This window comes from Anomaloglossus baeobatrachus, chromosome 2, assembly GCF_048569485.1.
Source record: "Anomaloglossus baeobatrachus isolate aAnoBae1 chromosome 2, aAnoBae1.hap1, whole genome shotgun sequence".
Classification (NCBI taxonomy): domain Eukaryota; kingdom Metazoa; phylum Chordata; class Amphibia; order Anura; family Aromobatidae; genus Anomaloglossus; species Anomaloglossus baeobatrachus.
Genome location: NC_134354.1, coordinates 771,664,582 through 771,952,939, shown reverse-complemented (window position 1 = coordinate 771,952,939; position 288,358 = coordinate 771,664,582). Strand labels below are relative to the sequence as shown.

At 50.2% G+C, this 288,358-nt stretch overlaps 4 protein-coding genes across 17 annotated transcripts in view; 2 read left to right on the top strand and 2 right to left on the bottom strand.

The window, feature by feature from the left end:
• HIKESHI (heat shock protein nuclear import factor hikeshi) overlaps window positions 1-14,819 on the bottom strand; it is a 17,597-nt gene extending 2,778 nt beyond the window's left edge. The window contains exons 1-4 of the mRNA XM_075337553.1: window positions 14,677-14,819; window positions 10,345-10,582; window positions 8,605-8,756; window positions 6,708-6,826 (exon numbers count right to left, since the gene is read on the bottom strand). Coding sequence (XP_075193668.1) covers window positions 6,708-6,826; window positions 8,605-8,756; window positions 10,345-10,582; window positions 14,677-14,706 — 539 coding nt within the window. The 5' untranslated portion in view covers window positions 14,707-14,819. The remainder of the gene's footprint in view (window positions 1-6,707; window positions 6,827-8,604; window positions 8,757-10,344; window positions 10,583-14,676) is intronic.
• Window positions 14,820-53,612: 38,793 nt separating this feature from the next.
• EED (embryonic ectoderm development) lies at window positions 53,613-137,642 on the bottom strand. The gene is made up of 12 exons (XM_075334705.1): window positions 137,498-137,642; window positions 128,622-128,774; window positions 116,456-116,548; window positions 116,313-116,378; window positions 115,841-115,966; window positions 95,694-95,775; window positions 72,247-72,338; window positions 68,861-68,994; window positions 59,546-59,651; window positions 57,593-57,751; window positions 56,573-56,646; window positions 53,613-54,243 (listed from the first exon to the last, which is right to left on the bottom strand). Exons 1-12 carry the CDS (start codon window positions 137,600-137,602, stop codon window positions 54,117-54,119), a joined length of 1,317 nt encoding a protein of 438 aa, XP_075190820.1. The 5' UTR covers window positions 137,603-137,642; the 3' UTR covers window positions 53,613-54,116.
• Window positions 137,640-169,534, top strand: LOC142290719 (P2X purinoceptor 7-like). Of its 6 annotated transcripts, none has more exons than XM_075334708.1 (4): window positions 137,640-137,718; window positions 141,720-141,810; window positions 145,943-146,232; window positions 169,175-169,534. In XM_075334708.1, exons 2-4 carry the CDS (start codon window positions 141,751-141,753, stop codon window positions 169,362-169,364), a joined length of 540 nt encoding a protein of 179 aa, XP_075190823.1. In that variant the 5' UTR covers window positions 137,640-137,718; window positions 141,720-141,750; the 3' UTR covers window positions 169,365-169,534. The 6 variants fall into 6 exon arrangements, with proteins under 6 accessions (XP_075190823.1, XP_075190821.1, XP_075190822.1 ...); XM_075334706.1 differs by having other exon boundaries at window positions 137,664-137,770; XM_075334707.1 differs by having other exon boundaries at window positions 137,709-137,776.
• A 75,798-nt stretch (window positions 169,535-245,332) lies between these two features.
• PICALM (phosphatidylinositol binding clathrin assembly protein) overlaps window positions 245,333-288,358 on the top strand; it is a 141,266-nt gene continuing 98,240 nt past the window's right edge. For all 9 annotated transcript variants that reach the window (XM_075337552.1, XM_075337547.1, XM_075337546.1 and 6 more), the window contains exons 1-3: window positions 245,333-245,669; window positions 273,379-273,521; window positions 281,617-281,692. In XM_075337552.1, the coding sequence (XP_075193667.1) occupies window positions 245,540-245,669; window positions 273,379-273,521; window positions 281,617-281,692 (349 nt within the window). In that variant the 5' untranslated portion in view covers window positions 245,333-245,539. The remainder of the gene's footprint in view (window positions 245,670-273,378; window positions 273,522-281,616; window positions 281,693-288,358) is intronic.

Below are 288,358 nucleotides of genomic sequence, written 5' to 3'. Positions count from 1 at the left end.
GTTATGGTGAAAAAAAAAAAAAGTCTAACTTTCACTAGTTAAAAATAAGTGAAGAAAGAAAATAAAAACAAAAACTAGCAAACTAAAAACTTGTCATCAGTCGCCATTTCTCTTTTGTTTCACTGGGAGACACAGGCAAACAAGGGTGTGTGCTGCTGACACTACGCAACAAAAAGGTTTGCTCCTCCTCAGTAGTGTACACCCACTAACCCGAGCCAAGCTCATCAGTTTTAGCTTAGTGTCCGTAGGAGGCAGACAGGGGTGTGCACTCCGTCCCATTTCTACCTTAGATTTGTCATTTTTTATAAATGATTTCCCTTTTTCTTACCGCTTGTGATCGTGCACTATTGTGTAATCGCTTACTCTGTCACCTCACATAGAGAACGAGGGCAGTGTGGTCTTATCCACTCGTACCCTCTTTGGTCTGTCCGGCAAGACCCTACCCCCCTAACACATCAAGAGGGTCTCGGGGCAGCCAGGCGAATGGGCCTTGCCCCTATACCCATGTCCGCTCGGGGGAATATGGAACCGGTATTTTCCAGCAGCCAGACAGACCACGTAAAGGACCTCCGATGACCGTCTTCCATATAACTGCGAAGGAGTATTCCAGGTTCTTCACGACAGGTACCTTCCGCTATCAGTAGGTCCCGACAGTTGGCGGGCCTCCTTGTTGAATGACCTGCTCTTCCTTCCTCTGGCCTCTTATTCACTCATTTTTATATATGACATTCGGCGCGGCCTTAATGCTTCCCTCACCCCCACTTTTCTGACCAGAAATATACATCTACACCCTTATTGAGTCAATAGAGTGAACCTTTAATCCACAACCATGGATCTCCGGGTCAGTCTCCGCAGCTTCAGCACACACTACAGAACAGTGAACTCTTTCCAATTCCTCCAGGAGCCCCCCACTGCTCACAATAAGAGCGCACCCCATTTCCCCCCCTGAAGGAATAACGTGCATGTCGTGCCTCGGGGCTTGATCCGGTGACCCTGTACTGCGTGGTGTGAGGAGGAGCACGTGCTCAGTTCTAGGCAGGTCAGCCGGTTCTCAGAATCTTGTCAAGTTGAACAGTCATAGTCATGAAGATAACTTCTGAGTGTGATTGGGAGGTCTTCTGGGGTGTGATTTCCATCAGCAGCATCAGATGGTGGGGTTGCTGAGAGTCTAGTGGACCCTAGTAGAAAGGCCTCAGAGCTTGATGATGCCTCGGAGCTTGATCCTTATGCTACGTAGTCAGTTTCCTTCCATAGTCAGACTGGTCAGTCCCGGTCCTAATGTTGAAGGTCCATTTACTTTTACCTTTGCTCCTCTTCCTATGGTTTACAGTTATCATCCGTTCTCATTTGCTCATTGTCTCTGGCCTATCACATCCCGGGTGGCGCCATTTATACTCTCCTATTCCAGCATCTATCCTGGCTACATTACAATGTGGATGTTTGCTAACGAGTTCCAGCTCTGCAGCTAACGGCTTTAGGCAGAGACCATTGTTGCTTTCTCTGTGTATTCTCTTTTGCCTCTCCTACCTTTTGTTTTCTGTTAGGTTGTTAGGAGTTTAACCTTGTTTGCATTTATTATTTCGCTTTTGTCCATTTGTGCACATGTTTTATGTTTCCTCACTGTGGGTCCTTGTCCATCTCTTCATACTTGCCTCATCTTTGTTTGTAGTGCTTTGCAAACTCCCCTCAGGAGGTATGTGATACAACCCGTCAGCCTTTTAGTCAGACGGGTCCGGGTTGTGGATTTCTAATTTCGTGACTGGAAATATTGCAGTCTGTGCTGGAACCATTAGGGGCTGTGCAGCGAGAGATAAAGTCTGTACAGGAACCAGTAGGGTGCAAATACGGCAGCTGCGAGATGGTCTTCATTTCCCCTTTACCCGTGTTGGATTACATACAGCAGGACAGATTGCTTGTCAGTGCTTTTATTCTACGCATTGGTTGTAAAGTGGGTCTTCCTACATGTCCTCAGCTCCTGTACTTCCCCGCTCCTTTGCCCCCGGCTCAGGAGCACTTAAGGCGGTTTCTCGTTTACGTCCCTTTCCACTCAGGCCGCGATCCAACCAATAAGTCCATACCTCAACCACAGCTATTGAACGTTTACCTATGCAGACAACCACCTGGTACTCTGTCCACTTTGAGTTAGACCCACAAACCACACCACTAATCCAGATTGCCGCTGCGGTCCAAGTGCTCTGTCCACGATCCAGTGTATTAGACCCACCATCCCATCCAGGAACCACATGTGATCGCAACAGTGGCCCACGTGTTTTGCCCACTAAGTTACATTCACCATCTATTGCAAACCACAGGGCTGATAGGGTCTACTGAGGTTGGCAGTCCAAGAGCTCTGTCAACTATCCAGCGAGTCAGACCCACCATCTACCAAAATCCACATGGCTGATCGCAGAACGGGTCAAGTGGCCTCGGTTGTGGTCATTGTTTCAGCCTCCCTGTCTGTAACAAGAAGAGCTAAGTGACAAGAAACAGAATGGTTCAGAGCAGTGTCCTTCACAAGCTACAAAATATGAAAGACTCTTCAGCGTTGTAACCAGTTTTCGAACTTCATGGAAGGGGATTTTCTCCTCCTGCAAGACCTTGTATCCATGTTCAGTATTCCTAGTCAGGTTCTGGTTTCTCCATCCTGGTGATTAAGCTCAGTGCGGTTTCACCCAGCCAGCCATAAGGCGGGCACATACTGGGAAGAGTTAGCAGCAAGCTTAAAAAGCAGTTCCGTGAATCTTCAGCTGGAACCGTGGATCATAAAATCCTGTACGAGGGGCTGCTGATAAGTCTTTGGCTTTACCCAGAAAGAAACGAGATAGGATGATGAAACTTTACATTTATTCCACATACTCTCCAATGATGACAACACACTTCTTACATCGGTATTCGAAGTTCTGTAAGCCTAGCAAAAAGAAGGATTTCGGTTGTACCTCAAACCAGGCATCTGTAACAGAAATGGTGTGAAATTTGGTACCCTTAAGATGTTTCTTCAGGTTTGGAAACAGATGATAGTTGGAGGGAGCTAGATCTGGTGAATAAGGTGGGTGGTCACCAGCTGGAAGCCCAGCTCTGACAGTTTAGCCGTGGTCGCTTGTGCAGCGTGATCAGAGGCGTTGCAGGAACAAGATCCCTTTGGACAGCTTGCCGCACCTTTTGGCCTTCAGAGCCGCCTTCAATTGGTCCAGAAGTTCAATGTAATACCTTGCATTGAAGGTGGAACCCTTTTGAAGGTTGTGTGGCGCCCTGGACAAGCCAGGACGTCACAAGCACTACACCAACACACCCCACACTCCCGGTCAGGCACACCGAAGTCAGACAAAAACCCTTGTTGCCTCCCTCCAGGGGCTGATGATCACACCAGGGGGTGGGCCAGGCGGTTGGTCACGCCCACCGAGGAGTTCACAGTACTGGAGGCGGGAAAAGGAGAGAGTTGAGCTCGAGAGTTTGAAGTGGAAGGAGGGAAGTGGTAAAGGAGCGGACAGAAAGTGGTCCGAGTGTGTGGCCCGGACGGAACAGCAAGGTTGGCAGACGGTGGTGACCGTCTGCAGGAGAGGCCAATTGGAGCTAGCCGTAAGGACCGTGGACGGGCGGTGGCCCGGCGGTACCGGACCGGTACGCAAAGAGAAGCCAGCACCATCCGGCAGGGGCTTACGGACCCCGGCAAAGCTAGGAGTCGCCGTGCAATTTGCCAAATCCGTTAGCGAAGGGAACCTCCTGGGTTTCCCAGCAGCCAAGTCCCAACAGAAGGCAACAGTCCAACCGAGAGAGGGAAACACAGTCACCGCCAAGGCTACAGTTCCCAGGGCCAGAGCCTGCGGGCAAAAGGGGCTCCTTCAGCCTCCATCCAAGCTGGGGAGCGGGTTACCGGTGGGAACCCATTGGAACCGTTTACATTACACAGGTGCAGGGAAAGGCAGTCACCATCAACCTGCCGGGAGAAACAACACCGCGGCCGTCTGTGGGACCCGTCCATCCAGCCGTTTGTTTTACCGGAGACTCTGTGTACATCATTGGCTGAGTGAGTACCACCGTGCCGTGCGGCACAGCGCTGCCCCTGCGACCATGCACCTCGCCAGGCCCCGTAACCCGCCTGCCATCCTTCCCTACCCCATCACCGGGCCCCGGGACAACCAACCCCCTACCCACAGAGGGGAGAACTAACATCCAGGCTGCTCCCTGTCATCGCTCCCGGGATCCCCGTTCAGAGCAGTGGTGGTGTCACCAATCTCACCACAACTGTGGGTGGCGTCACGGACAATATCCAATCCCCACAATCAAAACCCCCTTTTCACTCATGGGCGAGGAGCACCGCTCGAGTCCCAGGGATCCGGCCCACCGCTCGAGCCACCACCGAGCAGCAGCGGCAGCAGCAGCCGGACCCGAGCAGTGGGAGAGTGCAGCGTCCCCTCCTCCGCCCGCGACAGTAGTCCACTAGCAGCACACTCTCCTTATCCCAGAACACAAGATACAATCACCTTAGTGGCTGATTTTTGCACCCTGAACTTCTTTGGATGAGGAGAACCACTGTGCCTACACTCTTGACTGCTCCTTGTTTTCAGGGTCATACAAATAAATCCAGGTCTCATCCAGAGTGACCAGTCGCTCCAGGAAGTTCTTATCAGACCGGAAACTCTGACAAATGGACCAGGAAGTTGTCACTCGCTGCTTCTCTGATCTGTTGTCAGACATTTGGGGATCGACTTTGCAGAAGCTTCCTCATGTCTAAATGTTCATGGATAATGACACAAACACGTTCACGGGAAATCCCCATGATGTCTGCTATTGCTTTAGCTGAAATTGGTGGATTCTCCAGTATGAGGTGGTGCACAACATCGGCGATATCCGGAACAACAACCACTCTCGGTCGTCCAGGACGTTCCTCATCATTGGTGCTGAAGTCGCCCGTTTTAAATTTGGCAACCCAGTTCTTAACTGTGGAATATGAAGGGCATTGACCCCCCAATGTCTGCGACATATCACCATGAATATCCTTCACAGACTTTCCTTACAAAAACATGAATTTTATCACTCCTCTGCTCTCCGTTGCTGTGAATATCGCATTAGACTCCACCATTTTTTCCCGCGTGCGTACAACACTGTTAGACATATATTAGACACATAAATCTTTAATGTGATGTAACATTGTTTACCATAGAAAAAAAAAGATCACAGAGCCAAAGACTTATCAGCAGCCCCTCGTAGAATAGCCGAAGTGAAGCAGTTCTACGTTTTCTCAGTCGGAGCCGAAGCTCCTCAACTGAGATGATGTAGAATCCTTAAGTGAAGCAGTTCAGTGATTCCTCCATCTGGAACCAAAGCTCCTCAACTGTGAATCATGTAGAGCCTAACAACATGTGACATAAGCAAGGCCCTTTTATACCACTCCTTTCTCTTGCAGGATTGGTTAGAGATGGCTACTGTGTCATTGGTCGCAAGTTCAATCCTACTGTATAACTTTCCACCGAACTATGCAGGAGCTGAGGCAATACACATTTATAGACAATAGGGCTCCGATCAGTCTGGGAAGAGACAATGGTTAACTTCTCTTGATTTAACAAACAAAAGGACCCATACGCCTGGCCTAATTAAGAACAGTTTACCTTCACACAAGGGTAAAACGCTTGGTGGTCACACTCGCCTTACAATCTTTGATATTTTATGAGCTGAACTCAAAGATCTGAGACTTTCTACGGACACAAAAGGCCTTTTTCTCTCAAATATTATTCAAAAATTTGTCTAAATCTGAGATAGTGAGCACTTCTCCTTTACTGAGATAATCCTGTGAAGGTAGCCTGGGCTATAGATTGTTTGTTCAAACGTAATAAGATTATCTGTGTATGTAAATAATCAAAATATAGATGTAGTTGCATAATTATCTGTGTGTCTATATGACAATTGCACAGACGCCATAATATGATTCTAAGCTGTATGTTCAACAGAGGGTTAACTAAGGACAAGTGAACAGATGTATAAACAATGAACAGAGAAAGTATTTATGCTTATCAGTAGGTTCACACAAAAGGAGGAATATGTCATCTGTGGGATGAAATGTGGGTTTCTATGTCCCTACGCACCTCCCTGTACTGTTTTGATGTGTGAGAAAAGACAGATTGATAATTTGTACATGTCTGAAGGTTGAAATGCAATACTAATATCTGATCTATGGAATACACAAGTTCAGACGCAAACCTGAGCTCAATCAGAGAACATGTCCTGTGTTCATTGATTACCGAGTCTCATAATATCTGTGCAGATACCTAATTTGGCCCCGTGCCTCTGGTGCCCTGAACAAAGACTCCATTTGCAGTCTTACCCAAATTTCTCCCTTGACAATCCATCCACCTCACAGGTGTGGGATATCAACATGCTGGTTAGACAGCATTATTATTGCACAGGTGTGTCTTACGCTGGCCACAATAAAATGTGATTCTAAAATGTGCACTTTTTCGGGGGTGTCGGGGGGGGTGGCAGTTCAGGTTGTTGATCGTTGGTCCACTCCTCTTCAATGGCTGTAGATTCCGGACCCCAGTGCCAAAATCTAGGACACGCTCCCCACTTAATATGCACCATTTACAATACTGATGTCTTCTGAGAAGCCTTTGGTACCCCTGAGACACGAGGGCCCTCTGTTTGCCTATATGTTCAACCAACTATACAAAACCAAAAACAGCCATATGGAGCCCCCAAATACCTCTTCTCACCATTTTAGAACCACGTTTGATGGTATGAAGACCTCTGTTGGGTTTGGGGTCATCTGCGCCTGCGTCACCGCAAACGATGAAGCAAAGTTAAAAAAGCTGTCCAGCATTTTTTGGGTGAACTGAAAGAAAAATTACATTTGTCATATTACAATGAATGTACGCGAGTATGTACGGGGGGTTTTTTTTTCCCCTTTTACAGTCATGGCCAAGTGATGGCCCCCTTGAAATGGTTTAAAAAAGGTAAGTATTTCATCCAGAAAATTATTTCAATTACACAATTTGCTATGCATATGTTAATTCCCTTTGTATGTATTGGAACAACACAAAAAAAAACAAAAAAAAAACCACAGGGAAAAAAAGGGTCATAATTTCACGCAAGACCACAAAAATGATCCGGACAAGACTGTTGCCCCCCTCAACTTAATATTTGGTTGCACTTCCTTTGGATTAAATAACTGATCAATCGCCTCCTATACCCGTCCACAGCTTCTTCCTCCTCTCACCTTGAATCTCGAACTCTTTATAATCTGCTCCAGGTCTCTCATATTTGAAGGCGTCTTCTCTTCACCCATCAGCAATTTTAAGATCTCTCCGCAGGTGTCAATGGGATTTAGATCTGGACTCATTGCTGCCACTTCAGAACTCTCCAGCGCATTGTTTCCATCCATTTCTGGGGCTTCTTGAAGTGTTTTGGGTCACTGTCATGCTGGAAGACCCCTAACCTAGGACGCAAATCTATAATCTGACACTGGGCACTACATTGCCATCCAAAATCCCTTGCTAATCTTCAGATTTTATGATGCCTTGCACACAGTCAAGGCCCCCAGTGTCAGAAGCAGCAAAACATCACCAAAACATCTCTGACCTCCACCATATCTGACTGTAGGTGCTGTGTTCTTTTCTTTGTAGGCTTCACTTCATTTTCGGTAAACAGTAGAATAATGTGCTTCATCAAAAACCTCGACCTTGGTCTCATCTTTCCCAGAAGGATTTTGGCTTACACTAGTTTTTTTATGTCTGTGTCAGCAATGGGGTCCTCCTGGGTCTCCTCCATAGCGTTTCATTTCACTCATATATAGACGAATAGTTCGCGCTGACATTGATTCTCCCAGAGCCTGCAGGACAGCTGGAATTTCTTTGGAACTTGATTGAGGCTTATCCACCATCCAGACTATCCTGCGCTGCAACCTTTCATCAATTTTTCTCTGCCGACCACATTCAGGGAGGTAAGCTAAAGTACCATGTGTTGTAAACTTCTTGATTATGTTGTGCACTGTGGACAAAGGAACATCAAGATCTCTGGAGATGGACTTGTAACTGAGATTGTTGATATTTTTCAGCTATTTTGGCTCTCTAGACCTCACAGTTTTCTTCTCTTTCTGTTCTCCATGCTTAGTGTGGCACACACAGACATACATATCAACTTCTCCCCTTTTTACCTGGTTTCAGGTGTGATTTTCATATTGCCCACACCTGTTACTTACCACAGGTGAGATGAAACGAGCATCACATGCTTGAAACAAAGTTGTGTAGCCACAATTTTGGAAAGATGGCAACAATTTTATGCAGCCTATTTTTGTGGTTTTGTGTGAAATTAGGTGCAATTTGCTTTTTCTTTCCAAATATTTTTTTTTTTTTGCATTGTTCCAATACACACAAAGGAAATAAACATGTATAACAAAAAATGTGTAATTGCTATACTTTCCTGAGAGAAATACTGCATTATCTGGAATAGTTTCAAATATACAATATTAGAAATAAAGTTGCACTTCTAGAAGTTGTGGCCTCAAAGCGGCACCATTGCACCATATGGCGACTCATGCAAAGACCTCTGTAAAGCCCCTGGTGTCTATTAGATGTGTAAGCGTATGCTAAAGCTTATCTGTCCTCTACTTGCCTGGGTGAACGAGTCCACAGTTGATACGGCCGCGCTGGCTACTGGTGTCTGCTGCGCCAACTGCTCCAACAGCTCCACCGAGATCCCAATCTGTGCGACTGAAGGCGTCTGCGGTAAACTCATTGCCCCAAAAGGGTGCTGCGTCCCTTCTCCTGAGAGAACAAACATATACATCATACATGGATCTTGGACATTATAAAGGAATTCTGCTATATCCATAGTGGGGCAGTATTATAACAGTTATATTCTTGTACATAGGGGGCAGTATTATAGTAGTTATATTCTTGTACATAGGGGGCAGTATTATAGTAGTGATATTCTTGTACATAGGGGGCAGTATTATAGTAGTGATATTTTTGTACATAGGGGGCAGTATTATAGTAGTGATATTCTTGTACATAGGGGGCAGTATTATAGTAGTTATATTCTTGTACATAGGAGCAGTATTATAGTAGTTATATTCTTGTACATAGGAGCAGTATTATAGTAGTTATATTCTTGTACATAGGGGCAGTATTATAGTAGTTATATTCTTGTACATAGGGGCAGTATTATAGTAGTTATATTCTTGTACATAGGGGGCAGTATTATAGTAGTTATATTCTTGTACATAGGGGGCAGTATTATAGTAGTTATATTCTTGTACACAGGGGCAGTATTATAGTAGTTATATTCTTGTACATAGGAGCAGTATTATAGTAGTTATATTCTTGTACATAGGGGACAGTATTATAGTAGTTATATTCTTGTACATAGGGGACAGTATTATAGTAGTTATATTCTTGTACATAGGGGCAGTATTATAGTAGTTATATTCTTGTACATAGGGGGCAGTATTATAGTAGTTATATTCTTGTACATAGGGGGCAGTATTATAGTAGTTATATTCTTGTACACAGGGGCAGTATTATAGTAGTTATATTCTTGTACATAGGAGCAGTATTATAGTAGTTATATTCTTGTACATAGGGGACAGTATTATAGTAGTTATATTCTTGTACATAGGGGACAGTATTATAGTAGTTATATTCTTGTACATAGGGGGCAGTATTATAGTAGTTATATTCTTGTACATAGGGGGCAGTATTATAGTATATTCTTGTACATAGGGGGCAGTATTATAGTAGTTATATTCTTGTACATAGGGGGCAGTATTATAGTAGTTATATTCTTGTACATAGGGGGCAGTATTATAGTAGTTATATTCTTGTACATAGGGGCAGTATTATAGTAGTTATATTCTTGTACATAGGGGCAGTATTATAGTAGTTATATTCCTGTACATAGGGGACAGTATTATAGTAGTTATAGTCTTGTACATAGGGACAGTATTATAGTAGTTATATTCTTGTACATAGGAGCAGTATTATAGTAGTTATATTCTTGTACATAGGGGCAGTATTATAGTAGTTATATTCTTGTACATAGGGGGCAGTATTATAGTATATTCTTGTACATAGGGGGCAGTATTATAGTAGTTATATTCTTGTACATAGGGGGCAGTATTATAGTAGTTATATTCTTGTACATAGGGAGCAGTATTATAGTAGTTATATTCTTGTACATAGGGAGCAGTATTATAGTAGTTATATTCTTGTATATAGGGGCAGTATTATAGTAGTTATATTCTTGTACATAGGGGGCAGTATTATAGTAGTTATATTCTTGTACATAGGGGGCAGTATTATAGTAGTTATATTCTTGTACATAGGGGGCAGTATTAACATATTAATTACTCACCAGACTTCAGGCCGGATATCTTGAATATGGCGCTGGGTTTTTCATTTGTGATGAATCCAAGTAGCTGCCAGACGGGCATGCCGCTGTGGTCAGGGTAGGAGATGTACACAGATCCCCCCATTCTCTCTGGGAAGGGGATTGTCCCCAGCATGAACACAACCACGTGGTTGATGCTCTCATAGTCAGGCAGGTTAAAGACGAACTTATCCTCTGCTATCTGCTGGGCATCTGTCTGCACCTACAGAGACAAGAGGATGAATTTAGTGGACACACTTATCCCCTGAGCGCTGAGCAGTAGCCCCCAGCTCTGCTGATGGGTGGGGGGCGCATATGCTGCAATCTCCTGTGTAACTGCAGCCGAGACGTCAGGGTGCAAAGTGCATTTAGCGATCACCACGGAAGCTGGGACAAAACGTGCCCGGAGTGCAGTCACTGCTATGCTGGAAGCTGTGATGTCACGAGGTAGAGTGTTACCCCGCTTGGTGACATCAGAGCCCGTATTACCCCAATATTGTGACATCACTGTGTGCACTAACCTGTACGGTGGTATTACCTTCAATTTTTGTTACGCACTGCCGCAAAGCAATATTACAGAGATCTCCAACCATTCGAGTGCTCACCCTGAAAATGTGACATCACCGTGCCCCTTACCCCGCAGGGTGACATCGCCGTGCCCCTTACCCCGCAGGGTGACATCGCCGCACCCCTTACCCTGCAGGGAGACATCGCCACACCCCTTACCCTGCAGGGAGACATCGCCGTGCCCCTTACCCCGCAGGGTGACATCGCCGCGCCCCTTACCCCGCAGGGTGACATCGCCGTGCCCCTTACCCCGCAGGGTGACATCGCCGTGCCCCTTACCTCGCAGGGTGACATCGCCGTGCCCCTTACCCCGCAGGGTGACATCGCCGCACCCCTTACCCTGCAGGGAGACATCGCCGCGCCCCTTACCCTGCAGGGAGACATCGCCGCGCCCCTTACCCCGCAGGGCGACATCGCCGCGCCCCTTACCCCGCAGGGCGACATCGCCGCGCCCCTTACCCCGCAGGGCGACATCGCCGCGCCCCTTACCCCGCAGGGCGACATCGCCGCGCCCCTTACCCCGCAGGGCGACATCGCCGTGCCCCTTACCCCGCAGGGCGACATCGCTGTGCCCCTTACCCCGCAGGGCGACATCGCTGTGCCCCTTACCCCGCAGGGCGACATCGCTGTGCCCCTTACCCCGCAGGGAGACATCGCTGTGCCCCTTACCCTGCAGGGAGACATCGCCACACCCCTTACCCCGCAGGGAGACATCGCCACACCCCTTACCCCGCAGGGAGACATCGCCGCGCCCCTTACCCCGCAGGGAGACATCGCCGCGCCCCTTACCCCGCAGGGAGACATCGCCGCGCCCCTTACCCCGCAGGGTGACATCGCCGTGCCCCTTACCCCGCAGGGTGACATCGCCGTGCCCCTTACCTCGCAGGGTGACATCGCCGTGCCCCTTACCTCGCAGGGTGACATCGCCGTGCCCCTTACCTCGCAGGGTGACATCGCCGTGCCCCTTACCTCGCAGGGTGACATCACCGTGCCCCTTACCCCGCAGGGTGACAGCGCCGTGCCCCTTACCCCGCAGGGTGACATCGCCGCGCCCCTTACCCCGCAGGGTGACATCGCCGCGCCCCTTACCCCGCAGGGTGACATCGCCGCGCCCCTTACCCCGCAGGGTGACATCGCCGCGCCCCTTACCCCGCAGGGTGACATCGCCGCGCCCCTTACCCCGCAGGGTGACATCGCCGCGCCCCTTACCTCGCAGGGTGACATCGCCGTGCCCCTTACCCCGCAGGGTGACATCGCCGCGCCCCTTACCCCGCAGGGTGACATCGCCGCGCCCCTTACCTCGCAGGGTGACATCGCCGTGCCCCTTACCCCGCAGGGAGACATCGCTGTGCCCCTTACCCCGCAGGGTGACATCTCCGTGCCCATTACCCCGCAGGGAGACATCGCTGTGCCCCTTACCCTGCAGGGTGACATCGCCGCGCCCCTTACCCCGCAGGGTGACATCGCCGCGCCCCTTACCCCGCAGGGTGACATCGCCGCGCCCCTTACCTCGCAGGGTGACATCGCCGCGCCCCTTACCCCGCAGGGTGACATCGCCGCGCCCCTTACCTCGCAGGGTGACATCGCCGCGCCCCTTACCCTGCAGGGTGACATCGCCGCGCCCCTTACCCTGCAGGGTGACATCGCCGCGCCCCTTACCCTGCAGGGTGACATCGCCGCGCCCCCTTACCCCGCAGGGTGACATCGCCGCGCCCCTTACCCCGCAGGGAGACATCGCTGTGCCCCTTACCCCGCAGGGAGACATAATTATGGATATTACCCTGTATTGTGATATTGATGTCGGCACATTACCAGCTGTGAGAAGCCGTCCTTTCTCCAGTGGGACCCTAAACCTAATACTTATCACACGTGCCTCTCCGGGGGTAAAACTTACACATATAAAGGGCCAGTAGGATCCAGCACTAAATATGGACGGCTAGGCCTCATTGAGACGATAGGTGAGAGCTGTGCGGGAAAAACTATTTTTCATGTACATGGTCTATGACAGTCTATGGCCATATCGGAGACTGCTTTCATTTAAGTACGGGCCGTTTTTCACAGACTGCAGAAACCATCAGGTTTTTGTGTTTTTTCTTTTCTATTTCATTAAACATATGATAAAAGCTGACGAAACTCAGATCAGCCCAATATACAGACTGTCACCTCCAACAGTGTATACGTACTGCAAAAGACTGAGCAGCGCCTCTGCACGGAACAACGCAAGTGTGAACAGGGGCAACGCTGTGACCGGATCATATATCAGCAATTGTAACATTATCTGCCCCCCCCCCCCCCCAACACTACCCCCCTCCTCCCAACATTATGGCATTACCCCTCTCCCCCCACACACATTACCCCCCTCCTCTGTACAACCTGACATTATCCCCCACTCACCCTGACATTACCCCCAGCGCACCATTAACCCCCACTCGCCCTAATGCTACCCTCCCCCCCATGCCCTGACATTACCCCCGTACACTGACAGTACTCCCAGTAAATGTTCCCCCATGTTATTTATGAGAGGCCCCCCCACCCCGTTATTTATGAAGGGGCCCCCCATCCCATGTTCTTTATGAGGGCCCCCCACCCTATTATTTATGAAGGGGCCCCCTCACCATGTTATATATGAGGGGCCCCCCTCCACCATGTTATTTATGAGGGTTCCCCCCCATCCCCATGTTATTTATGAGGGGTCCCCCCACCCCATGTTATTTATGAGGGGTCCCCCCGCCCCATGTTATTTATGAGGGGTTCCCCCGCCCCATGTTATTTATGAGGGGTCCCTCCACCCCATGTTATTTATGAGGGGTCCCCCCACCCCATGTTATTTATGAGGGGTCCCCCCACCCCATGTTATTTATGAGGGGTCCCCCCCGCCCCATGTTATTTATGAGGGGACCCCATCCCATTATTTATGAAGGGGCCCCCTCACCATGTTATATATGAGGGGCCCCCCTCCACCATGTTATTTATGAGGAGTCCCCCCCCACCCCATTTTATTTATGAGGGGTCCCCCTGCCCCATGTTATTTATGAGGGGTCCCCCGCCCCATGTTATTTATGAGGGGTCCCCCCACCCCATGTTATTTATGAGGGGTCCCCCTGCCCCATGTTATTTATGAGGGGTACCCCCACCCCATATTATTTATGAGGGGTCCCTCCACCCCATGTTATTTATGAGGGGGCCCCCATTCCATGTTATTGAGGGGCCCCCCAGCCAATGTTATTTATGAGGGGTACCCCCACCCCATATTATTTATGAGGGGTCCCTCCACCCCATTTTATTTGAGGGGTCCCCCTGCCCCATGTTATTTATGAGGGGGCCCCCATTCCATGTTATTGAGGGGCCCCCCAGCCAATGTTATTTATGAGGGGTACCCCCACCCCATATTATTTATGAGGGGTCCCTCCACCCCATTTTATTTGAGGGGTCCCCCTGCCCCATGTTATTTATGAGGGGTCCCCCCACCCCATGTTATTTATGAGGTGCCCCCACCCCCATGTTATTTATGAGGTGCCCCCACCCCCATGTTATTTATGAGGTGCCCCCACCCCCATGTTATTTATGGGGGGCCCCCCACCTAATCCTGGGGACCAGCGAGAATCTCTGTATTTGTGTAATATAGCAGCAGCACAATAGGTCTCTGCCCCTGCATCAGTCTGACAGGATTTCCTCAGCTGCATGGAGGACTACTATTCCCAGCATGTCCTGGCAGGAAGACAATGGATTACTGTGAGACACGTGACTCACCAGCCTCCCCGCCACCAGGCAGCCGAACATGTCTGCAGGCCGGCGCTGTCCGCAGCCTCCCCGGGCTCTGTGTGTCCCCCGCCCGCTCCCGTCCAGAAACTTCCAGAAATCCTGAGACCAGGCGGCGTGAGAGCTCCAAAAACACAATACGCGCAGCAGCCCCGCCCGTCCGAGGCTCAAGGCGCCATATTGGAAACTGGCAGAGCACAAAACATAAGCCCGTCAGCGCGTCCGACGACCACGGGCACTGCCTGATCACGTGACCCAGCTAGAGTCAGCCATGTTGGAAGAGGGCATCGTTCTGTCAACTATGCAAACCTCAGAAAACAAAAGAGGAGCTGAAGCTTTACTTCTTATGTCCAGAGAATTGTTAGAAGCTCTTGGGGACTTTTTTTCCCCTTTTTTTTCTTCTTCACATTCCATTCAATAGGGACCCTAAATCTACAGAATAGAGCATGGACCTGGGAATATTTACAAAATCCTGGCAACAGATTGGAAATCTCCTCCAAATACGCAATCGTATTCGCTTCTTTCAGTCATGCGTACGGGTGAAGCGCTGACCGCCGACACTTCTGGGTCAGGGCGATGTCAGCAGCGTGATCAGGTCATCTGATCACGCTGCTGATATCACTTGTCGGGCATACATACTGTGGCAGAAGTTTCTTGTAAGTGCTCCAGTGGAGCGTAAGACACCGAAGATTTATTGTAATTGGGGAGACGGGGGTTATTTGAGGACATAGTTTGGGGAGTAAGGAAGGTGGGATGGGTGCTAACAGAATAAGGAGTGATGAGAGGATGGGTGCTGATAGAGAATAGGGAGTGAGAGGGGGGAATTTGAGGACACAGTTTGGAAAGCGAGGGAGGGGATGTTTCTGGACAATATATGAAGCGACAAGGTGAAGTATGATAACACAGTATGAGGAATGAGGGGGATGGACACGGATACAGTATGGGGAGTGGGGGGATGTATGAGGACACAGTATGCTGAGCGAGGGGGGATGGATGCGGACTCAGTATGGTGACCTGGGGGGATGGGTGCAGACACAGTATGGCGTGCCAGGGGGAATGGGTACAGACATAGTATGAGGAGTGAGGGTGATGGGATGAGTGCAGACACAGTATGAGTGAGGGAGGATGCATGTGGACACAGTATGGTGAGCGAGTGGGGGTATAATGCAGGTGGGTGCTGATATAGATAAGGAAGCATTGGGGGGATGTATGAGGACAGTATGGGTAATGGGGGGGGGTGGATGTGGACACAGTATGGGGAGTGGAGTCGATGTATGAGGACACAGTATGGTGATCCGGTGGGATGGGTATTCACTCAGTATGGTGAGGCACTGGGGATGGGTGCAGACACATTATGGTGAGTGAAGGGGGGATGGGTGCGGATTGAGTATGGTGAGTGAGTGGAAGATGGGTGTGGACTCAGTATGGTGCGCCAGGGGAGGATGAGTGCAGACACAATATGGGGAACGAAGGGGGGATGGGTGCCAACACAGTAGGAAGAGATAGGGTGATGGATGGTTGCAGACACAGTATGAGGAGTGAGGCGGGGGATGGATGCAGACACAGTATAGGAAGCCAAAGGGATGGGATAGGTGAAAACACAGTATAGGGAGAAGGGGGGGAATTTGATGACACAGTATGAGGAGCGAGTGGGGGGTACAACGCAGGTACGTGTGGACCCACTGCGCCACGGGCTGGGGTTATCCTGAAGCGTTGTAACGAAGTGTCTACCGAGTCTTCCCTAGAGCTTCTGGTGCTGGGCAACAGGTAGACACCAGGTACCACTCCAGGGCAGTCCCTGGGACTGCAGATGACAGACGGGTCAGGCAGATGTTCAAAGTACAGGGGGCAGAGACAGTTAGACAGTCCAATGTCGGGACAGGTTCAAAAGACGTAACCGGGGTCAGGATCGGAGAGATCAGGGTATACGGGTACACAAGGTAAGTCGGTTATCAGGAGAGACAGACATACAGCTAGACAGGGAAAAGACCCAAACTGACTTGCACCAAAGCTCGGGAAAAGTCTGGAGGGAGGAGCTTTCTTATCAACCCACTACTGCCATTGGATAGGCCAGAGCAGCAACAGTCACAAGAGGCCGGTGATCCTGCAGAGTCTGACCACACCTTACTACAGCGGGGTGGAGACTCCCCAGCAACAGGAGGATGCAGCAAAGCTGGACGTGTTGACAGGAGCAACTCATGAGGCAATCTGACACTAGGAGGAGCATAGCGGTGTTTATCAGCCATGGGTGTGACAACAGTTGATGTCTGATAAGTACGCGAGGGAGGGATGGGTGTGTACACAGTATGGGGAATGAAGGGGATGTGATGGGTTAAGACACTGTATGCGGAGCAAGGGGGAAGGGAGAAATTTGAGGACACAGGATGAAGGTATGGTGCAGACACAGTATGGAGAGCGGGGAGGGGCATTTTTTTGAACAAACAGTATAAGGGGGGATGTATGCGTACACAGGATTGGGAGTGAGGGGGATGGAATGGGTGCAGACACAGTATGGGGAACGGGGTGGTAAGTGTGAGGAGATAGTATGGGGAGTGAGAGGGTAAATATGTGAGGAGACAGTATGGTTAGTGCAGGGATGTGAGAGGAGACAGTATGAGGGAGGGGGAAATTGTGTAAAGGGCCATTTGATGGGAATAATGTGAGGAGGCAGTATGGAGGGAAAAAACGTTTGAAGGAGCACAGAGTAGAGATTGTATAATGTGTGTGAGGAGGGAGGGGCTTGGGTGGTATAGGGAGCGAATAGCATTAGGGGGGGGCAGTGTAAGGGCACAGCCAGGAGGAGCAGTGTGATGAGTGCTCACAGTGTAGAGCAGGGTTTCTCAACTCCAGTCCTCAATACCCATCAACAGATCATGTTTTTCGGTTTTCCTCAATATTAGAGAGAAAACCTGAAAACATGATTTGTTGGTGGGTCCTGAGGACTGGAGTTGAGAAACACTGGTGTAGAGACTGGGCAATATAGTGGGGACACAGTGTAAATATCCGTGTTAAGAGGTGGTTTATTATGGAAAGGAGAGGACATTGTGGAGGGCATGTACCAGAAGAAGGCCAGTGTGCGGGTCATTATTTGTGTAGGGAACACAGTGAGGGGCAACTATTTATTTATTCATTGCCACAGCGTAGAGCAGATTTATTTTTTTATTTAAGCACATTACTATCATTCTGCTAGCTCTGAAGGCACCATGTCAGTGCTTTAGAAGACCAGAGAAGATGAAAGTCTGCAGAGACGAGCTGCGGATGTGTAAAGTCATCATGGTGCCTGGACAAGATGAAGAAAATAAACAGAACAACTTTCAGAGACCATTTAATCTATAAGGTACCTGGATGTAAATGATTATTTGTGATACTGACTTATTCCCATCAGTATTGTGGTTCCTGTGTGGTCCGCAATCTGATAATGACTGATAACAAACCCTAGTTTCTCCTTACCATTGTTAAGGACATACCGTGAGTTGTCGGCTCATGCCATACAAATGTATATAGGCCTGACCTGACATTGCCATTGATGTACCATGTACTGATGTTGGTTCTGGTGATGTATTTTTGTAGTGATGAGGGTTGTAATACTATGTTTCTGTACTGGTGGTGGTTCTGGTGATGTATTCTTGTGCTGGTATTGGACCAGATACTGTACATATGTAACAAACTGTAACTTGTAAGATTACATGATGCATGGCTATGTAAATAAAGTATTGTGCAGTCTGACAAGTTAAGGGTTACTATGTTTTTATTTATATTAGGAGCATTAAAAGAGTTGTCTAAGAATGAATGTCTGCAGTCACTATGTGAAGGCAGATTTCTGAAATCTCACAGCGTGCACACTGCACACTGTCAGGATTCTCTGGTGCCAACAGTGAGAGTGGGAGGTCACAAAATCACACCTATATGACTTACATATATGAAGTTACGTGCCAACTAGACATGCAGAGTCTCACGCAGTACAAGTGAATTGTCTTTTTGATAAATGTCTGCAGTCACTATGTGAAGGCAAATTTCTGAATTCTCACAGCGTGCACACTGTCAGGATTCTCTAGTGCCAACAGTGAGAGTGGGAGGTCACAAAATCACACCTATATGACTTACATATAGGAAGTTATGTGCCAACTAGACATGCAAGGTCTCACGCAATGCAAGAGAATTGAACGAGGTCGGACAAGTCTAGTTGGAATGTGGCCGAAAGTATACAAATCGCATTTCTGCACTCACATGGCCGTGGGCGGGGAAAGCGGTGCATATGCGATGAAAAAATACACGGCACCGGAAGTGAATGCGCGACCTGGAAGCAGTTTGCCGCCATAACGGTGCCTCTGTATGTATGGAGCGCTCGCTTCATTCTTATTTTCTTTATTATTCCTTTTTTTATTTTTAATTTCTCAAGTGCCGGATCCGGATCAAACACCCGGAATCCTGGGCCCGGTCCCCTAGTAACTTTGAAACCGCGCGGATCTGGACTTTTAGGCTATGTGCGCACTTACCGGATTTTGCCGCGGATTTTTCGCGGATTTGCTGCATGTTTTGCTGCAGAAAATGTTCATAACATCTCTGCAGTGAATCACCAGCAAATCCTATGGAGAAAAAAAATCCTGTGCGCACTGGGCGGAATTTGACAGCTGCATGTTTTGCTGCGGGAATCCCGCAGCAAAAACAAGTGCATGTCACTTCTTTTCCGCACGTCGCTGCGGGATTTCACTCCATTGACTCAATGTTAATCATGAAATCCCGCAGGGAATAACGCAGGCAGCAAATTCTGTGCGGTTCACTGCGTTTTCCTGCGTTATTCCCTGCGGTATTTCGCGGTGTACCTCCGGTAATGTGCATCGCCTGTCTGCGGTTTTGCAGGGAAGTGATGTCATTACTAGAGATGAGCGAACCGGTCGCGGTTCGGCTCGAGTTCGGTTCGCCGAACGGGGGTCCCGTTCGAGTTCGGTTCGTCGAACGTTCGACGAACCAAACTCGAACCTATAGGCTATAATGGGAGGCAAACACAAACACATAAAAATGCATTATAAATGTACACAAACAGTTAATAAACATTGCCATAACACTTACCGGTCCCCGCGATCCCTTCTGCACTCTGTCTCCTGCCGCTATTCCATCCGATGATCGCTGAATGCTCCCGGTGACCGGCACTGCAGCAGTGAAGCAGGACCTATCGTGACGTCAAAATAGCCATGTGACCAGTCACGTGGCTATTATCTCATTGGCTACAGACTGGTCACATGACTATGACGCGTCATGTAGGACCTGCGAGTGCATCTCTCCGGTACACGGTGCACATATGTGTATCGCCGTGTACCGGTGACATGCTCTAGCACACGGTCGACTCCCCATTCCGTTAGGGACCGGCTGACACAGCCGGTCATTAACGGAGGTTGCCATAGCAACGCAGTTAGCGGTGACGTCACCGCTAACCGCGGCTCCGAGAGCACCGTTGCTATGGTAACGCGTCTATCAGCGTTACCGCTAGCAGCACTGATCACTCACGGAGTGAAGGCTGCACGCTGCTTCCCGATTGTAGTGAGGATTGTAGTGAGGATGGAGGTTCCTCAGCCCCAAGTGATGAGCTGGGTAAACTCATCCTCACTACAATCGTCACTACTACTACACTAGTGAGGATTGTAGTGAGGATGGAGGTTCCTCAGCTCCGAATGATGAGCTGGGTAAACTCATCCTCACTACAATCGTCACTACTACTACACTAGTGAGGATTGTAGTGAGGATGGAGGTTCCCCAGCCCCAAGTGATGAGCTGGGTAAACTCATCCTCACTACAATCGTCACTACTACTACACTAGTGAGGATTGTAGTGAGGATGAGGTTCCTCAGCCCCAAGTGATGAGCTGGGTAAACTCATCCTCACTACAATCGTCACTACTACTACACTAGTGAGGATTGTAGTGAGGATGAGGTTCCTCAGCCCCAAGTGATGAGCTGGGTAAACTCATCCTCACTACAATCGTCACTACTACTACACTAGTGAGGATTGTAGTGAGGATGGAGGTTCCCCAGCCCCAAGTGATGAGCTGGGTAAACTCATCCTCACTACAATCGTCACTACTACTACACTAGTGAGGATTGTAGTGAGGATGGAGGTTCCCCAGCCCCAAGTGATGAGCTGGGTAAACTCATCCTCACTACAATCGTCACTACTACTACACTAGTGAGGATTGTAGTGAGGATGAGGTTCCCCAGCCCCAAGTGATGAGCTGGGTAAACTCATCCTCACTACAATCGTCACTACTACTACACTAGTGAGGATTGTAGTGAGGATGGAGGTTCCCCAGCCCCAAGTGATGAGCTGGGTAAACTCATCCTCACTACAATCGTCACTACTACTACACTAGAAAGAAAGAAGACAGAAGAGCAGGATCGTGGAGGGCTGACAGGGGGTAATAAAGATGGAGTCTCTAATGTGTCTGTGTATTTATTTCTATTAAAGTATTTTTTCTCTGTGTGGTGTTTTTTTTTAACCCTTTATTGGAGATTCTTAATGGCCGGGTCAAACGTGCCTGACATTAAGAATCTCTGGCTTAATACTGGCTAGTAAAACAAAGCCAGTATTAACTCATGATTACCCAACAAGCCACCCGGCTCCAGGGCTGTTGGAAGAGTTGGATACAGCGCCAGATGATGGCGCTTCTATGAGAGCGCCATTTTCTGGGACGGCTGCGGACTGAAATTCGCAGCAGAGGCGCCCAGAAACCTCGGGCTAACCTGTGCTGCGGATTCCAATCCCCAGCTGCCTAGTTGTACCCGGCTGGACACAAAAATGGGGCGAAGCCCACGTCATTTGTTTTTTAATTATTTCATGAAATAAGTGAAATAATTAAAAAAAATGGGCTTCCCTATATTTTTGGTTCCCAGCCGGGTACAAATAGGCAACTGGGGGTTGGAGGCAGCCCGTGGCTGCCTGCTGTACCTGGCTAGCATACAAAAATATGGCGAAGCCCACGTCATTCTTTTGGTGGGCAAAAAAATTCTGCATACAGTCCTGGATGGAGTATGCTGAGCCTTGTAGTTCTGCAGCTGCTGTCGGCTCTTCTTCATACAGACAGACAGCAGCTGCAGAACTACAAGGCTCAGCATACTCCATCCAGGACTGTATGCAGAAGTTTTTTGCCCCCTGAAAAAATTATGTGGGCTTCGCCATATTTTTGTATGCTAGCCAGGTACAGCAGGCAGGTACGGCTGCCCCCAACCCCCAGTTGCCTATTTGTACCCGGCTGGGAACCAAAAATAAAGGGAAGCCCTTTTTTTATTATTTCATGAATTTCATGAAATAATTAGAAAACAAATGACGTAGGCTTCGCCCCATTTTTGTGTCCAGCCAGGTACAACTAGGCAGCTGGGGATTGGAATCCGCAGCACAGGTTGGCCTGAGCTTTCTGGGCCCCACTGCTGCGAATTGCAGTCTGCAGCCGCCTCAGAAAATGGCATTTTCATAGAAGCGCCATCTTCTGGCGCTGTATCCAACTCTTCCAGCACCTGCCTGCTATACCTGGCTAGCATACAAAAATATGGCGAAGCTCACGTCCTTTTTTTGTAGTTTTTTGGCAAAAAAAATAAAAAATGCTTCCCTGGATTTTCCATTGCCAGTGAAGGTAACACCAAGCAGTGGGGGTTAGCAGCCAGTAGCTGCTTGGATTACCCTTACCTAGCAATACAAAAAATGCAGCGGGAGGCCATATATATTTTTTTTAATTATTTATTTAAATAACTAAAAACAAAATGGGCTTCCCTGTATTTTGATTGCTGGACATCACAGTGCTGTAAAAATAAATCTTTAAAAAAATGACGTAGCGGTCTGCGGTATTTTTGATTCTCAGCACAGATAAAGCAGACAGCTATGGGTTGCCACCCCAGTCTGCCTGCCGTTACCTTGGTTGGCAATCAAAATACAGGGAAGCCCATTAATTTTTTCTATTTAAAAAATAGTTAAAAAAAAAATGACGTTGGGTCCCCCCATTTTTGATAGCCAGCTAGGGTAAAGCAGACGGCTGTAGCCTGAAAACCACAGCTGGCAGCTTTACCGTGGTTGGGGATCCAATGTGGAGGTCCCCTCAGGCTCTTTTTTATAATTATTTTATAAATATTAATAATTACACAATAAAAGTAGGGTCCCCCCCAAATTGGATCACCAGCCAAGGTAAAGTGGACAGCTGTGGTCTGGTATTCTCAGGGTGGGAAGGTCCATAGTTATTGGGCCTTCACAGCCTAAAAATAGCAGGCCGCAGGCACCCCAGACGTGGCGCATCCACTAGATGCGCCAATCCTGGCGCTTCACCCCAGCTCATCCCGTGCCCTGGTGCAGTGGCAAACGGGGTAATAAATCAGGTTGATACTAGCTGTAAAGTCACCTGAGATCAAGCCCAGCAGTTTGTGATGTCATGGCGTCTATTAGATACCCAACATCATAAACTGTCAGTACTAACAAAAACAAAAAATCGACAAAAGAAATTTATTTGAAAAAACAGTCCCCAAAACATTTCCTATTTCACCAATTTATTGTAAGAAAAAAAATAAAGGGGTCCCACGACGACACTGGACCGTCTAGAATATGGGGGGGAGACACTCAGGGAACGTATCCCCCATTTTCTAGGAGTGCGGACCCTTCATGTGAGGAGTGTGGGTGCAATGAATCTGCACTCACTCTCCCCGGGTCCACAGCAGCAGAGTCCATGTCGTAATGGTTGCTACCAAAGCTGCAATGCCCTGCTCATGAGGTAAGGGCATGCCTAATCAGGAGAACTACTGTAGAGGAAGCTCTGCTCACTAGTATATAGGTGCTCAGAGGTAATAATAGATAAAATTAGTGAGTAGCCTCGGCACTCTAAATCTCCCAGACTAAGTCAGTAAGTCACAACGGATAGTAATGCAAAATCACTCTTTATTGGTCCGTATTAAGAAAAAAAAATTTTTCATAAGCATATATGTTTTTGTCCAAAACAAGTTACAAATGACGTTTCGGCCTGAGCCTTCGTCAGATTGGACTTATCTGCATGTAATCATGAAAAATGACAATAATCAGTATCACATAAGAGTGAGAGAACAATTACATAAACTCGAACAATGTAGAGGTACAATTGGGATGCAGCAAAAAAAATTGCAACACAGCAAGAAATGAAACACATGATACAAATGTCATAATACAGTACAAGGACAATATAGTAATGACAAATATGGGGTCAGAGTAGACTTAGACAGCTCTGGTACGAAAGAGATGTCAATCATAAAGTAACATGTGCAGTAGGTGTAGAGCTACAGTATGCATGGCAGAGCTAATGGGTAGACCGACCATAGAAAAAGAACGGAGAAAAAGTGTAGAAGAAGTGGAGAAGAAGTGGAGAAAAAATGGAGAAAAAGTGGAGAAAAAGTGGAGAAAAAATGGATAAAAAGTGGAGAAAAAGTGAAGAAAAAGTGGAGAAAAAGTGGAGAAAAAGTGGAGAAAAAAATGGAGAAAAAGTGGAGAAAAAAATGGAGAAAAAGTGGAGAAGTGAAGAAGTGGAGAAGAAGTGGAGAAAAAGTGGAGCACCCTTTGGTGCCTTTCATGTGGCACTAAGGGGTGCTTAGCTTTGTAGTTAGCTAAAATAATGAAAAAAAAATGACGTAGGGTTCCCCCTAGTTTTGTAGCCAGCTAGGGTAAAGCAGACGGCTGCAGCCTGCAGGCCACAGCTGGCAACCTCACCTTGGCTGGTAATCCAAAACTGAGGGCACCCCACGCTGTTATTTTAAATTAAATAAATAATGAAAAAAAAAAACACGTAGGGGTCCCCCAAAATTGGATTACCAGCCAAGGTAAAGCAGACAGCTGAGGCCTGATATTCTCAGACTAGGGAGGTCCATGGTTATTGGACTCTCCCCAGCCTAAAAATAGCAGGCCGCAGCCGCCCCAGAAGTGGCGCATCCATTAGATGCGCCAATCCTGGTGCTTCGCCCCAGCTCATCCCGCGCCCTGGTGCGGTGGCAAACGGGGTAATATATGGGGTTAATACCAGATGTGTAATGTCACCTGGCATTAAGCCCTGGGGTTGGTGAGGTCAGGCGTCTATCAGATACCCGACATCACCAACCCAGTCAGTAATAAAAAAAAATAGACGACAAACACATTTTTATTTGAAAAAACACTCCCCAAAACATTCCGTCTTTAACCAATTTATTAGAATGAAAAACAAATCCAGGTCTGGTGTAATCCAAGGGGTTGCCATGACGATCCACACTGTCCCAGTCAATGAAGAGCAGGATGTTCCCCATTGGCTGGGAGAGCAGTGCAGTGACCTGAGCTAACATCAATGGGTCAGCCCAGGTCACTGCAGGGCATGACAAGTGCTGCTGTCAGCGAGGTACATTACCTGCGCTGATCTCCAGCACACTGACAGCCCCTGTCACTGAGTTCAATGACCGCCGCCTTCACAGCCAAGAATCGCGAGAGGCCCGTGACGTCACCGCTAGTCAGTCTCGGGTCGGAAGCGAGAGAAGGTGATGTGACAAGCGGCGGCCATGGAGGACAGTGACAGCGCTGAGGTCGGGATGGCGGGACTTCATCACCGCAGGCAGGGCCGGCTCCAGGTTTTTGTGGGCCCCGGGCGGAAGAGTCCCAGTGGGCCCCATAAACACGCAGACACACACACATACACAGATACATACACGTACATATACATATTTAAAGACAAACTCACAAAAATACATATAAACAGACAAATCTATACAGTCATACACTGACATACATAGATACACATCATACATACATACATACAGACACACACATACTGCTCTGCATGCATACATACATATAGACAGACACACACACTGCTCTGCTACATACATACATATAGACAGACACACACATACTGCTCTGCTGCATACATACATACAGACACACACACACACACTGCTCTGCTGCATACATACATACAGACAGACACGCATACTGCTCTGCTGCATACATACATATAGACAGACACGCATACTGCTCTTCTGCATACATACATACAGACACGCATACTGCTCTGCTGCATACATACATGCATACATACAGACACGCATACTGCTCTGCTGCATACATACATGCATACATACAGACAGACACACATACTGCTCTGCTGCATATATACATACATACATACAGACACGCATACTGCTCTGCTGCATATATACATACATACAGACACGTATACTGCTCTGCTGCATACATACATGCATACATACAGACACGCATACTGCTCTGCTGCATACATACATGCATACATACAGACACGCATACTGCTCTGCTGCATACATACATGCATACATACAGACAGACACGCATATTGCTCTGCTGCATATATATATACATACAGACACACATACTACTCTGCTACATATATACATACATACAGACACGTATACTGCTCTGCTGCATACATACATACATACAGACAGACACGCATATTGCTCTGCTGCATATATATATATACATACATACACGCATACTACTCTGCTACATATATACATACATACATACAGACACGCATACTGCTCTGCTGCATATATACATACATACACGCATACTGCTCTGCTGCATATATACATACATACATACATACATACAGACACGCATACTGCTCTGCTGCATATATACATACATACAAACAGACACGTATACTGCTCTGCTGCATACATACATGCATACATACAGACACGCATACTGCTCTGCTGCATACATACATGCATACATACAGACAGACACGCATATTGCTCTGCTGCATATATACATACATACATACAGACACGCATACTGCTCTGCTTCATATATACATACATACACGCATACTGCTCTGCTGCATATATACATACATACATACAGACACGCATACTGCTCTGCTGCATATATACATACATACAGACACGCATTCTGCTCTGCTGCATATATACATACATACATACAGACACGCATACTGCTCTGCTGCATATACATACATACATACACGTATACTGCTCTGCTGCATACATACATGCATACATACAGACAGACACGCATATTGCTCTGCTGCATATATATATACATACAGACACGCATACTACTCTGCTACATATATACATACATACACGTATACTGCTCTGCTGCATACATACATGCATACATACAGACAGACACGCATATTGCTCTGCTGCATATATATATATACATACATACAGACACGCATACTACTCTGCTACATATATACATACATACATACAGACACGCATACTGCTCTGCTGCATATATACATACATACACGCATACTGCTCTGCTGCATATATACATACATACATACATACAGACACGCATACTGCTCTGCTGCATATATACATACATACACACAGACACGTATACTGCTCTGCTGCATACATACATGCATACATACAGACACGCATACTGCTCTGCTGCATATATACATACATACAGACACGCATACTGCTCTGCTGCATATATACATACATACAGACACGCATACTGCTCTGCTGCATACATACATGCATACATACAGACACGCATACTGCTCTGCTGCATATATACATACAGACACACACACACTGCTCTGCTGCATACATACATACAGACAGACACGCATACTGCTCTGCTGCATACATACATGCATACATACATACAGACAGACACGCATACTGCTCTGCTGCATATATACATACATATAGACACGCACACTGCTCTGCTGCATATATACATACAGACAGACACGCATACTGCTCTGCTGCATATATACATACATATAGACACGCATACTGCTCTGCTGCATATATACATACATATAGACACGCATACTGCTCTGCTGCATATATACATATGTCACGAACCACCGGGAGGGTCACTCAGAAATCCCCCGCGCTGGCTACCAGTACGTCACAATCGGGGGGGGGTAACAAGTGGGGGTCACCCCTCCTTTATACCTCCCGACCGACAGACAGAGCACGTGACGCGCTCTCTAGCGCCCCTCTTATAGTCAGGCCAATTATGGAATTGCCCGACAATAAGCAAGGAGGCCGCTATACTACTTATGCCGATTATTGAAGGGTCCCCGGTGAGAGTAGGGTATATATTCCCCCGACCTCCGCGGGCGGAATATATAAAACCTCCCCGAATCTCACTGGCCTCCCCACAATAATCCTTGGCACAACTCGCTGCCACCAACCGCTTCACGGTAACTATTAGCCGAACACACAGACGTGGGATTCAAGATCGAGATAACAGAACAGCCCAAGATTAATTATATAATTTAATCAGCCTAAAGCACACTAGAAACTACAATATATACAATAGGGAATCTACAGAATATACATATGTCAGAGTACAGTTACAATCAAAGCATGGGTTACAAACAGGCATACACAGTTCCAGCAGTTACCTTGTGCGTCTGGCCACAGGGGGGCGCCGTGAACCAGGTTTCTAGGATCCTTCCCACAGATGTTTCCTACACGTGACCCCCAGCGAAAGAACACTGGAAAATGGCCGAAGTAGGGTTATCAACCTGGGCAAATCCAGGTCCCCTCCTACCTTAGTGACCTCACAGGGAAGCACTGCCACTCCCCCTGCATAGAGTCAGAGTAATATCCCAAAAGGGGCTATTACCTGCAACTCCGGACTGGGAGGTCCGATCGGGATGGTTCTGGTGCCATCAGATCCGCCCGGGTCCCCTCTGCATTTTGAGTCCACGCACGACTCATTTACCGGACTCCTACTAGCAGTTCTCTATATCTCGCCGCCCCAGGGTGCCATATACACTCCGAGGATATGCCCAGATTCGGCTCGAAGTCCCGATTTTAACGATGTAGGGGGTGTATGGCTGAGACGCACGGTAATATCATAACTGGGTATGATATTACGGAGCCAGCAGTATGCTCTCCTGTGGTGATTAGTTTCCTTTTGGTTTTGCCAGGTCACTGTCCACTTTCTTTGATGAGCGGACACAGCTCCCAGGGGCTCTTCCTCTCTCTCTTTGTTTTAGAGGCCTGAGGGAACACTAATCTCCATATCAGAGGAGATGGCTGTTAAAGGTGTAAGTGGAACACAGACCAGTTCCTTTGACACCTATCTGCTAAACAAACCGTTTATCCCTGTGGTAAATTTCTGCTTGAAGGAGTTGTGTGAAGGAAAGGGGGGGTGACACCAGGAGAGGGCTTCCTGACATAACTTGAATATCATGATTTATCGTCATATCTCCGGATTTACCTCACACCATACATATAGACACGCATACTGCTCTGCTGCATATATACATACATATAGACACGCATACTGCTCTGCTGCATGCATACATACATATAGACACGCATACTGCTCTGCTGCATGCATACATACAAACACACACCTTGCTCTGCGGGGCCCACACACGCGGCTCCGGGGGTCACACACACACGGCTCTGCGGGGCCCACACACGCACGGGGGGACAGGGAGGGGCGGGGAGGGAGTGATGTCCCACATACTGATCAGGTCACGGTGCAGATGGGGCCCACACAGCGCCGGAGGGAAGCGATTTGCTGGAGGTCGCTGGCTGGCACTGTGACTCCTTCATCTGTGCGACCGAGCAGGACGCCGGGCGGTAGCTCCGGCCACAGATGATGCTCAATGCAGGAGAACACAGTGGCCTTAAAGGGCCGGCAGGCACAGTTTCCAGTGCCAAGGACTGCTGCCCCCGGGCCGACCGCAGGTAAGCCGAGCGGGACTGTGTGTGTGTGTGTGTGTGTGTGTGTGTGTGTGTGTGTGTGTGTGTGTGCCGCGGGCAGGAGGGGGCGGAGTGAGCTGAGCGGGGAAGTGTGGGCTTCCTGCACGTAACTAGGATAAACATCGGGTTACTAACCAAAGCGCTTTGGTTGGATACCCGATGTTTATCTTGGTTACCAGCTTCTGGCAGGCTGCCAGCGATGGCTCCTGCTCACTGTAGCTGTAAAAAGCCCTGCTTTTTGCTGCTAGAACCGTTCTCGAACGTATCTAGAACTATCGAGCTTTTGCAAAAAGCTCGAGTTCTAGTTCGATCTCGAACAGCCCCCAAAATCACTCGAGCCTAGAACTGGAGAACCTCGAACCGCGCTCAACTCTAGTCATTACAGGAAGAGGAAGCCGTGCAGAGAGTAAACACACACACACAGATCACACACACACATCACAGACACAGATCACATAGACACAGACACATAGAACACACATAGAAAGAAAACGGAAATATAGAAAAAAAAGAATGTGGGCTCCGCTGCATATTTACCTTCCAGCCGAGGTAAGCACACAGCGGCGGCCCGGTATTCTCAGGCTGGGGAGGGAGAGGGGCAGGGTTAATGTTCCCCGCCTCACTCCCCCTCCGGCAGCCGAGAATATCAGCCGCAGCTGCCCCGGCACTGTCGCATGCAATATGCGGCACTACCGGAGTGTCCTCGGCTCTTCTTGCCACCGTGTAGCAGTGGTGGCAAGGTAATACAAGGGGTTAATGGTGATGGCGGACCACCGCCATTAACCCCAGGCTTGATCATGGCAGCGTCTATGTGACAGCTGACATGATCAACCCGTAAGTAAAGTGAATAAAACACAGACACCGAAAAATCCTTTATTTTAAATAAAACCAACAAGCCTCGTTCACCATTTTATTAACCCCCCCAAACAAAGCTCCGGCGTAATCCACACAGCTCTGGCATAATCCACAGCTCCGGCATAATCCACAGGTCCTGCGCTGCTTCCATCCAGCCGCGACTGTCACAGACACAGCGCTGAATGAAAGCAGCAGACAGCAGAGGTAATTACCGGTCATTTCCCACGGCCGGTAATGTGAACTCACTGCCGACCGTGGGAAATGCAGCGATCTGTCCTCTATCTATCTATCTATCCCTCTGTCTGTCTATCTATCTATCTATCCCTCTATCTGTCTGTCTGTCTATCTATCTATCCCTCTATCTATTCTTCTGTCTATCTACTATCAGAATTAAATGACTTTTTTTTTTTTCTTTTTTTTTTCAATGTGCTTTATTGCATTGAATGCAATAAAGCACATCCCAACCCGCACGCGGCAAAACCGCGGCAATACCGCGAATAATACCGCGGTAAAACCACAGCAAACCGCATGCGGTTTTCGGGTGCGGTTTCCCGCGGTTTTTTACCGCGGGTGCGGTAATCTTTGAGAGCATGCGGAATTTTCTCAAGAAAATTCCATTTCCCAGTGCGCACAGGGCCTTACAGTCCACCCACCTGTTGTGAATGTCAGTTATGCTTTGGCTGCTGTGAGGCTCCCTCTTGTGGCCAGGAATGGTTTGGACATAGACCAGGTGTGTTGAGCAATGGGCGTTTTCATTGCTAACTCTCTGCTTATTTAAATCCTGGTCTGATAGCAGGCTATGCCGGATGTCAGTTGTTCTTTTTTCACCAGCCTCCTTCATTCTGCTCCACACCACATCTACCTCAGATAAGTGCTTGCTCTTTATTTGTTGTTTGGTTCTTTTACGCTTATCTGAGTTTGTCATTTGCTGTGGTTGTTTTCAGTTTATTTGCATGCAGGGATCTTCCCTCTCAGTTGCTTAGCTAGGAAACTCCCTGCAGTTATGTTTGGAGTATAGCTCCTTTATGTCCATGTGTTTGTGGCTTTATGAATTTGTCATGATTCTTGTTTTCTGTTCATTGGTATGACAAGAGCGCCTGGTATAGGACGGAGTGCAGATCGTGCGATCTGAGAGCCTTTTTGTACGATCAGGAATTTGGAATTTTGCAGGTTTTTTCTCTGGCAACCATCAGTCCCTTTCCTGTCCTTTCCTATTTTAGTCAGTGGGGCCCTCACCTTTTGCTAATCCTATCATCTATCTGTGTATTGTGTTTTCCTATATCACCGCAGTCTTTGAATGTGGGGGGCTTGCTATTCTTTGTCTATTTTCTGAGGCAGAGAGTTATTCATCTTTCCTTCCTTTAGGATAGCTAGTTCTCCGGCTGGGTTCGCGGTGCACAGGATGTTAGTTCACCCCTCAGCTACTTCTAGTTGTGATGGTTAGTAAGGGGATGGCGGCCAGATTAGTTGCCAATGCTCTTGTCACCTTTTACCAATTATTTGTGGTGGTCTTCCACGGTTCCGGATCATAACACCCATCCCTAGTAGTCATCCATTAGGAAACTGGATTTCTGATGGATCCAGGGTTTTTTGTTTGTTTGGTTTTTTTTAACATGGGAGTCTATGGAAAACGGATCCATTAACGGATTGCCATTTAGCCATCTGGTGTACTACCATTTGTATAGGATCTGTTGTTTCCATAACTGGTCCGTTATAAATGGACGATAAATAGCAATCAGTTAACGGATCCATTGTCCATAGACTCCACGTTATAAACAGATCCGGCTGACATCCGTTATTGAACAACGGACAAAAAAAAGTTGTGTTTGTCCAACTTTTTTTTGCAAACGGATCTCTAATGGACCGGTTATAACGGATAACTACAGGACATGTGAACCCAGCTTAACATGTACCTTGTCCGTTCACGAAAAACAGGTAGTAAAGTCTTGTTATGGAAGAGGAGGGCAGCAAGGTAAAATAGCTTTGGGTTCACATAGATGTCCAATATGGACAGGAACTTTCCTAATTTTCAAACTCTGTAACTTAACTACTCTTTTAGTGTGAGGCTTCTTTTCATCAACATTCTCCCAGAACTGTAGGTGCTTGAACTTCCTTTCCCTCACTTTCCGGCATGCTTTCCCCCTCCCATTGCAATTAACTTACCTGCCCTGAAATTAAAGCTCACCTTTGTTTTGTTTCTCTGTAGTGTCACAGACAGGTGAGCAGGTGCAGAGACAAGGTCCTACCTCCACTTCCTGATAGTGACAAAAAGAGCCGGGCCCCCCCGCGTCCCCCACAGAGCCGGGCCCCCCCGCGTCCCCCACAGAGCCGGGCCCCCCGTGTCCCCCACAGAGCCGGGCCCCCCGTGTCCTCCACAGAGCCGGGCCCCCCGCGTCCCACACAGATCCGGGCCCCCCGCGTCCCACACAGATCCGGGCCCCCCGCGTCCTCCACAGAGCCGGGCCCCAGTCCTATAGAGATATAGAGCCGCCCCCACGTCCTACAGAGCTATAGAGCCGCCCCCACGTCCTACAGAGCTATAGAGCCGCCCCCACGTCCTACAGAGATATATAGAGCCGCCCCCACGTCCTACAGAGATATATAGAGCCGCCCCCACGTCCTACAGAGATATATAGAGCCGCCCCCACGTCCTACAGAGATATATAGAGCCGCCCCCACGTCCTACAGAGATATATAGAGCCGCCCCCACGTCCTACAGAGATACATAGAGCCGCCCCCACGTCCTACAGAGATACATAGAGCCGCCCCCACGTCCTACAGAGATACATAGAGCCGCCCCCACGTCCTACAGAGATACATAGAGCCGCCCCCACGTCCTACAGAGATACATAGAGCCGCCCCCACGTCCTACAGAGATACATAGAGCCGCCCCCACGTCCTACAGAGATATATAGAGCCGTCCCCACGTCCTACAGAGATATATAGAGCCGCCCCCACGTCCTACAGAGATATATAGAGCCGCCCCCACATCCTACAGAGATATATAGAGCCGCCCCCACGTCCTACAGAGATATAGAGCCACCCCCACGTCCTACAGAGATACATAGAGCCGCCCCCACGTCCTACAGAGATATATAGAGCCGCCCCCACGTCCTACAGAGATATAGAGCCACCCCCACGTCCTACAGAGATATAGAGCCGCCCCCACGTCCTACAGAGATATATAGAGCCGCCCCCACGTCCTACAGAGATATATAGAGCCGCCCCCACGTCCTACAGAGATATATAGAGCCGCCCCCACGTCCTACAGAGATATATAGAGCCGCCCCCACGTCCTACAGAGATATATAGAGCCACCCCCACTTCTTGTAATCTGTCTCAGTGTATCTGCTAATGGAGACACATTACATTTGACAACAGAGAAGTCACTCACAAGCCAGACACCCAGTGGCCGGCAATTTGCAGTGATTTTTGTCAAGGCATCACTAGTGATTTCCAAAATCTCTAACATTAGCAAAGGAGATGAAGTTGCTTTAACCCCTTCACCCCCGGCCACTAAAACACCCTAATGACCGGGCCATTTTTTGCAATTCTGACCAGTGTCACTTTGACAGGTTATAACTCTGGAACGCTTCAACGGATCCTGGCGATTCTGAGATTGTTTTTTCGTGACATATTGTACTTCATGTCAGTGGTAAATTTAAACCGATAATTTTTGCATTTATTTGTGAACATTTAGGAAATTTTGCAAAAATTTAGAAAATTTCGCAATTTTCAAACTTTTAAAATTTATGCCCATAAATCTGAGAGATATGTCACACATAATAGTTACTAAATAAACTTTCCCACTTGTCTACTTTACATCAGCGCAATTTTCGAAACAAATATTTTTTTTGTTAGGAAGTTAGAAGGGGTCAAAGGTCATCAGCGATTTCTCATTTTTCCAACAAAATTTAGAAAATAATTTTTTTTAGGGACCACATCACATTTGAAGTGACTTTGAGAGGCCGAGGTGACAGAAAATACCCAAAAGTGACCCCATTCTAAAAACTGCACCCCTCACTCTGCTCAAAACCACATCCAAGAAGTTTATTAACCCTTTAGGTGCTTCACAGGAACCAAAGCAATGTGGAAGGAAAAAATGAACATTTTACTTTTTAACACAAATATGTTACTTTAGGCATAAAATTTTCATTTTCACAAGGGAGAAAAGAGAAAGTGCACTCTACAATTTATAGTGCAATTTCTCCTGAGTACGCCGATACCCCATATGTGCTAAAAATCAATTGTTTGGGCGCACAGCAGAGCTCGGAAGGGAAGGCGCGCCATTTGAATTTTTGAACGCAAAATTAGCTGCACTCATTAGCGGACGCCATGTCGGGTTTGAAGACCCCCTGAGGTGCCTCAACAATGGAGCTCCCCCACAAGTGACCCCATTTTGGAAACTAGAGCCCTCAAATAATTTTTCTAGATGTTTGGTGAGCACTTTGAACACCTGGGGGCTTCACAGAAGTTTATAACGTTGAGCTGTGAAAAGAAAATTGTTTTTTTTTTTACCACAAAACGGTTGCTTCAACTAGGTAGCTTTTTTTTCCACAAGGGTATCGGGAAGAAGAAGGGAATTTTGTTTACTTACCGTAAATTCCTTTTCTTCTAGCTCCAATTGGGAGACCCAGACAATTGGGTGTATAGCTTCTGCCTCCGGAGGCCACACAAAGTATTACACTTAAAAGTGTAAAGCCCCTCCCCTTCTGCCTATACACCCCCCGTGCCTCACGGGCTCCTCAGTTTTGGTGCAAAAGCAAGAAGGAGGAAAAGTTATAAATTGGTTTAAAGTAAATTCAGTCCGAAGAAATTTCGGAGAACTGAAACCATTGAACATGAACAACATGTGTACACAAAGAACAACAGCCCGAAGGGAACAGGGGCGGGTGCTGGGTCTCCCAATTGGAGCTAGAAGAAAAGGAATTTACGGTAAGTAAACAAAATTCCCTTATTCTTTGTCGCTCCATTGGGAGACCCAGACAATTGGGACGTCCAAAAGCAGTCCCTGGGTGGGTAAAGTAAAACCTCGAAATAGAGCCGTAAAACGGCCCCTTCCTACAGGTGGGCAACCGCCGCCTGAAGGACTCGCCTACCTAGGCTGGCATCTGCCGAAGCATAGGTATGCACCTGATAGTGTTTCGTGAAAGTGTGCAGGCTCGACCAGGTAGCTGCCTGACACACCTGCTGAGCCGTAGCCTGGTGCCGCAAAGCCCAGGACGCACCCACGGCTCTGGTAGAATGGGCCCTTAGCCCTGAGGGAACCGGAAGCCCAGAAGATCGGTAAGGTTCGAGAATAGGTTCCTTGATCCACCGAGCCAGGGTTGATTTGGAAGCCTGTGACCCTTTACGCTGGCCAGCGACAAGGACAAAGAGTGCATCCGAGCGGCGTAGGGGCGCCGTACGAGAAATGTAGAGTCTGAGTGCTCTCACCAGATCTAACAAGTGCAAATCCCTTTCACATTGGTGAACTGGATGAGGACAAAAAGAGGGTAAGGAGATATCCTGATTGAGATGAAAGGGGGATACCACCTTAGGGAGAAATTCCGGAACCGGACGCAGAACCACCTTGTCCTGGTGAAACACCAGGAAAGGGGCTTTGCATGACAGCGCTGCTAGCTCAGACACTCTCCGAAGTGATGTGACTGCTACTAGGAAGGCCACTTTCTGCGAAAGGCGTGAGAGAGGAATATCCCTCATTGGCTCGAAAGGTGGTTTCTGAAGAGCCATCAGCACCCTGTTCAGATCCCAGGGTTCTAACGGCCGCTTGTAAGGAGGGACTATGTGACAAACCCCCTGCAGGAACGTGCGTACCTGTGGAAGTCTGGCTAGGCGCTTCTGAAAGAACACAGAGAGCGCTGAGACTTGTTCCTTAAGGGAGCCGAGCGACAAATCTTTTTCCAATCCGGATTGAAGGAAGGAAAGAAAAGTGGGCAAGGCAAATGGCCAGGGAGAAAAACCCTGATCAGAGCACCAAGATAAGAATATCCTCCACGTCCTGTGGTAGATCTTGGCGGACGTTGGTTTCCTAGCCTGTCTCATAGTGGCAATGTCCTCTTGAGATAACCCTGAAGACGCTAGGATCCAGGACTCAATGGCCACACAGTCAGGTTGAGGGCCGCAGAATTCAGATGGAAAAACGGTCCTTGAGACAGCAAGTCTGGTCGGTCTGGTAGTGCCCACGGTTGGCCCACCGTGAGATGCCACAGATCCGGGTACCACGACCTCCTCGGCCAGTCTGGAGCGACGAGGATGGCGCGGCGGCAGTCGGACCTGATCTTGCGTAACACTCTGGGCAACAGTGCCAGAGGAGGAAACACATAAGGGAGTTGAAACTGCGACCAATCCTGAACTAAAGCGTCTGCCGCCAGAGCTCTGTGATCTTGAGACCGTGCCATGAATGTCGGGACCTTGTGGTTGTGCCGGGACGCCATTAGGTCGACGTCCGGCATCCCCCAGCGGCAACAGATCTCCTGAAACACGTCCGGGTGAAGGGACCATTCCCCTGCGTCCATGCCCTGGCGACTGAGAAAGTCTGCTTCCCAGTTTTCTACGCCCGGGATGTGAACTGCGGATATGGTGGAGGCTGTGGCTTCCACCCATAGCAGAATCCGCCGGACTTCCTGGAAGGCTTGCCGACTGCGTGTTCCGCCTTGGTGGTTGATGTATGCCACCGCTGTGGAGTTGTCCGACTGAATTCGGATCTGCTTGCCTTCCAGCCACGGCTGGAACGCCTTTAGGGCAAGATACACTGCCCTTATCTCCAGAACATTGATCTGAAGGGAGGACTCTGGCTGAGTCCAAGTACCCTGAGCCCTGTGGTGGAGAAAGACCGCTCCCCACCCTGACAGGCTCGCGTCCGTCGTGACCACAGCCCAGGATGGGGGCAGGAAGGATTTCCCCTTCGACAGAGAAGTGGGAAGAAGCCACCACTGAAGGGAAGCCTTGGCTGCCCGAGAAAGGGAGACGTTCCTGTCGAGGGACGTCGACTTCCTGTCCCATTTGCGGAGAATGTCCCATTGAAGTGGACGCAGATGAAACTGCGCAAAAGGAACTGCCTCCATTGCTGCTACCATCTTCCCTAGGAAGTGCATGAGGCGCCTCAAGGGGTGTGACTGGCCTTGAAGGAGAGATTGCACCCCTGTCTGTAGTGAACGCTGTTTGTCCAGCGGAAGCTTCACTATCGCTGAGAGAGTATGAAACTCCATGCCAAGATATGTCAGTGATTGGGCCGGTGTCAGATTTGACTTTGGAAAATTGATGATCCACCCGAAACTCTGGAGAGTCTCTAGAGCAATGCTCAGGCTGTGTTGGCATGCCACTTGAGAGGGTGCCTTGACCAGCAGATCGTCTAAGTAAGGGATCACCGAGTGTCCCTGAGAGTGCAGAACTGCTACTACTGTTGCCATGACCTTGGTGAAGACCCGTGGGGCTGTCGCCAAGCCGAAAGGCAGTGCCACGAACTGAAGGTGTTCGTCCCCTATGGCGAAACGCAGGAAGCGCTGATGCTCTTGAGCAATCGGTACGTGGAGATAAGCATCTTTGATGTCGATTGATGCTAGGAAATCTCCTTGGGACATTGAGGCGATGACGGAGCGGAGCGATTCCATCCGGAATCGCCTGGTTTTTACATGTTTGTTGAGCAGTTTTAGGTCCAGAACAGGACGGAAGGATCCGTCCTTTTTCGGCACCACGAACAAGTTGGAGTAAAAACCGTGACCCTGTTGCTGAAAAGGAACAGGGATCACCACTCCTTCTGCCTTCAGAGTGCATACCGCCTGAAGAAGAGCATCGGCTCGCTCGGGGGGCGGAGATGTTCTGAAGAACCGAGTCGGAGGACGAGAGTTGAACTCTATCCTGTAACCGTGAGACAGAATGTCTCTCACCCAACGGTCTTTTACCTGTGGCAGCCAGGCGTCGCAAAAGCGGGAAAGCCTGCCACCGACCGAGGATGCGGTGAGAGGAGGCCGAAAGTCATGAGGAGGCCGCTTTGGGAGCGGTTCCCCCGGCGGTCTTTTTAGGACGTGACTTAGACCGCCATGAATCGGAGTTCCTCTGATCCTTCTGAGGCCTTTTGGACGAGGAGAATTGAGACCTGCCCGCGGACCGAAAGGACCGAAACCTCGATTGTACCTTCCGTGGTTGAGGTCTGTTTGGTTTGGACTGGGGTAAGGACGAGTCTTTTCCCTTGGATTGTTTAATGATTTCATCCAATCGCTCACCAAACAGACGGTCGCCAGAAAATGGCAAACCGGTTAAGAACTTTTTGGAAGCTGAGTCTGCCTTCCATTCACGTAGCCACATGGCCCTGCGGACTGCCACCGAATTGGCGGATGCTACCGCCGTACGGCTCGCAGAGTCCAGGACAGCATTAATGGCGTAGGACGCAAACGCCGACGCCTGAGAGGTTAAGGACACCACTTGCGGAGCAGACGTACGTGTGACTGCATTAATCTGCGCATGACAAGCTGAGATAGCTTGGAGTGCCCATACGGCTGCGAATGCTGGAGCAAAAGACGCGCCGATAGCTTCATAGATGGATTTCAACCAGAGCTCCATCTGTCTGTCAGTGGCATCTTTGAGTGAAGCCCCATCTTCCACTGCAACTATGGATCTAGCCGCCAGTCTGGAGACTGGAGGATCCACCTTGGGACACTGAGCCCAGCCCTTGACAACGTCAGGGGGGAAGGGATAACGTGTATCCTTAAGGCGCTTGGAAAAACGCTTATCTGGGCAAGCTCGGTGTTTCTGGACTGTATCTCTGAAGTCAGAGTGATCCAGAAACGTACTCAATGTACGCTTGGGAAACCTGAAACGGAATTTCTCCTGCTGAGAAGCTGACTCCTCAATTGGAGGAGCTGGGGGAGAAATATCAAACACCTGATTGATGGTCGCTATAAGGTCATTCACTATGGCGTCACCTTCAGGTGTATCTAGGTTGAGAGCGGCCTCAGGATCAGAATCCTGATCTGCTACCTCCGCTTCATCATCCAGAGAGTCCTCCTGCTGAGACCCCGAACAGTGTGATGAAGTCGAGGGAATTTCCCAGCGAGCCCGCTTAGGCGGCCTGGGACTGCGGTCCGTGTCAGAGACCTCACCCTGGGACCTATGGGTCACCCCAGGAGCACTTTGCTGCTCCAACTGAGGGGGGCCTGGGGTCAATGATTCAACAGTGCCCGTGGCCTGAGTCACCGGTCTGGACTGTAAGGCTTCTAGTATCTTAGCAGACCATTTATCCATACTCTCAGACAGTTTGTCAGCAAATACTGCAAACTCCGTCCCTGTCACCTGGACAGTGGTAGCAGGTGGTTCCACCTGGGCCACCAGTAGCAGAGGCTCCGGCTGAGTAAGTGCCACAAGGGCCGAGCATTGCACACAATGAGGATCGGTGGAACCTGCCGGTAGTATAGCCGCACATGAGGTACAGGTTGCAAAGTAAGCCTGTGCTTTGGCACCCTTGCTTTTTGCGGACGACATGCTGTTGTCTCCTCTGAGTACAATCCAGGAGGGTATATAGCCAAAAATCAACAGTGCGACCGTACAGTGTAAATGTATAGCATATAAGCATATATATATATATATGTACACTTCGGCACTCAGTGGGGCCAGCACCCAGGTGCTGCTTACCGACCGCTCAAAGCGGTTGTGTGATCACCAGATTCCCTGCCTGGGCCTCCCAGAGCCGTGTTGTCTCTCCTCTCCAGCGTCAGAAGTGCTGACAGGAATGGCTGCCGGCGTTCTGTGGGGAGGAGGGGGCCATGGGCGTGCCCCAGAAAGTGCGGGAATCTGATGCCCCACTGTGCTGAGTGAGGGGGGAGGAGGATACAAAGTATGCTCCAGCCCTCAGCGCTGACGTCCTGTGCAGCGTCCCGCCCTTCCCCTGACTGGCAGGCCTGGGGGCGGGAATATGCGATACTAGGCCGCAAAAGCCGGGGACTAAAGTTATAAGCGCGGCCGGCAAATAAGCGCGGCCGGCGCGGTAGTCCCCGGCGCACTAACACACCCAGCAGTGCTGCAGTGTGTATGGCACAAGCGCTCCATGCGCGGTCCCCCAGGGGGACACAGAGTACCTCACAGTAGCAGGGCCTTGTCCCTGACGATACCCGACTCCTGTCCAGCAGATTCCCCAGGGGCTGCGGAGGGAGCACGGTCCCAGTGCCTGGAGACCGATTAGGATCCCACTTCACCCAGAGCCCATTAAGGAATGGGGAAGGAAAACAGCATGTGGCTCCTGCCTATGTACCCGCAATGGGTACCTCAACCTTAACAGCACCGCCGACCAGAGTGGGGTGAGAAGGGAGCATGCTGGGGGCCCTGTTATGGGCCCTCTTTTCTTCCATCCGACATAGTCAGCAGCTGCTGCTGACTAAGATGTGGAGCTATGCGTGGATGTCAGCCTCCTTCGCACAAAGCATAAAAACTGAGGAGCCCGTGAGGCACGGGGGGTGTATAGGCAGAAGGGGAGGGGCTTTACACTTTTAAGTGTAATACTTTGTGTGGCCTCCGGAGGCAGAAGCTATACACCCAATTGTCTGGGTCTCCCAATGGAGCGACAAAGAAATGCACCATAAAATGTTTTGTGCATTTTCTCCCGAGTACGCAGATACCTCATATGTGGTGGAAATCAAATGTTTGGACACACGGCAAGGCACGGAAGGCAAGGAGCGCCATTTGAATTTTTGAGTGCAAAATTAGCTGCACTCATTAGCGGACGCCATGTCGGGTTTGAAGACTCCCTGAGGTGCCTAAACAATGGAGCTCCCCCACAAGTGACCCCATTTTGGAAACTAGAACCCTCAAGGAGTTTATCTAGATGTTTAGCGAGCCCCAAGGGGCTCCACAGAAGTTGATAATGTTGAGCCATGAATACAATTTTTTTTTTTCAACCACAAAACTGTCACTTGAACCAGGTAGCTTTTTTTTCCACAAGGGTATCAGGAAAAAATGCACCATAAAACGTATTGTGCATTTTCTCCTGAGTACGCAGATACCTCATATGTGGTGGAAAGTAATTGTTTGGGCGCATGGCAGGGCTCAGAAGGAGCGCCATTTGACAGCAAAATTGGTTGGAATCATTAGCGGACGCCATGTCACATTTAGAGACCCCCTATGGTGCCTAAACAGTGGAGCTCCCCCACAAATTACCCCATTTCGGAACTAGACACCTCAAGGAATTTATCTAGATGTTTGGTGAGCCCCTTGTACCCCCAGGAACTCCACAGAAGTTGATAACGTTGAACCGTGAAAATTATTTTTTTTTTTTAACCACAAAGTTTTGGTATCAACCAGGTAGCTTTTTTTTTTTACAACGGTATCAGGAAAAACTGCACCATAAAACGTATTGCGCAATTTTTCCTGAGTACGTAGATACCTCATATGTGGTGGAAAGTAATTGTTTGGGCACATGGTGGGGTTCAGAAGAGAAGGAGCGCCATTTAACTTTTCAAACGCACAGACGCGGTGCACTGATCGGCCGCTGCAGGACGCACGGTCGGATGAGATACAAAAAACGTTGGGGATACGGAAAAAAAAAAAAAAGGTCACGCCAAAAGAAGGGAATTTTGTTTACTTACCGTAAATTCCTTTTCTTCTAGCTCCAATTGGGAGACCCAGACAATTGGGTGTATAGCTTATGCCTCCGGAGGCCACACAAAGTATTACACTAAAAGTGTAAAGCCCCTCCCCTTCAGCCTATACACCCCCCGTACTGCTACGGGCTCATCAGTTTTGGTGCAAAAGCCCGAAGGAGGAAAAAATTATAAACTGGTTTAAAGTAAATTCAATCCGAAGGAGAACTGAAACCATTTAACATGAACAACATGTGTTATACAAAAACAGGCGCGGGTGCTGGGTCTCCCAATTGGAGCTAGAAGAAAAGGAATTTACGGTAAGTAAACAAAATTCCCTTCTTCTTTGTCGCTCCTTATTGGGAGACCCAGACAATTGGGACGTCCAAAAGCAGTCCCTGGGTGGGTAAATAATACCTCATAATAGAGCCGTAACGGCTCCGTCCTACAGGTGGGCAACTGCCGCCTGAAGGACTCGCCTACCTAGGCTGGCATCTGCCGAAGCATAGGTATGCACCTGATAGTGCTTCGTGAAAGTGTGCAGGCTCGACCAGGTAGCCGCCTGACACACCTGCTGAGCCGTAGCCTGGTGTCGCAAGGCCGAGGACGCTCCCATGGCCCTGGTAGAATGGGCCTTCAGTCCTGAGGGAACCGGAAGCCCCGAGGAACGGTAAGCTTCGAGAATTGGTTCCTTGATCCACCGAGCCAGGGTTGACTTGGAAGCTTGTGTCCCTTTACGCTGGCCAGCGACAAGGACAAAGAGTGCATCCGAGCGGCGCAGGGGCGCCGTACGAAAAATGTAGATCTTGGCGGACGTTGGTTTCCTAGCCTGTCTCATAGTGGCAATGACCTCTTGAGATAATCCTGAAGACGCTAGGATCCAGGACTCAATGGCCACACAGTCAGGTTGAGGGCCGCAGAATTCAGATGGAAAAACGGCCCTTGAGACAGCAAATCTGGTCGGTCTGGCAGTGCCCACGGTTGGCCGACCGTGAGATGCCACAGATCCGGGTACCACGACCTCCTCGGCCAGTCTGGAGCGACGAGGATGACGCGGCGGCAGTCGGCCCTGATTTTGCGTAACACTCTGGGCAACAGTGCCAGAGGAGGAAACACATAAGGAAGCCGAAACTGCGACCAATCCTGAACTAAGGCGTCTGCCGCCAGAGCTCTGTGATCTTGAGATCGAGCCATGAATGTTGGGACCTTGTTGTTGTGCCGTGACGCCATTAGGTCGACGTCCGGCATCCCCCAGCGGCAACAGATCTCCTGAAACACGTCCGGGTGAAGGGACCATTCCCCTGCGTCCATGCCCTGGCGACTGAGAAAGTCTGCTTCCCAGTTTTCTACGCCCGGGATGTGAACTGCGGATATGGTGGATGCTGTGGCTTCCACCCACAGCAGAATCCGCCGGACTTCCTGGAAGGCTTGCCGACTGCGTGTCCCACCTTGGTGGTTGATGTAAGCCACCGCTGTGGAGTTGTCCGACTGAATTCGGATCTGCTTGCCTTCCAGCCACTGCTGGAACGCTTTTAGGGCAAGATACACTGCCCTGATCTCCAGAACATTGATCTGAAGTGAGGACTCTTGTTGAGTCCACGTACCCTGAGCCCTGTGGTGGAGAAAAACTGCTCCCCACCCTGACAGACTCGCGTCCGTCGTGACCACCGCCCAGGATGGGGGTAGGAAGGATTTCCCCTTCGATAATGAAGTGGGAAGAAGCCACCACCGAAGGGAAGCTTTGGTTGCCTGAGAGAGGGAAACGTTCCTGTCTAGGGACGTCGGCATCCTGTCCCACTTGCGTAGGATGTCCCATTGAAGTGGACGCAGGTGAAACTGCGCGAAAGGGACTGCTTCCATTGCTGCCACCATCTTCCCCAGGAAGTGCATGAGGCGCCTCAAGGGGTGTGACCGACCTTGAAGGAGAGATTGCACCCCTGTCTGTAGTGAACGCTGTTTGTCCAGCGGAAGCTTCACTATCGCTGGAAGAGTATGAAACTCCATGCCAAGATATGTCAGCGATTGGACCGGTGTCAGATTTGACTTTGGAAAATTGATGATCCACCCGAAACTCTGGAGAATCTCCAGAGTAACGTTGAGGCTGTGTTGGCATGCCTCTTGAGAGGGTGCCTTGACCAGCAGATCGTCTAAGTAAGGTATCACTGAGTGACCCTGAGAGTGGAGGACCGCAACTACTGTAGCCATGACCTTGGTGAAAACCCTTGGGGCTGTCGCCAGGCCGAACGGCAGTGCCGCGAACTGAAGGTGTTCGTCTCCTATGGCGAAGCGCAAGAAGCGCTGATGCTCTGGAGCAATTGGTACGTGGAGATAAGCATCCTTGATATCGATCGATGCTAGGAAATCTCCTTGGGACATTGAGGCGATGACGGAGCGGAGGGATTCCATCCGGAACCGCCTGGTCCTTACGTGTTTGTTGAGCAGTTTTAGGTCCAAAACAGGACGGAAGGACCCGTCCTTCTTTGGAACCACAAACAGGTTGGAGTAGAAACCGTGGCCCTGTTGCTGAAGAGGAACCGGGACCACCACTCCTTCTGCCTTCAGAATGCCCACCGCCTGCAGAAGAGCCTCGGCTCGCTCGGGAGGCGGAGATGTTCTGAAGAATCGAGTCGGAGGACGAGAGCTGAACTCTATCCTGTAACCGTGAGACAAAATGTCTCTCACCCAACGGTCTTTTACTTGTGGCAGCCAGGTGTCGCAAAAGCGGGAGAGCCTGCCACCGACCGAGGATGCGGTGTGAGGAGGCCGTAAGTCATGAGGAAGCCGCCTTAGTAGCGGCACCTCCGGCGGTCTTTTTAGGGCGTGATTTAGACCGCCATGCGTCGGAGTTCCTCTGATCCTTCTGAGGCCTTTTGGACGAGGAGAATTGGGACCTGCCCGCACCCCGAAAGGACCGAAACCTCGACTGTCCCCTCCTCTGTTGGGGTGTTTTTGGTTTGGCCTGGGGTAAGGATGTTTCCTTTCCCTTGGATTGTTTGATGATTTCATCCAATCTCTCACCAAACAAACGGTCGCCAGAAAATGGCAATCCAGTTAAGCACTTTTTGGAAGCCGAATCTGCCTTCCATTCCCGCAGCCACAAGGCCCTGCGTATTGCCACCGAATTGTCGGCTGCAACCGCCGTACGGCTCGCAGAGTCCAGGACAGCATTAATAGCGTAGGACGCAAATGCCGACGTTTGAGAGGTTATAAACGCCACCTGCGGCGCAGACGTACGTGTGAGTGCGTCAATTTGCGCCTGACCAGCTGAGATAGCTTGGAGTGCCCATACGGCTGCGAATGCTGGAGCAAAAGACGCGCCGATAGCTTCATAGATGGATTTCAACCAGAGCTCCATCTGTCTGTCAGTGGCATCCTTGAGTGAAGCTCCATCTTCCACTGCAACTATGGATCTAGCCGCAAGTCTGGAGATTGGAGGATCCACCTTGGGAAACTGAGTCCAGCCCTTGACCACGTCAGGGGGGAAGAAGGGAATTTTGTTACTTACCGTAAATTCCTTTTCTTCTAGCTCCTATTGGGAGACCCAGACGATTGGGTGTATAGCACTGCCTCCGGAGGCCACACAAAGCAATTACACTAAAAAGTGTAAGGCCCCTCCCCTTCTGGCTATACACCCCCAGTGGGATCACTGGCTCACCAGTTTTAGTGCAAAAGCAAGAAGGAGGAAAGCCAATAACTGGTTTAAACAAATTCACTCCGAAGTAACCTCGGAGAACTGAAAACCATTCAACATGAACAACATGTGTACCCGAAAAACAACCAAAAATCCCGAAGGACAACAGGGCGGGTGCTGGGTCTCCCAATAGGAGCTAGAAGGAAAGGAATTTACGGTAAGTAACAAAATTCCCTTCTTCTTCGGCGCTCCATTGGGAGACCCAGACGATTGGGACGTCCAAAAGCTGTCCCTGGGTGGGTAAAGAAATACCTCATGTTAGAGCTGCGAAGACAGCCCTCCCCTACGGGGAGGCAACTGCCGCCTGCAGGACTCTTCTACCTAGGCTGGCGTCCGCCGAAGCATAGGTATGCACCTGATAATGTTTGGTGAAAGTGTGCAGACTCGACCAGGTAGCTGCCTGGCACACCTGTTGAGCCGTAGCCTGGTGACGCAATGCCCAGGACGCACCCACGGCTCTGGTAGAATGGGCTTTCAGCCCTGATGGAACCGGAAGCCCAGCAGAACGGTAGGCCTCAAGAATTGGTTCTTTGATCCATCGAGCCAGGGTGGCCTTAGAAGCCTGCGACCCCTTGCGCTTACCAGCGACAAGGACAAAGAGTGCATCAGAGCGGCGCAGGGGCGCCGTGCGGGAAATGTAGATTCTGAGTGCTCTCACCAGATCTAACAAATGTAAATCCTTTTCATACCGGTGAACCGGATGAGGACAAAAGGAAGGTAAGGAGATATCCTGATTAATATGAAACGAGGATACTACCTTAGGGAGAAACTCCTGAATGGGGCGCAGCACTACCTTGTCCTGGTGGACCACCAGGAAGGGAGCCTTGGATGACAGCGCTGCTAGCTCAGACACTCTCCGAAGAGACGTGATCGCTACCAGAAAGGCCACTTTCTGTGATAGTCGAGAGAGTGAAACATCCGTCAGAGACTCGAAAGGCGGCTTCTGGAGAGCAACTAGTACCCTGTTCAGATCCCATGGATCTAACGGCCGCTCGTACGGGGGGACGATATGACAAACCCCCTGCAGGAACGTGCGTACCTGCGGACGTCGTGCTAGACGCTTCTGAAAAAACACCAATAGCGCCGAGACTTGCCCTTTAAGGGAGCCGAGCGACAAGCCCTTTTCCAACCCAGATTGCAGGAAGGAAAGAAAAGTAGGCAATGCCAATGGCCAGGGGGACACTCCTTGTACAGAGCACCAGTAAAAGAAAATCTTCCACTTCCGTGGTAGATCTTAGTAGACGTGGGCTTCATAGCCTGTCTCATGGTGGCAACGACCCCTTGGGATAATCCTGAGGACACTAGGATCTAGGACGCAATGGCCACACAGTAGGTTCAGGGCCGTAGAATTCAGATGGAAAAACGGCCCTTGGGACAGTAAGTCTGGCCGGTCTGGTAGTGCCCACGGTTGACCGACCGTGAGATGCCTGTCGCCAGAGCTCTTTGATCGTCATGAAAACCGGGACCTTGCTGTTGTGCCGATTCGTGAAACCCGTCCGGGTGCAGAGACCATTTTCCTGCGTCCACGCCCTGGTGACTGAGGAAGTCTGCTTCCCAGTTTTCTACGCCCGGGATGTGAACTGCGGATATGGTGTATGCTCTGTCTTCCACCCCTAGCAGAATCCGGCGGACTTCCTGGGAGGCTCGCCGACTGCGTAGTCCGCCTTGGTGGTTGATGTATGCCACCGCTGTGGATTGTCCGACTGAATTCGGATCTGTTTGCCTTCCAGCCACTGCAGGAAGTCTTGCAGGGCAATATACACTGCCCAGAGCTCCAGACAATTGATCTGAAGAGTGGACTCCTCTGAAGAGAGTCCTTGATCGTCTGAGAAAGGGGGACGTTCCTGTGTAGGGACATCGACTTCCCCTCCCATTAGCGAAGAATGTTCTAATGAAGTGGACGCAGATGAAACTGCGTGAAAGGGACTGCCTCTGGATGAGGTGTCTCCTTGAAGGGGAGACTGCACCCCCGTCTGTAGTGACCGCTGTTTGTCCAGTGGAAGCTTCACCATCGCTGAGAGAGTGTGAAACCCCAAGCTAAGATATGCCAGCGATTGGGTTTAACTTTGAAAAGTTGAGGACCCACCCGAAACTCTGGGAAGTCTCCAGCGCCATGTTCAGGCTGTGTTGGCATGCCTCTTAAAAGAGTGCCTTGACAAGTAGATGGTCTAAGTAAGGGATCACAGGGTGACCCTGAGAGTGCGGGAGTGGTCCCACTGCTGCCATGAACTTGGTGAAAACCCGTGGGGCTGTCGCCAGACCGAAGGGTAGGGCTACGAACCGAAGATGCTCGTCTTCAATAACGAATCGTAGCAAACGCCGGTGCTCTGGAGCAATCGGCACGTGGAGATAAGCATCCTGATGTCTATTGATGCTAGGAAATCTCCTTGAGACATTGAGGCAATGACGGAGCGGAGGGATTCCATCCGGAACCGCCTGGTTTTCACGTGCTTGTTGAGCAGTTTAAGGTCCAGAACGGAACGGAAGGAGTCGTCCTATTTTGTCACCCCGACCAGATCGGAGTAAAAAGTGTCTCTTGTTCCTGAGGAGGAACCGGGATTACGACTCCTACTGCCTGCAGAAGAGCCTCGGCTCGGCCGGTGAGGAAGTTTTTGCGACAAACTGTCTCTCACCCACCGGCCATTGACCTGTGGCAGTTAAATGTCGCTAAAGCGGGGGAGTCTGCCACCGACCGCGGACGCGGAGAGAGAGGGCTGAAAGTCATGAGGAAACCGCCTTGGTAGCGGTTCCTCCGGCTGCCTTCTCCGGGCGTGATTGAGCCCGCCAGGAACCTGCGCCCCTCTGAGCCTTTTGAGTCTTGTTGGACGAGGGCAATTGGGACGTGCCCGAGCCTGGGAAGGACCGAAACCTCGACTGTCCCTTCTCCTGATGGGTCTTGTTTGATAGCTGGGGTAAGGAAGAATCCGTACCCTTGGACAGTTGAATGATTTAATCCAACCGCTCACGAAACAGTCTGTCACCAGATAAAGGCAATCTGGTTAAGCACTTTTGTGGAAGCAGCATCTGCTCCAATCCCTTAACACTAGGAGCGTAACAACACTGAGTTGGCGGACGCCACTGACGTACGGCTCGTAGAGTCCAGGACAGCATAAACAGCTTGAGTCGCAATGCCGACATTGCGAGGTGAAGGACGCTACTGCGGCCAAGATGTACATGTGACCGCGTCCCTCTGCGCAATACTAGCTGAAATAGCTTGGAGTGCCTCTATGGCTGCGGAATGCCGGGGCAACCGACCCGCCGATAGCTTCATAGACAGATTGCAACCAGAGGGCTATCTGTCTGTCAATGGCATCTTTAAGTGAAGTCCCATCTTCCACTGCAACTATAGATCTAGCCGCAAGCCTGGAGATTGGGGGATCCACCCTTGGAGCGCTTGAGCACGTCAGGGGGGAAGAGACAACGCGTATCCTCAATACGGTTGAAGAAACGCTTATCGGGATAGGCGTGGTGTTCCTGACTGCTTCTCTGGAGTCAGAGTGACCAGAAAAGTACTCAATATACGCTTGAGATACCGAAATAGGGATTTCTTCTGCTGTGAAGCTGACCCCTCCACTGGAGGAGTTGAGGGAGAAATACCCAACCTTCCATTGATGGACGCTATAAGATTATTCACTATAGCGTCACCATCCGGTGTATCCGGATTGAGAGCGGTCTCAGGATCAGAGTCCTGAACAGCTACGTCTGCATCATCATACAGAGAGTACTGTGATGAAGTCGAGGGCCGTTCTTAGGGAGCTCGCTTAGGCCGTCTGGGACTGTCGTCCGTGTCAGAGCATGCACTCTGGGATGCATGGGACCCTCCTGGAGCCATGATTTGTTTCGAAATCAGGGTGGCCAGGGGCATTGAATCAACATTGCCCAAGGTCTGTCTGGACTGCAAAGTCTGTAAGATGTTAGTCATAGTCACAGACAATATATCAGCGGAAACTGCAACTCCGTCCCTGTCCCTGGACAGGGATCACAGGTGGTTCTTTTGGCCACCTGTAGCAGAGACCCCGTAGAGTAATTGCACACACTGGGGGTCCTGGAACAGTATCGCATGCAGTACAAGCAGCATAGAAAGCCTGTGCCTTGGCACCCATGCTTTTTTTTTTTTTTTGTTGCTGTCTAGCCATCTAGGAGCATTAGCCAAGAATAGCGACCATACAGTGCAATGTATAGCATACAAGCATGAAGTACAATAAACACTTCAGCACATGCAGTACAAGCAGCATTGAAAGCCTGTGCCTTGGCACCTTTGCTTTTCTGCTGCCGTTGTCTAGTTATTCAGGAGCATTAGCCAAGAAAAGCGACATACAGTGAATGTATAGCATACAAGCATGAAAATAACCACTGCAGCACATGCAATCCAAGCAGCATTGAAAGCTTGTGCCTTAGCACCCTTGCTTTTCTGCTGCTGTTGTCTAGTCATCAAGGAGCATTAGCCAAGAATAGTGACATGCAGTGAATGTACAAGCCTGAAAATAAACTCTGCAGTACATGCAATCCAAGCAGCATTGAAAGCTTGTGCCTTAGCACCATTGCTGTTTGCTGCCGCTGTCTAGCCATCTAGGCGGGTAGACAGCCAAGAATAGCCCTTACAGTGCAATGTAAAGCATACAAGCATAAAGGACACATGACACTGCAGCACATGCAAGACAAGCAGCATATAGAGCCTGTGCTTTAGCACCCCTGATCTTTTGCTGCTGTTTCTAGGTCTGCATCCTGAATAGCGACCGTACAAAAGTACAACAGGACACTTGGGCATTAGTGGGTCAGCACTTTAGTTGCCGCTTACCGCCCGCACAAAAGCGGGTGTGTGGCGCCGGAATCCTGTGCTAGCTCAGCGCTTGTCTCAGTTTTCCCGCTCTGCGTGCCGGAATGGCTGCCGGCGTCCAGAGGAGAGGGGCGGGCCGAGGGCGTGCCCGAGACAAGAGCGGGAACCCGGCGCCCACTGTGTCTAGTGAAGGGGGCTGGAGAATGCAAATAAGGCTCCAGCCCTCGGCGCTGCTATAGAACAGCGTCTCTCCCTTTCCCTGAGTGACAGGGTGGGGGCGGGAACGAAGCGGCGCTAGGCCGCAAAAGCCGGGGACTAAAGTTAGAGGCGCCGCCGCCGTAAAAGCGCGGTCGGCGCGTCCCCGGCGCACTACAAGTCGCAGCTGCGCCGCCGCTCCAGGGGCGGTCGGCGCGGCGGTCCCCACACGTAAAGTCCCCCAGTAATCTGCAGGGACTATAAGCCCAGCGCACAGCGCTACAGTCCCCGGCGCACTAGCACACCCAGCAAGCCTGGAGTGTGCGTGGCCTGCCATACGGGGACACAGAGTACCTGAAAGTTGCAGGGCCTTGTCCCTGAACGGCACTCCCGCTCCACATCCAGCAGGTTCTATGGGTCTGTGGATGGAGCCCGGCCTCAGGGCTTGGTGGCCGGAAAGATCCCACTTCCTCAGAGCCCCTCAGGGGGATGGGGAAGGAAAACAGCATGTGGGCTCCAGCCTCCGTACCAGCAATAGGTACCTCAACCTTACAAACCGCAAGTGGGGTGAGAAGGGAGCATGCTGGGGGCCCTAGTATGGGCCCTCTTTTCTTCCATCCGACATAGTCAGCAGCTACTGCTGACTAAACAGTGGAGCTATGCGTGGATGTCTGACCTCCTTCGCACAAAGCAGAAAACTGGTGAGCCAGTGATCCCACTGGGGGTGTATAGCCAGAAGGGGAGGGGCCTTACACTTTTTAGTGTAATTGCTTTGTGTGGCCTCCGGAGGCAGTGCTATACACCCAATCGTCTGGGTCTCCCAATGGAGCGCCGAAGAAAGGGTAACGTGTATTTGGAAAAAGCATGCTCCAGCCCTCAGTGCTGCCGTCCTGTACAGCGTCCCGCCCTTCCCCTGACTGGCAGGGCTGGGGGCGGGAAGAAAACGAGACTAGGCCGCAAAAGCCGGGGACTCGAGTTATAAGCGCGGCCGCCGTATAAGCGCGGCCGGCGCGGAAGTCCCCGGCGCACTAACAGTCCCAGCCGCGCCGCAGTGATAACCATGGCAGCGGCGGTCAGCGCGGCAGTCCCCCTACACGAACACACTCAGCGACGCTGAAGTGTGTAATGGCACAAACGCAGTCAGCGCTGCTGTCCCCGGTGCACTAGCACACCCAGCAATGCTGGAGTGTTGCTGTGCGCGGTCCCCACGGGGACACAGAGTACCTCAAAGTAGCAGGGCCATGTCCCTGAACGATACTCGGCTCCTATCCAGCATGGTCCTCAGGAGCTGTGGATGGAGCACGGTCTCCTGTGCCTGGAGACCGAAAGGATCCCACTTCACCCAGAGCCCTAATTGAGGGATGGGGAAGGAAAGCAGCATGTGGGCTCCAGCCTCCGTACCCGCAATGGATACCTCAACCTTAACAACACCGCCGACAAGAGTGGGGTGAGAAGGGAGCATGCTGGGGGCCCTGTTATGGGCCCTCTTTTCTTCCATCCGACATAGTCAGCAGCTGCTGCTGACTAAGCTGTGGAGCTATGCGTGCATGTCTGACCTCCTTCGCACAAAGCATAAAAACTGATGAGCCCGTAGCAGTACGGGGGGTGTATAGGCTGAAGGGGAGGGGCTTTACACTTTTAGTGTAATACTTTGTGTGGCCTCCGGAGGCATAAGCTATACACCCAATTGTCTGGGTCTCCCAATAAGGAGCGACAAAGAAATTGAGCAGGGATGCCGATCCGCTATGTGCATCCCTGATCAGCGTTCGGCGGGACGCACGGACGGATGCGATACAAAAAGCATCGCGAATACGGAAAAAAGTCACGCCAAAAATTGAGCAGGGATGCAGATCCGTTATCTGCATCGCTGATCAGCGCTTGGCGGGACGCACCGACGGATGAAGTGTAAAAATGGACAGGATACAAGAGAAAAAAAAAAAGTTATACTCACAGTACCAAGAGGATCACTGACCAGAAGAGCTGCAGAGGAACAAAAAGGCAGTGAGATGGACAGCTTTACACGAGCAGCAGGCAGGACGTTGGACAGATCAGCAGAAGGACCCAGCGATGGAGGCAGATGTGATCGGGCCAGTGAAGACCTCGGACGACCCGTGAAGGCAGGTAAGAGGACGTCGGGGGGGGGGGGGCAGATGGGGATGGGGAGAGGGGGGGACAGAGGGAGAGCAGAGGGGGCGGAGAAGCAAAGGCAGAAGGAAGGAACCTTGGAAGCAGAATAGAGATGACAGAAGAGGCAGGCAGATCGCGTGGGTAGCAGATCGGGATGCCGGGGGGCAGATCGGGGCGTAGGGGGGCAGATCGGGGAGGGACACGGGCAGGGGCCTTCATGGGAGCGCGCAGGGTCCATCGCGAGAGCGCGCAGGGAGCAGAATACTTACCATTGGAGCAGGAGCGGCGGTGACATCAGAGGCGGCGGCGGCAGCAGCAGCGGTGGCGTGGTACCAAAAGTACCAGCCACTCCACGCTGCAGACATGTTGGGGGAGGGTCCCCAGACCAGGACAGGCCTGGGGAGGGCGGCCACCCGCAGATCAGACCGCCCCACTGCACACTGATTGGAGCGATTGCGCGTCATAGCACGATCGCTCCAATCAGTGCTGCAGGGGCTGGGGGCGACATGTTGGAGATCCATCTATGATCTGCTGTAGCTGCTACAATAGATCATAGCAGGATCTCACAGTATCGCACTAATTCGGGCATTATTTTTGCCGAAATTAGTGCGAACGATGTGGTTGGTGGTTCAGATTTGAACAGCCAATCACATCGATCGCCTATGGGGGGTGGCGATGCCACCCCCCCTGGGGTCAAGCAAAGGTCCCCTGCTATAAGAAACAGCAGGGGACATCATTTGAAAGCCGTTGCTATGGCCACGGCAATCAAATGAAGTTTAGGCCGTAAAATTACATCCCTGGTCGTTAAGTCACGTTAAAATAGGACGTAATTTTACTGCCCGCGGTCGTGAAGGGGTTAAAGCACAAGGGCCATTTAAAAAAGGTTCACACCCACCTTTGCCAAACACAGGGTAACCCGAGCGACAAAAACCAACAAAAAAAACAAAAAACGGAACAGTCTATTTTTGTTAATTTTTTTTTTTATTGTTTCTCCATTACATAATGCATGGTGATATTTTAGCTTTCAGCCTCTTCTGAGTAGTTAATTTTTTCTTTTTTTTTTTATTTAGTCCTTTTGAACGTTACAGTCCGTAACCATCAAAAACACGATATTCTTAAATTAAACGACTACTTTAAAAGGCTAGAAACAAGATATTTACAAAAAAAAAAAAAGCACAACATAACCGTCCCGTCTTCCCAACGAGTCCCGGGTCTCAACAGTCATACAAAACGCCATATACAGACAGTAAATACATTAAAATCCGTAAAAACATTACAGATGTTACAGAAAGCTGTACAAAAATATTTGTTTTATTAAAAGCAGCTGAATTTAGTGAGAAAAAAAACAAAAAAAAACAAAACAAACAAACAGTACAGAGAGTGGAACAAAGGTTCACTAAACTCAGCTGGGTCTGATAAGCCTCCTACAAACACTAGTCGCCGGACAGATCACGTTGCACCGCATTGGTCTTTCATCAGGGAAGGAGGAGGATAGCGGTTCACCGGAGCCGGTCCCAGCGCCAGATGGTGGCGTCATCGCACACCGCTATGAGGATGCTGCTGTCTCTGCTGAAGCTCGTCTGTCGGATTGCAGCCACGCATTTGGGATAAGTGAGAGTTGTGCACCTGCAAAGACAAAGTTATGGGTTACTTGTGATACGTTCGCCTCATCTGGCGAGCAGTGCGACCGGTCTTAAAGTGCACCCATTATTTCCGGTATAAGCTGTCGTGTACATGAGGAAAAACACTATTTCTGGTCATTATACTGCATTTTTTTTCTCGAATGTTCAGTTGTCGCTGAGCTGGTCGGTGGAGACTGGTTGCTATGAAGTCTCCCATGCACAGCACACACACAGATGAGAGATTCTGGCTTTTAAAGCTTGCCGGTGTTGAGGCAGTGAGCAAGAGTGGACCCACTGGACCATAGGAGGCACCTGGGATAACCCTTTATTATTAGAGGGACGCAGCCCGCGAGAGCGAGAGGGACGCAGCCCGCGAGAGCGAGAGGGACGCAGCCCGCGAGAGCGAGAGGGACGCAGCCCGCGAGAGCGAGAGGGACGCAGCCCGCGAGAGCGAGAGGGACGCAGCCCGCGAGAGCGAGAGGGACGCAGCCCGCGAGAGCGAGAGGGACGCAGCCCGCGAGAGCGAGAGGGACGCAGCCCGCGAGAGCGAGAGGGACGCAGCCCGCGAGAGCGAGAGGGACGCAGCCCGCGAGAGCGAGAGGGACGCAGCCCGCGAGAGCGAGAGGGACGCAGCCCGCGAGAGCGAGAGGGACGCAGCCCGCGAGAGCGAGAGGGACGCAGCCCGCGAGAGCGAGAGGGACGCAGCCCGCGAGAGCGAGAGGGACGCAGCCCGCGAGAGCGAGAGGGACGCAGCCCGCGAGAGCGAGAGGGACGCAGCCCGCGAGAGCGAGAGGGACGCAGCCCGCGAGAGCGAGAGGGACGCAGCCCGCGAGAGCGAGAGGGACGCAGCCCGCGAGAGCGAGAGGGACGCAGCCCGCGAGAGCGAGAGGGACGCAGCCCGCGAGAGCGAGAGGGACGCAGCCCGCGAGAGCGAGAGGGACGCAGCCCGCGAGAGCGAGAGGGACGCAGCCCGCGAGAGCGAGAGGGACGCAGCCCGCGAGAGCGAGAGGGACGCAGCCCGCGAGAGCGAGAGGGACGCAGCCCGCGAGAGCGAGAGGGACGCAGCCCGCGAGAGCGACGCAGCCCGCGAGAGCGACGCAGCCCGCGAGAGCGACGCAGCCCGCGAGAGCGACGCAGCCCGCGAGAGCGACGCAGCCCGCGAGAGCGACGCAGCCCGCGAGAGCGACGCAGCCCGCGAGAGCGACGCAGCCCGCGAGAGCGACGCAGCCCGCGAGAGCGACGCAGCCCGCGAGAGCGACGCAGCCCGCGAGAGCGACGCAGCCCGCGAGAGCGACGCAGCCCGCGAGAGCGACGCAGCCCGCGAGAGGGACGCAGCCCGCGAGAGGGACGCAGCCCGCGAGAGGGACGCAGCCCGCGAGAGCGAGAGGGACGCAGCCCGCGAGAGCGAGAGGGACGAAGCCCGCGAGAGCGAGAGGGACGAAGCCCGCGAGAGCGAGAGGGACGAAGCCCGCGAGAGGGACGCAGCCCGCGAGAGCGAGAGGGACGAAGCCCGCGAGAGCGAGAGGGACGAAGCCCGCGAGAGCGGACGCAGCCCGCGAGAGGGACGCAGCCCGCGAGAGGGACGCAGCCCGCGAGAGGGACGCAGCCCGCGAGAGGGACGCAGCCCGCGAGAGGGACGCAGCCCGCGAGAGGGACGCAGCCCGCGAGAGGGACGCAGCCCGCGAGAGGGACGCAGCCCGCGAGAGCGAGAGGGACGCAGCCCGCGAGAGCGAGAGGGACGCAGCCCGCGAGAGCGAGAGGGACGCAGCCCGCGAGAGCGAGAGGGACGAAGCCCGCGAGAGCGAGAGGGACGAAGCCCGCGAGAGCGAGAGGGACGCAGCCCGCGAGAGCGAGAGGGACGAAGCCCGCGAGAGCGGACGCAGCCCGCGAGAGGGACGCAGCCCGCGAGAGGGACGCAGCCCGCGAGAGGGACGCAGCCCGCGAGAGGGACGCAGCCCGCGAGAGGGACGCAGCCCGCGAGAGGGACGCAGCCCGCGAGAGGGACGCAGCCCGCGAGAGGGACGCAGCCCGCGAGAGCGAGAGGGACGAAGCCCGCGAGAGCGAGAGGGACGAAGCCCGCGAGAGCGAGAGGGACGAAGCCCGCGAGAGCGAGAGGGACGAAGCCCGCGAGAGCGAGAGGGACGAAGCCCGCGAGAGCGAGAGGGACGAAGCCCGCGAGAGCGAGAGGGACGCAGCCCGCGAGAGCGAGAGGGACGAAGCCCGCGAGAGCGGACGCAGCCCGCGAGAGCGGACGCAGCCCGCGAGAGCTCTTATCAACTGTGCTCAGAAAGCGATCACAAAAACTAAAAATCCCCTCTGGGATCAGAACTTACTTGGCTTTGTGTGGATCCTCCACCTCCAGGTCCCAGACGTACAGTTTCCCCACCTGGTTTCCAAGTGCGAGCATCTGCAGAGAGAAAGACACGAGACGTATAAAACCTCAGAATCTCCGCACACAGAAGACTATGAGATGGAAAGGCTTCTTATTCCATATCGCACCACTGAAACGCGTTGGTTTTGGGGGGGGGGGGGGGCGGCACTTTGCTTACAATTTTGGAAATGCCATGGTCTATCTGGATATTTTAACTTTTGATATATTAAAAGCTGTGGGGGGGTTTTTTTACATCTGCTACATTGCTTTTCTTGATTCGCTGGATTTTTGCTGCTTTTCTTGGGATTTGTACTATATGCTGCAATACTTTAGTATGTTGCAGCATTTAGGAATACAAAGTTGCAGGAGACAGGGATCTTTATTGGGCCACAGGCAGCTATGATAACCCGTCCATGCCCTGCGATTGTGGCAGGAGGCGATTGCTCCAGTTACATGTTGCTGTCAGATATCAATAGTGGCATTTAAGGAGTTAAACAGTGATTATAGCTTTGGTCTCTGCTGTTAGGGCGGTGTGTGCCAGCTGTATATCACAGTCGGCGCCCACCTTCTCTGGACACGGACTGAGATATACAGCTAGCAAACCCCGGGACTGCCCCAGGCGACAGCAAACCCCGGGACTGCCCCAGGCGGCAGCAAACCCCGGGACTGCCCCAGGCGGCAGCAAACCCCGGGACTGCCCCAGGCGGCAGCAAACCCCGGGACTGCCCCAGGCGGCAGCAAACCCCGGGACTGCCCCAGGCGGCAGCAAACCCCGGGACTGCCCCAGGCGGCAGCAAACCCCGGGACTGCCCCAGGCGGCAGCAAACCCCGGGACTGCCCCAGGCGGCAGCAAACCCCGGGACTGCCCCAGGCGGCAGCAAACCCCGGGACTGCCCCAGCCGGCAGCAAACCCCGGGACTGCCCCAGCCGGCAGCAAACCCTGGGCTTGTAATACTTGTAAACATCAGGCACTATAGCAAACCTTTTGCCAGAAGTCCATGGAGAATCTCATGTACCAGATATCGCACTGGCTGTAATCAAACCTCCCCAGGATGGTCACATTAGATTCGCTTGGCTTGATCTTGTCAATGTCGTCCTCCATTTTGCCCGGTTTCCAGCACACAATGGCATTTTCACATGACTGAAAGGAAACCATAATAATTGGAAATTTTGTATCGTGTATCACTGTCCCCTTAACACTATTTGGCATGGGATGGTGACCATCGTCTAAGTCCATGCAAGGTCTATACCGAGCCATCATCGTCTACAATCCACGCAAGGTCTATTCCGAGCCATCATCTACAATCAAGGCAAGGTCTATGTCGACCTATCGTGTACAATCCACGCAAGGTCTATGTCGACCTATCGTGTACAATCCACGCAAGGTCTAGTCCGAGCCATCATCGTCTACAATCCACGCAAGGTCTATTCCGAGCCATCATCTACAATCCACGCAAGGTCTAGGCCGAGCCATCGTCTACAATCAAGGCAAGATCTATGTCGAGCCATCATCGTCTACAAGCCACGCAAGGTCTATGCCGAGCCATCGTCTACAATCCACGCAAGGTCTATTCCGAGCCATCATCGTCTACAATCCACGCAAGGTCTATTCCGAGCCATCATCGTCTACAATCCACGCAAGGTCTATTCCGAGCCATCGTCTACAATCCACGCAAGGTCTAGGCCGAGCCATCGTCTACAATCAAGGCAAGATCTATGTCGAGCCATCATCGTCTACAATCCACGCAAGGTCTAGGCCGAGCCATCGTCGTCTACAATCCATGCAAGGTCTAGGCCGAGCCATCGTCGTCTACAATCCACGCAAGGTCTAGGCCGAGCCATCGTCGTCTACAATCCACGCAAGGTCTAGGCCGAGCCATCGTCGTCTACAATCCACGCAAGGTCTATGCCGAGCCATCGTCTACAATCCATGCGCTATGCCGAGCCATCGTCTACAAACCATGCAAGGTTTATGCCGAGCCATCGTCTACAAACCACGCAAGGTCTATGCCGAGCCATCATAGTCTACAATCCACGCAAGGTTTATTCCGAGCCATCATCGTCTACAATCCACGCAAAGTCTATTCCGAGCCATTATCGTCTACAATCCACGCAAAGTCTATTCCGAGCCAACATCGTCTACAATCCACGCTAGGTCTATGCAGAGTCATCATCGTCTACAATCCACGAAAGGTCTATGCAGAGCCATCTTCGTCTACAATCCAAGCAAGGTCTATTCCGAGCCTTCATCGTCTACAATCCAAGCAAGGTCTAGGCCGAGCCATCATCTACAATCTGCGCAAGGCCTATGCCGAGCCATCGTCTACAATCCACGCAAGGTCTATTCCGAGCCATCGTCGTCTACAATCCATGCAAAGTCTATTCCGAGCCATCATCGTCTACAATCCACACAAGGTTTATTCCGAGCCATCATCGTCTACAATCCACACAAGGTCTATTCCGAGCCTTCATCGTCTACAATCCACGCAAGGTCTATTCCGAGCCATCATCGTCTACAAACCACGCAAGGTCTATTCCGAGCCTTCATCGTCTACATTCCGCGCAAGGTCTATGCCGAGCCATCGTCTACAATCCGCGCAAGGTCTATGCCGAGCCATCGTCTACAATCCGCGCAAGGTCTATGCCGAGCCATCGTCTACAATCCGCGCAAGGTCTATGCCGAGCCATCGTCTACAATCCACGCAAGGTCTATGCCGAGCCATCGTCTACAATCCATGCGCTATTGTCTACAATACATGCGCTATACCGAGCTATTAATCATCCTCATTTTATCTGATATTTATACCGTGGCACTTGCCTGATAATTACGTGCAGAGCCCATCTTATTTTTTTTTTTTCCCTTCTGTGCTTAATACATAATCTATATTTTTTTTCCCCCCAAAATAAAAGTGAATCACAGAATATTACCACTTACCTTCGACAATATCAAGTCTCCCAACCACCGCACGCAGTCCACGTAATTTCTGTGAATGTCTCTTGTGGAAAAGTCTGGGAAATGGATCTTTTGTGAAATAAATGGTCTGATGAAACAATAAAAAAAATTATATATACACAATTTTAAAGAGGGTAAATCTGCAATCTTTAAAATATAAAGTCACCCTGCAAAACAGACGGATACAGGACAACAAACACCATGAATACAACGTGCCAAAAACCTACAAGATGCTAAAAGTTCAAAGATCAGAGAGGCCGGCGATCTAGATCCAGACAATATCTGATCCTCTAACCCCCTTCACATTCAGGTGATTTTCCATTATTTTTTTTTTCTCCCCTTCTTCCAAGAGCCTTAACGTATTTTATTTTTCCGTCCACAGCGGAAGATGACAGATTCCCTTTAACCCCTTCCGGATTTGCGTTTTTATTGTTTCCGCTCCTCGTTGTCCAAGAGCCATAACTTTTCTCTTCTCCCTCCCACACAGCCGTATGCCAGCTTGTTTTTTTTTGGGATGACTTGTACTTTTGAATGACATTGATCATTTTATCATGTGATGCACTGGAAAGTGTGTTGAAATTGAAAAGAAAAAAAAAAGTACTGAGTGGCTTTGGATTTGTATTTATGTGCCATGTATATACTAGGCAACATGATTCTCCATATCAGTACAATTATGCAGATACCAAATATGTATGGGTTTGTTTTTTATTTACTGTATTTTTCAGATAAGACGCAATTTTCATCCCAAAAATTTGGGAGACAAATGGGGGATGCCTTATAAGCCAAATGTAGTGAGGCAGGGGCCATCCTGAAAAAGTTGGAGGTGAAGGCTTCAAATAATGGCGCCCGGAGTTGGCGTGTGAGCAGATGGAGCTCTCAGCTCAAGCTCTCATCTGCAAACGCGCCGCCTCCAGTCCACTGATCTCCCAGCAGCGGACTTAAGGAAAATAGCTCCCAAAAGTGGCGCCATTTCTATGAAGCCCACACCGCCGACAATTTCAGAATGTTCCTACCCACACTGCCGACAATTTCGGGATGTTCCTACCCACACTGCCGACAATTTCAGGATGTTCCTACCCACACTGCCGACAATTTCAGGATGTTCCTACCCACACTGCCGACAATTTCAGGATGTTCCTACCCACACTGCCGACAATTTCGGGATGTTCCTACCCACACTGCCGACAATTTCGGGATGTTCCTACCCACACTACCGACAATTTCGGGATGTTCCTACTACCTCACAGCACCCGCAGCGAGCATCTGGGACATCCCTCACACCATGGCCCTACTCCACCACCGAACCTGCCTCCTGTGACCCCGCTTTGTGGCGCGTCCTATAATTCAATGTGTCTTATAAAATGAAAAATACGGTAAGTGGTTAAAAAAAAAAAAAAAAGAAAAAGGAATTTATAATAAATAAAAAAAAATTGCTTGTATCTGCCATTTTTCGAGAGCCCTAAAGTTTCCAATTTTTGCCACTTGGTGTTTTGTAAGGGCGTATTTTTTGCACACTAAGCTGATGTTTTTATTGATGCCATTTTTGTGTACACACGATGTTTTAATTGACTCTTATTGCAAAGTTGCAGAGGCCAAAAAAAAAAAATTCTGGCGGTTTCATTTTTTTCCCGTTGCACCGTTTACGGATTGGATTAATTTATTTCATCTTTTTGATAGACTGACATTTCTGAATGCAGCGGTAACAAATATATTCAGTCTTTATTTTTTTTTTATTTTTTTTTTTTTTTTTTTTAAAGAGGGCGATTTGAACTTGTATTTTTCTTCATCTTTTTCATATTTAATTTTTTTATTTTTACAGTATTTCAGCCTCTTTAGGAGACTTGAACTTACAATTTATCCAAACACTTGTATTATACGTACACAGCAATACCCCAGCACTGCTATGTATAGTGAAAGAAGGGAATTTTGTTACTTACCGTAAATTCCTTTTCTTCTAGCTCCAATTGGGAGACCCAGACGATTGGGTGTATAGCTACTGCCTCCGGAGGCCACACAAAGCATTACACTAAAAAGTGTAAGGCCCCTTCTGGCTATACACCCCCCGTGGGATCACGGGCTGATCAGTTTTAGTGCAAAAGCAAGAAGGAGGAAAGCCAATAACTGGTTAAACCATTCAATCCGAAGGAACATCGGAGAACTGAAACCAATCAACATGAACAACATGTGTACCCGAACAACCAAAAATCCCGAAGGAACAGGGGCGGGTGCTGGGTCTCCCAATTGGAGCTAGAAGAAAAGGAATTTACGGTAAGTAACAAAATTCCCTTCTTCTTCGGCGCTCCATTGGGAGACCCAGACGATTGGGACGTCCAAAAGCTGTCCCTGGGTGGGTAAAGAAATACCTCATGTTAGAGCTGCAAAACAGCCCTCCCCTACGGGGAGGCAACTGCCGCCTGCAGGACTCTTCTACCTAGGCTGGCGTCCGCCGAAGCATAGGTATGCACCTGATAATGTTTGGTGAAAGTGTGCAGACTCGACCAGGTAGCTGCCTGGCACACCTGTTGAGCCGTAGCCTGGTGCCGTAATGCCCAGGACGCACCCACGGCTCTGGTAGAATGGGTCTTCAGCCCTGATGGAACCGGAAGCCCAGTAGAACGGTAGGCTTCAAGGATTGGTTCCTTGATCCATCAAGCCAGGGTGGATTTTGCAGCCTGCGATCCCTTGCGCTGACCAGTGACAAGGACAAAGAGTGCATCCGAGCGGCGCAGGGGCGCCGTGCGGGAATGTAGATTCTGGGTGCTCTACACCAGATCCAACAATGCAAAGCCATTACATATCGATGAAATGGATAAAAGGAAGGTAAGGAGATATCCTGATTGATAAAAAGGGAATACCACCTTAGGGAGAAACTCTGGGATCGGACGCAGCACTACCTTATCTTGGTGAACACCAGGAAGGGAGCTTTGGATGACCGCGCTGCTAGTTCGGACACTCTCCGAAAAGACGTGACCGCTACCAGAAAGGCCACTTTCTGTGAAAGTCGAGAAAGTGAGAACATCCCTCAGAGGCTCGAAGGGCGGCTCCTGGAGAGCAATTAATACCCTGTGCAGATCCCATGGGTCTAACTGCCTCTTGTACGGAGGGACAATGTGATAACCCCCCTGCAGGAACGTGCGTACCTGAGGAAGTCGTACGAGGCGCTTCTGAAAGAATACCGACAGCGCTGCGACTTGTCCTTTAAGGGAGCCGAGCGACAAACCTTTTCCCAATCCAGATGCAGGAAGGGGGGAAAAAGGAGACAATGCAAATGGCCAGGGAGACACTCCCTAAGCAGAGCACCAAGATAAGAATAACTTCCACGTCTTGTGGTAGATCTTGGCAGACGTCAGCTTCCTAGCCCGTCTCATGGTGGCAATGACGTCTTGAGATAATCCTGAAGACGCTAGGATCTCGGACTCGATGGCCACACAGTCCGGATCAGGACCGTAGAATCCAGTGGAAAAAACGGCCCTTGGGACAGTAAGTCTGGCCGGTCTGAGAGTGCCCACGGTTGGCCGACCGTGAGATGCCACAGATCCGGGAACCACGACCTCCTCGGCCAGTCTGGGACGACGAGGATGGCGCGGCGGCAAGCGGAGCTGAGCTTGCGTAGCACTCTGGGCAACAGTGCCAGAGGCGGAAACACATAGGGTAGCTGGAACTGCGACCAATCCTGAACTAGGGCGCCTGCCGCCAGAGCTCTTTGCTCGTGAGACCGCGCCATGAAAATCGGGACCTTGTTGTTGTGCCGAGACGCCATTAGGTCGACGTCCGGCATCCCCCAGCGGCTACAGATTTCCTGACACCATTCTGGGTGCAGAGGCCATTCCCCTGCGTCCATGCCCAGGCGACTGAGGAAGTCTGCTTCCCAATTTTCTACGCCCGGGATGTGAACTGCGGATATGGTGGATGCTCTGTCCCCCACCCACATCAGAATCCGCCGGATTGCCTGGTAGGCTTGGCGATGCGTGTTCCGCCTTGGTGGGCGATGTCTGCCACCGCTGTGGAATTGTCCGACTGAATTCGGATCTGTTTTCCTTCCAGCCACTGCTGGAAGGCTTGCAGGGCAAGATACACTGCCCAGATTTCCAGAACATTGATCTGAAGGATGGACTCCTCTGAAGAGAGTCCTTGACCGTCTGAGAACGGAAACGTTCCTGTCTAGGGACGTCGACTCCCCAACCCATTGGCAAAGCATGCCCCATTGAAGTGGACGCAGATGAAAACTGCGCGAAAGTGACTGCCTCTGCATGAGGCGTCTTAAGGGGTGTGACTGGCCTTGAAGGAGAGACTGCACCCCCGTCTGTAGTGAACGCTGCTTGTCCAGCGGAAGCTTCACTATCGCTGAGGGAGTGTGAAACTCCATGCCCAGATATGTCAGCGATTGGGTCGGTGCCCGATGTAACCTTGAAAAGTTGATGATCCACCCGAAACTCTGGAGAGTCTCCAGCGCCACGTTCAGGCTGTGTTGGCATGCCTCTTGAGAGGGTGCCTTGACAAGTGGATCGTCCCAGTAAGGATCACAGAGTGACCCTGAGAGTGCAGGACTGCTCCCACTGCTGCCCTGAACTTGGTGAAAACCCGTTGGGCTGTCGCCAGACCGAAGGGCAGGGGTACGCACTGAAGATGCTCGTCTTCAATAACGAAACGTAGCAAACGCTGGTGCTCTGGAGCAATCGGCACGTGGAGATAAGCATCCTGATGTCTATTGATGCTAGGAAAATCTCCTTGAGACATTGAGGCAATGACGGAGCGGAGGGTTACATCCGGAACCGCCTGGCCTTCACGTGCTTGGTGAGCAGTTTTAGGTCCAGAACGGAACGGAAAGAGCCACCCTTTTTTGGCACCCCAATCAGATTGGAGGAAAAAACCGTGTCTTGTTCCTGAAGAGGAACAGGGATTACCACTCCTTCTGCCTGCAGAAGAGCATCGGCTCGGTGGGGGGGGGGGAAGTTCTGAAGAATCGAGCCGGAGGACGAGAACAGAGCTCTATCCTGTACACGTGAGACACAATGTCTCTCACCCACCGGTCTGTGACCTGTGGCAGCTAAATGTCGCCAAGCGGGAGATTCTGCCACTAACCGCGGATGCGGAGAGAGAGAGCTGAAAGTCATGAGGAGACCGCCTTGGTAGCGGTTCCTCCTGCTGCCTTCCTTGGGCGTGATTGAGCCCGGCCGGAATCTGAGCCCCTCTGAGCCTTTTGAGCCCTTTTAGACGAGGACAATTGGGACCTGCCCGAGCCTGGGGAGGACCAACCTCGACTGTCCCCCCAGGACAGCATTACTAGGGTAAGTCGCAATGCAGACATTGCGAGGTTAAGGACACCACCTGCGGCACAGATGTACATGTGCTCAAGACCAGCTGCGCAAGACCAGCTGAAATAGGTTAGAGTGCCCATACGGCTGCGAATGCCGGAGCAACCGACACGCTGATAGCTTCACAGACAGATTTCAACCAGAGGTCCATCTGTCTGTCAATGGCATCTTTAAGTGAAGTCCCATCTCCACTGCAACTATGGATCTAGCCGCAAGCCTGGAGATTGGGGGATCCACCTTTGGACCCTGGGTCCAGCGCTTTACCACGTCAGGGGAAAGGGATAACGTGTATCCTTAATACGTTTGGAGAAAACGCTTATCTGGTAAGCGTGGTGTTTCTGAACTGCTTCTCTGAAGTCAGCGTGGCCAGAAAAGTACTCAATATACGCATGAGATACTGAAAAAGGATTACTCCTGCTGTAAAGCTGACTCCTCCACTGGGGGAGCTGAGGGAGAAATATCCAACATTCCATTGATGGACGCTATAAGATCATTCACTATGGCGTCACCATCCGGTGTATCCGGATTGAGAGCGGTGTCAGGACCAAAGCCCTGATCAGCTACGTCTGCCTCATCATACAGAGAGTCCTCCTGCTGGGACCTTGACCAGTGATGAAGCCGAGTGCCGCACCCAGCGAGCTAGCTTAGGCTGTCTGGGACTGCCGTCCGTGTCAGGGCCTTCACCCTGGAATGCCTGGGACCCCCCCGGAGCACTGATTACGTTCCAAATGAGGGTGGCCAGGGAGCATTAATCAAGATTGCCCATGGCCTGTCTGGACTGCAAAGTCTCTATCCCATGACAAGCTATCAGCCGAAACTGCAACTCCGTCCCTGTCCCTGGACAGGGTTCACAGGTGGTTCCTTTGGCCACCTCTAGTAGAGACCCCGGCTGACCAAGTGCTACAGGGGAGCATTGCACACAATGGGGGTCAGTGGAACCTGCCGGTGGAACAGGATCACATGCAGGAAAAACAGCATAGAAAGCCTGTGTTGCTTTTTTGCTGCTGTATTCTAGCCATCTATGCAATGTATAGCATACAAGCATAAACACTTCAGCACATGCAATACAAGCAGCCTATAAAGCCTGTGCCTTGGCACCCATGCTTTTTTGCTGCTGTTGTCCAGCCATCTAGGAGAATACAGCCAAGAGTAGCGACCGTACAGTGCAATGTATAGCATACAAGCATAAGTACAAATGAACACTTCAGCACATGCAATACAAGCAGCCTATAAAGCCTGTGCCTTGGCACCCATGCTTTTTTGCTGCTGTTGTCCAGCCATCTAGGAGAATATAGCCAAGAGTAGCGACCGTACAGTGCAATGTATAGCATACAAGCATAAGTACAAATGAACACTTCAGCACATGCAATACAAGCAGCCTAGAAAACCTGTGCCTTAGCACCCTTGCTTTTTTGCTGCTGTTATCTCGCCATCTAGGAGGGCATATAGCCAAAGATAGCGACCTACAGTGCAGTGTATAGCATACAAGCATAAAATACAAATGGACACTTCGGTATTTAGTGGGGTCAGCACTTCAGGTGCTGCTTACCGCCCGCCTATAACGCGGGTGTGTGGTCGCCAGAGCCCTGTGTTGGTTGCCCAGAGCAGGTCTCCGTTCCCCAGCTCGGACTGCGTGCAGGAATGGCTGCCGGCGTCCTTCTCCAGCTCGTGTGACGAGGGGCGGGCCGTGGGCGTGCCCCAGACAAGAGCGGGAAACTGGCGTCCCACTGTGTCCAGTGAAGGGGGCTGGAGAATGCAAAGCAGACTCCAGCCCTCGGCGCTGACTGTCTGTACAGCGTCCCGCCTCTCCCCTGACTGGCAGGGCTGGAGGCGGGAACGAAACGAAAACTAGGCCGCAAAGCCGGGGACTCGAGTAATAAGCGCGGCCGTCCATGTGCACGGCCAGCGCGGAAGTCCCCGGCGCACCACAAGTCCCAGCCGCGCCACAATGTAAAAAACACCCAGCAGCGGCCGGCGCGGCAGTTCCCAATACATAAAGTCACTCAGCAAAGCTGTAGTGAATAATAGCACGAGCGCTCCGCGCTGTTGCCCCCGGCGCACTAACACTCCCAGCAATGCTGGTGTGTGTGTGCGCGCTTGCCCGGGGACACAGAGTACCTTAATGTAGCAGGGCCTGTCCCTGACGATACTCAGCTCCATATCCAGCAGGTTCTCTGGGTCTGTGGATGGAGCCCGGTCTCAGTGCCTGGAGACCTGTAAGATCCCACTTCGCCCAGAGCCCTGAGGGGGGATGGGGAAGGAAAACAGCATGTGGGCTCCAGCCTCCGTACCCGCAATGGGTACCTCAACCTTAACAAACACCCGACAAAAGTGGGGTGAGAAGGGAGCATGCTGGGGGCCCCATATGGGCCCACTTTTCTTCCATCCGACATAGTCAGCAGCTGCTGCTGACTAAAAACAGTGGAGCTATGCGTGGATGTCTGACCTCCTTCGCACAAAGCTTGAAAACTGATCAGCCCGTGATCCCACGGGGGGTGTATAGCCAGAAGGGGAGGGGCCTTACACTTTTTAGTGTAATGCTTTGTGTGGCCTCCGGAGGCAGTAGCTATACACCCAATCGTCTGGGTCTCCCAATGGAGCGCCGAAGAAATTACGGTCTCCTGTGAACGCCGGCTTTCACAGGTGTTTTGTAATGATAAGCATGGGGGGTCTTCAGCAGACACCCAGCTGGCATGACAACCCATAGGTGCCCCAAAGTCCCATCTCCGGCATGCCGTTGGGGGTTGTGGGATGACGGCGTCTTCCTGCTGATGTATTTTAACAGCCGAGAGTGGAGATAGTTAAGACCCTTGATAGCTGATTAAATCAACCATCATCTTCCAGGAAAGATGTGGGCTAGGATTGCAAGCCCGCATTTAAGTCAGGGACACGACTTTTGGTGTAAATGTACATCAAAAGGCAGTAAAGAAGTTAACAGCTTGCCACATTACTTTGGGTAATAAATTAAAGGATTTTTTTCGAAAAGGTTTATCTGCAAACGGAGGCTTTGTGGGTACTGGTTGGCTAAAGCCATATTCACATCACGTGCTGCCCGGACTATTATAATTCAGTATTCCCACATTATTCACGTGCGATGCTGATCAGAGTCATGCATATTGAGCTCCATTAAAAACAAACATATTGTATGGTACCCGAAAGCAAAGATCTGACCGGGTGGTGTGAATGTAACCAGCAAGAGGCCTACGATGGAGATGTAAGGGGCGCCGCTTTTACTGGAGAGACCACTGAACTGGAGTATAGGGGCCTAAAGGTCAGGCACAGCAGAGCTGGAGTATAGGGGCCTAAAGGTCAGGCATGGCAGAGCTGGAGTATAGGGGCTCATAGGTCAGGCACGGCAGAGCTGGAGTATAGGGGCTTATAGGTCAGGCATGGCAGAGCTGGAGTATAGGGGCTCATAGGTCAGGCATGGCAGAGCTGGAGTATAGGGGCTCATAGGTCAGGCATGGCAGAGCTGGAGTAAGGGGCTTATAGGTCAGGCATGGCAGAGCTGGAGTATAGGGGCTCATAGGTCAGGCATGGCAGAGCTGGAGTATAGGGGCTCATAGGTCAGGCATGGCAGAGCTGGAGTATAGGGGCTCATAGGTCAGGCATGGCAGAGCTGGAGTATAGGGGCTGATAGGGACTCTAGATTGTGAGCCCCAATGGGGACAGTGTTGCCAATGTATGTAAAGCGCTGTGGAATTAATAGCGCTATATAAATGAATAAAATTATTAATTATTATAGGTCAGGTATGGCAGAGCTGGAGTATAGGGGCTCATAGGTCAGGCACGGCAGAGCTGGAGTATAGGGGCTCATAGGTCAGGCACGGCAGAGCTGGAGTATAGGGGCTCATAGGTCAGGCACGGCTCACTCGGAAGGACTAATAGGTCAGGGGAGCTTTGTTCTACGCCAGCAAGGAGAATCTAGACCTGAATGTGAGACGTGACATAACTGCGGTATCGAGCCGCGCTCCGTAATCACCTGTTTGTTTTGTTGGGATTGTAGTCGTAGGATTCCTTGATGGCGATTTTCATCCTTTTGGAGTTCAGCCGCCACAGCTTGAGGGAGTGATCCATTCCACAGGACATTATCTTCTCTCCTAAAAGGTCGTAATCCTAGGAAGAAAATAACATGTCAGTTTTATCCAAGTAGAAAAGCCGGCGGCAGCTGAAGAACATCTGTGCCAATAACCAGCGGTGCCATACACCCTAGAAAAGAGGGAAGGGGAGGGGAAACCTTTTCTGCTCCATTTTTGCACTACTCGCCCATCTTCTATGCCGAGATATGATTAAAATTACATGTCCAAATTCTGAGGCTAAATTCAGATCCTCCTCCAGGTGTCAGGGAGCTCCTGCGTATAGATCACCTTCATATTTTTAATAGTGGCAGACGTGTGTGAATGTGCAGACATCAATGTATTTGGTGCATTTAACCCCTTAACGACCTCATGGATCGTGTGAGGTTAATCCTCGCCCCCTGCCATGGGCAGCCCACAGTGATCCGCACACATAGCTGATTTCAACAGCTGACATGTGTGCCTGCTAGTTGCAAGTGGAATCGCTTCCACCCGCAGCTATTAACCCCTTACATCTCTCTGCCAAAATCTGGCAGGGAGATGTATATGTGCGCAGCCATTACTTTTACTTACCCCCGCTCCCACTGGAAGTCACGTGCGTGATCACGTGACTTCCGGATGTTGCCATGGTAGCACAGGGTCATGTGATGACGCCTGTAGCTAACACGAGTCACTTTCTCTCAGTGTCGGCATAGTGCCAGCATTGAGAGTAAAGCAGCGTATCTGCAGATCTCGGCTCTGTAGCGGAGATCTAAAGATATGGAAGAGCGATCAGATTGCTGATCCATATAGCCTCCTAAGGGACCTAGTAAAAAAAATAAAAAAAAAAAGTTGAAAAAAAGTTTTAAAAAAACTTAAAAGTTAAAATCCACCCCCTTTTGCCTTATTGAAAATTAAAGGGTTAAAAAAATTAAACATACACATATTTGGTATCGCCACTTTCAGAGATGCCAGATCAAAATATAAAATCAATTACCGTATTTTTCGCTTTATAAGACGCACCAGATTATAAGACGCACCCCAAATTTAGACATAAAAAAAAAGGTAAAAAAAGAAAAATGGGGTCCGTCTTATACTCCGGTGTTCTCTTACCGGAAGGGGGCAGCAGTGGTGGTGAAGCGGGGTCACAAGAGGCACGGTGGGTCAGTGGCAGCGGGGTCCGTGGTGGCAGGCGCCGTGGGGTCCGTGGTGGCAAGAGCCGTGGGGTCCGTGGTGGCAAGAGCCGTGGGGTCCGTGGTGGCAAGAGCCGTGGGGTCCGTGGTGGCAGGAGCAGCGGCGGCGGGTGAGCCGTGCAGCAGGCTGGTGCAGTGAGTGTCCGCGGTCCCGGTTCAGTGGCGGCAGCGGCTTCGACTGCTCAGTGGTGGCAGCGGCGGCGACTGCTCAGTGGTGGCAGTGTGTCTGCGGTCCCGTTTCAAGTAATGGCGCCCGGAGCGACGCATGCGCAGATGGAGCTCTCATCCAAGAGCTCCACCGGCGCCATCATTTGAAAGTGGGACCGCGGACAACTGGTAACTTGCTGCACAGCCGCCCGCCCCGCATGCACAGAGTGGCAGCCAGCAGGCTGCCCGCTCACCCTGCGTGCAAGCGGCCAGGTACCTGTGCTTGCGTGCGGTGGCAACCGGGTACCCGTGGCTGTGTGCGGGCGGCAGCCAGGTGCTGTGTGCGGGCGGCACCTGGGTGCCTGTGTGAGGGCAGCAGCCGGGTGCCTGTGTGAGGGCAGCAGCCGGGTGCCTGTGTGAGGGCGGCCATCGGCTGCCGCCCGCACACAGCACCCGGCTGCCGCCCGCACACAGCGCCCGGCTGCCGCCCGCACACAGCCATGGGTACCTGGCTGCCACTGCACGCAAGCACAGGTACCCGGCTGCCGACCCCACACAGCACCCGGTTGCCGCCCGCACACAGCCACGGGTACCCGGCTGCCACCGCACGCAAGCACAGGTACCCGGCTGCCACCGCAAGCAAGCACAGGTATCCGGCCGCTTGCATGCAGCCACAGGCACCCGGCCGCCCGATCGCCTCAGACAGGACCGCCCCCAGGTACCGCTATATAAGACGCACCCCCCATTTTCCTCCCAAAATTTTTGGGAGGAAAAGTGCGTCTTATAAAGCGAAAAATACGGTAATCTGATTGGTAAATAGCGTAGCGGCAAAAATATTCCAAACGCCAAAATTACGTTTTTTTGGTCGTTGCAAGTTTTGCGCAACATGCAATAACAGGCGATCAAAACGTAGCATCTGCGCAAAAAAGGTAACATTAGAAACGTCAGCTCGAGACGCAAAAAATAAGCCATAGATCCAAAAAAATGAGACCGCTACGGGTTTCGTAAAATGGCGCAAAATGTGCGCCACTTTTTTTTTTGACAAACTTGTGAATTTTTTTTAACCCCTTAGGTACAAGTAAACCTATACATGTTTGGGGTCTACGAACTCGCACCGACCTCAGGATACATCAGTTTTACCATATAGTGAACATGGTGAATAAAATATGCCAAAAACTATTGTACTATTTTTTTTGCAGTTTTTCCATACTTGCTGTTTTCCAGTACACTATATGGTAAAACGCATGGTTTCATTTAAAAGTACAACTCGACCTGCAAAAAAATAAGCCCTCATATGGCAAGATTGACGGAAAAATAAAAAAAAAAGTTACGGCTCTCGGAAGAAGGGGAGCGAAAAAAAACAGCGGAAAAACGTAAAACGCCCAGGGGGCTGAAGGGGTTAAAGGGGCTGTCCATCATGACTATAGCCGTTATAGGGAATTCACACTGGACTCTGGGAGGAAAAATAACTGAGTTTCTAACTTTAGGTATTTTGCACAGTTAGGGGCTCACTTTCTTGTGACAATCCCTCCAAAGATCACTAACCTAGTGACTGCCCTTTATATTTCAGCGGGAGGCCCAAATTAGGGATTTTCTGCCCTGTATATATAGAACAAGCCCCATAGCTTCGGGTCAGGAGACTCTTGGTCCATTCAGAAATCATGCCCGCTACTTGGACTGTGATATTTCAAAGGTGGATTTCAGCCTAATTAAAGTTTAAAGGGTTAGTCCTCCAAAAAGCAACTTAGCCACTGTCGATAGGATTTAGGATCACTTTGATTGTACGGTGGTCCGAGCATTGATCTCAAGTTTTCGAGCAACGAGTCAAAACCAAATAGTCCCATAGACGTATAGGAGGCTGTGACTGAGTGGCCAGCAAAATATGATCTATACACGGACCGTGAAACTCGGAAGTGTTGGCGCAGGGAAAGCCTTCTCTAAAGGAAGGAGATTTTAATAAAATGATAACTTACCGCACTCAACACTTCATCTCTGTGACCTTCCACACCGCCGAATATAGCCACAAGTGTGTCCGTCTGTATATTCCACAGCCTCAGTGCATGATCTGAAGAAACAAGACATAAAATGGAGAGAAGAGAAAAAAAAAAAAAAAAGCGTTTAGAGGACACTGATTTTCATTGTACATAGCAATGCTGATGCACTGCTATGTATAGTACAAGCGATCAAATGACAATAGGTTCAAGACCCTAATGGGACTAACAAATACAATGATAGGTAAAAAAAAATTAAAAAATTAAAGAAAAAAAAATTTAAAAAAAAGCTCAAATCACTCCCATTTTACTCTATTAAAATAAAAACAAAAATACAGAAAAACAAACATCTGTAATTGCTACGCTTGTAGAATTCCAATTTATCAAAATATAAAATAAATGAATCAGAGAGCAATGAGAGGGGAAATAAAAAAAAAAAAATTGAAATGCCAGTAATTAGGGGTTTCGTTTGTTGCAGCAGCATTGCAATAAAATGGAATAAGGCGAACAAAACATCAAATCTACCCCAAAATGGTGTCAATAAAAATATGTCAGGTTAAGGTGCAAAAAACAAGCCCTCACACTGCACCAGATGCCAAAAATTTACAGCGCTACGGGTCTCGGAAAATGGGAAAAGCAAAAAAAAAAAATAAATAAATATCTTTTTTTTTTTCTTTCCACAGTTCTACATGTTTTTTAAAATATTATTATATATATATATATATATATATATATATATATATATATATATATATATATATATATATATATATATATATATATATATATATATATATATATATAATTTTGTTTACTTACCGTAAATTCTTTTTCTTATAGTTCCGTATTGGGAGACCCAGACATTGGGTGTATAGCTTCTGCCTCCGGAGGACACACAAAGTACTACACTCAAAAGTGTAGCTCCTCCCTCTGAGCTTATACACCCCCTGGAGAGCCAGATCTAACCAGTTTAGTGCAAAAGCTGAAGGAGAATAGCCACCCACAAGTAAAAACAGAGCAAGAACCGGAACAACCGGAGACTCTGTCAACAACAACAGCCGGTGATAACACGCGGAACAAGAAATTGCTAACAGGCAACAGGGAGGGTGCTGGGTCTCCCAATACGGAACTATAAGAAAAAGAATTTACAGTAAACAAAATTCTCTTTTTCTTTATCGTTCCTATGGGAGACCCAGACATTGGGACGTCTCAAAGAAGTCCATGGGTGGGAATAAACAGAACAACTGAGAAGTAGGCGGAGCCTAACTTCACAAATGGGCGACAGCCGCCTGAAGGATGCGCCTGCCAAAGCTCGTATCTGCCGAAGTATGAGCATGTACTTGGTAGTGCTTTGAAAAGGTATGCAGGCTAGTCCAAGTGGCAGCCTGACAGACTTGCTGAGCCGTAGCCTGGTGCCTGAAAGCCCAAGAGGCACCGACAGCTCTGGTCGAGTGTGCCTTGATCCCCGGCGGGGAAGGCACCTGAGAACACAGGTAGGCCTCCGAAATGATGGACATGATCCAACGGGCTATGGTCGGCTTAGAAGCAGAGAGGCCCTTACGGCGACCTGTGGTTAGCACAAAAAGAGAGGTGCACCGCCTAAGAGCAGCGGTGCGAGACACAGATCCGGAGAGCACGCACCAGATCCAAAGTATGCAACGCTTTCTCAAAGCGATGAACAGGAGCCGGACAAAAGGAAGGTAGGGTAATGTCCTGGTTAAGGTGGAAAGGAGAAACCACCTTAGGGAGAAAGTCCGGAGTCGGACGGAGAACCACCTTGTCTTGATGAAAAACCAAAAAAGGTGACTCCGAAGAGAGCGCAGCTAAAATCAGAGACTCTCCTGAGGGAAGTTATGGCCACTAGAAAGACCACTTTCTGTGAAAGACTAAACAAAGAAACCTCCCTAAGAGGTTCAAAGGGGGGCTTCTGCAAAGCCGTGAGAACCAAATTGAGGTCCCAGGGATCCAAGGGCCGCCGGTAAGGCGGAATGATGTGAGACGCACCTTGCATGAAGGTGCGGACCTGAGCCAGCCGGGCGAGACGCCGCTGGAACAGCACTGACAGAGCCGAGACTTGTCCCTTGATAGAGTTGAGGGACAATCCCAGCTGCAGACCGGACTGTAGAAAAGACAGAAGGGTCGGCAAGGAAAAAGGCCAAGGAGAAAGGCCGGAAGAGCGACACCAGGACAGGAAAATCTTTCAAGTCCTGTGATAGATCTTGGCAAAGGAAGACTTACGGGCCCGAGTCATAGTGGAGATGACTTCAGGAGGAATACCAGAAGCCGTCAAGATCCAGGACTCAAGAGCCACGCCGTCAATCTGAGAGCCGCAGAATTCTGGCGGAAAAACGGACCTTGTGAGAGAAGGTCTGGACGGTCCGGAAGATGCCACGGCACCTCTACGGACAGATTGAGCAGGTCTGGGTACCAAGCTCGCCTGGGCCAGTCCGGGGCAATGAGAATGACTCGACGGCCCTCCATTCTGATCTTGCGCAGAACTCTGGGCAAAAGAGCTAGAGGGGGAAACACGTAGGACAGACGAAACTGGGACCAGTCTTGAACCAGAGCGTCCGCGGCGAAGGCCTGAGGATCGTGGGAGCGAGCCACGTAAACCGGAACCTTGTTGTTGTGACTGGATGCCATTAGGTCCACGTCCGGAGTGCCCCACTTGCGGCAGATTGACTGAAACACTGCCGGATGCAGGGACCACTCGCCACTGTCCACTGTTTGACGGCTGAGATAATCTGCTTCCCAGTTTTCCACGCCTGGGATGTGGACTGCGGATATGGTGGACTTGGAGTCCTCCGTCCATTGAAGAATGCGTTGTACCTCCAGCATTGCCAGGCGGCTGCGTGTCCCGCCTTGGTGATTGATGTAGGCAACTGCTGTCGCGTTGTCTGACTGGACTCGGATGTGCTTGCCCGCCAACAAGTGGTGAAAGGCTAGGAGAGCTAGAAGCACAGCTCTGGTTTCCAGCACATTGATCGAGAGGGCTGACTCGGACGGAGTCCAAGTGCCCTGCGCTCGGTGGTGGAGACATACCGCTCCCTAGCCGGATAGGCTGGCATCCGTGGTGAGGATCACCCAGGACGGAGTCAGGAAGGAGCGCCCCTGAGACAGAGAGAGAGGCCGAAGCCACCACTGAAGAGAGCTCCTGGTTTGTGGCGACAGAGCCACTAACCTGTGTAAGGAGGAAGGCCGCTTGTCCCAACAGCGGAGAATGTCCAGCTGCAGTGACCGCAGATGGAACTGGGCAAAGGGAACAGTCTCCATTGACGCCACCATCTGACCCAGGACCTGCATCAGGCGTCTGATGGAATGACGGCGGGGCCTCAGCAGAGAGCGCACCGCCAGTTGGAGGGACTGCTGTTTGACTAAGGGTAACTTCACAAGTGCCGGCAGAGTCTCGAACTGCATCCCTAGGTACGTGAGACACTGAGTCGGAGTCAGAGTGGATTTGGGAAGATTGACAATCCACCCAAATTGGGCTAGAGTGGCAAGAGTGAGCGAGACACTCCGCTGACAGTCTGCGCAGGATGAAGCCTTGACTAGAAGGTCGTCCAGGTAAGGAATCACTGCCAACCCCTGTAGGTGCAGAACCGCAACCACTGCTGCCATGACCTTGGTGAATACTCGAGGGGCCGTGGCCAGCCTGAAGGGGAGAGCCACGAATTGGAAATGTTCCTCTCCGATTGCAAAACGGAGCCAACGCTGGTGTGAAACTGCAATTGGCACATGCAGATAGGCATCTCTGATGTCGATGGATGCCAGGAAAACCCCTTGGGTCATTGAGGCAATGACAGACCGCAGGGACTCCATGCGAAAATGCCGCACCTGAACATTCTTGTTGAGAAGCTTGAGATCCAGGATGGGCCGGAAGGAACCGTCCTTTTTGGGGACTAGGAAGAGATTTGAGTAGAAACCTCTGAACCGTTTCCGGGCGGGAACCGGTACAATTACTCCGTTGGCCTGCAAGGATGCCACGGCCTGAGAGAAGGCGGCAGCCTTGGAGCAGGGGGGAGTTGACAGAAAAAATCTGTTTGGCGGGCTGGAAGAGAATTCTATCCTGTAGCCGTGGGAGATAATATCCCGCACCCACTGATCGGAGACGTGTTGAAACCACACGTCTCCAAAGCGGGAGAGCCTGCCACCGACCAAGGACGTTGCTGGCGCGGACAGATAGTCAAGAGGAGGCTGCCTTAGTGGCAGCAGCTCCTGCGGTCTTCTGTGGACGCGCTTTTGTGCCACCTGGATTTTTGGTCCTTGGCAGTGTTACTGGACGAGGCCGAGGGCTTAGCGGACGACCAGTTGGAGGAACGAAAGGAACGAAACCTCGACTGATTCCTACCCTGGGCAGGTTTCCTAGTTTTGGTTTGTGACATGGAAGTACTCTTCCCACCAGTAGCCTCCTTAATAATTTCATCCAGTTGTTCACCGAAGAGCCTGGACCCAGCAAAAGGGAGTCCAGCAAGGAACTTCTTTGAGGAAGCATCTGCCTTCCACTCTCGAAGCCACAGGATCCTGCGGATAGCAAGGGAATTAGCCGAAGCCACCGCAGTGCAGTGAGAAGCCTCCAGCATGGCAGACATGGCATAGGATGAAAAAGCTTACGGCGACCTGAGCTTGGGAAGTTAAGGCAACCATTTCGGGCATAGAACCCCTAGTGAGGGAGTGCATCTCCTCCAGAGAAGCAGAGATGGCTTTAAGAGCCCACACTGCTGCAAAAGTCGGGGAGAACGAGGCCCCCGCCGCCTCATATACAGATTTGGCCAGAAGGTCAACCTGGCGGTCTGTGGAATCCTTAAGCGAGGTGCCATCAGCCACTGATACAACGGTCCGGGCTGAGAGTCTAGACACCGGAGGGTCTACCTTTGGTGAATGAGCCCACTCCTTGACCACCTCAGGTGGAAAGGGAAAACGGTCATCAGAACCACGCTTAGGGAAGAGTTTGTCAGGACAGGCCCTAGGCTTGGTCACAGTGGCCTGAAAACTGGAGTGGTTAAAGAACACACTCTTTGTCCTCTTAGGCGAGAAACTGATGCTTTTCTGCCAGAGAGGGTTGCTCCTCTGATACTGGCGGATTGAGGTCCAGTACAGAATTAATGGACGCAATCAAATCACTGACATCTGAGTCGGTTTCGGACAGATCAATGGGGCACATGGAGTTAGCCTCCGAGCCCCCTGTAAAGGCATCCTCTTCATCCCGCGAGTCAGCTCCTGAATCAGAGCCACGGGACGAGGAAGGGGAGGGAGCCCTACGTCTCCTCTTGGGAGAACGGGGTCTGGGACCAGAAAATGAATCCTCTGTGAGCTCCGCTGAGAGAGCCCTAGCAGCAGAGGCACCCTGTGAAGGGGGCTGATGCATGCTTAGCAGAGTCCTGGACAGCTGTCCCATGGAGTCGGCAAAAGACTGGGAGATTGACCTAGATAAGGATTCTACCCAAGCCGGGGGTTCAGCCACAGGAGCCGGAGCAGCCGGAGAGACCCCTGGGGGTACGATTCCAGGCTGAGGCATCGTCAGGTTAGAGCAGGCAGCACAATGGGGATTGGTGCCCTGTTCAGGCAGTAGGAGCTTACAGGCAGTGCATACTGAAAACAGCTTTGGAGCCTTGCTCCTCGTGTGAGACATGCTGCTGGAGTGGGGGCTCTTGCCAGAAAGACCCCCAGAGAGCATATACAGAAGGTCCACAACCAAAGGTTGTGGCTTACCAGACCGCCGGAGCGGTTTGTGTGCCCTCCAGATCCCGAAGCCCGGACTCCCAAGCACCTCAGCAGAGATGCTGCAGACCAGTGGAGATCACAGGGAAAACCGCTGAGAAAATGGCCACCGGAGAGAAGAGAGGGGGCGGGACTCACTCTGAGAGCGGGATCTGGAGGGCCAAAGACACTCACAGGGGAGGAGACATGTACTCAGTGAGGAGTGTCTCTCCCCTGTGTAGAACGGCCGCTGGGCGGAGCCACGCTGTCCCTCTGCATGAATGACATGCGAGGGCAGTGAAACCGAAAGTAGGCCTCCGGCGAAGTCGGGGCCTAAATTTGATCGGTGCGGCCGGCGCGCAGGCACCATCGGCGCGGTTCTCAGGCGACAGCCAGAGAACCCGCCGGAAATGTCCTAAAAATCACTCAGCACACTCTCCCCAACAATAAAGTACAAAGGACCCCCATACAACAACGTCTCAGGTACTTAGCTTGCTGAGACGCAGGGCCATGTCCCTGGGGATGAGTGCTCCGTCCAGCAGGATCCTGAAGGGCTGCGGATGGAGACCGGTCTCCTGCCAAGCATGGAGAACCGTGCTGGCTCCCACTTCAAGCCAGAGCCCCGGAGGGATGGTGAAGGAGCACGGCATGTAAGGCTCCAGCCTGGGAATCAACCTTAACAGCACCGCCGACACAGTGGGGTGAGAAGGGACATGCCGGGGGTCCAGGCTTGGACCCGCTTTTCTTCAAACTCTTCCCAAAAAATGAAAAATCAGATGAGAATGCATGTGTGGATGTGACCTCCTGAACACAAAGCGATAAACTGGCTAGATCTGGCTCTCCAGGGGGTGTATAAGCTCAGAGGGAGGAGCTACACTTTTGAGTGTAGTACTTTGTGTGTCCTCCGGAGGCAGAAGCTGTACACCCAATGTCTGGGTCTCCCATAGGAACGATAAAGAAAAAGAGAATTTTGTTTACTTACCGTAAATTCTTTTTCTTATAGTTCCGACATGGGAGACCCAAACCATGGGTGTATAGCTTCTGCCTCCGGAGGACACACAAAGTACTACACTAAAAGTGTAGCGCCTCCCTCCGAGCATATACACTCCCCGGATGACAAATCCAACCAGTTTAGTGCCAAAGCTGAAGGAGGACATCCACCCATAAGTAGAGATAGAGTAAAACCCGGAATAACCGGAACTTCTGTCTACAACAACAGCCGGTGAAAACACACGGAACAAGAAAGCTGCCAACAGGCAACAGGGAGGGTGCTGGGTCTCCCATGTCGGAACTATAAGAAAAAGAATTTACGGTAAGTAAACAAAATTCTCTTTTTCTTTATCGTTCCTTATGGGAGACCCAAACCATGGGACGTCTCAAAGCAGTCCATGGGTGGGAAATAAACAGAAACTGAGAAGTAGGCGAAACCTAACTTCACAAATGGGCGACAGCCGTCCGAAGGATGCGTCTGCCCAAGCTCGCATCTGCCGAAGCATGAGCATGCACTTTGTAGTGCTTCGAAAGGGTGTGCAGACTAGACCAAGTGGCAGCCTGACAGACCTGCTGAGCCGTAGCCCAAGAGGCACCGACAGCTCTGGTCGAGTGCGCCTTAATCCCTGGCGGGGGAGGCATCTGAGAACATAGGTAGGCATCGGATATGGCCGACCTAATCCAATGAGCTAGGGTCGGTTTAGAAGCCGAGAGACCCTTGCGCTGACCTGTGGTCAGCACAAAAAGAGAGGTGCACCGCCTAAAAAAACAGCGGTGCGTGACACATAGATCCGGAGCGTCCGCACCAAATCTAAAGCATGCAACGCTTTCTCAAAGCGATGCACAGGGGCCGAACAAAGGGAAGACAATGAAATGTCCTGGTTAAGGTGGAACGGAGACACCACCTTAGGGAGAAGGCCCGGAGTTGGATGGAGAACCACCTTGTCTTGGTGAAAAAAACCAAAAAGGGTGACTCCGAAGAGAGCACAGTCAAATAAGAGACTCTCCTGAGAGAAATTATGGCCACCAGAAAAACCACTTTCTGTGAAAGACTAAACAACGAAACCTCCCTAAGAGGCTCAAAGGGGGGTTTCTGTAAGGCCATGAGGACCAAAGAAAGGTCTCAGGGATCCAGAGACCGCCGGTAAGGCGGAATGATGTGAGATGCGCCCTGCATGAAGGTGCGCACCTGGGCCAGTCGGGCGATACGCCGCTGACAGAGCCGAGACCTGTCCCTTGAGGGAATGAGGGACAGACCTAGCTGCAGGCCGGACTGTAGAAAGGACAGGATGGTCGGCAGGGAAAAAACGGCCAAGGAGCATGGCCGGAAGAACGACACCAGGACAGGAAAATTCTCCAAGTCCTGAGGTAAAACCTGGCCGAGGAAGACTTCCGAGCCTGAGTCATAGTGAAGATGACCTCGGAAGGAATGCCTGAAGCCGTAAGGATTCAGGGCTCAAGAGCCACACCGTCAATCTGAGAGCCGCAGAATTGTTGTGGAAAACGGACCCTCTGAGAGAACGTCTGGCCGGTCCGGGAGATGCCACAGCACCTCTACGAACAGACGGAGCAGGTCTGGGAACCAAGCTCGCCTGGGCCTGGGGCGATGAGTACGACCCGACGGCCCTCCATTTTGATCTTGCGCAGGACTCTGGGCAAGAGAGCTAGAGGGGGAAACACGTAGGCCAGACGGAACTGGGACCAATCTGGAACCAGCGCGTCCGCTGCCAAGGCCTGAGGATCGTGGGAGCGAGCCACGTAAACCGGGACCTTGTTGTTGTGCCGGGATGCCATTAGATCCACTCCCGGAGTGCCCCGCCTGCTAAATTGACCGGAACACTGCCGGATGCAGGGCTCACTCGCCGCTGTCCACGGTTTGACGGCTGAGATAATCTGCCTCCCAGTTTTCTGCGCCTGGGATGTGGACTGCGGATATGGTGGACTTTGAGTCCTCCGTCCACTGAAGGATACGTTGAACTTCCAACATTGCTAGGCGGCTGCGAGTCCTAGGACTACAGCCCTGATTTCCAGCACATTGATCGAGAGGGCTGATTCGGACGGAGTCCAAGTGCCCTGTGCTCGGTGGTGGAGAAACACTGCTCCCCAGCCGGATAGACTGGCATCCGTGGTGAGAATCACCCATGACGGGGCCAGAAAGGAGCGTCCCTGGTACAGAGAGAGGGGCTGAAGCCACCACTTAAAGAGAGCTCCTGGTCTGTGGCGACAGAGCCACCAGCCTGTGCAAGGAAGAAGTCCCTTGTCCCAACAGCGGAAAATGTCCAGCTGCAGGGGACGCAGATGGAACTGGCAAGGGGAACCGCTTCTATTGACGCCACCATCTGACCCAGCACCTGCATGAGGTGCCTGATGGAATGACGGCGGAGCCTCAGCAGAGAGCGAACCGCCAGATGAAGAGACTGCTGTTTGACTAAGGGCAGCTTCACAAGTGCCAGCAGAGTCTCGAATTGCATCCCTAGGTACGTAAGTTCCTGGGTCGGGGTCAGAGTGGACTTGCAAGCGTGGCGAGAGTGAGCGAGACACTCCGCTGACAGTCTGCACTGGATGAAGCCCTGACTAGAAGGGCGTCCAGGTAAGGAATCACTACCAACCCCTGGAGGAGCAGAACCGCAACTGGTGAATACACGAGGGGCCGTGGCTATCCCAAAGGGGAGAGCCACGAATTGGAAATGTTCCTCTCCGATTACAAAACGTAGCCAACGCTGGTGTGAAACTGCGAATGGCACATGCAGAGAGACATCTCTGATGTCGATGGATGCTAAGAAATCTCCTTGGGTCATTGACTGATCGCAGAGATTCCATGCAAAATTGCCGCACCTGAACATGCTTGTTGAGAAGCTTGAGATCCAGGTCGGAAAGCACCTTCCTTTTCGGGGACTAGGAAGAGATTTGAGTAGAAATCTCAGAACCGTTCCCAGTCGGGAACTGGTACAATTACTCCATTGGCCTGCAAGAATGCCACGGCCTGTGAGAAGGCGGCGGCCTTGGAGCAGGGGGGAGTTGACAGAAAAAATCTGTTTGGCGGGCTGGATAGAATTCCATTCTGTAGCCGTGGGAGATGGTAACCCACACCCACTGATCGAAGACATGTTGAAACCACACGTCGCCCAAGAGGGAGAGCCTGCCGCCGACCAAGGACGAGAGGAGGCTGCCTTGGTGCATCTGCGGACTTCTGAGGACGCGGCTTCATGCGCCAGTTGGTTTACGGACCTTGGCTGAGTTAGTGGACGAGGCCGAGGGCTTAGAGGACGACCAGTTAGAGGAAACGAAAGAAACGAAACCTCGACTGGTTCCTGCCCTGGAAGGTTTCCTGGGTTGTGGCATGGAAGTACTCTTCCTGCCAAAAGCTTCCTTAATAATTTCATCCAGTTGTTCACCGAATAGACTGGTCCCAGCAAAAGGGAGTCCAGCAAGGAACTTCTTAAGAAGCATCTGCCTTCCACTCTCGAAGCCACAGGAACCTGCGGATAGCGAGGGAAGTAGCCGAGGCCACCGTAGTGCGGTGACAGTCTCCAGCTATAGGATGAAAAGACTGAAGCCTGGAAGTTAAGGCAACCAATTCGGGCATAAAGGCCCTGGTGAGGGAATGCATCTCCTCCCGAGAAGCAGAGATGGCTTTGAGAGCCCGCACTGCTGCAAAAGATGGGGAGAACGAGGCCCCTGCCGCCTCATATATAGATTTGGCCAGAAGGACAACCTGGCGGACAGTGGGATCCTCAGAGAGGTGCCATCAGCCACTGATACAACTGTCCGGGCTGAAAGTCTAGACACCGGAGGGTCCACCCTTGGTGAATGAGCCCACTCCTTGACCACCACTGGTGGAAGGGGGAAACAGTCATCAGAACCACGCTCTGGGAAGCGTCTGTCAGGACAGGCTCTGGGCTTGGTCACAGTGACCTGAATGCTGGAGTGGATAAGGAACACACTCCTTGTTCTCTTAGGCAAGGTATACTGATGCTTTTCTGCCAAAGAGGGGTGCTCCCCTGATACAGGCGGATTGAGGCCCAGTACAAATATAATGGACGCAATCAAATCATTAGCATCTGCGTCACTTTCGGACAGATCAATGGGGTACATGGAGAGCGTCCGAGCCCCCAGTAAGGCATCCTCCTTGTCCTGCGAGTCAGCTCGTGAACCAGAGCCGCGGGGCGAGGAGGGAAAGGGGACCCTGCGTCTCCATTTTAGGAGGACGGGCTCCCAGATGAAGAATCCCCTGTGAGCTTTGCTGAGCGAGCCGTAGCAGCAGAAGCGCCCTGAGAAGGGGGCTGATGCATGCTCAGCAGTGTCCGGGACAGCTGTCCCCTGGAGAGAGGGATTCTACCCCGGAGCCGGAGCAGCCGGAGGGACCACTGGGGATAAGCCTCCAGGCTGAGGCACCACTATGTCAGAGCAGGCATCACAATGTGGTTATGTGCTCGGTACAGACAGTACAAATCAACATGCGGTGCATAATAAAAAACAGCCTTGCAGCCCTGCACTGATATGAGACATGCTGCAGAAGTGGGGGCTCTGTCCAGAAAGACCCCCAGCAGAGTATATAAACAGAGTATATAAGCAGCAGCACAACCAGAGGTTGTGGCTTGCCAGACCGTTTAACATAACATCTCTGTGCCCTCCAGATTCCCCAGAAGTGGGGGCTTTTCGGAAAAAAACCCCCAGCAGAGTATATAAACAGAGTGTATAAGCAGCTGCACAACCGGAGGTTGTGGCTTGCCAGACTGTTTAACATAGGGGCATCTCTGTGCCCTCCAGATCCCCCAGAACTGGGGGCTCTGTCCCAGGCCCCCATTTGTCCCAATGTGTTTGCAGACATTGATCTCTGTGCCCTAGAACGCTGAGAAAATGGCGTCCGCAGCGAGGAGAGGGGGCGGGGCCTACTCAGAGCAGGACGGAGGGCAAATGAGGCATACAGGGGAGGGAAGCTTTCCTCAGTGAGGAGTGTCCCTTCCCTGTGCTGAGCAGCCGGTGGGCGGAGCCACCCTGTCTCACTGCACTGACTGACATAGAATCGAAACTAGGCCTCAGGCGAAGCCGGGGCCTAGATTTAAACATGCGGCCAGCGTGCAGGCACCATCGGCGCGGTTCTCCAGTGAAAACTGGAGAACCGGCCGGAAATGTTAAAACATACATATAACACATTCTCCCCCACAAATAAAGTACAAGGGACCCCTAGAAAGACCACTTTCTGTGGTAATAACGTCTCAGTACTTAGCTTGAGACGCAGGTGCCAGGTCCCTGGGGGGTCATCGCTCCGTCCGGCAGGATCCTGAACAGGGCTGCGGATGGAGACCGGTCTCCTGCAAAGCAGTGAGAACCGTGATGGCTCCCACTTCAAGCCAGAGCCCCAAGGGATGGCGAAGGAGCGCGGCATGTGAAGGCTCCAGCCCTGAAATCAACCTTAACAGCACCGCCGACACAGTGGGGTGAGAAGGGACATGCCGGGAGTCCAGATTGGACCCGCTTTTCTTCCAAATCTTTGAAATCAAAAGTCAGAGGATGCATGTGTGTGTGTGACCTCCTGAACACAAAGCATTGAACTGGTTGGATTTGTCATCCGGGGAGTGTATATGCTCGGAGGGAGGAGCTACACTTTTAGTGTAGTACTTTGTGTGTCCTCCGGAGGCAGAAGCTATACACCCATGGTTTGGGTCTCCCATAAGGAACGATAAAGAAATATATATATATATATATACACATACATACACACACACATACATACACACACGTTTAGTATCTAAGTATTGGTAAAATTAAAAAATATCCCCAAAAAAATTTAATTTTTTGTTTGTAATTTCAGCGCACTTGGCTTTTTCTCCCCTGCTTTCCAGTGCATCACATAAAAAAAAATCAACAAACTCATCCCGCAAAAAGAAGGGAATTTTGTTTACTTACCGTAAATTCCTTTTCTTCTAGCTCCAATTGGGAGACCCAGACCATTGGGTGTATAGGCTATGCCTCCGGAGGCCGCACAAAGTATTACACTAAAAGTGTAAAGCCCCTCCCCTTCTGCCTATACACCCCCCGTGCTCCCACGGGCTCCTCAGTTTTGGTGCAAAAGCAAGAAGGAGGAAAAAATTATAAACTGGTTTTAAGTAAATTCAATCCGAAGGAATATTGGAGAACTGAAACCATTCAACATGAACAACATGTGTACACAAAAAAACAGGGGCGGGTGCTGGGTCTCCCAATTGGAGCTAGAAGAAAAGGAATTTACGGTAAGTAAACAAAATTCCCTTCTTCTTTGTCGCTCCATTGGGAGACCCAGACCATTGGGACGTCCAAAAGCAGTCCCTGGGTGGGTAAAATAATACCTCGTAATAGAGCCGTAAAACGGCCCCTTCCTACAGGTGGGCAACCGCCGCCTGAAGGACTCGTCTACCTAGGCTGGCATCCGCCGAAGCATAGGTATGCACCTGATAGTGTTTCGTGAAAGTGTGCAGGCTCGACCAGGTAGCCGCCTGACACACCTGCTGAGCCGTAGCCTGGTGCCTCAAAGCCCAGGACGCACCCACGGCTCTGGTAGAATGGGCCTTCAGCCCTGAGGGAACCGGAAGCCCAGCAGAACGGTAAGCTTCGAGAATTGGTTCCTTGATCCACCGAGCCAGGGTTGATTTGGAAGCCTGTGACCCTTTACGCTGGCCAGCGACAAGGACAAAGAGTGCATCCAAGCGGCGCAAGGGCGCCGTACGAGAAATGTAGAGTCTGAGTGCTCTCACCAGATCTAACAAGTGCAAATTCTTTTCACATTGGTGAACTGGATGAGGACAAAAAGAAGGTAAGGAGATATCCTGATTGAGATGAAAGGGGGATACCACCTTAGGGAGAAATTCCGGAACCGGACGTAGAACCACCTTGTCCTGGTGAAACACCAGGAAAGGGGCTTTGCTTGACTGCGCTGCTAGCTCAGACACTCTCCGAAGAGAAGTGACTGCAACTAGGAAAACCACTTTCTGCGAAAGGCGTGAGAGAGAAATATCTCTCATTGGCTCGAATGGTGGTTTCTGAAGAACCCTCAGCACCCTGTTCAGATCCCAGGGTTCTAAAGGCCGCTTGTAAGGAGGAACGATGTGACAAACCCCCTGCAGGAACGTGCGTACCTGTGGAAGCCTGGCAAGGCGCTTCTGGAAAAACACAGAGAGCGCTGAGACTTGTCCCTTAAGGGAGCCGAGCGACAAACCCTTTCCCAGTCCAGATTGAAGGAAGGACAGAAAAGTGGGCAAGGCAAAAGGCCAGGGAGAAAAACCCTGAGCAGAGCACCACGACAGGAAAATTTTCCACGTCTTGTGGTAGATCTTGGCGGACGTTGGTTTCCTAGCCTGTCTCATAGTGGCAATGACGTCTTGAGATAACCCTGAAGACGCTAGGATCCAGGACTCAATGGCCACACAGTCAGGTTGAGGGCCGCAGAACTCAGATGGAAAAACGGCCCTTGGGATAGCAAGTCTGGTCGGTCTGGTAGTGCCCACGGTTGGCCGACCGTGAGATGCCACAGATCCGGGTACCACGACCTCCTCGGCCAGTCTGGAGCGACGAGGATGACGCGGCGGCAGTCGGCCCTGATCTTGCGTAACACTCTGGGCAACAGTGCCAGCGGAGGAAACACATAAGGGAGCTGAAACTGCGACCAATCCTGAACTAAGGCGTCTGCCGCCAGAGCTCTGGGATCTTGAGACCGTGCCATGAACATCGGTACCTTGTTGTTGTGCCGGGACGCCATGAGGTCGACGTCCGGCACCCCCCAGCGGCAACAGATCTCCTGAAACACGTCCGGGTGAAGGGACCATTCCCCTGCGTCCATGCCCTGGCGACTGAGATAATCTGCTTCCCAGTTTTCCACGCCTGGGATGTGAACTGCAGAGATGGTGGAGGCCGTTGCTTCCACCCACAGCAAAATCCGCCGGACTTCCTGGAAGGCTTGCCGACTGCGTGTGCCGCCTTGGTGGTTGATGTATGCCACCGCTGTGGAATTGTCCGACTGAATTCGGATCTGCTTGCCTTCCAGCCACTGCTGGAACGCTTTCAGGGCAAGGTACACTGCCCGTATTTCCAGAACATTGATCTGAAGCGATGACTCTTGCTGGGTCCACGTACCCTGAGCCCTGTGGTGGAGAAAAACCGCTCCCCACCCTGACAGACTCGCGTCCGTCGTGACCACCTCCCAGGATGGGGGTAGGAAGGATTTCCCCATCGATAATGAAATGGGAAGAAGCCACCACCGAAGGAAAGCTTTGGTCGCTTGAGAGAGGGAGACAGTCCTGTCGAGGGACGTCGGCTTCCTGTCCCATTTGCGTAGGATGTCCCATTGAAGAGGACGCAGGTGAAACTGCGCGAAAGGGACTGCCTCCATTGCTGCCACCATCTTCCCCAGGAAGTGCATGAGGCGCCTCAAGGGGTGTGACTGGCCTTGAAGGAGAGATTGCACCCCTGTCTGTAGTGACCGCTGCTTGATCAGTGGAAGCTTCACTATCGCTGAGAGGGTATGAAACTCCATGCCAAGATATGTCAGCGATTGGGCCGGTGTCAGATTTGACTTCGGAAAATTGATGATCCACCCGAAACTTTGGAGAGTCTCCAGGGTAGCTTCGAGGCTGCGTTGGCATGCCTCTTGAGAGGGTGCCTTGATCAGCAGATCGTCCAAGTACGGGATCACCGAGTGACCCTGAGAGTGTAGGACCGCTACTACAGTAGCCATAACCTTGGTAAAAACCCGTGGGGCTGTTGCCAGACCGAACGGCAGTGCCACGAACTGCAGGTGTTCGTTTCCTATGGCGAAGCGCAGGAAGCGCTGGTGCTCCGGAGCAATCGGTACGTGGAGATAAGCATCTTTGATATCGATCGATGCAAGGAAATCTCCTTGGGACATTGAGGCGATGACGGAGCGGAGGGATTCCATCCGGAACCGCCTGGTTTTTACGTGTTTGTTGAGCAGTTTCAGGTCCAGGACAGGGCGGAAAGACCCGTCCTTCTTTGGGACCACAAACAAGTTGGAGTAAAAACCGTGGCCCTGTTGCTGAAGAGGAACAGGGATCACCACTCCTTCTGCCTTCAGAGTGCGCAGCGCCTGCAGAAGAGCCTCTGCTCGCTCGGGAGGCGGGGATGACCTGAAGAATCGAGTCGGGGGACGAGAGGTGAACTCTATCTTGTAACCGTGAGACAGAATGTCTCTCACCCAGCGGTCTTTTATTCGTGGCAGCCAGGTGTCGCAAAAGCGGGAGAGCCTGCCACCGACCGAGGATGCGGAATGAGGAGGTCGAAAGTCATGAGGAAGCCGCTTTGTTAGCTGCCCCTCCGGTGGTCTTTTTAGGACGTGACTTAGACCGCCATGCATCAGAGTTACTTTGCTCTTTCTGAGGCCTTTTTGACGAGGAGAATTGGGACCTGCCCGCGCCCCGAAAGGACCGAAACCTCGACTGCCCTCTGCTCTGTTGGGGTATGTTCGGTTTGGGCTGGGGTAAGGATGTATCCTTTCCCTTGGATTGTTTGATGATTTCATCCAAACGCTCGCCAAACAATCTGTCGCCAGAAATTGGCAAACTGGTTAAGCGCTTTTTGGAAGCAGAATCTGCCTTCCATTCCCGTAGCCACAAGGCCCTGCGGAGAACCACCGAATTGGCGGCTGCCACCGCCGTGCGGCTCGCAGAGTCCAGGACAGCATTAATAGCGTAAGACGCAAATGCCGAGGTCTGAGTGGTAATGGACGCCACTTGTGGCGCGGACGTGCATGTGGCTGCTTCGATTTGCGCTTGACCAGCTGAGATAGCTTGTAGCGCCCATACGGCTGCGAATGCTGGAGCAAAAGAAGCGCCGATCGCTTCATAGATGGATTTCAACCAGAGCTCCATCTGCCTGTCAGTGGCATCTTTGAGTGAAGCCCCATCTTCCACTGCAAGTATGGATCTAGCTGCCAGTCTGGAGATTGGAGGATCCACTTTGGGACACTGAGTCCAACCTTTAACCACGTCAGTTGGAAAGGGATAACGTGTATCCTTAAGGCGCTTAGAAAAACGCTTATCTGGACAAGCATGGTGATTCTGGACTGCCTCTCTGAAATCAGAGTGGTCCAGAAACATACTCGGTGTAAGCTTGGGGAACCTGAACCGGAATTTCTCCTGCTGAGAAGCCGACTCCTCTGCTGAAGGGACTGAGGGAGAAATATCCAGCATTTGATTGATGGATGCAATAAGATCGTTCACTATGGCGTCCCCGTCTGGAGTATTAAGATTGAGAGCGGCCTCAGGATCAGAATCCTGATCAGCTACCTCCGCTTCATCAACTCGAGATTCCCCTCGCTGAGACCCTGAACAATATGATGATGTCGAGGGAAAATCTAAGCGAGCTCGCTTAGTCGGTCTGGGGCTGGGGTCTGTGTCAGAACCCTCAGCCTGGGATCCATGAGATACCCCGGGAGGACATTGTTGGTCCAGCTGAGGTGGGCCAGGGAACAAAGATTCAACAGAGTCCCTGTGCTGAGATACCGGCCTCTACTGCAAGGCTTCTAGTATCTTAGCCATAGTCTCAGAGAGTTTTGCAAACTCTGTCCCCGTCACCTGGACATTGTCAGCAGGTGGCTCCCCCTGGGCCCCTCTTAGCAGAGGCTCTGGCTGAGTAAGTGTCACAGGGCCCGAGCACTGTATACAATGAGGGTCAGTGGAACCTGCCGGTAGCGGGGTCGTACATGCGGCGCAGGCAGTATAATAAGCCTGTGTTTTGGCACCCCTGCCTTTTGTGGGCGCCATGCTATTATCTTCCCTGAGCAACACAATAGGGTATATAGCCAGAAATCAACTGTGCACCATACAGTGTAAAGTGTATACCATAAACATATACAGTATAGTTACACTACTGCACAATGGGGCTAGCACCACAGGTGCTGCTTACCACCCGCTTCAAGCGGTTGTGAGGCCACCCAAGTCCCTGCCTGGGTCTCCCAGACTTTGTCCCCCTCTGCTGCGTCCGAGGAGCTGACAGGAATGGCTGCCGGCGTCCTGAGGAGAGGAGGGAGTCGTGGGCGTGGCCGAGAAAGTGCGGGAACTGGAGCCGCACTGTGCACAGTGAGAGGGGTGGAGTATGCAAAGCATGCTCCAGCCCTCAGTGCTGCTCGTTCTGTGCAGCTTCCCGCCCTTCCCCTGCCTGTCAGGGCTGAGGGCGGGAGGAAAAGGAAACTAGGCCGCAAAAAGCCGGGGACTCGAGTAATAAGCGCGGCCGCCGTATATGCGCGGCCAGCGCGGAAGTCCCCAGCGCACTACAAGTCCCAGCCGCGCCGCAGTGTTTCCGTGGCAGCGGCGGTCAGCGCGGCAGTCCCTATACATAAAACACACTCAGCAACGCTGAGTGTGTAATGGCACATTTTAACCCGGTCAGCGCCGCGGTCCCCGGTGCACTAGCACACCCAGCAAAGCTGTAGTGTTGCTGTGCGCGGTCCCCACAGGGATACAGAGTACCTCCAAGTAGCAGGGCCATGTCCCTGAACGGTACCCGGCTCCTATCCAGCAGGCTCCACAGGAGTTGTGGATGAAGCACGGTCTCAGTGCCTGGAGACCGATAGGATCCCACTTCACCCAGAGCCCTGAGGGGGATGGGGAAGGAAAACAGCATGTGGGCTCCAGCCTCCGTACCCGCAATGGATACCTCAACCTTAACAACACCGCCGACAAGAGTGGGGTGAGAAGGGAGCATGCTGGGGGCCCTATATGGGCCCACTTTTCTTCCATCCGACATAGTCAGCAGCTGCTGCTGACCAATCTGTGGAGCTATGCGTGGATGTCTGCCTCCTTCGCACAAAGCAAAAAACTGAGGAGCCCGTGGGAGCACGGGGGGTGTATAGGCAGAAGGGGAGGGGCTTTACACTTTTAGTGTAATACTTTGTGCGGCCTCCGGAGGCATAGCTATACACCCAATGGTCTGGGTCTCCCAATGGAGCGACAAAGAAATAAGCCCTTATATGAATGTGTAAATGAAAGAATAAAAAAAAGTTATAGCTCTTGCAAAAAGGAGACGAAACAACAAAAACGTAAAACCGGAAGGGTTAGAGCAGAGGTCTCAAACACGCAGCCCCCGAGGCTGCTTGTTGCGGTCCGCAAACCCCATGACAATCGCGGCCCTATGTCGGCGCTGGCAGGGCTTTACTACAGTTGAATCATTTACTGTGACGCGCAGAGGAGCTGTCTGCACTGTACCAGGGGCTGCCACCAGCCAATCAAATGCAAGGAGGTGACGTTGCTGTATGACGTCACCTCCTTGCATCTGATTGGCAGCCCCTGGTACAGTGCAGACACTGCAAATGATTCAACTGTAGTAAAGCCCTGCCAGCGTAGACCACCGGCATAGGTCCACGATTGTCACGGGTTCTGTGGGCCGCAACAAGCAGGTAAGGGGGAACTGAAGATAGGTGAAGAGAATTTGGGTTTTTTGCGTATTACTAAAGGATGGGCACAATACTACTGGGCACAAGACAAGGATGAGCAAAATACTACTGGGCACAAGACCACAAGAATGGGCACAATACCACAAGGATTGCCACAATACCACAAGAATGAGCACAATACTTCTGGGCAATACCACAAGGAAGGGCATAGTATTACTGGGCACAATACCACAAGGATGAGCACAATACCACAAGGATGGACACAATACTACTGGGCAAAATACCACAAGGATGGACACAATACTACTGGGCAAAATACCACAAGGATGGACACAATATTACAAGAATGAGCACAATACTACTGGGCACAATAGTACAAAGATGGGCACAATACTACTGGGCACAATAGTACAAAGATGGGCACAATACTACTGGGCACAATAGTACAAAGATGGGCACAATACTACTGGGCACAATAGTACAAAGATGGGCACAATACTACTGGGCACAATAGTACAAAGATGGGCACAATTCTACTGGGCACAAAACTACAAGGATGGGTACAATACCACAAGGAAGGGTAACATTACTACTGGGCACAAGGATGGGGGACATTACTGCAGCATGGAATATTACTACAAGATGTTGGCTAACACTGTATGATGCTGCTAATTGTAAAACAATATTATAAGAAGGTGATAGAATGTAAAACAATTCAAAATAAAGCATGACTTTGCCGTTAAAAATGCTTTTTTATATATAAACTTAAAGGGGTGGTTCACCCATATTTTTTATTGTCTAGATCGATATTATATTGAGAAACAATGTTTCTCTCAAATACCTTGTGTTGTCAATAGTGCCTGTGAGAGGCGCTATTGCAGACCGCTGCTCCCCGTCCAGTGACGTACCCGTCCAATGCTGCCTCGTCACATCCGTGCAGCCGGCTACATTCTGAGCCCATCTGCTCCCTGCTCCTCCTCCCTCACAGCACGTCTCTTGCTTGCAGCGTTCTGCGAGGGGGGAGGGGGGAGGGGGGAGGAGCGAGGAGGGAGGGGGGGAGCAGGAGACGCGCCGTGCTAGGAGGGAGGAGCGAGGAGGGAGGAGGGAGGGGGGAGGAGGGAGGGCGGAGGAGGGAGGGGGGAGCAGGAGACGCGCCGTGCTAGGAGGGAGGAGGAGGGAGGGGGAGCAGGAGACGCGCCGTGCTAGGAGGGAGGAGGGAGGGGGGAGGAGGGAAGAGGGAGGGGGGAAGAGGGAGGGGGGAGGAGGAGATGCGCCGTGCTAGGAGGGAGGAGGGAGGGGGGAGGAGGAGGGAGGGGGGAGGAGGGAGGAGGGAGGGGGAGGAGGGAGGGGGAGGAGGGAGGGGGGGAGCAGGAGACGCGCCGTGCTAGGAGGGAGGAGCGAGGAGGGAGGAGGGAGGGGGAGGAGGGAGGAGGAGACGCGCCGTGCTAGGAGGGAGGAGGGAGGGGGGAGGAGGGAGGGGGGAGGAGGGAGGGGGGAGGAGGGAGGGGGGAGGAGGGAGGGGGGGAGCAGGAGACGCGCCGTGCTAGGAGGGAGGAGCGAGGAGGGAGGAGGGAGGGGGGAGGAGGGAGGGGGGGAGCAGGAGACGCGCCGTGCTAGGAGGGAGGAGGGAAGAGGGAAGAGGGAGGAGGGAGGAGGGAGGAGGGAAGAGGAAGGAGGGAGGAGGGAGGAGGGAGGGTGGAGGGGGAAGGGGAGGGGGGAGGGGGGAGGGGGAGGGGGAGGGGGGAGGAGGGAGGGGGGAGGAGGGAGCAGGAGACGCGCCGTGCTAGGGGGGAGGGGGGAGCAGGAGACGCGCCGTGCTAGGAGGGAGGAGGGAAGAGGGAAGAGGGAGGAGGGAGGAGGAAGGAGGGAGGAGGGAGGAGGGAGGGGGTAGGGGGAAGGGGAGGGGGGAGGGAGGAGGGGGAGGGGGGAGGGGGGAGGAGGGAGGGGGAGGAGGGAGGAGAGAGGGGGGAGGAGGGAGGGGGGAGGAGGGAGCAGGAGACGCGCCGTGCTAGGGGGGAGGGGGGAGCAGGAGACGCGCCGTGCTAGGAGGGAGGAGGGAGGGGGGGAGCAGGAGACGCGCCGTGCTAGGAGGGAGTAGGGAGGAGGGAGGGGGGGGGAGCAGGAGACGCGCCGTGCTAGGAGTTAGGAGGTTGGGGGGAGCAGGAGACGCGCCGTGCTGTGCTAGGAGGGAGGGGGGAGGAGGGAGGGGGGAGCAGGAGACGCGCCGTGCTAGGAGGGAGGAGGGAGGGGGGAGCAGGAGACGCACCGTGCTAGGAGGGAGGAGGGAGGGGGGAGCAGGAGACGCGCCGTGCTAGGAGGGAGGAGGGAGCAGGAGACGCGCCGTGCTAGGAGGGAGAAGGGAGGGTGGGAGCAGGAGACGCGCCGTGCTAGGAGGGAGAAGGGAGGGGGAGCAGGAGACGCGCCGTGCTAGGAGGGAGAAGGGAGGGGGGGGAGCAGGAGACGCGCCGTGCTAGGAGGGAGAAGGGAGGGGGAGCAGGAGACGCCCCGTGCTAGGAGGGAGAAGGGAGGGGGAGCAGGAGACGCGCCGTGCTAGGAGGGAGAAGGGAGGGGGAGCAGGAGACGCGCCGTGCTAGGAGGGAGAAGGGAGGGGGGGGAGCAGGAGACGCGCCGTGCTAGGAGGGAGGAGGGAGGGGGGGGAGCAGGAGACGCGCCGTGCTAGGAGGGAGGAGGGAGCAGGAGACGCGCCGTGCTGTGCTAGGAGGGAGGAGGGAGGGGGGGAGCAAATTGGCTGTGACAGCAGTGAAACACCGCTCACAGCTCAGAGTCTGGAAGACTGTAGCCGGCTGCACGGATGTGACGAGGCAGCATTGGACGGGTACGTCACTGGACGGGGAGCAGCGGTCTGCAATAGCGCCTCTCACAGGCACTATTGACAACACAAGGTATTTGAGAGAAACATTGTTTCTCAATATAATATCGATCTAGACAATAAAAAATATGGGTGAACCACCCCTTTAACTAAACAAAAAAGTGCAGGTTTGTTCTAATAAACAAGCAAAAAATGTGGAAAAAAGTGATGCAAAGATGTATAGAAAAAAAAAAAAAAAAACATGGAATCATTAAAAATGTCACTTGGCCCTGCAAAGAATGCGGCCCCTCTGTTTTTTTTTTCTATATACGGCCCATACACCCAGCTGAGTTTGAAACCCCTGGGTTAGAGGGATTCTGTCATCTTTCACCGGCTGCATTATTGCATGTTTTATTGTATGTTTTATTCTGAAATGCGGCTGTTTTTGTTGAAAACGCTTTTACCCGTGGTACTTGGGTTAGGGCCACACGGCGAGTAAAATGAGACAAGTGGAATGCAATACAAAAAAAAATGCATTGCAATAGGACTAATGTTACTCTATGTGGCCATTCCAATCAGCAATTGTTTTCTCAAGTGGAGCCACAATGAGAAAACAATCACAGCATGCTGCAGGTGTCAGGGAGAGATGGATCACTTGCACCCATACAAGTCTATGGTTGCAAGTGAAACATTGGACCAATCTTGCATCGGACTGCGAGATCAGATCACAGTATAATGACACTTGGCTCACGATCGCAGCAGATCGCATCCGATGGCATACGCTCATGTGGCCCGAGCCTAAGGGTTTAGGGTATGTGCGCACGTTGCTTTTTACCTGCTTTTTACCTGCTTTTTTGCTGCTTTTTCTTCTGCGCTGTTTAATGCCAAAATGGATGTGTTCTTCTATTCAAGCAAAGTCTATGGGAATTTGGGTTTCTTGTTCACACTATGTTGTTCAAAATGCTGCCTTTTTGTGGCAGAACTTTGGTCAAAAACTCAGCTTTTCAAAGAAGCAACATGTCAATTGTTTTTGCCATTTGGGTTTTGCACTGCAAAGCTGAGTTTTTGACCAAAGTTCTGCCACAAAAAGGCAGCATTTTGAACAACATAGTGTGAACAAGAAACCCAAATTCCCATAGACTTTGCTTGAATAGAAGAACACATCCATTTTGGCATTAAACAGCGCAGAACAAAAAGCAGCAAAAAAGCAGGTAAAAAGCAGGTAAAAAGCAACGTGCGCACATACCCTTAGAGTGATTAGTCAGTGATATGTCTCCTTATACACAACACACAATCCTTTCCCTCTTTTTCAGCACCAAATCCAATCATCTGTATGGGATGACCATCGCATATGAGGACTTGGCCATGATGGGAATTAAGTCCAGTCCTGGCGGCTTGGCTTGGCTTGGCTTGTGGTGCGGCCATACTACTCGCTCCCCGCGCTGTATATACGCAAGGTGTGGCTGACATTCTTCACCAACGTCCCCTCCAGATAGTGTCGGATCTGGTCGCCATATGCATATGCTTCTAGTCTCGTCTTTTATTACTTACCTTTGCTGACAGATAACAGTAGGTTTGGATCACGTGGATGAAACTTGAGCTCGTTGATTGCATTGCCGTGGCCAACATAGTGCTGCATGGGGGGGGGGGGGGAGAGGGGGGGGTTGTTGAGACAGGAAAAAAAAAAAAACACCACATTTTAGAACTTTCATATAAGGAGACAGAAGCCAACCTGAAACAGCCTTTAGGACTCCGTCCAACCCTCTATACTGGTCACTTACTGGGAAGAAGGGAATTTTGTTACTTACCGTAAATTCCTTTTCTTCTAGCTCCTATTGGGAGACCCAGCCGATTGACGATTGGGTGTATAGCACTGCCTCCGGAGGCCACACAAAGCATTACACTAAAAAGTGTAAGGCCCCTCCCCTTCTGGCTATACACCCCCAGTGGGATCACTGGCTCACCAGTTTTAGTGCAAAAGCAAGAAGGAGGAAAGCCAAGAACTGGTTTAAACAAATTCACTCCGAAGTAACATCGGAGAACTGAAAACCATTCAACATGAACAACATGTGTACCCGAAAAACAACCAAAAATCCCGAAGGACAACAGGGCGGGTGCTGGGTCTCCCAATAGGAGCTAGAAGAAAAGGAATTTACGGTAAGTAACAAAATTCCCTTCTTCTTCGGCGCTCCATTGGGAGACCCAGACGATTGGGACGTCCAAAAGCTGTCCCTGGGTGGGTAAAGAAATACCTCATGTTAGAGCTGCAAAGACAGCCCCCCCCTACGGGGAGGCAACTGCCGCCTGCAGGACTCTTCTACCTAGGCTGGCGTCCGCCGAAGCATAGGTATGCACCTGATAATGTTTGGTGAAAGTGTGCAGACTCTACCAGGTAGCTGCCTGGCACACCTGTTGAGCCGTAGCCTGGTGTCGCAATGCCCAGGACGCACCCACGGCTCTGGTAGAATGGGCCTTCAGCCCTGATGGAACCGGAAGCCCAGCAGAACGGTAGGCTTCAAGAATTGGTTCTTTGATCCATCGAGCCAGGGTGGCTTTGGAAGCCTGCGACCCTTTGCGCTTACCAGCGACAAGGACAAAGAGTGCATCCGTGCAGCGCAGGGGCGCCGTGCGGGAAATGAAGATTCTGAGTGCTCTCACCAGATCCAACAAATGTAAATCCTTTTCATACCGATGAACTGCATGCGGATAAAAGGAAGGCAAGGAGATATCCTGATTAAGATGAAAAGAGGATACCACCTTAGGGAGAAACTCCTGAATGGGACGCAGCACTACCTTGTCCTGGTGGAACACCAGGAAGGGAGCCTTGGATGACAGCGCTGCTAGTTCAGACACTCTCCGAAGAGACGTGACCGCTACCAGAAAGGCCACTTTCTGTGAGAGTCGAGAAAGTGACACATCCCTCAGAGGCTCGAAGGGCGGCTTCTGGAGAGTAACAAGGACCTTGTTTAGATCCCACGGATCTAACGGCCGCCTGTACGGGGGTACGATATGACAAACCCCCTGCAGGAACGTGCGCACCTGAGAAAGTCGTGCTAGACGCTTCTGAAAAAACACGGATAGTGCCGAGACTTGCCCTTTAAGGGAGCCGAGCGACAAGCCCTTTTCCAACCCAGATTGTAGGAAGGAAAGAAAGACAGGTAACGCGAATGGCCAGGGGGATACTCCTTGTGCAGAGCACCAGGATAAGAAAATCTTCCACGTTCTGTGGTAGATCTTAGCAGAAGTGGACTTCCTAGCCTGTCTCATGGTGGCAACGACCCCTTGGGATAATCCTGAAGACGCTAGGATCCAGGACTCAATGGCCACACAGTCAGGTTCAGGGCCGCAGAATTCCGATGGAAAAACGGCCCTTGGGACAGTAAGTCTGGACGGTCTGGTAGTGCCCACGGTTGGCCGACCGTGAGATGCCACAGATCCGGGTACCACGACCTCCTCGGCCAGTCTGGGGCGACGAGTATGACGCGGCTGCAATCGGATCTGATCTTGCGTAACACTCTGGGCAAGAGTGCCAGAGGTGGAAACACATAAGGGAGCCGGAACTGCGACCAATCTTGCACTAAGGCGTCTGCCGCCAGAGCTCTTTGATCGCGAGACCGCGCTATGAAGGTCGGGACCTTGTTGTTGTGCCGAGACGCCATTAGGTCGACGTCCGGCACCCCCCAGCGGCGGCAGATTTCCTGAAACACGTCCGGGTGAAGGGACCATTCCCCTGCGTCCATGCCCTGGCGACTGAGGAAGTCTGCTTCCCAGTTTTCTACGCCCGGGATGTGAACTGCTGATATGGTGGATGCTCTTTCCTCTACCCACATGAGAATTCGCCTGACTTCCTGGAAGGCTTGCCGACTGCGTGTCCCTCCTTGGTGGTTGATGTATGCCACCGCTGTGGAGTTGTCCGACTGAATTCGGATCTGCTTTCCTTCCAGCCACTGCTGGAAGGCTAATAGGGCAAGATACACTGCCCTGATTTCCAGAACATTGATCTGAAGGGTGGACTCCTGCTGAGTCCACGTCCCTTGAGCCCTGTGGTGGAGAAAAACTGCTCCCCACCCTGACAGACTCGCGTCTGTCGTGACCACTGCCCAGGATGGGGGCAGGAATGATCTTCCCTGCGTTAATGAGGTGGGAAGGAGCCACCATAGCAGAGAATCCTTGGCCGTCTGAGAAAGGGAGACTTTCCTGTCTAGGGAAGTTGTCTTCCCGTCCCACTGGCGGAGAATGTCCCATTGAAGTGGACGCAGATGAAACTGCGCGAACGGGACTGCCTCCATTGCTGCCACCATCTTCCCTAGGAAGTGTATGAGGCGCCTTAAGGGGTGCGACTGACCCTGAAGGAGAGACTGCACCCCTGTCCGTAGAGACCGCTGCTTGTCCAGCGGAAGCTTCACTATCGCTGAGAGAGTATGAAACTCCATGCCAAGATACGTTAGTGATTGAGTCGGTGCCAGGTTTGACTTTGAAAAGTTGATGATCCACCCGAAAGTCTGGAGAGTCTCCAGCGCAACATTCAGGCTGTGTTGGCATGCCTCTTGAGAGGGTGCTTTGACAAGTAGATCGTCTAAGTAAGGGATCACCGAATGACCCTGAGAATGCAAGACTGCTACCACTGCCGCCATGACCTTGGTGAAAACCCGTGGGGCTGTCGCCAGACCAAATGGCAGAGCTACGAACTGGAGATGGTCGTCTCCTATCACGAAACGTAGGAAACGTTGGTGCTCTGTAGCAATCGGCACGTGGAGATAAGCATCTTTGATGTCTATTGATGCAAGGAAATCTCCTTGAGACATTGAGGCAATGACAGACCGGAGGGATTCCATCCGGAACCGCCTGGCGTTCACATGCTTGTTGAGCAGCTTTAGGTCCAGAACAGGACGGAACGAGCCGTCCTTTTTTGGAACCACGAAGAGATTGGAGTAAAAACCTTGCCCTTGTTCCTGCAGAGGAACAGGGATCACCACTCCTTCTGCTTTTAGTGAGCACACCGCCTGCAGAAGGGCATCTGCTCGGTCGGGATGTGGGGAGGTTCTGAAGAACCGAGGCGGAGGACGAGAACTGAATTCTATCCTGTACCCGTGAGACAAAATGTCTGCTACCCACCGGTCTTTGACCTGTGGCAGCCAAATGTCGCAAAAGCGGGAGAGCCTGCCACCGACCGAGGATGCGGAGGGCTGAGGCCGAAAGTCATGAGGCAGCCGCCTTGGAAGCGGTTCCTCCGGTTGCTTTCTTGGGGCGTGACTGAGCCCGCCAGGAATCTGAGCTCCTTTGCTCCTTCTGAGTCCCTTTGGACGAGGAGAAATGGGTCTTGCTGGAGCCTCGAAAGGACCGAAACCTCGACTGCCACTTCCTCTGTTGAGGTTTGCTTGATCTGGGCTGGGGTAAGGAGGAGTCCTTACCCTTGGATTGCTTAATGATTTCAGCCAATTGTTCACCAAACAGTCTATCTACAGATAGTGGCAAGCTGGTTAAACATTTTTTGGAAGCAGAATCCGCTTTCCATTCCTTTAACCACAAGGCTCTGCGCAAGACAACAGAGTTGGCAGACGCAATTGAGGTACGGCTTGTAGAGTCCAGGACAGCGTTGATAGCGTAAGTCGCAAACGCAGACATTTGCGAGGTTAGGGACGCTACTCGCGGCACTGCTGGACATATGATAGAGTCCACCTGTGCCAGGCCAGCTGAAATAGCTTGGAGTGCCCACACGGCCGCGAATGCTGGAGCAAACGACGCGCCAATAGCTTCATAGACAGACTTTAACCAAAGGTCCATCTGTCTGTCATTGGCATCTTTAAGTGAAGCCCCATCTTCCACTGCAACTATGGATCTAGCTGCAAGCCTGGAGATTGGGGGATCCACCTTTGGACACTGGGTCCAGCGTTTGACCACGTCAGGGGGAAAGGGATAACGTGTATCCTTAAGACGTTTGGAGAAACGCTTATCTGGGTAGGCATGGTGTTTCTGGACTGATTCTCTGAAGTCAGCGTGGTCCAGAAAAGTACTCAGTTTAGGCTTGGGATACCTGAAATGGAACTTCTCCTGCTGTGCAGCTGCCTCCTCTGCAGAAGGGGCAGGAGGAGAAATTTCCAATAGACTATTGATGGCCCCTATAAGGTCATTTACCATGGCGTCACCATCAGGAGTATCCAGATTGAGAGCGGTTTCAGGATTAGACTCCTGATCACCCTCCTCTGTCTCATCATGTAGAGACTCTTCTCGCTGAGACCCTGATCCGCGTGATGACGTGGGGGGTCTCTCCCAGCGAGCACGCTTAGGCTGCCTGGGACTGTCATCTGAATCAGAGCCGTCAGGCTGAGATGCCTGGGACCCCCTTGAAGCACTGATTAACTCCAACTGAGGGGGACCGGGGAACGTTGCCGCAGCAGTGTCCATGGACTGAGTAACTGGCCTGGCCTGCAAGGTCTCTAGGATTTTTGTCATAGTGACAGACATCCTGTCAGCGAAAACAGCAAACTCTGTCCCCGTCACCGGGACAGGGTTCACCGGCGACTCTGCCTGGGCCACTACCACCATAGGCTCCGGCTGACGAAGTGGCACAGGGACCGAACATTGCACACAATGGGGGTCATTGTAACCTGCCGGTAGATTAGCCCCACAAGCAGCACAAGCAGCGTTCACAGCCTGTGTCTTGGCACCCTTGCGTTTTGCAGATGACATGTTGTCGTCTCCTCAGAGCAATAGGGGTATACAGCCAAGAAGCGACCTTACAGTGCAATATATATAGATATATCTGGTACAGGAAAAAGTACACCAAATAACACTGTGGCACTAGTGGGGCCAGCACGAATTTGCTGCTTACCGCCCGCTTAACGCGGGTGTGTGGTCGCCAGAAATCCCTTGTCTGGGTCTCCCAGAGCCTGTGTCCGTCCCCCAGCCAGACTGCATGCAGGAATGGCTGCCGGCGTCCTGTGGAGGGGGGGGCGGGCCCTGGGTGTGCTCAGACAAAAAGCGGGAAACCTGCGTCCCACTGTGCCCAGTGAGAGGGCTGGAGCATGTAAATAAGGCTCCAGCCCTCGGCGCTGACGATTGCACAACGCCTGTCCCCTTCCCTGATTGACAGGGAGGGGGCGGGAACGAAGCGGAGCTAGGCCGCAAAAGCCGGGGACTAGATTTATAAGCGCCGCCGTCGTAAAAGCACGGTCGGCGCTAAGTCCCCGGCGCACTACAAGTCCCAGCCGCGCCGCCGCTCCCGGAGCGGCCGGCGCGGTAGTTCCCAACACATAAAGTCACTCAGCCAAGCTGCAGTGACTCAAACCCCAGCGCGCAGCGCTACTGTCCCCGGCGCACTAGCACACCCAGCAAGTCTGGAGTGTGCGCGGCCAGTCCATAGGGGGACACAGAGTACCTGAATGTTGCAGGGCCTTGTCCCTGAACGGTACCCCGGCTCCTTATCCAGCAGGTTCAATGGGTCTGTGGACGGAGCCCGGCCTCAGGGCTTGGAGGCCGGTAAGATCCCACTTCCTCAGAGCCCCTCAGGGGGATGGGGAAGGAAAACAGCATGTGGGCTCCCGCCTCCGTACCCGCAATGGGTACCTCAACCTTACAAACCGCAAGTGGGGTGAGAAGGGAGCATGCTGGGGGCCCTAGTATGGGCCCTCTTTTCTTCCATCCGACATAGTCAGCAGCTGCTGCTGACTAAACAGTGGAGCTATGCGTGGATGTCTGACCTCCTTCGCACAAAGCAGAAAACTGGTGAGCCAGTGATCCCACTGGGGGTGTATAGCCAGAAGGGGAGGGGCCTTACACTTTTTAGTGTAATGCTTTGTGTGGCCTCCGGAGGCAGTGCTATACACCCAATCGTCAATCGGCTGGGTCTCCCAATGGAGCGCCGAAGAAAAGCACATCTCAAATTATTATCTTTTTTTTCTCAGTTGGAGAATTTGTGGCTTAGGAAGTCATACTTCATGGTTAGACTGTGAAGATTGGCATTACCCGAAGTTAAAATGTTTTGACTTGTTAAAAAAAAAAAAAAAAAAAACCACACATGATCCTTTACTCACCCTCCCCGGGTCCAACACAGAGTCTCCTCTGTTGCTCCCGGCGTCTGTGATTGTCTGCAGCAGTGAAGTCACATTGACAGTGCTGCAGGAACTCAAGCGGCTTGTGACTAGAGTTGAGCGCGGTTCGTGGTTCGTGGTTCTCCAGTTCGCGGCTCGAGTGATTTTGGGGCATGTTCTAGATCGAACTAGAACTCGAGCTTTTTGCAAAAGCTCGGTAGTTCTAGAAACGTTCGAGAACGGTTCTAGCAGCCAAAAAACAGCTAAATCATAGCTTGGTTTCTGCTGTAATAGTGTAAGTCACTCTGTGAATCAAACTATTATCACATTTCAGTGTATAGTGTGCGTGAACAGCGCCTTCAGATCACTGCTGTTTCTATAATGGCGATCGCCATTTTTTTTTTTTTTTTTTCTTGTCTTCCTTCCCTAAGTGCGCGCGTCTTGTGGGGCGGGCCAGCATGTCAGCCAATCCCAGACACACACACAGCTAAGTGGACTTTGAGCCAGAGAAGCAACGGCATGTGTGATAGGATCTGCATGTCACATGTCCCTGCATTATAAAACCGGACATTTTCTTCACGGACGCCATTATCTGCCTTCTGCGTCTTTGGTGTCAGACATCACTGTCGCAGCTCCGTCTTCCTGAGTCCTATAGCCGATACAGCTGTATGCGCTGCATACACTGCGTTAGACAGCTTAGGGAGAGCACTTTATAGCAGTCCTTTTAAGGGCTCCAACCGGCAGGGTCAGAGAGCCATAGGTGACAGGTCCTGCAAACAGCAACAGCGTCTGTGTAGCCCAGGTCAGGGATTTCCTACCTGCATTTCACCATTAGGAGGGAATAGAAAGGCAGGCTTCCATTCCTCTACCCAGAGCACCACAATCCTGCCACTGTACCCTCTTGTCCTCTGCACACTCCAACTGATAACTAAGCCATTATACTAGCAAACACTCAGTGTACCTAGTGGCATCCTATACGTGGCTATTGGACTTTGCTATAGTCCCACTAGTGCAAAGACATTTGCAGAGCGCGTCTGCCTGCATTGCACACTACAACTCATTCTAAACAAGCCATTATACTAGCAAACACTCAGTGTACCTAGTGGCATCCTATACGTGGCTATTGGACTTTGCTATAGTCCCACTAGTGCAAAGACATTTGCAGAGCGCGTCTGCCTGCATTGCACACTACAACTCATTCTAACCAAGCCATTATACTAGCAAACACTCAGTGTACCTAGTGGCATCCTATACGTGGCTATTGGACTTTGCTATAGTCCCACTAGTGCAAAGACATTTGCAGAGCGCGTCTGCCTGCATTGCACACTCCAACTCATTAAAACCAAGCCATTATACTAGCAAACACTCAGTGTACCTAGTGGCATCCTATACGTGGCTATTGGACTTTGCTATAGTCCCACTAGTGCAAAGACATTTGCATAGCGCGTCTGCCTGCATTGCACACTACAACTCATTTTAACTAAGCCATTATACTAGCAAACACTCAGTGTACCTAGTGGCATCCTATACGTGGCTATTGGACTTTGCTATAGTCCCACTAGTGCAAAGACATTAGCAGAGCACATCTGCCTGCATTGCACACTACAACTCATTCTAACCAAGCCATTATACTAGCAAACACTCAGTGTACCTAGTGGCATCCTATACGTGGCTATTGGACTTTGCTATAGTCCCACTAGTGCAAAGACATTTGCAGAGCGCGTCTGCCTGCATTGCACACTCCAACTCATTAAAACCAAGCCATTATACTAGCAAACACTCAGTGTACCTAGTGGCATCCTATACGTGGCTATTGGACTTTGCTATAGTCCCACTAGTGCAAAGACATTTGCATAGCGCGTCTGCCTGCATTGCACACTCAAACTCATTTTAACTAAGCCATTATACTAGCAAACACTCAGTGTACCTAGTGGCATCCTATACGTGGCTATTGGACTTTGCTATAGTCCCACTAGTGCAAAGATATTAGCAGAGCACATCTGCCTGCATTGCACACTCCAACTTTTTTAAACTAAGCAATTTTACTAGCAAACACTCAGTGTACCTAGTGGCATCCTAAACGTGGCTATTGGACTTTGCTATAGTCCCACTAGTGCAAAGACATTTGCAGAGCACGTCTGCCTGCATTGCACACTACAACTCATTGTTACTAAGCCATTATACTAGCAAACACTCAGTGTACCTAGTTGTATCCTAAACGTGGCTATTGTACTTTTGTCTATTCACAGTATTGGAACGATATTTGCAGCACGTCTGCCTGCATTGCACACTCAAACTTTTTTAAACTCAGCCATTTATAGTAGCAAACACTCAGTGTACCTAGTTGTATCCTAAACGTGGCTATTGTACTTTTGTCAATTCACAGTATTGGAACGTTATTTGCAGCACGTCTGCCTGCATTGCACACTCAAACTTTTTTAAACTCAGCCATTTATAGTAGCAAACACTCAGTGTACCTAGTTGTATCCTAAACGTGGCTATTGTACTTTTGTCTATTCACAGTATTGGAACGATATTTGCAGCACGTCTGCCTGCATTGCACACTCTAACTTTTTTAAACTCAGCCATTTATAGTAGCAAACACTCAGTGTACCTAGTTGTATCCTAAACGTGGCTATTGTACTTTTGTCAATTCACAGTATTGGAACGTTATTTGCAGCACGTCTGCCTGCATTGCACACTCAAACTTTTTTAAACTCAGCCATTTATAGTAGCAAACACTCAGTGTACCTAGTTGTATCCTAAACGTGGCTATTGTACTTTTGTCAATTCACAGTATTGGAACGTTATTTGCAGCACGTCTGCCTGCATTGCACACTCAAACTTTTTTAAACTCAGCCATTATACTAGCAAACACTCACTGTACCTAGTTGTATCCTAAACGTGGCTATTGTACTTTTGTCAATTCACAGTATTGGAACGTTATTTGCAGCACGTCTGCCTGCATTGCACACTCAAACTTTTTAAACTCAGCCATTTATAGTAGCAAACACTCAGTGTACCTAGTTGTATCCTAAACGTGGCTATTGTACTTTTGTCAATTCACAGTATTGGAACGTTATTTGCAGCACGTCTGCCTGCATTGCACACTCAAACTTTTTTAAACTCAGCCATTTATAGTAGCAAACACTCAGTGTACCTAGTTGTATCCTAAACGTGGCTATTTTACTTTTGTCTATTCACAGTATTGGAACGATATTTGCAGCACGTCTGCCTGCATTGCACACTCAAACTTTTTTAAACTCAGCCATTTATAGTAGCAAACACTCAGTGTACCTAGTTGTATCCTAAACGTGGCTATTGTACTTTTGTCAATTCACAGTATTGGAACGTTATTTGCAGCACGTCTGCCTGCATTGCACACTCAAACTTTTTTAAACTCAGCCATTATACTAGCAAACACTCACTGTACCTAGTTGTATCCTAAACGTGGCTATTGTACTTTTGTCAATTCACAGTATTGGAACGTTATTTGCAGCACGTCTGCCTGCATTGCACACTCAAACTTTTTTAAACTCAGCCATTTATAGTAGCAAACACTCAGTGTACCTAGTTGTATCCTAAACGTGGCTATTGTACTTTTGTCAATTCACAGTATTGGAACGTTATTTGCAGCACGTCTGCCTGCATTGCACACTCAAACTTTTTTAAACTCAGCCATTTATAGTAGCAAACACTCAGTGTACCTAGTTGTATCCTAAACGTGGCTATTGTACTTTTGTCTATTCACACTACTGCAAATCTATGTGCAGCACCTCTGCATGACAACCTCGTGCTCTGTTTTTAATAAGCTATAATGATAGCACAAAATACTGCCATTTTGTGGCATCATAGAACTGGCTGTTGTATTCCATTAGTGCCCCACTGGTGACAAGCTATTTCTAGCACCTCTACATCACACCCTCATGCACATTTAGCTACGCTAATGTTATAGCAAACTCATGGAATTCATTGCTGCATTTCATAATTCGGAGGGATAGAAAGTCAGGCTTCCTTTAGCTTTTCCTTCTGTTCATAGACAGCATCTCCAAGACAAATTTCCCCTCCACGTCTAAGTGTGGAGAGGCAGCTAGTGCGCATGCGTGTGCCGATGTACCCCAGCTGCAGCATAATTACAGTGTTTCGCCTAGTGAGTATGCTCAGCCTGACTGTGCCATTCCTGACGCTAAGTCTTCATTTCGGGATACAGCGCATGCTCCCACACTAAGTGTGAAAAGCCTCTTTGCACAGGTGCTTGCATTCTGTGCCGGGTCTAAGTCCTGTTTTGTGCCTAGACACCATGCTAAAGCTGATAGTCTTTTTTCAGAGACTGTATTTCATGCTACTGAGCATGCTCAGGCACTTCCTGCATCAGAGACTAGGTCCGGTAATGAACTCTTTGGCCCTGGCCCTGATGTGGGGGTCCCATATAGACCACAGGGCATCAGGTGTCCTCCCAAATGGCTTGCAGAGGCCCACACCTATGACTTGTCACCGCATTATTGATGGTCAGACGATGACTGGTGAGGTGTTTGGGTCATGGCAGCCATGAGGTCATCATTGAAGTTGCGTTTCCAAATAGGACGCTAGTTATGCCACTCATGACGTGTCACTCTGCTTTTGTCTCCAGGAGGTGCATTGTGGTTCACCCTGGTTTGGGGCGGACCCAGGTTATAAAAGGGGCTGGAGCCAACAAGGAGGTGCGCAGTCTTCTATTATGCTCCGAAAGAGCACACCTCCATGTGTTGAACCCATTGCGGCTTTAGGCCAGAGGTAGGCAGGGATAGGGTGGTGGATGCAGGCCACCACCACAGTTGGTAACGCAGAACGGTTAAGACCAGCTCCTGTCCTAACAGTCCTGCTTGTGCAGCCCAGTGGCATTAACAGGCCTGCTGCTGCTGATGCGCCTGCTGTCCACAGGTGTGGCCCCTACGCACACGGTCAGCGTACTCAATGGCCCCTGTGTTGTTAACAGGGAGTTCCTGGGCTGGGTGGGCATGTGGACCCTGTGACGCTAACAGGGCTCACAGTCTCCAGATCCGAATGGCGTCTAACTCGGTTCAGGCTACTATTAGTTTCATAGCCACACAGCTCTGTATCCTCCACCTAACCTTCCAGTTGCCAACCTCTCCTTTTCCAACTGGGAGCACGGTGGACACTGACTGCTGAAGGTGATATATACCTTTCTCTTTCTTTTCTTATTAATTTTTGTTATATAGCGGTCACAGATTATATACCACTTTATCCAAATCTGCCAGTCCCACTGTAACAGATGTTGTTTCTTCAGCAAATGTTACAGTTGTTTAACCACCAAATCCACGGACCAAAATTTTTTTCCCCTTTCCAACACACCTGTTCCCCTTTCCAACAGCATCTGTCCTTTTTCAACTCATTTTGGGATATGACCAAAAGTGCAACTGTGCAGGGACACCGTACTCAACGCCATCTCAGCACAGCAGCCATCCCTCGGTCCCTCCGATGTGGACAAGTAAAAGACCATTTCCTCCTATCCATGACAAAGTGTTGAGATTCACTCTGTGCAGCACTGGTGTTTAGTGGAAAAGTAGATCTAAGATTGCGTACCACATTCTGCAGATACTCCTGTATACGTGCGTCTATTTCTATGGCAGGAATTAGTTCGCCAAATTTTGTCTTGTACCGGGGATCTAACAGTGTGGCAACCCAGTATTCAGGATTACTTCAAATTCATACAATCCGAGGGTCATGTAGGTAGTGCAGCAAGAAGGCGCTCATGTGTCTTGTGCATCCAGGAGGACCAAGTCCTTGGTGTGTTGGTGGCAGAGAGGTGAGAATCGTGCATCCTTCCTCTGCCCTCTACCCACAACCTCGCACAACCGAAATGTGAGCAAGCTCTCACTCATCTGCTGAGTCTTCCATGCCCATCGCCAGTTCGTCCTCCATTTCTTCATGGGCTCCTGCACTTTCATCAACACTTTTTGCTGATACTATGCGCCCTTGTTAATCCCTCTCCCTCACCATGACTGCCGCATAGGTGCCGCTGACCATCTGGACCTCGTAGATCTTGTTATCCCTTCCGCATATGACTCCTCCTGTACTTCCTCCCCTTCCTCTTGTCCCAACACCTGACTCCGAATAATAATTACAGTGTGCTCCATCATGTAGATGACCAGAATTGTCACGCTGAGAATGACATTGCCAGTGCTAAACATCTTCGTCGACATTTCAAAACTGTGTAGCAGGGTGCATAGGTCCTTGATCTGACACCACTCCAGCAGCGTGATCTGCACCACCTCTGGATCAACTTATCCCAGGCTATATGTCTTACCGTATTTCAGCAGGGCTCTGCGGTGCTGCCACACACGCTGCAACATGTGCAGATTCCAATTCCTGCGTGTCGGAACATCGCATTTCCGGCGTTTAACTGCCAGACCCTAAGACTTCCGGAGTGATGAAAGTTGTTGAGCTGCTGTGTGCGCACGATGGAAGTGAGCACATAGCGAGCGTGCCCGCTGCACAAGGCCATGTAGGCCGTGATGGTGTTTTAAAAATTGCTGGAGAATTCGGATCAACACGTGAGCCATAAAAGGCACGTGTGTCACATTGCCCTGAGGATGGCCCGCAGCCAGGTTTGCATCATTGCCGCACACGGCTGTTAAGTCACCAACGGAGTCCGCTCCGTCAATTTGTACTCCGGTCGCCAGGTGACAACGTGTTCCTTTCATGAATAGTGCTGATGATGGGAGAGTAGTCGATGCCAGCGGCGCAGGTGGACGCAGGTTATGCTCACCCACTGGGCTGCATTACCTTGACAGATGCAGAATCTCTGGCTGAATGTAGCTGGTGGGTATCTCACAGATGAAATACCATCATTCAGCTACAACCAATGGGAAGACACCACACCCTTTTTTATGCCCATCCTGTCTGCAGACCACTGCCAGACATAGCTATGAACCTCTGGTTAATTTTACCCCCAGTTCAGTTTTATGATTTTGTGTGCTTGTTACCTGACTACTTTTCCTGCTTGCTGTTTATGTACCTTGTTGGCCGATACGCATTTCACCTCTGCTTGTTTTCTGATTAAGTCCTGGCCGTCCCATTCTGTTCCTGTTCCTCAATTAATGTTTTGACCCTGCCTGACTACTATTCTCTGTAATAGCGGTGTGACTCACATTTCCCATACATTTCAAAGTAAAACTTTGACCGCCTGATGGCATTGAGCTCTGCTGCCAGCATAGTAAGGAGGTGTGTGGTAGTCCTTGTGCGCAGTTGCAAGGAAGGGTGGCCTGACCACACAGGGTTTGCGCAAAGGTAGAGGACCCACACGAGGTTGAAGAGGCAGAAGCAGTGTATTAACTTCTACATACAGAACAAGGATTGAAACAACTCGTGGGGACGGCAAGACTTGTACAGCAGACCCTTCTCCATCTCTCACCATAGTTTGCCAGTGCCCAGTCAGTGACATGTAATGACCCTGTCTATGCTTACTGGTCCAAGTATCTGTGTTGAAATGCACCCTGTCGCACACAGATTTTCTCAAGGAAGTGGTGATGTTGTGTGCGACATGCCGGTGTAGCGCGGGCATGCTTTTCTTGGAGAAGCAGTGGTGATTGGGCATCTGGTACTGGGGCACAGCGACAGACATAAGGTCTGTAAAATCCTGTGTGTCCACTACGCGTAAAGGCAGCATTTCGGTAGCCAACAGCTTACAGAGGGATAGAGTCAACCACTTAGCTTTGTCATGGGTCGCAGTAAGTGGCCTTTTATTTGACCACATCTGAGGGACAGAGATCTGGCTGCTGTCTGTAGACGGTGTTGAGTAGGGTGTCCCTGGAAAAATGCAGGTTTGTGAGAAAAGTGCAGGCGGAGACATGATGTTGGCTTCATCTTGCCTTCAGATCTGTTCATCTTGTATCATTTTTAAAAAACACAGCAAGCAAGGGTTACTCCAAGCGGAGTCTCCCTTTTTTTCCAAAAATTGGGCCCCACACAGACACCTTATCAGTGGCAGCACTTGTGCCCTAGTTGCAAACAGGATGTTTTGATTTGCATCAAGCACATTCCAAATCCACAAGCATTTACTCTCCCCAGGATGACACAGGGGTAGTAAATTCCTTCTGGATCCATGACTTGTTCATTTTGATGAACGTCAGTCTGTCCACATTGTCACTGGACAGACGCGTGCGCTTATCTGTCAGCACACACCCAGCAGCACTGAAGACACGTTCAGAGACAACGCTGGCAGCTGGACACGACAAAATCTTCGAGGCGTAACTGGAGAGCTCTTGACATTTTTCTAGATTTGAAGCACAAAAGGAGCAAGGCTCCATTTGCAAAGTCATTGCATCGATGTTCATTTGGAGATACTCCTGTATCATCCTCTCCATCCGTTGACTATGTGTCAGACTTGTTGTCTCTGGTGGCCTTGCAAAGGAGGGTCTAAAAAAATTATGAAAAGATTCCATAAAATTGCTGTTACCAGCACCAGATACGGTCCTACTGGTACGGGTAGACTGTTGAAGATGACGAGGCCGTCCCATGTTTGTCAAGTTACAACTGGGAGAATCACTCCCTTCACCTGCACGGTTGTTTGGTGGAAAAGCCGAGCTAAGATCGAGTAACAGCTTCTTCTGATACTCCTGCATACGTGCGTCCCTTTCTATGGGTGGAATTATGTCACAAAATTTGGACTTGTCCCGGGGATCTAATAGTGTGGCAAGCCAGTAGTCATCATCACTTCTAATTTTGACAATACGAGGGTCATGTTGGAGGTAGTGCAACAAGAAGGCACTCATGTGTCTTGCGCAGCCATGCGCACCAAGTCCACGCTGTGTTTGTGGCATAGAGGTGCTAACCGTTCTTTCTTCCTCTGTCATCTCCCCCCAACCTCTTTCAACTGAAATTTGACCAAGGTCCCCCTCATCTGCTGAGTCTTCCATGTCCATGGACAGTTCGTCCTCCATATCTTCATGTCCTCCTGCACCTTCCTCAACATCTCACCTGCTACCATGCGCCCTTGTTGATCCCTGTCCCCCATGGTCCCATGCCTGCCGCGTTGGTGATGATGAACGTCTGGACCTTGGTGATGTTGTTGTGTCTTGCGCATATGAATCCTCCTGTAGTTCCTCCCCTTCCTGTTGTCCCACCCCCTGACTACGAATAGTGTTTAGCGTGTGCTCCAGCATGTAAATGACTGTAATCGTCATGCTGATAATGGCATTGTCAGCGCTAAACATATTCGTCGCCATGTCGAAACTGTGCAGAAGGGTGCATAGGTCCTTGATCTGAGATCACTCCATCAGGGTGATCTGCCCCACTTCTGCATCTCGTTGGCCCAGGCTATACATCATGACGTATTGCACCAGGGCTCGCCGGTGCTGCCACAGTCGCTGTAACATGTGGAGAGTTGAATTCCAGCGTGTCGCCACATCGCATTTCAGGCGATGAACCGGCAGGCCGAAAGACTTCTGGAGCGATGCAAGTCGCTCAGGTGCGGCGGTTGAACGGCGGAAGTGAGCACTGCAGACAGTTTCCGTGCCCTGGTCAGAAGGCCATCTAGGCCGGGATAGTGTGTTAAAAATTGCTGGACAACAAGGTTAAACACGTGAGCCATACAAGGCACGTGTGTCACCTTGCCCAGGCGAAGGGCCGCACCCAGGTTTGCAGCATTGTCGCACACGGCCTTACCAGGCTGCAGGTTGAGTGGAGACAACCATTTATCAAAATCAGTCTCCAGAGCTGCCCACAACTCAGTCGCTGTGTGACTCCTATTTCAAAGACATGTCAAGCTAAAGACCGCCTGATGCCGTTGCGCTCTGCTACCAGCATAGTAATGAGGGGTGCGTGATTCCTTCTGCGCAGTGAGAACGCTGGTGGCCTGACCAGGCAGGCTTGGGGCGGAGGTGGAGGACCCAGATGAGGTGGAGGATGCAGAAGCAGTGGCGGAACTTGGACAGACAGAGGATTGACACACAAGTCGTGGGGACGGCAAGACTTGTGCAGCAGACCCTTCACCATCTATCACCATAGTTACCCAGTGCCCAGTCAGCGACATGTAACGTCCCTGTCCATGCTTACTGGTCCAAGTATCGGTGGTGAAATGCACCCGTTCACACACAGAGTTTCTCAAGGAAGCGGTGATGTTGTGTGCGACATGCTGGTGTAGCGCGGGCACACCTTTCTTAGAGAAGTAGTGGCGACTAGGCATCTGGTACTGGGGCACAGCGACAGACATAAGGTCTCTAAAATCCTGTGTGTCCACTAGGCGGAAAGGCAGCATTTCTGTAGTCAACAGCTTACAGAGGGATAGAGTCAACCTCTTCGCTTTGTCATGGGTCGCAGGAAGTGGCCTTTTATTTGACCACATCTGAGGGACAGAGATCTGGCTGCTGTGTGTAGACGGTGTTGAGTCGGGTGTCCCTGGAAAAATGCAGCTTTGTGAGGAAAGTGCAGGCGGAGACATGATGTTGCCTTCATCCAAAGTTGGTGCTATCGATGTCTGAGAGAGCTGTACACACTCACTTGTTTCCCCTTCCAAACCAACTGACGACCTACCAAGCAAACTGCCTGTTGCGGTTACAGTGGTGGAAGTTGTGGGTGGAAAAACAGGTGTGACAGCTGTCCCCACAGTCCTAGAAGATGACGAGCGCGCGGATGCACTGGAAGGGGCAGGCGGTGGATGGTTCGCTCCGCTAGGCCGCATTGCAGCACGGTGAGCTTCCCATCGGGCCATATGATATTTATTCATGTGACGATTCATGGAAGAAGTTGTCAAACTGCTGAGGTTTTGACCTCTACTAAGAGAACCATGACAAATTTTACAGATCACATAATTTGGGCGATCTTTTTCTATGTCAAAAAAGGACCTGGCTAGGCAAGGCTTAGAGGCCATGCGACCTGTTGATCCACCCCGAATAATGCTCAGAGGCAGAGTGGTGGCTGAGGATGCAGTTGTAGACGTGCTACCAGTGCTCCGACTGTGTCCAGGAAGGCGCCAGGTTACTTCGACGTCGGTTGCATCCTCCTCCACCGCCTCTGTTGACCTCCTCGAGTGTCTGACTGTGGGTTGACAGTAGGTGTGATCTAGAACTTAATCATCAATTGTTGTGTTTGCACTCCCCTACCCCTCAGACCGAGTTTCTTCTTGCCCTGACCGAATATTTAAGTTGTCATCCCAATCGGGTATCTGCGTCTCATCTTCATCAGTATGTTCCTCATTGCCTATAACCACAGTTGTTGGAAAGGCAGCATTTTGGTAGCCAACAGTTTGCATATGATGAAAGTCAACCTCCAAGCCATTTCATGCCCTTCTAAAAGCATGTAAAACACAGCGAGGGGACTCCAACCACAGTCTCCCTCGTTGCCACTAACTGGGCCACACACACCCCACTTGACTGGCATCGGTTGACCCCCCCTTTTGACAAAGAAAAAGATGCTTTGCATGAAGCACTCTCAAAAATACGCGTGCCTTTCCCGTCCCCTGGCTGACCCAGGGGAAGAAAAGTCCTCTGAGAGCCATGACTTGTTCATCTTGGTTCTTTTAGAGACACAGCGAGGGGACTCCAACCACAGTCTCCCTCGTTGCCACTAACTGGGCCACACACACCCCACTTGACTGGCATCGGTTGAGCCCCCTTTTGAAAAAGAAAAAGATGCTTTGCATGAAGCACTCTCAAAAATACGCGTGCCTTTCCCGTCCCCTGGCTGACCCAGGGGAAGAAAAGTCCTCTGAGAGCCATGACTTGTTCATCTTGGTTCTTTTAGAGACACAGCGAGGGGACTCCAACCACAGTCTCCCTCGTTGCCACTAACTGGGCCACACACACCCCACTTGACTGGCATCGGTTGACCCCCCCTTTTGACAAAGAAAAAGATGCTTTGCATGAAGCACTCTCAAAAATACGCGTGCCTTTCCCGTCCCCTGGCTGACCCAGGGGAAGAAAAGTCCTCTGAGAGCCATGACTTGTTCATCTTGGTTCTTTTAGAGACACAGCGAGGGGACTCCAACCACAGTCTCCCTCGTTGCCACTAACTGGGCCACACACACCCCACTTGACTGGCATCGGTTGAGCCCCCTTTTGAAAAAGAAAAAGATGCTTTGCATGAAGCACTCTCAAAAATACGCGTGCCTTTCCCGTCCCCTGGCTGACCCAGGGGAAGAAAAGTCCTCTGAGAGCCATGACTTGTTCATCTTGGTTCTTTTAGAGACACAGCGAGGGGACTCCAACCACAGTCTCCCTCGTTGCCACTAACTGGGCCACACACACCCCACTTGACTGGCATCGGTTGAGCCCCCTTTTGAAAAAGAAAAAGATGCTTTGCATGAAGCACTCTCAAAAATACGCGTGCCTTTCCCGTCCCCTGGCTGACCCAGGGGAAGAAAAGTCCTCTGAGAGCCATGACTTGTTCATCTTGGTTCTTTTAGAGACACAGCGAGGGGACTCCAACCACAGTCTCCCTCGTTGCCACTAACTGGGCCACACACACCCCACTTGACTGGCATCGGTTGAGCCCCCCTTTTGACAAAGAAAAAGATGCTTTGCATGAAGCACTCTCAAAAATACGCGTGCCTTTCGCCTCCCCTGGCTGACCCAGGGGAAGAAAAGTCCTCTGAGAGCCAGGTCCACATTGTCAGTGGACAGACACGTGTGCTTATCTGCCAGCAGACCCCCAGCAGCACTGAAGACAGGTTCCGAGAGAACGCTGGCTGCAGGACACGACAAGATCCTCAAGGCGTACGTGGCGAGCTCAGGCAATTTATCCAGATTGGAAGCCTAAAATGAGCAGGGCTCAAGTTGCACAATAATGGAATCGATGTTTCTTTGCATATACTCATATATCTGTGTGTCTCCCTCTTTTTCCTTGTCCAGCTGTTTTGTTTTCACATGAGTATATGTCCTTGTCACTTTCCCATGTGTTTGTGTTATGTTGTGAGTTGTTTGTCACCTTTTGGACACCTTTCAGGGTGTTTTCTAGGTGTTTTACTGTGTTTGTGATTGCCTGCCATTGTTTCCTATGGGCTCGAGTTCGGTTCGTCGAACGTTCGACGAGCCGAACTCGAGCCAGACCCCCCGTTCGGCGAACCGCCTCGAGCCGAACCGGGACCGGTTCGCTCATCTCTACTTGTGACGTCAACTCAAAAAAAACTTATAAGCTCAGTTATTTGCCTGCAGCGCTGCAGACAATCATAGACACCTGGAGCAACAGTGAAGACTCATTGCTGGACCAGGGGAGGGTGTGTAAGGCACAGAATGTTTAAATTTTTGCTTTTTTTTATTTTTAATACTAACTGCAGGTGGAGAACAGGGATTTCCAAACCAGACAAAAATCTTTAAAGTTGTGCATTGCAAATTACACGCTGCTACGATAACTATTTTCAGCGCACCCAAACACCCCCCCTCCCCCGTTAAATTTCAATTGCGTTTTCCATATATATCCGCCATCTCTTACATTTGTATGAAGGAAGGTAATAAAATTAAAAGGAAAGTAAACTTATTTTTCGACTCTCTCCCTTTGACCAGAAACTTTTACCCTTATAAGTATATAATGACCTGGGGCAGAAGACACAAAAACGCAGAGGCTGGGTCACCCCCAACTTGCTAAAGGCAAGAAATATTAAAAATGGAGTAAAAATGGAAGTTAAAAGACAAGTGGAGGTTACATTTGCTCACAGCGGCCGACCCCTCGTACCTTGATACACTGCATAGTGATGGGATTGATAATCCGGATGATTCCCCGGGAGCCGGCCACAGCCAGGAGCGGGTGACTTGTGTTGCTGTCGTAAGTCCACGCACAGGTGTAAAAGTTCTCGTCTGCCTAATTCTCACAATTAAGGAGTTAAACTTCCAAAAATCAATGAAATTGTTGAAATCTGAACAATAATCCCCCCCATTATCAAGAAACACAAACATCCCCAAAGCCCTCGCGTAAAATCTTATTCTGATTCTTCATGGGCGACTGCAGAAATATGAACAGCCCCCTGCACCAATGTACATGACGGCTGCCTGCTGCGCTCTACAGCCGTCGCCTGACTCCAGAGCTGCCAGTCACCCACACTGCCCAAAGTGGAAGCCCCCTGGTGCCACCAACTTGGGCACTCTCACTGGCTGGGTGATTACATTACATCCTAAACCCCCAGGAACAAGGCCCTTGTGAAGGATACGTCGGCGTCCACGTAGGACTGCAGTAAGCGGATTTCTCCTTGTGAGTGACATTCGTACAGCGTTACCTGCGAGGAAGAGGAGGCCGTGAAATACAACCAGTAAAGTGTGAGGTCTCCCGCGCCCACCGCGTGCCGCCACCTACCCTGTTACTGCCGACGGTAGCGAACACCAGCGGATCGCCCTCCTTACTGTGCCAGTTGAACTGTACGCCAAACAGCGGCTGGTTGTGATCTTCCTGCAAAAAGTACAAAACAAACAAAATGAGGCTACTTTCACATCTGCGGTTTTTTGTTTGTTTTTTTTTTTAACTGAGGCACAAATGGATTTTTTGCCGCAAAGCCGGATCCTTTACAAATGCATTTGCAATAGAATTGCGGCAATATGCGGTAACATGCGGTTGCGCGCGGCACTCACTGGATCCGTTGTTTTGCGGTATTTTATCTTTTTTCAAAAACGCTACTTTCAGCGTTTTTGTCCTCGGGCATGTCAATGGGTCCGTTAGATTGCGGCGGTAGCTGCAATAGATTTCAATGGGCGCCGGAGTCTGCTCTACCGGAAGTCACCGGATCCTGATAGACAGGATCCTGTTTTCTGTACTGAGCACGCCCAGAAAGCAGCCTGGCATGCTCAGGTACAGAAATCTCTCTCTCTGACAGAAGACCATGATCGTGGAGGGGTAATAAAGATGAAGACCCTAAGTGTGTCTGTGTATTTGTTCTAATAAGGTACTTATTCTGTGATGTCTTTTTTTAACCTTTATTGGAGATTCCTAATGGCCAGGTCAAACTTTACCTGACATTAAGAATCTCAGGCTTTATACTAGCTGGTAAAACAAAGCTGGTATTAACCCCTTATTACCCAGCGTTCCACCCGGCACCAGGGCCGCTGGAAGAGCTGGATACAGCGCAATTTTCTGGGGCGGCTGCGGATTTCAATTCGCAGCGGGGGGGGGGAGAAAGCTTGGGCCACCCTGCGTTGCGGATTCCAATCCCCTGCTGTCTAGTTATACCTGGCTGGACACAAAAATTGGGAGAAGCCCACGTCGGGGTTTTTTTTAAATTATTTCATGAAATTAAAAAAAAAAAAAAAAAAAAAAAAAGTGCTTCCCTATATTTTTGGCTCCCAGCCAGGTACAAATAGACAGCTGGGGATTGGGGGCAGCCCGTACATGCCTGCTATACCTGGCTAGAATACCAAAATAGGGCGAAGCCAACGTCATTATTTCTGGATTTTCTATTGCTAGTGAAGGTAACACCAAACAGTGGGAGTTAGCAGCCTGTAGCTGCTTGGGTTGTCCTTAGCAATAGAAATTGCAGTGGGAGCCCGCGCATATTTTTTTTTTTTTGTTTTGTTTTTTACCCCTAACCCTAGAGTTAGGGTTATGTGTTTGGGGCTTGTTTTTTTTATATTTTTAATGAATTAAAAAAAAAAAAAAACTACATCGGCAGTTTACTGCTCACTCATCCCTACTCCTGACCACACAGCCAGTAGAACAAGTAATCAGATCAGCTGACTCCAGTGCCAGCCGATTACTTGTTCTGTGTCCCCCTGCATCCATCGCAGCGTGTGCGGGCTCTGAGGTCAGCAGAGTTCGGCCGAAACCGGGGTCAGCTGATCTGAACTCAGCTGAACTCCTGACCACACAGCCCGCACATGGTCACATGTGATCGGCAGCAGCCAATGACTGAGTGTGCGGGCTGTGAGATCAGGAGTTCAGCTGACTCCACTGCCGGACGGATAATTCTGTGTCCTGCTGCATCCATCGCAAGTAGAAAGATCCTGAAGGGGCATTCACATAATACACAATGCAAGAGACCCTGTTTGGGATGAATGGGTGAAGAGAGGAGACCCTCAGTGGATTGGTGCTGAGGTCTATCATAACTATTGCGGGGAGCTGCACTTCGGGACCCCCGTAAGAATGGACAGAGCCCAGCTGCACTTCATCGACCACTGCTCCATTCATAGCAAGGCTCCTTACAGCCATTGGGGGCCCAGCATTTGGACCCGCCTGGGACTGAGAAAGCCATCTCCTGTCCTAAGTATATGAAATAACCTTTCAAGCTTGCAAATAGCCCTTTAAGTTTATCACATGTGCTGCAGGAGGAGGGATGAAACCTGTATCTTACAAGTTACAAAAAGAACTAGACCATTACACCCAACACTCGAGTATTTAGAGGGGTATCTGCGAGACGCCTGCTCTTAGAGCCCCGCTGCCGGGAGGAAATGATCTTTATTCCTCCTGGCAGCGTTAGGCTTCTAGTTGTAGGGAAGGCACGGGTTCAGTCACTGCTCTGTGTATGGAGATCAGCGGCCCCGCGCGCTGACTGACAGCTGGTTGTAATGATGAGTATCTGGCTGTCAGTCAGTGCAGGGGGCGCGATTACATCTGCTGATCTCCATACACAGGGCGGTGACTGAACCCGCTCAGGCATCTCCACTATGACTGGAAACCTTCGCTGCCAGAAGGACTGAAGTTCTTTTCCTCCCGGCAGCAGGGCTCTAAGTGTCGGCACCAGGCAGGTCCGAATTGCATTCAACCTGCAGATTAATTGTGGGTTTTTTTTTCTCACGTGACAGGTTCCCTTTAAAATCTTGGAAAACATGCAATCTGATAATACAGACCAGGATGAAATAACAGGGAACAAATACCAAGCCTAAAACCCAAATCCAAAACAATGCGACCATTTCACTCAAGTCTACTTTTCTCTTCAAGTATATGGGCACCATGATCAGCTTGTCTATGGCACTCCCTTACATCCCCATTCACAGCGGGCTCTTCAAAGCCCTGGTTTTAGGAAAAGCAGGGGGGTCCAAGTAATTGACCCCCTAGTGATTAGGAAATCATGGGGGATAACTATCAGGCTTTAGAATAAGACTGTCTTTTGGGGCGATTGTAACCCTTATCTGTCTTTTTCTGAGCTCTTCTGGTTTACGACCACATCAAAGTTGAATGAACAATGAAACAAAGAACCTGAATAAACCCAAAATGGAGAAACATTTTAGGCTATGTGCGCACACTGCGTTTTTTTGACGCTGCGTTTGTGCGTTTTTGGCCGCTAAAAACGCACAAAAACGCACCTGCGTCGAAAAAACGCGGCAAAAAACGCACGCGTTTTGCCGCGATTTGGTGCGTTTTTTTGCTGCGTTTTTGCTCACTGCGTCCTTATGCGTTTTTTATCAGTGAACAAAAAAAAAAAAAAAAAGGTCTGATGTCATTTCCTTCTTCAATGTGTTCTTCATTCTCCACTAGTGTATGCAGAAGAGCAGACAGCTGCAGAACTACAAGGCTCAGCATACTCCATCCAATAGTGTATGCAGGAGAGCAGACAGCAGCTGCAGAACTACAAGGCTCAGCATGCTCCATCCAGGACTGTATGCTTGAGGGAGAGTCAGGGGGAGCAGACCTACAAGGCTCAGCATCCTCCATCCAATAGTGTATGCAGGAGAGCAGACAACAGCTGTCGAACTACAAGGCTCAGCATGCATCCTCCTTCCAGGACTGTATGCAGGATTTCTTTGCCCCCCCAAACAAAAAAAATGACGTGGGCTTCGCCATATTTTTGTATGCTAGCCGGGTACAGCAGGCAGGTACAGGGCTGCCCCCAACCCCCAGCTGGCTATTTGTACCCGGCTGGGAACCAAAAATATAGGGAAGCCCCTTTTTTTTTTTTTAAATTATTTCATGAATTTCATGAAATAATTTAAAAAAAAAAAAAAAGAGAATTTTGTTTACTTACCGTAAATTCTTTTTCTTATAGTTCCGACATGGGAGACCCAAACCATGGGTGTATAGCTTCTGCCTCCGGAGGACACACAAAGTACTACACTCAAACGTGTAGCTCCTCCCTCCGGGCTATATACACCCCCTGGATGACAATCTACCCAGTTCAGTGCAAAAGCTGAAGGAGGACATCCACCCATAAGTAGAGATAGAGTAAAACTCGGAATAACCGTAACTCTGACTACTAACAACAGCCGGTGAAACACACGGAACAAAAAAACTGCCAACAGGCAACAGGGAGGGTGCTGGGTCTCCCATGTCGGAACTATAAGAAAAAGAATTTACGGTAAGTAAACAAAATTCTCTTTTTCTTTATCGTTCCTTATGGGAGACCCAAACCATGGGACGTTCCAAAGCAGTCCATGGGTGGGAATAAACCAACTGAGAAGCAGGCAAAACCTAACTTCACAAATGGGCGACAGCCGCCTGAAGAATGCGTCTGCCCAAGCTCGCATCTGCCGAAGCATGAGCATGCACTTGGTAGTGCTTCGAAAAAGTGTGCAGACTGGACCACGTGGCAGCCTGACAAACCTGCTGAGCCGTAGCCTGGTGCCTGAAAGCCCAGGAGGCACCGACAGCTCTGGTCGAGTGCGCCTTAATCCCTGGCGGGGGAGGCACCTGAGAACACTGGTAGGCATCGGTGATAGCCGACCTGATCCAACGAGCTAGGGTCGGTTTAGAAGCAGCGAGACCCTTGCGCTGACCAGTGGTTAGCACAAAAAGTGAGGTGCACCGCCTAAAAACGGCGGTGCGTGACACATAGATTCGGAGCGCCCGCACCAAATCCAAGGTATGCAACGCCTTTTCAAAGCGATGCACAGGGGCCGGACAAAGAGAAGGCAATGAAATGTCCTGGTTAAGGTGGAAAGGAGACACCACCTTAGGGAGAAAGTCCGGAGACGGACGAAGAACCACCTTGTCTTGGTGAAACACCAAAAAGGGGGATTCCGAAGAGAGCGCAGCCAAATCAGAGACTCTCCTGAGAGAAGTTATGGCTACTAGAAAAACAACTTTCTGTGAAAGTCGAAACAAGGGAACCTCCCTGAGAGGCTCAAAGGGGGGTTTCTGTAAGGCCGTGAGGACCAGATTAAGGTCCCAGGGATCCAAGGGCCGCCGGTAAGGAGGAATGATGTGAGATGCGCCCTGCATGAAAGTGCGCACCTGAGCCAGTCGGGCGATACGCCACTGGAACAATACCGACAGAGCCGACACCTGTCCCTTGAGGGAATTGAGGGACAGTCCTAGCTGTAGACCGGACTGTAGAAAAGACAGGATGGTCGGCAAGGAGAACGGCCAAGGAGCATGGTCGGAAGAGCGACACCAGGACAGGAAAATCCTCCAAGTCCTGTGGTAAATCTTGGCCGAGGAAGACTTCCGAGCCTGAGTCATGGTGGAGATGACCTCAGAGGGAATGCCTGAAGCCGTAAGGATTCAGGGCTCAAGAGCCACGCCGTCAATCTGAGAGCCGCAGAATTCTGGCGGAAGAACGGACCTTGAGAGAGAAGGTCTGGGCGGTCCGGGAGATGCCACGGCACCTCTACGGACAGACGGAGCAGGTCTGGGTACCAAGCTCGCCTGGGCCAGTCCGGAGCAATGAGTATGACTCGACGGCCCTCCATTCTGATCTTGCGCAGAACCCTGGGCAAGAGCGCTAGAGGGGGAAACACATAGGCCAGACGGAACTGAGACCAATCTTGAACCAGTGCGTCTGCTGCGAAGGCTTGAGGATCGTGGGAGCGAGCCACGTAAACCGGAACCTTGTTGTTGTGCCGGGATGCCATTAGGTCCACTTCCGGAGTGCCCCACTTGCGGCAGATTGATCTGAACACTGACGGGTGCAGGGCCCACTCGCCGCTGTCCACGGTTTGACGGCTGAGGTAATCGGCCTCCCAGTTTTTCACGCCTGGGATGTGGACTGCAGACATGGTGGACTTGGAGTCCTCCGTCCACTGGAGGATTCGTTGAACCTCCAACATCGCCAGACGGCTGCGAGTCCCGCCCTGGTGATTGATGTAGGCAACCGCTGTCGCGTTGTCCGACTGAACTCGAATGTGCTTGCCCGCCAACAGGTGGTGAAAGGCTAGGAGAGCTAGAAACACAGCTCTGATCTCCAGCACATTGATCGAGAGGGCTGATTCGGACGGAGTCCAAGTGCCCTGTGCTCGGTGATGGAGAAATACTGCTCCCCAACCGGAGAGGCTGGCATCCGTGGTGAGGATCACCCAGGACGGAGTCAGGAAGGAGCGTCCCTGAGACAGAGAGAGGGGCCGAAGCCACCACTGAAGGGAGCTCCTGGTCTGTGACGACAGAGCCACCTGCCTGTGCAAGGAAGAGATCCGCTTGTCCCAACAGCGGAGAATGTCCAGCTGCAGGGGACGCAGATGGAACTGAGCAAAGGGAACCGCTTCCATGGACGCCACCATCTGACCCAGCACCTGCATGAGGTGTCTGATGGAATGACGGCGGTGCCTCAGCAGAGAGCGCACCGCCAGACGAAGGGACTGCTGTTTGACTAAGGGCAACTTGACAAGTGCCGGCAGAGTCTCGAATTGCATCCCTAGGTACAAAAGCACCTGGGTCGGGATCAGAGTGGACTTGGGCAGGTTGACAAGCCACCCGAACTGGACTAGCGTGGCGAGAGTGAGAGAGACACTCCGCTGGCAGTCTGCACTGGATGAGGCCTTGACTAGAAGGTCGTCCAGGTAAGGAATCACTGCCAACCCCTGGAGGTGCAGGACCGCAACCACTGCTGCCATGACCTTGGTGAATACTCGAGGGGCCGTGGCTAAGCCGAAGGGGAGAGCCACGAATTGGAAATGTTCCTCTCCGATCGCAAAGCGTAGCCAACGCTGGTGTGAAACCGCAATAGGCACATGCAGATAGGCATCTCTGATGTCGATGGATGCCAGAAAATCTCCTTGGGTCATTGATGCAATGACCGATCTCAGAGATTCCATGCGAAAGTGCCGCACCTGAACATGCTTGTTGAGAAGCTTGAGATCCAGGATGGGTCGGAAGGAACCGTCCTTTTTGGGGACTAGAAAGAGGTTTGAGTAGAAACCGCTGAACCGTTCCCGGGCGGGAACCGGAACAATTACACCGTTGGCCTGCAGGGATGCCACGGCCTGAGAGAAGGCGGCGGCTTTGGAGCAGGGGGGGGTGGACAGAAAAAATCTGTTTGGCGGGCTTGAAGAAAATTCTATCCTGTAGCCGTGGGAGATGATATCCCGCACCCACTGATCGGAGACGTGTTGCAACCACACGTCGCCAAAGTGGGAGAGCCTGCCACCGACCAAGGACGTTGCTGGCGCGGCTAGATAGTCACGAGGAGGCTGCCTTAGTGGCAGCGGCTCCTCCGGTCTTTTGAGGACGCGGCTTTGCGCGCCAGTTGGATTTACGATCCTTGGCTGCGGTAGTGGACGAGGCCGAGGGCTTAGAGGACGACCAGTTAGAGGAACGAAAGGAACGAAACCTCGATTGGTTCCTGCCCTGGACAGGTTTCTTGGGTTTAGCTTGTGGCAGGGAAGTACTCTTCCCGCCTGTAGCTTCCTTAATTATGTCATCCAGCTGTTCCCCAAACAGCCAGGACCCAGCAAAAGGGAGACTCGCAAGGTACTTCTTAGAGGAAGCGTCTGCTTTCCACTCTCGAAGCCACAAGATCCTGCGGATCGCGAGGGAGTTAGCGGAGGCCACCGCAGTGCGGTGAGAAGCCTCCAGGATGGCAGACATGGCGTAGGATGCAAAAGCCGAAGCTTGAGAAGTTAAGGCATCCGTCTCAGGAATAGAGTCCCTGGAGAGGGAATGAATCTCCGCCAGAGAGGCAGAGACTGCCTTAAGAGCCCACACTGCCGCAAAAGACGGGGAGAACGAGGCTCCTGCCGCCTCATATACAGACTTGGCCAGAAGGTCAACCTGGCGGTCAGTGGGATCCTTAAGAGAAGTGCCATCAGCCACAGCTACGACTGTGCGGGCTGAGATTCTGGACACCGGAGGGTCTACCTTTGGGGACTGGGCCCAGTCCTTAACCACCTCCGGTGGAAAAGGAAAATGGTCATCAGAACTACGCTTCGGAAAACGTTTGTCAGGACAGGCCCTGGGCTTGTTAACAGTGGTCTGAAAGCTGGAGTGGTTAAAAAACATACTCCTAGGTTTCTTAGGAGAGGTAAACTGGTGTACCTCTACCAGAGAGGGTTGTTCCTCTGACTCTTGTGGGTTAAGGTTCAGTACGGAGTTAATGGACGCAATCAAGTCACTAACATCCGCATCACCCTCAGACAAGTCAATGGGGTACATAGAGGCAGCGTCTGAGCCCACAGTAAACGAATCTTCCTCGCCCTGCACCTCGGCCTGTGAATCAGAGCCGTGGGACGAGGAAGGAGAAGGTTCCCTGCGTCTCCGTTTAGGGGGACGGGGTCCTAGGACATGGTCTGAGGGCTCTGCAGAGCTAGGAGCCGCAGAGACACCCTGAGAGGGGGGCTAATGCATGGACAGCAGTGTCCGGGACAGCTGCCCCATGGAGTCGGCAAAAGACTGGGAAATAGCCTGTGAAAAGGAAGCTACCCAAGCCGGGGGTTCAGCCACCGGGGCCGGAGCAGCCGGAGGGACCCCTGAGGAGGCTCTAGGCTGAGACACAAACATGTTAGCACAGGCATCACAATGTGGGTATGTGCTTGGCTCTGGCAGAATGAGCTTACATGCAGTGCATATAGCGTACATGTTAGCAGCCTTGCTCCTAGTGACAGACATGCTGCTGAGGTGGGAGTTCTGCAGCCAGAATACACTCCTGTAGAATGCCTGAGAGTGTAATAAAAGTGCACAACCAGAGGTTGTGGCTTACCAGACCGTGCTCTCTGTGTGCCCTCCGGATTCCACCGCTCTCCTGTGAAGCGTCAGCCTTCCTGACAGTATGCAGCTGCAGCATCCAGCGCCTTCCAGTGCAAGAACGCTGAGAAAATGGCGCTGGGAGAAGGAGGGGGGGCGTGTATAAGCCCCAGAGCGGGAAAAACGGAGGGCAGAGAGATACAGGAAGAAATACAGGGGAGGGAACATCTCCCCAGAGAGGAGTGCCCTCCCCTCTGCTGGTCGGGCGGTGGGCGGCGCTGTATGCAAAACATGCAGAGAAGCCAAAACCGAAACTAGGCCCAAACTGAAGCCGGGGCCTAGATTTTAAAATGCGGCCGACGAGCAGGCACCTTCGGCGCGGTTCTCAGGGGAAACCCCCAGAACCGGCCGGAATTAACAGTAACGCTAAAGCACATACTGTCCCCCCAATAAAAGTACCCGGGACCCCTGAAAAAACGTCTCAATACTTAGCTTTTGAGACGCAGGGCCATGTCCCTGAGTGGGGGTTAACGCTCCTTCCAGCAGGGACCAGACAGGGCTGCGGATGGAGACCGGCCTTCTGCAAGCAGAGAGGACCGTGGAGGCTCCCACTTCAAACAGAGCCTCGACAGAGGATGTGAAGGAGCGCGGCATGTGAAGGCTCCAGCCTTATAAAGTCAACCTTAACAGCACCCGACAGAGTGGGGTGTGAAGGGACATGCCGGGAGTCCAGACTGGACCCGCTTTTCTTCCAAATCTTTAAAATTAAAATAAAAAAAATATCAGAGAATGCAAGTGTGTGTATCCTCCTGAAACACAAAGCATTGAACTGGGTAGATTGTTATCCAGGGGGTGTATATAGCCCGGAGGGAGGAGCTACACGTTTGAGTGTAGTACTTTGTGTGTCCTCCGGAGGCAGAAGCTATACACCCATGGTTTGGGTCTCCCATAAGGAACGATAAAGAAAAATGACGTGAGCTTCGCCCAATTTTTGAGTCCAGCCGGGTACAATTAGGCAGCTGGGGATTGGAATCCACAGTGCAGGGTGCCCATGCTTTCTGGGCACCCCCGCTGTGAATTGCAGTCCCGCAGCCACCCCAGAAAATGGCGCTTTCATAGAAGCGCCATCTTCTGGCGCTGTATCCAACTCTTCCAGCTGCCCTGATGCCGGGTGGCTCGCCGGGTAATAATGGGGTTAGGGCTAGCTGTATATTATCAGCTGGCCCTAAGCCCGAAATTCATGGTGTCACGCCAATATTAGACATGGCCACCATGAATTTCTAGTAAAGATAAAAAAAAAAACACACAGAAAAATATTTTTATTAGAAATAAAACACAACACAATTAGTGACTCCATCTTTATTGAAATAAAGAACCCCCCCTCCGCAGTAATCCTGGGTCAAGGGTCCCGCGCCGTCCAATCCGGATCCAATATCATCTGATCGGTTTGCTGGAAGGCAAAGCGATCAGATGATGTGTCAGGATCAGGTGCCTGAATCACATCACACATCAGCTGATTGTATAAAAGCCGTTTATACAATCAGCAGATGCATCGGTGCAAAAAAAAAAAAAAATAATAATACTCACTTATGTGCTGATTACCAGCAGCTCCAGCAGCGATGGGGCGGGAGTCTGAGCCTGTCCGATCGCTGCAGCAGCTGCCGGTAATCAGGGATGAAGTCTCCTGACGCATCCGCTGATACCGGCCGGGCGCCCGCGTCACCGCGATACTTACGATCACCTGATGCGTCAGGTGACTGCATCAGGTGATCCATCGCCAGGTCCTGCATCCATCGGAGGTTTCCCGGCCGTCTGCACACAGCCGGAGCGGGGCTGGCGATACCGTGAGAGGAGCTGGGAGCGGGCATGGCACCGGGAGTCTGCAGACAGGTGAGTATAACTTTTTTTTTTTTTTTTCTACTGTTAACTTTTGTTTTCGCAGCCGCTTCCACCTCCCGCCCAGACATGGCGCCGCACGGCAGCATACATGCACAGGACGGGAGGTGGAAGAGACGGTGACGGTACCGGGAGGATTCACGCTTCTGTATATACTGACAGAAGGAATCCTCTTCCTGTACACGTCACTTTACTACCCACCTCCTGCGTTTATAACTGCGTTTTCGGTCTTAGAAACGCACCAAAACGCAGCTATTTGCGTTTCTCATTGCGTCTTTCAACATCCCATTGAACTCAATGGATGAAAAGCGCAGTGAAAAACGCGGGAATAATTGACATGCTGCGTTTTTGTGGCACCACAAAAACGCAGCTGAAAAAAACAGATGTGTGCGGACAGCAAAAATGAAAACTCATAGACTTTGCTGGGGAAGCAAAGTCCTGCAGTTTTGAGGCCAAAAACGCACCCGAAAAACGCGCAAAAACGCCGCGAAAAACGCACTGTGCGCACATAGCCTTAGGGTAAGTTCACATAGTGCGTTTTTCGGGTGCGTTTTTGGCCTCAAAACTGCATGACTTTGCTTCCCCAGCAAAGTCTGAGTTTTCATTTTTGCTGTCCGCACACTGCGTTTTTGAGCTTAAAAAAAAAAAAAAAAAAATGGACATGTCAATTCTTTCCTGCGTTTTTCTGCGTTTTCCCGCCATGCAATGCATTGGAAAAACGCAGAGATCAAAAACACAGCCAAAAACGCACCAAATCGCGGTAAAAACGCATGCGTTTTTTTGCCGCGGGTGTGTTTGTGCGTTTTTAGCGGCCAAAAACGCAGTGTCAAAAAAACGCAGCGTGTGCACATAGCCTTAAAGGGAACCTGTCACCACTTTTTCGGCCTATAAGCTGCGGCCACCACCACCGGGCTCTTATATACAGCATTTTACTAATATGATGTATATAAGAGCCCAGGCCGCTGTGTACAACGTAAAAATCACTTTATAATACTTACCTAACGGTCATGTGGTTGGCCATATGGGCGTCTCCATTCTCCGGTGCCGGCGCCGCCTCTTTTGGACATCTTTGATCATCTTCTCTGGCCGCGGTGCATGACGCATCCAACGTCGTACACACTCGCCGGCATTCAGGTCCTGAGCAGGGCAGATCAAAGTATTGTAGTGCGCCTGCACGGGATCGGCGAGTGTGTATGACGTAGGACGCATCATGCACCCAGGCTTCAGAAATAGGACAAAGATGGCCAAAAGAGGCGGCGCCGGCACCAGAGAACGGAGACGCCCATCTGAGACACATCCACCGCAGCGACCGGTTTAGGTGAGTATGATAGTGGTTTTTTTTGTTTTACGCAGCGACGTGGGCTCTTCTAAAATTCTGTATATAATGCTGTATATAAGAGCCCAGAAGTGGACACAGGCTTGCACACAGGCTTCAGAAAGAAAACGAAGATGGCCGAAAGAGGAGGCGCCAGCACTGGAGACGCCCATATGGCCAACCGCGCGTCTGTTAGGTGAGTATTATAAAGTGTTTTTTATGTTCTACACAGCGGCCTGGGCTCTTATATACAGCGTGTTAGAATGCTGTATATAAGAGCCCGGTGGTGGTGGCCGCAGCTTAAACGCCAAAAAAAGTGGTGACAGGTTCCCTTTAAATAAAACCCAATTCTAAAAATTAATTTTTACTCCCAAATACATGCATTTAAGCAAGAAAAAAAAACAAACAAAAAACAAACATTCTCAAAGATGGACAAAAAAAAAAAAGGAGCGTCTCTCATCCAGGGAGGATATAAACCAAAATTTGGAAAATTACCTTTAAGCTGTTCACACATTTAAATGAGTATTTACACTTCTTCGATCTCCATTTTCCTTTGCCCCAATTCTTCCTGCCGGGGGCATTTGCGGTATTTGTGGGGGTATCGGGTCGTTCTGTGTTGGTGCCGCTCTCTATACTGACAGTATCATCCTGCAAACAAACAAAACAAAGCTAAAAACAAGTGACAAGACGGCAGACAGGGAACCTCAAAATCCAATTTGTGATCATAGGGACAGATCTGTCAATCAAGGACCCGGGGCGAGGAGAAGCCGGCTGAGATCCGCCCCGGATTGGTCACGTCTCACCCTACGATCCCCAGCCGGTTATTCCAGGCTACCTGGCTGCAATCCTGCCATTAGGATCTGGTTTAGGCAGCACGAAGCGTGTGACCGGTTTTGTCACCATGATGTTTGGCAGAATCCGGTAACCATCTAAGGTGCATGTTGGGGTCTCAACTCTTCCTTCACTTCCACCCTCGGGATGTTGGATTTCGACATGCCACGTGGTTTTTTTATTCTCATCTTAGGAGGTGTCTGGCAATGCGACTCCTCTCTCCATGTATACAATGCCTTCAAAAAGTATTCACACCCCATGATATTTTGTACACGTTACACTCACAAACTTAAATATACTTTATTGGGATTTTATGTGATATACCAACACTAAGTAGCAAGAATTTATGAAGTGTAAAGGAAATAAATATATATATATATATATATATATATATATATATATATATATATATATATATATATATATATATATATATATATATATATATATATATATATATATATACACACACACACACATACACATTAAATTTTTATTTTTTTAAATAAAAAATCTAAAAATTATGACATGCATTTGTATTCAGCCCCCGAGTCAATTCTTTGCAGCACTTTCTTCCACATGCAGAGTCCCCTAAGAAATGGCATCAGATGAGATAAAAGTAGAACTCTTTGAGCTAAATACATAACACTATGTAGAAGAAAACAAAGACTGCATCGCCCTGAAAACACCATCCCCACCGTCACACATGGTGGAGGCAGCATCCTGCTTTTCTTCAGCAGGGGCAGGGAAGCTGGTCAGAGCTTATGGGAAGATGGATGGAGCTAAATACAGGACAAACCCGGAGGAAAACCTGTTAGAGGCTGCAAAAGACTTGAGACTGTGGCATAGGTTCACCTTCCAACAGTACAACGGCCCTTAACATCCTGCCAGAGTTACAATGAATGGTGTAGATCAAAGCATATTCATGTGTGTGAATGACCCAGGCACCATTCAGACTCAAATCCTATTGACAAGACTTGAAAATTTGTGTTCTCAAACATCTCCATGCAATCTCACTGAGCGAGTGAGTGTGCAAAGAAGAAGTGGAAAAATGTCACCTCTAATGTGCAAAGCTGGAGAGACAGACCCCAAAAGAGAGAGAGAAGTGGTCCTACAAAGTATTGACTCGGGGGCTGAATATTAATGCACGTCATGCTTTTCAGATTTATATTTTATATACCCTGTACCATTTCCATTACAATTCACAAATACTTGTACTTTAGTGCAAGGTAAAGAGAAAACAAAAAAAAGTGGAAAAGTTCATGGGGGATTTTAATACTTTTTGAAGGCACTGTATATGTATGGTGGGGATCTGGAGAGATCTGCAGATCATATTCCTTATCTACAGCCGGCAAGAAAGCCAAAGCACAACGGTGCCTCTGAATTGTCTAAATTTCCAAGAAGGTAAATATGCAACAATCAATGCATTTACTAAATGTATCACCCGGTATTAAGAGGATATTCTGAGGCCGGGGCTGGACTGCTGCCGACTCCACCGTCCTGATCGTGACATTTTTAGAAGATAGATTGTAGTTGGTAGTAAATTTGATCAATGGATTGGATGAAAGATCTTTCTTTAGAAAGAAGGTTCCCATAATAATGGTTCATGCCCGTTGGGAAAAAGGTTCTGAAAACACAAGTTTGTCCGTTTTTAAATAATGGATTCAGCCGGATACATTTTTTTTTAATTGCAGTCTGCGGAAAACAGATTTGTTACTTAGCCGGACATTTTTCTTTCATTTATAAAGTATCGGTTTTGCTTGTTGGATCAGTTTCAAATAGTAATCAGTTATCCGATCCGTTTTCCATAAACTCCAATGATCAAAAAACGGACCCCTCAAAAATCAGTTTAAAAAAAAAAAAAACGGACAAAAAAAATTGTTTTTGCAGAACTTTGCCAACAGATTGCTGCTGGATCTGTCCTAAGGCTCTGTGCGCACTAGGCCGTTTTACCCGTGGATTTACCCACGGATTTGCTGCGGAAATTTCTTGAGAAATGTTTGAAATCTTTCTGCAGAGATTTCCCAGAAAAACCTATGGGAACAAAAAATAGCTGTGCGCACGCTGCGGATTTTTCTCAAGAAACTTTGAGAAAATGTGCATGTCCATTATTTTCTGCAGGTCCCAGCGGAATACCCCTGGAATTTCACTCAATTCACTGTAATGTAATCGCGAAATTCCGGGGGTATACCGCAGGTAGCAAATGATGTGCGGTATACCCCCGGTATAGCCGCGATTTACCTGCGGTAATGTTCTTCACTGAGAACGCGGCGGGCATAGAAGTCAGTGACAGCGCTGATGGCAGGACTGCAGGAGATCATCACAGCAGGTAATGATCTCATCTAACCTCCTGACAGCAGCGCTCTGCATCCCCAGCAGTGACCTGGGCTATTGATGTTAGCGCAGGTCACTGCATTGCTCTCCCAGCCAATGGGGAACATTCTGTTCTTCATTGAATGGGACATTGACTATGGTATGGATCGCCGTGGGACGCCCCCCCCCCTTATTGGATTACGCCGGACGTGGAATTGATTGTTCTTATCAATAAATTGGTGAAAGAGGGAATGTGGGGAGTGTTTTTTTTTTTCAAATAAAACTTTTTTGTTGTCTATTTTATATTTCTTACGGACTGGGTTTGTGCCGTCAGGTATCTGATAGACGCGTGACATCACTAACCCTAGGGCTTGATGCCAGGTGACATTACACATTTGGCATCAACCCCATATATTACCTCGTTTGCCACCGCACCAGGGCAACGGGATGAGTTGGGGCGAAGCGCCAGGATTGGCATGTCTAATGGATGCGCCACTTCTGGGGCGGCTGTGGCCTGCTATTTTAGCCTGGGGAGTGTCCAATAACAGTGGACCTCCCTAGTCTGAGAATATCAGACCCCAGCTGTCCGCTTTACCTTGGCTGGTGATCCAATTTGGGGGGGACCCCACGTTTTTTGTTTTAAATTATTTATTTAATGTAAAATAACAGCGTGGGGTGCCCTCTGTTTTGGATTACCAGCCAAGGTGAAGCTGCCAGCTGTGGTCTGCAGGCTACAGCTGTCTGCTTTACCGTAGCTGGCTACAAAAATAGGGGGAACCCCACGTCATTTTCTTTTTAATTATTTATTTTTTGGCTAAATACAAGGGTAGGCACCCTTTAGTGCCACATGAAAGTCACTAAAGGACGCCAGCTTAGAATATGCAGGGGGGGTGAGACATTATATAGGTCTTTCTCATCTATCTATTCATCTATCCATCTTTCCCTCTATCCATTATCTGTCTATCGATTATCTATTATCTATATTTATTTCTGTTCAGCATAAAAAAACCGCAGGAACCAACCTGCGGAAAAACCGCGGCAAAAACGCATGCGTTTTTCCCGCGGATTTGGTGCGGTTATTTACCGCAGGTGCGGTAATCTTCAACTCCCAGAAGTTTCTCAAGAAATTTTCTTGAGAAAAATCACTTTTCTAGTGCGCACATAGCCTAATGGATGATTACTGAACATGTGAACTGAGCTTAAAGTCTCATACACACAACTATATATACTCAGATACTTGTATATTCACGGAAAAACTCTCCCACACAATTTCATGTTAAAGAGGAAAGATAGATATATATATAGATATATATATATATATATATATATATATATATATATATATATATATATATATATATATATATATATATATATATATATATATATATATATATATATATATATATATCTGAGCGTGCACATCTTTATTGAACCTGAAACTTGTAGATCAGAGCTCAGCTCCAAACTTCAATGGAAAACCCAACTCCTCGTCATATGGATACCACACGGTGGCGTCCCCATTACCTCCCCTCCCCCGTCACACAATTTCTGAACAAGATACATTGGCCCCGACATAAATAAAAGCCATGTGTGTAAGATACAGAGGTGTATGTACAAGGCAGTCAAAAAAGAAATCACATTTGCTGGGGCTACATGGTGACATTTAGCGAGACAGCAATATTCTTTTTTATTGTATTTCTATTTTATAGTCATCACTGTCCCCATTGGGCCTCACAAGATAAATTCCCTATCAGTCTTTGGAATGTGGGAGGAAACCGCACAGGGCCAGCCGACCCAGCCAGCGCACAGGGCCAGCCGACCCAGCCAGCGCACAGGGCCAGCCGACCCAGCCAGCGCACAGGGCCAGCCGACCCAGCCAGCGCACAGGGCCAGCCGACCCAGCCAGCGCACAGGGCCAGCCGACCCAGCCAGCGCACAGGGCCAGCCGACCCAGCCAGCGCACAGGGCCAGCCGACCCAGCCAGCGCACAGGGCCAGCCGACCCAGCCAGCGCACAGGGCCAGCCGACCCAGCCAGCGCACAGGGCCAGCCGACCCAGCCAGCGCACAGGGCCAGCCGACCCAGCCAGCGCACAGGGCCAGCCGACCCAGCCAGCGCACAGGGCCAGCCGACCCAGCCAGCGCACAGGGCCAGCCGACCCAGCCAGCGCACAGGGCCAGCCGACCCAGCCAGCGCACAGGGCCAGCCGACCCAGCCAGCGCACAGGGCCAGCCGACCCAGCCAGCGCACAGGGCCAGCCGACCCAGCCAGCGCACAGGGCCAGCCGACCCAGCCAGCGCACAGGGCCAGCCGACCCAGCCAGCGCACAGGGCCAGCCGACCCAGCCAGCGCACAGGGCCAGCCGACCCAGCCAGCGCACAGGGCCAGCCGACCCAGCCAGCGCACAGGGCCAGCCGACCCAGCCACCACATTTGGAAACATCTCTGACTCAGTCGCAGTTGCATTACATCCAATGGTGCAATGTGTGGCAGTGACAACTTGTTGAGTAGCCCTGGCCTAAAGCAAAGAAAATTATGCAAATGCTCAGCACGACCTGCATACACAACTTTCCATGGATGGCAGCCATCACAGGATACAAGTCAGCAGTCAGTAAGCGCGGAGGGAAACTAACTGGATACAAAGGCAGCAACTCAGCAGCTGTGAGAAGCAAAGCGATTTCAGCCTCTGAACATAATCAGACAGGATCAAAAATCTTCGCTGGATCCTGGCCGCCGACCAAAGCTGCCAACCTCCTATATGCCGGCATCACGGGCGCCTCATGAGCAGAGCCAACTGCTGCAAAACTTTATGATCATCTCTAAATGTAACCAAGAGTTATTCCATTCACTGGCAGCAAGCAGGAAAACAGAAAACCATTAACAAAACTGAAGTATAAGCCGGATGCAGCGTAATTCCTATATAAGGATAAGGCTGCACATCAAACTTAGATAATGGTATAATGCCTCAAGCATATGGAAAAATATTGGAATATACAATGAAAAATGCTACTTGCTAATTTGAACATGTGAATAATGAATTGCATACCTGCCATGAATATAAGGAAAAAGGAGATATTTAGCAATCGCATTGATCAATGTAACTGAGCTCCAAGACCTCGTCAAGGTATATCTCTATATTGGGGTCCCTAGCTCTGTGACCCTAACTGTGTGTCATCTCATTGCAATTAAAAACTGCTGTGGGTGGAGAGGGGTAATTTTTCTGAATGTGAACACAGCTCCGCCCCTTTCGGCCATGTTTTTTCCATCTCCTATATAAGAAAGTCCTTAGTTACCCCTCTCCACCCACAGCAGTTTTTAATTGCAATGAGATGACACACAGTTAGGGTCACAGAGCTAGGGACCCCAATATAGAGATATACCTTGACGAGGTCTTGGGGCTCAGTTACATTGATCAATGTGATTGCTAAATATCTCCTTTTTCCTAATATTCATGGCAGGTATGCAATTCATTATTCACATGTTCAAATTAGCAAGTAGCATTTTTCATTGTATATTCCAATATTTTCCATATGCTTGAGGCATTATACCATTATCTAAGTTTGATGTGCAGCCTTATCCTTATATAGTATGTATTTTTTGGCTTGCACGCATAATATATATATATATATATATATATATATATATATATATATATATATATATATATATATATATATATTAGTGCTCACTTCAGTTATCCTATTCAGCAGCGTAATTCCTGACTGATCAAGTCATTTTGTCAGAGCCGAACACCTCTCACCCCCTTCAGTTCAACAATAGAGAAAAAAAACAAAACATTTGGTTTCGCCACATCCTTAATAGTCTGATCAACCCTTAGCGCGAATTAACCTTTATGTTAAAGCAGCATAAAAAAAATATCAAAAAGTCAAAAAACAGAACTGCTGTTTTTTTGGAGGGGGAGTGGGGTTGGGCAGGGGATTATTCATTCCCTCCTAATAATAAAATAAATAATAAATCTTTATTTTTTTTTATATATATATATATATATATATATATATATATATATATATATATATATGCGATAACATATTCCGCAGTGCTTTACATACATCAGGAACACTGTCCCCATTGGGGCTCACAATCTAAATTCCATATCTGTATGTTTTTTGGAGTGTGGGAGGAAACCGGAGTACCCAGAGAAAACCCACGCAAACACGGGGAGAACATGCCATCATTGGTGGGATTCGAACCCAGGACCCCAGCGCTGCAAGACTGCAGTGCTAACCACTGAGCCACCGTGCCGCCCTCCTACAAAAATGTGATCAAAAACATTATATGGACGCCAAAATGGTACCAATAAACCTATAAACTTGACAGACTACGACCAAGTCATCACCAAGCTTCAACAACAAAAAAATAAGAGTGACGCAATCCGCTAATTTTTTTTTTTCTCTTCATCTGCAACATATCTATCTAGTTTGGCTTGAACTCTGTGTGACTGAAGACTTGTGAATCCTCACAGGACACACTGTCAGGATTCTCTGATGCTGGTGGGGGACGGGCAGTCATGTGACCACACATGTGTGATTTGCATACTTCCAGCCACATTCCGACTAGACATGCATTGAGCGCAGCCGAACTCGTCTAGTTGGAATGCAGCGTATTTCCTACATATCGCTCCCGGTGATCCCTGACAGTGCGCACTGTGAGGAGTCACAATTCTCCAGACAACCTCTATAATATATCTTACAATACATATTACACACAAGTTTGTCATCACTGTGGTCGCACCAACAAGGTCACTTTTACTGCACAGTAAATGACTAACAACAACCGCTCCTCCGTCACAACAAAAATGTAATTTCAACCATTTCACCTGCTAATCATTATATGCGAAAATTAATTGTCAGCCAAAACTGCAATTCTCTCTGCAAAAAAAAAAAAACTAAACAAAAACAACGCTTTCTAAACAGAAAAGTAAATGTTACAGCTCTAGTAAGAAGGTGAGGAAGAAACTAAAAAGAAAAGAAAACATAACATATCTCAGTCCCCATGGAAGTTTTGATTATTGGGGTTCAGCAGCCTCTTAGGACCCAGACCGATCCCAAATCCTGCGGGGGCCATAAACCTCCTAAAATAAACTATTCCTGCATCTATTACTGCTTCATTTTGCAAAACAGCCGATCACTGAAACTTGTCAGAATCACTACTGTTCACATGCCGAGAACCTGGCTGTACGGCGGCACAGTTGTTAGCACTGTACGGTGGCTCAGTGGCTAGCACTGCAGCCTTGCAACGCTGGGGTCCTGGGTTCAATTCCCACCAAGGAGTTTGTATGTTCTCCCCGTGTTTGCGTGGGTTTCCTCCCAAACTCCAAAAACATACAGATAGGGAATTTAGATTTTGAGCCCCAATGGGGACAGTGTTGCCAATGTATGTGGAATTAACAGCGCTATATAAATGAATATTATATTATTATAGCATTCATGGAACTACAAGTACCAGCATATTCTAATAAATCAGACCCTGAATATCTACTATAGTACCAGCATGCTGCACTAGATCCCCCTGCGGAACTACAAGTAACAGCATGCTCTACTAAATCCCCCTGAATGACTACTAGTACCAGCAGCTTTACTAAATCCCCCTTGAGGATCTACAAGTATCAGCATGCACTAATAAAGCTCCCTGAAGAGCTACAAGTACCAGCATGTGCTACTAAATCCCCCTGGTGAACTACTAGTCCAAGCATATTCTAGTAAATGCCCTTCACCCCAGACCTGAGGAACTACTAGTACCAGCATGCTCTCCAAAGTGCCCCAACCTCTGAGGAACTACAAGTACCAGCATATCCTCCTCCCAGGGAACTACAAGAACCAGCATGCTCTAATAAATTCCCCTCATCCAAGAGCTTAGGAAGTACAATCATGTCATACTAAATGCCCCCTCGAGGAACTACAAGTACCAGCATGTTCTACTAACGTCCCCAACCCCCCCAGAGATGGGGAACTACTAATACCAGCATGTCATACTAAACGCCCCTCCCCCCAGACCTGAGGAACTGTAAGTTCCAGCATGCCCTCCCCCCGCCTCATGCAGCTATGGATCGCCGCAGCTCTAGCCCAGACTACTTCCTAGCTAACAGCCATTCTCCCTCACTGACCCTGTAGTGCCCGGGCACCAGTGAGCTCAGTTGCCAGGAGACATTTTTTCCCCCAGTCTCTGCCCGGGGCCGCCTCCTCCCCGCCCGCTCGTCTCCTCTTACGTTTTCATCCCCGGACAGCTCGGGGTTGCTGTTCTCATCGCTGCTGAGCTTCTGCTTCTTGGCCGGCATCTCGTTTCCCGCCGCACGACCGGAAGCGTCAGACATCTTCCAGCGCCTCGGCGTGACGTCACTAGGACGCGACGGCGCCTCCAGCACCCCTGGAGCACGTGACCAAACCCAGCCGTGAGCTGCGGTGACTGCGCATGCGCTCCTTCCGATGAGTGAGTGTCGTTGCTGCTCGTCTGGTGGAGTCTCCTGTGTCACCTGTGGGGGGTAAAAGTACATTCGGGACATTTTCTTGGGGGGTAAAAATGACTCTTTGGGCACTTTTTAATTTGTTTTTTGTTGGGAACAAAAAAAAAAGTTCCAAGTGAGGCAACTCCACCGTTGTGTTTCATTTTTTTTTCTTTTTACCGCGTCAAGTGCAATGTAAAAATGGCTGAAAAAGGGTAAACTTTGTTAAAGCGCATTAAACAGAAGGATTTTCGTATATAAAGTTCATGTCAAAACTTAATTCTAGGTGCTGTTACATTTGCACATAGGACCCCTTGTTCGAAAGAAGCTTCTGAACTCTCTCGTCCATTGAATTTGTCAGTTTTTGGATGGTTTGTGCTTCAATTGTTTTGCATGTGGACAGAATACCCTCCCAGAGCTATTGCTTAGATGTGAACTGCCTCCCGCCATCATAGACACTCCTTTTGATGATGCTCCAGAGGTTCTCAATGGGGTTGAGGTCAGGGGAAGATGGTGGCCACACCATAAGTTTGTCCTCTTTTATGCCATAGCAGCCAGAGATGCAGATGTGTTATTTGCAGCATGAGACGGTGCATTATCATGCAGGAAAATGATCTTGCTGCGAAATGCACGGTTCTTCCTCCTGAACCATGGCAGGAAGTGCTGTTTTAGAAACTCCACATAGATTATGGAGTTCATATTTACCCCTTCAGGGATCCTAAAGGGGCCGACAATCTCTCTCCCCATGATTCCAGCCCAAAAGATTACTCCACCTCTGCCTTGATGGCGCCTTAGCCATGTTTTCATGGGGTGTCCATCAACCAGCCATCCTCCACTCCATCCATCTGGACCATCGAGCGTTGCACGGCACTCATCGGTGAACAAAACAGTTTGGAAGTCAGTCTTCATGTATCGTTTGGCCCACTGGAGCCGTTTCTGCTTGTGTGCAGTGGATAGAGGTGGTCGACAGGATGGCTTACGCACAGCTGCAAACCTCTGAAGGACCCTGCATCTTGTTGTTCGGAGGACGTTGGAGGCACCAGCAGCTTCAAAGACTTGTCTGCTGCTATGACAAGGCATTTTAGCAGCTGCTCTTTTAACCTGACGCAATTGCCTGTTGGAAAGAGTCCTCAATTTCTCCTTATCAGCACGCACACGCGTGTGCTGGGAATCAGCTACATACTTCTGGATTGTGCGATGATCACGATGAAGTGTCTTGGCAATGTTGATTGTAGTCATGCCTTGACCTAAATACTCCACAATTTGTTTCTTCTCAGCAGCTGACACATCCTTTTTCTTTCCCATTTTGGCAAAAAATGTAGATTGCTTAATAATGTGGAACAGTCTTGCCTTTATTTGGACACACCTAACGCCAAACTAATGTGCACAGGTATCTGTAATTGCTTTCAGAGATATAAAGAGCCCTGACACACATCACCAGCAATGAGTTTAAATGACAAACAAAAAATTTCTGACCTTATCACTCCTAAACTCTTTACTGGCGCTATCATGCTGATTCTATACATACCTTTAGTTGTGAGATCGGATGTATACTTTCTGAAATACAGGAAAGTAAAGTTTGTGAAATGCACTGTTATTTGATTGACAGCAGCTACAGAATATCTGATAGGTGGGTCGGGTTTTGCTAGTTATTCCCGCCCCTGTCTGCCTGCCTGTCCTTCTCTCCCCCCCCATGTCCTTCCTCCCCCTGTCTCTTTTACGTATGCTAATTACAGTATATCACAGATTTACTAAATCTCTTCACTAAGATGGCGTTGGAGTTGGCACCTGTGCATAGCGTTTATCTCCAGCGCCGTGTTTGTTAAGATTATGTCACATCATCTTATTGCTTTGTGGCCTATGCAAGGGCAGCTCATACACCCTCGCATCCTCTGCTCTTAGTGTGACCGTGGGAGCGCACATGGTCACAACATAATTGGATCACGCCCCAAGGAACAGCTGATCAGAGAGCGCAGGGAGGAGACGATCAGCTGCAGACCAGACCGGATGAAAAGCAGGGACAGCTGGCATCACACCACCCCGCAGGGATGTTGATATGCCCTACGAGCCTGCCTGCCTGCCATCACACAAATTGAACCCCACTGTGCCACCACTGGTTTGATATAGATATCCATACATTTTTTTATACATATGTATATATTTATATGGGTGTGTATATACAGCTGTGTAAATAAATAAGTGTGTGTGTATATATATATATATATATATATATATATACACACACACATACATACTATATATATATAATATGTATATATATATATATATATATATATATATATACACACACACACACACACATTTATATGGCTGTATATACCCACCAATGTGTCTATACTGTATACTACTATATGGGGGCACATAATAATGTGTGGAGGCACATAATACTATATGGGGCTGCATACTACTGTATGGGGGCAACAAAACCTATTCAGAAAGAATAGCCAGAAAATCCTATTTAAAAAACAAAACAAAAACATTTTATTAATGAAAGATTAAAAATGTATAAGGCATGGTATAGAAATAGTGAGAAAACAACCAAGAAATGATGCAACACAGAACAAAAATAAGGATAAGGCCCTGTGCGCACGCTGCGGTTTTTGCTACGGTTTTGCTGCATGAATTGCTGCAGAAAATGTTAACCTTTCTGCGGTCCTTTCCCAGCAAAACCTATGGTAAAAAAAAATTGTGTGCGCACCCTGCACTGTTTTCCCTTTCAGGTTTTGCTGTAGAATTTCTGCAGCAAAAAGAATGAGCATGTCACTTCTTTTCTGCAGGTACCTGCATTTTTTGCCATAGATAATGGTGAAAAACCGCAGGGAACAACCCGCGGAAAATTTGCGGTAAAACCGCATGCGGTTTTCGGGTGCGGTTTGCTGCGTTTTTTTGCCGCAGGTGCGGTAATCTTTCAGAGGCTGCAGAATGTTTTTAAGAAAATTCCATTTTCTAGTGCACACAGGGCCTTAGAGGTTTAGCAGCAGAAAAGTTTTTTATATATATAAAAAAAAGCACTGTAAGGCTATGTGCACACGCTACATTTTTGTGCCTTCAGCGAAAAACGCACCCTCTGGCTGAAAAACACATCCAAAAAACGCGTGTATTGGCAGCTTCACACTTGATTTTCCTCAATTCATGGGCAGTTATTTTGCCCAACACGCTTCTTGCGACCCTGTTGGCTATTTGTCATGAAACGCTTGATTGTTCGGGGATCACGCTTCAAAAGTTTGGCAATTTCAAGACTGCTGCGTCCCTCTGCAAGACATTGCACAATTTCGGACTTTTCAGAGCCCGTCAAATCTCTCTTCTGACCCATTTTACCAAAGGAAAGTAAGTTGCCTAATAATTAAGCCCCCCCTTATATAGGGTGTTGATGTCATTACACCGCACCCCTCCTCATTACAGAGAGGCACATCACCTGATTTACTTAATTGGTAGTTGGCTCTCAGCCTATACAGCTTGGAGTAGGACGACATATATAAAAAGCATCATGTGAGCAAAATACTCATTTGCCTAATAATTCCGCACACAGATCTCACAATTAATGGTATGTATAGAATCAGCATGATATCCCCAGTATAGCACTGGCTTTAGTTTATATAGGAAAATCCTGCCGGTCGGCCCTCTTTGAAGAAATGTCGTTTTTGCCACCATTTTCTGACTCCTGTGACCTAGATGGCGCCATGTGATGGTTTATTGTTTACATGGCGGTTTTATTGGTGTCATTTTGACCGACGTATCACGTTTTGAGCTCCTTTTATTGCATATTTAGTAGAAGTTGCTGCGATCACTCTAAAAAAAAAAAAAAAAAAGACAATTTTGTTTCCTATTTATGACATTTACCTATTGGGTTAATAAAAGTTGTATTTTGACACAATCGGCCTTTTTACGGACGTGGGGCGATGGAGGGGGACATTTTTATTGCACTTTACCTAATAAAAACTTGATTTTTTTTTCATTTGTTTTTCAGAATATAAAACAAAAATTTTTGGAAAAAAAAAATGGCCGACAATGAAAACCTAGAAGATGACGCGATAGTGTCAGCCGGGCTTGAAGATCAGGTAAGGGGGTGTTACTGTTAATGAAAGGGCATTATTATCTATGTTAGTGATGGGGTCACTTGGCTCCGCTCACCAAAAAGAGCCGTTTTTTTTGTACCCCAAATGATGGTCCCTATTGAATATTTGTTAACCCCAGGTAAAAACCTATGTAAGATGACGTTCATGCTGGCAAAATCCCGCCCACCTGTAGTCATAACTCCGCCTACTTGGAGCCAGCCAATTACATTGCTGAGTGGGCGGGGTTTGTTTTCAGTGTGTGGGGCATTATTCCGCCAAACCAGAATTTTACACCCAGTGAGAGCCATTAAGAGCGTTTCCAGGCTCTCACTGGGGTTCCGTTCCCCGTGATTCACCGCAGGAAGCCGGCTCTTTGTCTCAGATTGTTCACAAACGACAAATCTCTAATCTATGATGCTATTCACATGTCTGGGGGGGGTTTCGGCAGCACAGATGACAAGGGTCAATTCAAGTCTATGGGTGCGTGAAAAACACGTACAGCACATGGATGGCATCTGTGTATAATCTGTGTATAATCTGTGTATAATCTGTGCCATCCGTGTTTAACATTGTAAAGGATAGGAGAAGTTTTGTCGTTTATTTACTTAAGGAGTCGGACCCATCTTTGAAAAACACTGATGACAACTGATGGTAAAAACTAACACCTGAAGAACACACCGATCCAAAGCAAGGAGGGCACACTGATCCAAAACACTGGCAGCACACGGACAACACACTGATCCAAAACACTGACAGCACACGGACAACACACTGATCCAAAACACTGACAGCACACGGACAACACACTGATCCAAAACACTGACAGCACACGGACAACACACTGATCCAAAACACTGACAGCACACGGACAACACACTGATCCAAAACACTGGCAGCACACGGACAACACATTGATCCAAAACACTGACAGCACACGGACAACACACTGATCCAAAACACTGACAGCACACGGACAACACACTGATCCAAAACACTGGCAGCACACGGACAACACACTGATCCAAAACACTGACAGCACACGGACAACACACTGATCCAAAACACTGGCAGCACACGGACAACAAACTAATCCAAAACACTGACAGCACACGGACAACACACTGATCCAAAACACGGACAACACACTGATCCAAAACACGGACCTCACCCGGATGACACACTGATCCAAAACACTGACGGCACACGGACAACACACTGATCCAAAGCAAGGAGGGCACACTGATCCAAAACACTGGCAGCACACGGACAACACACTGATCCAAAACACTGACAGCACACGGACAACACACTGATCCAAAGCAAGGAGGGCACACTGATCCAAAACACTGGCAGCACACGGACAACACACTGATCCAAAACACTGACAGCACACGGACAACACACTGATCCAAAACACTGGCAGCACACGGACAACACACTGATCCAAAACACTGGCAGCACACGGACAACACACTGATCCAAAACACTGACGGCACACGGACAACACACTGATCCAAATCACTGACAGCACACGGACAACACACTGATCCAAATCACTGACAGCACACGGACAACACACTGATCCTCAACACTGACAGCACACGGACAACACACTGATCCAAAACACTGACAGCACACGGACAACACACTGATCCAAAACACTGACAGCACACGGACAACACACTGATCCAAATCACTGACAGCACACGGACAACACACTGATCCTAAACACTGATGGCACCCAGATGACACTCTGATCCAAAACACTGATGGGACGTGGATGACACACTGATCCAAAACACTGGCAGCACACGGACAACACACTGATCCAAAACACGGACAACACACTGATCCAAAACACGGACCTCACCCAGATGACACCCTGATCCAAAACACTGACGGCACATGGACGGCACCCTGATCCAAAATACTGATGGCACATGGATGGCACCCTGATCCAAAACACAGACTTCACCCGGATGACACCCTGATCCAAAACACGGACTTCACCCGGATGACACACTGATCCAAAACACGGACTTCACCCGGATGACACACTGATCCAAAACACAGACTTCACCCGGATGACACACTGATCCAAAACACTGACTTCACCCGGATGACACACTGATCCAAAACACGGACTTCACCCGGATGACACACTGATCCAAAACACGGACTTCACCCGGATGACACACTGATCCAAAACACGGACTTCACCCGGATGACACCCTGATCCAAAACACGGACTTCACCCGGATGACACCCTGATCCAAAACACGGACTTCACCCGGATGACACACTGATCCAAAACACGGACTTCACCCGGATGACACACTGATCCAAAACACAGACTTCACCCGGATGACACACTGATCCAAAACACTGACTTCACCCGGATGACACACTGATCCAAAACACTGACTTCACCCGGATGACACACTGATCCAAAACACAGACTTCACCCGGATGACACACTGATCCAAAACACGGACTTCAACCGGATGACACACTGATCCAAAACACGGACTTCACCCGGATGACACACTGATCCAAAACACGGACTTCACCCGGATGACACCCTGATCCAAAACACGGACTTCACCCGGATGACACCCTGATCCAAAACACGGACTTCACCTGGATGACACCCTTATCCAAAACACGGACAGCACCCGGTTGACACCCTGATCCAAAACATAGGCAGCACCCGGATGTCACCCTGATCCGAAACACTGACGCCACCCGGATGACACACTGATCCAAAACACTGACTTCACCCGGATGACACCCTTATCCAAAACACGGACAGCACCCGGTTGACACCCTGATCCAAAACACAGGCAGCACCCGGATGTCACCCTGATCCAAAACACTGACGGCACCTGGATGACACCCTGATCCAAAATACTGATGGATGACACACTGATCCAAAACACTGACTTCACCTGGATGACACCCTGATCCTAAACACTGACGGCACCCGGATGACACACTGATCCAAAACACTGATGGCACCCGGATGACGCCCTGATCCAAAACACGGACTTCACCCAAATGACACCCTGATCCAAAACACGGGCAGCACCCAGATGACACAGTTACCCAAAACACTGACGCCACCTGGATGACACACTGATCCAAAACACTAATGGCACCCAGAAAACACACTGATACAAAACACTGACGGCACCCGGATGATCACTGATCCAAAACACTAATGGCACCCAGAAAACACACTGATCCAAAACACGGACGGCACCCGGAAAAATCACTGATTCAAAACACAGACTTCACCCGGATGACACGCTGATCCTAAACACTGATGGCACCCGGAAAACACACTGATGATATCAGTATCATATTTTTACGGTCTTGTGAATGAGGTCCAGACAGTGGTGTAATTACGGTATATAATAAGTGCAGGGGTTGCAGTCAGATCCCGGGACCTTGGAGCCGAGAGGGGACCAAAAAGTTATTTTGCCCCCATATGAAAGACTATTTATAAAGACCTGTGATAGTTGGGGGCCCTGTTTGAGATTTTACATGGGGGCTCACAAGCTTTACGTTATACCCCATAGCTTAAAATAGGAGAAGAAGAGCACTCCTGGGACCATGGAGGTGATATAGATATTATAGATAGTGATGTGTTTTGAGCACATTTCTCTTTGTGGGATGCAACCAAAATCACCAACCATTAATGAGTGGATTAAAGTGAACCTGTCATGTAACATACCGCTATTACCTGCATATATGACGTTAGTCTGCAGGTTAATAGCATTATGACACCATGTGGTGCCAGCACTTAGAGCCCTGCTGCCGGGAGGAAATCAACTTTGATCCCCCTGGCAGCTTTCGGGTTTCAGTCATAGTGGAAGCGCCGGTTCAGGTTCAGTCATCGCTCAGTTTTGGATGTTGTGGATTTTTGCTGCACAAAAAAAAGCAGCATCTTCCAGTACCAGCCGAGTGGATGGGATGTGTAGAACTCTCCGGCCCGCTCTGCTTCTTCTTTACTCAGCGCCGTAAATTGACCTGCGGTGCATTTTTCAAATCCGCAACATGACCCATTTTTTAAGATGGTGATTAACCCTTTAAGGCGGCCATATCTCATAAATGCATGTTTTTTTGGTTGCAGATATCAAGATGTCAGATATCAAACATAAAGGAAGAGAATTCATTGACACATCCGGCGCCGGCCCGTCTGATGAACACGACCTGGTGCCAGTGCGCTAACTGTATATCACTACCTACCAAGATGGAGTCCGTCTGCTGTAAAGAGATCGAGAAAGTCAAGGGAGAGTTGGAAGGCCGGGCCTGCATCACCGAGCACCCGCTCTTCAAGCTGTTTTGCCAAAATGAGGAAATAGTCAATATCGTGTTACGCATCATTCACCGATTCCCACCCCCGGCTGCAGAGAAAAATAGGTAATTATTTAACCACTGTCAATTTTCCCTTTCTTGTTTTTCGCCACCTATTTCTTCCAACAGACATAACTTTTTCTTTGTCGCTCCATTGGGAGACCCAGACAATTGGGTGTATAGCTTCTGCCTCCGGAGGCCACACAAAGTATTACACTTTAAAAAGTGTAACCCCTCCCCTCTGCCTATACACCCTCCCGTGCATCACGGGCTCCTCAGTTTTATGCTTTGTGTTGAAGGAGGCACACATTCACTCAAGCTCCCATTTTAGTCAGCAGCAGCTGCTGATTGTATCGGATGGAAGAAAAGAGGGCCCTAACAGGGCCCCCGGCATGCTCCCTTCTCACCCCACTAAGTCGGCGGTGCTGTTAAGGTTGAGGTACCCATTGCGGGTACAAAGGCTGGAGCCACATGCCGTTTGTCCTTCCCCATCCCTTAGAGGCTCTGGGAGAAGTGGGATCCTAACCGGTCACCATTCACTGGGACCGGGCTCCCTCCGCAGCCCCTGGGGGAATCTGACGGACAGGAGACTGAGTATCATCAGAGACAGGCCCTGCATCTATAAGGTACTCTGTGTCCCCTTGGGGACGGTGCATGGAGCGCCTGTGTTACAGACGCTGCAGCGGCTGCTGTTTTTTTGTGACGACCGGGACTACCGCGCCGACCGCGCCTGTTTGCCGGCCGCGTTATTAAATTTAGTCCCCGGCTTCTGCGGCCTAGTACCATAACTCCCGCCCCCGGGCCTGCCAGTCAGGGGTAAGGGCGGGACGGTCGACTGGACGTCGGCAGTGAGGGCTGGAGCATACTTAGGTGTTCTCCTCCCCCCTCACTGAGCACTGTGGGGCACCAGATTCCCGCACTTTATTAGTCACGCCCACGGCTCCCTCCTCCCCTGAGAACTCTGGCAGCCATATTTACAATCACTTCTGCCGGTGGAGGATTTCAGAACGAGCTCTACAGCTCTGGGAGGCCCAGGCAGGGAATCTGGTGGACACACAACCGCTTCGGGCGGTCGGTAAGCCACACCGGTTACCCGGTGCTGGCCCCCCTTGGGTGCCGAAGTGTATATATATATATATATTTGTATACATTTTCTCTGTTCGGCCGCATTGTTTTGCTTTTGGCTATATACCCTCAGTGATCACTCTCAGAGGAGACTACAGCATGTCGTCCGCAAAGAGCAAGGGTGCCAAGGCACAGGCTTATTTTGCAACCTGTACCTCTTGTGCGGCTATGTTACCTGCAGGTTCCACCTACCCTCACTGTGTGCAATGCTCGGCCCCTGTGGCACTCACTCAGCCGGAGCCTCGGGCACTGGTGGGACCCTCGGCTCAGGTAGAACCGCCGGCTTCCACTGTCCAGGTGGCAGGGACAGAGTTTGCAGTTTTGGCTGAGAAACTCTCTGAGTCGCTTTCACAATCCATGGCTCAGTCTATGGACAGATGGTCTGCTAAGATACTAGAAGCCTTGCAGTCCAGATCGGTCACACAGGCCCCGGGCACTGTGAGTTCATCGCCCCCAGGCCCCTCTCGGTCGGTGCAGCAGAGTGCTCCTGGGGTGACACCTAGGTCCCACGGGGAGGACTCCGACACGGACCGCAGTCCCAGACCGGCTAAGCGGGCCCGCTGGGAACCTTCCCCGGCTTCATCACGCTGTTCGGGGTCGCAGCATGAGGACTCTCTGGAGGATGAGGCGGAGGTCGCAGCTCAGGGCTCTGATCCTGACGTTGCTTTCAATCTTGATACACCTGAAGGGGACGCCATAGTAAAGGACCTTATAGCGTCCATCAACCAGGTGCTAGATCTTTCTCCCCCAACTCCACCTATAGAGGAGTCAGCTTCTCAGCAGGAGAAACACCAGTTTAGGTTTCCCAAACGTACACGGAGTGCGTTTTTCGATCACTCTAACTTCAGAGATGCTGTCCAGAAGCACAGAGCATTTCCGGACAAGCGCTTTACTAAGCGCCTTAATGACACACGTTATCCCTTCCCCCCTGACGTAGTTAAGGGTTGGGCTTAGTGTCCCAAGGTGGATCCTCCAGTCTCTAGACTGGCGGCTAGATCCGTAGTATCAGTGGCAGATGGCTCATCGCTCAAGGATGCCACTGACAGGCAAATAGAGCTCCTGATGAAATCCATCTATGAAGCCATAGGCGCGTCTTTTGCTCCGGCCTTTGCAGCCGTGTGGGCACTCCAAGCTATCTCAGCTTGTCTGTCTGAGATTAATGCAGTCACACGTACCTCTGCTCCGCAAGTTGTGTCTTTGACTTCTCAGGCATCGGCCTTTTCGTCCTACGCCATGAACGTCCTGGACTCAGCGAGCCGTACAGCGGTAGCGTCCGCCAATTCGGTGGCAGTCCGCAGGGCCATGTGGCTACGCGAATGGAAGGCAGACTCTGCTTCCAAGAAGTTCTTAACCGGTTTGCCATTTTCTGGCGACCGTTTGTTTGGCGAGCAATTGGATGAAATTATTAAACAATCCAAGGGTAAGGACTCGTCCTTACCCCAGTCCAAACCAAACAAACCTCAGCAACGAAAAATTCAATCGAGGTTTCGGTCCTTTCGGCCCTCAGCCAGGTCCCAATCCTCCACGTCCAACAGGTCAGAGAAGGGCCAGAGGAACTCTTCTGCATGGCGGTCTAAGTCACGTCCTCCAAAGACCGCCGGAGGAACCGCCTCCAAGGCGGCCTCCTCATGACTTTCGGCCTCCCCAAACCGCATCCTCGGTCGGTGGCAGGCTCTCCCGCTTTTGCGACGCCTGGTGGCCACATGTCCAAGACCGATGGGTGAGAGACATTCTGTCGCACGGTTACAGGATAGAGCTCAGCTCTCGTCCTCCGACTCGTTTCTTCAGAACATCTCCGCCCCCCGAGCGAGCCGATGCACTTTTCTTTGTCGCTCTATTGGGAGACCCAGACAATTGGGTGTATAGGCTATGCCTCCGGAGGCTGCACAAAGTATTACACTTAAAAGTGTTAAGCCCCTCCCCTTCTGCCTATACACCCCCCGTGCTCTCACGGGATCCTCAGTTTTTTTGCTTTGTGCGAAGGAGGCAGACCTGCACACATAGCTCCACAGATTAGTCAGCAGCAGCTGCTGACTATTTCGGATGGAAGAAAAGTGGGCCCATATAGGGCCCCCAGCATGCTCCCTTCTCACCCCACTCTTTGTCGGCGGTGTTGTAAGGTTGAGGTACCCATTGCGGGTACGGAGGCTGGAGCCCACATGCTGTTTTCCTTCCCCATCCCCCTTAGGGCTCTGGGTGAAGTGGGATCCAGGATCGGTCTCCAGGCACTGAGGCCGTGCTCCATCCACTACTCCTGAGGAGCCTGCTGGATAGGAGCCGGGTATCGATCAGGGACAGGGCCCTGCATCTTTGAGGTACTCTGTGTCCCCGTGGGGACCGCGCACAGCAGCACTCCAGCATTGCTGGGTGTGCTAGTGCACCGGGGACTGCGGCGCTGACCGCCTTTGGTGCCATTATACACTGCAGCGGTGCTGAGTGTATTTGTGTATGGGGACGGCCGCGCTGACCGCCGCCGCCATTGTTTTTACTGAGGCGCGGCTGGGACTTGTAGTGCGCCGGGGACTCTGCGCTGGCCGCGCTTTTACGGCAGCCGCGCTTATAACTAGAGTCCCCGGCTTTTTTGGGCCTAGTCTCCGTTCTTCCCGCCCTCAGCCCTGCCAGTCAGGGGAAGGGCGGGACGCTGCACAGGACGAGCAGCACTGAGGGCTGGAGCATGCTTAGCATACTCCACCCCCCTCACTGTGCACACTGTGACTCCAACTCCCGCATTTTCTCGGTCACGCCCACGACTCCCTCATCTCCTCAGGACGCCGGCAGCCATTACTGTCAGCTCCTAGGACGCTGCAGAGGGGAGACAAACTCTGGGGGACCCAGGCACGAGTTCAGGGGGCCACACAACCGCTTTCACGGGCGGTAAGCAGCACCTGAGGTGCTGATTTCACTGGTGTAGTAGTGTGTTTAGAGTTTATATCTTTGCTATACTTTACACTGTATGGTGCACAGTCAATTTTCTGGTCATATACCCTGTGGTGTGGCTCAAGGGGCAACAAAACACAGGCTTACTACGCTGCCAGCGCCGCATGTGCAATCCGGCAGGTTCCATTGACCCTCATGGTGGACCCCTGTGGCATTTGTTCTGGCCTCTGCTCAAGGGGTCCCAGGGACAACAACCAAACAGATCCAGGTGACAGGGACGGAGTTTGCAGTTTTTACTGACAGACTTTCTGAGACTATGGCTAAAATACTAGAAGCTGGCAGTCCAGACTGGTATCTCAGACCATGGGCACTGTACAATCACTGCCCTATATTCCCCTCAGTTGGAACAACAATGTTCCCCCGGGGTGTCTCATAGGTCCCAGGGTGAAGTCTCTGACACGGACCGCAGTCTCAGACCGCCTAGGCGAGCTCGCTTAGACACCCCCTCGACCTCATCACATTGTTCAGGGTCTCAGAGAAATGACTCTCTGTATCAGAAGAGGAGGTAGCTGATCAGGATTCTGATCCTGATGCCGCTCTCTACCTGGATTTCCCTGAGGCGGACGCCATAGTGAATGCTCTTATTGCGTCCATACAAATGATGCTGGATGTTTCTCTCTCAGGCTCATCCAGCAGAAGGGTCACCTTCTCAAGGTCCCCCAAGAGTACAGCGAGTAGGTTTTCTGGATCACTCTGACGTCTCAGAGGCAGTCCAGACACACCGAGTTTGTCCGGATAAGCGTTTCTTCCAAGCGCTTTAAGGATACACTTTATCCCTTCCCCCCTGACATGGTCAGGGCTGGACTCAGTGTCCCAAGGTGGATTCTCCAATCTCTAGACTGGCGGCTAGATCCATAGTGGCAGTTGAAGATGGGGATTCGCTCACGGATGCCACTGACAGACAGATGGAGCTCTGGTTGAAATCCATCTATGAAGCTATCGGCGCGCCTTTTGCTCCAGCATTCGCAGCCCTATGGGCGCTCCAAGCTATTGCAGCGGGTCAGGCGCAAATTGACGCACTTACATGTACGTCTGCGCCGCAAGTGGCGTCTGTAACCTCTCAAACTTCGGCATGGCGTCCTACGCTATAAATGCTGTCCTGGACTCTGCGAGCCGTACGGCGGTTGCAGCCGACAATTCGGTGGCAATACGCAGGGCCGTGTGACTTCGGGAATGGAAGGCAGATTCAGCTTCCAAAAAAGTGCTTAACCGGTTTGCCATTTTCTGGCGACCGTTTGTTTAGTGAGAGGCTGGATGAAATCATCAACCAATCCTGGGAAAGGAAACATCCTTACCCCAGACCAAACCAAGATTACCCCAACAGAGAATGGGACAGTCGAGGTTTCGGTCCTTTCCGGGCACGGGCAGGTCCCAATTCTCCTCTCCCAAACATCCTCAGAAGGGTCAGAGGAACTCCGATCCATGGCGGTCTAAGGCACGCCCTTAAAAGACCGCCGGAGGTGCCGCCACCAAGGCGGCTTCCTCATGACCTACGGCCCTCACACCGCATCCTCGGTCGGAGGCAGGCTCTCCCGCCTTTCAGACATTTCGCTGCCACAGGTTAAGGACCGTTGGGTGAGAGACATTCTGTCTCACGGTCACAGGATAGAGTCAACTCTCGTCCTCCGACTTGATTTTTCAGAACGTCCCCGCCTCCCGAGCGAGCCGATGCTCTTCTACAGGCGCTGGGCACTCTGAAGACAGAAGGAGTGGTGATCCCGGTTCCTCTTCAGCAACAGGGTCACGGGTTTTACTCCAACCTGTTTGTGGTCCCAAAGAAGGACGGATCTTTCCGTCCTGTCCTGGACCTAAAACTGCTCCACAAACATGTAAAAGCCAAGCGGTTCAGGATGGAATCCCTCCGCTCCGTCATTGCCTCAATATCCCAAGGAAATTTCCTTGCATCGATCGATATCAAGGAGGCTTATCTCCACGTACTTATTGCTCCAGAGCATCAGCGCTTCCTGCGCTTCGCCATCGGAGATGAACACCTGCAGTACGTGGCACTGCCGTTCGGCCTGGCGACAACCCCACAGGTTTTCACCAAGGTCATGGCTGCAGTACTTGCGATCCTACACTCTCAGGGTCACTCGGTGATCCCTTACTTAGACGATCTGCTGGTCAAGGCTCCCTCTCAAGAGGCATGCCAGCACAGCCTCACCGCTACTCTGGATACTCTCCAGACTTTCGGGTGGATCATCAATTTTCCAAAGTCAAATCTGACACCGGTCCAATCGCTGACATATCTTGACATGGAGTTGTCATACCCTCTCAGCGATAGTGAAGCTTCCGCTGAACAAACACTGTTCATTACAGACGGGGGTGCAATCTCTAGGTCAGTCACTCCCCTTGAGGCGCCCCACGCACTTCCTCGGGAAGATGGTGACAGCAATAGGGGCAGTCCCTTTCACGCAGTGTTCATCAGCGTGCTCTCCAAAGGGACTCCTACGCAAGGAGACAGGAAACCGACATTCCTCAACAGGAACGTCTCCCTCTCTCAGGCATACCACTTCATTGTCGAGGGGAAATTCCTTCCTTCTCCCATCCTGGGCAGTGGTCACGACGGACGTGAGTAGGTTTCAGTGGGGAGCAGATTTTCTCCACCACAGGGCTCAAGGTACGTGGACTCACCATTGAGTCCTCGCTTCTGATCAATGTTCTGGAGATCAGAGCAGTGTATCTCGTCCTAAAAGCGTTCCAGCAGTGGCTGGAAGGCAAGAAGATCCGAATTCAGTCGGACAACTCCACAGCGGTGGCTTACAGTCCGGCGGCTTTTGCTGTGGATGGAAGCCACAGCCTCCACCATATCCGCAGTTCACATCCCAGGCGTGGAACACTTGGGAGCAGACTTTCTCAGTCGCCAGGACATGGACGCAGAGCAAGGGTCCCTTCACCAGGACGGGTTTCACGAGATATGTTGCCGCTAGGGCATGCCGGACGTCGACCTAATTGCGTTCCGGCACCACAATTAGGACGTTCATGGCACAGTCTCAAGATCCCAGAGCTATGGCGACAGACGCCTTAGTTCAACACTGGTCACAGTTTCAGCTTACTTACGTGCTCCCACCGTTGGCACTGTTGCCCAGAGTGTTACGCAAGATCACGGCAGACTGCCGCGGCTGCCGCCGCGTCATCCCCGTCGCTCCAGACTGGCCGAGGAGGTCGTGGTCCCGGATCTGTGGCATCTCACGGTCGGCCAACCGGGGGCACTGCCAGACCGACCAGAATTGCTGTCTCAAGGGCCGTTTTTTCCATCTGAATTCTGGGGCCCTCAACCTGGCTGTGTGGCCATTGAGTCCTGGATTCTAGCGTCTTCAGGATTATCTCAAGAAGCCATTGCCACTATGAGACAGGCTAGTAAACAAACGTCCGCCAAGGTCTAACCACAGGACGCGGAAAATATTCCTGTCGTGGTGCTCTGCTCAGGGTTTTATTTTTCTCCCTGGCCTTTTGCCTTGCCCCCCTCACTGTCCTTCCTTCAATTTGGACTGGAAAAGGGTTCGTCGCTCGACTCCCTTAAGGGACAAGTCTCAGCGCTCTCTGTGTTTTTTCCAGAAGCGCCTAGCCAGACTTCCACAGGTGCGCACGTTCCTGCAGGGGGTTTGTCACATCGTTCCTTTTTACAAGCGGCCGTTACAACCTTCGGATCTGAACAGGGTGCTGATGTTCTTCAGAAACCACCATTCGAGCCAATGAGAGATATTCTCTCTCACGCCTTTCGCAGAAAGTGGTTTTTCTAGTACCAGTCACTTCACTTCGGAGAGTGTCTGAGCTAGCAGCGCTGTCATGCAAGGCCCCTTTCCTGGTTTTCACCAGGACAAGGTGGTTCTGCGTCCGGTTCCGGAATTTCTCCCTAAGGTGGTATCCCCCTTTCATCTCAATCAGGATATCTCCTTACCCTCTTTTTGTCCTCATCCAGTTCACCAATGTGAAAAGGATTTGCACTTGTTAGATCTGGTGAGAGCACTCAGACTCTACATTTCTCGTACGGCGCCCCTGCGCCGCTCGGATGCACTCTTTGTCCTTGTCGCTGGCCAGCGTAAAGGGTCACAGGCTTCCAAATCAACCTTCACTCGGTGGATCAAGGAGCCAATTTTCGAAGCCTACCGTTCGGCTGGGCTTCCGGTTCTCTCAGGGCTGAAGGCCCATTCTACCAGAGCCGTGGACGCGTCCTGGGCTTTGAGGCACCAGGCTACGGCTCAGCAGGTGTGTCAGGCGGCTACCTGGTCGAGCCTGCACACTTTCACGAAACACTATCAGGTGCATACCTATGCTTCGGCGGATGCCAGCATAGGCAGACGTGTCCTTCAGGCGGCGGTTGCCCACCTGTAGGAAGGGGCCGTTTTTTCGGCTCTATTACGAGGTATTATTTTACCCACCCAGGGATTGCTTTTGGACATCCCAATTGTCTGGGTCTCCCAATAGAGCGACAAAGAAGAAGGGAATTTTGTTTACTTACCGTAAATTCCTTTTCTTCTAGCTCTAATTGGGAGACCCAGCACCCGCCCCTGTTTTTTTGTGTACACATGTTGTTCATGTTGAATGGTTTCAGTTCTCCGATATTCCTTCGGATTGAATCTACTTTAAACCAGTTTATAATTTTTTCCTCCTTCTTGCTTTTGCACCAAAACTGAGGATCCCGTGAGAGCACGGGGGGGTGTATAGGCAGAAGGGGAGGGGCTTAACACTTTTAAGTGTAATACTTTGTGCAGCCTCCGGAGGCATAGCCTATACACCCAATTGTCTGGGTCTCCCAATTAGAGCTAGAAGAAAAGGAATTTACGGTAAGTAAACAAAATTCCCTTCTTTCAGGCGGTGAACACTCTGAAGGCAGAAGGAGTTGTGATTCCCGTTCCCATTCAAGAACGTGGTCGCGGTTTTTACTCCAACTTGTTCGTGGTGCCAAAAAAGGACGGATCATTCCGTCCCGTTCTGGACCTCAAACTGCTCAACAGACACGTAAGAACCAGACGGTTCCGGATGGAATCTCTCCGTTCTGTCATCGCCTCGATGTCCCAAGGAGACTTCCTAGCCTCAATCGACATCAGGGATGCTTATCTCCATGTGCCGATTGCACCAGAGCATCAACGCTTCCTGCGTTTCGCCATCGGGGACGAACATCTTCAGTTTGTGGCACTGCCTTTGGGCCTGGCGACAGCCCCACGGGTCTTCACCAAGATCATGGCATCCGTGGTGGCGGTCCTACACTCTCAGGGCCACTCGGTGATCCCTTACTTAGACGATCTCCTAGTCAAGGCCCCTTCTCGGGTGGCATGCCAACACAGCCTGAACACTGCTCTGGAGACTCTCCAGAGGTTCGGGTGGATCATCAATTTCCCAAAGTCAAAATTGACACCGACCCAATCACTGACTTACCTCGGGATGGAGTTTCATACTCTCTCAGCGATAGTGAAGCTTCCGCTGGACAAACAGCGTTCGCTGCAGACAGGGGTGCACTCTCTCCTTCGGACCCAGTCACACCCCTTGAGGCGCCTCATGCACTTCCTAGGGAAGATGGTGGCAGCAATGGAGGCAGTTCCCTTTGCGCAGTTTCATCTGCGTCCACTTCAATGGGACATTCTCCGCAAATGGGACAGGAGGTCGACGTGCCTAGACAGGAACGTCTCTCTTTCACTGGCAGCCAAAACCTCTCTTCAGTGGTGGCTTCTTCCCACTTCCTTGTCGAAGGGAAAATCATTCCTGCCCCCATCCTGGGCTGTGGTCACGACGGACGCGAGTCTGTCAGGGTGGGGAGCGGTCTTCCTCCACTACAGGGCTCAGGGAACCTGGACTCCGACAGAGTCCTCCCTTCAGATCAATGTTCTGGAGATAAGGGCAGTGTATCTAGCCCTAAAGGCGTTCCATCGGTGGTTGGAGGGCAGACAGATCCGCATACAGTCGGACAACGCCACGGCGGTCGCGTACATCAACCACCAGGGCGGCACACGCAGTCGTCAGACCTTCCAAGAAGTTCGGCGGATTCTGCTGTGGGCGGAAGCCACAGCCTCCACCATCTCCGCAGTTCACATCCCGGGCGTAGAAAACTGGGAAGCAGACTTTCTCAGTCGCCAGGGCATGGACGCAGGGGAATGGTCTCTTCACCCGGACGTGTTTCAAGAGATCTGTTGCCGCTGGGGAACGCCGGACGTCGACCTCATGGCGTCTCGGCACAACAACAAAGTCCCGGCATTCATGGCACGGTCTCAAGATCACAGAGCTCTGGCAGCGGACGCATTAGTTCAGGATTGGTCGCAGTTTCGACTGCCTTATGTATTTCCTCCTCTGGCACTGCTGCCCAGAGTGTTGCGCAAGATCAGGTCCGACTGCCGCCACGCCATCCTCGTCGCTCCAGACTGGCCGAGGAGGTCGTGGTACCCGGATCTGTGGCACCTCACGGTGGGTCAACCGTGGGCACTCCCAGACCGACCAGACTTGCTGTCACAAGGGCCATTTTTCCATCTGAATTCTGCGGCCCTCAACCTGACTGTGTGGCCATTGAGTCCTGGCTCCTAGCGTCCTCAGGGTTATCTCAAGATGTCATTGCCACTATGAGACAAGCCAGGAAACCAACGTCCGCCAAGATCTACCACAGGTCTTGGAGGATCTTCTTATCCTGGTGCTCTGATAATGGTTTTCCTCCATGGCCGTTTGCCTTACCCACTTTTCTTTCTTTCCTTCAATCCGGAATGGATAAGGGTTTGTCTCTCGGCTCTCTCAAGGGACAAGTATCGGCGCTTTCCGTGTTTTTTCAAAAGCGTCTAGCCAGGCTTCCGCAGGTCCGCACGTTCCTGCAGGGAGTTTGCCACATAGTCCCACCTTACAAGCGTCCGCTGGAACCCTGGGATCTTAACAGGGTGCTAACGGCTCTTCAGAAACCACCTTTCGAGCCGATGCGGGATGTCTCTCTATCACGCCTTTCGCAGAAGGTGGCCTTCCTAGTGGCAGTCACATCACTTCGGAGAGTGTCTGAGCTAGCAGCGCTGTCATGCAAAGCCCCCTTCCTGGTGTTTCACCAGGATAAGGTGGTTCTGCGTCCGGTCCCGGAATTTCTCCCTAAGGTGGTATCCCCTTTTCATCTCAATCAGGATATCTCCTTACCTTCCTTTTGCCCTCATCCAGTTCACCAATGTGAAAAGGATTTGCACTTGTTAGATCTCGTGAGAGCACTCCGGCTCTACATTTCTCGCACGGCGCCCCTGCGCCGTTCGGATGCGCTCTTTGTCCTTGTCGCTGGCCAGCGTAAGGGGTCGCAGGCTTCCAAGTTAACCTTGGCTCGGTGGATCAAGGAACCGATTCTTGAAGCCTACCGTTCTTCTGGGCTTCCGATTCCTTCAGGGCTGAAGGCCCATTCTACCAGAGCCGTGGGTGCATCCTGGGCATTGCGGCACCGGGCTACGGCTCAGCAGGTGTGTCAGGCGGCTACCTGGTCGAGTCTGCACACTTTCACGAAACACTATCAGGTGCATGCCTATGCTTCGGCAGATGCCAGCCTAGGTAGGCGAGTCCTTCAGGCGGCGGTCGCCCACCTGTAGGAAGGGGCCGTTTTTCGGCTCTTTTTATCGAGGTATTCTTTTACCCACCCAGGGACTGCTTTTGGACGTCCCAATTGTCTGGGTCTCCCAATGGAGCGACAAAGAAGAAGGGAATTTTGTTTGCTTACCGTAAATTCCTTTTCTTCTAGCTCCTATTGGGAGACCCAGCACCCGCCCCTGTTCCCTTCGGGCTGTTGTTCTTTTGTGTACACATGTTGTTCATGTTGAATTGTTCTTTTGGTTCATGGTTTCAGTTCTCCGAACATCCTTCGGATTGAATTTACCTTAGACCAATTTATAAGTTTCCTCCTTCCTGCTTTTGCACCAAAACTGAGGAGCCCGTGATGCACGGGAGGGTGTATAGCAGAGGGGAGGGGTTACACATTTTAAAGTGTAATACTTTGTGTGGCCTCCGGAGGCAGAAGCTATACACCCAATTGTCTGGGTCTCCCAATAGGAGCTAGAAGAAAAGGAATTTACGGTAAGTAAACAAAATTCCCTTCTTTTATTTGATCATTTTATTTATTTATTTATTTTTTAATGCCACAAATATTTTTTTTACCATATCATGTATTGGAAAATGGTAAAAAAAAAATCTTTGGGAATTGAAAATAAAATATGTCGCCATTGCTCATTTTTAGAATTATTTTTTTTAAAGGGAGCCTGTAACCACTTTTTTGGACTATCAGCTGCCGCCACCACTTCTGGGCCCATATATATTATTTATATATATATATATATATATATATATATATATATAAAATCTAAAGATGTCAGGTAAAAAAAATATTCATATTTGGATCACATGACATGGAATGACCCATATACAGAATTCTAATATGCTGTATATAAGAGCCCAGGCCGCTGTGTAAAACAAAAAAAAACACTTTATAATACTCACCTAAACCGGTCGCTGCGGTGGATGTGTCTCAGATGGGCGTCTTCGTTCTCCGGTGCCGGCGCAGTCTCTTTTGTCCATCTTTGTCCTATTTCTGAAGCCTGGGTGATTGACGAGTCTACGTCATACACACTCGCTGGTCCCGCGCATGCGCACTACAATACTTTGATCTGCCCTGCTCAGGGCCTGAATGTGAGCGAGTGTGTATGATGTCGGACGCGTCATGCACTGCGGCATCAGAAGATGGAGGACAAAGATGGTCAAAATAGGTGGCGCCGGGATCGGAATATGAAGATGCCCGTCTGAGCCACATCCACCGCAGCGACCGGTTTAGGTGAGTATTATAAAGTGTTTATGTTCTACGCAGCGGCCTGGGCTCTTATATACAGATGTTAGAATACTGTATATAAGAGCCCAGTGGTGCTGGCCGCAGCTTTATCTGGTGACAGGTTCCCTTTAAGGCATATACTATGTAGTAAAAATAACTAGTTTGATTACAGCATTACTAAATCTATCTACTTATTTATGTTTCAGTACTTTAAAAAAAAGCAAAATCATCCACACTTACACTACAGTTGAAAAGTTTGGGATCACCCGGACAATTTTGTCTTTTCCATGAAAAATCCTACTTTTATTTATCAGATGAGTTGCACAATGAATAGAGAATATCGTCCAGACAGTGACGAGGTTAGAAATAATAATTTTACTTGTAATAATAATTTTCTCTTCACACTTTGCTTTCGGCACAGAATGCTCCTTTGCACAATTCCAGCTTTGCAGACCTTTGGCATTCTAGCTGTAATTTGCGGGGGTAATCTGGAGATATTTCCCCCCATGCTTTCCCCCTCCCACAAGTTGGATTGTCTTGATGGGCACTTTTTACACCATACGGTCAAGCTGCTCCCACAACAGCTCTATAGGGTTGAGGTCTGGTGACTGGGCTGGCCACTCCATTACAGATAGAATACCAGCTGCTTCTTCTTCCCTAAATAGTTCATGCATAATTTGGAGGTGTGCTTTGGGTCATTGTCCTGTTGTAGGATGAAATTGACTCCAATCAAGCGCTGTCCACAGGGTATGGCATGGCGTTGCAAAATGGAGTCATAGCCTTCCTTATTCAAAATCCCTTTTACCTTGTACAAATCTCCAACTTTACCAGCACCAAAGCAACCCCAGACCATCACATTACCTCCACCATGCTTGACAGATGGCGTCAGGCAGTCTTCCAGCATCTTTTCATTTGTTCTGCGTCTCACAAATGTTCTTCTGTGTGATCCAAACACCTCAAACTTCGATTCAGCCATCCGTAACACTTTTTTCCAATCTTCCTGTCCAATGTCTGTGTTATTTTTCCCATATTAAGCTTTTCCTTTTATTAGCCAGGCTCAGATATGGCTTTTTCTTTGCCCCTCTGCCCTGAAGGCCGGCATCCCGGAGTCGCCTCTTCACTGTAGACGGTGACACTGGTGTTTTGCGGGTACTATGTAATGAAGTTGCCAGTTGAGGACCTGTGAGGTGTGGATTTCTCACACTAGAGCCTGTAATATACTTGTCTTGTTGCTCAGTTGTGCAGCGCGGCCTCCCACTTCTCTTTCTACTCTGGTTACAGCCTGTTTGTGCTCTCCTCTGAAGGGAGAAGTACACACCGTTGTAGGAAATCTTCAGTTTCTTGGCAATTTCTCACATGCAATATCCTTAATTTCTAAGAACAAGAATAGACTGCCGAGTTTCACATGAAAGTTCTATTTTTCTGGCCATTTTGAGAGTTTAATGAAACCAACAAATGTAATGCTCCAGATTCTCAACTAGTTCAAAGGAAGGTCAGTTTTATATCTTCTCTAATCAGCAAAACTGTTTTCAGCTGTGCTAACATACTTGGACAAGGATTTTCAAGGAATTTCTAAACATCCATTAGCCTTCTAACACAGCAAACACAATGTACCATTAGAACACTGGAGTGGTGGTTGTTGGAAATGGGTCTCTATACACCTATGTAGATATTGCATTAAAAGCCAGACGTTTGCAGCTAGAATAGTCATTTACCACATAACAATGTATAGAGGGGATTTCTGTTTAATTTAATGTTAGCGTCATTGAAAAAAATGTGCTTTTCTTTCAAAAATAAGGAAATATCTAAACTTTTGAACTGTAGTTTATGTTTTGTAGTAGTAGCTCCATTTTTTTTGTACCATTTTGAGATAAGTATTTTTCTTTTTCGCTCCATTGGGAGACCCAGACAATTGGGTGTATAGCTATTGCCTCCGGAGGCCACACAAAGTATTACACTTAAAAGTGTAAGGCCCCTCCCCTTCTGGCTATACACCCCCAGTGGGATCACTGGCTCACCAGTTTTGTGCTTTGTGCGAAGGAGGCAACACATCCACGCATAGCTCCACTGTTTAGTCAGCAGCAGCTGCTGACTATGTCGGATGGAAGAAAAGAGGGCCCATACAGGGCTCCCAGCATGCTCCCTTCTCACCCCACTTCATGTCGGAGGTGTTTGTTAAGGTTGAGGTACCCATTGCGGGTACGGAGGCTGGAGCCCACATGCTGCTTCCTTCCCCATCCCTTTTTACAGGGCTCTGGGTGAAGTGGGATTCTATCGGTCTCCAGGCACAGAGACCGTGCTTCATCCACAGCCCCTGGTATCTGCTGGACTTGGAGCGGAGTATCTTCAGGGACATGGCCCTGCTACATGGAGGTACTCGGTGTCCCTGTGGGGACCGCGCAGACACACGGCAGCACTGCTGGGTGTGTTAGTGCGCCAGGGACAGCGGCGCTGTCCGCACTAGTGCCATCGCACACCACAGCGTTGCTGGGTGTGTTAGTGTATTGGGTGACTACCGCGCTATCCGCCGCTGCCGTTTTTATTTAAGGCGCCGCTGGGATTTGTGGTGCGCCGGGGACTTCCGCGCCGGCCAGCACTGATATGCCGGCCGCGCTTATTAACTCGAGTCCCCGGCTTCTGGGCCTAGTCTCCCTTCGTTACCGCCCACAAGCCTGACAGTCAGGGTAGGGGCGTGACGCTGCATAGCACAGCAGCGCTGAGAGCTGGAGTATGTTTTGCATACTCCACCCCTCTCACTGTGTGCACTGTGAAACCGGATTCCCGCACTTTCTCAGGCACGCCCACGGCTTCCTTGTCTACACAGGACGCCGGCAGCCATTAGTGTCAGTTTCTGTACGATACAGAGACAAGTGTGGAAGACCCTGGCATTCTGATAGTCACACAATCGCTGCAACAGGCGTTAAGCAGCACCTGTGGTGCTAACCCCACTAGTGCAGAAGTGCACTTATAGATATGCTTGTACTATATACATTGCACTGTTTGGTCGCACGTTGTATATACCCTCCTAGATTGTGCGGAGGAGTTATCAGCATATTCTCTGTGTAAAACAAAGGTGCAGAACCACATGTTTTTCTATGCAGCCGGTACAGCATGTACGGCTATACGGCCGGCAGGTTACATAGACCCCCATTATGTCTAACTCAGCCGGAGTCTCTGCTAATGGCCAGAGGATGAGGACGGTGTCTGCAGTATTTACTGACAGATTTTCTGAGACTATGGCTATGATACTAGAAGCCTAGCAGTCCGGACATGTCTCTCACAACATGGGCACTGTTGAATCATTGATCCATGGCCCCCCTCAGTGTGAACAACTAACAGCTCCGGGAATGTCACATGCATCCCAGAGTCACGGCTCTGCACAGCCGTCAGTCCCAGACAGCCTAAGCGGGCTCACTATGAGCGGCCCTCGGTTTCATCAGGGTCCTAGCAGAAGGACTCTCTGTGTAATGAGGCGGAAGTAGCGGCTCAGGATTCTGATCCTGAGACCGCTCTCAATCTGGATACACCTAATGGTGACGCCATAGTGAATAATCTTATAGCGTCCTTCAATAGAATGTTGGTTATTTCTCTCCCAGCTCCTCCAGTGGAGGAGTCAGCTTCAGGCAGTCCAGGAACACCACACTTATCCAGATATGCGCTTCTCCAAACGGCTTAGGATACACGTTATCCCTGCCCCCTGACGTGGTCAAGGACTGGACCCAGTGTCCCAAGCGGCATCCTCCAATCTCCAGGCTTGTAGCTAGATCCATAGTTGCAGTGGGAGATGGAGCTGCACTTAAAGATGCCACTGACAGACAGATGGATCTCTGGTCTAAATCCATCTATGTGGCTGTCGGCGCACCGTTGGCTCCAGCATTCTCGCCCTTGGGGCACTCCAAGCTATTTCAGCTTGTCTTACACAGATTGACACGGTTACACGTACATCTGTGCCGCAGGTGGCATCCTTAACCTCTCAAATGTCTGCATTTGTTTCTTACGCGATTCAGGTTGCCCTAGACTCTGCGAACCGTGCGGCAGTAGCCTCCGCTACTCCGTGTTTTTAAGCAGAGCCTGGTCTGCTCGTTAAGTGAATGGAAGGCAGATTCTGCTTCCAAAAAAAAAAAAAAAAAGGGTGCTTAACCAGTTGCCTTTTTCTGCTGACCGACTGTTTGGTGAGCGTTTGGATGTAACCATTAAACAGTCCAGGGGTAAGGATTCATCCTTTCCTCAGCCCGGGCACAACAAACCCCAACAGAGCAGGAGGCAGTCGGGGTTTCGGTCTTTTCGAGGCTCGGGCAGGTCCCATTTTTCCTCGTCCAATGTGGACTCAAAAGGATCAGAGGAGCTCAGATTCTTGGCGGGCTCAGTCACGCCCAAAAAAGGAGACAGTCTGAAAACCCGCTTCCAAGGCGGCTTCCTCATGACTTGCGGCCTCCTCTCTCCGCATCCTCGGTCGGTAGCAGGCTCTCCCGCCTTGGCGATATTTAGCTGCCATAGGTCAATGACCGTTGGGTGTGAGACATTCTGTCTCACGGGTACAGGATAGAGCTCACTTCTCGTCCTCCAACTCGATTCTTCAGAACTTCTCCACCCCCCGGCCGAGCCGCTGCTCTTCTGCAAACAGGGTGCACTCTATAGGCAGAAAGAGTGATGACCCCCGTTCCTCTTCAGGAACAAGGTCACGGTTTTTACCCCAAATTATTTGCGGTGCCTATAAGAACGGGCCGTTCCGTCCCGTTCTGGATCTAAAACTGCTCAGCAAGCTCGTGGACACCAGGCGGTTCCGGATGGAATCCCTCCGCCATGTCATCGCCTCAATGTCCCAAGGAGATTTCCTAGCATCATTAGGCATCAAGGATGCTTATCCACACGTGCCGATTGATCCAGAGCACTAGCGTTTCTACGCTTCGTTATAGGAGACGAACACCTTCTGTTCGTAGCTCTACCTTCCGGCTAGCGACAGTCCCACTGGTCTTCGCCAAGGTCAGGGCAGCAGTAGTCACAGTCCTGCACTCTCAGGGTCACTCTGTGATCCCATATTTAGGCGATCTACTTGTCAAGGCACTCTCTTAGGAAACATGCCGACACTGCCCGAACGTTGCGCTGGAGACTCTCTAGAGTTTTGGGTGGATCATCAACTTTTTAAAGTCAGATCCGACCCCGACCCTATCGCTAACATATCTAGGCATGGAGTTTCATACTCTCTCAGCGATAGTGAAGCTTCCGCTAGACAAACAGCATTCACTACGGGCTGCAATCTCTTCTTTAAGAACCAGTCGCACACATTAAGACGCCTCATGCACTTCCTACGTAAGATGGTAGCAATGGAGGCAGTTCTTTTCGCGCAGTTTCATCTGCGTCCACTACAATGTGACATTCTCCGCCAATGGGACGGGGAGTCGACCTCCCTCAACAGAGTCGTCTTTCTTTCTCAGGCGGCCAAGGAATCTCTACGGTGGTGGCTTCTTCCCACCTCATGGTCAAAAAGAAGGTCCTTCCTATCCCCATCCTGGGCGATAGTTACGACAGATGCGAGTCTATCAGGGTGGGGAGCAGTTTTTCTCCACCACAGCGCTCAGGGTACGTGGACTCAGCAAGAGTCCACCCTTCAGATCAATGTTCTTGAACACAGAGCAGTGTATCTTGCCCTACAAACCTTCCAACAGCAGCTGGAAAGCAAGCAAATCCGACTTCAGTCGGACAACTCCACAGCGGTGGCATACATCAACCACCAAGGAAGAACGCGCAACCGGCAAGCCTTCCAGGAAGTCCGGCAGGTTCTGATGTGGGTGGAAGACACGGCATCCACCATATCTACAGTTCACATCCCAGGCGTGGAAAACTAGGAAGCTGACTTCCTAAGTCGCCGGGGTGTGGCCGAAAGGGTATGGTCTCTTCACCCGGACGGGTTTCAGGAGATCTGGCGCCGCTGACAGAGGCCGGACGTCGATCTAATGGCGTCACGGCACAACAACAATGTGCCAGCTTCATGGCACGGTTTCACAATCATCGAGCTCTGGCGGCAGACGCCTTAGTTCAGCATTGGTCGCAGTTCCAGCTACCTTATGTGCCACCTCTGGCATTGTTGCCCAGAGTGCTGCGTTAGATCAGGACCGACTGCGGCCGCGCCATCCTCGTCGCTACAGATTGGCCGAGGATGTTGTGGTTCCCGGTTCTGTGGTGCCTCACGGTAGGCTAACCGGGGGCACTACCAGACCAATCAGACTGGCTGTCTCAAGGGCCATTCTTCCATTTGAATTCTACGGCCCTCAACCTGATGGTGTGGCTTTGAGTCCTGGCACCTAGTGTCGTCAGGATTACCTCAGGACGTGGTTGCCACCATGAGACAGGCTAGCATACCAACGTCCGCCAAGATTGACCACAGGACGTGGAAGATATTCTTATCTCGGTGCTCGGCGCAGGGTGTTTCTCCCTGGCCGGTTGCATCGTCTATGTTTCCTTCCTTCCTGCAATCTAGGTTGGAAAAAGGGTTGTCGCTCAGTTCCCTTTAGGGACAAGTCTCAGCGCTATCTGTATTTTTTCAGAGACGACTTCCTCAGGTACGCACGTTCCTACGGGGAGTTTGTCTTCTCAGCACTCCGTACAGGCGGCCGTTAGAGCCCTGGGATCTGAACAAGGTTCTAATTGCTCTCCAGATGCCGCCTTTCGAGCCTTTGAAAGAGGTCTCCCTTCCCGCTTTTCTCGGGAAGTGGCCTTCTAGTAACGGTCTCGTCTCTTAGGAAAGTTTCCGAGCTAGCAACGCTCTCATACAAATCTCCCTTCCTGGTCCTTCACCAGGACAGGGTAGTTCTGCGTCCGATTCCGGAATTTCTCCCTAAGGTGGTATCCCACTTTCATATCAATCAGGATATCACCTCACCTTCTTTGTGTCCTCGTCCAGTCCATCAATTTCAGAAGGATTTGCATCTGTTGGTTCTGGTGAGAGCACTCAGGTTCTACTTCCCGCATGGCGCTCCTGCGCCACCCGGATGCACTCTTTGTCCTTGTCGCTGGTCGGCGTAAACAGTCGCAAGCTTCTGAATCCACCCTGGCTCGGGGGATCGAGGAACCAATTCTTGAAACCTACAGTTCTACTGGGCTTCTGGTTCTCTCAAGGCTGAAGGCCCATTCTACCAGAGCCGTGGGTGCATCCTGGGCATTACGGCACCAGGCTACGGCTCAGCAGGTGTGTCAGGCACCTACCTGATTGAGTCTGCATACTTTTACCAAGCATTTTCAGGTGCATACCTACGCTTCGGCAGACGCCAGCCTAGGTAGATAAGTCCTTCAGGCGGCGATTGCCCACCTGTAGGAAAGGGCTGTTTGACGGCCCTATCACGAGGTATTCTTTTACCCACCCAGGGACTGCTTTTGGACGTCCCAATTGTCTGGGTCTCCCAATGGAGCGAAAAAGAAGAAGGGAATTTTGTTTACTTACCGTAAATTCCTTTTCTTCTAGCTCCAATTGGGAGACCCAGCACCCGCCCTGTTTTCTCGGGGTTTTTCTGTTTTTTCGGGTACACATGTTGTTCATGTGGTATGGTTCAGTTCTCCGATGTTTCCTCGGATTGAATTGGTCTTTAAACCAGTTATTGGCTTTCCTCCTTCTTGCTTTGGCACTAAAACTGGTGAGCCAGTGATCCCACTGGGGGTGTATAGCCAGAAGGGGAGGGGCCTTACACTTTTAAGTGTAATACTTTGTGTGGCCTCCGGAGGCAATAGCTATACACCCAATTGTCTGGGTCTCCCAATTGGAGCTAGAAGAAAAGGAATTTACGGTAAGTAAACAAAATTCCCTTCTTTTTCATTGCTTTTATTCCATTTTTTTGTGTGAAAATTCTAATATTTTTGGACCAGGGGAGGAGGCTGTTTTTGGCTGTTTACCTTGATATTTAATTTGTTCAGACCTCTATGGACATGACATTATTACTAAATATGTTTTTTTATTTATTATTCTGTATTTATATTCTTCAAATTTCAACCATGGTTTTTTTTTTGTTTCTTTTAGGGTGTTTTTTTCAAAATCAGGTTTTCTAAGGCAGTTTTTTAAGCCAAATCTAAGAGTAGATTGTAAGTAAAGAGAATATATAAAGCAAACGCTGCTTTTTATCTACTCTTCGCTTTCGATTATTTAACCCCTTCAGCCCTCGGCGATGTTCCTTTTTTTTTTTTTCGTGTTTTTCCTCCCCTTCCAAGAGCCATAACTTTTTTTTATTTTTCTGTCAGTCTTGCCATATGGGGGCTTGTTTTTTGTGGGACGAGTTGTACTTTTGAATGACACCATTCATTCTGCCACATATTATATTGGAAAATGGGGGGAAAAAACTCCAGGTGAGGCGAAATTTTTTTAAAAAAAAGTGCAATTGCACAATAGTTTTTTGTGTTTTTTTTATTTACCATGTTCACTACATGGTAAAACTGACCCAGGTACTAATAATTATGATTCCTCAGGTCAGTGCGAGTTCATAGACACCAAACATGGAAAGTTTTACTTTTATCTGAGTCTTGAAAAAATATTCAGGAGTTTTTGGCGCCATTTTCCGAGACCCGCAGCATTCTCATTTTTCTGGATCTGGGGCTCAGTTACGGCGTATTTTTTGTGTCTTGAGCTGACAGTTTTAATTATAGCATTTTGGGGTAGATGTGATGTTTTGGTCTCCTGTTATTGCATTGCAACGCAATGTTGCGGTGACAAAAAAAAAACATAATTTTTGTGTTTCGATATTTATCTCATTACGCCTTTTACCAATCAGATTAATTGATTTTATATTTTGATAGAGCGGTCATTTCTGAACATGGCAATACCAAATATGTGTTTGTGGTGGGGGGGGTTTAAGTGTTTTATTTTCAATGGGGCAAAACATGGGTGATTTGAGTTTTTAATTTTTATTTTTTTTTTTAAATATTTTTAAATTTATTTTTTTCTTTTATTTTATTATTCCCCTTAGGGAACTTTATGCCTGCACCACCTGATCGCTTCTGATGTTCAGAGCGATGATAAAAGATATAGAATATATTAATATTTATTGAATTTATATAGCGCTCTTAATTCCACAGCGCTTTACATACATCAGGAACACTTTCCCCATTGGGGCTCACAATCTAAAATCCCTATCAGTATGTTTTTGCAGTGGGGGAGGAAACCCACGCAAACATGATGAGAACATACAAACTCCTTGCAGAAGAGCACTGTCCCCATTGGGTCTCACAATCTAGAGTCCCTATCAGTATGTTTTTGGAGTGTGGGAGGAAACCCACGCAAACACGGGGAGAACATACAAACCCCTTGCAGAAGAACACTGTCCCCATTGTTTTATTATCATTGGGGCAAAACGTGGTTAATTTGAGTTTTTAATTGTTTTTTTTTTTTCATATTTTTAAAACTTTTTTTTAATTTTATTATTTCCCTTAGGGCACTTTATGCCTGCACCGCCTGATCGCTTCTGCTGTTCAGAGCGATGCTAAAAAGATATAGAATATAATATTTATTGAATTTATATAGCACTATTAATTCCACAGCGCTTTACATACATTAGGAACACTTTCCCCATTGGGGCTCACAATCTAGAGCACCTATCAGTATGTTTTTGGAGTGTCGGAGGAAACCCAAGCAAACACGGGGAGAACATACAAACTCCTTGCAGAGGAACACTGTCCCCATTGGGGCTCACAACCTGAAGTCCCTATCAGTATGTTTTTGGAGTGTCGGAGGAATCCCACGCAAACATGGGGAGAACATACAAGCTCCTTGCAGAGGAATACTGTCCCCATTGGGGCTCACCGTGTAGAGTCCCTATCAGTATATTTTTGGAGTGTCAGAGGAAGGAAACCCACACAAACAGGGGGAGAACATACAAACTCCTTGCAGAGGAACACTGTCCCCATTGGGGCTCACAATCTAGAGTCCCTATCAGTATGTTTTTGGAGTGTGGGAGAAAACCCACGCAAACACGGGGAAAACACTGTCCCCATTGGGGCTCACAATCTAGAGTCCCTATCGGTATGTTTTTGGACTGTCGAAGGAAACGCACGCAAACACAGGGAGAACATACAAACTCCTTGCAGATGAACACTGTCCCCATTGGGGCTCACCATGTAGAGTCCCTATCGGTATGTTTCCGGATGCTGTAGACGTGGAGGTATCTAAGATTGCTCAGTATTTATGCTTTTTTTTTTCCTCCTTGACAGGTATCTGCGGCAGGTATGTTACCGCGCATTTTCTGCTTGGATACATGGCTACCGGGGAGAAGGAGACGAGAAACCGATCCCGGCCTGCGTGGTCCATAAAGTGAGGAACGCCTTCCCGAGCCTTCAGAATGTTTTCACCGGGTTCCGATTCACCGGAGACCCCCCTGCAGAATACATGGCGTGGGAGTGAAGATTTTTGTTCACTGTTTTTTGCTGATGTTAACACGACTGTTCAATAAAGTTGTTTTAGTTTTGTTTACTTTTTTTGTTCTGATGGTTTATATTGTTTGCACCCCTTCACACCTATTGTTTGTTTACTTCATAAATTAATAATTTTGATTAAAAAATGTTCCCATTTTGCTCCTGCGGAGTGTCTGTAGCAGTCGCTTTGTCCTCATTATTGTTTGTCAGCCTGTGTAAACACGCCGGGAAATGACAGCCGAATGACAGGCATTTACTTGATCGCAGCTCATTTGCTGGTCTATGTAAATGGACCATTAGATTTAAAGGGAACCTGTCAGGAGCAGTATGGGCCCAGATCCAAGAGCAGTTCTGGGTGCATATCTCTAATCCCTGCATCTAGTAGCATAGATAAAGACATCTTTAGAAATAGTATTTCTAAAGATCTTTTATTGTATGCTAATGAGCGCAGGGACTAGACCCAAGGGCATTGCTTCCCTGGCTAGTCGGAGCCATTAGCACGTTAGTGCGTCCCTGTGGGTGTATTAACATGCTAATGAATGCGCAGCGTCAGAGGATGATGTCACTCACCTCCGCCGCCATCACATCCGACACTGGATTTCGGCTCAGTGCGCATGATTCCAGAGTTTGGCTCATGTGCACTATGAAGCCGGGTGTACGCATCCTGGCTTCAAACTGAAGTAGTGCGCATGACCGAAAGTGCCGAGATCATACGCACTGAGCCGAAATCCAGCGTCAGGCGGCGATAGGAGAGGTGAGTGACATCATCCTCTGACGCTGCACATTCATTAGCATGATAGTACACCCACAGGGGCATACTAACATGCTAATGGGGTCAACTAGCCAGGGAAGCAACGCCCAGGTGACTAGTCCCCGTGCTCATTAGCATACGATAAAAGATCTTTAGAAATACTTTATCTATAGATCTCTTTATGCTAGTGTATACAGGGACAGTTAGGCAGGCATTAGCAATAAGCATCCAGAACTGCTCGTGGTACTGGGTGCATATTGGACCGGACAGGACCCCTTTAAGCCAGAATCACACATTTGTGTTTCGCAGTCCAATTATGGACTACAGTTTGTCACGGGTCTCCTGACCCGAGCTCTGCAGCCTCATATGCATATATAAGGCTGTTGAGTCCGGATTAGGAGACCAGCGGAAGAGCTGTCCATTGCAGTCTATACTCAGGCTACATATTACAGATTTGTGAATTTGGCCGTAGTGGTGTACACAAATCTGCACTGCACAGAGGGACTCTTGGGAGGCTCAGAAAACAGGCTATAGACTAGGAGACAAAAGTACAGTATTTAAAGGGGTTCTATCAGGACGGTTTTTGCTATGTAATCTGAAGCCAGGTTGCTGTAAGAGTTAATTCACTTTACAGCCAGCCATCTCTTATCTCAAAGTCTTTTGTTTACTTGCCATGTTAAGCTGGTGTCACACATAACGACGACGACAACGACGTCGCTGCTACGTCACCATTTTCTGTGACGTTGCAGCGACGTCCCGTCGCTGTCGCTGTGTGTGACATCCAGCAACGACCTGGCCCCTGCTGTGAGGTCGCCGGTCGTTGCTGAATGTCCAGCTTCATTTTTTGGTCGTCACTCTCCCGCTGTGACACACACATCGCTGTGTGTGACAGCGAGAGAGCGACGAAATGAAGCGATCAGGAGCCGGCACTGGCAGCTGCAGTAAGCTGTAACCAGCGTAAACATCGGGTAACCAAGGGAAGACCTTTCCCTGGTTACCCGATGTTTACGCTGGTTACCAGCCTCCGCTCTTGCTGCCAGTGCCGGCTCCTGCACTGTGACATGTGGCTGCAGTACGCATCGGGTAATTAACCCGATGTGTGCTGCAGGAGAGCAAGGAGCCAGCGCTAAGCGCGGCTCCCTGCTCTCTGAACTGTGACATGTAGCTGCAGCACACATCGGGTTAATTAACCCGATGTGTGCTGCAGGAGAGCAAGGAGCCAGCGCTAAGCGCGGCTCCCTGCTCTCTGAACATGTAGCACAGCGACGTTATGATCGCTGCTTCTGCTGTGTTTGACAGCTAAGCAGCGATCATAACAGCGACTTACAAGGTCGCTGTTACGTCACCGAAAATGGTGACGTAACAGCGACGTCGTTGTCGCTGTCGTTTAGTGTGACACCAGCTTAAGTTCAAGCTTCTTATCTTTATCATTAGTGGGTCTCAGCAGCAGTGAGTTGTGGTCAGACTCCGCCCCTTCTGTGATTTGCAACTTCTGTCTGTGGGAATTTTCAATGACAGCCTTGTGGTGGGGGAAGGGAAATTCTCCCAGAGCTCTGCTACTGTTAAAAATAATATTGATCACTGTGTCAGAAAGGCCGCAGCCACTAATCTCAGGGATACATAGTTAGATTCAGAATGTCTTTGCCTACATCATGCTGCTTATAGATGAAGTAGCACAAACCTGCTGAATGATTTCCTTTAAACTCTGTCAAAACATGAAAGCAAGTATAGTGTAAAGGCCCTGTCTCACACACAGATAAATCTTTGGCAGATCTGTGGTTGCAGTGAAATCATTGACATATTGTTCCATTTGTACACAGCCACAAACCTGGCACTGATTGTCCACAATTTCACTGCAACCACAGATCTACCACAGATCTACCACAGATCTGCCACAGATTTACCACAGATTTACCACAGATCTACCACAGATCTACCACAGATTTATCTCTGTGTGTGACAGGGGCTTAAGGCATACTACAGAATGGGAAGATAGCTGCACCTTGGATACACACAGAGCTCACATCCAGCCTATATTACTGGGAGAGACACACAGAGCTCACATCCAGCCTATATTACTGGGAGAGACACAGAGCTCACATCCAGCCTATATTACTAGGAGGGACACACAGAGCTCACATCCAGCCTATATTACTGGGAGAGACACACAGACCTCACATCCAGCCTATATTACTGGGAGAGACACACAGACCTCACATCCAGCCTATATTACTGGGAGAGACACACAGACCTCACATCCAGCCTATATTACTGGGAGAGACACAGACCTCACATCCAGCCTATATTACTGGGAGAGACACACAGACCTCATATTCAGCCTATATTACTGTGAGAGACACTCAGATCTCACATCCAGCCTACAAAACTGGGAGAGACACACAGATCTCACATCCAGCCTACATTACTGGGAGAGACACACAGATCTCACATCCAGCCTACATTACTGGGAGAGACACACAGACCTCACATCCAGCCTACATTACTGGGAGAGACACACACAGACCTCATATTCAGCCTATATTACTGTGAGAGACACTCAGATCTCACATCCAGCCTACATTACTGGGAAAGACACACAGAGCTCACATCCAGCCTATATTACTGGGAGAGACACACAGACCTCACATCCAGCCTATATTACTGGGAGAGACACACAGATCTCACATCCAGCCTATATTACTGGGAGAGACACACAGACCTCACATCCAGCCTATATTACTGGGAGAGACACACAGAGCTCACATCCAGTCTATATTACTGGGAGAAATATCAAAAAACTGACCCGCACATCCAACAAATGTGAACAGGTGCTAACTGAAAAAGCATAGTAACTATAAATGCAAACAGTTGCACACTGAAAAAGCCAAAAATGTACTAGGGAAAATATGGCACTGCATTACTGCAAAAGAGAGATATTTAGTTTATGTATTGGCCAATGCATGTAAGCCCGGAAACCAAACGGCAAGGTATATCTCTGTAATCCGGGAACCTAACTTAAATGCCACTATCTAGGTTAAAAACATCCGTATCTGGGAAAAATGCCACTATTTGGACTGCAAACCTCCATGTATGGGCAGCTTGGCTCCTGCTATAATGGTTATGAACAGCTAGGTCTTAGGGCGGAGTGCTCAGTCAGAAAGACAGAAAATAGAAAAAGTAGTTCAGCTCACCCTTCCTAAAGTCCAGGTCAGGATCGGTGTTGGTGCACGGAGCTGCCCTGGCCTCAGGCAGAACACAGACAAGGAAACTAGAGTATGATCTCCAGCACTTCAAAGAAGGTTAAAAATATTTATTGAGGTTCTATTAAAAAAGATCCATCGATCATGAAAACAGTGAGGGGGGACACATTAAGAGAAATCCAACATGTTTCAGCTAGTAGAGCCTTATTCAAGGATTGCCAGGATTGTCAGTCAGAAAGAGACTCACTAGAAACATCAAAAAACTGACCCGCACATCCAACAAATGTGAACAGATGCTTACTAAAAAAACATAGTAATTACAGAGCTGCGATGCTCTGCGTGTCCTGACTCCTTTCTATCATAGCTGCGATGCTCTGCGTGTCCTGACTCCTTTCTATCATAGCTGCGATGCTCTGCGTGTCCTGACTCCTTTCTATCATAGCTGCGATGCTCTGCGTGTCCTGACTCCTTTCTATCATAGCTGCGATGCTCTGCGTGTCCTGACTCCTTTCTATCATAGCTGCGATGCTCTGCGTGTCCTGACTCCTTTCTATCATAGCTGCGATGCTCTGCGTGTCCTGACTCCTTTCTATTATAGCTGCGATGCTCTGCGTGTCCTGACTCCTTTTTATCATAGCTGTGATGCTCTGCATGTCCTGACTCCTTTCTATCATAGCTGTGATTCTCTGCGTGTCCTGACTCCTTTCTATCATAGCTGTGATGCTCTGCGTGTCCTGACTCCTTTCTATCATAGCTGCGATGCTCTGCGTGTCCTGACTCCTTTCTATCATAGCTGCGATGCTCTGCGTGTCCTGACTCCTTTCTATCATAGCTGTGATGCTCTGCGTGTCCTGACTCCTTTCTATCATAGCTGCGATGCTCTGCGTGTCCTGACTCCTTTCTATCATAGCTGCGATGCTCTGCGTGTCCTGACTCCTTTCTACCATAGCTGCGATGCTCTGCGTGTCCTGACTCCTTTCTATCATAGCTGCGATGCTCTGCGTCTCCTGACTCCTTTCTATCATAGCTGCGATGCTCTGCGTGTCCTGACTCCTTTCTACCATAGCTGCGATGCTCTGCGTGTCCTGACTCCTTTCTACCATAGCTGCTATGCTGAAAAAAAAAAACAGATAAAAGAGTTCTTATTAACTTTTGTAAGACTGTGATAATGAGTTCACTGATGGATTCTCAGTTGGCTCATTCTGCCATAGGAATTGACTGTTTCCAATGAAACCCAATTGTAAAACTGATTTTTATTTTTTTTAGCACCAAATAAATACATTTAGGTAAAAACAAACTTGTCCCCAAAACAGTTTTTATATTAGTAACATAAGACCATTCCTTTTTCTTAATTCCTGCCCCTCCCTGATCAGTTCCTGGTTTACTTAACTGAAAATCAAAATTTTAACCTATTATCTCCCAATGTCCTTTTTTTGGGGCGCCTAATCTTTTGCTTTAAATTCATTAAATTAAATTAATTAATCATTAATTAATTCATTTAATTTATTAATTAAACATTAATTTTGCTTACATTTCATTTTAATTTTTAATTTTTTTTTTTCGTTAAAATTCTGTCATTTAATAAAAAAAAAATGAAAATTTCTAATTTGGCAAGTAATGGGTTAAGAAAGATTATGGGATATATAAGTCACATTGTCGCAAGTGCGTCCCTATAAGTGCAATACTACAAACATCCAGCAGATGGCAGCTTAGCTTATGGTAATGGCAAAAAAGAGTTTATAATAAAAAAATATTTTTTTTTGTGGATTTAAGTTCTTTATCCCACTAATTGAAGCGTGCCTGAATAAACTAAACTAGCGATTTATTGCTTTTAGTGTCAAACAATGTGGCATACTTATAACTCAATTATCCAAAAAATGCAAAAAAAAATTAAATTAATAAAGCAATATTATGTTAAAATGATAAGAAGTTGCAAATTCCGTCAATTCCAGAGTTTACGTTTTTTAAAGGGGTTGTCTGCCTTTAGTGATCTCCTTTGAGGGTGGCTTAGTGGTTAGGACTGCAGCCTTGTGGTGGCTCAGTGGTTAGCACTGCAGCCTTGTAGTGGCTCAGTGGTTAGCACTGCAGTCTTGTAGTGGCTCAGTGGTTAGCACTGAAGTCTTGTAGTGGCTCAGTGGTTAGCACTGCAGCCTTGTAGTGGCTCAGTGGTTAGCACTGCAGTCTTGCAGCGCTGGTGTCCTGGGTTTGAATCCCACCAAGGACACCATCTGCAAGGAGTTTGTATGTTCTCCCCGTGTTTGCGTGGGTTTCCTCCGGGTTCTCCGGTTTCCTCCCACACTCCAAAGACATACAGATAGGGTCTTTAGATTGTGAGCCCCAATAGGGACAGTGTTCCTGATGTATGTGAAGCGCTGCGGAATATGTTAGCGCTATATAAAAAAAAAGTAAAGAATAAAGAAGAATGTGTAATTAAATCTCTATCTATAGGATGAGGAATTAATTATTGATCACTGGAGGATCCGGCTTCTGGAACCTCCAACGATCCTGCTTTAAAGGGGTCTAGATTTCATAAAGGGGTATTCCCATCTCAGTGAGATTTGGCATATCCTACTGTTTCTGATCTCTGGGGGTCCCCACGGATCCTTAAGATAGTGGGGTGCAACTTCAGAGCTGCGCTCTCTTCACTATTTTTTGCAGGAAACTGCTCCGTCCCCATTAACTTGAATAGATCCAGCGAGTCGCTGGGAAAAACAATTCTTAAATCTTTGAGGTCCCAGGGGCCATTACTGATCTAGGATATATCTCTTTTGGTACAAAACCCTAAATTTAATCTTTGCCTCCGTAGATTTATTCCTGATCTATTGATGACTTTTACAAAAATTTTATTGAATTTCACTTGGAGTATTATTAGAGTGTAAAAGTGTAAAAAAAAAAAAAAAGAACAACCCATTCAAAGACATATGTTCTGTAAGGACGATTTTATAGACAATCATCTTGGCTATCTCATACATAAATGTGACTTGCAGCCATTAGTTATGCAGATTCTTGTCACTGCATTGTTACTGTTTTGCTCCTAAAAATCTAAATTTAAATTTTTATTATTTTGTTAGTATTTTGTAATTCCACCTTTGGCTTTCACCCCTCCTGAATCCTTCTGGGCTCTCCATCAGATTCCAGCGTTCAGCGTACACGTTCCCAGTGTTTGTGTATACTGGTCGGCTCACTTGGGGATGTATTCAGCTTTTTCATCAACTCTACCCACTCTCAACATATGTTTAGGGTCATTGTCCTGCTGGAACACTATGATCAGGCTCGGACTGGTCCATCAGGAAACCGGGAAATCATGCGGTGGGCCCTGCTGCAGGGAAGGCTCCTCCCCCTCCTACCCTATCACAGCTAGTCACTGCTCTGCTAGTCCACATCCATAGTGGTGCACTCTCTCCTCCTGCTGTCCTGGCCCTAGGTGATGGAATCAGACTCACACCATTGTAGGAGAATTACAACACCTTACAATATAGGCTATATGTGGGGGAGGAGGGACCAGGCTATTTATGCTATATGTGGGGAAGGGGACTAGGCTATATATGCTATATGTGTGAGAGGGGGACTAGGTTATATAGACTATATGTGGGGGATGGGGGACTAGGTTATGTGGGGGAGGGGAATAGGCTATATAAGCTATATGTGGGTAGGGGGGACTATGCTATCTAGGCTATATGTGGGGGTGGGGACTAGGCTATATGTGGGGGAGGGGACTAGGTTATATAGACTATATGTGGGGGAGGTGGGCTAGACTATATAGGCTATATGTGGGGGAGGTGACTAGACTATTTACTGTGGGGGAGGTAACTAGGCTATTTACTGTAGGCTATATGTGGGAGAGGGGAAACAAGGCTATATGTGGGGGACAGGATTAGGCTATATAGGCTATATGTGGGGGAGAGGGGACTAGACTGTGTATTTAAGGCACCCTCCCATTAAGGAAAGTGCCTGTGTAATACATTCAGTCAGCAGACCAGTCTGCTAGCTAGTTGTCAGGTCCTGTTATCCCTGTGTCCGTCACCTGAGTCTGCCTATGGCTGAGAGGCATTGTGTTTTTAAGGCACCTTCCCATTAGGGGAGGTGAATGTGTAGCATATTCAGTTAGTCAGTATACTAGTCTACTAGCTAGTAGTCAGGTCCTGTTATCCCTGTGTCCATCACCTGAGTTCGCCTATGGCTGAGCGGCACTGTGTATTTAGGGCACCCTCCCATTAGGGGAGGTGCCTGTGCAATACATTCAGTTAGTCAGTATATCAGTCTGCTAGCTAGTTGTCAGGTCCCGTTATCCCGGTGTCTGTCTCCAGTACCTGCCTTCCTATACCTGCCTATCCCTGCTGTGCCCACCATTCCTGTCCATACCCGCCTGCCTCAGTCACCCTCCCTATACCTGTCTATGCCTGTGTCCGTCATCTGTCCGGTCACTTCCCTGGGAGTGGTACCTGGCGTCCACCTCGAGGTGGGCACTTAGTTAAACCCCTCACACTATAAGGTAAGCCTGGGTCCCCTCTTTGGTCCAGTAGGTCCACTAATCCCGCTCGCTACCCCTACACCGCCTGCTAGCGGTGCAATCACGCTCTTCTACATTCACATCAGCCAAGTACGTCTCAGCAACAAACCCTGTAACACTACTCGTTATTGTCTATTTTCGACGAATATGTAGAATTCTCTTTTGCCAGAAATCTCAGTTTAGTTTAAACTGCGTCCAATGAATGTTCCGCCGAGTGCAGGAGTTATTACAGAAGTTACAGATCCATGCGCTTCCTGTGGTTTGGCAAGACGACTACCTGCTAGAAATTACTCACTGCCTGACATACAGGTTAAATATAGCAGTCCTGGTCCTTTAGGATTTCCGCTTTCACAATTTGTTAGAGAACCAAAAATTGCAATGAAAAAAAGATTTGAGCTCTTCTAATCGCCCAGAAAGAAATATCAGGCGGGAGCTGTCGGGCATGAACACGTGGGCTTTCAGCTTCTTTGCAAAAAAATGATGGAAAAGGCAGAGATTAAAATTGTTTTCAGAATTAAAGGCGAAGGAGAAGGCAGGCACCGGAGGAGGAATGGAGCCACGATATCTGCACTTACCCGCGGTGTGTGCTCTGCGGCTTTCCTGTAAGATAATGAACATGCCGCGAATTTGAAAATCCATAGTATCAACACTTTTCTGAAGTTTCCTAACACTGAGAGTGTTTCACAGAGAACACCCACTGAGTGTTTCACAGAGAACACCCACTGAGTGTTTCACAGAGAACACCCACTGAGTGTTTCACAGAGAACACCCATTGAGTGTTTCACAGAGAACACCCACTGAGTGTTTCACAGAGCACACCCACTGAGTGTTTCACAGAGAACACCCACTGAGTGTTTCACAGAGAACACCCACTGAGTGTTTCACAGAGAACACCCATTGAGTGTTTCACAGAGAACACCCACTGAGTGTTTCACAGAGCACACCCACTGAGTGTTTCACAGAGAACACCCACTGAGTGTTTCACAGAGAACACCCACTGAGTGTTTCACAGAGAACACCCACTGAGTGTTTCACAGAGAACACCCACTGAGTGTTTCACAGAGAACACCCACTGAGTGTTTCACAGAGAACACCTACTGAGTGTTTCACAGAGAACACCCACTGAGGTCAGAACTTGCAGCTTCACAAGCAGTCAGGACTGAGCATGTGTGTGAAGCGCTCATGCTCCATCTATATTTGCAGGGTCCTCGTAGGCTACTTTCACACATCTGGTTTTTGCTCTGTGGCACAATACGGCGTTCTGCATAAAAACTACAACCGTTTTTTTACGCCGGTTGCGGGTTTTTTTGCATAGACTTACATTAGTGCCGTATTGTGCCGCAGGGGCTTGCGTTCGGTCCGGTTTTTGCCGCATGCGGCAGATTTAGCCGATGCCGCGCCGGATAGAACGTTCCCTGCAACATTTTTTGCTCCGGCAAAAAACCGCATCACACCGCATCCGGCCGCTGCGGCGCATTTTTCAATGCATGCCTATGGACGCCGGATGCGGCGCGATGCGGAAAAAACGCATCCGGTCGCCGCATGCGTTTTTTTCCACTGCGCATGCTCAGTAGCGTGCCGCAACCGGAAAAAAACGGACGGGCCGCATGTAAAAACTTACGCAAAGGATGCGGTGTTGCATAGGTTTCACAGCCGGATTGAGCCGCACGGCTCAAACCGGATGTGTGAAAGTAGCCTTAGGTTTGCTTTTAAGGCCATGTGCGCACTTTGCATTTTTTCATGTGCTTCCGCAGCGTTTTGAGCTGCAGCGGTTTAATGCAAAATTGGATGCGTTTTGATTTCCAGGCAAAGTCTATGGGAATTTGGGCTTTCTTGTGCGCACGATGCTTTTAAAAACGCTGCGTTTTTGGTGTCAAAAATTTGTCAAAATCTCTGCGTTTGAAGAAGCAGCATGTCAATTGTTTTTGCCATTTTTGGCAGCGTTTTGGTAACATTGAAGTCAATGGCAGTTGTGGGAACGCATCCAAAACCAAAATTCAAGCGTTTTACATGCTTTTTTGATGCAGAACGCCTGCTTTTTTGTCAAAATTTAAGCATGCGTTTTTGGCATTATACAGTGAGGTCAAGAGGTTTCCTTTTGCCCTCACATGCAGCCCGAATTTAAATAAAGAGTCAAACAATAAGATAAAGTTATTTTGATCATAAATATTGAATCTCAATCATCTTTTTATGAAAATTATCATTCTAGTGTATGATTTAAAGCATGATTGGTTTTTTAAATTTTTTTCCCTTTTTTTCCTAATGTTTGAATGTTCAAACTTTATTTAGTAGTGTCTTTGTATTGAAAACGCATCCCATTTTATGCACTGAAAAAGCATGTAAAACGCGGCAAAAACGCAAGAAAAACGCATGAATTCTTTCTGTTTTTTTATGGTTACAACGAAATTTGACATTGACAAATTCTGCCAGAGGATGCGTTTTCATCTGCAAGTAACTGAACGCAACGTGCGCACATGGCCTAAAGCAGGCTTTATATGCTGCGACGTCGCTAGCAAGCGTACCCGCATCCGACGTTTGCGCGTCACAGGCAAATCGCTGCCCGTGGCGCACAATCTCGTTAGTCCCCGTCGCACATACTTACCTGCCTAGCGACGTCGCTGTGGCCGGGAACCGCCTCCTTTCTAAGGGGTGGTTCGTGCAACGTCACAGCGACGTCACTAAGCAGCCGTCCAATAGAAGCAGAGGGGCGGAGATGAGCGGCCGGAACATCCCGCCCACCTCCTTCCTTCCTCATTGCCGGCGGTGGCAGGTAAGGTGTTGTTCCTCGTTCCTGCGGTGTCACACATAGCGATGTGTGCTGCCGCAGGAGCGACGAACAACCTGCAACGGTAATTGGGAAAGGAACGATGCGTCAACGAGCAACGATTAGGTGAGTGTTTTTGCTCATTATCGTTCGCTCGTAGCTGTCACACGCAACGAGGTCGCTAACGAGCCGGATGTGCTTCACGAATTCCGTGACCCCAACGACATCTCGTTAGCGATGTCGCAGCTTGTGAAGCCCGCTTAAGTCTTGGGGTCAGTCAGCTCTTCTTTGGGTTGCCTCAGAAGCCGTACGCAGACCTGTGGTGTTAACCTCATGAGGGCGGCAGGAGTATTCAGGTGTCTGGCATCTGGTTGCTTCATTGTATGTTGTAACCATCTTTCTGCCTCAGCTGTTATTCCCCCGATGCCAGAGGTGTTACATCAATCTGTGCTGTCTACTCCATTCTACTATTTAATGGATCCAATACTTCCACATCAGTCATTACTGTGCAGCTGAAAACTCAGCTCCGCTGCATCAGTTCCATATCACTATTGTAACTCTGCTATATTGGTGTTTGAGCTCTGTTATACTGTACCACCTTTGCAAATAAAATTTATCAGTTTCCCATCGCTGTATCAACTCTGCTACATCACTGTTCCAGCTTTCTTACACCATATCACTATTGCAAACTCAGCTCTGCTGCATTAGTTCTACACTCTCCCTCCTTGAAGAAGCCATACATGGGGACACTCATCTCCTCTGGGTGAAACGTGCGTTGGTGGGTGCAGGGGGAACTTCTACCTTCTAGGGGATACCAACAGAGATTGAACGTTCCTTTTGTATGCATTCAATGTACTGACTATATCCACTGTCTCTCCACAATGCTGCTATGTTTGCACTTTGGCACTTTACATAGGGAGGCAGTTGCTGCTTACATTGTTTATAAAGTGGAAACTACATTCAGTGATTTGCATAATTAGCTTTTCTTATGTTACCCTTTGTTTGCACATAACACTTTATTAACATTGCTGCTATGGTTACACTCTGACATCTTACATTGGGGAGCTGCTATTACTTATACTTGCACATAGCACTTTATGATTATATGCTTTGTTGTGAGAAAGGGGAAAAAAATGTCATAATAGCTACCTTAAAAATGCTGAGTCTCATTATATAACATTATATAACAATATATTCCCCTCACCACTGACAGCCAGACTGGTTTGTCAGGTCTCCGTAAGGAGAATAGTCTTCCCCCGTGATCCCCACATAGCTTCTCATAAGCCAGATCAGTTACCCACACTTTGCACTGACGAGGGGCAATCACCCTGAAACACCGTGTCTGCAAATTGGGATTCTGATCTGGCATATATCCTAGGTCATAAGAAAAGGCTTGTTAAAAAGGCCACTTGTGACTTTTAGGATTGCTACTTCCAATAGGTGGCGCTAGAGTTTGTCTCCTTTCCTGGAGAGACAATTTGAGTCTCATTACAAATTTTTCATATCCATTGGTACCCCCAATTCATATTTATTTTACTCACTTATGTTTTTTAGATGTGCATGATTATCATCTGATTTAGTATATTGTCACTGTACGTATATAAAAATCTAAAAAAATATTTTGAGAACTAAAAATAGTTTGATTAAATGAAAAAACTCCTTTGTCCTCCTGTTTTTTGCATTTTCTATGGAGTTTGTGTGGGTCGGGTGATTTACCATCATCCTACTTTTTGACAAATTTTGAAATGGTTAGATGGAGATTCGTTTTGCTATTAGTCCTACATCGCTGTATCAAATGTACCACTGTACAGACATTTCAAACTAAGCTCTGCATCGTTTCCACATCTCTGTCTAAACTCTGCTACATCACTGTTCCAGCTTTCTTACACCACATCACCATTGCAAACTCAGCTCTGCTGCATCAGTTCTACATTGCTGTAACAACTGTATCAAATGTATCGGTGTACAGACATTTCAAACTAAACTCTGCACCATTTCCACATCACTGTCTAAACTCTGCTACATCACTGTTCCAGCTTTGCTACACTTTCCACCAGCAAAGGCAGCACTGTTACATCAGTTTCAAATTACTGTTGTATCTACTCTATTGATGATTAAATCCAGCTCAACCACTTAAGTTGCCGTTATTCCAGCTCTGTCACATGTGCCATGATTATTACTACTAGACCTCGCTGCTGCACCAGTGCACCGCTCCGTGCTGCCATAGAACTGGTCAACCAGACCAAAGTTTTCAAGCATCCACCTCACCAGGTGACATTGTTGGGCCACTAATGCTACATCTTTGCTTTAGTTAGTATCCATCTGCTCAATTAATTGGGCATCTGTGAGGTGCTCCCCAAGGTGCCTTCGACACTCAAATACGCACACATTACGAGTATATTGCTCTCACAGTGCAATTCCCCTAAGTTTCCATCCCCTCAATATGGTGCCCCTTTGGATGACTCAGATGACTGTGGCGCCCTGGACAAGCCAGGGGTCACAGGTACTACACCAACACACCCCACACCCCGGTTAGGCACACCAAAGTCAAACAAAAACCCTTGTTGCCTCCCTCCAGGGGCTGATGTCCACACCAGGGGATGGGCCAGGCGGTTGGTCCCACCCACCAAGGAGTTCACAGTCCTGGAGGCGGGAAAAGCAGATCAGATTAGTTTGGAGTTCAGGAGAAGTGGTAGCAGAGCAGTCTGAAGTTGGTCCAGGTGTGTGGCCCGGACGGTACAGCAAGGTTGGCAGACGGTGGTGACCGTCTGCAGGAGAGGCCTATTGGAGCAAGCGGTAAGGACCGTGGACGGGCGGTGGCCCGGCAGTACCAGACCGGTGCGCAAAGAGAAGCCAGCACCATCCGGCAGGGCTTACGGACCCCGACAAGGCTAGGAGTCGCCGTTGAAATTGTTAAATCCGTTAGCGAAGGGAACCTCCGGGGTTTCCCAGCAGCCAAGTCCCGATTGAAGGCAACAGTCCAACCGATAGAGGGAAACACAGTCACCGCCAAGGCTACAGTTCCCAGGGCCAGAGCCTGCGGGCAAAAGGGGCTCCTTCAGCAACCATCAAAGCTGGGGAGCTGGTTACCGGTGGGAACCCATTGGAGCCGTCTACACTACACAGGTGCAGGGAAAGGCAGTCACCATCAACTTGCCGGGAGGACAAACAACGCAGCCGTCTGTGTGACCCGTCCATCCAGCCGTTTGTTTTACCGGAGACTTTGTGTTCATGATTGGCTGAGTGAGTACTACCGTGCCGTGCGGCACAGCGCTGCCCCCGCGACCCTGCACCTCACCAGGCCCCGTAGCCCGCCTGCCATCCATCCCTACCCCTCACCGGGCCCCGGGACAACCAACCCCTTTTACCCACGGAGGGGAGAACCAACATCCAAGCTGCTCCCTGTCATCGCTCCTGGGATCCCCGTCCAGAGCAGCGGTGGTGTCACAACCTCACCACAACCATGGGCGGCGTCACGGACAATATCCCTAAACCACACCAAACCACCCCCCTTTCACTCACGGGCGAGGAACGCCGCTTGAGTCCCCGGGATCTGGCCCACCGCTCGAGCCACCACCGAGCAGCAGCAGTAGCCGGACCCGAGCAGTGGGTGAGCGCAGCGTCCCCTCCCCGCCCGCGACAACTTGGCGTCACGAACAGGATCTTACCGCTCTGCCGTCTAGTAGAGGTGCGCCTTGTGACCGCCGGAGGTGTCCGGCCGAAAATTTGGAGAAGCCGCCATTTTGGGCACGAAAAGTCCCCGCTCGAGCGTCTCCTCGAGCAGTGGAGGCGCGAAAGCCGAAACCCCGCCCCTGTAGAGGAGGAGCCGGAAAAAGACTAAGGGGAACGGAAACAAGATGTCTGAGCCCGACGGAGCCGCTGGAGGAGAGGCGGTCGCAGCCGCGGTGGCACCCGCAGATGGGAATGGGCCTGCCCAGGTCCCGGCCACACTGGCGGGAGGTGTCGTGGCCCCAGCGCTTGCTCAGGTGATGCCGTTCTCCTTGCCCTATGTGCCCGGAGCTACCTGGCTGCCGCAGTACGATGGGAAACCTGATGCGTTGCAGGTCTTCCGGAAGAAGCTTAGCCCACTACTAGAGTTGTACCCCCTAACCGATAAGCAACGTGCAGCGGTAGTGCTGGGGCAGCTAACCGGCGCGGCTGAGCAGGAGGCGGAGACCTGGGCCGAGGGGGACCGGTTCTCTGTTACCACCATCTTTGAGAAGTTACAGGCTGCCTTTGAGACCCGTACCGAAGCCGAGTTGCGGATGCAGTTTTACCAATGCCGGCAACGGCCCGCGGATAGCATTCGGGACTACGCCTTGCGTCTGCAAACCGCCCTCCGCACACTGAAGCGGGTAGACCCCATCAACGATGTGGACAGCAACAAAATGCTGGTGGAACAGTTTGTACTAGGGATGAGGTCCTCAGAGGACCGCAAGCAACTTCGGCTCTGGGCCCTAGAACACCCTGATGTTGGCTTTGCCGTGTTAAAGGAACGGGCCATTAAAGCCCTTCAGCCTCCAGCAGCGGAAGTCACTGAGGCAGCCCCATGGCCAGCTGAGACGGCTCCCGTCGTGGTGGCCCCTGTCCTCCCAACACCTCCAGTACCTACAACCCCAAGCGGCATGATGGAAGAGCTGGCTGCCCAAGTCCGCTGCATGGATGGGGACCTCGCCAAAATCCTTGCCAGCCTCCGACCAGGTCCCAGCCCCCGGCGAAGATGCAGCTCGCCGACAGCCCCGAGGATGTCCCCTGGATGCAGCGGAGAAGGGCCAATGACCCACGGTATGGACCCCCTATTAATTACAGGTGCAGCAAGCCCGGCCACTACTCTCGACGGTGTCCGTTAAACGAGCAACCCCTGGGGCCACGGGCCAATCCTCAGGAGTAGAACCCCATGGACCCCCAGACTGGCGGGACCGGTACATCGGAGCCCGACCCATCATCCCCGTGGCAGTGGACGGTATCCCGCTGATGGCTCTCCTGGACACTGGATTACAGGTAACCACCATACCATACACACTGTATCAACGGTATTGGGGAAAAGACGAACTGGCTCCCCCAGACGCCATTATGACACTGATTGCTGCTGATGGACTCCCATTGACCCAAGTGGGGTACAAACAAGTGGCCATGACTGTGGGATGAGCTGAACTGCAACACCAGGGTATGATTGTGATAATGAATGAACCCAGTGATCATAACCCGAAGGTAGTGCTAGGGACTAATGTGATGGAGCACTGTATGAGTGACGTGCTGACACTACTGCAGCAGCTGGCCGCCACGGCGGCGGGGAGCCGACAGAGAGCTGTGCAGCATGAGATCCGGGCCCTGATGTATCGCCAGCATGTGAACTCGACAGGAGGAGAGATTGGTGGGGTGAGAGTGATGGATGTTGCCCCTTTGATTGTACCTCCCAGGAGCGAGATGATGATTTGGTGTAGGGCAGCGGTAGGGCCCCAGGGGCGTGACTACCCCGCCATGATAGAGCCCATGCCCTCCGAACACTGGCCCACAGTAATGGCCGCCCGAGGGGTGGTAGATGTCAAAAAGGGGAGAGTGCCCGTGAGGGTGCTGAACTGCGGGGAGGAAGAAGTCAGGCTTCCCCGGTACGCTACCCTTGCCAAGCTGCTCACTCTGGATCCCCACACCATCCACGAGGCCGTTCCCCCAACCTCACCACCTACTGCTAGCACTCACCCATCCCAGGGGCAGTTAGACGAGTGGTGCCGAGAGCTACACGTAGGCACTGACGATACCCCTACACATCACAAAGAAGGGGTATACCGGGTGGTACGGGAGTACGAGCGAGTTTTTAGCAAACATCCCCTAGACTTTGGGCAGATTAAAGGGGTCCAACACCACATCCCCACCGGTGAGCACCCCCCTATTAAAGAGAGGTACAGGCCTATTCCCCCTGCACACTACCAATGTGCCAAGGACATGTTGAGGAACATGAAGGAGGCAGGGGTTATTAGGGACAGCTGTAGTCCCTGGGCCGCCCCGTTGGTACTGGTTAAGAAGAAGGATGGTACCATGCGGATGTGTGTGGATTACCGAAAAATTAACCAGATAACGCATAAGGACGCTTACCCTCTGCCCCGCATTGAAGAGTCCCTGGCTGCGCTGAGAGCCGCTACCTACTTTTCCACCCTTGACCTCACCAGTGGGTACTGGCAAGTGGCTGTGGCGCCAGAAGACCGAGAGAAGACTGCATTCGCCACCCCTATGGGACTCTGCGAGTTCAATAGCATGCCGTTCGGGCTGTGCAATGCCCCTGGAACCTTCCAACGGCTGATGGAATGCTGTCTGGGGCATCTAAATTTCGAGACCGTCTTGCTGTACCTGGATGATGTGATTGTGTACTCCCAGAGGTATGAAGCCCACCTGGAGCACCTAGCCGAGGTGTTCGCGTCCCTTGCTAAGTATGGGATGAAGTTGAAGCCCTCAAAGTGTCATCTGCTGAAACCCAGAGTGCAGTACCTAGGGCATGTGGTTGGTGCAGAAGGTGTCGCCCCTGACCTCGAGAAGATCACCACCCTCCAGGACTGGCCGAGACCGACCACAGTGAGGGAAGTGAGGCAGTTTCTGGGCTTGGTGGGATATTACCGTTGCTTCATTAAAGGGTACACGAAGATGGCTGCCCCCATGCAAGACCTCCTCGTGGGACAGACCAAGGGTGCTAGACCCCTAGGAGCCCCATTGGTGTGGGAAGAGAAGCATGAGGAATCCTTCCGTCAGCTGAAGACGGCCCTGACCGGGGAGGAAATCCTAGCGTACCCTTACTACAGCTGCCCATTTGTCCTCTACACTGATGCCAGCAATGTAGGCTTGGGGGCTGTTCTATCCCAGGTCCAAGACGGAAAGGAAAAGGTAATAGCTTATGCTAGCCGAAAACTCCGACCGACTGAGAGGAACCCTGAGAACTACAGCTCCTTCAAGCTTGAGCTCTTGGCCCTGGTGTGGGCTATCACCGAGCGGTTCCGTCATTACCTGGCAGCAGCCAAGTTCACCGCGTATACAGATAATAACCCGCTGACCCATCTGGATACGGCCAAGCTGGGCGCGTTGGAGCAGCGGTGGGTGGCCAGGTTAACCAACTATGATTTCACCGTCAAGTACCGGGCCGGCCGTACCAACATCAATGCCGATACACTCTCCCGGATGCCCCACCTGTCAGAGGAAGGGCCACAGGATGATGACCTCAAAGAGATCGAGTTGCCTGCATTTCACCGGCCATTGACTGAGAAGGTGTATGTCCATCAACAACGGTTGAACCTGGACCCGCTGCCCAGCCAGGAGTGGCAAGAAGCTCAGGACCAGGCACCGGCTGTCCGCCTGGTCAAGACTCTGGTGGAACAGGGCTCCGCTGGGATAGACCCTGCCGCCCCTGCCGAAGCTCAACGCCTGTGGCAAGAACGGACCCGGCTGTACCTACATCAGGGGAAGTTGTATCGTGAGCTGATTAATCCGAAGACCCACGAGAAGGTCCGCCAGCTGGTGATTCCCCAGGCTAATGTGCCCACTGTCCTGCAAGCATACCATGATGGTGCTGGGCACTTCGGGTGGAAGAAGCTGGAGATGTTGCTGAGTGAGCGGTTCTATTGGAGCGGGATGCGGGAATCTGTAGAGGCCTGGTGCCGAGAATGTGGCCCTTGCGCGTTGAGAAGGAAGGATGAGGCCAGCCAGAAGGCACCCCTACACCCGATCATTACCCATCAACTGCTGGAGCTGGTTGCCCTGGACCATGTAAAGCTCACCCCCAGCCGAAGTGGGTACACCTATGCTCTAACTATAGTAGACCACTACTCAAGGTTCATGGTGGTTGTCCCAGTTAAAGACTTAACCGGCCGTACCGCCGCTAGAGCGTTCCAGGCTTATTTCTGCCGACCACATGGGTACCCTGAGAAGGTGCTTACCGACCAAGGTCCGGCCTTTGAAGCGGAGGTGTTCCAAGAATTCTGCCAGTTGTATGGCTGCAAGAAAATCCGGACCACGCCTTACCATGCCCAAACCAATGGCATGTGTGAAAAGATGAACCACCTAGTCCTGAACGTCCTTAAAACGTTGCCGCTAGAAGAGCGGAACCTGTGGCCGGAGAAGCTACCTGACTTGGTCAATATGTATAACAACATCCCTTCCAGCTCGACGAAATGCACTCCAGCGTACCTGATGAGGGCTCACCCCGGCCGGCTACCGGTGGATTTAGAAATGGGGTTGGAAGCCCCGGAAGCGCTCCCTTCGACAGCTGAATGGGACACTCAGCGAAGGGTGCAGTACCGACAGGTCCAGGAATATGTCGAAAAGAACTTATGTCAGAGTCGGGGACAACAGGAGCAGTGCTTCAACAAGAAGGCGTCTGCTGGTCCCTTCCAGCCTGGAGATGTAGTACTGAAGTGCAAAAGGAGGACCCACAAGTTGGATGATCAATGGGAACGAACCCCGTATGTAATACAACCCGCAGGATGGGAAGATGGGAAGGCTTACCAGATTAGCCGTGACCAAGGAGGAACCTTAGCCACGCTTTCCCGAGACCATCTAAAGAGGTGCCCACCAGCATTGAGGGTAGCGGCTGAAACTCCAATTCCCAAACCGGCAGAGAAAATAAAGGAGGTAATCCATACCATGATGGGTGATTTTTTGGCGGACTGGCCTACGCAGAACGGCGCGGTGATTCTTCCAGTGATACTGTTCCCACAACCCGTGGATGAGAAAGTAATCGAAGTGATCAATCATGAGCCAGTGCCCAGGGATGAACCTGTACCCAGCTCACCTACGCCTCCGCCTGCCCCACATGATAGCAGGGAGGAGGAACTGGTTGTTTCCCCTGCCCCATTGCCTGTCACCACTGATCCTGGACCCCGAAGGTCCACTCGTCCCAACCTAGGTAGACCCCCACTTAGGTACAGGGAAACTCCTCTGTAGTGGGGGCTTTGTGTGTTGAACGTACCGTTTGAAAGATGAGAAAGTTTTGTAAATGATGAGAATGATCAACCGAAGATGTTACCTGATTGACTAACCTGATTGAACCGGTCGTTGCCGGCAACTGTTGTCCCCGTGGGGACTGTTTGCAAACCGTGCGTAGAAACTGCTACGGACGAGCCCGAGAACTTGCAGGGCAACCACGAACTTGTGGTATGTAAATAAATATGTTTTTGGCTTAAACCGTTACCGCCTCCGGAGAGGCTGATTTGGAGGATGGGCCTGGAGGAAAGAGATGGCCCAGGCCCGCCACTACCGTAACCGGTGGCGATCCTCCGGGGGTTCAGGGGTTCCCCATGGACTTGGGTCCCCTGAAAGAGACAGAACTCACTCGGGCAACTTGGTGCTGGACTGGGGTCAAGGGGTGCTGCCCATTTGCTTAGGGGCAGCATCAAGGCCAGGTTGCTTGGGTGGGAGAGAGCGGAAGCCGTAACCGTTATTAAAATTGTTTGGTAACGTTTAAGAATGTGCCTCCCGATGTGGGAAGATTGAATATGCTTGTTTTATATGTATACCGTTTTATCTTTTTCAGTTTGTGAAAATAAAACCGGTGATGGACGGGCAGCCCGCGGATGGTCTGCATTTTACTAAGGGGAAATGTGGCGCCCTGGACAAGCCAGGACGTCACAGGTACTACACCAACACACCCCACACCCCGGTTAGGCACACTGAAGTCAAACAAAAACCCTTGTTGCCTCCCTCCAGGGGCTGATGTCCACACCAGGGGGTGGGCCAGGCGGTTGGTCCCACCCACCAAGGAGTTCACAGTCCTGGAGGCGGGAAAAGCAGATCAGATTAGTTTGGAGTTCAGGAGAAGTGGTAGCAGAGCAGTCTGAAGTTGGTCCGGGTGTCTGGCCCGGACGGTACAGCAAGGTTGGCAGACGGTGGTGACCGTCTGCAGGAGAGGCCTATTGGAGCAAGCCGTAAGGACCGTGGACGGGCGGTTGCCCGGCGGTACCGGACCGGTGCGCAAAGAGAAGCCAGCACCATCCGGCAGGGCTTACGGACCCCGACAATTCTAGGAGTCGCCGTTGAAATTGTCAAATCCGTTAGCGAAGGGAACCTCCGGGGTTTCCCAGCAGCCAAGTCCCGATTGAAGGCACCAGTCCAACCGATAGAGGGAAACACAGTCACCGCCAAGGCTACAGTTCCCAGGGCCAGAGCCTGCGGGCAAAAGGGGCTCCTTCAGCAACCATCAAAGCTGGGGAGCGGGTTACTGGTGGGAACCCATTGGAGCCGTCTACACTACACAGGTGCAGGGAAAGGCAGTCACCATCAACCTGCCGGGAGGAGAAACACCGCAGCCGTCTGTGGGACCCATCCATCCAGCCGTTTGTTTTACCGGAGACTTTGTGTTCATGATTGGCTGAGTGAGTACTACCGTGCCGTGAGGCATAGCGCTGCCCCCACGACCCTGCACCTCACCAGGCCCCGTAGCCCGCCTGACATCCATCCCTACCCCTCACCGGGCCCCGGGACAACCAACCCCCCTACCCACGGAAGGGAGAACCAACATCCAAGCTGCTTCCTGTCATCGCTCCTGGGATCCCCGTCCAGAGCAGCGGTGGTGTCACAACCTCACCACAACCGTGGGCGGCGTCACGGACAATATTCCTAAACCACACCAAACCACCCCCCTTTCACTCACGGGCGAGGAACGCCGCTCGAGTCCCCGGGATCCGGCCCACCGCTCGAGCCACCACCGAGCAGCAGCAGCAGTAGCCGGACCCGAGCAGTGGGTGAGCGCAGCGTCCCCTCCCCGCCCGCGACATGACCACTCGGACCTTTGCTTTCTATGCGGCCTTTGAAGGTTCCATGTACCTCCTTAAGTATCCGGGAGAAGGTGCAGAGTAAAGTAACGTACACCAAAAGTTATAACCTGCCAGGAGACTCACTAGGCAGACAGGCTGTAATTCCAAGCAGGGTCCACTTCAGAAATATCACCAGTGGGAAATGGAAGCCAGGGGAAGTTTTAAATAGTTACACCCCCTGGGTGATAGGGCAGACTAAATGACAGTATTGGAAACACTTGTTGGCAGAAAGGTAATGAACACCCAAACAAAGTGTTCAGAACCAGGACAGCAACCAAACCTGACTGTGGCTCAGTGGAGCTGAAAAGGGCCCACAGCACAAGAGACTGCAGGTTCAAATCCAAGCCATGACACTAGATAATCCATGGGGCTTGACTACGGACCCAAACCTGGTTTTCTCTGGTATAGAGTTGCAGCAGCAGCTGGTGTAGTGGTTCCGTTTGGGATGGATGGATGGCAGCAGCTGGTGATGAAACTTTGTGGCAACAGGTATTGTGGTAAGCGGCAAATGTGGTGGCTCGCAGCAACAGGTAGTGGGAGCGGCACTCTGCAATACAGACAGGTATAAGCAGTATGTCTAGCACAGCGGAACAGTAACTGCAGCACAGGGCTAGAGGACCTGACAACTAGCAATGACTAAACTCAGGCCAGGGGCCCAGGCACCTACCGTAGGACTAGGGTGCCTTAAGTACCTACAGCTTCCCAGCTGACCTGGGATCACTTCCGGGTTAGGAGGGCGCTGACCCTTTAAGAAAATGGGCGTGGCCGCGGGTGTGCCCTAAGGTGCACAGATTCTTCGGGAGGCCTCAGCATGAGATGGGGAGGGGACCCCCACAGCAGGACACCCAGACAGGTGAGAACGCCGGTGTCCTCGCCGGGGGAGCAGTGCAGGAGCATATGAGGATGCCGGCATGGGTGTTACAGCACCTATGCGCTGAGCCGGATACCTGACCCTGACTGACCTGGAAATAGGCCCTAGGTAGGGAATGAATGGGATGAGCCCTTAGTCAACCTCACTAAGCTATAAAGAAGACACAGGGATAACAAACAGGGGGAAAGTGAACAAATAATATCACCAGATGACACAGAGAGACGAGACGAACTGTAATAACAACAAGGTTTCTCCAGATGAATACAAGCTGCCTGCTTGCACTAAAGACTTGTTAAGGGTATTAGATCTATCATCAGCACTGAGTAAGGCTGCATTCACACATCAGTTTTTGGCCATCAGGCGCAATCCGGCAAAAACATGAAAAAACGCATCCGGCGTCTGTTGCCGCCGGATCCGTTTTTCCCCCCATAGACTTTCATTAGTGCCGGATGGCCTTGCGTTTCATTCGTTTTTTGCCGGCAAAATTTGCTTGTCCGGCGACCGGATAAAACGTTGAAGTGAACGTTTTTGTCTCCGACAGAAAAAACGGATCGTGTCAGATCCGGCGCCGTCCGTAATATACTGGAATCCGGCGGCGGTTTCCGTTTTTATGAACTGAGCATGCTCAGTATCCGAACGAATCCATCAAAAAACTGAAGGAACTGATGGAAAAAACTGATGCAAGTGATCCGTTTTTTCAACGGATCTGTTGCATTAGTTTTTTCGCCGGATTGTGCCTGATGGCAAAAAACTTATGTGTGAAATTAGCCTAAGGGGGAATGAGGGTAAATAAAGACCGCAAGTGTTACGGGGGGACCGGCAGATTAGGACCAGGGGTTATATATCCTAATCGCCAGTCGGGGCCCACCGTGCTCCAGATGACAAAGGAGCTGCTGGCACCTGAGGGTTAGGCGGAGACTATAGAGCTGGATGGCTCTGAGATAACCCAGGAACTCTGGGAACCGGTCACGTGTGTTGGGACACGTCAGACCGGACGACAACCCGATTAGCGTTTTGGTGCACCTAGCGCTACACCAACCACGTGTGCAGGAAACACGTCAGGCCGGGTGGTAACCAGGTAGCGTTGACCGGAAGACCGCCACGAAAGCACCCTGTCGGCCACGTGTGTAGGACACGTCAGGCCGAGCGGTCCTCCGATTAGCGTTTCTGGCCACCTCTCGACTGGCCACGTGTGTGTAGGACACGTCAGGCCAGATGGGTACACCAGTAGCGTTGACCGGGAAGCCGAGGAGGATAAGGAACACCCTGTTAACTCCACAGGGGTCCTGGGGTACACTGTCCGTGCGCGTAGGGGGCACAACCGGACAGGTGGCGCAGCAGGTGCGTTGTCCGTGTGCGTAGGGGGCACAATCGGACAGGTGGCACAGCAGGTGCGTTGTCCGTGTGCGTAGGGGGCACAATCGGACAGGTGGCGCAGCAAGTGCGTTGTCCGTGTGCGTAGGGGGCACAATCGGACAGGAAGCACAGCAGCCGCAACCCAGTTAACGCCACTGGGCTGCTATAGCAAGACTGGAACGGCAGGAGGGAAGCATGGCGCCTGACCCTGATGTGCCGAGCCACGAATCTTGGCGTGACAGGCACCGTTCGCCTAACCCTACCTACCGCTTCCCAACATAGGCTTATGCCGCAATGAGGCTCTAACATGGAGGTGTGCTCTGACTGAGCAAATGTGAAGACTGCGCACCTCCATGTTGTCTCCAGCCCCTTTTATAACCTGGGTCCGCCCCAAACCCAGGGTGGAACCACCAAGGTCCAATAGCAGAGTGCCATGTCATCAGTGACGTCACATGCGACCTATCCGGAACCGCCACGTCATTGATGACCTCATGGCAGCCACACCCCAAACACTTCACCAGTCATCGTCTGACGACCAATACTGAGGTGCCAGATCATAGGGGCGGGCCTCTGCGAGCCAGTCCGGAGTTGCCACGTCATCAGGACACCTGACACCCTCTGCCCTATCAGGGCCTGCCACCTCACGAACATGCTCAGTGAGGTCCTTACCGGACCTAGCCTCTGATGCACTAAGTGCCTGAGCATGCTCAGTAGCCTGAGCCACAGGCTTAGAAAGCAGACTATCAGTTTGAGCATGCTCAGTAGGCACATCCCAGAACTTAGACACAGCACGAAGTCCAAGTACCTGTGCAAAGAGGCTGTTAGGGTTAATTGTGGAAGCATGCTCAGTAGCCTGAACTGAGGACTTAGTCTCAGACATAACACAAACAGGCTGAGCATGCTCACTAGGCAAAACACCGGGCTTAGACTCTGGCTGGGGTAAATCGGCGCACGCATGCGCACTAGCCACCTCTCCACACTTAGACGTGGTGGAAGTAACAGCCAACTGGACGACCCGAGGCACGGCCAAGAACGGCAGCCGGCGCCTGGGCGCAACAGGAACCGCAGCAGGCTGCTTGCGGCTATGGCGGCGCCGGTTCGTAACAGCAAGGGAAGTGCTGAAGATTAACAGCTGAAAAGGTGAGGGAATCCACAGGGTCCTAAAGAGAAAGGGAAAGAAAAAAAACCCAGGCAGGTAAAAAGGGAAAGTCAGAGAGCAGCTGCAAGCTTCTACAGCCGGAAACTACAGGACTGTCAGTCAAGCGTGACACACCTGTGACATATCCATTGTTTATAGAACAAATCATCAGAAATCCGAAGTGCAATGAAAACTCAGTTGTCCCAGCTCACGGGCGCTGCAAATGCAAAATTAATATTGGCCTTTGAGCTTGGCAGAGGATCCGGACTCCGTCCTGCTGCGGCTGCTTACACTACCAGTATAACACAATTAGCTTCAGCCCAGAGAAGCAAGATAAGGAAAGAAAAACTCCTGTTATATTAGGAGCCAGAGATCGATTAGGGAGGAATTCCTGATAACTCAGCAGCAGCGCTCGCCAACAACAGCAATGCTTCTAAAAGTAGTTTTCTTATTGTTTCAGGAGACTTCAGCGTATGAGGTCTCCAATTACTTGCTGAGAACAGCGATCTTATGTAACAACGGGATCTTGTTACCTAAAATAACCCAGAAATATGAGCAGAAATTTCTATTTTGGTTCCAAAAACATGTTTTATCTTCATTGCGTCTTCATTAGCTCAGACGTTTCCCAGGAGGAGATTTGAGTAAAAGCCGAAAGCCATAGGGCTCAGTATCTGTCACGTCCTTACCCATCCATGTATTTTTACTCCTAATTGACCCGGATCATAAAATCCCCATTGATGAATCTTTGCTTTTCTGACAACCCGTACCCACGACTGTACCACATACCCAACTCTGCTACATCACTGTTACTGAATCTTTCTAATGCGACTTCCCACACGTATTACTCGTTACATACCCAGCTCTGCTACATCTTTTGTACTGACCCTCATCTTTGCGGACTACGTTTACTTTTTCCCCTAGTATCATGTCAATTGCTCTCACAAGTGTGTCACATGTAAATTCGGGGGTATCTGATATCAGAAGGTCACGGTGTATTGTTGATCACAGATTCACTTTAGCGCCTGAGAGCAATTTTCCCTGAGTTGGAGCATGTTTAATTCCATCTGGCACTGAAGGGGTTAAGGTCCCTTTCTATCCTGCAGTGATCTAGCAAGTCTTTGTAACCTCAACTGCAGTCACTCCCTTCTGCTATAAGTATCCACTCCTCACTTCTCCCTACAGTGCTGGCCAAAAGTATTGGCACCCCTGCAATTCTGTCAGATAATACTCAGTTTCTTCTTGAAAATGATTGCAATCACAAATTCTTTGGTATTATCTTCATTTATTTTGCTTGCAATGAAAAAACACAAAAGAGAATGAAACAAAAATCAAATCATTGAACATTTCACACAAAACTCCAAAAATGGTCCAGACAAAAGTATTGGCACCCTTAGCCTAATGCTTGGTTGCACAACCTTTAGCCAAAATAACTGCGAACATCCGCTTCCGGTAACCATCAATGAGTTTCTTACAATGCTCTGCTGGAATTTTAGACCATTCTTCTTTGGCAAACTGCTCCAGGTCCCTGAGATGTGAAGGGGGCCTTCTCCAAACTGCCATTTTGAGATCTCTCCACAGGTGCTCTATGGGGTTCAGGTCTGGACTCATTGCTGGCCACTTTAGTAGTCTTCAGTGCTTTCTCTCAAACCATTTTCTAGTGCTTTTTGAAGTGTGTTTTGGGTCATTGTCCTGCTGGAAGACCCATGACCTCTGAGGAAGACCCAGCTTTTTCACACTGGTCCCTACATTGTGCTGCAAAATTTGTTGGTAGTCTTCAGACTTCATAATGCCATGCACACGGTCAAGCAGTCCAGTGCCAGAGGCAGCAAAGCAACCCCAAAACATCAGGGAACCTCCGCCATGTTTGACTGTAGGGACCGTGTTTTTTTCTTTGAATGCCTCTTTTTTTCCTGTAAACTCTATGTTGATGGCTTTTCCCAAAAAGCTCTACTTTTGTCTCATCTGACCAGAGAACATTCTTCCAAAACGTTTTAGGCTTTCTCAGGTAAGTTTTGGCAAACTCCAGCCTGGCTTTTTTATGTCTCAGGGTAAGAAGTGGGGTCTTCCTGGGTATCCTACCATACGGTCCCTTTTTATTCAGACGCCGACGGATAGTACGGGTTGACACTGTTGTACCCTTGGACTGCAGGGCAGCTTGAACTTGTTTGGATGTTAGTTGAGGTTCTTTATCCACCATCCGCACAATTTTGCATTGAAATCTCTCGTCAATTTTTCTTTTCCTTCCACATCTAGGGAGGTTAGCCACAGTGCCATGGGCTTTACACTTCTTGATGACACTGCGCACCGTAGACACAGGAACTTTCAGGTCTTTGGAGATGGACTTGTAGCCTTGAGATTGCTCATGCTTCCTCACAATTTGGAGTCTCAAGTCCTCAGACAGTTCTTTGGTCTTCTTTCTTTTCTCCATGCTCAATGTGGTGCACACAAGGACACAGGACAGAGGTTGAGTCAACTTTAATCCATGTCACCTGCTGCAAGTGTGATTTATTATTGCCAACACCTGTTAGGTGCCACAGGTAAGTTACAGGGGCTGGTAATTACACAAATTACAGAAGCATCACATGATTTTTCAAACAGTGCCAATACTTTTGTCCACCCCCTTTTTTATGTTTGGTGTGGAATTATATCCAATTTTGCTTTTTGACATTTTGACATTTTTTTTTTTTTCTCTGAAGACAAATTAAATGAAGATAATAATACCAAAGAATTTGTGATTGCAATCATTTTCAGGAAGAAACTGAGTATTATCTGACAGAATTGCAGGGGTGCCAATACTTTTGGCCAGCACTGATGAAGGAAGATATTCCAGCAACTTGAGTCCAAACAGGAAATTCTTTAAAACGTTGATTCTTTATTCACATATTAAAAAGTCCATGTTGGGGTGAAACAAACCAAAGACAGAGAGGACGTGTTTCAAACACTTGGTTCTTAGTCAATCTCTGAGTGAATAAAGAATCAACGTTTTAAAGAATTTCCTGTTTGGACTCAAGTTGCTGGAATATCTTCCTTCATCATTACCAAAGAATTGCCGACTTTTTTCCTTGCACGGTCCACAGGTCTCGGTCTCCTATCAAGCAGGTGAGCTGGGTAAAACCTCAATTCCTTTTACTTTTGGCCAGCACTGTATGTTGGCTATAGCTCATACCTATGCGGGCCATGTTGAAGGAGCTCATTTCTGCATAGCCGTGGCGTAGTTTCTGTTGCAGCTGTGAAGTTTCCTGCAGAAGAAACCAAGAGTGCTTTTTGTTGGCTATTTTCCCATCCCTTTGCCTTACCTTCCTGGTGTTGTCTGATTGCAGTTGCCAGATTAGCGTCTCGCTGTCCTTTAGTAGTCAGGGTGAGTTTAGGGCCAGCGAGGACCTAGACACCTGATGGCGCACGGGAGAAGGACTCATCTAGGGATGTTAGGGAATGGAAGGATCAGTCTCAGGTGAGTGTTAGGAGGTGACCCCGCTCACCTCTCCCTAGCGCCAGGGACTTCTGTTGCATTGCTACCTTGGTGTTCCCGTTTTGTTGCGCCACTTGCCGGGAGTCCTCTCATACCTAATGTGACACCTGCAGTCACATTATGATAATTCACTTTTATAGTACATTGCAATGACTTTGATATTAGTTACTGCAAAACGGTAATCATGCTATCCAATTTCCAGTGCTCCTGTTCCTGGTCGGTGTCCACCTCCTGATCCTTTCTCGATACGCCTGGAATGGCCAAAATGCCTTCTGTTGCGATTGGGATTGTCATGCGCAGCCCCAGGGGGCCTAAATGCATGATAGCCAAAACCAGTGGTGTCAGCTCTGATGGACTGGTGAGTTTCTGATGTCAGGTATGGGGGTGCTCAGACGTGCCGGCACAGAGCTGGTGACTCAGATGTGGCGGCACAGAGGTGGTAACTCGGACATGGCAGCACAGAGGTAGTAACAGCAAGCAGGCTCTAAGAAGAGACACAGGTTAGCGGAACAAGTAACTGGTACTAGGACACGAAACACAGAACTAGACACAGTAGCGGGTATGGGACCTGAGAACTAGCAAGGATAGGTAAGATAACTAAGGATAGGCAACGTTGCTCAGGCATCTTCCCGAAGGAGAGCATTCTTAAATACCTTCAGGCTGATAGCTGACCTCAAGAATCACTTCCTGGTAATGGCACGCCAACCCCTTAAGAAAGGGGATGCGGCCGCATGCGCACCCTATGGGCATTTCCAGAAGGCCTGCGTGTGGTCGGGTAGCAGGAGGAAGCCGTGGAGACCCCAAGGCAGGAACAGGGCGCATGGGAGCGGCGGACAGGTTAGGAGAGGAGCACCCTCGCCGCAGCCTGGAGACAGAAGCATGCAGGGGTGCCGCCCTGAGTCCAGGCGCTACACCTTCATAGCCAATGACCCATAACACCAAATATTTACCTGCATTGGAATTTCCAACATTGTCCAGAGGGTAAATACCAGCTGGGATTACGTAACTGTGGCACCCTTGAGGCTTGGGTCACCACAGGGTACTGCGCCTCAATTAAGATGCCGGTGTTCCACATTCACACACTACATACAGCTTAGGAGTCTTCACATGGGGTGGGTTGGCTCAGGGTAGGCAGGGGGGTGGTCATAACGGTCATGGGACTTCCCGGTCACTGAAGCCAGCCACCTGGGTGGCGGGTTCCACTTGGGGTAGAAATATGCGCAACACACTCACATCAAGATTACATAAGTTAGGGCAGAATACGACACCATATACTTTAGAAGCCGCTGTGAATATACACAGAAAAAAATGTACAAATTACATAAGTTAGGGGAGAATACGACACCATATTCTGTGTATATTCACAGCAGCTATATGGTGTCTTATTCTGCCTTAACTTATATAATTTGTACATTTTTTCTGTGTATATTCACAGCGGCTTACACATATCACACTACGGCCCCCCGAAGAAGAGATCGAAACGTGCGCGTCGGGGCACGTTTTCCTTGGGTACCACTAATCACTATGGGTAAGTGAAATAATTATGTTGGTCTGGCTAATGGGCTTAGGAAACACATATCACACTACGGCCCCCCGAAGAAGAGATTGAAACGTGCGCTTCGGGGCACGTTTTCCTTGTGCACCGCTAACCACTATGGGTGAGTGAAATAATTATGTTGGTCTGGCTCATGGGCTTAATAAACACATATCACACTACGTCCCCCCGAAGAAGAGATCGAAACGTGCGTGTCGGAGCACGTTTTCCTTGGGCACCGCTAACCACTATGGGTGAGTGAAATAATTATGTTGGTCTGGCTCATGGGCTTAGGAAACACATATCACACTACGGCCCCCCGAAGAAGAGATCGAAACGTGCGCGTCGGGGCACGTTTTCCTTGGGCACCGCTAACCACTATGGGTGAGTGAAATAATTATGTTGGTCTGGCTCATGGAAATTATTATTGTGTCTATTTAGAGTTTACTTTATATGAGAATTTCTCTATGGAGTCCTTATCTCAGCCTATGGCTATACCTTAATATATGTTTAATTGATGATTTAGACATGTGTATGGTTTTGTACGCCTGCATACTTCAGTAATCTGTTTGCATCCATATTGGATTTATTTATATAACTATTTGCATATGTCCATTTATTCACATCCTCGCCATATGTGGTGTGTTGGCCCCATGTGATTTTTTTCATCAGTGACTCCTCTAAAAAAAACTGATAAATTATTGATCCTTTATCCTTGTCTCTGTATATCACTTCTTGTACTTTGATTATGTAATAAATATTTTCTATATTTTTGCAAGAAGTTGTATATGATTCGTTTTTGATTATGTGGTCACTTATAGGACCATGACTACGCTACCCTTCAGTTCTCTTGTTATCTACACTCACATCAAGAGCAGAACCATCAGGACCATAGTTCTGGCAAGACATCTCTGGAAAACTTGGACTTTACTGGGCCCGGGGTTTGGAGCGGGAGCTCAGCCAGGGAACCTAACTGAGGAGGGGGACATTTTTAGAAATAGGAATCTCACTCCTTCTCTCTCAAAATACCGGTGGTGGCCCCTTACCAGATCTGGGGTTGACCGGAGCCCATTACGGCAGTGACCAGTGTGACCGGGCTGGCAGCTGAAGTTGTGAGTAAACTACACCTTAAACCCGCAGAGACTGTGTTGGCTCGTCCTTACCGGCACCGCCGCCCAGTGCTTAGGTGCCAACGGCCATTAAAACCCTCATCATTCACCCGGGGCACGCTCCGCCTGTGGGGAGCGACACCATCCCAACTGCCATAACAGCTGCCACGGTGAGGAACCCGGCAGCGGCGGCAACTTCCTGGCTGCATACTACAGGTGACGTCACAACAAACTTTTTCCAATACCCCGCTTCCACCACCATTTGCTGTACCCCTCGGTGCAACGGAACCAGGCAAGCCCACCACGTGACAACCCCTGACCTCACCCGAAACAGCCCGGTGACGAGTAGGCTGACCGCCTGCCCCGTGGGGTGCTACATAATGATACCGTACCCCTGGCTGATTGCATTTGTCTGTCGTTATAGATGCTGTGCTTTCCCGCTTGCACGTCTTCACTTAACATTCCCCAGATTATAGTTTCTAAATAGCTGGAGGAATGGGTGATGTGGAATGTTTGGGTTGAAGATTAGGCTCGCGTCTGACTTTGATGATCACTCTTATACTGCAGGAAATATTTGGTGAACGGAGCCGGGATTCCTGCCAAAGAGGAAACGTCAGAAGGAGCCAAGAATGATGCAATTAACAATGACCAAGCTTCATTCACTTGTATAGTATATCGACCGCGAGTGACAAGGAACAAGAACTGCGGCCAAAACCTAAAAATGTGGTAAAAACCCCCCTGAAAACGTGGTCATAAGTCTCTACGACAAATAGAGAAGTGCTCCTACTATGATGAGTGGAGGTGTTGTCTTCTTTTTGGAGCTCTGCTGTAGGCGATCCTATCTAATTGTGGAAGTCATCATCTGGACCTGGTCCTTGTACCATTAATAACTGATAAATCGGGGATCATCAGGTTATTGATGTCGCAAAAATGTTTCTTTAGATGTTATTTTTGGTTGTAAGGTCTTTTTAAGATTTGGAACATATCGTATGTGTCACGCCCGGGTTACTGTACGAAGTGGAAGTGTGTCCTCTGGACCAAGGTACCATTCACTGTCTCGAAGGAGCGTAACTGGGCGGCCACTGAGTGTTCAATACTACCACCAGAGGTGGCAGTAGGTACACACGCTGGTAAGTGTCCACCCGGATGCAGCCCCAGGGGCTCCCCATACCTCAGCAGCTGGCAACACAGGACGAAAACAAGGAACTGGGACAGATGAGGCAGAGTCTGGTGCGGTCCAGGACTAACTGGTACTGATAGTAACAGGCAGACGGTAGATGATTGCAAGAACTGGAGGTGGTCAGACAGGCAAAGCCACAACCTCGTTTTGAGTGCGGGATAACAAGGGGGACCTGACAACTAGTACGGGCAGACTAGCTACAGGGACACGTTGAACAGGCACCTCCCAATAGAGGAGGATGCCTTAAATACCTAGTACCTGCAAGGGTCATAGCAGGAACATCCGAGTCAGGTGGTGCTGGCCCTTTAAGAATAGGGGAGAGAGTGGGACCGCACCCTAGTGTGCATGCGTAGACCTAGGGACCCAAACATCAGACCAGGAAGCATGGAGAAGGAGGCCACAGCAGACCGTCGGCGCTTCAGCACAGGGAACCGTGGGGGTGCTGACGAGAGTGAGAGGGAAACTTGAGGGACATGGGACTGAAGGAGGCATGGGATTGGAATGGTGAGTGAAGGGTGACGTAGGCGCTCCCCTGGTGGGAACTTTGATAGCGTGATAGTATGGAAGGCTATCATTTTGTTATAGCCTCACCTAGGGAGATTGATTCTCGAAGCCAGTGTTCCCCAACTCCAGTCCTCAAGAGCCACCAACAGTGCATGTTTCAAGATTTCCTTAGTATTGCACAGGTGATAGTTTAGATCACCTGCACAGGTGATGATTCCAACACCTATACAGTGCTAAATCTTGAAAACATTCACTGATGGTGGCTCTTGAGGACTGGAGTTGGTAAAACTGCTCTGAGCCATAGGTCAGGGTGAGAAGTACAGACTGGAGGTGATGGTGCAGCAGAGATGGACTTGCCGAACAGCACTTGGATTAGCATGGTTCTGTACAGCAGGGTATGCAGAATAAAAGATAGGCAAGCAGAGCTGAAAGCACTAGATGCAGCTGAGCCAGATATGTGGATAGTACAGAAATGACACAGATGTGTAGATAACTGGTTGTAACACCCATACCGACGTCCCCGTGCTATCGTGCTCCCCTCCCCAACGGGGGCGTTGGTTGTCTAACTTGACGGCCCGCCCCGTCCCCAGTCAATGCTGCCGTCTCTCAGAGCCTGTGTATACCTCACAGTCTTCCTGGTTCTGGCCGAAAGGGGTGCGTGTGGCCACGCCCCTTTTCTTAAATAGACAGTGCACCCTGACCCGGAAGTGCCTATCAGGCCAGCTAAGAGGTTGAAGGTATTTAAGGCACCTCCCCCTTAAAGGAAGTGCCTGGGCAGAAAGTTAGTAATGTTGCTAGTTCTCAGGTCCCTTTGTGCTGCTGCTGTCATTGTGCTGAACACTGCTGCTGATATTGTCTATATTTCAGTGCTGTGCCAGTTTGCTGATCTGCTGCTGCTGCTACCATCCACCCCAATATCCGCCACTGCAAGTATCCAAGCCGGTCACTGCTGCCGTATCCATTCATCCATCCCGGGGACAGATCCACTACTCTGCCTGCCACTGCTGCCATTTTTATCAGAGACTGTACTGTGTCCGTGGCGTCAGCTGTCAGAGTACCGCAGATACCCTGGGGCTGCTCTCTGCCGGCTGATTATCAGCGTGTGTACCTGCTGCCATCATCGATGGCAGTAGTGAAGACTTGGCTGCTGGTCCAGTTTGCTCCCCCAGGCAAGTAAACGGTACCTTCGGTCCAGTTGATGCACTAATACAGCGCTCGCCTGCGAGCATAACACTGGTATCTTGCTGCAGGAGTTCAGTTGCACAAAAGGATTAGCAGAAATGTATAGGCATACTGGTATCTTGCTTGCAGCGCAGTTACACAAGAATAGCAGAGATGTAAAGGCAGCTAATATGTTGCTTGCAGAAGTGGAGTTATACGCAGGTATAGTAGAGATTTCTAGGAAAACTGGTAACTTGCTTGCAGCGCAGTTACACAAGAACAGCAGAGATGTAAAAGCAACTACTATGTTGCTTGCAGAAGTGGAGTTATACGCAGGAATAGTAGAGATTTATAGGAAAACTGGTAACTTGCTTGCAGATACTTGCTGGCTAACAGAATAGCCAATGTAGCATCATTGTATCATTATTGTAGCAAAGAAGAGCTGGTTAACATAACATATCATAGGAAAACTAAGAGTGCAATAGAACAAGGAATTGCTGGACTGAGCTTGGGATTGATATATGGTGGCGGTAATATAGACCGGAGTAGCTATGAAGATAATTAGGGTATAATCCAGGCTGTAGCAGAGTCAAGACAAAGATGAGGCAAACTCCAGGAAATGCATGGGGACGCGGGGTGCATTACTTCCTGAATACTCAGGTGGTAGACAGCATCTGAGCCGGTCTAAAAAAGAAAATAGGATGATGATGAGGTAAGGAGATGGATGGACTGGTTGTCGCGTTCTACCCTGAAGACACTCACAGTGTGTAACGCCTGCCTGGATCCACAGACTCAGATGGGCTGTAAAGGGGAGGCTAGAGGGAAGCCACTCACCAAGTAGGACCCCCAGAGCCCTGAAACCCTTTAACCCCTATACAGGGATTTAGAATTACACAGGACCCTGGAGATCACTACCTGTGGAAGGCTGCAGTCCGATGAGAGTAGTCGTCAGGCAGGGTCAAACCAGGAATTGCGGAACAGGGACAGAATCGTCAGGCAGTGATGTAGTCAGCAAACGTAGCAGAGATCAGATCCGGGTCGGGCAGCGAGGTACAAAAACAGTAGGCAGAAGGGTAGTCAAAAACACGCAGAAGTCAACACAGGAATCACCAACAGAATAGGACGTAACAGGAGCCAGGAAAATCAGAACTATATCTGGCAGTGATCATGTGACAGGAGGGGAAATAAGAAGGGTGTGGTGTCTTCCCATTGGCTGTAGCTGAACGCTGGCAACTTCAGCTGGAAGACACACGCCACCCACAGTCAGCCAGCGGCACTGCAGATCCCAAGATAACCCAGCCCAGTGGATGATCAGAGCCTGCGCCCACTGGCGCCGCTGACATCGACATCTCTCCCATCACCAGCACCATCCACGGCAGGAACACGGCGTCGCCTGGCGATCGGAGCAGAAGTCGCTGGAGCAGACTTTGGCGGTGACGTAACACAGTGTTATTGTCATGTAATATAATTTGAATTATGTCATGTGTTACTATGGAAGTAATGTGTTATGTGAATTGTGATATGTAGTAAAGTTATATATGTTTTTCCTGACAAAAGGGTCCTAAGGAGTTAAGTATTGGGACTAGCCTATGGTGGGAGGGGCTAGGGTGCAGGGAAAGTGACAGTAATGATGTAGGTGTTCCTGCAGCTAGAGGATTGGGCATGTTGGTTTTTAACATGCCTAATCCTTTTTACCCTCACATGATATAAGGGGTGAATAAGTAGACCATTTGTCTTGCAAATGAGGGGCACAGAGCATGTCATTTTTGATGGATTGTGTGATTGCATAGTGGACGCAATCTGTAAATTCTTTTTTTGTAGTTGAGCTGTTTTTTGGTCGATTCTCAAGGATACAGGAAATATTATTCACGTGTAAAATAGGGAAGAAGTGGTTTCTTCAGTTTTCCAGAAAAGGGAAGGAATAAGTTTTACATCCTATAAGTGACAACACAATCTTCAAATATAGAAAGTATATCAATGTACAGTTGAAACCCTTAGTTTCCCTCCGCTCTCTATAAAGACACATCTGCAGGTTTTTTCCTCCGCTCTCTATAAAGACACATCTGCAGGTATTTCCCTCCGCTCTCTATACAGACACATCTGCAGGTTTTTCCCTCCGCTCTCTATACAGACACATCTGCAGGTTTTTCCCTCCGCTCTCTATAAAGACACATCTGCAGGTTTTTCCCTCCGCTCTCTATAAAGACACATCTGCAGGTATTTCCCTCCGCTCTCTATACAGATACATCTGCAGGTTTTTCCCTCCGCTCTCTATACAGACACATCTGCAGGTTTTTCCCTCCGGCCTCTATGAAGACACATCTGCAGGTATTTCCCTCCGCCCTCTATACAGAAACATCTGCAGGTTTTTCCCTCCGCTCTCTATACAGACCCATCTGCAGGTTTTTCTCACTATCTGACATGAAATCAAAATAAACCTTTCCCTTTTTAGGTCAGTTAGGAACCAAAATTATTCCTATTTACAAAATGCCAGAACAGTGTGGGGTTTTCCCTCCATTTCATTAGTATTTGGTGGCATTGCCCTTTGGATCTCCTTCCACAAGCTTCTCTCAATACTTGGAAGGAATTTGGGCCGATTCCTCCTGACAGAACTGGTGAAGTTGAGCCATGTTTGTAGGTCGTCTTGCTCGCACCAGCCTTTTCAACTTTGCCCATACATTTTCAATAGGATTGAGATCAGGGCTTTGTGATGGCCACTCCAAAAGATTGACTTTGTTATCCTTAAGCCACTTTGTAACCAGTTTGGCAGTAGCTTCAGGTTATTGTCCATTTGGGAGACCCATTTCTGCCCAAGCTTTAAGTTCCTGGCTGATGTCTTGAGATGTTCTTCAGTATTGCCACATAATCTTCTTTCCTCATGATGCCATCTATTTTGTGAAGTCACCAGTCCCTCCTGCAGCAAAACAACCCCACAACATAATTCTGCCACCCCCGTGTTTCACAGTTGGGTTGGTGTTCTTAGGCTTCAAAGCTTCTCCCTTTTTCCTCCAAACGTAATAATGGTCATTACTGGCAAACAGTTAAATTTTAATTTCGTCAGACCACAGGACATGTCTCCAAAAATTAAGGTCTTTGTTCCTGTGTGCTTTTGCAAACATTAATCTGGCTTTTTTATGTTTCTTTTGGAGTAATGGCTTCTTCCTGGCAGAGTGGCTTTCAGTACTTGTTTCACTGTGGATAATGACACAATCTTACCAGCTTCCTCCAGCATCTTCACAAGGTCTTTTGCTTTTGTTCTTGGGTTAATATGCACATGTCTGACCAAAGCACGTTCATCTCTGGTACACAGAACCTCTCCTTCCTGAGCGGTATGATGGCTGGACATTCCCATCTTGTTTGTACTTGTGTATAATTGTTTGTACAGATGAACGAGGCATCTTCAAGTATCTGGAAATTGCCCCCAAGGATGAACCAGACTTGTACAAGTCCACAATTCTTTTCCTGAGATCTTGGCTGATTTCCTTTGACTTTCCCATGATGCTACACAAAGAAGCAGTGTGTTTCAAGTGTGCATTAAAATACAGCCACAGGTGTGTCTCTAATTAACTCAGATGTTGCCAATAAACCTATCAGAAGCTTCCAAACACATGACATCATCATATGGGCTGTCCCATATTGTGTAAAGGCATAGTACTCTTAGTGTATGTAAACTCTTGACTTTATTAAAAAAGCTTTAAAACATTCTCTCTCTCATTAATCTGGTATTTGGCAAATATAAATAAATTTAGTTCCTAATTGACCTAAAACAGGAAAAGGTTCTGATTTCATGTCAGATAATGAGTCTTTATAGAGAGTGGATATAAACTTCTGGTTTCAACTGTTCTCATGGGGGCTCGCACAGCAGGTCCTTCTGAGAAGGTCCTTCCATGCAGGAGGCGTCCTGAAGCTTAATCGTCAACAAAGGCTTTTGTATGAAGTATTAAATAAATTTCACAGTGTTCATTACTTTTTCCATGTGTCATTTCTCATTATTCCACATCACAATATAGATTGTGAGCCCCAATGGGGACAGTGTTCCTGATGTATGTAAAAGTGCTATATGTTATGTATGTAAAAGCGAATATGTTTTAGCACTATATAAAAATAAAGATTTATTTTATTTTTATTTATCACTAAATTTATGGACATCTATGGTTTGATTCTTTGCTTGTGTGGATTGGATGGGATGTTACCGACATCTGGTGAGAAATTCATGTCAACAGCATCTTTAGAAATATATTTACTTCTAAAATTGGTGACGTGTTCAATACTTATTTCACCCGCTGTATGTGCAGTTAGATCACAAAATACGAGGGGCGATCCAAAAGTAATGATAATCAATAATAAACACAATGAATATATTAAAAAAAAAAATATTTTTCTACATAGTCTCCTAACAAGTCTCTACATTTAGTCCATCTCTTTTCTAAACTTAGAATTCCCTTTGAAAAAATGTTTTGATCTTGACCCTCAAAAACATCCCCAACAGCGGTTATCACGTCGCTATTGTCATCAAATTTCTTGACCCGGAGGTGTTACTTGAGGCGAGGAAAGATAAAGAAGTCACTGGGGGCTAGATCTGGCGAATAGGGGGGGTGTTCCACCAGTTCAAAGCCCGCTTCTTGAATGGTTGCCATGGCAACTGCAGTTTGCCACGCCTTTTCTCCTTGATAGCCTCCCGCAATCTTCTTATTTGTTCTGCGTAGTAGGAGCCCGTAATAGTGGCTCCCTTCTGCAAATAGTCCACCATAATAATTCCTTCAGCGTCCCAAAAAACGCCATAACCTTCCCTGCTGAGCTAGACACTTTAAATTTCTTCGGCGTCTGTTCGTCGGCTCGGTTCCATGTCATCGATTGCTGTTTAGTTTCGGGATCAAAGTGGTGGATCCAGGTCTTGTCCATGGTCAAAACACGTGACAAAAAAATTCTCCTTGTCTGCTTGGAACTTTTCGAGATTTGCTATTGAAATGTCAAATCGTTTCTTCTTTTGCTCGTCGGTTAAAATTTTTGGCACCCAATGCGCGGAGACCTTTCTCATATGCAATTCTTTAGCAAGTGACTCGCCCACCCCAGGGCTATGGGACACCCGGTGCCGGGCCGGACTAGTCCGGAGGTAGTCAGTGGTGGCGGGGCCCGACTCCGTGGCCCTGGTGGGTGTCAGTTAAATATGGCTGGTGACTTGGGGTTTGAATAAAGTTTGTGTTCGTGACGCCACCTGTGGTATGCGGCTATTAAGCCGCCGCTGCTGTATGGGGCCTCCGGGGTGATGGAATGGCAGCAATGGTGGTACTGCTCCCCACAGGTGGAGCGGTGCCCCGGGGCACAGTTGGTGCTCGTGAGAGTCTATGGTGTAGTGGAAGTCTAAGCAGTCGGAAATAACAGAGGCAACTCCAAGGGTGCAGTTCAAGTTGTTTACTCACACATCCTGGTATGCGCACACTGGTGCCCTCAGACGACTGGAACCCACTGTCAGGGACCTCCGCCATTTCTGGGTGATTGATTGGAGTCGCTGTTGTGAACGGTTCTTGATGGGCCGCACCTGGTGTGGCTGCGGCCTGGTTCAGCGTCACTCCTGCGGCGTGGATTAACGTCGCTGCTGCGGCGGGATCTTGCTTGGCCGAGCGGGGTATCGCTGCTGGGGCCTGAGCTGGACGGGCCGGGCTTGGCGTCGCTGCTGCGGTCTGGATGGGCGTCGCTCCGGCGGCGAAATCTTGGCGGGCCGCACCTGGCGTGGCTGCGGCCTGGATCGTCGTCGCCGTGCCGGGCATCTCTCCAGGGACCGCGGGCATGGCAGCAGGGGTTGGGGCACTCGCGCCGGCAGGGGCAGCATGGGACTCTCCCAGATCTAGGCCGGAGATGCTCTGCAGCAGGATCGGCATCGCTGGTGTGGACTCTGGATGGACGTGGGCATCACCCCCACGCAGGCCTCGCTGCACAGACTTCTGCAGACTCCTCATGGCCAGCACCATCTCCTTCCCCCACACGGCTGTCTCCCGTCCGCTCTGCTTCTTCATCCCGTCAGCTATCCTTCCGACCTCAGCCCCCAGCTCAGCGGCGGTCACAGGCCTGATCCAGGTGAGCTCCCCCTGGCCTCCGCTTACAAGAGCCATTTTCTCTCTTCCTCCAGACAGCAGCATTAACTGCCAGTCAGTTTCTTAGCGCGCCATTTTGCCTTCCTCCGCTCTGCATAGCGGGCACTGCTTCGCGATTCTTCTCTTAGACAAGGGGGCGGGGCTTATTTTCACGCTCTTTCTGCAGGCACGCCCCCCTTCTTCCAGCGCTCAGTGGCTTCAATGGCGGCAGTTTCTCACAGTAAAACAGTCTTTCAACACAGTTTTGTCACACGATTCTTCAGGCGCACAGTACCCGTCCTGAGCACGAAATCCTGTTTGTGACGCCAAAGTTGACTCGCCCACCCCAGGGCTATGGGACACCCGGTGCCGGGCCGGACTAGTCCGGAGGTAGTCAGTGGTGGCGGGGCCCGACTCCGTGGCCCTGGTGGGTGTCAGTTAAATATGGTTGGTGACTTGGGGTTTGAATAAAGTTTGTGTTCGTAACGCCACCTGTGGTATGCGGCTATTAAGCCGCCGCTGCTGTATGGGGCCCCAGGGGACCGGCGTTCACTCCTTTCCTCACCCAGAATGGGGCATCACACCGCTGGTTGGGGTGCAATGTCCTGTGGCGACGGAATGGAGTTATCTTGAATGATCTTACAAGTGACTTTTGTCGGACCAAATGGATGGGCCTTCAGCTGGATTAGTAACAAACACAGTCCTTCACATACGCTCACACCAGCAAGGTGGAGATGGGGTCCTGCTATGGGACAGTATTGTTAAAAATTAGATAGTTGAACATTTTTCGGTTGAAGATGGACTCAAAATCAACTCCTAAACCTACTGACAGTTTTTAGAAGACACTTTCTTCAAGCAGTGGTACAGGAAAAAGTTTCATCTGTCAAGAAAACCAAGGACAAGGCTTCATCGCATCTTCAAAGTCTCCACTGCTCAGCTGACAGAAAAGGCCTTAAAGATGAAGAAGAATAATGACCTGGTCACTTCCTCACCAGACCTAAAGTCTACTTAGAACTTGTTGTCATGGCCGTGACTCTGCTTTTAGAGATTTGGGACAGGATCTGGGCTAGAGTCTCTCTTTGCCATCTGAGACTCCTCACATTAAAAGTATTTCCCTTTACTTTGGTGTTAAAAGGGTTAATGACAGTTTTGTTCCCAGCAGCTTCTGACTCTTGGCCTCAGGTACTTCCGGTTGGTGACCACTCCCTTCCCCTATATATGGTCACATCTCCCAGTAGAGGGCGCCGGCTATTTTGATTTCATTCTGAAGCTAGGCCTGTAGGTGGAAGGAGCTGTTGGAGCCCTTGTTGTGAGTAGCGGTGTAGGCTGCAGTCCTAGTGTCTGACTGCAGCCGTGAAGCTGGGCTTTATCCTTTGTTGTCATCCGATCTGTTGTACCTTCCCTTCTTATTGTATTAGTGCGGTGGTGGGACTAGTGATCCTTACATGCCAGCTCACTAGCCAGGGTTATTACTGGGTCTCTCAGGGCTTCAGGTATCCTGCTTGGCAACAGATGCAGAACTTGTATAGGAGTGCAGGGGGAGTGCAGGAGGTGTCCCATCAACACTCTCCCTAACACCATTGCCCACTGTTGTTAAAGTGTCTCCAGTTAACCCATTGCTTGTTGTGGTGAAACTCCTGTTTGTTGTGTCCATGCTGGACCTTCCCCAAATCCCTGTGTGACACTTGTGGGCTCTTTTGAAATGGGAGATTTATGGTGAAGGAGAACAGTCCCCCTTCTAATCAGTGTCTGGGACTGTGGTTGGTGCGGCCCAAAACGTTGATAGTCAACAGATTAAAAACTGTCGCACACAGAGATATTCTCCTGAGAAACACAAAACCTCACTTTTACTTTATTAAATATTCAAATTTCAGGGTTTTTTAACCCTTTAGCTCTATATAATAAAACGAATCATCAAAAATACCAAATTGCCTAATGATTGTGCACAGTGTAAGGCAGTACTATATTGTCAGTGACTTATTCCCAGTATTGAGTGTTGTGTGTTTTAATTATATATATACTTTTGATCTATTATTTGGACACTCTTTGACTGCATTAGAAGATGCCGGGGGCAAAAAAAATGTTTTCCCCACTTTGATGTGGTCAAAGATTAGTTTCTAAAACTTGATAAATTGTAAATTATTTTTTATAAAAAATGTATTTCAGGGTTTTTTTTGTAATCAGATGTTTCTTGAAATGTCTGCTATTTGAACATATTGTAATAATTCACTGTCAAGAAACAAGTAGCTGCCAATATATCTTGGCAGACATGAGTAGTAGACGCCCCCGGGTCTACCCCTGCGCCCTGCTCAACATATAAACTTGACAGATTTCTTGTCAGTTCCTTCCATAAATGAGAGAATTCCAGCCTGACTGCTCGGAATGTGGAATGTTCTATGATTTACTTCCACAAAGTGTATATATTACCTGTACTGTCCTCCTGATGGGGGGGATCAGCTATATACGAGGTGCACTAGGATGGGTGGGGGTGGGTGGCAGAGGAGCCGTCGCTCCGGGCTCTCTCACACAGTGGGGCCCAGCCTGAGCAACTGACACTCTAATGCGGGCTTCACAAGGTACAATCTATCGGGCGATTGCACGAGCGATCGTACCAGCCCCCGTCGTTTGTGCGTCACGGGCAATTAGTTGCCCGTGGCGCACAAAATCGTTAAGCCACCATCACACGTACTTACCTGATGAGCGACCTTGCTGTGGACGGCGAACATCCACTTCCTGAAGGGGGAGGGACGTTCAGCGTCACAGCGACGTCACACAGCGGCCGGCCAATAGAAGCGGAGGGGCGGAGATGAGCGGGACGTAACATCCCGCCCACCTCCTTCCTTCCGCATTGCAGGCGGGACGCAGGTAAGCTGTGTTCGTCGTTCCCGGGGTGTCACACGGAGCGATGTGTGCTGCCTCGGGGACGATGAACAACCGGCGCCATTAAAAATAAACAATTTTTTAAAATTTTAAAAGTACACGACTCACGATTTGTGAGTGATTCTGCTTCGCTCGGAGGTGTCACACGAAACGACGTCGCAAGCGGTGCCGGATGTGCGTCACAAAAACCGTGACCCCGACGATGCATCGCACGATAGCTCGTCTCATGTGACGCCCGCATAAGGCTAGTTTCACACTTGCATTGGACGGCTTCCGTAGCATTGCGTTGTGTGACGGATGCAACGGATGCATTGCATATAATGGCACAATGGATGCAACGGATCGTACAAAGTAACGGAAAGCTTTTTTTTTTTTTCTTAATTTTTTTTTCTTCTTTACAGGTTTTACCGGCAGCAGACTATTGTGAACGATCAGCTGATCACCCGGCTGCCGGGCGCTCAGCTGATCGCTCTCAATAGCTGGCTGCCGGGCGCTCAGCTGATCGCTCTCAATAGCTGGCTGCCGGGCGCTCAGCTGATCGCTCTCAATAGCTGGCTGCCGGGCGCTCAGCTGATCGCTCTCAATAGCTGGCTGCTGGGCGCTCAGCTGATCGCTCTCAATAGCCGGCTGCCGGGTGCTCAGCTGAGTGCTCTCAATAGCCGACTGCCGGGTGCTCAGCTGAGCGCTCTCAATAGCCGGCTGCTGGGAGCTCAGCTGAGCGCTCTCAATAGCCGACTGCCGGGTGCTCAGCTGAGTGCTCTCAATAGCCGGCTGCTGGGCGCTCAGCTGAGCGCTCTCAATAGCCGGCTGCCGGGTGCTCAGCTGAGTGCTCTCAATAGCTGACTGCCGGGTGCTCAGCTGAGCGCTCTCAATAGCCGGCTGCCGGGCGCTCAGCTGAGTGCTCTCAATAGCCGACTGCCGGGTGCTCAGCTGAACGTTCGGCCACCGAGAGACAAAATAAAGTTTCTGTGATTAAAAAAAAAAAAAAAAAGATGAGCATGCGCAGTGAAAAATCAAGGATTCCGCCGCTCAAAAAACATTACATGCTGCGTTCCTTCCACCCGTCGGAAGCAACGCAGCGTCGGCCAGCGGAAGCAACGCAGATACTTTTGGCACAATCCGTCATCCATACAAGTCTATGGGAAACAGTGGAATTCGTTAATGGATTCCGCTGTTTTCCAAAAGGGCGGATTGCGCCAGAAGGTAATTAACGCAAGTGTGAAAGTACCCTTAGCTGTGCAGCATACCGATAGATAAACTCCGCGGTAGAGCAGGAAGACATTCTGTCTGTCCTATCTTTGTCTTTGGGCCACAGAATGGTAGGAGCATGCCCAAGTAGAGTCTCGGTGCAGGTGGCGCAGTGATGTCACTGCCATGCTCCACCTGACTGTGCTGGCAGACTTTCCAGGATGCAGGGTTAGGGGAGAATATAGATGGCACTCACCAGTTGTCACGCTAGGTACGGAGAAGTACCAAGCGAGCGGCAATAGGTAAGGTAAGGGGACCCTGTGTCTTGGAAAGGGGAAGATGGTGACACCCCCTATATGGGGTCCCTCATCACTCTAGATAGTTTCCGCACCTATGCGCCGAGCCGGACACGTGACCCTAGGTATCCCTAGTGCTGGGCCCCAAATAGGGAACTGGTGGGATGAGCTCTTCATCAATCCCACTAAATGCTAAAGGAGAACACATTGAGGACACACAGAGGGAAAAGAATGAACTACTTATCCACTGATGACTTAGGTAGAAGTTCAGCAATGATACTACAGATGAGAGCAAGCCACCTGCTTGCAACCAGAACTTGTATGAACTGAATAATATCACCAGCACCATTCCAAAGAAGGGGTATTTAAGCATCAAGAGAATACTGATGATCAGCAGCTGGGTGGAAGGCGAGCTCCTGCTGGGTCCAAAAGGGAGAGAGATGAATTTAGCAGGAAAGCTACCTATACCAATGAATACTGACAGCAGGAACAATGCAGGGAGCATTTTGCACAGCCAAATGCTGTGACCTTCTATGGCCAGAAACCACATGACTGTCTGTCATCCATGACACCAGTCTTGAGAAGCGCTTGCTGGAGTGCACTGACCTCATTCATTAAACACCATTCTCCGCTTAATGAATCAGGTGAACCAGGTATCCAGCGTGCCCCATCGCCGGAAATGTACGCCAGCTGGGCGTAAGCATATATTTCTGGGGTAAGTCACGCCACTTTAGGGGTATAACCTATGATGAATGTGATGGGCAGGCATGAGCATACCCTGACCTGCCCAAATCCGGCCATATTGGCGTAGCTGGTTGAGACGGGTGAATAAATGCCAAAAGTTGCAATATATTTGTGCAACTGGTAGTGGTCATAGTAAAGTGGGATCAGTGGTCATAGTAAAGTGGGATCAGTGGTCATAGTAAAGTGGGAGTCAGTGGTCATAGTAAAATTCAGAATTTCAGTCCCTAAATATTATGAGACAGAGCGTGCTATGAACATGGATGACCCCTTTAAATAAAGTAGAATGTTCTTCCATAAACAATGAAGTTTAGTCTTTCCATCACATTCTGACCTTCAAGCCGTGCCCCCTACACTTTCACAAGGCATGTTCAAAAAAATTAGGGAATGATCTTGCATGCTAAACAAGGAAATTAGACCAGAGCGCGGAGCAGCCGGTGCCAAGTGCCGGCTATGAAATGCAGGAACTCATATTGTGCCAGCTGGGTGAACCCTGGCAGAAGAATGCAGGTTCACACGTATTAAAGGTAAATGAGCTATAGAACATGTGTGGCGCCCTGGCCTAGCCAGGTCGTCACAGATAACATACAAACACCCCCACCCCCCATTAGACAGGGACACCAGCCAAACAAAAACCCTTGTTGCCTCCCTCCAGTGTCTGATGTCCACACCAGGTGGGGCGGAGCCAAGCGGTTGGCCCCACCCACCGAGGAGTTCACAGGCCTGGAGGCGGGAAAAGTGTCAGTTAGAGTGTTGGAGTTTGAGGAGTGAGGAGCAAACACTTGGGTGTCTGGGTTTGTGGCCCAGGCACTAACAGCAAGGTTGGCAGACGGTGGTGGCCGTCTGCAGGAGTGGTGGAGCAACGCGGAACCGTAGGACCGGGGACAGGCGACGGCCCGCCGGTACCGACCGGGGAGCGAAGTGAAGCTAGCACACACAGGCAGGGCCATCGGACCCCGACCAGGCTTGGAGCCGCCGTCAATAGTCAAATCCGAATGTGACTGGAACCCCAGGGGTTTCACAACAGCGAAAGTCCCGATTGAAGGCAACAGCCCACACCGTGAGGGTATACAGCTACCGCCTAAGGCTAGAGACCCAAGGGCCAGCGTCTGCGGGCAAACGGGCTCTTCTGGTACCCATACACCGGGGAGCGGACTACCGTTGGGAATCCATAGTAGTCAGAAAGAGAACATTAAGGTGCAGGGAAAGACAGCCGCCATCACATGTCCGGGGAAAGACACTGCAGCCGGCTGCGGGACCCGTCCATCCAGCCGTTTGGTTTACCGAGGACTTTGTACCTTTCTTGCTGAGTGAGTACACCCATGCCATCCGGCACCACACTGCGCTGTCCCTGCAACCCTGCACCTCACCGACTCTGCCTCCTCCCCACAACATCACCGGGCCCCGGGACCACCGACCCCTACCCACGGAGGGGGAAAACAACATCCAAGCTGCTCCTTACCATCGCTCCCGGGATCCCCGTCACCAGCAGCGGTGGTGCCTACCTTCACCACGACCCGTGGGTGGCGTCACGGAATAAATACCCCAAACCAACCACCCCTTTCACTCACGGGCGAGGAGCGCCGCTCGAGTCCCCGGATCAGGCCCACCACTCGAGCCACCGAGCAGCAGCAGCAGCCGCAGCAGCGCCAGACCCGAGCGTTATCGAGATCGCAGCAGCGACGGCGTCCTCTCCGCCCGCGACACATGCAGTCATAATAAGAACAAAAAAATAAGTTATCTGTGCACAAAGTCTTGATTCAAAACATCTACTGCCGTATTGTGTATACAGCTCCTATGCAGAGCTATGTGTCTCCATAGTCACAGAATATAAACACTCCATATGTAGGATGCGGAGTCGCTGGAGGGCGACCATGTATCATATCTGTAAACTGGAGAGCTGCTTGCCCAAATGCCTTTTTAGTGTATGTGCTAAAATCCGTCTAGAACGTAACATTTTTCCTGGAGGAGAAATGGTTAAATGCCAGGTAATGCTCCCTGGGAACAAGGGGTGAAAACAGCCTCCTCGAAGAAGAGAACAGGGTCTCTAGTGCCACCTATGAGGCTTAGCCATCCTAGAAGTCAATATATACAGTGCCTTGTGAAAGTATTTGGCCCCCTTGAATTTTTCAACCTTTTCCCACATTTCAGGCTTCAAACATAAAGATAAAAAAAAGTTAATTTTATGGTGAAGAATCAACAACAAGTGCGACACAATTGTGAAGGGGAACGATATTTATTGCTTAAATATTATTCATCCCCTTTACTTTCAGTGCAGCAAACTCACTCCAGAAGTTCATAGAGGATCTCTGAATGAGCCAATGTTTTCTGTTATAATTCAGGGACCGAAGAGGATCAATAAATGCGGAAATCCAAAAAGTAACCAGAGTGGCTGGAACCTTAGCGGACTGTAGACCTAATCCTGATACACAACTACTGTAGAAGTAGCAGTGGGACGAGCCTACGATGATCTAGTCGTCTCGACACAGCCAGATAACTGAATATGCTTACAGATATAAATATAAGAAAGGCTAATCTGCCTCGGAGCAATCCCCAAAGATATAGATAGCCCCCCACATGTAAAGACTATGGTGATATACGAAAACACAATACAAAGCTAGAAAAACAGATTCAGCAAAGGTGAGGCCCAAAATGTCTTTATAAGAAAGGATAGGAAGGAGTACTGTCTTCAGCCGTAAAAACCCTAATAAATACCAGCACGTCTGATATGGAAAAACACTGAGACCAAACGGCCTCTCCCCCACTATATCAGCACTCTGATGTTACAGGGATGCATAAACACTAATATAGATGATGGACTGAATTAATACCAAGCATGACAAAACACCATACATTGCAGAATCATGGAGCTGGGTATAGAGACACTCCCAGCAGGGAATGATCCAATTCCACCAGGAACTCTACATAGACAAAATAGGAATAAAGCATTAGTATCAAAGAAGAAAAAACAAGAAAGTGGAAACAATAAGCAGAGGTACAAGACCAACTTATCTGAGAGGAGTTCTGGTAGAGAGCAGGGCTGGTTTCAGAATGTCCTTAACACACAGGATATCCATTGAGCACCGACAAGTAACAGGAGAAAACTACTCAGCTATATAGCCCAATCTGAGAGACCTGATTGCCAGTCCTCTACAGGTGTGTCGCTTTCATTCCACAAATCAACTGCACCACCAGCACTGACCACAAGAGGGAGCCCCAAACTGGAAAATGTATTCACAACAGTTGTCCTAAATGACTGATGATGTTAAATATAATCCCCTGTGTGTAATCAAGAGTCTGTATAAATGCCCCTGCTCTGTGATAGTCTCAGTGTTCTGTTTAGAGCACAGAGAGCATCATGAAGACCAAGGAACACAACAGGCAGGTCCATGATACTGTTGTGGAGAAGTTTAAAGCCGGTTTTGGTTGCAAAAAGATGCCCAAAACTTTAAACATCCCAAGGAGCACTGTGTAAGTGATCATATTGAAATGGAGGCGTATCATAACACTGCAAATCTACCAAGACCCGGCCGTCCCTCCAAACTTTCATCTCATACAAGGAGAAGACTGATCAGAGATGCAGCCAAGAGGCCCATGATCCCTCTGTATGACCTGCAGGGATCTACAGCTGAGGTGGGAGAGTCTGTCCATAGGACAACAATCAGTTGTACACTGCACAAATCTGACTTTTATGGAAGAGTGGCAAGAAGAAAGACATATCTCAAAGATATCCATAGAAATTGTCATTTAAAGTTTGCCACAAGCCACCTGGGAGACACCAAACATGTGGAAGAAGGTGCTCTGGTCAGATGAAACCAAAATCGAACTTTTTGGGCACAATACCAAATTATATGTTTGGCGTAAAAGCAACACAGCTCATCACCTTGAACACACCATCCCCACTGTCAAACATGGTGGTGGCAGCATCATGGTTTGGGCCTGCTTTTCTTCAGCAGGGACAAGGAAAATGGTTAAAATGGATGGGAAGATGGATGGAGCCAAATACAGGACCATTCTTGAAGAAAACCTTTTGGAGTCTGAAAAAGACCTGAGACTGGGACGGAGATTTGTCTTCCAACAAGACAATGATCCCAAACATATAACAAAATCCACAATGGAAGGTTCACAAATAAACGTATCCAGGTGTTAGAATGGCCAAGTTACAGTCCAGACCTGAACCCAATCGAGAATCTGTGGAAAGAGCTGAAAATTGCTGTTCACAAACACTCTCCATCCAACCTCACTCAGCTCCAGCTGTTTACAAAGGAAGAATGGGAAAGAATATCAGCCTTTCGATGTGCAAAACTGATAGACACATACCCCAAGAGACTTGTGCTGTGATTGCAGCGAAAGGTGGCGCTACAAAGTATTAACTTAAAGGGGATGAATAATATTGCACGCCCCAATTTTCAGTTTTTTATTTATTACAAAAATTTAAAATAAGCAATAAATTTAATTCAACTTCACAATTGTGTCCACTTGTCGTTGATTCTTCACCAGAACATTAACATTTTTATCTTTATGTTTGAAGCCTGAAATGTGGGAAAAGGTTGAAAAATTCAAGGGGGCTGAATACTTTCGCAAGGCACTGTACCTTTAAAGAACCTTGCCACACAACCTAGGACAGGGTCAGTGTGAGCCCCCACATAGCACTTCTATATACAATGTGAGCCCCAACATAGCTTCTCTATATACATTGTGAGCCCCCACAAAACCCCTCTCTATACATTGTGAGCCCCCACATAACCCCTCTCTATACAGTATGAGCCTGCACACAGCCCCTCTATAAACAGTATGAGCCCCCACGTAGACCCTCTATATACAATGTGAGCCCCCACATAGCCCCTCTATATACAGTGTGAGCCCCCACATAGCCCCTCTATATACAATGTGAGCCCACACATAGCCCCTCTATATACAATATGAGCACGCACATAGCCCCTGTATATACAATGAGCCCCCACATAGCCTCCAATATAGAGTAGGAGTTTCCACATAGCCCAACTATATACAGTATGAGCCCACCCCCATAGCTTCTCTATATACAATATGAGCCCCCACATAGCCCCTCTATATACAATATGAGCACCCACATATCTCCTCTATATACAATGTAATCCCCCTCAAGGCCCCTCTATTTACAATATGAGCACGCACATAGCCCCTGTATATACAGTTTGAGCCCCCACATAGCCTCCAATATACAGTATGAGTCTCCACATAGCCCAACTATATACAGTATGGCCCCTACATAGCCTCTCTATATAGAGTAGTGAGCCCCCACATAGCCCCATATATACAGTATGAGCCCCCACATAGCTCCTCTATATACAATATTATCCTCCACATAGCCTCTCTATATGTAATGTGAGCTTTACATAGCCCCTATATATACACAATGTGACCCCCACATTCCCCCTCTATATACAATATGGTCTGCCACATGGCCCCTCTATATACAATATGATCCTCCACATAGCCACTCTATATATAGTATGAGCCCCCACATATCCACTCTATATACAATATGAGCCCCCACATAGCCCACATTGTCAGTCCTTGCAGCATGGGAGCGGTTCTGACATTCCCCGGGTAAGTGGTGTTCTTATATGGTCCTGTTCAAGTCATTAAATGAGACCTTATGGTACGATATTAATTTATAACATAGTGTAGGGACCCCCCTATAGAGATTTGCCGTGACGGGGCAGGGGGGGCTCAAATCATTGATCAATAATTTGCAAAAAATCTCATTGAATTGTTACAGTAGGAATGAATGTGTGAATTTTACACTTTTTATTTTTTCATTGTTGCATGCCATTCATGAGCAGTGCTGGCTCCCCTCTTCTTTGCCCCTCTATATACAGTATGAGCCCCCACATAGCCACTCTATATACAATATGAGCCCCCACATAGCCCCTCTATATACAGTGTGAGCCCCCACATAGCCCTTCTATATACAGTGTGAGCCCCCACATAGCCCCTCTATATACAGTGTGAGCCCCCACATAGCCACTCTATATACATTATGAGCCCCCACATAGCCCCTCTATATACAGTATGAACCCACACATAGCCCCTCTATATACAGTGTGAGCCCCCACATAGCCACTCTATATACAGTGTGAGCCCTCACATAGCGTACAATATACAGTATGAGCCCCCACTTAGCCACTCTGTATACAGTATGAACCCCCACATAGCCCCTCTATATAAGGTATGAGCCCCCAGATAGCCCCTCTACATACAATATGAGCCCCCACATAGCCCCTCTATATACAGTATGAGCCCCTACATAGGTCCACAGATCAACCACTGCATGTGGACTTAACGAGATTCAGACCACATAGGTCCGCTTTTATCACGCACAGGGTCCTAACCTCTTTCCCCATCACTCAACTGCTCCTTTTGTGGGCTAGTCCTAACACTTAACTATTTCTTACCCTACAGTCTAGCACCCACATATAATGCTGATGTGCAATATACATAAAAACATTATACTACATTACATGACTACATATCACAAAGGCACCTTATTTACAATGCTACAAGACATAATACACATAATGCGATTATAGGGTCATTTCCCTCCGCCATCGGCGGCCCCATTACGCAACCACGAGGCGCCAATGAGTTGACATGGCAGCGTGGGGTCAGATGATGACTCCTGCTGCTGCCATGACGTGTTTACTGAGTATGTAAAAAATGTAAAAAAAAAATGTTTTTAAAAAATATTAACAAATTGAGAAAAACGAAAAGTTCAAATCCCCCACCTTTTGCCCCATTGAAAATAAAATAATAATAATAACAAAACATACCGTATCTAGTATCGCCGCGTTCAGAGATGCCCGATCTATCAAAATATCAAATCAATTAATCTGATCGGTAAACGGCGTAGAGAGAAAAAAAAATTCCAAATGCAAAAACATAAGCCACCACCACATTACATTAAAATGCAATAACAGACAATCAAAATATCGCATCTACGCAAACATGGTATAATTAAAAACATCAGCTAAAAATGAAAAAAAAAAAAAAAAAAAGCCGTCACTGAGCCCCAAATCCCGAAAAATAAGAATGCTACGGGTCTCGGAAAATAGCGACAAAAGCGCAATTATTTTTTTTTCTTTTTTAACAAACTTCTGAATTTTTTTTCACCAGTTAGATAAAACTAACACTATACATGTTTGGTGTCTACGAACTCGTACCGACCTGAGGAATTATAATGCTGGGTCAATTTTACCATATATTGAACAGGGTGAATAAAAAACCCATAAACAATGGCGCAATTGTACTTTTTTTGTAATGTCACCTCACAATTCCCCCCCCCCCTTTTTTCAGTATGCTATATGGTAAAAATAATGGATTAATTCAAAAGTACAACTCGTCCCGCAAAAAATAAGTCCTCATATGGCAATATTGATGGAAAAATAAAAATGTTATGGCTCTTGGAAAAAAGGGGAGGCAATCTCCCGCACAATCATCTAATTTCCACTAGAGGGGGTATAAAGGAAGGGTAATGTTGCCCACCTCAAACCTGACTCACCCCAAAGTTTCGTGAACGTGGCAAAGGTTGGTGTACAAGTGAATTTGGGCTTAGGGCCCATTCACACTGCATTTTTTTCCAACTTTAGTGGTCCTGTTGGGGCTTACGTTCGAATCCCCCGAAAAAAGGGAATCGAATGTATGCGCCGACGGGGCCATTGAATATAATGGTGCAGACAGAGTCACAGTGTGCTCCTTTTCTGGGCATATACTTTTACTGGAGGTGGGCACCTAGATGTAGTAGATGCCGTCTGGATGTCTGCTTCCAGTAGGTGTATACGAAAAAAGGTGCCCGACAGAACACAATGACTCCGTCTGCACCATTATAGTCAATAGCTGTCACACTAGGTACGGAGAAGTACCAAGCGCACGGCGAAAGGGAAGGAAAACTCTGTGTCTAGAGAAGGGGAAGATGGTGACCACTGACTGAACCTACTGCTGGTCCCTGCGGTCCCTCACCAAATTAGATAGGTTCTGCACCTATGTATCAAACTGGATACCTGACCCTAGTGTTGGGCCCTAAATAGGAAATCGGTGGGAAGAGCACTTTGTCAACCCCACTAAACACTATAGAAGACACAAAGGGGACACATGAGGGAAAATGCATGAACTACTTACCCACAGATGACACAGGTAGAAGTTCAGCAAAGCTTCAGCAACGATACCACAGAGGAGTACAAGCCACCTGCTTGCAACCAAGGCTTGAAGGAACTGAAAAAATCACCAGCACCAGTCCAAAGGAAGGAAGGGGTATAAGCACCACGAGAATACTGACAACAGCTAGGTGGAAGGCAAGCTCCTACTGGGTCCAAAAGGGAGAGAGTTGAATCCAACAGGAAAGCTACCTATACCAATGAATGCTGACAGCAGGAACAATGGGAAGTAAGGGAGCATTCTACACAGCCAAACGCTGTGACCTTCTATGGCCAGAAACCCCATGACTGTCTGTCACACATGACAATAGCCCTGTCGGCGCACACGTCCGAATCCTGTTTTGTGGAGAGGTTGTGCATAAACCCTGGCTAGACCACTGAACGTGGAAAAAGGCTTTTAGAGACACCCTCAATATTAGGCTTTATTAGAAAAAAAACAGACTTTCATCCATTTTAACCATGGATCCATAGAATTTGTTTTCTTGTAAAGCAAAACAATAAAAAATTCTTCCAAGCTTCTCCGACCTATATAACAATAAACAAAACAGCCCCTCTGGAGTCCCAGAAGAGTGCGCAAATTTCCAGTGTGCTGCCGAAACCCCTGCAAAAGCTGCACTCCTGGAAGGCTTGATGCCACATTGATCAGACAACCTTGGCTTCTCAATGCAAGGGCGTGAAAAAGTGTGGTGGATGTAAAATGAAAAGGGCCAAACACGTGGCCTTACCAATAAGGTACTGTGATAAGTAAATTGCATAAAAGCCAACTGGGGGCAACTTTTTGTGAGGTCTTGTCGAGGACGTTGCACCCTAGTGGTCCCAATGTGACTCCATTTACCAGTAGCAAAGTCACATATTGATCTTCGGCGGTGTCACGGCCAATGTTGTCACCTTTTCCCAGCCCATTACATGTTCCACCATACATTTGTGGCGCCCTGGACAAGCCAGGTCGTCACAGGTACTATACCAACACACCCCACACTCCCGGTCAGGCACACCGAAGCCAAACACAAATCCTTGTTGCCTTCCTCCAGGGGCTGATGTCCACACCAGGGGGTGGGCCAGGCGGTTGGCCCCGCCCACCGAGGAGTTCACAGTCCTGGAAGCGGGAGAGGGAAGTTAGTTCAGTTTGGAGATTAGTTTTGAGGACTGAAGTGGTAGTAGAGGAGACTGAAGGCGGTCCGGGTGTGTGGCCCGGACGGAACAGCAAGGTTGGCAGACGGTGGTGACCGTCTGCAGGAGAGGCTGATTAGAGTGAACCGTAAGGACCGTGGACGGGCGGTGGCCCGGCGGGACCGGATCGGAGAGCAAAGAGAAGCCAGCACCATGGTACCAGGCTAGGAGTCGCCGTAAAATTGGTCAAATCCGTTAGCGAAGGGAACCTCCGGGGTTTCCCAGCAGTCAAGACCCGATTGAAGGCAACAGCTCACACCGTAAAGGGAAACACAGTCACCGCCAAGGCTACAGTTCCCAGGGCCAGAGCCTGCGGGCAAAAAGGGGCTCCTTCAGCATCCATCCAAGCTGGGGAGCGGGTTACCGGTGGGAACCCATTGGAACCGTAAACACAACACAGGTGCAGGGAAAGGCAGTCACCATCAACCTACCGGGAGAACAACCGCAGCCGCCTGTGGGACCCGTCCATCCAGCCGTTTGTTTGACCGGAGACTCCGTGTGAATTACTGGCTGAGTGAGTACCACCGTGCCATGCGGCACAGCACTGCCCCCGCGACCCTGCACCTCCCCAGGCCCCGTAACCCGCCTGCCATCCATCCCTACCCCATCAACGGGCCCCGGGACAACCAACCCCCCTACCCACGGAGGGGAGAACCAACATCCAAGCTGCTCCCTGTCACCGCTCCCGGGATCCCCGTCCAGAGCAGCGGTGGTGTCACCAACCTCACCATAACCGTGGGTGGCGTCACGGACAATATCCCTAAACCAAACCACCCCCTTTCACTCACGGGCGAGGAACGCCGCTCGAGTCCCTGGGATCCGGCCCACCGCTCGAGCCACCGACCGAGCGAGCAGCAACAGCCGGACCCGAGCAGTGGGTGAGCGCAGCGTCCCCTCCTCCGCCCGCGACACATTTATAATATGTCAATCACTCAAAAGGGATCTTGCGACCTTATGAAGATGTGAAGGTCAATATGACCACCATTACAGAGCCCTCTGGGGTTCTCATCCAGATTTCCTGGAAACTAAAATGACAAATTGTACTAGATATGACAGTGAGAAGTGTATCGCTTGATAGCTAAGCCGCAGCCTCTGTGAGAATTGTGTAGAGGTGGTTGAGGCCCTACGCTGTTTTATGCTAAATTTTGTCTATTGATACTGTGAAAGGGGTTTTATACTAAACATATTATATGGTGTGATTGATATAAATGTGTTTTAACATGTAAATGCTGCTAGTGGAGTGTAGGTTCTTGATGTAGCAGAGCAAAAGCCGTTTGCCAGCGGGCATCACCTAGTGGTGTGGCTGGAGCAGGGGTAGATTAGAAGTCAGATAAAACAGAGTTAAGTTGAGGTAGAGGAGGAGAGACAGGTGGCAAGTAGGTTGGATAGTAGTGGGGTGCCAGTTGTGGATAGGGTTCGAGTAAGAGAAGAAGGGGCCACAGTGTCAGGACCTGTCAGGGAACATTGAGGTAACCTCGAGAGGTCCGGAGCCTACGGCTCACCCCGGCGGGCTTGGGGGAGTTGTGCGACTAGACAGTCGTCGGGGCCCAGAAGCGGATGAAGGTGTAAGGAAGAGGAGGGGGGGGGAGAGACACAGACCCGTCAACTTGAGAACAAGCTCCAAGATAGCGAAGGATAGGTTGAGAAAGAGTACCACTGAAACATTAGAATCAGAACCATGAGGAATGAGGCTATGTCTGTTATAATGGTGTGAAGAATAATCTGAACAAGTTTGGTTGCCAAGTGAATTCTGGTGTTGCGTGGGTTACTGTTTCGTCTAGAAGAACGGCAGTGGGGTGATGGACACCAGCTTGAAGGAACTAGTATGTGTCATGCACCCCACAGCCACATCTGTAAATGGAGTCTTCTTGGCGAAACAGCACAACCCCAGTGCAGCCCTGTGTCCATGCTTCCCTTCAATTGGTGCTGCGAGCAGGATCGTTCCCAGCACAACCCTGCAGGAAGGGCTGCGGGGAAGACGCCTAAAGGCTACTTTACACGCTGCGATATCGGTCCCGATATCGCTAGCGTGGGTACCCGCCCCCATCTGTTGTGCGACACGGGCAAATCGCTGCCCGTGCCGCACAACATCGCGCAGACCCGTCACACATACTTACCTGCCCGGCGACGTCGCTGTGACCGGCGAACCACCTCCTTTCTAAGGGGGCGGTCCGTGCTGCGTCACAGCGACGTCACGGAGCGGCCGCCCAATAGAAGCGGAGGGGTGGAGATGAGCGGGACGTAACATCCCGCCCACCTCCTTCCTTCCTCATAGCGGCCGGGAGGCAGGTAAGGAGAGCTTCCTCGTTCCTGCGGCGTCACACATAGCGATGTGTGCTGCCGCAGGAGCGACGAACTACATCGTTACTGCTGCAGTAACGATAATCGAGAATGGACCCCCATGTCACCGATGAGCGATTTTGCACGTTTTTGCAACGATGCAAAATCGCTCATAGGTGTCAAACGCAGCAACATCGCTAATGCGGCCGGATGTGCGTCACAAATTCCGTGACCCCAACGACTCCGCATTAGCCATGTCGCAGCGTGTAAAGCCCCCTTAAGACTAAAGGACTAGTGGCAGGTCATGGCCCAGGCAAGCCCCACCCATCGTTGGTGGTACAGAGAAAAAAAAAAGCGTGACACTGGACCCTATGGGTTCGAAAGCTGGGGATTAAGAAACTCTCCATTGTCAGTGGTGCCCACCTCCAGTGGGTGTACCAGTAGGAGAGAGAGATCACCTTCTCTGGAAGCTGATGGGGAACGATCGGCTGTTCTAAAGAAACGGTGGGAGGAGCCAGAAGAGGTTCCTGCCCTGGAGGGTACAGTCCAAAAGTTGGAGACTCCCCCAACAATACAGGTCAGCGCCATTTCTGTACACTGTGCAGAATGGAATGGATTGAGATCAGAGTGTAGAGCCTTTTCTCGACAGGGATGGCCGCTGGTATGGGCTGCATGCTCATAGCGGCCGTAGCCACTATAGTTGGCAGGACTGAGTCATCCAGATGGCCATGGAAGCCAAGGAGGGGCTGCCTGGAGGCCTGCAACTGTGGAAAAGGGTTCCAGGAGAACGAGACCTGTGGTACCAGCAGACTACCACTGAAGACCGAGCTCCACTAGCCGAAACAGCTGTTGCACTGATGACCTCGTGGAGAATGGCTTCAGCAGCTACAGGTGACATGGCCCACGAAAAAGGTAGCATCCAGCGAGGAGACGCCAGACAAGGAGTGCCCCCGAGGCCCTGGTTGCCATCAACATCACCAACTGTAACTGCGGCCCCCACTAAACCGACCTTCCCCCAACACCACGTAGCTGGGAAGCCCCCGGCCCCAAATACCGACGAAGTCAGGTGAGTGCCTGGGTCAAAGATGGGAAGAAGAAGCGGGACGCTTGGGTTTGGGCCAAGCTGGTGCTCCCAGGCGGTGGCGCAGTAGGTGGCTGCGTAACCTATGAGGTGATCCATCACTTGGTCCGTGGGCAGGGCTACGGTTTCATCCAGGAGAACGGCACAGGAGCAAAGGTGTATGTGAACGTTAGTTCGATATGTGAAGATCCCGCTATAACCTGGGCAGACTGAGTCCGCTTCATCAAAGAAGAAGGGCCCCAGGGGTGGTGCGCGGTTGCTGTTGTCCACACACTGGAGGACGGGGCCTTTCTGGAGGTGCTGTGATCTGAGGAACCCCAGCAAGGAGACAGTCCCTCGGCGTCTCTGGCTTTGAGGACCCGACATCTTAGTGGGGAAACAGAGGCCAGAATTCCCGATTCTGTGCTATAGCCCTGGGCTGGATTCCCAGAGGAAGCAAGCAACCGAGCAGTGGTAATGTCGCCCCTGGCGCCCATTCAGCCGTCTGTGTTAAAGTGGACGAATGGGTATGAGGTATGGTTGGGTATGAGGATGGCCACGATGTTCATGTCCTATATTCAGAAGCCGGAACCGGACTGTCCCCCCAGTTGTACTTGTTATACCCAGTGCGGCAGGACTGTTCCGCATCCCGTGGGTGGTGGGTCGGGACACCTGCTACCCTGAAGCTGGCCAGGAGCGACTGAAGTTTTTGTTTATTTTCCCCCTCCCCAGGTTATTTTGTTCATGTTTCCCTCCCCTCTGCTGGAATGCGAAACATTGAGCGATCATAATGCCGCTTACCCTGCACAGACATTGCCCCCAGTTGTCCTATGGCCTTTGCCCTATGGACTTTACCCCATAGACTCTACTTTTCCCCATTGTTGCTGGGCAGTGTGGTACCCTAACAGACTGGAATCCGCAAGGAAGGGATGAAGAGAGAAAGGAAACGATAGTCCTTGATGAGCGGGTCCAGAGCTCTTGTGTATCTTGCCTGGAGCAGACAAGCGCATGGACACTACTGCCCAAGGCAGAAAAGGACTGTTGCTTGTTTTAAACGTGTACCCTCGTCCTGCACCCGAACGAGCGAAATGAACTCTGGCCTTTGTCAATCACTGATATGGACTCAAAAGTAATCTATTTATTTAATCTATATATACGGTATAAATGCCTTATTCTGTCTGTCTGTCTGTCTTGCTCCAAAATTGTGTCACCGTGACAGTGTCGTTAGAGTGACAACTGTCGGATTGGCCGCTGGGCTCGGCCTGGCCCCCCCCCCCCCACGGATTGGCCGCTCGCCTCGGCCTGGCCCCGCCCCCCGCATGGATTAGCCGCTTGCCCCGGCCCTCCGCATGCATCGCCCGCTCCAGCGTACACCGGCTCCCGGTACACATGTGCAGGGAGCCGGCATATGCTAACGCCTCGCCCGCTCGCCCCCGCCACACATTGGCACACTCGGCCCCGCCCCCGGCAGACATAACCTTTCGATGCTGGTATCGTGACGGAGCCGGTGTACGCTGGTAACCATGATACACATTGCGTAACTATAGGAAGCGCTTCCCTTAGTTACCCGATGTGTATCATGGTTACCAGCGTACACCTGCCCGGTACACATGTGCAGGGAGCCGGCATATGCTGACGCCTCACCCGCTCAGCCCCGCCCCCGGCACACGTTGCCACGCTCGGACCCGCCACCGGCGGCCCCAGCATGGGGGATGGAGCACGATGGGGGGGTGCAGCATGGAGGATGGAGCACGATGGGGGGTGCGCAGCATGGGAGATGTAGGACGATGGGGGGTGCGCAGCATGGGGGATGGAGCACGATGGGGGGTGTGCAGCATGGGAGATGGAGCACGATGGGGGGTGTGCAGCATGGGAGATGGAGCACGATGGGGGGGGTGCAGCATGGAGGATGGAGCACGATGGGGGGTGTGCAGCATGGAGGATGGAGCACGATGGGGGGTGCGCAGCATGGGAGATGTAGCACGATGGGGGGGTGCGCAGCATGGGGGATGGAGCATGATGGGGGTGTGCAGCATGGGAGATGGAGCACGATGGGGGGTGTGCAGCATGGGAGATGGAGCACGATGGGGGGTGTGCAGCATGGGAGATGGAGCACGATGGGGGGTGCGCAGCATGGGGGATGGAGCACGATGGGGGGTGTGCAGTATGTTGGATGGAGCACAATGGGGGGTGTGCAGCATGGAGGATGGAGCACGATGGGGGGTGTGCAGCATGGAGGATGGAGCACGATGGGGGGTGCGCAGCATGGGAGATGTAGCACGATGGGGGGTGCGCAGCATGGGGGATGGAGCACGATGGGGGGTGTGCAGCATGGGAGATGGAGCACGATGGGGGTGTGCAGCATGGGAGATGGAGCACGATGGGGGGTGTGCAGCATGGGAGATGGAGCACGATGGGGTGTGCAGTATGTTGGATGGAGCACAATGGGGGGTGTGCAGCATGGAGGATGGAGCACGATGGGGGGTGTGCAGCATGCGGGATGGAGCACGATGGGGGGTGCGCAGCATGTCGGATGGAGCACGATGGGGGGTGCGCAGCATGGGGGATGGAGCACGATAGGGGGTGCGCAGCATGGGGGTTGGAGTACAATAGGGGGTGCGCAGCATGGGGGATGGAGCACGATGGGGGGTGCGCAGCAAGGGGGATGGAGCACGATGGGGGGGGTGCAGCATGGGGGATGGAACACGCTGGGAGGTGCGCAGCATAGGGGATGGAGCACGATGAGGGGTGTGCAGCATGGGGGATGGAGCACAATGAGGGGTGCGCAGCATGGGGGATGGAGCACGATGGGGGGTGCGCAGCATGTGGGATGGAGCACGATGGGGATGCGCAGCATGGGGGAAGGAGCACGATGGGGGTGCGCAGCATGGGGGATGGAACACGATGGGGGTGCACACCTCCCCCCAAAACACACACACACACACCGCCACACGCGCACCACACAACACACCACACACACACTGGGAACCACAAACACCGCCCTACACAGACACCCACACACACACAGACAATGCCGCACATGTCGCGGGCGGAGGAGGGGACGCCGCGCTCTCCCACTGCTCGGGTCCGGCTGCCGCTGCTGCCGCAGCCTCTGTTGCTCGGTGGCTCGAGCGATGGGCCGGATCCCGGGGACTCGAGCGGCGCTCCTTGCCCGTGAGTGAAAAGGGGATTGGTTTTGGGGATTTATTGTTGTCCGTGACGCCACCCACGGTTGTGGTGATTGTGTGGACACCACCGCTGCTCTGTATAGGGATCCCGGGAGCGGTGACAGGGAGCAGCTTTGTTGTTATTCCTCCCCTCCATGGGTAGGGGGTTGGTTGTCCCGGGGCCCGGTGATGGGGTAGGGATGGATGGCAGGCCAGGTGTGGGGCCTGGTGAGGTGCAGGGTCGCGGGGGCAGCGCTGTGCCGCAAGGCACGGTGGTACTCACTCAGCCTGAGACGTTGACACAGTTCTCGGTAAAACACACGGCTGGAAAGACGGTTCCCACGGACGGCTGCTGTTGCTTTTCCCCGGTAGTTGGCGGTGACGGTCTCTGTCCCTGCACCTAGTGTAATGTTGGTAGCGATGGGTTCCCACCAGTAACCCGCTCCCCGGCTTGGATATGGGCCGGAGGAGCCCCTCTTTGCCCGCAGGCGCTGGCCCTGAGAAACTGGTGCCTTGGCGGTGGCGGTGTCTCTCTCCTACGGTTGGACTGTTGCCTTCAATCGGGACTTAGTTGTTGGGAGACCCGGAGGTCCCCTTCACTGACGGATTTGGCAAATTCACGGCGACTCCTAGCCTTGCCGGGATCCGAAAGGCCCCTGCCAATGGTGCTGGCTTCTCCTTGTATACCGGTCCGGTACCGCCGGGCCACCACCCGTCCACGGTCCTTTCGGCAACCTCCGATCAGCCTCTCCTGCAGACTGTCACCACCGTCTGCTAACCTTGCTGTCTCGGTCCGGGGCACACACCCGGACCAACTTCAGGCTTTCCAAACTGTCACTTTCTCCTTCACTTCAACTCCTCTCACTTGCTCCTCTACCACTTCACTCTCACTTCAAACTCTATCTCTCTTCAACTGCCTGGTTTTCCCGCCTCCAGGACTGTGAACTCCTCGGTGGGTGGAGCGAACCGCCTGGCCCACCCCCTGGTGTGGACATCAGCCCCTGGAGGAAGGCAACAAGGGTTTCTGGTTTAGCTTTGGTGTACCTATCCGGGGTGTAGGATGTGGTGGTGTCATTACCTGTGACCCCTGGCTTGCCCAGGGCGTCACATTCCCCCTTAGCAAAATGCAGACCGTCCGCGGGCTGCCCGTCCAACACCAGTTTTATTTTTCTGAAAAAAGATAAAACATAATACAAATAGAAGAACATCATCCCACAACGGGAGGCACTTTTCTTAATCGTTACGGTAACGGTTGCGGCTGCCGCTCTCTCCCACCCAAGTAACCTGGCCCTGATGCTGCCCCTAAGAAACAGGCAGCACCCCTTGACCCCAGTCCTGAACCAAGTCACCCAAGCGGGATCTGTCCTTCCCCTCCAGAGGGTAGCCACCGGTTCCGGTGGTGGCTGGGTCCCAGCCTGCTCCACTGCGGGCCCTCCCTCCAACCTGCCTCTCCGGAGGCGGTAACTGTAAGCTGCAACAAAACATTATTTACATGCCACTAACGATTGTGGTTGCCCTGCAAGTTCACGGGCTTGTCCGTAAGGAGTCCCTTACGCAACTTTAAGCGGTCCCCACGGGGACAACGGTGCCGGCAACGGCCGGTTCAATCACGGTTGCTGACAATCAGATGAGACTTCGGTGATCATTTTCATTTTCTCATAACTTTCAAAACTTTTAAACACACACAGGTGGTCCCAACGGGGACGGTGCAACGGTGCTCCGCTGCCCTTACTCTGAGTCCTCGACATCACCTGAGGGAGGGGACGCGGCGCTCACACGGGCCTCCTGGCTGCCCCTTAACTTGGCATCCAGCGCAAACCACCCCCTCTCCCCGCAGTGCTGGGTGTACTGTACAAGGTCCCCTGGCATCAGGTTGCGGCCTGGGTGCTCTTCTGGCAGGTGAGCATGAACATCCCGCCGGGCTATAAACACTTCGGCCTCCAGGCCTGGTTCATAGATGAATCCATAGCCCCAGCGGACATCAAACCGCCTCACCTGCCCCTCATACAGCGGGCCCCGGACACGGAAGGTCGCTTGTCTCAGGCTCTCCTTCTCCCGTATCGTACGGGCCACCATCTCTGCCTTCCTTCTTTCTCTCTCCTCGATTTCCAGGCCCAACGGTACCGGCTCCCTGTCCCAGTACGGCGCTGCTGCGAGCTCCGGCTCACGGATCGGGCCCCGCGAGACCTGTTGGACACTGCCCACTGCTGGTGATCTGGGCGGCAGGTCCCGCGGTGCCTTAGCCTTGGACGCCACTTTGCAGCGGCAACCCGGCGCAACCTCAGCCGAGGTGTGGGGGATGGGCACTGGGGCTTTCCTCTGCTGGGCCTTCGGCACGGAGTGGGCTATAGGCTCCGGCTCGGGGACTTTCTCGGGGGACCCCTCTGGTTCTGACTTCGGGGCTTTCCACGGCAGCACCTCCGGTCGGCTCCGGGCTCCGGCTACAGGTCGGCCCGCCGGGGCGGGCATGCTGGGTATCGCTACCGGTTGCGGTGGTAGCGGGCCTAGTGGCGGGGTCACGGCTTCCAGGATGGGTGGCGAGGGAGGTAGCAGGGTGAGAGGGTTAAGACCGGGTCCCGCAGCCGCGATGACCGGCCCTTCAAGGGCATCGGGGCGTGGGTCACTCACCCTCCCTTCCTCAGCTTCCCTTCCTCCTCGCGTCTCCGCACGGCCGCTATAACCTCCGCCATGTCGGTCTCCCACTCCTCCATGAGGAGCTGCATTTTGACCTGCAGCCTCTGGTAGAGCTGCGCGGTCCGGATCTCAACCCACACCGCGGTTCCAGGCGCGGGGGCTACGGTGCTTCGGGACGGCATCCACATGTTGCTGGCGGCCTCTCCCAGGAACAAGATGGCTGCAGAGTCCTGGCGTCCCTGCTTTTATAGCCGCGGCTACATGCGACCAGTCACCATTTCGTCCCCCTTAGCCTCTTTTCGGCCCCTCCTCTCTCGGGGCGGGGTTTTGGCCTTCGCGCCTCCACTACTCGAGAAGACGCTCGTTCGGGAACTTTTCGCGCCAAAGATGGCGGCTTCTGAAATTTTTCGGCCGGACACCTCCGGCGGTAACAAGGCGCACCTCTACCCAACGGCAGAGCGGTAAGATCCTGTTCGTGACGCCAAGTTGTCGCGGGCGGAGGAGGGGACGCCGCGCTCTCCCACTGCTCGGGTCCGGCTGCCGCTGCTGCCGCGGCCTCTGCTACTCGGTGGCTCGAGCAATGGGCCGGATCCCGGGGACTCGAGCGGCGCTCCTCGCCCGTGAGTGAAAAGGGGATTGGTTTTGGGGATTTATTGTTGTCCGTGACGCCACCCACGGTTGTGGTGATTGTGTGGACACCACCACTGCTCTGTATAGGGATCCTGGGAGCGGTGACAGGGAGCAGCTTTGTTGTTATTCCTCCCCTCCGTGGGTAGGGGGTTGGTTGTCCCGGGGCCCGGTGATGGGGTAGGGATGGATGGCAGGCCAGGTGTGGGGCCTGGTGAGGTGCAGGGTTGCGGGGGCAGCGCTGTGCCGCACGGCACGGTGGTACTCATTCAGCCTGAGACGTTGACACAGTTCTCGGTAAAACACACGGCTGGAAAGACGGTTCCCACGGACGGCTGCTGTTGCTTCTCCCCGGTAGTTGGCGGTGACGGTCTCTGTCCCTGCACCTAGTGTAATGTTGGTAGCGATGGGTTCCCACCGGTAACCCACTCCCCGGCTTGGATATGGGCCGGAGGAGCCCCTCTTTGCCCGCAGGCGCTGGCCCTGAGAAACTGGTGCCTTGGCGGTGGCGGTGTCTCTCTCCTACGGTTGGACTGTTGCCTTCAATCGGGACTTAGTTGTTGGGAGACCCGGAGGTCCCCTTCACTGACGGATTTGGCAAATTCACGGCGACTCCTAGCCTTGCCAGGATCCGAAAGGCCCCTGCCAATGATGCTGGCTTCTCCTTGTATACCTGTCCGGTACCGCCGGGCCACCACCCGTCCACGGTCCTTTCGGCAACCTCCGATCAGCCTCTCCTGCATACGGTCACCACCGTCTGCTAACCTTGCTGTCTCGGTCCGGGGCACAGACCCGGACCAACTTCAGGCTTTCCAAACTGTCACTTTCTCCTTCACTTCAACTCCTCTCACTTGCTCCTCTACCACTTCACTCTCACTTCAAACTCTATCTCTCTTCAACTGCCTGGTTTTCCCGCCTCCAGGACTGTGAACTCCTCGGTGGGCGGAGCCAACCGCCTGGCCCACCCCCTGGTGTGGACATCAGCCCCTGGAGGAAGGCAACAAGGGTTTCTGGTTTAGCTTTGGTGTATCTATCCGGGGTGTAGGGTGTGGTGGTGTTATTACCTGTGACCCCTGGCTTGCCCAGGGCGTCACACACACACACAACACCCAACACACAAACACCGCGGCATACATAAATATACGCACATACCGCGCAACACACACACTGCACAAAACATACCTCCCCCCAAAACACACACACGCACTCCACACCCACACAAACCGCGCAACACACACAGCGCCACACACAGAACGCTGCAGACACACAGCGCTCCACAAACAACGCAACACACACAACGCAACACACATACAACACCGCTCTCACACACCCCCACACCCAGACAACACCCGCAACATTTACAGCGCCCTACACAAACACTTGGTAACTACACACAACAATATATATATATATATATATATATATATAACAAAAATCATACATTAACTACACAATACGTAAATTCTAGAATACCCGATGCGTTAGAATCGGGCCACCTTCTAGTGTTTTATATTTGTGTATATTAATGATATGGTCGGGGACAACCATATTTAAGTGGGGAGGTGTGTAGAGTGGTCGAGTCCCTACACTCTTTTATGCTATATGTTGTCTATCTGAACTACGAAAGGTGTTGTATACTAAACATCTTACATGGTCTTTATTGTGTTAACATGTCAATGCTGCTAGCACAGTGTAGGTCCTTGCTGTACCAGCGCTGGGACCGTTTGCCAGTAGGCGAGAGCTAGCGGGTGTGCTGAACCGATGGCAGATTAAGACATTACAAAGGACAGGGTTAAGTTGAGGTAGAGGAGGAGTGACAGGTTAGCTATTTCGTCAGCAAGTGTCATACACCGCACCCCAAATCACACCCGTACACAGAGTCTTCTTGGTGGCGTTCTTGCCTTTCTTACATAGTAATGATGGCCATATTCTTAATGCCCAGCTTTCCTTGGTACAGACTTTGACAGATGGGGGAGGGCGACTCAGGAATTTCTGGTTAAATTATCTTTAAACAAATATCATCAGATGACAATGCATTTTTCTGAGAAGGATCGCTCGCTCCCACCACATGGGTGATGTGAAACCATGGCATTTCCTGTTTATAACATATTTTGTAAGGTTAATGACCCAAACAAATCCTTCCAAATACATTTTGAGAGAAAAAGTAATATTGTGCTCTGCTGGAAACTACACTTTATATAACACCGACACCAGAAATGGTTGTCATGCCCTGATGCCGGCCCTGACCACCGTGACAGCGGATATATTATCCCATACAGCGCCATGAAAAGTATTTGCCCCTCTCCTATTATCACATATCGCACAGGTTGAATTGGAGCCATATGATATATCGAAGGAGATTTCTGACTTTATAAATCATCACAGGCCTAATAATTACACAATGGAAGGTTCTGGATTTGTAACACACATTTTCTAGGCCTCATTTCTGAAAAGCTATTTGGTCGCCCATAGCAACCAATCACAGTACAGCTTTTATTCTACCACAGCAGTTTAAAAAATGAAAGCTGAGCTCTGATTGGTTGCTATAACCAACAAAGGCAGCTTTGATAAATGAGGCCTAATGTTTCCATTTTCAGGATCATTGCTTGCTGTCAGTGAATTGCCACATTCTTGTTTACATCCAGTTGGATGCCGAGCAGGCCAAAATTAGTGACCTGACTATAGTGCTGGGTAGTGATTCTTCCGATGTTTTCCATTATGAAGCGGCTCCGTATTTTATAATGGAAGTCAATGGAAAAGCTACAAAAACACTTGAGTATTTTTTTCTGCGTTTTGTATGCAGTCTTGAGGTGCTTAAAAAATAGTAGCATTTTATTCATGGATTTTTTAAAGAAAAGTAAGAAATTAAACTAAAAAAACTCTTAAAGGGAACCTGTCACCAGATTTGGGGCCTGTAAGCTGCGGCTACCACCAGTGGGCTCTTATATACAGCATTCTAACATGCTGTATATAAGAGCCCAGGCCGCTGTGTAGAACGTAAAAATCACTTTATAATACTCACCTAAACGGTTGGTGCGGTGCAGACTGGTCAGATGGGTATCTCCGTTCTCTGGTACCGGCGCCTCCTCTTTCGGCCATCTTTGATCTCCTTCTTTTGAAACCTGGGTACATGACGCGTCCTACGTCATGCACACGCATCGGCATTGAGGACCTCAATGCCAGCTAGTGTGGGTGACATAGGACGCGTCATGCATCAGGGCTTCAGAAGAAGGAGGACAAAGATGGCCGAAAGAGGAGGCGCCGCACCCAGAGAACGGAGACACCCATCCGACCAGTCTGCACCGCACCAACCGTTTAGGTGAGTATTATAAAGTCATTTTTATGTTCTACACAGCGGCCTGGGCTCTTATATACAGCATGTTAGAATGATGGAGGAGCTCACTGGTGGTGGCCGCAGCTTATAGGCCCCAAATCTGGTGACAGGTTCCCTTTAAAGAAATCTAAAAGAAAAAGACCTAAGAAAAACATTAACACATTAATAAAAAACGCTTCAGAAGAAATAAAAAAACGCTGGTATTTCCTATAGCTGTTGCCGATTGAAAAAAAAAAACAAAAAACAGTTTTTCACTGCTTAATATGTAAAAAAAAGGAGTAAAATCAACTAAAAGGACCTAAAAAAAAGGTTTTAAAAAATACCTAAGAAAAACATTAACAAAAACACTTCAAGAGAAAAAATAAACCCCTGGTTTTTCCTGAAGCGGCTACTGCTTGAAAAATACAGTTTTTCACCTCCTGATAAAGTTGTAAAAAAAATTATAAAATCCACCAAAATTCACTAAAAATGTTTTAAAAAAAGACCTAAAAACCCCCCATTAAGGTCTCTTTCACACGTCAGTGATTTTGGTACGTATGTGACAGTTTTTATACGTACCAGAATCATGGACATAGGCAGACCTATTAAAATCAATGGGTCTGCGCACACATGAGGGATTTCTCACTGACTGTGTTTCCGTGCGGCGTACACGTGTGTCCGTGTTTCTGCACGGAGACAAGTCTGTTTTTTTTCTGGCATCACTGATGTACCATGGACCACACTATGGTGTGATCCCTGAAACACGTACCAGAAAAAAAAAAGTATCTTATACTCACCTTCTCCAGCAATGCTGTCTCCGGCCGCTGCTCTCTGCTGCTTCCAAGCCGGCTAATTACTCTCATTAATATGCACTGCTGACCCGAAAGTAGCAGCAGCAGTGACACAGCGGCGGCCGGACACAGCATAGCTGGAGATTCAGCAAGACGAAGAGCAGGAGCAGGGACAGGTGAGTTTTGAATAACTGATCTCCATGTGTTATCACGGATCACGGATTGCACATGGAGAACACACGTGTGCCGTGAATCACGGCATATGGTGGGATATGTGCGTTTTTAACACGTCAGTGAAAAACGTCTGTGTTTTTCACTGACATGTGAAACAGGCCTAAAACAACAATTACAAAAAAAACTTCAGGAGAAAAAAAACAAAAACAAAAATGCTGGTATTCCTGAAGTAATTTTTCCCCGTCTGATAAAGATGTGTGCATATACCCCCCAAAAATGATGCGTTTTCTAATAAAAAAAATCTGTTCAGTAAAAGCTTCAAATTTAGAGATGTTTTTGAGGAAGTGTTTATCTTCCTGAAATGTTTTTTTCTCCACCAGCCATTCTTCAAAACTTTTAGATAATAAAAACAAAAAAGCTTAAAAAAATTCTTCATATGAAGAGCAAAGTGGATTTTCCACAGAAAGGAACACAAAGGGATTTCCAAGCTGTTTTGAAGTGTGTTTTTTTTTTGAGGAGGACTTTTAGCACAGGTCTACGTAAAAAAAAAAAAAAAATAACATCTGAAAAAATTTGTGTGAATATAGGGTAAGAGTATGTTCATACATTGCTTTTTTGCTGCTTTTTCTGCTACTTTTTCTGCAGCAAAACCTGATCTCTTGGCAGGAAAAAAGCTGCTTCCTAAAAGCAGGTGTTGCTGTGTTTTTGTTGCTTTTTTGCTGTGTTTTTGTTGCTTTTTTTTGCTGTGTTTTTGTTGCTTTTTTTTTTTGCTGTGTTTTTGTTGCTTTTTTGCTGCTTTTTTGCTGTGTTTTTGTTGTTTTTTTGCTGTGTTTTTGTTGCTTTTTTTGCTGTGTTTTTGTTGCTTTTTTGCTGTGTTTTTGTTGCTTTTTTTTTGCTGTGTTTTTGTTGTTTTTTTGCTGTGTTTTTGTTGCTTTTTTTTTTGCTGTGTTTTTGTTTTTTTGCTGTGTTTTTGTTGCTTTTTTTGCTGTGTTTTTGTTGCTTTTTTGCTGTGTTTTTGTTGCTTTTTTGCTGTGTTTTTGTTGCTTTTTTTTGCTGTGTTTTTTGTTGTATTTTTTTAGCCTGAAATTTGTCTACAGTACATTAGCGTCAGATCTGCTACGGTAGGTGCTGCTCTTATATACATTGCTGGCGTTTCTCCAAATTCATTTGTGTCTTCCCCAACCATCTAAACAGTCTGGCCCGGTGATCACCAAAGAAACACCCCTGGCAAGCTTTATTTTTGACCACATGGGTGTTCAAGTCAAGTTTCAGGAGCCGCTACCACCTCTGATCCCTGTGAAGCCCTAGCCTGAAGGCACTGGCGGACACGGACAGAAAAGGGCCCCTGTGCAAGAACAATTTAGGAGAAATTTTTTGACTCCAATAACTCATCAAAATGCATAATCCCACGTGCATTGGAGGTAGAAATGCCCCCTTCCCCCCCCTCCCCTTAGCTCTTGGGACCCCTATGCGGCTGTACAGGTTGCACCAATGATATGTCCGCCCCTGCTTAAAGGGGACGTCTTATCAGGATGCTACTAGGACATATGGGCACCTCAGAGCAGTGTTTTATAGCAGGGTCCATTAACAAGAGCACGGAGATCAAATAACACAGCAGCTGGTCACGGCGATATGACACAACCCCTTTAAGGGATTAGTTCCCACCTTCATAGAGGAATATTGTCAGATAGAGTTTATAAATAGAAGCATTTTTTCAATTTACTGCTTAATATAATTTGCAGCCGTTCTTGAAATATTAACACTTTTTTTGTCTTGTTTACAGCTGGTTTCCTAGGAAACCATCCACCACTGCAAGCTCCATATATGGCTGTGTGTACAAATTATACTGGGATTACTGATGTATGTGTATTAGATAGCGCCATATATGACCTAGTGTACAGATTATACTGGGATTACTGGTGTATGTGTATTATATAGCTCCATATATGACCATGTGTAGGGATTATGCTGGTATTACAGGTGTATGTGCATTATATAGCTCCATATATGACTATGTGCAGGGATTATGCTGGTATTACTGGTGTATGTGTATAATATAGCTCCATATATGACCATGTGTAGGGATTATACTGGGATTACTGGTATATGTGTATTATATAGCTCCATATATGACTGTGTGTAGGGATTATGCTGGAATTACTGGTGTATCCGTATTATATAGCTCTATATATGATTGTGTGTATGGTGTATGGATTATACTAGTGTAGTGGGTGGGCCTACCCCCTACTAGTTTAACATAGTTACCTGGCACTGTGATTATTAAAAATGTTGAATTTTATGTTTTTATGTGATGTGTGAGGGCACCCCCTAGTGGCCGGGTGGGACGGCTGTTGCCACCGGGGAGGAGGAGTCGGCCGGATATCTAGGCTAGGTCTGAGTGTGTGTGGGGTAGAGAGATCCTGGTCAGCGGAGTGCGAGCATCTGCAGCGGCAAGTGCGATTGTGTGAGCGTAACATCAAGGGACACCAGAGGAGGAGGAGGTGGACGTAACCTCAGAGCCTATTCTGCCGGTGTGGGTCCGGTGTATGCTTGGCTGAATAGTGGGTGTCCCGAAGGAAGTAGAGTACGGAGGGCATATCCCCACCCGAGGTGACGTTTGGTCAGAGTGTCCCCAGCTCCACTAATATTGCCGTGATCCGCTGACCGGAGTGGCTTTTACCGGAGTGTCTGTCAAGCTGTGAGATCCGGGACAGCAGTGTGTGCACTTGGGCAGAGTGTGAGCGAAACAGCACGGGACACCGGAGATAAGGAGGTGGACGCAACCTCAGAGCCTATTCTGCCGGTGTGGGTCCGGTGTATGCTTGGCTGAATAGTGGGTGTCCCGAAGGAAGAAGAGTACGGAGGGCATATCCCCACCCGAGGTGGCGTTTGGTCAGGGTGTCCCCAGCTCCACTTAAAGTCTGCAACTGCCTGCTACTTTACTGTCTGCTGTCCGGATTATTGGACTGTGTTGAATAAATGTTCTCTTTTATTGCATTCAACTCTTGCCTGAAGTCTATTTGTGTAATGGAGAACGAAGACACTGACACACACTGTTTTATTCCTAAAGAAGTGATGAAGACAGGGATGTGCCTGCACCATAGTGCTGCCACGACTACACAGCCAGAGGCCTCCCTGCCTGGTCACTTCATGTGGCGTAGTTGGCAGGATACAAGTCCCTTGCCGGAGAACCAGGAGTCTGAAGACCAAGTAGTGCCTGAAGCACGGAATTCGGACGATGAAAGAAGAGTTCCAGTCCCACGGTGGGAGGAAGAAGTGCCCAAGGCGTTGGACCGGGCACAAGATGGCGGCAAGGAGGCCGTTATCTGTGAGGAAGAAAGGGCGCGAAAAGTTGGCGCCGAAAGAAGAGCCTGGGGCTGGCCGGCGCCGAAGAAAAAGGACAGAGTACTCCGCCCAAAGAGGGGAGGCGCCAGCTCCAGGGCATTGGAGACTAAGAAAAGGAAAAAGAAGTACCTCGGCGGAGGAGTCAAGATGATGCGTGAGGCTGGGGGTGGAGTCTGTTCAAAAGCGGGAAACGAAGACCCGCCTCCACTTCCTCCAGTCTCAGTGTCGACATCACCGCCATTACCCGTGATTGTTGAGATGGAGAACTTTGGGCAGCCTGCGGAGTTGGCGACGACCATGGCCCTCATCAGCCTTGGCCGAGGCCGACCCCGGTTTGCCCCTGCTAACGAGGCCGCGATAGCGGATCTCCCCATTGGGCCGGGAGGCTCTACCAGACCGGACAAGGTCTCTTGGAAGACCTCGTGGGACGCTCAAACCGGGAGCACCATTACGGAAGTGAAGGCGACCTATGCTACCCCGCCCATGCCAAGCCGTCCGGGAGTTGCTGTTTTCCCTTGGGACACCCCGCAGCTTAACGCCGCTGCCACACCATTTGTTCCGGTGCCGGAGTCGGCCGAAGAGTTAGCCGAGCGTCTAGAGGAGGACCACCTGGGCTTCTTCTGGGACCCAGTCATCGCCCCGCCGGAGAGAGCGCGTCCCAGTGTTCCGCCCCCGAAGCCTGATCCCGTCCGGGAACGGCTCATGGCTGAGACCATAGTCCGGGAAATGCTGTCCGGCCCCGGTGGAGAAGATCTGGCTCAGCAGTTCGTGACCGGGGTGGTTGTCAAATTCAACCAGCAGGAGGGGTATGGATTCATCCGTGAAGTAGAGACCGGGGATGACTACTTTTACAACCGAGTTCACCTGGATGTAGAAGGACTCCCCAAGCGACTCCATACCCTGTGGCCGGGCGAGAAAGTCAGCTTCTTGCCGGACAAAGGCAGCCGCGGTCTGTTCGCGGTGTGTGTTTCCCGCATGCCCACCACCCGGGAAGCGGAGCAGTGGCAGGAGGAGATTGCTTGGGAAGAGCAGCAAGAGCGACGACAGAGCCGTACCAGACCGGCCGCGCCTCCTCAACCCCGGCGCGTACCGACGGCTGCCCCGGAAGCAGAGGCAGAGCCAGCCCTCGATCCGGAGAGGCTTCCACCCGTGGTGGCGGTGACGCAAAATGTTAACAACAGGCCAGTTTTTATGCTGGACGCGTCGCCCGCCGCACCACCACCGTCCCGTGCGGAGACGCCATCACCACCAAGAGGTGCTGCAGCAGCTGTGCCGGAGGAGCCGTGCTACGCTCCGGTGACTTTCAGGCGGATCCGCCGCCAGCCAGGACAAACTCTGGGGGCCTATATCCAGGCTCAAGCGGAAGAATGGAAGAGAGCCTGGCCCCCAGAGTAAGCTGTTCGCTCCAGCACCTGTTAAGACCGGGATGGTTGTAAACCGGCAGAAAGTTGTTTTTTTGGTTGGAAAGTTTCACGGGCCTGTTGCCCTTCAGCAAAGACCGGGAGCGCTATTGAAGCCTCCGGGCACCTCCAGCAAAGACCGGGAGCGCTATTGAAGCCTCCGGGCACCTCCAGCAAAGACCGGGCGCGCTATTGAAGCCTCCGGGCACCTTCAGCAAAGACCGGGAGCGCTATTGAAGCCTCCGGGCGCACATCTAAGACCGGGAGCGCTGTCGAGCCTCCGGGCGCTATCCAGAGACCGGGAGCGCTGTTGCGCCATCAAGCGCCCCTCAAGACCGGGAGCGCCGCTGAACTGGTGCCGCTGTTGAGGACTGAACCGAAAGGTTTTTATGTGTTTATGTTTTTATGTGTTTAAGAGCCTTGCCGGGAGGCTCGGATTTTAAGAGGGGAGGCATGTAGTGGGTGGGCCTACCCCCTACTAGTTTAACATAGTTACCTGGCACTGTGATTATTAAAAATGTTGAATTTTATGTTTTTATGTGATGTGTGAGGGCACCCCCTAGTGGCCGGGTGGGACGGCTGTTGCCACCGGGGAGGAGGAGTCGGCCGGATATCTAGGCTAGGTCTGAGTGTGTGTGGGGTAGAGAGATCCTGGTCAGCGGAGTGCGAGCATCTGCAGCGGCAAGTGCGATTGTGTGAGCGTAACATCAAGGGACACCAGAGGAGGAGGAGGTGGACGTAACCTCAGAGCCTATTCTGCCGGTGTGGGTCCGGTGTATGCTTGGCTGAATAGTGGGTGTCCCGAAGGAAGAAGAGTACGGAGGGCATATCCCCACCCGAGGTGGCGTTTGGTCAGGGTGTCCCCAGCTCCACTTAAAGTCTGCAACTGCCTGCTACTTTACTGTCTGCTGTCCGGATTATTGGACTGTGTTGAATAAATGTTCTCTTTTATTGCATTCAACTCTTGCCTGAAGTCTATTTGTGTAATGGAGAACGAAGACACTGACACACACTGTTTTATTCCTAAAGAAGTGATGAAGACAGGGATGTGCCTGCACCATAGTGCTGCCACGACTACACAGCCAGAGGCCTCCCTGCCTGGTCACTTCACTAGGATTACCGGTGTATGTGTATTATATAGCTCCATATATGACTGTGTGTAGGGATTATACTGGGATTACTGGTATATGTGTATTATATAGCTCCATATATGACTGTGTGTAAGGATTATACTGGGATTACTGGTGTATGAGTATTATATAGCTCCATATATTAATTTGTGTAGGGATTATACTGGGATTACAGGTATAAGTGTATTATATAGCTCAATATATTACTGTGTGTATGGATTACATAGGGATTATAAAATCATGTGTATGGATTATACTGGGATTACCAGTGTATGTGTATTTTATAGCTTCATATATGACCGTGTGAATGGATTATTCTGGGATTACTGGTGTATGTGTATTATATTGCTCCATATATGACCGTGTGTACGGATTATACTGGGATTACTGGTGTATGTGTATTATATGGCTCCATATATGACCGTGTGTATGGATTATACTGGGATTACTGGTGTATGTGTATTATATTGCTCCATATATGACCATGTGTACAGATTATACGGATTATACTGGGATTACCAGTGTATGTGTATTATATAGTTCCATATATGACCGTGTGTACGGATTATCTGGGATTACTGGTGTATGTGTATTATATTGCTCCATATATGACCGTGTGTACGGATTATACTGGGATTACTGGTGTATGTGTATTATATGGCTCCATATATGACCGTGTGTATGGATTATACTGGGATTACTGGTGTATGTGTATTATATTGCTCCATATATGACCATGTGTACAGATTATACGGATTATACTGGGATTACCAGTGTATGTGTATTATATAGTTCCATATATGACCGTGTGTACGGATTATACTGGGATTACTGGTGTATGTCTATTATATAGCTCCATATATGACCGTGTGTACAGATTATACTGGGATTACTGGTGTATGTGTATTTTTTAGCTCTATATATGACCGTGTGTACGGATTATACTGGGATTCTGGGATTTTTAGTGGTAACACTGGGCGTGTCTAGACTTGATACGGGGCGTGTCCAGGTGCTCGCCACGCCCACATATCGGAATTCCCAGTAGTTGCCCCGCCTTCCAGACGAAGTCTCCGCCCACACAGTGGATGTCTCTGGAAAGCCCCGCCCCCTAATGTCGGACGCTCCGAGTACGTCCCGCCCCCGGGGTCACGTGACGCCGCCGGGCTCTGAGGTGGAGCTGCGCCGCCATTTTCCTCCTCCGCTCCCGTTCTGTGACGCTCGGCGCCGTGCGGCGGCTCCTGGGCCGGCAGTGTCCGTGTGGGGGAGGCTCCTCTCCATGAGCAGGTGCGCGGCCGGGCTGCCCACACCGGATCCCACGCCCCGGGCCTCTTCCCTCTGAGCTGTGAGGTACAAGACGCTGCCATGTCCGGCCAGAGCATCACGGACCGCATCACGGCGGCTCAGCACAGCGTCACCGGCTCCGCCGTGTCCAAGACCGTGTGCAAGGCCACGACCCACGAGATCATGGGGCCCAAGAAGAAGCACCTGGACTGTGAGTACCGAGGCCCGGGCCGCTCCACCGGCACCTACCGGGGGACACTGACTGAGGGGTGCGGAGGACCCTGACTGAGGGGTGCGGAGGACACTGACTGAGGGGTGCGGAGGACACTGACTGAGGGGTGCGGAGGACACTGACTGAGGGGTGCGGAGGACCCTGACTGAGGGGTGCGGAGGACCCTGACTGAGGGGTGCGGAGGACACTGACTGAGGGGTGCGGAGGACACTGACTGAGGGGTGCGGAGGACACTGACTGAGGGGTGCGGAGGACACTGACTGAGGGGTGCGGAGGACACTGACTGAGGGGTGCGGAGGACACTGACTGAGGGGTGCGGAGGACACTGACTGAGGGGTGCGGAGGACCCTGACTGAGGGGTGCGGAGGACCCTGACTGAGGGGTGCGGAGGACACTGACTGAGGGGTGCGGAGGACACTGACTGAGGGGTGCGGAGGACACTGACTGAGGGGTGCGGAGGATCGGGGGGTTTGGGGGACAGTGAGGGGTTAGGAGGACACTGAGGGGTGCGGAGGATCGGGGGGCGCAGGGGAGACACTGAGGGGTGCGGAGGACACTGAGGGGTGCGGTGGATCGGTGTGTGCGGGGGACACTGACTGAGGGGTGCGGAGGATCGGTGGGTGCGGAGGACCCTGACTGAGGGGTGCGGAGGACACTGACTGAGGGGTGCGGAGGATCGAGGGGTGCGGAGGACCCTGACTGAGGCGTGCGGAGGACCCTGACTGAGGGGTGCGGAGGATCGAGGGGTGCGGAGGACCCTGACTGAGGGGTGCGGAGGACCCTGACTGAGGGGTGCGGAGGATCGAGGGGTGCGGAGGACCCTGACTGAGGGGTGCGGAGGATCGAGGGGTGCGGAGGACCCTGACTGAGGGGTGCGGAGGATCGAGGGGTGCGGAGGACCCTGACTGAGGGGTGAGGAGGACCCTGACTGAGGCGTGCGGAGGATCGAGGGGTGCGGAGGACCCTGACTGAGGGGTGCGGAGGACCCTGACTGAGGGGTGCGGAGGACCCTGACTGAGGGGTGCGGAGGACCCTGACTGAGGGGTGCGGAGGATCGAGGGGTGCGGAGGACCCTGACTGAGGGGTGCGGAGGATCGAGGGGTGCGGAGGACCCTGACTGAGGGGTGCGGAGGATCGAGGGGTGCGGAGGACCCTGACTGAGGAGTGCGGAGGATCGAGGGGTGCGGAGGACCCTGACTGAGGAGTGCGGAGGATCGAGGGGTGCGGAGGACCCTGACTGAGGGGTGCGGAGGACCCTGACTGAGGGGTGCGGAGGACCCTGACTGAGGGGTGCGGAGGACCCTGACTGAGGGGTGCGGAGGATCGAGGGGTGCGGAGGACCCTGACTGAGGGGTGCGGAGGTTCGAGGGGCGCGGAGGACCCTGACTGAGGGGGGCGCGGAGGACCCTGACTGAGGGGGGCGCGGAGGACCCTGACTGAGGGGGGGCGCGGAGGACCCTGACTGAGGGGGGGCGCGGAGGACCCTGACTGAGGGGGGGCGCGGAGGACCCTGACTGAGGGGGGCGCGGAGGACCCTGACTGAGGGGGGCGCGGAGGACCCTGACTGAGGGGGGCGGCGGCCAATGAAGGGTGAGGAGGATTGGGGGGCTCCCCCTGTCTGGTCCGTGAGAGGGTGCGGAATATTGGGGTCTCTCCCTGTCTGGCCATTGGTGGCTGCTTTATGTTGTGGACAGGAGGTCCTCCTTACTACTTTGGTGTCAAGTGTTTTTAATGTTGGGTGCAGGGAGGTTGTTGATGACATTTTCCTCGTTTCGGGATCCCCTTTTTCCTCGAGGTGGCGCTGGGCCCCCGTGTGTGGCGCTGGGCCCCCGTGTGTGGCGCTGGGCCCCCGTGTGTGGCGCTGGGCCCCCGTGTGTGGCGCTGGGCCCCCGTGTGTGGCGCTGGGCCCCGTGTGTGGCGAGTCCCATGTACATTGTACACTTTTCTGACATACGCCGTGTTCTGTGGCCAGTTCTCGGCTGTCCGATCTTTTGCTTTCTCGTGCTGACCACCTGCCCTGGCCGTATAATGGACACACAGGTGCGCAGCACAGTCCGGTCATTTGGTAATGATCTGCGCTCCTGTGTCTCCGCCACGTGACCGGTGCTACTAATACACCACATTGCTGACGTTACTCGGCCGGCGTTCCACCAGTCTTAGAAGCCGCTGGAATAAAGGGCACATTTGTCCCTCGTCTTCCCGTCGCTGTTAATGGACCTGTTCTTGTTTAGGACCAAAACTTGAAATCCATCCAAACGTGCTACTTCCCGCAGCTGAGGGTTTGTTACAGACCTCTCCTTCCATCCGTCTCCTGTCCTTACAGTTTGGTACATTGTATCTGATGTTTCACAGTTTCTTGACACTTGTACAGACCGTTATCCGGACATTCAGAAATCCAAGTGCATTTGTAAGTCTTCACCTATCCTTCCAAAAATGACTAGCCCTCTGATGACCTGTGATGCAAGCCACTGGCAGAGGCTGAGTATCTGAGCCCACCCCACACGTGGCAGGTGCCAGCTGTGGCGTGTAGCCAGCCCCTGCCTCTGGGGGCAACATCAAAGCCGCCTTCAATCGCTGGTGTTAACCATTTAGATGCCAGTGTCAGTCAAGTCATGTTTGTCACTGCAGCCAGTGTCCTGCTGACATTCCTTCTTGCTGTCAAAAGAAAAAAAAGTCAATGTTTCTTCATTTTTTTTTTTCCTCAATCCATTAATGAAACTTAAAAGCATTTTTGGCAAAGTCCAGTCTATAAAAACATAACATTAAATAACCCACCATGAAGAGAAACCCCCCAAAACATGAAAAAAGTGCGCCAAATAGTCAGTATGTCAAATGTGCCCTGAAATGCTATAATAAAAACTGCAGCTCGGCGTAAAAATGAAGGATCCCTTCATCTTTTAGTCCATTTCCTCTTTTTTTACACGTTTTTTTCCTCCTTCAGCCGTGGCATTTATATTTCCCTCCCCGTAGACGTATGAGATCTTGGGGGGTTTTTTTGAGGCACAATCTGTAGTTTTAATTGATTGCACTCACTTAAATATTCATTGTGCTAGAAAATGGGGGGAAAAATGCAGGGATATTGTGAAAATATTCAATTCTGTCACTGTTTTAGTTTTTTTCTTTGATTATGTACATTTTATGGAACAAATGATTTATATTTTTGGATTATTTTGCCATATACCCTGTTTTTCATTTTATAAGACGCACCGAATTATAAGATGCACCCCAAATTTAGAGATAAATAAAAATGGGGTCCGTCTTATACTCCGGTGTTGTGTTACTGGAGGTGGGCAGCAGTGGTGGTGAAGCGGGGTCACAGGAGCGGACACCTGCTGCAGAGCCACCGCAGTCCACACAGCCACTTGCACGCACAGAGTGGCATCCAGTATGCCAGCCTCCAGGACAGAGAGGCAGCCGGCACCCGCCTGCCCGCACGCAGCCGCAGGCACCCGGTCGCTGCACAGACAGCCCCCTGTAAGCTATATTTGGATTTTAAGATGCACCCCTCATTTTCCTCCCAAATTTTTAGGAGGAAAAGTGCATCTTATAATCTGAAAAATACGGTACCGAGACCCATAGCATTTTTATTTTTCCGACGACTGAGCTCAGTGAGGGTTTTGTCTTTTGGGTGACAAACTGATGATTTTATTGGCACCACTTTGGGGCTATTTGATCGGGTTAGTTTTTACAGTATATCACAAAAGTGAGTACACCCCCTCACATTTTTGTAAATATTTTATTACATTTTTCCATGGGGCAGCACTGCAGATCTGACCCTGTGATACAATGTACAGTGTCAGTGTGCATTTTGTATAACAGAGTAAATGTGGTGTCCTCTAAATAACTCCACACACAGCCATTAATATCTAAACTGCTGGCAACAAAAGTGAGTACACCCCTAAGTGAGAATGGCCAAATTGTGCCCAAAGTGTCTGTTTTGTATAGCCACCATTATTTTCCAGCATGACCTTAACTTTCTTAGGCATGGAGAGGACACTACAGCTTCACCGGAGCCGTTGGATCCTCTTCCATCCTCCATGACGACATCACAGAGTTGGTGGATGTTACAGACCTTGTGCTTCTCCACCTTCTGTTTTGAGGGGACCTCACAGATGCTCCATAGTGTTTAGGTCTGGAGACACTCTGTCAGTCCAGCACCTTTACCCTCAGTTTTTTTTAGCAAGACAGTGTCTTGGAGGTGTTTGGCATTATGTTGGAATATGAAGGGAGAGGATCCTGCTCTACTTCAGTATGTTACAGTACATGTTGGCATTCATGGATTCTTCAATGAACTGTATCTCCCCACAGCCGGCAGCACTCATGCAGCCGCAAACCATGACCCTCCACCACCATGCCTGACTGTAGGCAGGACACTCTTGTCTTTATCCTCCTCACCTTGTTGCCGCCACACACGCTGACAACATCTGAACCAAACAAGTTTCTCTTGGTCTCATCAGACCACAGGACGGTTCCAGTAATCCATGTCCTTTGTCTGCTTGTCTTCAGTAAACTGTTTGCAGCTTTCTTGTCATCATCTTTAGAAGAGGCTTCCATCAGGGACGACAGCCATACAGACCTTTGGAATGCAGTATATGGCTTATGGTCTGAGCACTGCTAGGCGGACCCATGTCCCGTGTAACCTCTACAGCAATGCTGGCAGCACTCCTACATCTATTCTGAAAGACGACCTCGGGATATGACGCTGAGCACAGGCACTCTGCTTCTGTGGTTGGCCATGGTGAGACCTGTTCTGAGTGGATCCTGTTTTGTTATACCGCTGTATGGTCTTGGCCGCCTTGCTGCAGCTCTGCATCAGGGTAGGGACAATCTTCTTATAGCCTTGGCCATCTTTATGTAGAACAACAATTCTTTTTTTTTTTTTCTTTTTTCAGGAATTCTTTGCCATGAGGAGACATGCTGAGCTTCCAGTGACCAGTATGAGAGAGTGTGTGAGCGATAACCCCAAATGTAACACCCCTGCCCCCCATTCACACCTGACACCTTGTAACACTGAGTCACATGACACCAGGGAGGAAAAATGGCCAATATACCACAATTTGTCCACCCCCCACCCCCTTTAGGGGTGTACTCACTTTTGTTGCCAGCAGTTTAGATATTAATGGCTTTGTGTTATTTAGAGGACACCAAATTTACCCTGTTATACAAGCTGCACGCTGACGCTGTACATTGTATACAAGCTGCACGCTGACGCTGTACATTGTATACAAGCTGCACGCTGACGCTGTACATTGTATACAAGCTGCACGCTGACGCTGTACATTGTATACAAGCTGCACGCTGACGCTGTACATTGTATACAAGCTGCACGCTGACGCTGTACATTGTATACAAGCTGCACGCTGACGCTGTACATTGTATACAAGCTGCACGCTGACGCTGTACATTGTATACAAGCTGCACGCTGACGCTGTACATTGTATACAAGCTGCACGCTGACGCTGTACATTGTATACAAGCTGCACGCTGACGCTGTACATTGTATACAAGCTGCACGCTGACGCTGTACATTGTATACAAGCTGCACGCTGACGCTGTACATTGTATACAAGCTGCACGCTGACGCTGTACATTGTATACAAGCTGCACGCTGACGCTGTACATTGTATACAAGCTGCACGCTGACGCTGTACATTGTATACAAGCTGCACGCTGACGCTGTACATTGTATACAAGCTGCACGCTGACGCTGTACATTGTATACAAGCTGCACGCTGACGCTGTACATTGTATACAAGCTGCACGCTGACGCTGTACATTGTATACAAGCTGCACGCTGACTCTGGACCCCGGTGTAGACATAGGACGAGCTGACGTCATGAGGACATGTCTAGATCACTGCGGTGTCTGCTTCACTGAGCTCTGCTCCTGTGATGGAGGAAATGTCACTTATTTTTTTACACATAGTGAAGGGTTAAGCTTAAACCCCTCCCCTCCCCCCAAAAACTGCAATCAGCACTGTCTTCAGTGCTATGGGAACATATAATAGTGGTCACCAGCCTGCTGGGAGTTTAGTGTCTAGTCTGCGGCTGTGGCCCCTACTGGCTTTCTCTATAGTTGCATATGTATGCACACCCCCGGATGGAGTTGTTGCTGCTCGGAGCCTCCTGCATTTGCTTTCTGCTCATCATTCAGCGCAAACCAAATTTGAAAACATTTTATTTTTCCTTATGAAACGTAATTGTCTTGTAAGACTGTAAGAAATGATTTCCTGGTGTTCCTTCATAATCGTGGGTTTGGAGGACGCCCGGATCCGTTACCAGAAGCCATTCGATTTATTAACTTTCTGTAAATACTCGTTTGTTTTTGTTTTTTTTCATGTAGTTTTCTCTTTTTAAAGAAATCTTCCAGGCAAAACTCCAAAACTGACTGTTTTTGTGCACAGGGCAGAGGGATACGTAGGTACGACACGAGCACATACGTTTTTAATGGGGCTGGAAACGGCGCTGTCATCTGTGGAACCTGTATAGATTTAAAGGGAAGCTGTCACCATTTTTTTTTTTCCCCTATTAAACCAAAAATATCCCCTTCTGCAGCTCCTGGGCTGCATTCTAGGAAGGTGCACCTTGCAGACCCCTAAAAGAACTTTATAAAATCTTACCGTTTTCTATGCAAATGAGTTTGGTTGGCCAGATGGGCGGGCTCTATTTCGGCTCCTGTCCCCTCCTCCTGCCGCTGTTCACAGTCCTCCAGTCATGATTTACATGGATGACGCCGCCCCCGTCATCGTTCACGCTGCTGGAGTCTCGCGCAGGCGCATTTCGCTGTGCCACTATCGCGGGGCGAGCGCCGGTGATGTAGTTGCGCAGGCCCGAGATTATGGGCAGGTACGAGGATGACGCTGATGAGGTGATACACAGCGCCGGCCATAATCTCGTGCTTGCGCAACTACATCATCAGCGCTTGCGCAAGGGAAACTTTATGCCACCCCCGCGATAGGGACATGGCGAAATGCGCCTGCGTGAGACCTGCGCGAGCGGATGACCTGGACCAAAAGCCCCCACACATGTCTGCATGCATGTGTATGGGTTGTAGGGGCGGAGCGTGTACAGCACCCACCGTCGAACTCTACATCGGCATTTCTCGTGAGTTTTCCTACTCTTGCTTTACCAGTCAATACATAGTAACGTTGCGGAAATACTGCCATTCAAAGTCTACTACATGCATAGTACTGTTAAATACATCCATGTAGTGCACACAATATTCCCTAACGGCACCAAATACCATGGTGCAGTACAAGATACTGCCACAGTAGCTGCATCTTCAGGTGTCTGTGTACTAAATGGAGCGGAGTTATGGAATTCCCGTAGACGGTGATTGGAGCCGGCACGTCTCTGCTTTAGATGTTCCTGCGTCCTGATCGCTGGATTACTAGGGGGTTACTGTTAATTGCACCCCCAGCAATAAGCAAGTTATCCACTGTCTGATCAATAGGGGCGAACTTGATTTGATTTTTTTTTTCTTCTTAAGGGGTTTGGGGTGTAATCCCGTTACAGCACTCTGAAAGCATGTTAAAGGGAACCTGTCAGGTGCAATATGCACCCAGTACCACGAGCAGTTCTTGGTGCATATTTCTAATACCTGCCTCTGTCCCTGCATCTAGTAGTATACATAAAAATATCTTTAGAAAAAGTATTTCTGAAGATCCTTTATGATATGCTAATGAGCGTGGAGACTAGTTGTAAGGGTGTTAGTTCCCTTGGCTAGTAGGCTCCCTTAGCATATTAGCACACCAGTGCAAAGCGTCAGAGGTCAATCTCACCGCTCTCTGCTGCCAACGCATCTGATGCTGGATTTCAGCTCAGTGCACATGATCACAAGTCCCGGACTTCCGGTCATGTGTACTATAAAGCTGAGTGTACACGTCCCGGCTTCAAACTGGTGTAGTGCGCATGACCGGAAGTCCGGGGACGTTCTGATAGTGCGCACTGAGCCAAAAACCAGAGGTGAGGGCAACCGTGCCTTTGACGTTACACATTCATTATCATGTTAGCACGCCCTCTATGGGTGTGTTTACATGCTAAGGGGGCAGACTAGCCAAAGGAACTAACACCCTTGCGACTAGTCCCTGCGCTCATTAGCATATGATATAAGATCTTTAGAAATACTTTTTCTAAAGATCTCTTTAGCTATGCTACGAGATGCAAGGATTAGAGATATGCACCCAGATCTGCTCATGGTTCTGGGTGCATAGGGGACCTGACAGGTTCACTTTAAATTTGTTTCCCAAAATTGTTAGGGGCAGAGCCACCTGAGCTCCTCCTGGATGAGTGCACACTCACCTCGGATGCTTCAAGTGTGTGACACATTATCCATTCACTCTAAAAATTTGGTTAATAAGCTCCAACCTCTTAGAGGAGTTGTCAGTTACCAAAAAAAATGGTCCACAGGTGGGCTAAAGTTAGCAGAAAATAGACCAGACACAATAGCCCAACTTGCCGCAGGTGCTCTGTTGCCCCCCGCTCTTTGGCTGCTTGTGTCCCCCACTGTTTCTTGGTTCCTCTTATTGGGGCATTAAGTGATTACTGAAGCAAATTAGCACCCACTTATTGACCCTGGCAGATATGGACCTTCTGAGCCAAAAGAGCCAGTTTCCTCTAACTGAGACTGACTATGACTACTTCTGATCAGCACCTGCGGAAGCCCCTGATACCCCCTGATAAAGCCAGGAGATCATGGGGGGCATCAGTAAGGATGAGCGGTGGGTGTCTGGTAGGTAACTGTGTTTATACGTAGTTTATACACCATATATATTCAGCAACCACTTTTCCTCCCGACTTCTCCCATACGCGTGCACACTCTGCTCAGATGAGTGTGCACGTGCTTGCAATTGGGGAAAAAAGGCTAATGTAAAGAATTCAGCACGTCCAATAATTAGGTTTTGTTTTTTTATTTTACATTAAGGGAAATGCAGACCCCACCAGAATGGTGTGGTCCGGTCGCAGTCCTGTGTATACGCGGCAGGTGTGTGTCCCTTCCCGGGATCAGTACCTTCCATACGTCGTGTCGGCCCCTTCTGCTGCGTCGTATCCGTGTTTTATCCTCGGCTGGACGGGACCGCACCTTGTGGAGTGCAGTCAGCAGATTGTGCTCCTCGGGAGCCTCCTAGCCGCGCCGTTCCCAGGGTATCAGCCCGTGTCCCCGTGACACCATCACCCGCATCGATCTGTGTTTACCTTTGTGAACAGAGCATCTCATTTACCTTTCACATGCAGATCAATGTCCTCGGCAGCCGAGTGCGTGGCGTGGACATTGCTCAGATCATGAGTGTTTGCTTTGTTTTATTGCTAGAAGTGCAACTAAGAAGGTATTGTATGCTCCTTCCAACATGGAGGGAAACGGGGGGGCGGGCGGGGGGAATCATTTGTATTAAAGGGGTTTTTCTCTGTAGAGTTATTTTTTTTGTTATTATAGCGCCATTTATTCCATGGCGCTTTACAAGTGAAAGGGGCTATACGTACAACAATTATTAGGCCTAGGCCACACGGCGAGAAAATCGGTGCAAGTGGAGTGCGATAAAACATCGCATTCCACTCGGACCAATATTAGCCTGTGTGCCAGCGCACATGAGCGATTTATTTTTTCAGCCCTAATCAGACCGAGAAAACAGTCGCAGCATGCTGCAGGTGTAATGTGAGACTCTTTTCTCTCGCACCCATTCAAGAGAATGGGGCGAGAGAAAAATCGCACTGCACTTGCGGTACACAGGTGTACAGTGAGTGCAGAGCGAGAAGAGAGGGAGATAAATCCCTCCCTCCGGGCCGGCCCGCCCCCTCCCTCCGGGCCGGCCCGCCCCCTCCCTCCCTCCGGGCCGGCCCGCTCCCTCCGGGCCGGCCCGCCCCCTCCCTCCCTCCGGGCCGGCCCGCCCCCTCCCTCCCTCCGGGCCGGCCCGCCCCCTCCCTCCGGGCCGGGCCGGCCCGCCCCCTCCCTCCCTCCGGGCCGGCCCGCCCCCTCCCTCCCTCCGGGCCGGCCCGCCCCCTCCCTCCCTCCGGGCCGGCCCGCCCCCTCCCTCCCTCCGGGCCGGGCCGCCCCCTCCCTCCCTCCGGGCCGGGCCGCCCCCTCCCTCCCTCCGGGCCGGGCCGCCCCCTCCCTCCCTCCGGGCCGGGCCGCCCCCTCCCTCCCTCCGGGCCGGGCCGCCCCCTCCCTCCCTCCGGGCCGGGCCGCCCCCTCCCTCCCTCCGGGCCGGGCCGCCCCCCTCCCTCCCTCCGGGCCGGGCCGCCCCCTCCCTCCCTCCGGGCCGGGCCGCCCCCTCCCTCCCTCCGGGCCGGGCCGCCCCCTCCCTCCCTCCGGGCCGGGCCGCCTCCTCCCTCCCTCCGGGCCGGGCCGCCTCCTCCCTCCCTCCGGGCCGGGCCGCCCCCTCCCTCCCTCCGGGCCGGCCCGCCCCCTCCCTCCCTCCGGGCCGGCCCGCCCCCTCCCTCCCTCCGGGCCGGCCCGCCCCCTCCCTCCCTCCGGGCCGGCCCGCCCCCTCCCTCCCTCCGGGCCGGCCCTCACTCGCATGGATACTAGCATGACACTCGGCTTCTGCTGTTATGCCAGCACAAGCCGAGTGTCATGCGAGCATCGCAGTAGTGCCCCGTGTGGCCCCGGCCTTAACAATACAAAACAGATTGGTACAGGAGGAGAGAGGACCCTGCCCGCGAGGGCTCACAGTCTACAGGGAATGGGTGATGGTACAATAGGTGAGGACAGAGCTGGTTGCGCAGTGGTCTACTGGACTTGGGGCTATTGTAGGTTGTAGGCTTGTTGAAAGAGATGGGTCTTCAGGTTCCTCTTGAAGCTTTCCACGGTAGGGGAGAGTCTGATGTGCTGAGGTAGAGCGTTCCAGAGTATGGGGGAGGCACGGGAGAAATCTTGTACGTGATTGTGGGAAGAGGAGATAAGAGAGGAGCAGAGAAGGAGATCTTGTGAGGATCTGAGGTTGCATGCAGGTAGGTACCGGGAGACTAGGTCACAGATGTAGGGAGGAGACAGGTTGTGGATGGCTTTGTAGGTCATAGTTGATGTTTTGAACTGGAGTCTTTGGGCAATAGGAAGCCAGTGAAGGGATTGGCAGAGTGGCGAGGCCAGGGAATAGCAGGATGACAGGTGGATTAAGCGGGCTGTAGAGTTTAGGATAGATCGGAGGGGTGCAAGGGTGTTGGAAGGGAGGCCAGAGAGCAGGAGGTTGCAGTAGTCGAGGCGGGAGATGATGAGGGCATGCACTAATGTTTTTGCTGATTCTTGGTTAAGGAAAGCACGGATCCGGGAGATATTTTTGAGTTGTAGTCGGCAGGAGGTGAATAGGGCTTGGATTTGTGGCTTGAAGGATAGAGCAGAGTCGAGGGTTACTCCAAGGCAGCGAGCTTGTGAGACTTGGGAGAGTGAGCAGCCATCAAGTTCAATGGAAGGCTTGTTGGAGGAGATGAGTGAGGAGGAGGAAAGATAAGGAATTCTGTTTTGTCCATGTTAAGCTTTAGGAATCGCGCAGAGAAGAAGGATGAAAAATTGTTTAAAAGAACTGAAGTCCTCAGTGGTTGATACCTTTTAATGGCTAACGGAAAAGATGGTAATAATAGCAAGCTTTCGAGAGAAGGATGAAATAGCAGACAGACATTGTGGGGTTCTGGTTAGTAGAGAGGTGATATCAGGGCCAGAAAGATAGATCTGTGTGTCATCGGCATAGAGATGATACTGAAAGCCGTGGGACTCTTATGAGCTGTCCCAGGCCGAAGGTGTAGATGGAAAGGAGGGGTCCAAGCACTGAACCTTAGGGGACACCGACAGATAGGGGGTGAGATGAGGAGGTGGTGTGAGAATGGGAGATGCTGAAAGTTCGGTCGGTTAGGTATGAGGAGTTAAGCAAAAAGATTCATAGATGCCTGATTCAGCTGCCACGTGGGTAGTCCTTGGCCGCCACACTTCAGTATTGTAGCTCAGCTCCTACTGATGTGAATGGGAGCTGAGCCGCAGGTGTGGTGTGCCGTCTCCATGTGCTCTGTTCATCCGGCTATTGCAGGGGCTGATAACAGCTCGCAGCTAGGTATCGGACCCACCGATCTGAGGATAGCCCGTCAGTCACATCATGGCAGGTTCGGGGCTTGCAGCCGTCCTCCTCCTGTGTATTCGCCTGTGCTGTACATATCCTGCAGGTAGCAGGTTACATAACACATGTAGGAAAGCCACCGCTTGTGTAACGTCATATCCCTCCTATAGTAACGCTGGGATGGGGGGGGGGGGGGGGGGGACGCCTTCTCCTCGCTGCAGCCCACCCTCCAGGCTTGGCTCCATAAAGCTTTCCTTAGTCGTTCACGTGTATGTGAATATTTCCCCTTAAGCAGATGGTTTTAAGCCGTTCTTGTCTGATTCTTGGCAGCAGCGGCTTCCGCTGGAGAAGACTTGGCTGCTCTGTGGCAAACATCGCATGTGTTTACTGAAATAAGTGAGAAAAGGAGCGTGAGAAAAGGAGCAAAACGGAAGATGAGAAGAGATAGAAACTGCCTGATGTAGAGCCGGGATTCTCGGGCTTTCTGTCTAGTGTCTCCTAGTCATAGAAATGACACCCAGGACCCCCAAAGCTACACCATGCCCATGACTCGTGGCTCGAGTCGGAAGCACGGTACAATCCGAGAAGGCATAAAAAAAATCCCAAATATTGAAATACAACTTGTAATAAGCAACACTTGAGAAAGTGATGTCACATCGGAGGTTATATTTCCCCAATTCATGTCACCATGCAATGCTTGCGGTGCTCTGTTAATACCTCATTGACATTTTTTTAACCAGTGAAGGAGCTCTTGCAGGTGGCCATAGATGCCCTTATCTGGGAGAATCGGGCCTAGTGTAACATTTGGTGTCCATACTGGATTTATAACAAAAAAAAATACTTATCGGCCACTCCACCGCCATCTGCAATTCCTGGTATATAGAAAGGGATGCACGGATCAGAGTCCAGCTGGTCACCAGAAGAAGCAATCCAAAAAAATCCAGGGAAAATCCAGCAATCCCAAACGATGATGAATTCCAAAACTTTTTCACATTTTAAAATTCCATGGTTAAGACTCCATTAAAGGAGAAACAGATGACGCGTTTCGGATCCAAACGCGTCATCTGTTTCCCTTTTAATGGAGTCCTAACCATGGAATTTTAAAATGTGAAATAAAGTTTTGGAATTTTTTAGTGTTTGGCATTCCTGGATTTTTTTGGTCCATACTGGATACTTAATGTCCGTTCACGGATCCTGAACAAGGACTTCGCAGGAAAATCCGTGTATCTGTTCGTGTTTGGCCACCTGGATTATTAGAATTTTTTTTTTAAAAAAAAGGACCATTACACTGACTGACCTTCCCTGTGGCTGTTAACACTACTTCCGGACCTGCTCATTACCTCTAACATATTCACTGCTTCCGTCACCCAGTGAGTCCCGGCGTCTGTGATTAGTTTGTCAGACAGCACCCCCACCCTGTGTGACAGCACCCCCACCCTGTGTGACAGCATCTGTGATTGGTTGGAATCACACATGTTGTCAGTATCCCTATAGTGGTCTAAAATAAAAAAAGTGGTGTAGGGTGCCCCATATATTGTAATTCATACCGTGCGTAGATAAAGCTAAAGGTTGCAGCCCCCAGCCGTTTGCTTATTTTGGCTGTGTATCAAAATAAGAGGGACCCTATGCAGAGCCTTTAAAAAATATTTAAATAATTAAAAAAAGCTGTGTGGGGTACTCCCGCAATTTTCATACACAGGGAAGATAAAGCCGACAGTTGGGGGCTGGTATTTTCAGGCTGGGGAGGCCCATGGTTATTGCCCCCACCCCCCAGCCTAAAAATAGCCGCTTTCAGCCCCCAGAATTTTTTAATCCATTATCTGTGACAATCCTGGCTTTTTATCTGGCTCATCCCAATTGCCCTGATGCGGTGGCAATCTGGGTAATGTAAGGGGTTGATAGTTCACAGCTGCCACTAAGCCCTAGATTAGTAATGAAGAGATTCCCCCATTACTAATCTGTAAGTCAAAAGAAATAAATTAAATACAAAAACCACCCTCTTTCTCCAACTTATTAACCCCAGTCACCCAGGTCCGACGTAATCCACACAGGGTCACAGAACGATTTATTTTCTGCACACATACTGACGTTGCAGCATGCAGGCACCGAACATGACCGCCCGCTGCGGCTTCAAATAGACACTGAGTGAGCAGTGATGTCACTAAGCTTATCTGCGGTCACAGCTGGAGGTTCCCACAGTACTCCACCTCTGACCGCAGGTAAACTCAACTCCGGTGAATGGAGTTCAATCAGACCTGCAGTAGCTCCAGCCTGCAGCACCAAGAACAGCTGATCGGCAGGAGCCGGGAGTCGCACCCTCACCAATCACACATTGATGACCTACCCTGTGGAATGGTCATCAATGTTAAAGTCATGGACAACCCCTTTAAGCTTCGGATAGGTCAGTGTGACCGGACAGTGCCTTTTTCATGTCTGCTGTCAGGGCGGTTGGCCATATTTTTTAGCCCTCTTTATTTGATGTGGTTGAAGCCAGATTGGCACGATATCCACCACTCCTGCGTTACCCTAGTGCTTGCTGTCTCTTCTGCGAGCTCTTAGATGATTGTGCCCCCTCCCTTCCCCCCACTTCGTTCCTGAATGGAGAGTCCCCGTGGCCCTTCAGACTATGGGGGTCTTTGTACTGCTTGCTGCTCGTGTCTGTACGGTATAATGTACTATGGCACCTGGTTCCTTCTTCTCGGGATATTCGTTTTATTTGGGCTAGTGTCAGACTTTGTATCGGGAAGCTGTTACTTCTAATTTGGCTGTGATGTTCCCCTGACCAGGGCTTCTTCTCTACCCGGACCCTTTTTTACACATTTATTTTTCACACCAAGTCTCTGCTGTCATCTCTGAGTTTGTGATTGAGAAATATCCACACATACATGGATTTTGTAATAGGGAGGCACTGCCTGGTACGTGAGGGCTGCACTGATCCAATGACCCAGGCTATCTTTTCCATTGAACCAATTTCGATTTTTCTGCAAGTGCTTAGAAATCTGCTACCGACAATAGGTTCTCCTGGACTTCACACTGTCATCTGTTTTCTAGGCACAGTGCCACACTTGTTGTAGTGGCTGCACCTGGTATTGCAGGTCCTATTGAGTGTGAGGCAGCAGGCACTCCTAAGTATCTATGGCACTGTGCTAGACCCCCTTTATGTGATCAGAGGTGATCCCTAGAGGTGATTGATGGCTCAACCTTAGGACGTCTTATGTTGATTGCTTTGACATCTATGGAAGTACTTATTGTCTGGCAATACGGGCTGTAGGAATTCCACACCCTGATCCAAGGTGGGTCAGATCCACCCCTGAGGAAGTACAGGACCATGTATTGGGCGCCCATTCCCTTTTTCCTCTATAGAGGTCACTTAAGGGTCCATGAGTGGCACGACTCAAGACTGGCTCATCAAATGCTGCAAAATAGGCCATGAAAATCAAATTCATGGGGGTCTGATGCATGGACCGGAGCCGTAATACTCGGCACATCCGCTAATAAAGGTGCTGTGCCTGGTATTTAACAAAGGAGATGCCACATCCTCTTTGATCGGCAGTGGTGCCGATAGCTGGATTCCCACCGATCTGGTGGATATTCCCAAGTGTCCCCTTCATGGATGATAATACTGCTGAATGGTAAACCTTCTACCCATCGGTGTTTGATTAAATGCCTTTTTTTCACAAGCGGACCAAAGGAAACAATTTGCACTCGGAGATCCTGGTGGCGGCCATAGATCTTGGCAGCGATTCCTGTTTCCACCACCGTCAACAATGAATTTGTATCACTACACAAAATATTATTTCGGTCAATGAGCTAATGTTTTGCTCATTTATTGGGGGATCAGCGGCCTGTTTACACTTGCAAGACAATCGTGAAACAAGTATGGAGGAGGTTTTTTTTTGTTTGTAACAAATTCAGCTTAGTTTTCATTTTTATTTCATAAATTAATAGTACACATGAAAATAAGCTGCTTTGTAATATATCTTATGTGAGAAATCTGCTTCTTTCTCTGCCATAATTGATCAGTTATTATCAAAATTCTCAATTCTTAGGTAAAATCTATTCAGTGAAGATTTTTCCATCACTGAGATAAGAGATAGCAGTTGGTGCTGATGAGACTCTATGTAGATGAAGGGGAAGAGCTCTGCCTCTTGCCGCCTCGCTCTTGCCGCCTCGCTCTTGCCGCCTCGCTCTTGCCTCTTGCCGCCTCGCTCTTGCCGCCTCGCTCTTGCCTCTTGCCGCCTCGCTCTTGCCGCCTCGCTCTTGCCGCCTCGCTCTTGCCGCCTCGCTCTTGCCGCCTCGCTCTTGCCGCCTCGCTCTTGCCGCCTCGCTCTTGCCGCCTCGCTCTTGCCGCCTCGCTCTTGCCGTCTCGCTCTTGCCGCCTCGCTCTTGCCGCCTCGCTCTTGCCGTCTCGCTCTTGCCGCCTCGCTCTTGCCGCCTCGCTCTTGCCGCCTCGCTCTTGCCGCCTCGCTCTTGCCGCCTCGCTCTTGCCGCCTCGCTCTTGCCGCCTCGCTCTTGCCTCTTGCCGCCTCGCTCTTGCCTCTTGCCGCCTCGCTCTTGCCTCTTGCCGCCTCGCTCTTGCCTCTTGCCGCCTCGCTCTTGCCTCTTGCCGCCTCGCTCTTGCCTCTTGCCGCCTCGCTCTTGCCGCCTCGCTCTTGCCTCTTGCCGCCTCGCTCTTGCCTCTTGCCGCCTCGCTCTTGCCTCTTGCCGCCTCGCTCTTGCCTCTTGCCGCCTCTCTCTTGCCGCCTCGCTCTTGCCTCTTGCCGCCTCGCTCTTGCCTCTTGCCGCCTCGCTCTTGCCGCCTCGCTCTTGCCGCCTCGCTCTTGCCTCTTGCCGCCTCGCTCTTGCCTCTTGCCGCCTCGCTCTTGCCTCTTGCCGCCTCGCTCTTGCCTCTTGCCGCCTCGCTCTTGCCTCTTGCCGCCTCGTTCTTGCCTCTTGCCGCCTCGCTCTTGCCTCTTGCCGCCTCGCTCTTGCCTCTTGCCGCCTCGCTCTTGCCTCTTGCCGCCTCGCTCTTGCCTCTTGCCGCCTCGCTCTTGCCTCTTGCCGCCTCGCTCTTGCCTCTTGCCGCCTCGCTCTTGCCTCTTGCCGCCTCGCTCTTGCCTCTTGCCGCCTCGCTCTTGCCTCTTGCCGCCTCGCTCTTGCCTCTTGCCGCCGCCTCGCTCTTGCCTCTTGCCGCCGCCTCGCTCTTGCCTCTTGCCGCCGCCTCGCTCTTGCCTCTTGCCGCCGCCTCGCTCTTGCCTCTTGCCGCCGCCTCGCTCTTGCCTCTTGCCGCCGCCTCGCTCTTGCCTCTTGCCGCCGCCTCGCTCTTGCCTCTTGCCGCCGCCTCGCTCTTGCCTCTTGCCGCCGCCTCGCTCTTGCCTCTTGCCGCCGCCTCGCTCTTGCCTCTTGCCGCCGCCTCGCTCTTGCCTCTTGCCGCCGCCTCGCTCTTGCCTCTTGCCGCCGCCTCGCTCTTGCCTCTTGCCGCCGCCTCGCTCTTGCCTCTTGCCGCCGCCTCGCTCTTGCCTCTTGCCGCCGCCTCGCTCTTGCCTCTTGCCGCCGCCTCCCTCTTGCCTCTTGCCGCCGCCTCCCTCTTGCCGCCGCCTCGCTCTTGCCTCTTGCCGCCGCCTCGCTCTTGCCTCTTGCCGCCGCCTCGCTCTTGCCTCTTGCCGCCGCCTCGCTCTTGCCTCTTGCCGCCGCCTCGCTCTTGCCTCTTGCCGCCGCCTCGCTCTTGCCTCTTGCCGCCGCCTCGCTCTTGCCTCTTGCCGCCGCCTCGCTCTTGCCTCTTGCCGCCGCCCCGCTCTTGCCTCTTGCCGCCGCCCCGCTCTTGCCTCTTGCCGCCGCCCCGCTCTTGCCTCTTGCCGCCGCCCCGCTCTTGCCTCTTGCCGCCGCCCCGCTCTTGCCTCTTGCCGCCGCCCCGCTCTTGCCTCTTGCCGCCGCCCCGCTCTTGCCTCTTGCCGCCGCCCCGCTCTTGCCTCTTGCCGCCGCCCCGCTCTTGCCTCTTGCCGCCGCCCCGCTCTTGCCTCTTGCCGCCGCCCCGCTCTTGCCGCCGCCCCGCTCTTGCCGCCGCCCCGCTCTTGCCGCCGCCCCGCTCTTGCCGCCGCCCCGCTCTTGCCGCCGCCCCGCTCTTGCCGCCGCCCCGCTCTTGCCGCCGCCCCGCTCTTGCCGCCGCCCCGCTCTTGCCGCCGCCCCGCTCTTGCCGCCGCCCCGCTCTTGCCGCCGCCCCGCTCTTGCCGCCGCCCCGCTCTTGCCGCCGCCCCGCTCTTGCCGCCGCCCCGCTCTTGCCGCCGCCCCGCTCTTGCCGCCGCCCCGCTCTTGCCGCCGCCCCGCTCTTGCCGCCGCCCCGCTCTTGCCGCCGCCCCGCTCTTGCCGCCGCCCCGCTCTTGCCGCCGCCCCGCTCTTGCCGCCGCCCCGCTCTTGCCGCCGCCCCGCTCTTGCCGCCGCCCCGCTCTTGCCGCCGCCCCGCTCTTGCCGCCGCCCCGCTCTTGCCGCCGCCTCGCTCTTGCCTCTTGCCGCCGCCTCGCTCTTGCCTCTTGCCGCCGCCTCGCTCTTGCCGCCTCGCTCTTGCCGCCTCGCTCTTGCCGCTTCCTTGATCTTGCCGTCATAGAATCTCATCAGCCCCAACTGCCATCGCCTATCTCCGTTATGGGAAAGTCTTCACTGAATGCAGATTTGATCATGACTGCTCCTTTCTGGCAGAGAAGGAAGCAGACTTCTCTGATCAGATATATTACAGAGTTGATTTTCTATGTGTACTACTGATTTATGAAATAAAATAAAAATGATGGCTCCACTTTAATGCTTAGTATTTAGAGGGGGTTTCCAGTGGCTGCCATGTGGATCTGGCTTTGTCTGTTTTAACCATTTCCCTCCAAGGTGAAATTGTTTTTGCTTTTCTTATTTTCCTTTCTTTCTCCCAAAAACCATAACTTTTTTTTTTTTTTTTTCCTCCTTCCTTCGACGTACCTGTATGAGAGCTTGTGTTTTCTAGGACGAGTTGCACTATCAATTTACCATATATTGTATAGTTTTATAAGAAATCTGTAATCCACCTGCAATCTGCGCTCTCCCGCCCTAGCACTGCCATACCCCAATCATCAATAACCTGCCCGCTGAAACCACTGATTGACAGCTGGTCAGGACGTCCTAACGTCTGGACCGTCGGAGGCGGCGCTGGAGCGAGGGGCGGACTCTGGTGGGAAAAACTCCTTGTTTTTGTAGCCCAGGAAATCCCATTACAGTAAATTGATGTTTTAAATTCTAGATGGATATTTTCAGGGAATATCTTATTAGCGTGATCTGTCTTTAATGGTTTTATGAAGTCTCTGATTAATTTATTAGAGGTTATTATTTGTGAAGCAGTTTCCTCTGATCCTGAGAACAGAACATGTTTTCCAGATGTCCTATACAGCGGGGCTGTCCAGATATCCCGGGCCTAAAGTATAAGCGCCGTCAGTGACTGCGTGTACTCCATGTGCTGTGCGTCTGCCTGGTATAAAGTATCAGTGCACACCGGCTGATACCCGCCAGGCGACATCCCACCAGAACGGTCACCACTCGTCCTGAGATTCTCTTCCAGCATTAGAGGGATTGCCCTGACAAATGCATCCGAGCTCCTCCATATAGGCACATGCTGAATATGCATGTATTTTCATGGGAGTAGAGCAGGCCGTCTCTTGTAATATCTTATCCCCTTGTGAAACAGTGATTTAAAGAGGTTGTCTCGTCTTCTTAAATAGTTGTTGTAAAAAATAACTGTTTGCTATTTACCCATTATTACCCCATTCCTGACATGATGTTCTGTTATGTCATTTGTCGTGTCCCTGACTTTACATGCCAAGCCCGTATCTTTTCCGGCAGATGATGGCAAAATTGTTAAGCCATCATGTGCCTATAACAACTGCGGGTGGAGTTGAGCTATTCCTGCCATGTTAAATGCCATGTTAAATGCCATTATCAATCACTGACAGCTTAATTTATAGCATGCTGACGGGGGGTGCAAAATTCCACCAGTGACGTGATCGTGGGGTGCCTATGGGTTGCAATGACAGCCGGTGATCAACAGAAGACCCCCATGTCTGCCATTAAAGCCATTATTTAGCTGACGTTCGTATTCGTGCTATATATTCGTGATTTGTGCTATACATAGCAGTGCTAATGCACTGCTGGGTTTATGTAGCGCCCCTGACTACATCAGGGTGCTACAGGGAACTGCATCCTGTACCCCAGGGTGCAGAGCCCCCGCTCCCATGGTTCCAGGTTCCCATCAACAGTGTCACTGACATCCGCCCTACAAATCCCAACCACACCTCACACCAGGGCTGGACGGACAGACACACACCAGTGGGTTGGTCAGTTTGGAGCACGGCTGCCCACCTAGGGGTCAGGCAGACTGGTGGGAGGGGAGAGAAGGAGTTGAGAGTTAGCCCTCAGAGAGTGAGGAGCAGGGGAGTTGGAGCTCCCAGGGAGGCGACAGGTTGGGTCACAGACGGTGGTCCGGGACCACAGGAGTCTGGGACCGATATTAGGAACACTGGACAGGAGTGTAACAGGAGCAGTCTAGGAGGACGGTTGGCACCAGAAAGCCCAGCCACCTTACCGGTACCGAGCACGGCGGGGTACAGGACCCTAGATCGGGGAGAAGCTTCAAGCAACCTGATAATTAACCTTTGGAGGATAGTCTCTATGAACTTTCCCCAAGAGCTCAGAGATTGGAGGCGTCAGCACAACGCGGGGGATAGGGTTCTCCAAAATACACGACCCACTGAGATCCCAAGTTCCAGCTGCCATACACACGGGTAGCGGGGCCCCGAAAGCTTCAAGCCAAGGGGCCACAACTGTAAATCAATTTGTGCACAGAGACAGGGCTCCGGACTTACCAAGTGACACTGGTGGGAGCGGGTCCTGGACGGGCTCCCCCCGTAGAGACTTCGGTGCCTGGAGACTTTGGTTTACCATCTGTGTGTGTTTGCTTAATCCACCTGATCCAACACTACGACTACCGCAGTGAGTAATCTGACCCCCTGCACCCTGCTTCCCAAGGCCAAGCAAGCTACCCGTTCACCAAATCCCCACTGTCTGGGGCCTTCCCTACCTGCGGAGGGACGGACACCTGGCTGCCCCACACCATCAGTCCTGGTACTCCCATCAGCAGCGGCGGTACTCCCCTTTACTGCAACCCGCAGGTGGTGTCACGAACATTTATTCCTTGTCAATACCCTATTACATTTGAAGTGGCCGCAAGCCCCCGGGTCCGGAGACCCTCGAGCCACAGCAACCCCGGATCTGAGCAGTTCGACTACTGCTGGGGCAGCACATATAGAACACGTGATCAGACGATCGCAGGAAACTAACAAATACAGTAAAAAGTGAAGAAAATTTTTTCAAAAATATGAAGAAATAAACAAACATACTAAAGTTTAAATCGCCTTTTTATTTTGTTACATTTCCAAATTCTTTTTCACAACTTATGGTAAATAAAAAAAAAATACCGTATTTTTCGCTTTATAAGACTCATCGGATTATAAGACGCACCCCAAATTTAGACACAAAAAAGGTAAAAAAAAGAAAAATGGGGTCCATCTTATACTCCGGTGTTCTCTTAGGCAGCAGTGGTGGTGAAGCGGGGTCACAGGAGGCACAGGTTGTGCTGGCAAGCGCTGCGGGTCAGTGAGAGCGGGTCCGTGGTGGCAGGAGCCACGGGGTTCGTGGTGGCGGCAGCGGCGGGTGAGTCGTGCAGCAGGCCGGTGTAGTGAGTGTCCCAGTGTCCGCGGTCCCGGTTCAAATGATGGCTCAGTGAGAGCAGCGGCGGTGATGGCTCAGTGGTGGCAGCAGCAGTGACGGCTCAGTGGTGGCAGCGGCGGTGACGGCTCAGTGGTGGCAGCGGCGGTGACGGCTCAGTGGTGGAGCAGCAGACCGATGCCGTGTTTTCCCAGTGTGTCCGATTCAAGTGATGTCGCCCGGAGCGGCGCATGCGCACATGGAGCTCTCATCCAAGAGCTCCATCTGCGCACGCTCCCGGCGCCATCGTTTGAAAGTTGGACCACGGACAAACTGGGTAACTTGCTGCACAGTCGCCCGCCCCGCACGCACAGAGTGGCAGCCAGCAGGCTGCTCGCCCGCCCTGCATGCAAGCGGCCGGCTACCTGTGCTTGCGTGCGGATGGCAGCCAGGTGCCTGTGTGAGGACGGCAGCCATCTGCCGTCCGCACGGGCACCCGACCGCCCGGCCGCACACAGCGCCCGGCCGCACACAGCGCCCGGCCGCACACAGCCACGGGTAGCCGGCTGCCACTGCACGCAAGCACAGGTACCCGGCCGCTTGCACACAGGCGCCCGATCGCCGCACAGACAGGACCCCCAGGTACCGCTATATTCGGATTATAAGATGCACCCCCCATTTTCCTCCCAAATTATTTTGAGGAAAAGTGCGTCTTATAAAGCGAAAAATACGGTACATATATGGTATGTGCGTAATTGTGTAATATGAATCATTTTGCCCAGTCAATCTTACTGTACAGTGAACATGGTAAATAAAATACCATTGTAGAATTGCACTTTATTTTTTTTTGCCACTTGTATTTTTTTTTCCCTCCTTTTCAGTTCCTCACATGATAAAATGTATGGTGTCATTTAAAAAGTTCAATTTGTCCTACAAAAAAACAAGCCCTCGTACGGCCGGGTGGACGGAAAACTAAAAGTTATGGTTCTTGGAAGAAGACGAGGAGAAAACGGAAAATGGAAAAATGCAAAATTGGACAGTCGGGAATGGGATTAAAAAAAAAACAAACCTCCATTCTGAAGAATAATTTAGAAGAAGCCTTTCATTCCACAGATATAATTTGTGAAGGGAAAGTCGAGAACACTTATTTTGTCACCATTGCCTCCTGTAGCCCTATATTGTAGCCTCATAGAAAACACTAATGAAGACCACTCTAATCCATGTCCCATGGTGCATTCTCCCCGGCTGTGGACCCCTTTCTATGGGCCAGAATTGATGGCTGCTCTGTCCATGCAGCTTCCATCTTTCTGGAGTTTCCTGACTTGGTGAAAATTATATTTTTATTTTCCTTCAATTTTGCTCTTTTTTACTTTTTTTTTTTTGTTTGTTTGTTTTTTCCCCTCCCTTTTTCCAAAAGCCATAATTTTTTTTCTTACTTTTTTGTCGACGTAACTGTATGAGGGGCTGGGGGTTTTTTTTGGTTTTTTTTTGTTGGGCGTGTTGCACAAGTCCAACTGTTCAATGTTCAGGACTTTTTCCACCACTTACCGTACTCTTAACAAAGAGCTTAATGGCAAAATTCACAACAGGTTTTTGATCCATGAATTGCCCAATAAATTACGGGGTTCAGTTAGAATTGGTATTAAGTCCTCATCATGCAGTGCACATTCTGATGTCATGGGACCAATATGATCCCTAAGAATTGATCAGCAGTACTGCGCCATTATGAGGCTTCAAGCAGGATGTGGTCAGACGGAAGTGGCCACTGAGCTTAGTGTGTCACAGAGTGTCGCCGACTGGTTGTACAGAAATACAGAGAGACTGGAAGAGTCACAGAAAAACAGAGAAGTGGACGTCCTTTGGCCACTTCCCATACTGATGACCACTTCATTGTGAACAATGCTTTTCGAAACCAGATGGAGATTGACACACAACTCCAGGCACATTTCAGGGAGGTGAGAGGCTCCAAAGGTCACATCAGACCATTTGAAACTGTTAACATCTGTGTGCTAGATGACCTGCAAGGTACCGGACCACTCCACCTGGCACAGGTGTCTTCTACGCTGGGCGAGGGACTGGTGGCCTCAGTGCTAATCACTAATGAAAGTCACCGCCACCGATGTTGGAGACGTAAAGGAGAACTCTATGCATCAGCCACTGCTGTCACCAGATGAGCATGTGGTGGTGGCCATGCTGAAGTGTAGGCCGGTGCGTCTAGTCAGTACAGAACAACCCTACATTGTGTGAATGGTACAGTGAGCCTCAACTACTGGAATAACATAATTAATCCAGCCATTGTGCCTCAAATGGAGCGTCTGCACTTTCTCCAGACCTGAATCCCATAGAAAACCTATGGGATCAGCGGAGTTGCTGTGTAGAGGGCGTAACTCTGCATGCCAGATCCTCAGTGCCATCCTTCAAGAAGAGTGGGATGCCGGCCTCCAGACAGTAACTCCACTGGTGACCAGCAGGAGGCGTAGTTGTCAGCAGTAATTGATGCTTAAGGCCACATGACAAGTTATTGAGACTGTGACATTTTGGGGGTATATACACCACTCGTGTTGGCTTATGTGTCAATAAATTGTCCGAGATGAGGAAATCACCGTCGTTGATTCTACCTTAAATGATAAAATATCACTGTAGTGTGAATTTTATTTATATATTTTCCAGAAATTTCACCTGAAAGCCAAATATCCCGATTTTATTTTATTTATTTATTCCCCCCCGAGTGGTGTGTATGCAGATATATGTACAGCAGTACCAGTATCCTTTTGCAAGGCGTCATGTGAATACATAAATGATTTTGAATGGAGTCTTCTGTAGGGCCACCACTGTATGGCGACTCATAGGCACGCCACACTTGCGTGCATAGGCGACGGGTGCTGCCAGAGAGCAGCATTTAAATGGTTAAACAGCAATAATCTGAGCAGGCTCTGATCCCTGCTTCCAGGTGTAGGCTGTGCATAACACGGTCACATCTGCCCTGGATGGAGCAGGCTCACCTCCTGAACCTTTATCGCACGCTCGTTCAATCAGTTGTCAGGAAGGGGTTAATAGGTGGTATTCAGCGAGAGTCCGAGGTACGTGTCCTAACATGGCAATCCCTCCGCTTCCCCACCCCCCCATGACATGACTTATCTCCTCGCCTCTGTCAGACTTCGATTGATCACTAAACCCTGCGATCCATTGACTTTTTTTCCCTGTGTCTCCTGGCCATTGGAATTGGATATTAGCCAAAGACAAAGCGCTGTTAGATTAGTAGTTTAGGACACCTGCAGATGACGGCTATCTCCACCAAAGGAGGTAATGAGAAGTGTGAGAACCAGGAGCCGTCACGTCAGGGACGGCCGCTGCCAGGACACGGGTCCCTGAGGTCTCCTTTATGCTTGGGGGAAGTCCATGGTGCGTAGTCTTGGCTCAGCTCTCAGATGTCTTGGGTGGTGGTCCCTTTTATCCTACAGGTCCACGTGACAGATATAATGTCTTTTTGAAAGTTTTGTAAACTGTTCCTGCACCCTTTAGTACGTGCGTGGGTTCACAAGGACCCTATGACTACGCCCTGTAATTGGTATATAACCGTATGATGTGTGGCTCGAGGAATTTACCTTATTCTCCAGGAGACTCCTATTAGGTGGAGAAGGGCCACTCATGAGTGTAACAAAGCATTAAAGGGCTACTACTGTATTATGCTTTCACTTTTCAATCCATGGAGGCCGGACCTAATCAACATCTTCCGGGTCTGTAGAGCCCACAGCACTTTTAACGCAGTGTCCTTTTTCTCTGCAACCTTTGACCAGGATTGGCGCTGTGCAAGGAAAACTTCAAAGTGAATGTTGGGGTTTAAAAATAATTCTTGGGGGTTCCAAGGGGTCAGAAATTTACCTTTTATAAAGTGTTGGCGTATTCTATCCTGAATTCAGCAGCTAGACTCATCTTTCTATCCAGCTGCTACACAGGTCTTGACACCCTGTGCCAGCCAATGCACTGATTACCCATTTGCTTTAGAATGCAACATAAACCTAATCCCACTTGCCTACATAGTACTCCATAGTGCTGCACCACCCTACATCTCCTCTCTACCACCCTATCTGTGCTGTCTGATGTACTGCACCACCCTACATCTCCTCTCTACCACCCTACCTGTGCTGTCTGATGTGCTGCACCACCCTACATCTCCTCTCTACCACCCTACCTGTGCTGTCTGATGTGCTGCACCACCCTACATCTCCTCTCTACCACCCTATCTGTGCTGTCTGATGTGCTGCACTGCCCTACATCTCCTCTCTACCACCCTATCTGTGCTGTCTGATGTACTGCACCACCCTACATCTCCTCTCTACCACCCTACCTGTGCTGTCTGATGTGCTGCACCACCCTACATCTCCTCTCTACCACCCTACCTGTGCTGTCTGATGTGCTGCACCACCCTACATCTCCTCTCTACCACCCTACCTGTGCTGTCTGATGTGCTGCACCACCCTACATCTCCTCTCTACCACCCTATCTGTGCTGTCTGATGTGCTGCACTGCCCTACATCTCCTCTCTACCACCCTATCTGTGCTGTCTGATGTGCTGCACCACCCTACATCTCCTCTCCACCCTGTCTGTGCTGTCTGATGTGCTGCACTGCCCTACATCTCCTCTCTACCACCCTACCTGTGCTGTCTGATGTGCTGCACCACCCTACATCTCCTCTCTACCACCCTATCTGTGCTGTCTGATGTGCTGCACTGCCCTACATCTCCTCTCTACCACCCTATCTGTGCTGTCTGATGTGCTGCACCACCCTACATCTCCTCTCCACCCTATCTGTGCTGTCTGATGTGCTGCACTGCCATACATCTCCTCTCCACCCTATCTGTGCTGTCTGATGTGCTGCACCACCCTACATCTCCTCTCTACCACCCTGTCTGTGCTGTCTGATGTGCTGCACTGCCATACATTTCCACATTTCTGTTTCACCTACCTACCCATGTTCTCCACAGTGCTCCACTGCCCTTCAAATCCTCATCAGTGTAGTCCATTTTCCCTGTCCTGTCCATAGTGCTGCACTGCCCTATATCTTCCCACCGTTTATCATCTTGCCTGTCCTCTCCAGAGTGCTGCACCGTCCTATATTTCCCTCATCTGTCTACACCTCGCCTCTTCTCTCCATGGGGCTGCATTGCCTTACATCTCCTTCATCTGTCTACTACCCTATCCGTCCCCTCCACATTACTGCACCGCCCTCCATCTCCCTCATCTGTGTACCAACCTAGCTGTCCTCTCCATAGTGCTGAATCGCCCTCCATCTCCTTCCTCTGTCTACCACCCTACCCGTCCTCTCCACAGTGCTGCACCACCCTCCATCTCCTTCATCTGTCTACCATCCTACCTGTCCTCTCCATGTTACTGCACTGCCCTCCATCTCCCTCACAGTCTCTTATTATACCCATTTACTTGAACCTCTCTGCGTAACTTATTTTAATTTAATTTCCTAATTAACCAATTAAAAATACACAGCACGGTGCTTATAAACATAATTTGTCAGTTACTAGTATTCTTCTGTGATGGCTGATCTCCTGACCATCGTCTCTGTCTTCTGATTTCACATTTAGCTGTCACCATCCTTCATGTTGGACACCGGAGAGCATTGCTTGGGTCGGGGTGGTGAGAGCTGGCTATGCGCGCGCAAAGGGGGCTGGCTGTCTCATTTTAATATGTATAAATGAGAATTTCCTTATTTATTAGAGATGTACGTTGCAGATTTTTTCTTTACATTGTAATAAAATGTTCTGGCCAAATCTGTAATAACAAATGTGTGGTTGGTGCCGCTATCTGACTTATACAATGACAGACTGATGTTGGCCGCTTCGTTGAACAGTGTTTTATTTATTTATTTATTTAAATTATTAAATTAATTAATTATTATTATTAAAGTTATTTTTTTTTTAATTTTTTGTAATTTTTTTCAGATTTGATCCAGTGCACAAATGAGATGAACGTGAACATCCCACAGCTGGCGGACACTTTATTTGAAAGAACAACTAACAGTAGCTGGGTGGTGGTCTTCAAGTCTCTAATTACTACTCATCACCTTATGGTGTACGGCAACGAGGTGAGTGGTTAAGTAAGGGTTAAATCTATCTAATGCGAATGCTACATAGTTGCAAAAAAAAAAAAAATTGGGATGGCATTTCTTTTGTTAAGATGTTAAGGTTATCCAGAATATTGCAAGTTTTCCGTTCTCCACTATCTGTTCTCAAGAATGGGTCTTTGGCTGAGCATGAATCGACACGGCACCATTCATTCTCCATAGGACTGCTGGAGATCTTTGACAGGCCCCCAGAAGAATAGTCTCCAAACTTAGCAGCACCAGCTGTTGTGAAATGGCAAGTGTCGGCATGCCAGCCATAGTCCAGGATTGAGAACACCACCATAGTCAATGAATAGAGCTGCGATCTCCATGGACAATCGCCACTCCATTCCAACAGGTCATTTTAGACCACAACTTTCTGGATCGGTGAAGGACCCAATGTCTCTGTGATAACTTTCAATGTTGGGAATAATCCTATAAAAGGAGGCCACATTTCCCAGCAGCACCCTGCTTCTCCTCAGTGCTGCAGGCCTCTTCCCTCGTGTATTTACTCATAGAGATGGATCTTAACATGGACAGTTTTTATTGATATAGATGAGACCATTCATAGTTTTGAATGTGGGGGACTGTCACCCACTAGTTGACCAGTATTCGTGATTATGTCCAAACTCTGTTCATGGGGATAATTGGAGTCCGTGCTCGGCCCTGCATGCACAGCCGTCACATCTGAGCATACATCACCCATCACCCTGGATTGGAACTACTGCAAGGATGATCCACTAGCAACAGAGGGCATAGACCCCTTGGGGGTCATTATTAGGGAGGTGATGGCTGGAAATCAGTGTGTGTTTAAAAATCTGGTGTATTGCCACATTTATTCTGTAGATATGGAAAATTGAGAGCACCTCATGGTTTTTGGGATAACCCTTTAACAGCTAGACAGTGTTGTGCGACTTACATATTAGATCTTGTACCAGTAAATATTCTGCAAACCCGAGATGGCTATTCCTCGCACGTGATGTATTTGATGTAGTTTAGATCCTATTCTGTAGCTTTCCCTGCCTTTAATTACTGGCGTCTGTTTCCTGCTCGGCCCGCGTGCGATATAAAATCCAGGCTTCTGCTCCGTCCTCGCACTATTTGTAGAAGTCGCTTTGATGTTCGGGTCTCGGTTGTCAGTAAATTAAAAGCACACAAGAGTGAAGTTAGTGACTGCAAACAAAGGGAATTGTTGTGTTTTGTGCGCGACGGATACTCGGTCTCCGGGATGTGGACTCAACATGCATCTGATTAGGGAATGTAAACAGGTCTGGTCAAAAACGGCTGCACCCCTTCTTCACCAGAAAACAACTACCACCACTGTAATCAACGTTGATGATTTCTCTCTTAATGCCATTGTCAACGATGGCAGACTCTGTGTTTAGCTGCAGGTTTCCCTAAATGTGACATGCACAGACAGGTTTGCAGTGGCAGCAAATAGGCCAAGGTTTCTGGGGAATATGATGCATTACAAAGATGTCCGCAATGGTGACCACTCCAAGTCCTAACTGATGGAAGTGGATCATAACAGAACTGTTTCAAATGTATTATCAGCAGTAGCAGCACGATGGACAGTATGGAACAGTGCACGATGGACAGTATTGGGTGGTGTTGATGTGAATCCGGCATTGCACGATGGACGGTATTGAGCGGTTTGGATGTGACTCCAGCGCTGCACGATGGACAGTATTGAGCGATGTGGATGTGAATCCAGCCCTGCACGATGGACAGTATTGAGCGATGTGGATGTGAATCCAGCCCTGCACGATGGACAGTATTGAGCGATGTGGATGTGAATCCAGCCCTGCACGATGGACAGTATTGAGCGATGTGGATGTGAATCCAGCCCTGCACGATGGACAGTATTGAGCGATGTGGATGTGAATCCAGCCCTGCACGATGGACAGTATTGAGCGATGTGGATGTGAATCCAACCCTGCACGATGGACAGTATTGAGCAATATGGATGTGAATCCAGCCGTGCACGATGGACATTATTGAGCGATGTGGATGTGAATCCAGCCCTGCACGATGGGCAGTATTGAGCGGTGTGGATGTGAATCCAGCCGTGCACGATGGACATTATTGAGCGATGTGGATGTGAATCCAGCCCTGCACGATGGACAGTATTGAGCGATGTGGATGTGAATCCAGCCCTGCACGATCGACAGTATTGAGCGATGTGGATGTGAATCCAGCCCTGCACGATGGACAGTATTGAGCGATGTGGATGTGAATCCAGCCCTGCACGATGGACAGTATTCAGCGATGTGGATGTGAATCCAGCCCTGCACGATGGACAGTATTGAGCGATGTGGATGTGAATCCAGCCCTGCACGATGGACAGTATTGAGCGATGTGGATGTGAATCCGGCCCTGCACGATGGGCAGTATTGAGCGATTTGGATGTGAATCCAGCACGGGAATGAGATAAACATGGTCCAACTGAAATCAACACACTGATTTGTGCAGTTACACTTTTAGGCTGGAATTACTCCTGCAAGGTTTTGAGCAAAATGCATAATTGTGTCCAAAAAGGAAATGTATAATGGGGCGACTAATACTAATCTCTTGTACCCGCTGCTGGTGCATTTGGCAAATTTAGCCATAGGTCACTCTGTTGTTTTGTTTTGGTTTTTTTTTATGCATATTTCTATTTTTGGGCAGCTCTGCCAGGTTTGCACTCGTGAGGTCGGTCTTGCCTGATTCAGCATCGGGAAATCCACTTTTGCTTTTCCAGAGGAATTGAAGCTAAAGTGTCTGATCTGATTAGTGAAGACACCGTACTGATGAGTGTTAGAATTGTCTTGAATTGTAGGATCCACCTGTCCGGAGAATGGGCCGGATCTCTGCACTCCCAGCAATGCTCCGTCTGCTGACAGCAGGGGAGCGGCTATATATAACACTGGCCATTTACTGGTAGCCGTCTCCATTAGCCTGCTTTAGGAGAGGATATTGCGGTAAGCCGCTGATTGACAGCTGCTTGTTCCCTAGTCTAGAGTCAGGCCCCCGGGGATGAGGCAGTGTGAGTGCTGCTCCGGAGCACGCTCTAAAGTTATTTTGTTAAAGATATTTTGTAAACAACCTCAAAATTGTGATTGATTTATTTATTTTTTTTTCTTTCTCTCCATATTCTATATTGATTAGCCAAATAATTTTATATTCAACACAGCATTCCTTTTAGATACATGTGTTTTTTGTTTTTTTGGGGGGGGTTTTTTTTTTTTTTTTAGTTTTGAGGGCAACCAACTTGCCTACTTTATTCTTTGTAAGCATGCCCTGAGGTCTGGGCGGAGGCAGGCAGGAGGTGAGCTTTGAACTTGCATATTGTGAATGGTGGGTCCTGTGTTTACTGTATATAGAGGTGTTATCAGTCATTGTATAAGAGGAGGAGGAGGTGACCTGTGACATAACCTATTGTGGATGCTGGGTTACCTCCTGTATATAGAGGTGTGATCAGTCATTGTACAGGAGGAGGAGGTGAGCAGTGACATCACCTATTGTGAATGGTGGATTCTGTGTTATCTACTGTATATAGAGGTGCTATTAATCATTGTACAGGAGAAGGAAGTGAGCTGTGACATCAGCTATTGTGAATGGTAAATCCTGTTATCTACTGTATATAGAGGTGTTATCAGTCATTGCACAGGAAGAGGAGGTGACCTGTGACATCACTTATTGTGGATGCTGTTACCTACAGTATATAGAGGTGTGATCAGTCATTGTACAGGAGGAGGTGAGCTGTGACATCACCTATTGGGAATGGTGGTTCCTCTGATCTTCTGTATATAGAGGTATGATCAGTCATTGTACAGGAGGAGGTGAGCTGTGACATCACCTATTGTGAATGGTGGTTCCTCTGATATCTTCTGTATATAGAGGTATGATCAGTCATTGTACAGGAGGAGGTGAGCTGTGACATCACCTATTGTGAATGGTGGTTCCTCTGATATCTTCTGTATATAGAGGTGTTATCAGTCATTGTAGAGGAGGAGGAGGTGAGCTGTGACATCACCTATTGTGAATCCTGTGTTATCTACCGTATAAAGAGATGTTATCAGTCATTGTACAGGAAGAGGTGGAGGTGAGCTGTGACATCACCCTTGTGAATGGTGGATATTCTTATCAGTCATTGTGATATGAGATGAATGTTGCTCTTTGTTCTTAGCACTAAATGACGTCTTTCAGGAAGTGTACGGTAATTTGAGTGCTTTTTTAGCTGCAGCAAATTTTTTATTTATTTAATCTTTTTTTTTTTATTACTCCCCACACTTGTTCTGTTCTCCCGAATAGGCTGGGATTCTTTTTTTTTTCTTTTTAATTAAAATGTAGACCCTGCTTATCTTTAGAAATAACCGTACAATTGGACTATTAAAGTATGTTCTCGATGCATTTTCCTCTTGGGCATTTTTGTCATCCAAATGAATGGGGGGGAATTGCATGAAAAATGAATGCAAAAAAACTTGTCAAACTTATTGATATTGCACAGCATTTTTCCTACCAATAATCCAGCAAATGATATATATTTTTTTTTAATATACTCCTATCTGCGTCCATGACTTGGTAGCTGTCTCCCCCATATATTGGGGTATTCCTCCATGTGTAATATCTGCTTGGTTCCTCTGTATACAGATATATTGGTTTCGGGTTGCCTTTACGGTTTGCTTGTGCCTTCCTAGTCCGTGGCATTACTAGGTGTGGAGTGAAATGTGATCGGTGCACATCTGCTCCGGGTCAGGACTTCGCTCATTAGTACCTGGCCGTCCTCGCGCCTTCACGTGCTTTGTGTGGCCGCACCTCGCTGCTGTCAGTGATCGCTCAGCTCCTTATATTCCTCTCTATAGTCTCGCTGAAATGAGAGAGAATAGATGCCAGTTTCCGAGGTAGGAAGGAATGTATCCTGCGGGTGATGGGAGCGGCAGCGCCCGGAGCAGCTCACTTTGTTCATTCTGTAGATATCAGTTTAATGCTTTTGCTTTTAAAAAGGAAGGAAAAGAAACCCTAAAGATGGCAGGCGGCCAAAATAGGATGATGTACCTGGAAAGGGAGAACCAGGGAAGCATTGTGCGGATTGTGGCTCTACCAGTCTGTGGTCGGCACCGTTATTGCCTATGAATCTAGCAGAAGTGTAAAGCGTTAAACATCGGCCTACAGATTGTTCATTCACCGGCTGATCGTGTGCAGAGCGGAAAATATTTGTTGCAGGTGGTGATGAGCGAGCGTGCGGGCTCTCAGGCACGACTCGAGTATAGGACATAATGCAAGTCAATGGGAAACATGAGCATTTTTAAACTCTGACGCTCGATCATCATTAGTTGTCTGGTTTTTTTCAACTTTAATACCACAAAGATATTTGTAAAAAGAGCAAGAAGAGCATTAATTAACCCCTGCTGATCCAGCACCTGGTCTCCGCTGCTCTGTATACAAGTCTGCAGTGGTGATGTCAGGTTGCTGTACACGTGATGTCATCAGTGTAGACATACAAAGATTACGCCTGATGAGGACGCCGATCCGTCATGAAACCTTTGCTTAAATTGTCTCTTATAAGGCTCTGCCTTTTTCTGTTAACCCTTTACAATTAAGACCCAGTCCTTTGCATTAGGTGCCGCCCAGCTTTTGGTAGTATTGCCCGGTCCGGTGGCGCCACGCCCTGTTGCCCGGTCCGGTGGCGCCACGCCCTGTTGCCCGGTCCGGTGGCGCCACGCCCTGTTGCCCGGTCCGGTGGCGCCACGCCCTGTTGCCCGGTCCGGTGGCGCCACGCCCTGTTGCCCGGTCCGGTGGCGCCACGCCCTGTTGCCCGGTCCGGTGGCGCCACGCCCTGTTGCCCGGTCCGGTGGCGCCACGCCCTGTTGCCCGGTCCGGTGGCGCCACGCCCTGTTGCCCGGTCCGGTGGCGCCACGCCCTGTTGCCCGGTCCGGTGGCGCCACGCCCTGTTGCCCGGTCCGGTGGCGCCACGCCCTGTTGCCTGGTCCGGTGGCGCCACGCCCTGTTGCCCGGTCCGGTGGCGCCACGCCCTGTTGCCCGGTCCGGTGGCGCCACGCCCTGTTGCCCGGTCCGGTGGCGCCACGCCCTGTTGCCCGGTCCAGTGGCGCCACGCCCTGTTGCCCGGTCCGGTGGCGCCACGCCCTGATGCCCGGTCCGGTGGCGCCGCGCCCCATTCCCCCATTTGTTTGTTTTTTTTCTTGAGCATTGTAGCTGGTGTAGGGAGCCTTACTGCCAGTGCTCTCTTGGTCTCATATATGTAGATTAGATCTTTAGCATATCCCGTCATGTTTCTGACCTCTCTAATGGGACGGACATTGACTCCAGGACAGCTTCCCCTATGGGTGGCCATATGCACATATTTACTATGTGTTTTTTTTCCTTCTGGCCTCCTGTAATCCATAGTTGGACATTAGTGTAGATTCCTCAGACAATATATATCCTATAACATTTTACGGCTATCTCCGCTTCTGCCGCTCCCCCTCCCCCCCCCCCCACACTTTTTTTTTTTTTTTTTTTTTTTAATAGCGTTGAGGTAAATCTGGATTCAGTAGAGATTCAGTAGAGATTCTTCATGTTGTTGCACCCCCGGGGTGTGTGGTGGGATTATTCTCAGCAGTTCCTCCTCCTTCTCGCCCGGTTTGTTCACTTGGTCTATTGGCGACCGGAGCACAAACACGTGAATGTGACAGAACCTGCTCCGGCCGCAGCGCCGGTGTGACAGGTCAGGCCGGCTCCGCACTGCTGCTATGGACACAATATCAGTGCTAGTTATTTACCAGTATATACCCGTCCTGCACTGATCGCTGGGGAAGGTCATGACCTTTATGTACCCAGCACGCCCCATCTATAGTCACTGGTCAGTATTAACGTCAGTACTGTGTGTGATTTCTACTCATTGTCTCATGCATTACACCAGAGATCATCATTTATTGTCAGTATACCTCCATCAACATACTGACACCTCACTTTAGTTTTTTATGTGGTGGTGCGGATTATCTCTGGGGATCTTCCTGGTGGGATTCCTAACTTAAAAAGTGGTTAAAAATGGTAATCGAACAAGTGTTACTGTATAATTCAGTACATGGTGGAGTTACGGATCCTGTGTTGTCCATAAGGGGCGATTATTCTATTCCAAGCTCACCCCCAAGTCAATTATTTCAGGCGGGCTATTAAACGTGTCTGTGTATCAGAGTTGTAAATCACCAAATGTGGCTGAAAGTTTGTCAAGTATTGGAAACTTTGGATAATCACAGATTCGACCTTATTATCACAGTCTCATTCTGCAACACCTCTCCTACATAACACACTTATTGATTTTAATAGAAACCATGTAATACTTCATGTCGCCTGCGGAGGCAGTGCTGCAATTGGCTCATTGTGTCATGACTTTTTTCTTAACCTGTGGGTGTTACGAAAAATTAGGGTTTTTTTTTTATTTTTTTTTTTCTCCGTTTTCAGGTGATGATTATTTTCACATTTGTAGATTTGTGCACCTTTTAGGCTATATGTGCTCATGGGAGTTCTCACCTGCGGATATAGCCGCAGTTACGTCCGCAGGTTTCCCGCAGCTGATCCCCGGAATCCGCAGCTATCCATTGCTGCGGGATTCCAGCAAAATATCTGCAGTAAACCTGCGGACATTCATTCGACTTACCTGCGGAAGTCCCAGCCTCTATCTCCATAGTGGAGGGGCAAGACATCCGCAGATATTTCCGTAGGAATAATTGACATGCAGTTACATGCTGCTGCGGGACATCCACAGCATATTCAACAGCCGCACATACCGCAGCATGGAGACACACTCCCCATGTCCCATAGGATAACATGGGGAGTGTCTGTACTTGCTAAAATCTGCGGATTTATCTAGAAAATCCAGATAAATCCGCAGGTTTTCCACTGCAAAATCCGCGGGTACACAGTCCCGTGGACACAGTCTTATAGCAATTTTTTGTCGTTCGTCTGGCTTCATTGATGAGCATGAGCTCTCTGTATGTTAATATCTGAGTTCAGAGAATTTGTCACTTTCTTTGTGTCTCACGTTTTTTATTTATTTTTTTCGTTTTTCCTAATCTTATTCTTTTCCTCTTTGTAGCGCTTCATCCAATATCTGGCGTCACGAAATACACTGTTCAATCTAAGCAATTTTTTGGACAAAAGTGGACTTCAAGGTAAGTTCTGACGCCTGTGGTTTTTGATATTTCCCTCTTTTTAGCTCTTTAATTATTCGCTTTGAATTTTCTTTTTTTTTTCCCTCCTATTTAACCTCTTCACGACACATTACCTACTGGGTACGTCATGGATCGTGTGAGGTTAATACGAACATATCAGTTAATTTGAACAGCTGATGTGTGTGGCAGGCGCGATTAGAATTGCGTTTCACCCGCGCCTATTAACCTCTTACATCTTGCTGTCAAATTCTGACCGCGAGATGTATCAGCGCGCTGCCAAGAGAATAACTTACCCACCCCCATCGGAAGTCATGTGATGTGATCACGGGACGTTCGGTGGCTGCCATGTTAGCAGGGGGTCATGTGATGACTCCTGTAGCTATCATGAGTCACTTTCTCTCACTGCAGGCAGAGGGCAGTGTGAGAGTAGAGCAGCTTTTCTCCAGATCTCAGCTGTATAGCGGTGATCTGGAGAAATAGAAGAGCGATCAGACTGCTGATCGTTATAGTCCCTTAGGGGACCTAGTAAAATTACAAAAAAAGTTTTAAAAAAATTAAAAAAGCCTAAAAGTTCAAATCACTCACCATTCGGCCCATTGGAAGTTAAAAGATTAAAAAATATACACAAATTTTTGTATCGCCACATTCAGAAACGCCCGATCTATCAAAATATATAAAATCAGTTAATCTGGTAAACGTAGCAAGAAAGAAAATTCCAAACGCCAAAATTACTTTTTTTTTTTTTTTTGGTCGCCGCAGATTTTGCGCAAAATGCAATAACAAGCTGTCATAATGTAGCATCTGCGCAAAAATGGTACCGTTAAAACAGTCAGCTCAAACCACAAAAAATAAGGCATCACTGAGCTACAGATCCCAAAAAATGAGAACGCTAGGAGTTTTGGAAAATGGTGTGAAAAGTGCACCACTTTTTTTGGACAAACTTGTGAATTTTTTTTTTAACCCCTTAGATAAAAGTAAACCTATACATGTTTGGTGTCTACGAAACCGTACCAGCCTGAGAAATCACAGCGACACATCAGTTTTATCATATTGTTAACATGCTGAATAAAATATCCCAAAAACTATTGTGATATCGCAGTTTTTCCGCACTTGAAAATGTTTTCCTTCTTTCCGGTACACTATATGATAAAACTTTTATGGTTTCATTTAAAAGTTCAACTCGTCCCGCAAAAAATAAAAGCCCTCATATGGCAAGATTGACGGATAAATAAAGTTAAAGCTCTCAGAAGAAAAAAAAGGGGAAAAAAAAAGGAAAATCGCCCGGGGGTGAAGGGGTTAAATGCTGGAGATATGGTGCTTTTTATTAAGTACCTTTTTACTTTTTAATGGTCTTTAACAATGGGGTGTTACTGCCCAGGGTGCCACATATGCTCTGTGCAGGGATTACCGTATTTTTCGGACCATAAGACGCACTTTTTTTCCTCCAAATTTGGGATGAAAGTGTGAGGTGCGTCTTATTTTCTGAATGTCAAAGCGGGGTACCTGTGGGGAGGGAACGGCTGTGGAGTGGGATCACAGGAGGCAGGGAGGGTCGCTGCTGCAGGAAGCCGGCAGGTGGAGAAACCACGTGTGCCCGCTGTTTAACCCCTTAACGACCCATGACGTACTAGATACGTCATGGATCGTGTGCCGGTAAGCCCCGCCCCCTGCCGCCGGCAGGCGGCGGCGAGACGCGCACATATCAGCTGTTATCAACAGCTGATATGTGTGCCTGCTAGCCGCGGGTGGAATCGCTTCCACCCGCGGCCATTAACCCCTTACATTTCGCTGCCAAAGTCTTGGCAGCGATATGTATATGGGCGCCGCCATGACAGTGACTTACCCCGCCCCCACCGGAAGTCACGTGACATGATCACGTGACTTTCGGCGGTTGCCATGGTAGCACAGGGTCATGTGATGACGCCTGTAGCTAACATGAGTCACTTCCTCTCAATGCCGGAATACAGCCGGCATTGAAAGTGAAGCAGCAAATCTGCAGTTCTCAGCTCTGTAGCTGAGATCTGCAGATAGGGCAGAGCGATCGGATTGCTGATCGCTATAGCTCCCTAGGGGGACTAGTAAAATAAAAAAAAAGTAAAAAAAAAGTTTTAAAAAATTAAAAAAAAATAAAAAAACCTAAAAGTTCAAATCACCCCCCTTTCACCCCATTGAAAATTAAAGGATTAAAAAAATAAAAAAACCCACATATTTGGTATCGCCACGTTCAGAAATGCCCGATCTATCAAAATATAAAATCAATGAATCTGATCAGTAAACGGCGTAGCGGCAAAAAAATTCCAAACGCCAAAATTACGTTTTTTTGGTCGCCGCAAATTTTGCGCAAAATGCAATAACAGGCGATCAAAACGTAGCATCTGCGCAAAAATGGTACCGTTAAGAACGTCAGGTCGAGACGCAAAAAATAAGCCATCACTGAGCCTCAGATCCTGAAAAATGAGAACGCTACGGGTTTTGGAAAATGGCGCAAAACGTGCGCCACGTTTTTTGGACAAGCTTGTGAATTTTTTTTAACCCCTTAGATACAAGTAAACCTATACATGTTTGGTGTCTACAAACTCGCACCGACCTGAGGCATCATAACCACACATCAGTTTTACCATATAGTGAACACGGTGAATAAAATATCCCAAAAACTATTGTACAATCCCACTTTTTTTGCAATTTTTCCGCACTTGGAATTTTTTTGCCGTTTTCCAGTACACTATATGGTAAAACTTATGGTTTCATTTAAAAGTACAACTCGTCCCGCAAAAAACAAGCCCTCATATGGCAAGATTGATGGAAAAATAAAAAAGTTACGCCTCTCGGAAGAAGGGGAGCAAAAAACAAATACGCAAAAACGGAAAGTGCCCGGGGGCTGAAGGGGTTAAAGTAAAGGAATATTCATTAGCTGCTCCCCGCCCACCTCTCCTCTCTTCAGTCAGTGACTAGAAGCAGGTGTGAGGAGCAGCAAATCAATAGTTTAATGTAAACAGCAGACACACGTGGGTGCTCCAGACGCCGGCTTCATGCAGAGGCTGGGGAGACTGTGTGTCCGCTGTGTAGGAGGCAGGAGCAGGGTGTCGCTGCAGTTATGTCTGGCCCGGAGGACGTGTAGATCACTGCAGTGTCTGGGCCAGAGCACGGCTCACAGCACAGCCGCAGTCTCTGTGCTGAGGGCTCACATTGCTTTCACTTTGCTCCTGCCTTTGCGCTAGAAACAAAGTGTCCCGTAGCTGACAAGGACCTGCAGTGATGTAATGCAAAGGGGTGGGCCAGAGCAGCACAGAACACTGTGCCCCGCCTCTTCATTACATCACTGCAGGTCCTCAAGATATGGGAGACTTTGCCTCTAGTGCAGAGGAAGGACCAAACAGTTAGGTGAGCATCACATCTGTAAAATTAAGGCAATAAATAAATTTAATATACAAAGGCATTACTGTACACCTGGACGGGGTTGGATCATTTTATTTAACAGCGTCAGCAGCAGACCCACCCCCCCATAACAGTGTGTCATGACCACATTTTTTTACTTTAATTTTTTTTTCTATTTTTTCCTCTTCTAAAAAAAAGAGTGCGTCTTATAGTCCGAAAAATACGCTATATAGCTAGGGCTCAGGAAGTATACGGGCCCCATCCATTGCTGGTGCTGGTCTTGGTATATTGGTGACTGTCACTGAAGGAGCTTCATTCAAATACCTTTTCAAGGGGGCTGTAGGGTGTTTTTTGTGTTTTTTGGTTTTTCTTTTTCGCTCCTAATTGGGAGACCCAGACAATTGGGTGTATAGCTACTGCCTCCGGAGGCCGCACAAAGTACTACACTTAAAAGTGTAAGGCCCCTCCCCTTCTGGCTATACACCCCCCGTGGGAGCACGGGTCCCTCAGTTTTTGCTTTGTGCGAAGGAGGTCAGACACGCACGCATAGCTCCACTGTTTAGTCAGCAGCAGCTGCTGACTGTCGGATGGAAGAAAAGAGGGCCCCCAGCATGCTCCCTTCTCACCCCACTTTCTGTCGGTGGTGCTTGTTAAGGTTGAGGTACCCATTGCGGGTACGGAGGCTGGAGCCAACATGCTGATTCCTTCCCCATCCCCATTAGGGCTCTGGGCGAAGTGGGATTTTACCGGTCTCCAGGCACTGAGACCGTGCTCCACCCGCAGCCCCTGGAGAAGCCGCTGGATATGGAGCTGAGTATCGTCAGGGACATGGCCCTGCTCCGTCAAGGTACTCTGTGTCCCCGTGCATACGCGCGCACACCGCAGCATTGCTGGGTGTGTTAGTGCGCCGGGGACAACAGCGCTGCTGCGCTTGTGCCATTTCCTCACTTCAGCTTAGCTGAGTGGGTAGACTCAGGGGGAACGGTCGCGCCGGCCGCTGGGACTGCGACGCGGCTGGGACTTGTGGTGCGCCGGGGACTTCCGCGCTGACCGTGCATATATCACGGCCGCGCTTATTACTACAGTCCCCGGCTTCTGCGGCCTAGTTCGTTCGTTCCCGCCTCCGCACCTGCCAGTCAGGAGGAGGGCGGGACGCTGTACAGAGCATCAGCGCTGAGGGCTGGAGTCTTTTTTACATACTCCAGCCCTCACACCAGGCACAGTAGGACGCAGTTTCCCGCACTTTTGTTTGTGGCACGCCCACGGTCCGCCCCTCTTCACAGAATGCCGGCAGCCATTCCTGCCTGCACGCTGAGCTGCAGAGGGGAGACTGGGAGACCCAGACACGGGATTCTACGGCCTCATACCCGCTGTTCAGCGGACGGTAAGCAGCCTCAAGGGCTCACCCCCACTTGTGCCGTTTGTATACTGAGTATTTTGTGTTTGCAAATACTTTGTACTGTACAGTCGCTGGTGATTCTCGGCTATATACCCTCCTAGATTACAAGGAGGCAACAGCATGTCGTCCGCAAAACGCAAGGGTGCCAAGGCACAGACATTATATGCTGCCTGTACCGCATGTGGGGCTGCTCTACCGGCAGGTTCCACTGACCCCCATTGTGTGCAGTGCTCGGGCCCTGTGGCACTTGCACAGCCGGGGCCTCTGCTGGACGTGACCCAGGGTGTACCACCTGTGAATGCTGTCCAGGTGACAGGAACGGAGTTTGCAGCTTTTGCTGACAGATTGTCTATGACCATGTCAAAGATTCTTGAAACATTGCAGTCTAGACCAGTAACTCAGACCATGGGCACTGTTGCATCATTGCTCCCTGGTCCCCCTCAGCTGGAACACTTCCAAGCTCCGGGGGTGTCACATGCACCCCAGGGTGACGACTCTGACTCGGACGACAGTCCCAGACAACCTAAGCGGGCTCGTTATGAGGGGCCCTCAACTTCGTCTCACTGGTCAGGGTCCCAGCGGGACGAATCTATGGGTGATGAGGCGGATGTAACTGATCAGGATTCTGATCCTGGGACCGCTCTCAATCTGGATACACCGGATGGTGACGCCATAGTGAATGATCTTATAGCGTCCATCAATAAGATGTTAGATATTTCTCCGCCAGCTCCTCCTGCGGAGGAGGCAGCTTCACAGCAGGAGAAATTCCATTTCAGATATCCCAAGCGTAAATTAAGCACTTTTCTGGACCACGCTGACTTTAGAGATGCAATCCAGAAACACCACGCTTATCCTGAGAAGCGGTTTTCTAAACGGCTTAAAGATACACGCTATCCTTTTCCCCCTGACGTGGTCAAGGGTTGGACCCAGTGTCCCAAGGTGGACCCTCCAATCTCCAGGCTTGCAGCTAGATCTTTAGTTGCAGTAGAAGATGGAGCGGCACTTAAAGATGCCACTGACAGGCAGTTGGAGCTCTGGCTGAAATCTATGAAGCTATTGGAGCGTCGTTGGCGCCAGCTTTCGCAGCCGTATGGGCACTCCAAGCTATTTCAGCTGGGCTTATACAAGTCGACTCGGTCACACGTACATCTGCTCCGCAGGTGGCACCATTGACCTCTCAAATGTCTGCATTCGCGTCTTACGCGATTAATGCTGTCCTAGACTCTACGAGCCGTACGGCGGTGGCGTCGGCCAACTCTGTGGTTTTGAGCAGAGCCTTGTGGTTGAGAGAATGGAAGGCAGATTCTGCTTCCAAGAAGTGCTTAACCAGTTTGCCTTTTTCTCGTGACCGATTGTTTGGGGAGCGTTTAGGTGAAATCATTAAACACTCCAAGGGTAAGGACTCATCCTTACCTCCATACAGACACAACAAGCCCCAACAAAGGAGGGGTCAGTCTGGTTTTCGGTCCTTTCGAGGCTCAGGCAGGTCCCAATTCTCCTCGTCCAAAAGGACTCAAAAGGATCAGAGAGGCTCAGATTCTTGGCGGACTTAGTCACGCCCAAAAAAGACAGCAGGAAGAACCGTTACCAAGACGGCTTCCTCATGACTCTGTCTCCTCTTTCCGCATCCTCGGTCGGTGGGAGGCTCTCCCGCTTTGGCGGCATATGGCTGTCACAGGTCAAAGACCGTTGGGTGAGGGACATTCTGTCTCACGGGTACAGGATAGAGTTCAGCTCTCGTCCTCCAACTCGTTTTTTCAGAACTTCCCCACCGCCCGACCGAGCCGATGCTCTGCTGCAGGCGGTGGCCGCTCTAAAGGCGGAAGGAGTGGTGACTTCCGTTCCTCTTCAGGAACAAGGTCACGGTTTTTACTCCAATCTGTTTGTGGTGC

What these genes read in the sequence shown, in the direction of transcription:
- EED (XM_075334705.1), bottom strand. Translation starts at nt 137,602, where the DNA reads ATGTCTGACGCTTCCGGTCGTGCGGCGGGAAACGAGATGCCGGCCAAG. An exon ending in GAGACTTGATATTGTCGAAG is followed by an intron (nt 57,752 to 59,545) that starts GTAAGTGGTAAT and finishes GTTTCCTTTCAG; the next exon opens with TCATGTGAAAATGCCATTGT. An exon ending in GAGGATCCACACAAAGCCAA is followed by an intron (nt 54,244 to 56,572) that starts GTAAGTTCTGAT and finishes TTGTCTTTGCAG; the next exon opens with GTGCACAACTCTCACTTATC.
- LOC142290719 (XM_075334708.1), top strand. Translation starts at nt 141,751, where the DNA reads ATGGCCGACAATGAAAACCTAGAAGATGACGCGATAGTGTCAGCCGGG. An exon ending in CAGCCGGGCTTGAAGATCAG is followed by an intron (nt 141,811 to 145,942) that starts GTAAGGGGGTGT and finishes TTTTGGTTGCAG; the next exon opens with ATATCAAGATGTCAGATATC. An exon ending in CCGGCTGCAGAGAAAAATAG is followed by an intron (nt 146,233 to 169,174) that starts GTAATTATTTAA and finishes CCTCCTTGACAG; the next exon opens with GTATCTGCGGCAGGTATGTT.